This window comes from Manis pentadactyla, chromosome 2 (genome assembly GCF_030020395.1).
Source record: "Manis pentadactyla isolate mManPen7 chromosome 2, mManPen7.hap1, whole genome shotgun sequence".
Taxonomy (NCBI): Eukaryota; Metazoa; Chordata; class Mammalia; order Pholidota; family Manidae; genus Manis; species Manis pentadactyla.
In genome coordinates, this window is record NC_080020.1 from 49,422,569 (window position 1) to 49,678,815 (window position 256,247).

The window sequence follows — 256,247 nt, forward strand, 5'->3', positions numbered from 1 at the left end:
TAAAGGATACAGTAATTAGCAATCACAATATAGGTTGGTCACGGGCATAGTAGTACAGCATGGAGAACACAGTTAATGATTCTGTAACATCTTACTTTGTTGATGGACAGTGACCGCACTGGAGGGGGTGAGGACTCGATAATATAGATAAATTGCTGAACCATTGTACTATGTATTTGAAACCAACATAAAATTGGTTTCAATATATCAGTGATACTTTAATTAAAAAAAAAGAAATGATGACACAAAAAAACATATGTTATAATGTTACAAGAACATACACAGTCATAGCAAGACTGCCTGAGGGGCAGGGTGATAAGAGTGGGGAATGAGGATCAAAGGGAATTAAAAAACAAAGGAAGGAAGCCCAGGAGCAGTGGGCACCCAGTGGAAGGGTAAGTGGTGCTTTCTGCACAAGGTGACCCGGGTGCCCATGCTAAAGAATGAGCTCACCAGCAAAAGGAGGAGTGAGTATGTGGTATTGGGCGGGTGAGTACCAGGGGCCAGAAGGCATAGTAAAGCAACAAACATTTATCGAGCACCTACTACAGGCCAGGTACCATTCTAGACCATGGCTATATCATGACGAAGACAGACCCCTGCTTGGAGGAGTTTAAAAAATGTAGAGGCAGAGACAGATATTAAACCAACACCGGGAAAAGTACTGACTATAATTAAAAACAGACTCTGAAGGTCAATTGGCCACAGCTGTGAATGTCTATCCCACTTGCTCAGGGAACAGCTCCATGAGGAAGTAATATTTGAGTTGAAGGAGGGGAGTGCTTGGCCTTCTGATGAGTGGTAGGAAAAATGATCGAGGCAGAGGGAACAGTCTCTACAAAGGTCTGGAGGCAGGCAAGAGTGAGGAGAATCTGAGGCCTCGCCAATCCGACCACGTGGGTGAGCACATACAGAGTAAAGGAGAACATGGTGCCAGAGGAGACCACACTACAAAGAGCCTTGCAGGCTGCGGATTCATCCCCAGGGGAGTGAAGAGACCAGAGATCAAGGGGCTGCTAGTGCAGATATGGGGAGATGCGCAAGGGGACCATTGCAGAGTCTGGTTAGGCAGAGCTGGGAACAAAATACACATGTGGTCTCCCAAAGGGACAGAAGTAATGAGCCCCAGACCTTCCACAGAAGGACCGTCCACTTCCCCTCTCATCCTCTGGCCTAGAACCAGCACATCCTATAAGCCAAATCGCAGGCCCCCAGTTTGGACCAAAGTGTGGCCAGGGAATGGCGGCAACTGGAAATTAATCTGAGATGTTAGAATCAGAGGGCTTGCTAATGGGGTGAGAGTAAGAGGAATGCGGTTAAGAACTTGCAGGTAGGGCAAGGCGGTTGACCACGTGAGTCCATGCAAGTAAGTTTCTGGGGCCTTAGGAGAGGCTGCAAGGAGTTGCTGAGGGCAGATAATAATGAAAATCTAAGTTAGACCCACAAGCTGTGTTTGACCCTGAAAAATAAAAAGCTAGCACCATCCTAACTCCCCCCCACCTCCCCATCCCATCCTTGCACCTAGCATCTCAACCACCCCCAGCTCCTGTCCCTTGGCTTCCTCTTCTTTCCTCACCCATCTCTTTCCTCTCTAGTCTCTCCCTTTAACTGCCCCCTGGGAGGGATTTCCAAGAAGGGAGCCGAAGGCAGGGGACATGCTGGGGGTGATGGTGCCACCTCCTGGCGGCCACAACAAGTGCAGCATCTCCCTTCAGCCTGGTGGGGTGAGGGGTCAGGGAACCTTAGGCTGTACCCATAGAGGTTTCAGGCAGGCATTCTGTGAAGAGATGTCTTCCCCCTGCTGGGGGTGATCAAGTCATTCCTGGAGGTCATTCAGTTCTAGGTGCTATATTTTTTAGAGCAGTGCTGATAAGCCCCTTTCCACCCTACCGAAGGGAATCGCTGATGGACAAAACTACTACAAATACCCCTGCTCAAAACCCTCCTACAGCCCTCAGATTGGGTCCAAGCTCCTTAACACAACAGATAGGGATTTCACCCTGGCCTTAGACATGCCTCGTTCCTATTAGTTTCAAGGCCTACCTCCCCCATGCTGCGCTCCTCTCCCCACAGGTGCACCTTGCACTTCCGTCCCTTTGCACAGGTTGTTCTCTCTTCCTGGAACACTCTCCTGTTCCCTACTGACGTTTCAAACTCCTACTCCTTTCTCAGGTCTCAAATGCCCGATCACTCAGGAGGAGACCTTCTAGCACCTCTACATTAACTAGGCAAAGAGGGGAGGAAAAGTGCATTTCAGGCAGTGGGAATAGTATACGCAAAGGCCTAAAATGTCTTCATAGAGACAGGAGGGGTCTAGAGACCAGAGAGGATGACAGGGCTGGAAGGGCTGCAGCGAGAGACTTCATAGGGCTCACAGGCCCTGGTGAGGGTTTGAGTGCTCAGTAAATGACAACATTTTCTGCGGCAAAGACATGATCAGATGAGTGTTTGAAAAGGCCCACCTGAGGTTGCCAAGTGAGAAAGGCACTAAAGAGGCTTGAGTGGGTGTGGTCAGAACAGGTAGGAGTTGCATAGGTGAGAGATGATGGGGGCTTGAACCCTTGAGCCCCTATTTCTTCTGGTTGGGTCCTGAGCTGGGGCTTCCAGTCATTGGCTCTAGCCTCCCTGTCTTACCACAATGTGCTCCACAGCAGCTCTGGCTGCCTCCTATGACCCACCCCCCACCTCCATCCTCTGCACACACACTTCTCATCCCCCAGTGTTAGGCCCCCAAACACTGCCTGCCTCTTGGAGCCAGCATCTGTGCCTTGGGGGAGCTGCCATTTCATTCTAGAGAACAAGATGCTTTGGCTCAAAGTTGGGGAGTCAGTAGTGCGTGGGAGAGATGGGCTTTGAATCAGGGTCTGTCTGCCTTACTCATCATACTAGGTAGCCTAGCAGTTACAGGCTGGGCTCTGTCACTTGACAGCTGTGTGACTTTGGGTGGGTCACTTTTCCTTTCTTCGCCTCCTCTTCTACAAAATGGGAGTGTCCTCTTCCACAAAATGGAAGCAAGCATAGTAACCTGTTCTATGGGGTTTGTGAAGAGTATATGGAATAATGCGCATAGGAGGCCCAGCACAACACCTGGCACACACAGTAGGTTCTCAGTAAATGGTTGCTGTTCACATGAATACTGTCCCAGGAACTGAACCTGCTCACTGGAGAAATGTGTTCTGGCTCCTGAATCAGGGGATCTTCAGGAGGGCTGAGAAGGAAGAAGAAAGCATCTTGGGGGCAGGTCTAGAGTTAAGCCACCCTGAGTTCCAAGCCCAGAGCAGGTGCCAAGGGCACCAGCTCTGAAAGGCCTTGAATGCCACATTGAGGAGACACCAAAAGTTCTGGAATCTGAGAAGGCACAGCCAGTATCCTAAACCTAGGGATGGAATGCTTTCTCCTCCAAAGGTGACAGCACTGGACTTGGCAGTCTGAGGGAGCCTGGGCAGCAGAGGAGGGCACTGGCAGCAGGGAGCAGCACATCCACGCTCAGTCTTCACAGAACTCCAGAGTTCAGGTAGCCTTTCCCAGGCAGGAGAACCTCTCCTATGTAATTCCCCAGCTAGTCATACGGTGGCAGTAGTGTACCAGGAAAGTCTCTTTCCCTGCCCCGTCTTCCAACCAAAACAATAGCCAAATAACAATACCACTTAGGTGCCCGTAAGAGCTCTAAGAGAATCCTTACATTCCAATGAGATAGAGTTTATTCATACCTCCAACTTACAGGTGGAAATGAGGGCTCAAAGAAGTCCAGAAAATAGTATTGTCAAAATCACCCAACCAAGCTTTGAACTCTGGACTGTGTATCAACCAGTCTGGCTGCAGTCTGCCTGTCCAGGATGGGCAGCACTGGCTTTGCTGAGCTGACAGACTGGACTGCCCTGGGAGTGGAATCTTAAACAGGGAAAGGAGGACTTTTACTTTGGCTTTCTCTCTGAAGTTTAGCCAACTTAAGTAGCTTTTGCATTTGGGGATGAGGTAATGGGACAATTTCCAACCCTGGGGTAAAGAGGAGCCAGGCTGCGAGGCAACTAATTGATTGAGAACCTCTTCTGTGACAGGGACTGTGCCAGACATTCGTTCCTACATGAATGCAGCACACAGTGACAAGGCACCCACTATGTGCTGGTCACAGTACTCCCAAGCTTTCAGCAGACAGCAATAAATTCTAAATATTTACATATTTATTTTACACATAAAAGATATATTTTAAAATATATTTATACTATAAATGAACACAGAGTTTAATAGATATTTATTGAATGAATAACCTTCCTTGAGCTTGCAGTAACCATGAGACACGCAGATGGTGAGTTTGGAGCTCTGGGACAAATCTAGGCTACAGAATGAGACTTGGGCATTTAGGGGATGACAGTGACAAATGGATGAGATCCCTTAGGGAGACTGGATGAACAATCAGTAAAGTGGGCCTCTGTTTGCAAGACAGGAAAGAGGAGAGGGATGCCAATAATACGGATGCATAAGAAGAGCTTGTGAAAGAGGTAGAAGGGGGCTAGACAAGGGTGGCAGTCCCTGGAACCTTGTCAGCTCGAAAAGATCAACAGAATCAAATGCTGCCCTTAGTGAAGCAGCAAAGATTATGAAATGCCATGAGATTTGGCCAGAGCACCACTGTTGGTGACCTGAAACCAGAAGACGGCAGTGGGATAAGGAAGAAAAGCCATGGCAGTGGAGGGAAGAAGAGGAAGAGTCTGGCTGCAGGAGCATTGGGATTTTTCTCATAAGACAGCAGACTCTGTACCATTTGTGGGCTGCTGGGAATGAGCAAAAAGACAGGAAGGGTTGGAGGTGCAGAGGACTAAGAGGAGAAACATGCACAAAAGCCTAAGGAAGCGAGGAGGAGCCAAGATGGCAGCATGAGTAGGACAGCGGAAATATCCTCCCAAAAACATACATATTTTTGAAAATACAACAAATACAACTATTCCTAAAAGAGAGACCAGAAGATAAAGAAATACAAAGAATTATTAGAGAATACTACAAAAAATCATATGCAAACAAGCTGGAAAACCTAAAAGAAATGGACAGGCTACATCTACACCTGCAAGAACCCAGCGCCTCGCGAAGGGGCAACCGAACGGAGCTCCACAGTGGCCCAGGCAAGAATCAGAGACACCATCTGCGCGCAACTGCCCAACAGAAGCCTCTAGGGGTCACTGTTCTTGGAGAGGAACACGAGGAGCTAGCAAGAAGGGATTTTGTTCTCCCAGCTGACAAACATGTCATCTGCCCATCACCATGAAAAGGTAGAAGAAATTGATTCAGACCAGAATCACACAGACATCCCGAGAGGGAACCTGGGGAGACAGACCTAACCAATCTTCCTGAAAAAGAATTAAAAATAAAGGTCATAACCATGCTGATGGACTTGCAGAGAAATATGCAAGAACTAAGGACGGAGAATACAGAAATAAAACAAGCTCTGGATGGACTTAAAAGCAGAATGGACGAGATTGCAAGAGACCATTAATGGAATAGGAATCAGAGAACAGGGACGCAGAGACACTGACGCAGAGAGAGATAAAAGGATCTCCAGGAATGAAAGAATATTAAGAGAACTGTGGGACCAATCAAAACGGAACAATATCTTCATTATAGGGGTACCAGAAGAAGAGAAAGAAAGAGGGATGGAAAGTGTCTTTGAAGAAATAATTGCTGAAAACTTCCCCAAACTGGGGGAGAAAATAGCCTCTCAGACCACTGAAGCACACAGAATTCCCAACAGAAGGAACCTAAAGAGGACAACACCAAGACACATAATAATTAAACTGGCAAAGATCAAAGACAAGGACAGAGTATTAAAGGCAGCCAGAGAGAGAAAAAACATCACCTACAAAGGAAAAACCATCAGGTTATCATCAGACTTCTCAACAGAAACCTTACAGGCCAGAAGAGAATGGCATGATATATTTAATGCAATGAAACAGAAAGGCCTTGAACCAAGGATACTGTATCCAGCATGATTATCATTTAAATATGAAGGAGGGATTAAATAATTCCCAGACAAGCAAAAGTTGAGGGAATTTGCCTCCCACAAACCACCTCTACAGGGTATTTTAGAGGGACTGCTCTAGATGGAAGCAATCCTAAGGCTAAACAGATGTCACCGGAGAAAATAAAATCACAGCAAAGAAATCGGAATAATCAAATACTAACTAAAGGCAAAAAATAAAATCAACTACCCACAAAAACAGTCAAAGAAAACAGCAAAGAGCAAAAAAAAACAAAAAAACACCTAACACACAAAGAATGGAGGAGGAGGAATAAGAAGGGAGAGAAATAAAGAATCATCAGACTGTGTTTATAATAGCTCAATAAGCAAGTTAAGTTAGACAGTAAGATACTAAAGATGCTAACCTTGAGCCTTTGGTAAGCACGAACCTAAAGCCTGCAATGGCAATCAGTACATACTTTCAATAATCACCCTAAATGTAAATGGACTGAATGCACCAATCAAAAGACACAGAGTAATAGAATGGATAAAAAAGCAAGACCCATCTATATGCTGCTTACAAGAGAGTCACCTCAAACCTAAAGACATGCACAGACTAAAAGTCAAAGGATGGAAAAAGATATTTCACGCAAACAACAAGGAGAAAAAAGCAGGTGTTGCAGTACTAGTATCAGACAAAATAGACTTCAAAACAAAAAAGTCACAAAAGCTAAAGAAAGACATTATATAATGATAAAGGGGTCAATCCAACAAGAGGATATAACCATTATAAATATATATGCACACAATACAGGAGCACCAACATATGTGAAACAAATACTAATAGAATTAAAGAGGGAAATAGAAAGCAATGCATTTATTTTAGGAGACTTTAACACACCACTCCAAAGGACAGATCCACCAGACAGAAAATAAGGACAGAGAGGAACTGAACAACACACTAGAACAGATGGACCTAATAGACATCTACAAAACTCTACACCCAAAAGCAACAGGATACACATTCTTCTCAAGTGCACATGGAACATTCTCCAGAATAGACCACATACTAGGCCACAAAAAGAGCCTCAGTAAATTAAAAAAGATTGGAATTCTACCAAACAACTTCTCAGACCACAAAGGTATAAAAATAAAAATAAACTGTACAAAGAAAGCAAAAAGGCTCACAAACACATGGAGGCTTAACAACATGCTCCTAAATAATCAATGGATCAACAACCTAATCAAAATAGAGATCAAGCAATATATGGAAACAAACAACAACAACAACACAAAGCCCCAACTTCTGTGGGACGCAGTGGAAGCAGTCTTAAGAGGAAAGTAGATAGCAATCCAGGCATATTTAAAGATGGAAGAACAATCCCAAATGAATAGTCTAAAGACACAATAATCAAAATCAGAAAAAGAAGAACAAATGAGGCCAAAGTCAGCAGAAGGAGGGACATAATAAAGATCAGAGAAGATATAAATAGAACTGAGAAGAAGAAAACAATAGGAAAAAAAATCAATGAAACCAAGAGCTGGTTCTTTGAGAAAATAAACAAAATAGATAAGCCCCAGCCAGACTTATAAAAAGAAAAAGAGAATCTACACACATCAACAGAATCAGAAATGAGAAAGGAAAAATCACTACGAACCCCACAGAAATACAAAGAATTATTAGAGAATACTACAAAAAACTATATGCAAACAAGCTGGAAAACCTAAAAGAAATGGACAACTTCCTAGAAAAATACAACCTTCCAAGACTGACCAAGGAAGAAACAGAAAATCTAAACAGACCCACTAACAGCAAAGAAATTGAAGCAGTAATCAAAAAACTACCCAAGAGCAAAACCCCCGGGCCAGATGGATTTACCGCAGAGTTTTATCAGACATACAGAGAAGATGTAATACCCATTCTCCTTAAAGTTTTCCAAAAAAAAGAAGAGGAGGGAGTACTTCCAAACTCATTCAATGAAGCCAGCATCACTCTAACACAAAAATCAGGCAAAGACCCCACCAAAAAAGAAAATTAGAGACCAATATCCCTGATGAATGTAGATGCAAAAATACTCAACAAAATATTAGTAAACTGAATTGAAAAATATATCAAGATGATCATACACCATGATCAAGTGGGATTCATCTCAGGGATGCAAGGATGATACAACATTTGAAAATCCATCAATATCATCCACCGCATTAACAAAAAGAAGGACAAAAATCACATGATCATCTCCATAGATGCTGAAAAAGCATTTGACAAAGTTCAACATCCATTCATGATAAAAACTCTCAGCAAAATGGGTATAAAGGGCAAGTACCTCAACATAATAAAGGCTATATATGAAAAACCCACAGCCAACATCACACTGAACTGTGAGAAGCTGAAAGCATTTCCTCTAAGATCGGGAACAAGACAGGGATGCCCACTCTCCCCACTGTTATTCAACATAGTACTGGAGGTCCTGGCCATGGCAATTAGACAAAACAAAGAAATACAAGGAACCCAGATTGGTAAAGAAGAAGTCAAACTGTCACTATTTGCAGATGACATGATATTGTACATAAAAAACCCTAAGGACTCCACTCCAAAACTACTAGAACTGATATCGGAATTCAGCAAAGTTGCAGGATACAAAATTAATACACAGAAATCTGAGGCTTTCCTATATACTAACAATGAACTAATAGAAAGAGAAACCAGGAAAACAATTCCATTCACAATAGCATCAAAAAGAATAAAATACCTAGGAATAAACCTAACCAAGGAAGTGAAAGACCTATACCCTGAAAACTATAAGACACTCTTAAGAGAAATTAAAGAGGTCACTAACAAATGGAAACTCATCCCATGCTCCTGGCTAGGAAGAATTAATATCATCAAAATGGCCATCCTGCCCAAAGCAATATACAGATTCGATGCAATCCCTATCAAACTACCAAAAGCATTCTTCAATGAACTGGAACAAATAGTTCAAAAATTCATATGGAAACACCAAAGACCCCGAATAGCTAAAGCAATCCTGAGAAGAAAGAATAAAGTGGGGGGAGCTCACTCCCCAACTTCAAGCTCTACTACAAAGCCATAGTAATCAAGACAATTTGGTACTGGCACAAGAACAGAGCCACGGACCAGTGGAACAGATTAGAGACTCCAGACATTAACCCAAACATATATGGTCAACTAATATTCAATAAAGGGGCCATGGACATACAATGGGGAAATGACAGTCTCTTCAACAGATGGTGCTGGCAAAATTGGACAGCTACATGTAAGAGAATGAAACTGGATCACTGTCTAACCCCATACACGAAAGTAAATTCGAAATGGATCAAAGACTTGAATGTAAGTCATGAAACCATAACACTCTTAGAAAAAAACATAGGCAAAAACCTCTAAGACATAAACATGAGTGACCTCTTCTTGAACATATCTCCCCGGGCAAGGGAAACAAATGCAAAAATGAACAAATGGGACTATATCAAGCTGAAAAGCTTCTGTACAGAAAAAGGAGACCATCAGTGGAACAAAAAGGTATCCTACAGTATGGGAGAATATATTCATAAATGACAGACCTGATAAAGGGTTGACATCCAAAATATATAAAGAGCTCACACACCTCAACAAACAAAAAAGCAAATAAGCCAATTAAAAAATGGGCAGAGGAGCTGAATAGACAGTTCTCTAAAGAAGAAATGCAGATGGCCAACAGACACATGAAAAGATGCTCCACATCGCTTGTCATCAGAGAAATGCAAATTAAAACCACAATGAGATATCATCTCACACCAGTAAAGATGGCTACCATCCAAAAGACAAACAACAACAAATGTTGGCGAGGTTGTGGAGTAAGGGGAACCCTCCTACACTGCTGGTGGGAATGTAAATTTGTTCAACCATTGTGGAAAGCACTATGGAGGTTCCTCAAAATGCTCAAAATAGAAATACCATTTGACCCAGGAATTCCACTTCTAGGAATTTACCCCAAGAATGCAGCACTCCTGTTTGAAAAAGACAGATGCACCCCTATGTTTATTGCTGCACTATTTACAATAGCCAAGATATGGAAGCAACCTAAATGTCCATCAGTAGATGAATGGATAAAGAAGATGTGGTACATATACACAATGGAATATTACTCAGCCATAAGAAAAAAACAAATCCTACCATTCGCAACAACATGGATGGAGCTAGAGGGTATTATGCTCAGTGAAATAAGCCAGGCAGAGAAAGACAAGCACCAAATGATTTCACTCATATGTGGAGTATAAGAACAGAAGAAAACTGAAGGAGCAAAACAGCAGCAGAAGCACAGAACCCAAGAATGGACTAATAGTTACCAAAGGGAAAGGGACTGGGGCGGATGGGTGGGAAGGGGGGGAGAAGGGGGGTGAAGTAGAAAGGGGGCCTTATGATTAGCATGTATAATGTGGGGGGTGCACAGGGAGGGCTGTGCAACACAGAAGACAAGTAGTGATTTTACAGCATCTCACTAAGCTGATGGACATTGACTAATGGGGTATGTGGGGGGGATTTGGTCAAGGGGGTGTCTAGTAAACATAATGTTCCTCATGTAATTGTAGATTAATGATACCACACAATAAAAAAAAAGCCTAAGGAAGAAAAGGGCTGGACTCAGAGCACACAAGGAGGGCCGGCACATTAGTCTCTTTCTCCTAGTGCTGGGGCAAGGTTGGTGGCACAAAGGGCCTGCAAGGTTGCTGGCTGGATCCGGGGCACGCAAGACATTACCAGGTATTGGCGGCCTTTTCCCAGTAAGTCCCACGTCACAAAGATCACCTTTGTCAATGAGCTGGCAGCGCAGACCTTTTAGCCCACGGCCTGGACGCTGCTGATTGGCCCGCGGGACCCACCTGACCAAGCAGGCCAATCAGAGGCGCCCTTCCAGGACTGCGGGCCCCAGTTGGCGGCCTGGAGGAGAGTCCGCAGCTGCAGAGGAGCGGTACCTGGTTCCCGCCGATCTGACTGCCAAGAATCCGAGTCTTTTCACGGAATCTCCCTCTTCTTACCAAGGTCTGCTGCTCTGCCCATGTCATTCCGTCCCCGTCTGTCATGACTGGCCCAAAGTGGTGATTTAGTGGAGGATAGAACGAAGTTCAAGCCACTCGCTTACTATGTGATTTAAGATAGGTATTTAACATTGTTGAGCCCTAGGTTCCTCAGCTGTAAGTGGGACTTTAAATACCTACCTAGTTGTCTTCGTGGGGATTGTAAAGCTCAGTGCCGAGCCCACAGAGAGCTCCCCAAAATCATTGGTTTTATTTTTCACGATTGTTGATGTTCATACCCTCAAGAAACTCACAGGCCTCTTCACACTTGGCCTTATGTTAAGGCTACTTTTTATTCCTATTCCTTTACTAGAATGTAACCTGCTTGTCAACAAGAATGTGCCATATACATTTTTGGTCTTCTAACTCCACAATCCTTTTACTTGGTCTCATGAGGGTAAATTTAACCTACAGAAACAATAATAGGACAAAGTATATACAATTGTGGGATTTATAGTATGGAAACTGTCAGTGGTTAGGTGGGGATATTTATTATGCAAAAGGGGTATACTGGAAAAACATCTTAGAAGGCCAGCTCCATGAGCTCAGGCAGATCTTGACCTCTCTGAGCCTCATTAGAACAATAATCATGACTATAACCACTGCAGGACTCTGCAGGTGCCAAACACTATTTGAAGCTCATATTTATTCTCAACAACCCCACTTTACATAGAGGACACACAGGCAAAGAGAGGTGAGTAACGTGCCTAATATCACACAGCTATTAGGCAGCCAAGCTGGGGGTTCAACCAGACCTTCTGGATCAGAGTCTGTGCTCATAACTTTGCAGTGTGCTGCCTCTTGGACACCAGCACAGGCAGTTGGCACACTAAAGATCTACCACACAAGAATAATGAGAGGGCTGGGCCTAACAGAGCAAGTAAGGGCTTCCTCATCTAGGAACTAAAAGACACCAGTGTGGTTGAAGGATAGAGAGGGAGGAGAACAGGGTAGGCAATAAGCCTGGGCTTGAAGCAGGACCACATCTTGAAAGAGTGAAATCATATGTTCATAATGAAGAACTGGTGTCAGCACATGGAAGCATGTGACACGGTGATTGTTCTGTGGGGTGTTTCTGATCCCTAATTGGCATAGGCCTGGGATGCAGAAGGCAGCAGGGTCTTCTCTCTTAATATGGTTTAGCTAAAGTCCCTGCACATTTGAGAGATATCATTGCCCTAGGTCCCCTGACCACCCCCTGGAATCTCTCCCTGGGCAGGGTTGGAGAGGTCACCAAGTTGAGGACCTTTAGTTTGTCTTTCCTGGTTTCATTTTTTACCATAGTCTCATTAATACAACTAATTAGGCCTTCTGAAGCCAACTGCATCCTCCTTTTGGCTTTCTAAGCCCTATGCTTCCAGTTTTGATTATGGAGATGCCCTATTATTTAAGGCTTCTGCAATTCTGTCCTGAACGCTTGTTATCCACTCTACCCTCATCAACTGGCTCCAAGTAAGGGGCCTAGGATTTTTTTTGGAGGGGCCAGGCTGGGCTTTTCTTGACTATCAGGCCTCCAGTGATCATCTCATTGGTTTTGTCTTACTACTGACTTCTCTGGAAACTTTCTGGGATTCTCCCTCTTCAGATTTTCTGAGTTTTCTCACCTACTTTCCCAGCCTCACCAAAGGCTTCAAGTTCCATCACCTCTATGATGACCCTCACAATACTCTCTTATCTGGTGTTTCTTCCAGATCTTCAAACCCCAGGTATGTCCAACTGTTAAGCACGATGTCTGCCCAGACGTTTCTCAAGCTCCTCAAACCTAACATGTCAGAAAACTAGTAGCTGCCTTACTTAAAAGCATTCTTTCAAAAACCTTTAACCTAAATGAAATTAAGCCCCTGACCTAATGTTTAGTTTGCAGGAAATGCAGGGGCAGAGAAACAGGGTAAATGACACCACGAGGAAGCATCACTCATCTGCAGAACATGGAGTATTCTCTGTCCTGGTCATTTCAAAAGTTAAATGTCATGAAAAACATGAAGTGAAAGCATTCCAGATTATGTGACATAAGATATACAAGCACCAATATAATATGTGATCCTTAGATTGGATTATAGTTCAGAAAAACCATCTGCCAAGACTTCTTGGGGAAATTTGAATACAGAAAGAGCATTAGATATTAATTAGGAAATTATTATCAGGTGGTATTGTGGTTATGTAGGAGAACATCCTCATGTTTTGGAGAAGTTTGCTAAGTGTTTAGGTAGGAAATATCAGAATGTCTGTAATTCACTTTGAAATGGTTCAGGAAAAGAAAAGCCCTTTTTATCTATAAAGCAAATATGCCAAAATGTCAACATACATTGAATTGAAGTGGAACTGGTCATATTTTTCTTTTATCTTTTTCTGTATATTTGAAAAATGTCACAATAAAATATTAACAACAACAAGAAAAGAACATATTTCCCATCCCTACCCCAGTTATATTCCTTCTGTCTCCCCACCTTGGCGGCTAATGCCTCCATCCCTCTAGCCACCTCATCTGAGATGGAAATCTGGATCCCACCTTAGCTCTTCATACTCTCTTATACTCCCATCCACTCTCCAGGTCCTGCCCATTCTGCCTTCTGAAACCATTCTTAGTTCATACTTTATCCCCATTTCCCAGGTCACAGCTACCTCTTGTTTCATGGCCCCAGGGTCCTCCCAGGTCCCTCTGCCCAGACTCACCCTCCACATAGTCCCAGGGCTGTCTTTCTCAATGTCATATCTTATCATGGTACTTCCCATGCCAGCAAATTAAACCCCTGTGCCACGTCTGCTCCTGATGACTTCTTAAAACTCTTCTCTCTCCCTTTCAGCCACATTCAACCACTTGATCCATTTATATCTCCTACATATCCTTTAAGAATATCTTCCAAGACCTCCTGAAAGCTTGAGAATATTACACATCTGCAGATAAAAATGTGCAGCTAGCAAGTCCAGCTTGGATCTCACATCTGCCCCCAAGGTGGTCTCATCGCTTGTCTTTGCCCCCACCCCAACCATGTTGGCTAGGTAAGCTACCACAAATCATTCCAGCCTCAAAAAGTTATCCATAGGAAGTAGCCCTGCCCAACCTTCCAGCAGCATTCCACACTTTCCTGTGTGTGTCCAGGGATGACTGGCACTTAGGGTTTAGGAAATGTTGCCTATGGTCAGAGGCCTGTGTTGTGGCTTCTCTCCTGCCTCTGCCAGCCTGGATCCCAAGGTCACAACCCCACATGCACTCTCTAGTACTTCAACCCTTGACCCTTCATCTAGTACCCCTTCCCAACAGAACCCTGAAAGTGATCCAATCATGAGGAGGGTGCCTACTGGTTAGGTGCAACCCTTGGGTCAGGCCCCAGGGTCACTCAGCTATCCTTAGCTTCCTTGAGTCTGCAGCTCCTCCCTTCCCTCCTACTTCCTATCTCTCTAAGAAAACAGAGGCACTGGGTGGGACCTCCCTCAATTTCCTTCCCTTCCCACTTAAAATATAGCTGAGGCACTACCTTCCTTTTCCCTAGTCTCAGAGGATGTGGAGTTTCTCCTCTGCTTCAGGGCCCATCCCTTCACCCATGACCCCATTCACACACCTTACACCTCCTTGATCTCAGTGACCTCTTGGCCCTGTACCTTCAACCTTCCTCTCTCAGTTGGCTTCTTCACAACAGCAATATTTGTTGATTCAATCTACAAATATTTATTGAGCACCTATATTGAACCAGGCCTTTGGGAACACAGCAGTGAACAAGTGCTGACTTCTTAGTGCTTCTATTCTAGACAGTGAGAAAGATGGCAGTAAGGACAAAAAAAAATCAGGCAATCAAGGCTATCTAGTACCGTCATAAAGGCAGACTTATTGATCAATGGAATAGATTGAGAATTAAAAAATAAGCACATGCTTTATGGTCAACTGATTTTTCAGCAAAGGTGCCAAGGTAATTCAAGGGACTGATAGTCTTTTCAATAAATAGTGCTTGGACAACTGGATACCCACATACAAAATAATGAAATTGAATTCCTATCTTAAGTATAAATTAACTCAAAATGGGTCGCAGTCCTAAATTAAGGGCCAAAACTATGAAACTCTTAGGAGGAAACATATGGGTAACTTTTCATAGGATTAGGCAATGGTTTATTTGATATTACCTAAAGAATAGCAACAAAAGCAAAAATAGACAAATTGGACTTCATCAAAATTAAAAACTATTGTATTTCTAAGGATACTCTCCATAAAGTGAAAAAACAACACACAGAAAGTATTTGGGGGAAAGTATTTGTCAGTCTTATATCTGAAAAAGGAGTTGTATCCAGAATTCATGAAGAAACTCTTTTAACTCAACAACAAAAAAAGACAAATTTCCCAATTTTAAAAATGTGCAAATAATCCTAATAGATATTTCCCCCAAAGAAGATATATAAATGGCCAATAAACACAAGAAAAGGTGCTCAACATCATTAGACATTAGGGAAATGCAAATTAAAAGCATAATGAGATACCATTTTATATTCACCAGGCTGGCTATACTCAAAAAGATACATAATAACAAATGTTGTTAAGATATGATGAAATTGGAATCCTCATACATTGCTGGTGGAAATGTAAAATGGTGCAGCCACTTCAGTAACAGTTTCAAAAAGTTCCTCAAAAAGTTAGGAGTTACCATCCAACTCAGCAATTCCACTCCTAGGAATTTCCAAGAGAAGTGAAAACATATGTCCACACAAGAAATTGTACACAAATGTTAAAAGCAACATTGTTCATAATAGCCCCAAAGTGGAAGCAACCCATATATCCATCAACTGATAAACAAATGATCTAGCTATACGGTGGAATATTATTCAGTCATAAAAAGGAAGGCAGTATTAACTCATGCTACAACATGGATGAATGTGGAAAACATGCTCACTGAAAGATGTCAGACATAAAAGACAACATATTGTATGATTCCATTTATATGAAATATCCAGAATAGGCAAATCTGTAAAGATAGGGAGAATCAGTGGTTGCCAGGCCCAGAGGGGAAGGCCAGGGGTAGGGAGTGGCTGCTAATGGGCACAGAGTTTCTCTTCAGGGTGATGAAAATGCTCTGAAATTAGATAGTGCTGATGGTTGTACAACTTTGTGAGTGTATTAAAAGACCACTGAATTGTATGCTTTAAAAGGGTAAATTTTATGATATTTGAATTGTATCTCAATAAAAAAAAATAGAGAAATAGAGGGAAAATAAGATAATTTCAGAGAATGATAATTTCTATAAGTCACTTCAACAGAAAGATGTGATAGAGTGACCTGGGGTGGATGGGGTCTTCTCAAGATGAGGGAAGAGTCAGGCAGGCCTGTATGAAAAGCGACTCTTGAGAGTCATGGGATAGCTAGGAGGGGAGTCTTTCAGGCAGAGGGAACAGCAAACACAGGCCCTGAGGTGGTAGACTGCTTTACACAAGACCAAGTTTCGCCTGCCTTCAGAAAAAGCCTTCCCTTCATAGTTCCTCTCTGACAATTGCTGCCTCCTGTTCTACACAGCCATACATTTTTTTTGTATCAATCTACAATTACATGAGGAACATTATGTTTACTAGGCTCCCACCTTCACCAAGACCCCCACACAACCCCCATTACAGTCACAGTCCATCAGCGTGGTAAGATGCTGTAGAATCACTAGTTGTCTTCTCTGTGTTGCACAGCCCTCCCCGTGCCTCCCCCCACATTATGCATGCTAATCATAATGCCCCCTTTCTTCCCACACCCCCTTATCCCTCCCTTCCCACCCATCCTCCCCAGTCCCTTTCCCTTTGGTAACTGTTAGTCCATTCTTGGGTTCTCTGATTGTGCTGCTGTTTTGTTCCTTCACTTTTTTTCTTTGTTCTTATACTCCACATATGAGTGAAATCATTTGGTACTTGTCTTTCTCCGCCTGGCTTATTACACTGAGCATAATACCCTCTAGCTCTATCCATGTTGTTGCAAATGGTAGGATTTGTTTTCTTCTTATGGCTGAATAATATTCCATTGTGTATATGTACCACATCTTCTTTATCCATTCATCTACTGATGGATACTTAGGTTGCTCCCTTCTCTTGGCTATTGTAAACAGTGCTGCGATAAACATAGGGGTGCATCTGTCTTTCTCAAACTGGGCTGCTATATTCTTAGGGTAAATTCCTAGAAGTGGAATTTCTGGGTCAAATGGTATTTCTATTTTGAGCTTTTTGAGGAACCTCCATACTGCTTTCCACAATTGCTGAACTAATTACATTCCCACCAGCAATGTAGGAGGGTTCCCCATTCTCCACAACCTCGCCAACATTTGTTGTTCTTTGTCTTTTGAATGGTGGCGATCCTTACTGGTGTGAGGTGATATCTCATTGTGGTTTTAATTTGCATTTCTGTGATGTCAAGCGATGTGGCGCATCTTTTCATGTGTCTGTTGGCCATCTGAATTTCTTCTTTGGAGAACTGTCTGTTCAGTACCTCTGCCCATTTTTTATTTATTTACTTATATATTTTGTATCATTAATCTACAGTTACATGAAGAACATTATGTTTACTAGGTTCCCCCCTTCACCAAGTCCCTCCCACAACCCCCATTACAGTCACTGTCCATCAGGGTGGTAAGATGCTGTAGAATCACTACTTGTCTTCTCTGTGTTGCACAGCCCTCCCCGCACCCCCTCCACATTATACATGCTAATCGTAATGTCACCTTTCTTTCCCCCCGCCTTATCCCTCCCTTCCCACCCACCCTCCTCAGTCCCTTTCCCTTTGGTAACTATTAGTCCATTCTTGGGTTCTGTGGTTCTGCTGCTGTTTTATTCCTTCAGGTTTTTTTTTCTTCTTATATTCCACATATGAGTGAACTCATTTGGTACTTGTCTTTCTCCGCCTGGCTTATTTCACTGAGCATAATATCTTCTTAGCTCCATCCATGTTGTTGCAAATAGTAGGATTTGTTTTCTTCTTACAGCTGAATAGTATTCCATGTGTATATGTACCACATCTTCTTTATCCATTCATCTACTGATGGACACAGGTTGCTTCCATTTCTTGGCTATTGTAAATAGTGCTGTGATAAACATGGGGGTGCATCTGCATTTGTCAAACTGGAATGCTGTAATTCTTAGGGTAAATTCCTAGAAGTGGAATTCCTGGGTCAAATGGTATTTCTATTTTGAGCTTTTTGAGGAACCTCCATACTGCTTTCCACAATGGTTGAACTAATTTACATTGCCACCAGCAGTGTAGGAGGGTTCCCCTTTCTCCACAACCTCCTCAACTATTGTTGTTGTCTTTTGGGTGTTGGCTATTCTAACTGGTGTGAGGTAATAGCTCATTGTGGTTTTAATTTGCATTTCTCTGATGACTAGTGATGTGGAGCATCTTTTCATGTGTCTGTTGGCCATCTGAATTTATTTGGAGAACTGTCTGTTCAGCTCCTCTGCCCATTTTTCAGTTGGATTATTTGCTTTTTGTTTGTTGAGGTGTGTGAGCTCTTTGTATATTTTGGATGTCAACCCTTTATCGGATCTGTCATTTATGAATATATTCTCCCATACTGTAGGATGCCTTTTTGTTCTATTGATGGTGTCCTTTGCTGTACAGAATCTTTTCAGCTTGATATAGTCCCACTTGTTCATGTTTGGTTTTGTTTCCCTTGCCTGGGGAGATATGTTCATGACGAAGTCGCTCATGTTTATGTCCAAGAGATTTTTGCCTATATTTTTTTCTAAGAGTTTTATGGTTTCATGACTTACATTCAGGTCTTTGATCCATTTTGAATTTACTTTTGTGTATGGGGTTAAACAGTGATCCAGTTTCATTCTTTTACATGTAGCTGTCCAGTTTTGCAAACACCAACTGTTGAAGAGACTATCATTTCCCCATTTTATGCCATGGCTCCTTTATCGTATATTAATTGACCATATATGTTTGGGTTAATGTCTGGAGTCTCTATTCTGTTCCACTGGTCTGTGGCTCTGTTCTTGTGCCAGTACCAAATTGTCTTGATTACTGTGGCTTTGTAGTAGGGCTTGAAGTTGGGGAACGAGATCCCCCCCACTTTATTCTTCCTTCTCGGGATTGCTTTGGCTATTCGGGGTCTTTGGTGGTTCCTTATGAATGTTTGAACTATTTGTTCCAGTTCATTGAAGAATGCTGTTGGTAACTTGATAGGGATTGCATTGAATCTGTAGATTGCTTTGAGCAGTATCACAGCCATACATTTTTCAACTATGGTTTTTGTGTAAGGTTTTCACCTTGGGGATATGAAGATTTCCTAGATTATTCTGAGCATGTTTGTTTTTCCAGTCACAGTTTTTGCCTAAGTTCTACACCTGGGGGAGGGTGAAGATTTTCCAGATTGTTCTGAGCATGGCTGGAATTAAGGGAACAAGTTCACAGATCTTTAACTTCCGTGTGAAATCCTTGGTCTGCCTCAGAAAGCACCTCTTTCCAATTCTTTCAGATCGTTTCCCACTCAGAAGAGAAAAGCCACATCTTACCCAAATGAATCTCCCAGGTAGGGCACCTCAGAAGAGAGGGTGCTGGGAAGGCCCTCAGAGCTCCCCAAGGACTTTCATCACCAAAAATTCAGGGAAAGATTCTGGCTGGCCTTGTCTATCTATCCTAGAATTATAACCTAGCAAGAGGATGGTCGTCATGGCATCTGGTTTTGCTTGTAAAGTGGAGTCAGATCTTTTCTGTCAGTCAGTTGGCTGAGGAATTTGATGATAGGGCCTGGCTTTGCCATTTTAGACACAGGGGGAATGTTTTCTATAAATCAATAGAGCTGAAACTACAGCCCCAAGGTTTTGATTAAGATGTATTTAACGTGCACAGACAGAACACCAAGAATTATATTATTTGTAATATATGACTTAAAAGAACAAAATTAGATGCCAACTTTCAAATGTGAGTGGGTCATATAAATATTGTCTTGAAATTCTTTAAAGGGGTACTTAATAAAAAATCTGGAAGACCATGTATTTCACTGGCCCCTACCCCAAAGTCTCATCTCTGCCTTTATCTTATCTGATCCTTCTTTTAGTATTTATCGAGCAACTATTAGGTATAAACTCTGTACCATTCTACCACTTTCCACAGTGGGATCTTTCACAAGCCACTTCTTTCTCAGCCTCTGTTTTCATCTGTAAAATAGGGTACTATCTAATCATTACAAGGAGACATGAGTGGGTGAATATAAACTGTAACCCTCATACAGGCAGAAGGTACAACATCTCTCCTGGCTACACACTGTAACCACCCCCTTTCCCTGACAGCTGTCCCCCAGAGCCCAGCATTCTTCCACTTCCTCCTCCCCCCCTTGGAATCAATATGTTCAGAAATGCTTGGTGGGGGCCAAGAGTACATTGAACAATATCTGTGCATGTATTTTTTTTTTAAATCTGTGAACAATATCATACACCGAGAGAAGAAGCAGATATGGGGTATGGGAGGAAGACTGACATGTTGGTTTGAGGAGCCTGGTGGCACCCTGAAGGAGGTACCCAGGGAGCAGTTGCTGTGTGGAGGGCCTGGTGCCTGGCCCTGTCTACAGTCACATATTAATCTGCATAACCATCCCTTTTGTGTGGCTCAGGGAGGGAGAGGCACTTGGCCTGGTAAGCAGCTAGCTGCTATCAGAATCCACATCTATCTGACTTCAGATCCTACAGATTCTTTTATACTTTCTGAAAGCATTGTCTGGCACAGAGGCCTGTGTGTTCCCCAAGCATCCCTGAATCCTTTAATGGAGAGTTTAAGTTTTGTACAACCCATTTGGTGTATAATTCAAACCACAATTATTCTGTCTGATGGAGACACAAGCTTGGAGATGGGGGGAGGGACATAAGCCTTGTGGTAAGAGGTTCACCGAATGGCTGGGACCAGATTTGGAAGCTAATACTTACTATAGGGGCTCTTTCAGGGAAAGATGACCGCCTGTCAGGGTAGGATCAGGGAAGACTTTCAGGAGGAGTCTTCTAAACTGGGCCCTGAAGGATGAGTAGGAGTTTGCCTGACAGGAAAAAAAGGCAGAGAAAACAAAATGAGCACAGGATGGAATGTGGCCTATGCTGGCATGGTGAATACACTGGACAGCTGGAAAAGTAGTAAGGGCAAAAGCCAACACACACAGGGCTTTCAAGAGAAAAAAATGTGAAAGAACACTTGAAGGTAGATACTTGAGTCCTTGGGACTGGGGCTACACTGTCAGGTTAGCAGACAGAAGCCTGGTATTTGGGTAGGAAGGAAGCTGATGGAGGGCTGGTATGGCTTTGGATATGGCTAAGTCTTCCTTGATCTTAAGTGAAAACCTGATCCTCTTCTGGTAAATTGCTGGGTGGGGAGAGAAAGGAAATAATTGCTGGACCCCTCCGAAGGGATGGTTGTGGTGTTCACCAGCAGCATTTGGTGATTTGGTAATTACTAAAGGCCTCCCTTCTGCTCCCAAAACTTGGCTGTTTAGTTGGAAAGCAGATGCTGCTTCTCTCCACTGGGGATGAAGAGCCTGAGCTGGGAGTTAGGGTTGGGAGTTTGGCTCTGAGTTAAGGCATGCTTTCTCTCTGGAAGATGGGGATAACAATACTACTCATTTAATCTCAGGATTAGATGAGAGGGTGTCTTGGAAAGTACAGAGCACAGAAGAGAAGCCACAACTATTATTGGAACAAGATAGTCCTAACATATTGCAGAGGCAAAACCCTGGTCATGGTTGTGTTTCTAGAGGAAGTATCGATTTCTTCTGGACACTGTTGGCAGAGTGAACTTCCTACTGCACAGATGTGATCCGTAACCTGTTCCTTAACTTTCCATGGCTCCCTACTGCCCTCAAGATAACACCTAAATTCTTTAACTTGACCAAGAAGGCCCTGCATAGGCAGGACTCTATACCTCTGAGCACACTTAGCTGCAGTAAGTTGTTCCAAGGCCTGTGTTTCTCTGGACTCTTCCATTGAAAACTCTACCTTGTCGCCTCTTTTCCTGGCTATTCCTGCATATTCTTCAGGACTCTACCCAGATGTCACTTCTATGGGAGGCCTTCCCTCACTGCCCCTGAAGCCTCCCCAGCTCCTCCAGCGCCTCCATCTTCTCTCAGTACTCAGCTCTCTACCGTGTTAGTACTTATCTGTCTTCCCCACAAGGCTGTGAGGAGGAGCTCAGTAAATATTTGTTGAATTAGTGAATGAAAGGGGGGGGCAATTCTAAGAAAAAAAGGAGTCATTGTATACTGGTCAAAGGTCTTGACAGGTATCTATCTCGGCAGGGTAAGAATTATCAGTAACCATAATTTACAGATCAGAAGACTGAGGCTAAGGTAATCTCACTTTACCTGACACTCCAATTCCTGAGCATCTGTGGGCAAGACATTGTACTGGGCCCTTACAGGTGGTATCTGGGAGGTATGCTGGCTAAGAGCAAGTGATGTGAGGCCAGTTATACCAGGTGACAGTTAAGGCTCTGAGACTTTGCAGAAGAGCTTAAACTTTTAGATCTTAGTTCTTTATAGGGCGACTAAAGGGTCAAAAGAACTAATGTGCTTCAAGTGCTCAGCATGGTGTCCAGTACAGATTCAGCAAGAATTTATTGATTCTAATCTCTGTCTTAAGGATGGGAGTCACAGCCCCAGAAAAGGTTCTTGAGCTGAGATGAAGAGGAAAGGAAGAGCCCTATTCTTTCTTCCCCTACTTTGGACTAAATGTCCTTGTGAGAATATGCTGGCACACTTGTGGTGCTTGGCCAGGGCCTACTGGATGGGGAGGCTCAAGGGGACTGCTGTTGTTGAGATCTCTGTAGCTAAGTTCTACTCTTAAGAGGCAGGAAAGGCCCCCTGAGGTCTCCTCAGGGAAGTCCAAGAGTTTTTTCCTGGGGTTTCAGTCTTCTCCCTGAGACCAGTCAGTCACCTGTACATCCCCAACTGCCTGTCCCTCTTTCACCCTTACTCGTCTTCTAAGGGGGACTGGGAGGTTGGAAAGGTTTCCAGTAAGTGCAGTGATGTCCAGAGGTCAGCTCTGGGAGGAACCATTGTATTGTCCCAAGACCCTCTTCATACTTTAGCACCTTTATGTAACTGTCTTTTCCTTGGGGCATCTCATCCTTTGTTTCCCCAGCACTCAGCATATTGACTGGAATGCGGGAAATGGTTGCTGGATGGAGCAATGAATTACATTTCAGCATTTATCAAATACTTAGTCTGTACAGGTCCCTAACACTTATCTTTACCTTAGAGGATTCTCACAGATGGTCTGTGCACTGGAAGCCACAAGTGAGAAAACAGGCTTGGGGCTGGCTGTTAAGTGACTGACTCAAGGCTGTAGAGTGGCAGCTAGTAGGCGTTCAGAGTGGTCCCTGGGAAAGTAACAGGTTGAGAAGAACCTTGATGAATTGTCACAATTGGCAGGGGGTAATTGTCAGCCAGAAATGATTGGTGCAAATTATTAGGTGTGAAGAAGGGACCAGTCAGAGCTTCCCCACTGAATTGCCCAGATGGGGTTAGCAGGTATGACTCCTTAGCAGAACAAAGGGCTTGTTCCTGTAGAGTAGGACTCTGGGGTGTAGACCACACAGAACACTGCCGATCTGACTTTGCACCTGGGAACCTTCAGGGTACCTCATTCTCTTCAACAGAAGGAGGCTCCCTGGGGTCACAGTGGCCCCCCTCATCTTTTTGGTTCCAGGGGGCATCTTCTCTCTGAGAAAGTTTGCCTGCTGTCTTGTCAGGGCCTGCATTCCTGCACTTAAGGTGAGCTAAGGACCTGTTTGTTTGCCTCCACGTCAGGACTGTGGGCCTTGAGAGCAGGCAACGTAGGGGCATCCTGAACTCCAGGCCTGCGGGGGACAGTTTCAGGATCGAGTTTAGGGAACCCTGCAATGGCAAACATGGTCTCTCTCCTAGGTGGGCTCAGGGTTAACAGAATCTCGGAGAGTAAACACTCACTGAGGCAATAATATGCACATTTACTAAGCCCTGGGAGGAATGGTAGTCACGTGGCTCTCGAAGGCGGTGCCCTTAACTTTGAGATGGAGTTTTAATCACAGAAGGCTTTCTGGAGGAGGCAGAATTTTTAAGGCGGCAGGTATTGGTTTCCTGTGGATAGTGAGGATGTGCTTAGCACCCTAGGGACCAGCTAGTTCCCGAGGTGAGCTTTTTGCAGGGAACAAGACTAGAGTGTGGCTGGGTCGAACCGGGTTGGGGGAAGGGCCTGGGGGGCCAGACTCACGAGGTCAGTTTGGGCATGTGTTCTGCGACCTGCCCTAGCGCAGTGTTTTATGATTGGATGCGCCACAACCGGGCTAGGCTGGTGCTCCGGGGCTCCCGGACGCTGGGTGCAGGCCTCGACATCTCAGGTGCCTGGGAGCAGAGCGCTCCAGGCTGGGGGTTAGGCCCGCAGGCTTGGCTGGGCGAGCCTGGCGGTCCGCCCTCACAGCGCAGTTTCAGCGCAATTCCCCTGGGGTCCCGCTGCCTGGCCCGCAGGGGCGAGGCGCGGGCTTCCCCGGGAGCTCTGTGGAGCCGGCGGCCCGCGCCGGTGGCACGAGAGGGCCATCTGCCTGGGTGCGGAGAACTGCAGTGTCCGTGGTGCGAGGCGCGTCCCCTCCGGGCCCCCAGCCCGCGTTCCCTGCCCCGCGCGCACACACCTACAAGACGCCCGCCTGCGCCCGCGGCCCGAGTCCCCGTGCCAGGCCCAGACCCAGACTAGGCGGGGGAGGCGGTGCAGGGATTAGTGGACCCCTCCCCCCAGCGCTCCCCTCGCCCCGCCCGAGGCAGCGAAGACCCCTGGGCCCGGGGGTGGTGAGGGAGCCTCGTCCTGGCGGTGCCCGGGCAGGGGACTCGACCTCACTGGGTGGGGGCCGCACGGCGGCAGGTCGAGGTGCAGGCGCGCAGTCAGGTTGCCGCTCGGCTTGGGTGCGGGGGGGTGGGTGGGCTGAGGGCGGGGGTCGTCTGGTCTCATTCCCCACGCCGAGGCCCCGGCCGGGCGGACAGTGCCCGGGCGGGTAACCCGACCCGACCCGGCTCCCGGTCGCCGTTCACCCCGTGCGGCTGGGCAGGGGGAGGAAGAGGAATGGGGGGAGGGGGAGGGGAAGAGGTGGTGGGTGAAGGGCTGTGGGGACTGCAGGGCCGAATCCCCGGCCTGTCTGCGCTGCTCTAGGGCGGCAGCCCGCGGTGGCTGGGACGAGCCAGCTCCTTGCCTCGCGGGCGTCGGGCCTGCTGCAGGAGGGAGCCCTGGGGCTGTACAGGCTTGGCTCGGGGAAGCAGACCCGAGCTGCTGCCTCCATTTTGTTTCCTGCTCAGCTTGGTCTGTGGTGGTGGTGGTGTGGGTTTGGGGTGCGGCCGGGCAGGGGGTTCACCTGCAGCTGAGCCTGCTCGGGGCCCGAGGCCTCGAAGACCCCAGCCCAAGCCCCCAGGTGAGACCAGCGGTAGGAGGGGGATTGCCTTGGCCTCGGTCCGAGCCGAGCGGGGCTGAGGGCAGGTGCCCAGTGGATGGGGAGCCCGGGCTGTAACCTAAGATGGAGGCTGGGGCTGACGCGGGCCCGAACGGGGCTGGCGGGGCGGTCGGACAGGCCTCAGCCGGGCCAGGTGTCGCCGGGGTTGGGGCCCGAGACGGATAGGGTGGTGCAGCCGTGTGCAGCCCGCGGCCGGCGCAACACCCCGAGGTAGGTGAGGGGATCGGAGTGCCACCCACGACGCCCGCAGGCCCGTACTCTCTTGGGAGGTGCGCGAGGCCTCTGGGGAGCTCGCCTCAGGCCCCGCCCGGCCAGCTTGGCCGGCCCGTAGGCCCAGGCCGCGAGCGGGAGCGCAGAGGGAGGGGAGGGGGCGACAGCGGCGGCTCCGCTGATTGGGCGGCGCGTTCGCGAGCCTGACTTCACCCGCCTTGAACCCCAAAGAGTGAGGCGAGGGAGCGCGCGCGCGGTGGGGGAAGGGGAGCGCGCGCACTCGGGGACCCAGCCGCACGCGGGCCGGCGCGAGGCGCTCCGTCGCACGCGCCGCCGCGGGGGCGCGCGCGGTGGGGGTGTGAGGAGGAGGCGGCGGCGGAATAGGCCGGGGCAGGTCGCGCTGGCTGCCTTCTACTTTGAAGAGAGACGCGGGGGGAGGGGGGTGCGGCGAGCGGCTCCGCTCTCTCCCCACCGCTCCGCTCGCGCCCCAGTGTAATGAGGGTCACCCCCTCCCCCCAGCCGGCCCGGGAGGGGGCTCGGGGCACGGTAACTAGTGCGCTGGGCTGTGTGGCGGGCTGGCGCGAGGAGGAGGGAGGCGGCAGCCGGGCGGGGAAGATGGTGGTGGCCGTGAGGTGAGGGGCGCGGGGGAGGGCCGGGCGCGGCGCGGGGTTGGTGGCCGGCGGCATTGCAGCCGCGGGCCCCCTCCCCCTCCATCACTACTAGCCGGGCTCAGGCCTAGCCGGCCTTGCTGCCGCGAACTTCCTCCCGGCGCGGCCCGTGCCTTGCCGGCCTCCCGCGCGCACCTCGGCCTCCGCCTCCCCTCAGGTAGCTGGCTGGTGGGCGCGGGGACGGCTGCCCTCCCGCCGCAAACTTTGCTTGCTGCTGAATATTGATGAGTGCGATCGGCCGGGCCCAGAGGTGCTGCCGCGAATGCGGGAAGGAGCGCGGCCCGGGCAGGCGGCAGCGGCGTCGGTAGCAGCCATGTTTGTCAAGCTGTAGCAGCTGCTGCTGCCCAGAGTCGGCTTCACCGGCTGCCTCTGTTTCTCCATCTGCCGCGTCCCGGCCTCTGGGCCCAGCAGCCGTGGACCGAGCAGGCCTGCAGCCAGGAAGGCGAGCTTCGCGGTTGCATCCGTTTCGGCCCGTCTACCTTGCGGCCTGGGCACGGCCGCTGCAAACGCGCCGGCTGGGCGCAGGGTGCAGGGCTATTGTGACCGCTGCGCCCGAGCGAGCCAGGAAGGGGGCGGCTTTTTGTGCAGCGTCCGGGAGCCCCCCTCGAATCCCACCGCTCCCTCCCTCTGTGAGATCCGGCCGCTCGACCCCCAGCGGGGGAGGGGAAGGATGATTCCTGTTGGAGATTTGGGAATTTCTATTGCCGGATTGATTTTAATTTTACTTTAGCCCCACTGTCCACCAGTCTGCAGTGCAGGAAAAAAGGACGGGCTGTTTCCATGTGGCAAGATCTGCCTGTCCGGGAAGGTGGAGTTTGGGGAGGCTCACCGAGGCCATTTTTTCGTCGCTAGCTGGGGAACTTTTTCCACCCATGAAAGTGTAGCAAAAAGGCGTGGAGGCCACTAGGCCTTGAGAAATGGCTGCCATTTTGAAGATAAGAGGCAAATGGCCTGCTAACTCAGATTAATTGCTGTGTGTTTGGATTCCAGGTTGATGCTGGCCCAGGATGGATCAGATCTGCGAACTACCTAGAAGAAATTGTCTGCTGCCCTTTTCCAATCCAGTGAATTTAGATGCCCCTGAAGACAAGGACAGCCCTTTCGGTAATGGTCAATCCAATTTTTCTGAGCCACTTACTGGGTGTACTATGCAGTTATCGACTGCCAGTGGAACATCCCAAAGTGCTTATGGACAAGATTCTCCATCTTGTTACATTCCACTGCGGAGACTACAGGATTTGGCCTCCATGATCAATGTAGAGTATTTAAATGGGTCTGCTGATGGATCAGAATCCTTTCAAGACCCTGAAAAAAGTGATTCAAGAGCTCAGTCGCCAATTGTTTGCACTTCCTTGAGTCCTGGTGGTCCAACAGCACTTGCTATGAAACAGGAACCCTCTTGTAATAACTCCCCTGAACTCCAGGTAAAAGTAACAAAGACTGTCAAGAATGGCTTTCTGCACTTTGAGAATTTTACTTGTGTGGACGATGCAGATGTAGATTCTGAAATGGACCCAGAACAGCCAGTCACAGAGGATGAGAGTATAGAGGAGATCTTTGAGGAAACTCAGACCAATGCCACCTGCAATTATGAGCCTAAATCAGAGAATGGTGTAGACGTGGTCATGGGAAATGAACAAGACAGCACACCAGAGAGTAGACACGGTGTAGTCAAATCGCCATTCTTGCCATTAGCTCCTCAAACTGAAACACAGAAAAATAAGCAAAGAAATGAAGTGGACGGCAGCAATGAAAAAGCAGCCCTTCTCCCAGCCCCTTTTTCACTAGGAGATACAAACGTTACCATAGAAGAGCAATTAAACTCAATAAATTTATCTTTTCAGGATGATCCAGATTCCAGTACCAGTACATTAGGAAACATGCTAGAATTACCTGGAACTTCATCATCATCTACTACACAGGAATTGCCATTTGTAAGCAGTTTTTGGTACAACTTAAATATATACATAAATGTATATATACAGGCAACTTAAAGGGAAACCTGACTAGTTGGTTTTTAGCTGCTTATCAATTGACAGCTGAAAGCCTATTGATAATGACAGGCTTTTTAGGGAAATTTTGATTCATTTATTGTATGAGTTTGATTATTTTCAGATTTTCCCAATTAACTCTCCATTGAAGCTTGGCTAAGAAAACTTTTAAAGAGTGTTAGATTGAGTTCAGATTGAATTTTTCAAGATGGAGATATATACATTTGCTAAGCTTTTTTTTTTTTTTTTTTCCAGTGTGCTTTGGCTTGCTGGTATCACGAGTACATGTGAACCAATTAATTTCCTGGAGTCCTGTTCTCCGCTAAGTCATGGCTTTTTTTTTTTTTTTTTTTGAGTTGATGAGGTGACTCTTGGCTTTAGATTGAAGAGCATTTTAGGCACAAAATGAGAGTACCCAAGATGAGATGGCTTTCTTGGACATCAGTTAAAATTTAAATTAGTTTTTTTCCTGCTGAAGGTACAGCATCCTGTGCTCTAGACAGCTACTTCTATCAGAGTAGACTCTTGAATCATTTCTCGTTTTTAATTTTGAAGTACATATATATATATATATATATATATATATATATATATGTATGTGTGTGGTATGTGTGTACATGTGCAGAAATGGAAAAAAATCTTGAGTTAGTGTGCTATTAGTGGTAAATGACAAAGTTTTTTTATTTGATTTTATGCAGAATTTCTTAGCTGTCTCTAGTTAGCTAAATGACCCATTGATTCTCTTAGCCTCAGTTTTATCATCTTTAAAATTTGAAACTGCTTGATGAAAGGTTCCCTTCAGCTTTTAAGTATTTGATTCAGATTTTGTTCCTGCCCAGCCATAATGTCAGAGTCACCTGTAATGTCAGAGAGGATTCCCCGACCCCCCACCAAATAAAATGCCTCTGAAATACTGTGTAAAGATTTAAAGAAAAAAATTTTATGGTGTTCGTTGATAATTTTGAGTGCATTAGACATTCACTCTACTAATAGCCCTGCTGTTCTTTAAAGTTAAGAAAGAGAGACTGTGGGTGTGTTGCTTTTGTTTCTGTTGGTTCATATATTAAATATGTTTTAGTATTCCTTGGTTTCTTAGCAGTTGCATATTTTAAAAAATTATTTGGCACTTATCTTGAGTCTGTATGGTCCTAGAGGTTTTTTAGTGTGGATACCAATTGGCAGTTGTGTCGGCAATCTATTGGCAGCTCAGAGAAATCCTTTTTTTGGGGGGGGGCTCACATTGAAATATGTCTTACATCTATATAGTTTTGCATTTTTATTTACATCAAACAGATCTGATGGTGGAGATAGATGTTTCTAGTGGCATACAAATACAATTAGAATTAAAAATCTGGTTCTCATCAAATTGATGTAGTGGATATTGGTTTTTAATAAAAACAACTGGGAATATTGGATCCTATATACAGTATGTTATGCACCTAAAATGGGAGTTAGCAAATCTTTGTAAATGTAGAAATGCTTTTTTTGGGCAGAAAATCTAAATTGCTCATAGACTTTATGGGCTTGAAGAAGCAAGTATCTTTAATTTGTTCTAATAGGCCTTAATTCAAGATAGTGGATAAAAATCTATTGCTTTGATTTTTGCTTTTGATATTTTCAACTGAGAACTTAAAGTGAAGTCATCTCAGAATGCAAGGTTAGCTGAACAGTGTAGGTTGGGAAAAGTATCATGAAAAATATTCTGTGCAACCTCACACTATTGATGTATTCATACTAGTCACAATTGATTCATTGATGCAGCTGGTATAGAGCACTTACTCGGTAATGTGCTCAGAGCTGGAAATTTAGAAAATCTATAGCAAATGTTGTCTTTTACTCTGTCTGTAATACTGTGATAGAATGTGATTCCCTTGGCTTGAGTAAGAGTAGTTAATAGGGTATAAACCCCCTTTGTGGAGTTAGAGAAAGACAAGTAATTTAAGATCATATTGTCTGTTGTTTTTTATATCTAGCTGTAAGCAGACTGTTTTCCTCCTCATAAATGAGTAGCCTCTTCAGTTTCCCTGCATGTGCTCTTCAGTTATTTTCTCTGCATACAGTGATGTGAAATGATTGTCATTGTAATTAATTCTGACCTGGTGCTTTCATACTTATTTGGGTTGATTCTAATTCTTGCCAGTGTACATATACAGTGTACAGAGTTTTGTACATTGTAGGTGCTTGATAAAATCATGAAGGAAGGTTGGTCCCTACAGCTCCAAGTTTAAACAGGCAATAACTTTACAGTTTATTGAGTGCTCTGGTCTGTTTTATCTGATTGGGTCTTCATAGCCTTGTGAAAAGCCTAGTTAAAAAAAAAAAAGGTACAGAAGACATAAGTCATCCTTCAAGGCACTTGAGATTATTGGAGATAAGACTGAAACCCTTGATATTATCTAATTACTTTTGGTTTTCAATAGTGACTTCTGAAGGACATTCTTGCCTAGGTAATTCCTGGTTTTCTCACTTGCAGGTTGACTTGCAGCAGTTTGTTTTCTACTCTTTTTTGCTTAGATATTTCAAGGAGAATTTACACTATGGCAGTATTCATGGATGTGGGGATCCTCAAAATGCTTAATATGTAGTTAGCCCCAGGAGGGTATGATGTACATACTGTATTGGTGGTTCTCTTTTTTTAAAGAAGACCACTGAAAATGAATCCCTTTAAAATGGGAACTAAAATTTCATAATAGGGAGAAAAAGGTTTATTAAAGATTTTATGTTGAAAAGTAAAATTAAGATTAAGAAAATAAGTTTTTAAACCTCAACCAAAATTTTGGTTATGACGACAACTATTTGTTATAATGCAAGAATCGAATAGATTTAAAAAAAATTTTGTCGAGCAAAATTGTACAATAGGGAGATGACATACTTTATTTTTCTTGACTTTCTCATCATGATGGTGAGGAAGATAAGTTTTTGTAAAACTATTTAAGGATTTAATCAATTTTAATAAGATTCTCTTTTTATAAATGTCCACCATGGAACACTTCAAGCATGTACCAAAGAACAGATAATAATAGATATCCCCATGTACTTCTCACTCAGCTTAAAGAATTACTGCTATTTGCCAGTCTTGTTTTATCCTTCCTTCATTATGTCATTCACTAATATTTCTTAAATCTTTGATGTTTATCATAACTCTTTGAAGCTCCTGTCTTGTTAGCCTTGTCAGTGTCACTTGTTTACTGGTTGACCTAGATAATCTTTTCTTTGCCTGTAATTGGAGTGGTGGTTCTTTATTATTTACATTGATGTTAAGAAACAGCATCTTTTGCCAAATTTGTTTGCAGTTTTAACTTGTAATTGATTTACACTGTTATACTAGTTAGTGCCTCATTAGGTAGCGATAGATACTGTATTTTCCATGGGATGGATGTTGAATAGACATTTTTACTGCTTAAAAATAATTTGTTGTTGTAACAATGTCCTCTTCTCTACAATCTTGGGGATTCAGGAAATACTCAGAAACCACCCCCTGTTCTAAGTTTTGTGCTATGGATGTTTAAGTGGCTCAGGAACTTGAGTGGAGAGATGAAGAAATCTAGAGCAGTCAAGGCTTCAGAGAAGTGGGACTTGATTGGCCTTGGCTGCATTGGGTTTGGTTAGGTTTAGAAGGGTGCTTTGGATATGGTGAATTAAATTAACGGTATTTTCAGAAGATACTTATTGGGGATTGGTTGGATAGGATGGGTGTAGTCAGGTAATAGGGCCTGGAAATCCAGATTGTGGCATTTGTTACTGATGTGATAGGAACTGGGAGCCAGCAAGGGATTTTAGCTAAGTGATATGATGAAATCTGTGTTTGGAAAACTGGCTGGGAGAGAGTAGAGGCAATGTTAACATGGAGGCATCTGTTGGCAATGATAATTAAAACTTAGACTTGAGCTGAATGAGTATAGAATGAAAAGGGGTAAATCCAAAAGTTATTTCAGAGGAGGGTAATTGGCAGCCCTTTTGGGGTTGCCTGGATTTGAGAAATGGTGGAGAGAGATGAGTGCAGATGATGTGTACAAGGCTTGTCTTACTGGTACCTGGGACAAAAATGTTTCCTCGGGGGTTCTTTCCTCTTATCATCATCAAGCAATTCTCCATTCCCTCCTTTCCCCTCTGAGAGGAAAATTGATCCTATCTCCATACTTCTCAGGTTCTGCCCTCCATCTGACTCCTTCCTTCCCACTGGAGGACCTTGATTCATTCATTACTTTTTCCTCTTTCCCTCTGGGGTCTTAAGTCTCTACTTTTCCGCTGAATCATTTTTTCTACTTAAAAAACAGGATAATGTCTTGCTGTTCTAAAGGAATTTTCCTGTATTCTGTAACCCCTGCAGTGGTGAATTCCTGGAAAGAGTTGTCTACTTTGTTTACGTTTCCTTAAAGCTCTGTGGATTGGCTTCTGTATCTTCTACCATGCTGCAACTGTTCTTTCAAATTGACAAGTGACACTTTGATACTTACCTATTAGAGTTGCAGCAATTTGGCCACCACGCCTTTAAATGGTCATTTTGAACTGCTCTCTTTTCTTCCTCTTTCCATCATTTTCTACAGTTTCATCCACTTTCACTGATTGGCTTTACAGCTACTCTGCTGTGTGAATACTCTCTCAACCTGACTTCAGAGCCTCAGACCAAGAAATACTGAATGCCAACCAAGCTTCCACCTGTATCACATTCATTTTTGAACCATCTCTTACTGCCAAACATGCATTTCCTTCTGTTAATGATGGCATCATCCTCCTGTTCATCTCAAGGCTGGAAACCTTGGAGTCACTTACTCATTTATATGATCAAAACACATTTGAATACCTTCTCTATGCCAGACACTGCTAGTATAAAGAAAAAGATAGTCTGTTTTTAAGGAACCTTTGCTGTTTGGGAAAGGTAAGTGTAAACAGTGATAATGCAGAATACTAAATGGTCTGGTAGGTGTTATAGATGCAGTGTTGTGGGAATGTGGAAGAAGGCATGCTTAGAATAATCAGGGAGAACTTTACAGAAGGCTTATGTATAATTTGAGCAGAAACATGCCAGTAAGTAAGAAGGAATAGCATATGCAAGTGGAAGAAATTCCTTGATAGGAATCTGTGAGGAATGGGGTTGTTAGATTATAAAATAGAAAGCTGTATAGGCCTTAAATGCCATTGTATAGAGTTGTTTTTTATGCTATTTCTGAATTTTGCAAATTCCTCTGTCTTCTTATTTCTTCATTCCCATTCTATGAGGTGTTAATCACTGGTCTTCATACAGTTTTTCTTTCCATTCTGTCTTACACAAAATTGCCTCTGGCCTCCAAAATAAGAAATACTAGGTCTCTGGTTAAAGCTTTACCTTCAGTGCCTCACTCCTCTCCCCGTTTGCCTAAAAAATAAAGCCCAAATTCAGCATCTTTTTGATAAGACCCCCCCCCTCTTCTTAAATCTCATCTGCTATACCCTGGGCATACCCTTGGTTCAACCAAACTGAACTGTTAATAGTGCCTTGCTCCACATTCTCCCTGGCTTATGCCTTTCTCCTGATTTATCTTTGCATCTCAACTGTATATATATATATATATATATATATATATATATATATATAGCATGGTACCTTCTTTGTAGTGGACACTCATTTGTTGAGTGAAAGAATGAATGGTATTGTTACAGAGGTACAAGTTGTGGAGCGGAGTAAATTTTAGGTAGGAAGGTGATGAGTGGATTGTCAGCATCCATCTTCAGTATATCAAATTTCAAAACTTGAGAACTTTTTTTTTTTCATCTCCCCGTGTACTCAATTTCTAAGGGCTTTGATTTTGAGCTCCTAGATATCTCAAGCATTCATTTTTTTCTTCTCCAATCTTTCAGTCTTTAGTTAAGGGTATTAAATCATAATGCTTTTAAGTTGGACAGATCTCTTGAGTGTGTACTGTGCTTCCTGTTTAGTTGGAGAAGCCCTTTCTCTCTCAGAGGCCTAGTTGCTCATCTGTAGATTGGGTTGTACCTTACATGCATGCTTGTTTGAGGGTACAACAAGGTAATTTATAGGAAGCAGCCAGACAGTGTTAGTGCTAAAGTTAGCGTTCAGTAAGTGATGTCTGTTATTATATGCCAAGAGCCAAACACATTTGGAAGCTACTTGTGAATTTTGAAAAACATCTTGGCATTTTTGCTTTTTTCTCTATTCCAAACTCTTTTCTTCCCTAATTGGTAAGATAAGGAAATTACTGTTGACAGTTTTAGTTTTTGTTTAAAAGTCAGGGTAATTTGATCCATTTTGTTTGGTAATCACAAGAATTTAAGTGCAGTAGGATCAGTATCTTTTTGTACCCCAACTATTAAGTAGCATAACTTTATTACATTGTTGTTTTTTGTTGGATGTCCTATGTAGTGGTTATAAATGTTTCCTTTCCACCCCTTGGTTTTCAGGGTGGTCCACCAAAAGGAGACACCACCTCTTTTCTAGTGGCAGGTTTGATTTTCATTGAACAGTTGTTTTGAAACTTTTAAAATGATCTCAAATGTAGCCTTTTGAAGAAATTGTGAATCTTTTTAGTTAGAAAAGTAATAAATATTGATGGTTAAAAAAAGTCAAACTTGAAAAGGGAATGTAGAAGTGTATTTCTTTATACCCCTCATAGCTTCATTTCTACCCTTGGTATATTGTTAGAATTTTCTTTATGTATACCTTTTTATTTTTTATTGTAAGACCTTTAAAAAAATTTACTTTGATATTATTAATGTACAATTACATGAGCAACATTATGGTTACTAGACTCCCCCTATTATCAAGTGCCCACCGCATACCCCATTACAGTCACTGTCCATCAGCGTAGTAAGATGCCATAGAATCATTACTTGTCTTCACTGTGTTATATTGCCTTCCTGTGTACCCCCCTACCCCCGCTACATTGTGTGCTAATTGTAATATCCCTCTTTTCCCCTTATCCTTCCCTTCCCACCCATCTTCCCCAGTCCCTTTCCCTTTGGTAACTGTTAGTCCATTCTTGGGTTCTGTGAGTCTGCTGCTGTTTTTTTCCTTCAGTTTTTGCTTTGTTCTTACACTCCACGGATGAATGAAATCATTTGGTACTTGTCTTTCTCCACCTGGCTTATTTCACTGAGCATAATACCCTCTAGTTCCATCCATGTTGTTGCAAATGGTAGGATTTGTTTTCTTCTTATGGCTGAATAATATTCCATTGTGTATATGTACCACATCTTCTTTATCCATTTCATCTACTGATGGACACAGGTTGCTTCTATTTCTTGGCTATTATAAATAGTACTATGATAAACATAGGGGTGCATATGTTTTCATGAATCTGAAACACATGAATCTGATACACATATTATTCAATACCTTGGTTAATGTGTTACAGACACGTTTTCATGTGAGCATGTAGATGTCCATTCTTTTTTTTTTTGTTATGAAATTTTTATTGAGACAAATGTAGACTCACATGCAGTTTTAAGAAATAATGCAGAGAGATCCCTTGTATATTTTGCCTGATTTTGCAATGGTAATGTTTTTCAAAAATGTTGTATCATAGCTAGGATATTGACATTCATATAACCGACCAGTCTTATTGAGGTATCCTCAGTTTTTGTTCTCTTGAATTTTTTTTCTGAGAAAATTCTGTATTTCTGTAAAGATACATTCCAAATGTCCTCAGTTTTACTGTACTCTTTTGTGTGTATGTCTTATAAGTTCCTTACCTTTTTGTCACCTGTGTAGATTTGTATATACACTACCACAGTCAAATATGTACTGAACACAAGAGGATCTCTCCTGTGGCCCTTCTCCTTTCTGGCAGCCCTTCTTCTAACCTTTACTAACTACTAATCTGCCCTTTGTTTCTAAAATTTTTTCATTTCAAAAATGTTAATGTGAACGAAATCATACATTATGTAGCCTTTTGGGATTGAGTTTTTTCAATCAATATTGTATCTCTTTATTACTAAGTAATATTCCATGGTATGTGTACATCACAGTTTAGCCATTTACCTGTTAAAGAACATCTGGGCTTATTCTAGCTTTTGGCTGTTAAAAGTGCCATAAACATTTTGTGTGAATGTAAGTTTTGATTTATCTGGGATAAATGCCGAAAAGTACAATTGATGAATCATATGGGAATGGCATGTTTGGTTTTATAAGAAACTGCTAGCCTGATTTCCTGACTGACTATACCATTTACATTCTCATCAGCAGTATATGAGTGATCCTGTTCCTCTGCATCCTTGTCATCATTTGGTGGTGTCACAATTTTTATTTTAGCTATATTTGTAGTTAGTAATGATATTTCATTATGGTTTTAATTTGCATTTTCCTGATAGTTATGATGTTGAACATCTTTTTGTGTGTGCTTAATTTGTCATCTGTGTAGCCTCTTCGGTAAAATATATTTGTCTTTTGCACATTTATCTAATTGGATTTTTTTTTTTTTTTACTGTTAAGTTTTGAGAGTTACTTATATATTCTAGATGATGACCTGTATTCTTTATGATGGCTATATATGAACCATAATTTTTAAGTACTCCTTCCACTTTAGATAATTGGAGAACCAGTAAAATCATACATACTTCTGGTTTCCCCTTAATAAATTGGAGCAGATTATAGTGTTTTTTGCTGTTACTAGGTGAGATTATTTTATTAAGCCTCTTCAAGTTCTTCAGAATCTCCAGTGACTTATGTAAAACGCCATAATACTCTGTTAAAGATTGCTAGGATAAAATCCATTTTGGAAGATGAACAATTATATTTACACATTAGATTAAATTAAAAATAATTACTGGTTATATGATACCCCCTCGTATACCAGGAAGAGTCTGAAGATAGTCTTTCTTTGTAAATTATGAGAAAATACTCCCCTTGTCATCACTGATTTCTCATGATGCTGTAATTGGAGCTGTTGGGAATCCCTCATGAAAGTAGGCAATGTGCAAGTTATATCCGTACCCAATAAAAATAACTGATATTAATGCCATGCTAATTGTCATTGGAATTCTACATCCAAAGGCATTTCTTTAACATTGCAGTTGGTTCAATTGACAGTTTATTGAACCTGTTTTTATAATTAGTCTACCCAGGAATAGTACCTCTACCATGCCATGATCTGTAAAGAATTGCCGAGTAGTTGTTAAGAGGTAATAAAATTTTACATTTAAAGTGCTTTTTTAACATACCAGTTTTCAATCAGAAGTGTTAAGTACATGTAATTAAACCACTGAAATTAGTTCTTTGGTGGAGTAGATTAGAGTTGTAAGTCTTGATAGGCACCTTATTTATTTCATAGTAATGTCTGAAATTATTTCTTAAGGATAAACTGCTGATAGTGGAATTATCAGGGCAATTAAATTTTTTGTGTCTCTTTGATGTACCTACTTATTTATGGCTTTTCAAAATAATTGTACCATTTTGCATAGTTTTAAACAGTGTATAAGTATAGCATTTGCTCCAATTTGATAGCAAAGTTAACTTGGCATTAATGTTCTAAGTTTTTATTAAATGAGTGCATAATTCTTCCACAAAATTGATTTAATCAATACTTTATTTTTGACAATGATTTGTTTACTGTTTGAATTTTTCCTGTGACCTTTGTGAATATCCTTTGTTGATTTACCTATTTGAATTTTAATGTTTTATAGGTATTACCCTTTTATCTCATTGTTTATAAATATTCTCAATCTCTTTCTCTGTAGTTGTACAGCCAAATTTTCACTTTTCAAATAGCCGGATCTGTGTTTTGGAGAGATTTCTTATATTGATTCAAAGCTTATTCTACTTAAATATTTGATAAACCAACTTTACAGACTTGTAAAAATATGAAGAAATCATATCTGCTACAGTATTACTGATTTAATAGCGATTTTATTGTAATATCCAGCACTATGCTGATGATTACTTTTATAGTGCCTTTAATATCCTTTTTGAAAACAAATTCTTAGAGAGCTGTGGAAGGAATATTTCCCTCTGTAATAGTTACCTATTCTGCCTAACAAATTATCTAGATATTTAGCAGCCTAAAAGAATATTTATCTCGCAGAGGGTTAGGAATCAGGGAGTGGCTTAGCTGGGTGTTTCTGGCTCAAGAGTCTCATGAGATTGCAAGCAAGATGTTGGTCTGGAATACAGTAATTTGAAGGCTGTAGGGTTACTCACATGGCTGCTGCCTCTTTGTAGGAGGCCTGAGTTCCTTGCCAGGTGAACCTCTCCATTGCGCTGCTCACAGTGTGTAGCTGGTTTCCCCCAGATTGAGTGATCCAAGAGAGGTTGAGAGACCCAAGCAGGATGATCCAAGGGGATATTATGGGAAGAGAATGTGCAAAAACATGACTACCATGAAATGGGATCATTGGGGACCAACCATCTAGGGGGCTGGTTACCACACACACCCAAGAAGAAATGAATAGTTTTAATTAAGAGGATAAAGCTTAATGAAGTGTATAAAATAGACCACTTTTTATTTTAAGTGTGCTAGTGGACTTTGTTTTTTCAAATTGAATTTTGAATAGGTATATGATTCAAAAATTATTGATGTGAAAAATAACCAGTGAAGTACCTGTACCTGTTTGCTCAGTTAACACCTTAAATTTCTGTGGCTCTTCCCATTTTTATTGTGCAAGATTATTAATCTAGGTTTTTCACTGAATATATTGTTGAGATCTTTCCATCTTAGAACATAGTTTTCTCATTCTTTTTACACCTGGATAGCATTCTATTGTATGAATGTTTGCGCATTTTCAATTCAAAATTCCCTTTTCTAAAAGTGAACAACCAACCATTCACATAAATAATTTTGAAAGTATGCAAATACATCTGTAGGATAAATCTCTAGAATTGAAATTTTGGTTCAAAGTTAAATATGTTTATAACTTTAAAAAATATTGCCAAGTGTCCTACTAAAAGAGTACAGTATTTGTGGGGGATATATTCCAAGACCCCTGGTGGATGACTGAAAGCACAGATAGTACCAAACCGTATGTATAATGTCTTTTTCCTGTGTATACCTACATATGATAATGTTTAATTTACAAATTAGGCCCAGTAAGAGATTAACAATAGTAACTAATAGAACAGTTATAACAATATGCTGTAGTAAAAGTTATGTGAATGTGGTTTCTCTCAGAGTATGTAATTTATTATGTTCACCCTTCTTGTGATGATGTGAGATGATAAAATGCCTATGTGGTAACATGAAGTTCAGTGAATGGTAGGCACTGTGAGTAGCATTAGGTTACTATTTAGCCCTGATTCATCAGGAGGATGATCATCTGTTTCAAGCCTGCTATTTAGCTTGGGTAACTGAAACTTCAGAAAGTGAAACCTTGGGTAAGGGGATATTTACACTCCCAACCAGTAGTATATGAATGTGCCTATTTCAGTGGGCATTCTTTAGTTAGTTTTTATTGTGGTAAAATACACCTAGCATAAAATTTACCATTCTAACCGTTTTTAAGTGCAGTTAAGTAGTGTTAAGAATATTCATATACTTTTGTGCAGCCATTCTCCAGAACTCTTTCCATGTGGCAAAACTGAAACTATACCCATTAAGCAACTTTCCACTTCCCCCTGCCCCCAGTCCTGGCAACCACCATTCAACTTTCTGCCACTGAATTTGTTTTAGATATCTCATGTAAGTGGAATCATACTGTATTTATCTTTTGTGACTGGCTTATTTCCTATGTATGTATCATCTGTCAGACTTTTCTTCTGTTTAAAAGGTACTCCATTGTATGTAAGACACATTTTCTTTATCCATTCTTCAGTTGATGGATACCTTTTGGCTATTGTGAATAATGTTGGCATGAACATTTGTCTACCAATCTCTCTTCATGATTCAGTGGAGCCTCTTAATGAAGATACTTCTTATAGCTGAGGGGGGAAAAGGAATAGTAAACATTTATTTGATACCTAAGTAACCCAGAATTTGGATATTCTACTTTTTTCCTTTTTCCTTTTTTTTTTTTTAGTTTTAGTTTCTTAAGGTATTTTTTTCTTGATTAGCATTGACTTTAAAAAATCAGACACCATTTATATAATTTTACATAGGAATTTTTTTCTACATTTCATCTTTGTATGCATGGTAACTGCATTTTTAACATAATTTACATATTGTAAAATTAACCCTCTTAAAGGGTACAACTCAGTGACTAGTACATTTACAAAGTTGAATAATCAGAACCAATATCTCAGAGCATTTTGTCACCCAAAAAGAAACTTAATCAGCAGTCACTCCACATTCTTCCCCTCCCTTAGTCCCTGGCAGCCATTAGTTTACTTTCTGTCTTTATGTGTTTATTTATTCTTGATAATTCATGGCCTTTTATATCTGCCTTTTTTCACTTAGCATAATATTTTCAGGTTTATCTATGTTGTATGTATAATTGTCAAATAATACTGCATTGTACAGATATGCCACATTTTGTTTATTCATCAGTTGATGGAATTTGTTTCCACTTTTTGACTGTTGTGAACATTTGTATACAAGTTTTTATATGAAGATACATTTTCAGTTCTCTTGGGTATATTCCTAGGACTGGTATTGCTAGGTCATACAATGATACTATGTTTAACATTTAGAGGAATCACCAGACTGTTTTGCACAGAGCCTGTACCATTTTACAATACTCTTTAAAAAAAATTTTTTTAAATTTTGTTATCATTAATCTACAATTACATGAAGAACATTGTTTACTAGGTTCCCCCCTTCACCAAGTCCCCACCACCCCATTACAGCCACTGTCCATCAGCATAGTAAGATGCTGTAGAATCACTACTTGTCTTCACTGTGTTGCACAGCCCTCCCCATGCCCCCCCATATTATACATGCTAATCGTAACACCCCCTTTCTTTTGCCCTGCCCTTATCCCTCCCTCCCTACCCATCCTCCATAGTCCCTTTCCCTTTGGTAACTGTTAGTCCATTCTTGGGTTCTGTGATTCTGCTGCTGTTTTGTTCCTTCAGTTTTTCTTTGTTCTTATACTCCACATAAGAGTGAAATCATTTGATACTTGTCTTACTCCGCCTGGCTTATTTCACTGAGTATAATACCCTCTAGCTCCATCCATGTTGTTGCAAATGGTAAGATTTGTTCTCTTCTTATGACTGAATAATATTCCATTGTGTATATGTACCACATCTTCTTTATCCATTCATCTACTGATGGACACTTAGGTTGCTTCCATTTCTTGGCTATTGTAAATAGTGCTGTGATAAACATAGGAGTGCATCTGCCTTTTTCAAACTGGGCTGCTGCATTCTTAGGGTAAATTCCTAGAAGTGGAATTCCTGGGTCAAATGGTATGTCTATTTTGGCTTTTTGAGGAACTTCCATACTGCTTTCCACAATGGTTGAACTAATTTACATTGCCACCAGCAGTGTAGGAGGGTTCCCCTTTCTCCACAACCTCGCCAACATTTGTTGTTTGTCTTTTATATGGTGGAGATCCTTACTGGTGTGAGGTGATATCTCACTGTGGTTTTAATTTGCTTTTCTCTGATGACTGGTGATGTGGAGCATCTTTTCATGTGTCTGTTGGCCATCTGAATTTCTTCTTTGGAGAACTGTCGGTTCAGCTCCTCTGCCCATTTTTTAATTGGATTATTTGCTTTTTGCTGAGGTATGTGAGCTCTTTATATATTTTAGATGTCAACCCTTTATCAGATCTGTCATTTATGAATATATTCTCCCATACTTTAGGGTAACTTTTTGTTCTGTTGAAGGTCTCCTTTGCTGTACAGAATCTTTTCAGCTTGATATAGTCCCACTTGTTCATTTTTGCTTTTGTTTCCCTTGCCCGGGGAGATATGTTCATGAAGAAGTCGCTCATGTTTATGTCCAAGAGATTTTTGCCTATGTTTTTTTCTAGTTTTATGGTTTCATGACTTAACATTCAGGTCTTTGATCCATTTTGAATTTACTTTTGTGTATGGGGTTAGACAGTGATCCAGTTTCATTCTCTTACATGTAGCTGTCCAGTTTTGCCAGCACCATCTGTTGAAGAGACTGTCATTTCCCCATTTTATGTCCATGGCTCCTTTATCGTATATTTATTGACCACATATGTTTGGGTTAATCTCTGGAGTCTCTGTTCTGTTCCACTGGTCTGTGGCTCTGTTCTTGTGCCAGTACCAAATTGTCTTGATTACTGTGACTTTGTAGTAGAGCTTGAAGTTGGGGAGTGAGATCCCCCCCACTTTATTCTTCTCAGGATTGCTTTAGCTATTTGGGGTCTTTGGTGGTACAATATGAATTTTTGAACTATTCCAGTTTGTTGAAGAATGCTGTTGGTAAATTGATAGGGATTGCATCAAATCTGTATATTGCTTTGAGCATGATGGCCATTTTGACGATATTAATTCTTCCTAGGTAAGAGCATGGGATGTTTCCATTTGCTAGTGTCTTTTTAAATTTCTCTTAAGAGTGTCTTACAGTTTTCAGGGTATAGGTCTTTTACTTCTTTGGTTAGGTTTATTCCTAGGTATTTTATTCTTTTTGATGCTATTGTGAATGGAATTGTTTTCCTGATTTCTCTTTCTATTAGTTCATTGTTAGTGTATAGGAAAGCCACAGATTTCTGTGTGTTAATTTTGTATCCTGCAACTTTGCTGTATTCCAATATCAGTTCTAGTAGTTTTGTAGTGGAGTCTTTAGGGTTTTTTATGTATAATATGTCATCTGCAAATAGTGACAGTTTAACATCTTTACCAATTTGGATTGGTTGTATTTCTTTGTTTTGTCTAATTACCGTGGCTAGGACCTCCAGTACTTGTTGAGTGACAGTGGGGAGAGTGGGCATCCCTGTCTTGTTCCCGAACTCAAAGGAAAAGCTTTCAGCTTCTCGCTGTTCAGTATGATGTTGGCTGTGGGCTTATCATATATGGCCTTTATTATGTTGAGGTACTTGCCCTCTATACCCATTTTGCTGAGAATTTTTATCATGTATGGATGTTGAATTTTGTCGAATGCTTTTTCAGCATCTGTGGAGATGATCATGTGGTTTTTATCTTTCTTTTTGTTTGTGTAGTGGATGAGGTTGATGGATTTTCGAATGTTGTACCATCCTTGCATCCCTGGGATGAATCCCACTTGGTCATGGTGTATGAACCTTTTGGTGTATTTTTCAATTCAGTTTGGTAATATTTTGTTGAGTATTTTTGCATCTACTACAATACTCTTAATGTATGAGAGTTCTAATGTCTTCAAATTTTTGACAACCCTTTTTTCATTTAAAAAATTTTAGGTAGTGTAGAGAGTGTGTTGTAACCTCATTGTGGTTTTAATTTACATTTCCTGGTGACTAATGGTATTGAGTATCCTTTCCTGTCCTTATTGACCATTTGTATAGCTTCTCTGAAGTTTGTATGTAAGTCCTTTGCCTTAAAAAAAAAAAAATTGGGTAATTTGTGTTTTAATTGTTGCAGTATTTCTTTATATATTCTGGATACAAATCCTTTATTAGATGTGATTTGTAAGTTTTTATTTCTTCTGTGGAGTGTTTTACTTTCTTGATGGTATCCTTGAAGCACCAAGGTTTTAATTTTAATGAAGTCCAATTTATCAATTATTTGCCTTTGCTTGTGTTTTTGGTGTAATATTTGAGAAACCATTGCCTAATCCAAGATTAGGAAGATTTCCTCCTGTGTTTTCTCCTAAAAGTTATATTTTTAGCTCTTACATTTAGATCTTTGATGCATTTTTAATTTTTGTATGTGGTGGGAGGGAGGGGACTAACTTTTTTGCATGTGGCTATCCAGTTGTCTTGACACCATTTGTTGAAAAGACTTGTGTCCTTACTGAGTGATCTTAGCACCCTTATTGAAAATATATATGGATTTATTTCTTGACCCTGAATTCTGATCTTCTACTGATCTCTATGTCTATGCTGCAACTGGCACACATTTTTGATTGATGTAGCTTTGTCGTAAGGTTTGAGATTGGGGAGTGTGTGTCCTCTAATTTTTTCATTTTCAAGATTGTTTTTGGATATTCTGTATTTTCATATAAATTTTAGGGTCAGCTTGTCAATTTCTGCAAAACAGGGAACTGGAATTTTGATTGAGGTTGTGTTGAATTTCTGAGATCGTTTTGGGGCTTATCTTTGAAATATTGTCTCCAATCTAGAAACGTGGGATGTAGCTTTCAGCATACAAGTCTTGCATTGCTTTTAAAACATTTCTCCCTAAGTATTTTATGTTTTTGATGCTATTTTAAATAGAATTGTTAATTTTGTTTTTGCGTCATTGTTGGAGTATAGAAATAGAGTGGGTTTTTATATATTGATCTTGTATCTTACAGTCTTGCTGAACTCATTTAATAGTTTAAAAACTTTTTTGTAGAATTTTCTATAAATAAGATCATGTCATCTGCAAATAGAGGTAGTTTCACTTTTTCCTTTCTAAACCTAATGCTTTATTTCTGCTTCTTGCCTAGTTAATCTTGGCTAGAACCTGCAGAATAATGCTCGGTAGAAATGGCAAAAGTGGACATTATTCTGGTAGGACTGATACAGGGGAGAATGCACTCAGATATTCACTATTAAATATGATTTGTCTGTGAGTTTTTCATGTATGTCCTTCATCAGATTGAGGAAGGTCCTTTTTATTCCTACTTTGTGGAATGTTTTTATTATGAAAGGGTGCTAGGTTTTCTCAAATGGTTTTTCTTCTATTGAGACAATCATTTTGTATTTTCCTCCTTCATTCTTTTAATAAGGTGTAATATATATATATTGATTTTTTTGGTATCTTGAACCAGCCTTGCATACCTCGGATAAATTCCATTTGTTCGTGGTAAATTTTTTTATACGTTGCTGTATTTGGGTTGCTAGCATTTTCTTGAGATTTTTACATCTTCATGCATATGGCTTTCTTGTGATATCTTTGTCTGGTTTTGGTATCAGGGTAATACTGTTTAACAGAATGAGTTTCACTTTAGTTTTTGCGTGATTATTTTTAGAGTAGGAGTTACATTCTAAGTTTTCAATTGTAAGTGACTTTACCAAGTGCATCTTATTGTAATTTTGTGTTTGAAAATTGCTAACATTAACTGAGACAGTACATTCATTCATTCACCACTCAGTTACTTTTTATGTGCCAGACATTTTATAAGAGAAGAATGTGGTGGAAATTGGTGCAAGGCAGTGTGTGCTAGCTAGGTTGAGGGGAGTATCATTTAGGGTTCTAAGAATTAAAGTAGCTGTTACTTTGAGAGAATGATTTCAGAATAGCATGATTAGATGGCTTAACATGGAAGGGTGGGACAGGATGGAATGATACTGGAAGAGGGTAGTCAAAGTGTGGGTCTTCACCTAAATTCTCCCACTTTTTTGTTTCAATGGTTGTAACATTTTTTTCCTCTTGTATTTGATTGTGAACTCTGATTTTTGTTATCTAATATTTATCTGCTTCACAATTTTGGTGTCTACTCAGAAAAAAGCACAGACTAAATACTATTTTAAAAGGTCATGAATCTTTTAAAACTGTTACTGTGAATTTGTTAAAGTTGACCAAACTGGAAGTCATTACAGTTTCTAAGAAAATGATAGCATTTATTAGTATTGTATTTAACCTTATGTTTGTAGTTTTCTGTAGTAAGTGTGAAGTAATTTAATTAACTTCCCCTTCAGTTGACAAATAATGAAAAAGTGATAAAGATGAATGAAGTGTCTTACAGAAAAAGGCAGCTTGGTACTGTAGAAAGAATGTGGGCTTTGGAGTTGGACAGATCTCCCTTGGAGAATAGTCCTGACTCTGTGTTTGCCTTAGACACAAGTGACCTCTCAACTTTATTAATCTATAGGTTTTAAAAATTGGCTCCTAGCACAGTGCATAGCACAGGGTAGGTATTTGCTATTATTGTTGATTATCATACTTAACATACAGTGACTGCCACATGCAGGCAGCCAGGTTCTCTACTATACACATAATAAGTATTATCTCACTTAGTCCTCAGAACAACCCCATGAGTTTCTAGATATAACCATTATTTCAGGTTTACATATAAGGAAATAGAAGCTTAGAGGAATTAAGTTGTTTCCCAAGTGGTGGTGCTGGTAAACCAGCCAGGGATTTCTGGCTTCAGAGATTTTTTTCTCTCTGCCATGCTGCTTCCCGTGTTGCCAAGGACTATGGGCACTGTTCATTATGTGATATATTTTTAGTAGACTTTTGTCTTGTTGTAAATAGATTAAAATGAGAGGTAGGTATTTGCATGTGAGTTTTTTTTCAAGTTTTTACATGTCATTTGGGCCTGAAAACATGAATAGAAAGACAAGTGTCATTTGCAGATCTATCCTGTACTTTAAAGTCAAATGTCAACTATATCTAGTATGAGGATTTGTTTCTTATTTTCGAGATATTATGTTTACTAATAAATAACCACAATATAAGTATAACTATGAAGTAGTGAAATGTTTTCAGATTATACCAGATAGGAATGTTCTATTTAAGAAAGTTGCCTTAAGTAACAATTTTTTAAAAATGGAGGTAAAAAATAAGTAACAAAATTCACCATTTTAAAGTGTACTATGGCAGTTCTTATATTTATAATGTTGTGCAAATACTACTGCTAATTTCAGAATGTTTTCATCAACCCCAAAAGAAACTCCTTATATATTAAGCATTCATTTCCTATTCTCCTCTCTGCCTAACCCTTAGCAATTACTAATCTGTCTTTATGCAAATGCCTATGCTAGACATTTCTTATAAATTGAATCAAGGTATGTGGCTTTTTATGACTGACTTCTTTCACTTAGCATCATGTTTTCAAGGTTCGTCAATATTGCAGCATATGTCAGTACTTGATTCCCTTTTGTGGCTGAGTAATAGTTCATGGGGTGGATATAACACATTTTGTTTATGCATTCATCAGTTTATGGACATGGGTTCATATCCGCTTTTTGGCTATGATGAATGATGGTGCTATGAATAGTTCTGTACAAGTTTTTATTTTAATACCTGTTTTTTTATTTATTACGGTATAATCACATGAGCAACATGTGGTTACTAGATTCCCCCCATTATCAAGGGCCCCCCCACCACATACCCTATTACAGTCACTGTCCTTAAGTGTAGTAAGATGCTATAGAATCATTACTTGTCTTCTCTGTGTTATACTGCCTTCCCCGTGTCCCTCACACCCCGCTACATTATGTGTGGTAATTGTAATATCCCTTTTTCACCCTTATCCCTCTCTGCTCACCCATCTTCTCCAGTCCCTTTCCCTTTGGTAACTGTTAGTCCATTCTTGGGTTCTGTGATTCTGCTGTTTTGTTCCTTCAGTTTTTCTTTGTTCTTATACTCCACATAAGAGTGAAATTTGATACTTGTCTTTCTCCACCTGGCTTATTTCACACAGCATAATACCCTCCAGCTCCATCCATGTTGTTGCAAATGGTAGGATTTGTTTTCTTCTTATGGCTGAATAATACTCCGTTGTGTATATGTACCACATCTTCTTTATCCATTCATCTACTGACAGACACTTAGGTTGTTTCCATTTCTTGGCTATTGTAACTGGGCTGCTGTATTCTTAGGGTAAATTCCTGGAAGTGGGATTCCTGGTTCAAATGGTATTTCTATTTTGAGCTTTTTGAGGAATTTCCATACTGCTTTCCACAATGGTTGAACTAATTTACATTGCCACCAGCAGTGTAGGAGGGTTCCCCTTTCTCCATATCCTCACCAACATTTGTTGTTGTTTGTCTTTTCGATGATAGCGATCCTTACTGGTGTGAGGTGATATTTCATTGTGGTTTTAATTTGCATTTCTCTGATGATAAGCGATGTGGAGCATCTTTTCATGTGTCTGTTGGCCATCTGAATCTCTTCTTTAGAGAACTGTCTGTTCAGCTCCTCTGCCCATTTTTTAATTGGATTATTTGCTTTTTGTTTGTTGAGGTGTGTGAGCTCTTTATATATTTTGGATGTCAACCCTTGATCGGATCTGTCATTTATGAATATATTCTCCCATACCGTAGGATACCTTTTTGTTCCACTGATGGTCTCCTTTGCTGTACAGAAGCTTTTTAGCTTGATATAGTCCCACTTGTTCATTTTTGCTTTTGTTTCCCTTGCCCGGGGAGATATGTTCATGAAGAAGTCACTCGTGTTTATGTCCATGAGATTTTTGCCTATGTTTTTTTCTAAGAGTGTTATGGTTTCATGACTTAAATTCAGGTCTTTGATCCATTTTGAATTTACTTTTGTGTATGGGGTTAGACAGTGATCCAGTTTCATTCTCTTACATGTAGCTGCCCAGTTTTCCCAGCACCATCTGTTGAAGAGGCTGTCATTTTCCCATTGTATGTCCATGGCTCCTTTATCTTATATTAATTGACCATATATGTTTGGGTTAATGTCTGGAGTCTCTATTCTGTTTCACTGGTCTATGGCTCTGTTCTTGTGCCAGTACCAAATTGTCTTGATTACTGTGGCTTTGTAGTAGAGCTTGAAGTTGGGGAGCGAGATCCCTCCCACTTGATTCTTCTTTCTCAGGATTGCTTTGGCTATTCGGGGTCTTTGGTGTTTCCATATGAGTTTTAGAACTATTTGTTCCAGTTTGTTGAAGAATGCTGTTGGTAATTTGATAGGGATTGCATTGAATCTGTAGATTGCTTTGGGCGTGATGGCCATTTTGACTATATTAATTCTTCCTAGCCAAAAGCATGGGATAAGTTTCCATTTGTTGGTGTCCTCTTTAATTTCTCTTAAGTGCGTCTTGTAGTTTTCGGGGTGTAGGTCTTTCACTTCCTTGGTTAGGTGTATTCCTAGGTATTTTTTGTTTTTTTATGGAATTGTATTCCTGATTTCTCTATTAGTTCATTTTTAATGTATAGGAAAGCCTCAGATTTCTGTGTATTAATTTTGTATCCTGCAACTTTGCTGTATTCTGATATTAGTTCTAGTAGTTTTGGAGTGAGTCTTAAGGGTTTTTTATGTACAATATCATGTCATCTGCAAATAGTGACAGTTTGACTTCTTCTTTACCAATCTGGATTCCTTGTATTTCTTTGTTTTGTCTAATTGCCGTGGCTATGTCTATGTCTTTTGATTGGTGCGTTCACACCATGTACATTTAGGGTGATTATCGATTGATATGTGCTTATTGCGATTGCAGCCTTTGGATTCGTGGTTACCAAAGGTTCAAAGGTAAATTGCCTTACTATCTAACAGTCTAATTTAAGTCACTTCATATGGTATTACAAACACAACCTAAAGATCCTGTATGTTTTTTTCTGCTTTTTCTTCCTCTTCCATTCTTTGTATGTTATGGATATTATTCTGTACTCTTTGTCTATCCCTTGGGTCACATCTGTTTAGCCTTTGGAATACTTCCATCTATAGGAGTCCCTCCAAAATGCACTGTAGTGGTGGTTTGTGGGAGGTAAATTCTCTCAACTTTTGCTGATCTGGAAATTGTTTATTCCCTCCTTCAAATTTAAATGATAGCCTTGCAGGATGGAGTATTCTTGGTTCAAGGCCTTTATGCTTCATTGCATTACATATACCATGCCACTCCCTTCTAACCTGTAAGGTTTCTGTTGTGAAATTTGATGATAGCCTTGATGGGTTTTCCTTTGTATGTGATCTTTTTTCTCTGTGTTGCTGCTTTTAAAAGTCTGTCTTTATCCTTGATCTGTGCCATTTTAATTATTATATGTCTTGATGTTGTCTTCCTTCCGTCCCTTGTGTTGGGGGATCTATGCATCTCCATGACTTGAGAGACTATCTCCTTACCCAGTTTGGGGAAGTTTTCAGCAGTTACCTCCTCAATGACACTTTCTATCCCTTTTTCTTTCCCTTTTTCTTCTGGTACCCCTGTTATGCAAATATTGTTCTGTTTGGATTGGTCACATAGTTCTTTCAATATTCTTTCATTCTTAAGATTTTTTTTTCTCTCTGTGGCTCATCTTCTTTGTATTCCTCTTCTCTAATTTTTGTTCCATTTACCATCTCTTCTACTACATCTGATCTGCTTTTAAATCCCTCCATTGTATGTTTCATTTCAGACACTGAATTTCTTAATGATTGAATCTCCGTCTTAAATTCGTGTCTGAGTTCTTGAATATTTTTCTGTACCTCCATAAGCATGTTTATGATTTTTATTTTGAACTCTCTTTTAGGAAGACTGGTGAGTTCAGTTTCATTTGGCCCTTTTTCTGGGATTTATGAGATTTTGGTCTGAACCACGTTCTTTTTTTTTATTTTTTCATTTTATTATCATTAATCTACAATTACATGGAGAACATTATGGTTACTAGACTCCTCCCTTCACCAAGTCCCCCCCCACAAACCCCATTATGGTCACTTTCCATCAGCGTAGTAAGATGCTGTAGACTTACTACTTGTCTTCTCTGTGTTGCACATCCCTCCCTATTCCCTCCCCACATTATACATGCTAATCGTGAGGCCCCCTTTCTTTTTCCCTACTCTTATGCCTCCCTTCCCACCCCTCCTGCCCAGTCCCTTTCCCTTTGGTAACTATTAGTCCATTCTTGGGTTCTGTGATTCTGCTGCTGTTTTGTTCCTTCAGTTTTTCTTTGTTCTTATACTCCACATATGAGTGAAATCATTTGGTACTTGTCTTTCTCCGCCTGGCTTATTTCACTGAGCATAATACCCTCTAGCTCCATCCATGTTGTTGAAAATGGTAGGATTTGTTTTCTTCTTATGGCTGAATAATATTCCATTGTGTATATGTACCACATCCTCCTCATCCATTCATCTATTGATGACCACTTAGGTTGCTTCCATTTCTTGGCTATTGTAAATAGTGCTGTGATAAACATAGGGGGGTGCATCTGTCTTTTTCAAACTGGGCTGCTGCATTCTTAGGGTAAATTCCTAGAAGTGGAATTCCTGGGTCAAATGGTATTTCTATTTTGAGCTTTTTGAGGAACCTCCATACTCCTTTCCACAATGGTTGAACTAATTTACATTGCCACCAGCAGTGTCGGAGGGTTCCCCTTTCTCCACAACCTCGCCAACATTTGTTGTTGTTTGTCTTTTGTATGGTGGTGATCCTTACTGGTGTGAGGTGATATCTCATTGTAGTTTTAATTTGCATTTCTCTGATGACAAGCGATGTGGAACATCTTTTCATGTGTCTGTTGGTCATCTGAATTTCTTCTTTGGATAACTGTCTGTTCAGCTCCTCTGCCCATTTTTTAATTGGATTATTTGTTTTTTGTTTGTTGAGGTGCGTGAGCTCTTTACATATTTTGGATGTCAACCGTTTATCGGATCTGTCATTTATGAATATATTCTCCCATACTGTAGGTTACCTTTTTGTTCTGTTGAAGCACGTTCTTTTGATGTTTCGTATTTATGTGTGGTGCTCTCTCGTGCGCAGAAGCTCCAGTCTCTGGAGCTGTTCAGTCCCTAGAGTGAGGTTGTAGGTTGTAGGGGAGTAGAGCTGGTACCTAGGGGGAGGAAAGATCTGTTCCTGATTCCCGTCTGCAGTGCCTGTCTCCAGTATCAGAGCCAATGGGCTGAGCACACAGGTGTAAGCCTCTTTGCTTCGCGTCTCTAGCTGTTGTAGGCTGGGCCTCCCTCTGGCTGTCCTGACACTAGTGCAGTGAGTGCCGGTTTGTGAACTGGTGCCAGCAGGCTAGGACGAAGCCACGGCAGGCTGCATATCACAGTGGGGGGCCTCGGAGCTGAGTAGCCAGCCAGGGTGATGGAGTGCCTGAAGCTACACAAAGTTCCCAATCTGCTGGGCAGAGCGCGCCCAGACAACCTTGTCCCCCTATCCCTTCTCCAGCACAGCAAGCTCCGTGCAAACACCACCCCTTCATCAACCCTCTAACTGCTAGGAAGCCTCTCAGACCACCTGCCTTTCCCTTGTCTCAGAGCGGCTGTGTGTGGATCCCTGTCTTCTACAAATGGCTGGAATCTCTCTCAAGCACTCTGCCTGTCCCAGCTCCCCATCCTCCAGAGCAGCACACAATGTAGGTTTCTGCCTCCAAAGCAGATCTCCAGGGCTAGGTGTTCAGCAATTCCAGGCTTCCACCTGCTCCCTGTTCGGTTTCTTTTCTTCCTTCCAGTTAGCTGGAGTGGGGGAAGGGCCTGGGTCCCACTGGATCAAGGGTTTGTTACATTATCCTGGTTCATGAGGTCTGCTCTGTTCGTGAGGTCTGTATGCAGTCTGGTGCAGCCTTCTCTTCTGTTGCTGTTTTAGGGTTAGTTGTATTAACTGTATTTTCATAGTGTCTGTGGTTTTGGGAGGAGTTCTCTGTGTCACTCTTCACGCCACCATCTTGAATCTTTCTCCCTCTCTCCCATTTTTTTAAATTGAAGTATGGTTGATATACAATCTTACATTGTTTTAAAATGTACAACACAGTGGTTCAGCAGTTACCCATATTATTAAGTCATTATCCCCTCTAGTGCAGTTACTATCAACATAAAAATTTGTTAGAGAATCAGACTATTATTCTCCATGCTCTACTAGTTTTCCTGTGACCAACTTATATTGTGATTGTGAGTTACTGTGCCCCTTTATACCCTTTACTCTCCCCCCTCCCACCTGCCCCAAACCCCTCCCTCTTGGTAACTGCTAGTCACTTCTCAGTACCTGAGTCTGCTGCTGTTTTGTTCCTTCTGTTAGGCTTTGTTTTTATATTCCACAAATAAGTAAAATCATATGGTATTTGTCATTCTTTGCCTGGCTTATTTCACTGAGCACAATACCCTCTAGATCCATCCATGTTGTTGCAAATGGCAGGATTTCTTTTCTTTTTATGACTAAATAATATTCCATGGTATATTTGTACCATATCTTTACTCATTCATCTATTGATGGACACATAGGTTGCTTCTATATCTTGGCTATTGCACATACTATGGTGATAAACATAGGGGTGCATGTATCTTTTTGAATTAGGGGTTTTGTTTTCTTTGGGTGAATTCCTAGAAGTGGAATTACTGGGTCAAGTGAGATAAAAATTTCTTTTTAGTTTTTTGAGGAACTTTCGTACTGCTTTCCACAGTGGTTGTACCAATTTACTTTCCCACCAGCAGTGTAGGAGGGTTTCCATTTCTCTGCATCCTCGCCAACAATATCTGGTCTTTTAGATAGTAGCCATTCTAACTGGTATGACGTGGTATTTCACTGTGGTTTGGATTTACATTTCTCTAATGCTTAGTGATGTGAAGCATCTTTTCATGTGCCTGTTGGCCATTTGTATTTCTTCTTTGGAGAAATGTCTGTTCAGGTCTTTTGCCCATTTTTAATTGGCTTAGTCTTTGGGGAATGGAGGTATTTGAGTTCTTTACATATTTTGGATGTTAATCCCTTATTAGGTGAGTTGTTTACAAATATATTCTCCTATACTGTAGGTTGCTTTTTCTGTTGATTGTGTCCTTTGCTGTATAGGAGCTTTTTAGTTCGATGTAGTTTCACTTGTTCATTTTTTATTTTGTTTCCCTTGCCCGAGGAGATGTGTCCAGGAAAACATTGCTTGTGCTTATGTTTAAGAGATTTTTGCCTTTGTTTTCTCCTAAGGGTTTTATGGTTTCATGACTTGAATTCAGGTCTTTGATCCATTTCAAGTTTACTTTTGTGTATGAGTCACACAATAATCCAGTTTCATTCTCTTACATGTAGCTGTCACAGTTTCCCATCATCAGTTGTTGAAGAGGCTGTCTTTTCTCCATTGTATATTCATGACTCTTTTATCGTATATTAATTGGCCATATATTTTTGAGTTTAGATCTGATCTCTCTATTCTGTTCCATTGGCTAGTATCATACTGTTTTGATTACTGTAGCTTTGTAGTAGGGTTTGAAGTCAGGGAATGTAATCCCCCCAGCTTTGTTCTTTCTCATGATTCCTTTGGCTATACCTTACGCTTTTCTTGATGAAATGTTTGCATGGTTGCTGTAAACTTTATAGTAGTTTGCCCAGTTCATACAGTTGCTCGTGATAGTTCTTCCCCTGTTTATTTGCTACTTTTAGAGAGGGACTGGCCTTTGAAGTTCCTCTTACTGCGTTTCATCTGATGTCACTGTTAGACACTTTTGATTGTGGGAACCTTTGCTCAAATATTTTGGAGTTTATTTTTTGTACAGTTGATCCTTGAACAGTGTGGGGGCTAGGGGTGCTGACCTATGTTCATTTGAGAATCTGTGTATAACTTCTGACTACCTAAAAACTTAACTTCTAATAGCCTACTGTTGACTGGAAGCCTTACCAGTTACAAACAGTTAACACATATTTTGTATGTTACATGTATTTTATACTATATTCTAGTAAGCTAGAAAAAATGTTTTTCCAAATTGTTGCAAATTTCCAAAAATTTTTCCAATACATTTATTGAAAAAAAGATCCACGTGTGGGTGACCTCAGCAGCTCAAAGCAGTGTTGTTCAAGGGTCAACCATAGTTATTCCCAGACTTTCTTAATTTTATGAGGTGAAATCAAATTAAGGATTGAATCTGGTGAAGTTAAACCGGTAGCTAACAGTTTAGTTTCTAAGTGTGACCCGAAATTAACAAGAATGGTTTTTATCACGTGATATGTAGAGTCCACTTCTTAGTGGTAGAGTTTGGCAAACTCTGGCTAAATCTGGCCATCATCTTTGTTTGTAATAGCCCATGAACCAAGCATACTGTTTCCACTTTTGAATGAGTGAGAGAAAATCAAAAGGAAAATACTTTCTGTTGGAACATGGCTCTTTTATGTGTTGTTTATGGTGACTTTTGTGCTTTGATAGGAGAGTTGAGTAGTTGGGAAAAAGATTGTATATCGTACAGTCCAAAATATTATACAATTTGTTACATGGTCTTTAACAAAAAAAGTTTATCAGCCTCTTGTGTATACTATCCTGAGTTATTAAATGGTCTTGTAAGGGCAATAGTTTATACAAGTTCTGGTGTGTATGTCAGAATACTATTTTGTTGATAGGAACATCCAAGATTTTAAGTTTAAGTGAATAGAAACAGTAATTTGGTAGTTAAATTAGAATTACAGCTTCCGTGGCTAATGGAAAGGATGTTTATAGATAATCTGATACTCATATTGTTATTTTGATTAGTATTTTTCAGTTTTCAGAAGAAGGGTAAAAAGTTCTGTGTGCCCAAAATGCTGTTACAACACTTTCCGTAGTATGTTTTGATTATTTTGTGTCTTGTATCCCTCACTAAACTTAAAACTCCAAGCTTGGGATTGTGTTATCTTTGTTTTGTATCCTTTAGGCCTGGCACAGTTCCTGATATGTACTTAAAGCAATAAATATTTGCAGGAGGAATGAATGAATATTCTGTGTGATAAATATCTATACCATTTTTCATTTTGGTCCTCCTGCAGAGAGGAAAGCTAGACAAGTACTTTAGAGATGTAAAAAGAAAACAGAGATTTACCAGAAACTGATGAGTTGTGGATGATTACTATATTCAAGGCTCTATTGCCCCAAATAGTTTTCTGCCCTTTAACTCATCAGAGTATATATAGTTTATACATATTTATTATTTAATTGATATTGTTTTGGGTCTATATCATCATAAATGTGGTCACAAATGATTATGGTTAATTTCTGTGGTGAGTAGAAAGATAATTTGAATACATACATAAGTTAGTTACAGAAAGCAATAGCATTTTGAAAGTCTTGGTTACAGGTTATTCCTGGAAGGCCAAATAATGTGAAAGCTTTGACTGTAATATACAGTATATCATTTAAACCACATGGAAAAGGATACTTTGTATGTCATTAAAAAAAAATACAGGGTAAAGTTTAAAAAAATTAATCTCCAGAGTGGGAAATGATAAATCCTGTCTGCAGTTTATCGCAAAGTTTGTGATGTGAACATTCAAATGGGAAAATTCTATCTTTTCATCATTTCAGTTACTTCAAACTTCGGAAGTTTGAAATTGAGGGTTAAAAACTAAATACCAGACTATTCTATTAGTTTTTATGATTGTATATCCATTATGCTATCTGCATTTGCTTGAAATGTTTCAAATTGTCTCTTGTTATTACCTTCCCTGATTAGACAGTAAAAATCTAGAAGAGCTCAGTTTTGTAAAGTATATCATGCTTGGAAGAGATATAACAGCTTTTTTTTTTTTTGTATTTTGCTAAAATGCCTCTGGGTAGTGACCTCAGGATTCTTTTAACTCCAGTGCTTGTCCAGAGTCCACATCCAACCTTTTGGAGAGAGCAAGATGGTAGGTAGATACAGACTTTAGGGATCATTCAGAATTGAGCTCAGCAATTAATGGTGTCCTGTTGGAAACTTTCAGTTCTGGGTTTCTCAATAGTAAATGGAGGTAATATCTACCTACTACATTTTTGTGATTCCATTATATTACATGTGAAAGGGCTTGGCACACAATAGAAAGGTCTCAGAAGTATTACTTTTCCTTCAGCCTGAGATTCAACCTGGTCTCAGTTTTTTAAATGTCAAGGTTTTTTTTTTTTAATTCAAATACTCGCCCCCAAACATTGGGTTTTCAAATTAGATACATTACTGATCAGTTCAACATACTTATTTGACTCAGTAGACTTAAGACCTCTTGGTTCTTCTTTCATCAAGTTGGTATTTGATCCAGTTGGTAATACAAGTTCATAGTTCACCAGAAACTATGGATACAGAATTTCCATAAACCCAATAGGTTTGTTTAGCTTTGAAAATCTAAAGTGTGGCTAAACTGGAATACACTGTTTTCTAGTCCCTTCATATTTGTATCAGGGGACTCTTAGCACATGCATTTCTCTTTTCTCAGTTGCTCTTTGTACTGTGTCATGCCTACCTCAGTCTGGGACTCAAACACTGTACCACTGAAGGAGACTAGTTAAATTTCTGGAATGTTCCTATTAGACTATCTGGAAACTGGATGACAAAGTGTCCATTGGCTACAAAATGCGCATTGGCTACTATTGGTTTTAAATGTGTATGTCACATTCAAGCTTTCACTTTGCATTGTGTGCTCTGTTTTCCTACCTACATGTATTTAAAGCTTCCTTACGTTATTAGGACTGAAGCAGAAAATTTAAAAACTTTCACATTTACAGTATTTCATTAAGTTTTTTTTTCTCTTTCATTTATTCATTCAGCAGCCAACAGATACTGAGCATTAATAAAGTGCCAGACAGTATTCTAAATGCTAGGAACACAGTGATGGGCAAAACATACATACAAGGTCAGCCCTCATGGATCTGCCAGTCCAGGGATGAAGACAAACATTAAGCAAGTATCCCCCAATAGTTAAGGAATTGCAGTTAAACTGAGGATGAGGGAAAGGAAGAGACAGGAACTTCGGACATGTATCTCGTTCTAGACCTGATCTAGTTTGGTTCTCAGGGAGACTTGCCTAAGAAGGTGATTGATAATGGAGACTGGCATCCAAAGATTGAGTGAGTGAATTAATTTGGGCATAAAAGGGGCTGCGAATGTGGGAATGGAAGAAAGGAATTGAAAACAGCATTTTAGGCAGAGGGAGCAGCCTGAGTAAAGGCTAAGGCATGTTAAGAGTAGTTGTGCTAACTTCAAAGGCTGTGAGTTTATGGTTTGAATCCTGCATACCCTGAGGGTCAGCCATTTTCTTCTGTTTTCTTTTTTTCTCTTCCCTTTTCCCTTCCCCCTTCCCTCTTTTCTTTTTTTCTTTTTTTTAAATTCAGTGTTAGGTTGTGTATTCACACTGAGGGGTAAGAAAAACTTTTCATAACAACCAATGCTTAGATTTTCTTTTCTGTTCTAATTATAGTTTCTTTCTCTCAAGGTGCCTTTTAAATAAATACTTTCAGTGAAGATTTTAGAGCCATTCATTTTTGTTTCTGGCTTGAAAATGGCATAACTTAACTAAATTTTTAACACTTACGGGCTTCAAGTTTAAAAGGATTTATAGAGAAAAGCCTTTAAATCACCCAGTTCCCCTCCCTGGCAATTGGTTTTCAGTTTTCTTGTATGTTACCCTTTCAGATAGTTTATGCATATGCAAGAAAATAAATATACACTCAACCCCAGGTTTGTTTTTTTTTTCATTTACAATGGTAATACACTATACCACTTTTGCACCTCATTTTTTCCCCACGTAATATATTTGATGGATCATTCTATATCTGTACATAAAGAACTGCCGCGTTCTTTTTTTTTATGGCTACAAAATAGGTCACTGTATATTTCTTAATTTAGTCCCTTAGAAATGGATGTTTAGTTTGTTTCACAATCTTTGGTATTGCAAATAGTACTGTAGTGATTATCTTCATATGTATCCCATTCCATACCATAATGGAGCAGGTATGTATGTATAGGATAAATTATTTGTTTAAATAAGTACTTACTGAGCACCTGCATCGTCTTAAGCTTTGTTGATGATAGTGTTTGAGCAGACTTTTTTTGAATGCCTAGTAAGTGCTGGAGTTTAAAAAATGAATGAGATTTAAAAAAAAAGGATACTGTCCCTGTCCTTGAGACTTTTAGAATCTGGGATTAATATCAATTTAATGTGTCATTTGTACTCACAAGAGGTATGTACAGGGGAAGCCTTAGGTAGAAGTAATGCAGACTCAGAGAGAGGTTTCTTAGAGCCAAGTCTTGAAGTGTAGGTAGATACTAGCCAGAAGGGAAAGGGAAGCATGCCTTAGAAAAGCAGGATCAAGGGCCTGGAGGTATAACAGCATGAGATTTATGTGTAACTGCAAAGAATAACATGTGATGCAGGTTGTGGTGGGACCAAAATTTGGAGGGTTGAATAGGAATTAGGTCAGGAAGGGTTTTATTTGTTAGTCCTTGGACTTGGCTTTGTGTTTTACTTTTTAGTTTCAAATGAGACTCTCATAGGAATGTAGAGTAAAATCCAGTGTAAAACAGGAAAAAAAATGGAGCCCCATTGATTTGGAGTAGAGCAGGCAGGTTTTCTTCTTACTCTCTCGGGCAGCCCTAGAGAGACTACAGAGCACTCTCTCTGAGGAACACAATTGAAACTACCTCTGGGAAAGACTTTCAGCAGAAGGATTTGAGAATTCCAGAGGGAGAGATCTCTTAAACCAATAAATGTAAAATCCATTGTTAGGGGAAACAAATATGTGTGAAAGAGGGCAAGGGGGAAGGAAAAACCAGTCACTTACATTTGGGCTGTTCTGAAACTGTTCTGTTCTTGAGTAGTCTGCTAAGAGATAATTAACATTAATTTAAAAAAATCCTTTTATAGATATATACTGAAATATTATGAGTGAAATTATGTATTTTGAGATTTGCTTCAGAAAATCCAGGTATGGGGGCTTTGGGATGAAAGTAGATGGGGCTGTAAATGAACAAATTGGGCCATGAATTATTATTATTTGTTGAAGCTGAGTAATGGTTGCATGGGAATTCATTGTACTATTTTTTTTGTATATATTAGATATTTTCCATAAAAATTTTAAAAAATGAAAGTATTCGTGGATTTTTTTAGACTTAAGTGGGAAATTAATTTTTTTACTGATTGAGAATTATGAATAAAAAATATCAGTATTAATGCTTTAAAAATTGTTTTCAACTTTTATTGAAGTATCATTGATATACAATCTTGTATTGTTGTCAAATATACAGTACAGTCATTCAGCAGTTACCTGTTTTATTAAATCCTCCCCTGCTCTGGTGTGGTTACTATCTGTCAACATAGAAGATGTTACAGAATCAATGGCTATATTCTCCATGCTGCCACCATCCCTGTGACCAACTTAAATTATGACTGAGAATTTTTGTGCCCCTTTATCCCCGTCACCCCACCTTCCCACCCCAACTTTATGCCCCTCCTGCCACCTTATCCTCACCCTCATGGTAACCGGTAGTCACTTCTCATTGTCTATGAGTGTTCTGCAATTTTGCTCATTCTGTTTTGCTTTTTTTTAATATTAAAGTATGTCATTGATACATAATCGTATATTGGTTTCATGTGTACAACACAGTGGTTTCAACAGTTACCCATATTAAATCCTCATTCCCTCTAGTGTGGTTACTATCTGTCAACATAAAAAGATGTTACAGAATAATTGACTATATTCTGCCATCCCAGTGATGAACTTACATTGTGATTATGAATTACTGTCCCCCTTTATCCCCCTCACCTGCCCCCCCAACCTGTCCCTCTCCCTCAGTAAGCACTAGTCACTTCTCAGTATCTGTGAGTCTACTGCTATTTTGTTCCTTCTGTTTTGCTTTATTTTTATATTCCACAAATGCGTGAAACCATATGGTATTTGTCTTTCTCGGCCTGGTTTATTTCACTGAGCATAATATCCTCTAGATCCATCCATGTTGTTGGAAATGGCAGGATTTCTTTCTTTTTTTGATCCTGAGTAATACTCCATTGTGTGTGTGTACAACATCTGTAGGCATTCATCCATTGATGGACAGTTGTGCTGCTTCCATATCTTGGCTATTGTAATAATACGGTAATAAATATAGGGGTGCATGTGTCTTTTTGAATTGGGTTTTGTTTTCTTTAGGTAAATTTGTAAAAGTGGAATTACTGGGTCAAATGGTGTTTCTATTTTTGGTTTTTTGAGGAACCTCCATACTGCTTTCCACAAGTGGTGGTGGAATTTACATTCCTAACAGCAGTGTAGAAGGGTTCCTGTTTGAGATATGTATTTTTAGAAGTGTTTAAAATCTAATTTCAAACTATATGTGAAAAAGCCCTATTGTTTTCTAATGCTTTTCTTGGAAGGAAATTTACTGTAGTTATTTAAAATATCTAGGCATAGTGCTGTATACCTTACTATGCTTTTTTAAAGTAAGCCATTATTTATGAGTAATTATGAAGGAGGATATGAGTAATTAATTTTTTTATATTTTCAGGTGATTGACAAGTTTATTTCTATTGTCAGTTATAAGTTGTATTAGTAATCAAGGGTAAACAGATTAATTTACTGAAGTTTGAGTTGCTTTGGAATTGGTTATAATTCATTAGGAAGCTTTGTTCTAATACTGGCTTAATGTGACTGGCATTTTGATTAAAGTGCTACAACCTTCATATATTGAGTACTCTTAGGAATTTTGACATTAGTTAGGAACTAATCTGGTGTGTTGGTGTTATATATACTTTATAAATTAGCTCAAAGGGAATTAACTGAGTAAGATTACACATCTCTGGTTCTAGGAAATGAATGCTGTTGTAGAGGTTTCATAGGACCTGGAATATCACCACTGTTTATTTGAAGGTCAGGTTCCGTAATTGAACATCCCATTCAAATTAAGGCTGGCATTATTATTGTATAATTTGAGAACAGATTTATACTTTATGCTAGACTTAGTTTTTTTAAGGAAGTTACTACATCTTAATTATCTCTGTAATCCCAGGACCTAGCCGAGCCAGTGGTCAGTAAATACTTGTAGAGTGAATGACTGAGTGAGTGAACTGAAAGTGCTATTTTGCAGGCTTATCACACTTTAGTCTTATAAAAGAACTCTCTCAAAGGAAAACAAAAACTGTACAAAAGTCAAGCTCGTTCTTTTGTCTTTGTGAGTCATTTCTTTTTCTTATATTTTTCTAGCTGAGGCAGTAACTGATGTGGAGCAGCCCAGGAGGGGTTCAGGACTTCAGAGTCCTGGCACAGGTTGAGTCACAGAGAAGCTGAAAGTGGATTAAGTGTCTAACCAAAGCTTATGTTTAACCTTATCAGTTATTTGAATTACAAATTGTGGGTGAATTTCAAAAATATATGCCAATCATTCATGGAGTTCCCATTTTGTACTGGAGCTGTGTGGGACTCTCTGTAGACATTTTTTTCTAATTTCATTACCTGCATTTTACAAATGGAGGACTCGAGGTTCAGAGAAGTTAAGTAACTTGTCAGAATATATAGTCAGCAAGTTTGAGAGTCAGGATCCATTCTTAACAATTTTAGTAGAACACCACAGCCTCTGTCAAAATTCTTGTGTCCTGGGCCTCTCTATTGTATGAGAGGGATGGGTATATATAATACTAAGATGGTAAAGATAGCGTGGCTTTAGGGAAAGTCACTAGAGTAGAAGGTTAGTTGTACTAGGCATTTTGTTGTCTTGAGGAAATCACTTAGGTTTGTCAGATATCATTTTGTTTTTTTAAAGGTAAAAGTTTAGGTTAATATGAAAAATTGCCTTATTTAACTTGAAAGATTTATATACAGGTTTTTAAATTATGTTTTCTGAAGGCATCTTTGTTCTAAACATAAGCTAACTTTAGACTTGTTTAGTAGTACTCATTGGTGACTTGCCTTTTAACTATATTGATTGGTTTAGACCCAGGTTAAGAAGTATAGTGGAGCACAGATGTGTACGATGTGTCTGGAAGAGATCTGGGGCATCCTCTATTGGTTGAATTATAGTGTAAAGGTGTTGTGAGGAACATTTGCCTGTTGAGAATTTATAAGCAGAATTCCCTAATTGAGCAACAGAGTAAGATCACTAATGATGTCAAGGTTAAGTGCAGTTACCAATATTAAAAGCTAAAACATACTAATGTTTTTATTGTCTTTCTGTATGTGACCTAGAGGAAAGATGACAGGCAATTGAGGAAAGCACAGACGTGGCTCTCTTTGGCATTTGACCTGCTCGGTTCCCATTTCTGAGCCTCAGATTCTACATCTGTAACAAGGAGATAGTAATTAATACCTGCTCATTGTACTATGAAGTTTAAAAGTGAAATAAAACATGTTCTTAGAAGTTTCTGGCACTTGGTTATCTAATAAATGCTTCCTTTTTCCACTAGATAGCTCTGTAATTACGTAGCCTGTTATCTCTTCTTGTGTCAGGATCTTACCTCTTTAGATTGTCGTTCTTACCCATTCTCCTCCCAGAAAGAAACTCACTCAGGGCTGTAATTACATTGAGTATTAACTAGCTATATGATGCATTTGTTTTCAAACTTGACTGTTAATCACAATCACCCATGGAACTTTTAAAAAACTAGGTGCCAAAAGCCTCACCCCAGATGTACTGATTCAGAATCTTCTGGCCCATGGAGTACTGTTGGGGTGTCTGTATTATCTTATAAAACTCTTCAGGTGATTCTGATATGCAACTAAGGTTGAAAACCATTGATTTGCTTCCTCTAGCATTCAGGAAAAAGCACCCTAAAAGGCACAGAGTAAAGCAGAAGTCAAAGAAAAATAAACCTCAGGTCATACCCAATAATTGCATGATAATGTAATGATCAATGAGAATTGCTGGGTGTATTGTAGGTTCTCAAAACACTAAAAAAAATTGCAGGCAGAAAGACTATGAAGAATAAAATTGATTTATGTTAGAATGGTTTGTCACTAGATTTTTTATTGTAGGGAAAATGCCTATAGTCAGTGTTACGAAATTCCCCAGATAAAGAGCCCAAGGAAGGCCCTGAACTAATGTTTGAATCATTCATTTCCAGTATAACATACAGGTATAACTGCTGCACAGTTGTGTAGCCTTTTGTTGCCTCACACCAGGAGAGTATAGCTTTCCAACCTCCTTTAAACATCCTGTGGCTAAAGAGAGGTGCACCCTTTCAGGCCTGTCTTCTGCCCCACCACCAAATCTGTTTTATTGTGGGTCTTAGATATAAGGCATAAGCCAAAGGTCTGGACTAGCAGGAATGCCTTGGTCTGCAGGTTTGGTTTCTCTTACACCTCTTGAGCAGGCTGCCCTGTCTGAGCAGCTTCATACTCCAGGCTGGGCGTCCCTAGATGGATTGCTATGTAGTTTCTCAGTATACGAGTTTCCATGACCAACCTAGCAGCTGCTCTGTTTTCAGCTTTCACTGTACCAATACCCTGCTTTTCCTCTGTCCTTTTCCAAGACTTCAGTGATTCTCTTTGATCTATTGTCCAGGCTTTCTATTTGGTCTATTGTACTGGGATCCAGCTAGTGATCAAGGATCATTTCTTACTCAGTAACAATTAACTTTTACACAATGATCTTTAGTCCTTTGCCTTAGGTAGCTGCAGGCTAAAACCATAGTGCAGCCTGAGATCATTTATCTAAACTACTCCTTGCTAGATTTGTTTACCTGGGTACCAGATTCTCTTTGCTTCTCAGTAGAACTTAATACAAGACTGAGCTGCTCTCATACCGCCTTTGTCAGAGAGGATTGGTGGGAGGAGACTTCAAGTGCTTTTTAGTTCACTTTTTTGTTTTGTGGTTGGTGTGTGGGAGTACTGCTCAGAAGGTGCCTGTACCCATCTTTTTGCTAAAGGACTGTAGACCTCTGACATGGACACTGTGATCCTGTTGCCTTGTCTGTAAGTAAATACAAGATAATTTCTGTTCTGCCTACCTCACTGGTTGCTTTTGAGATTCAGTTGATCTAATGGATGTTAAGAGCTTTGACAACTAGAATTCAAAGTGCATATATTATATAGTTGTGAGTGTGGTGGGAAGTGAAACGCACATGGTTATAGTAGTGTTTTACTTGATCATACCATTCTAGAACATCTTTGCAATTTTGAGTTGGGACTGGGAAAGGAAATTGACAGTTCTTGTCAGGTAGACAAATTGTAACTACCAACTAAAACTAGCTACCATTTTTTATTTTTATTTATTTATTTTAAATCTCTAAATTTTTATTGAAGTGTTGATATATAATCCTATATTGGTTCCATATATACAGCACAGTGGTTCAACAGTTACACATATTATTAAATCCAAACCCCTTCTAGTGTGGTTATTCTGTCAGCATAGAAAGATGTTACAGAATCATTGACTATATTCTCCATGCTGTATTACCATCCCCAGGGCCAAATTATATTATGATTGAGAATTTGTGTGCCCTTTTAGCCCCCTCAACTTCCCCATCCACTTACTTCAACCCCTCCTCCATGGTAACTCCCAGTCACTTTTCAGGGTCTATGAGTCTACTGTTATTTTGTTCATCTTGTTTTGTTTTGTTTTTAGATTACACAAATAAATGTAATCATATGGTATTTGTCCTCTCTGTTCAGTTTATTTCACTTAGAATAATACCTTCTAAGTGTTGTTGCAACCCATGTTGTTGCAAATTGCTGGATCTTTTTTTTTTATGGCTGAATAACATTCCATTGTGTATATGTACCACTTCTTTATCTGTTTATTTGTTGATGGGTTCTTAGGTTGCTTCCATATCTTGTTTATTGTAAATAATGTGGTGACAAACATAGGGGTGCATCTATGTTTTTGAGTCAAGGATTTTGTTTTCTTTGGGTAAATTCCTAGAAGTGGAATTACTGGGTGAAATAGTATTTCTATTTTTAGTTTTTTTAAGAACCTGCATACTGCTTTCCACAGCAGTTGTCACAACTTATATGTACCACTAAAAGTGCAGAAGGGTTCCCATTTCTCCACATCCTCTCCAGCACTTGTTATTTCTTGTCTTTTGGACAGTGGCCATTCTACCTGATGTGAGGTGATATCTCATTGTGGTTTTGATTTCCATTTCCCTGGTGATTAGTGATATGGCCATTTGTATTTCTTGTTTGGAGAAATGTCTGTTCAGGTCTTTTGCCCATTTTTTAATTGGGTTGTCTGTCTTTGGGGTTTTGAGGCATGTGAGTTCTTTATATATTTTGTGTGTTAACCTCTTATCAGATGAGTTCTTTAAGAATATATTCTCCCATATTGTAGGTTGCCTTTTTGTTCTGCTGATGGTGTCCTTTGCGGTACAGAAGCTTTTTAGTTTGATGTAGTTCCACTTGTTCATTTTTTATTTTGTTTCCCTTGCCCAAGGAGATGTGTCCAGGAAAAAAATTGCTCATACTTAATTAAGTTCAAGAGAATTTTGCCTATGTTTTCTTCTAAGAGTTTTATGGTTTCATGACTTATATTCAGGTCTTTGATCCATTTAGAGTTTACTTTTGTGTGTGGAGTTAGACAATAATCCAGTTTCATTCTCTTAAATGTAACTGCCCAGTTTTGCCAACACCAGTTGTTGAAGAGGCTGTCTTTTCCCCATGTATATCCATGGCTCCTTTATCGTATATTAATTGGCCATAGATGTGTGGGTTTATATCTTGTCTCTCTATTCTGTTCCATTGGCCAGTACCAAACTGTTTTGATTACTGTAGCTTTGTAGTAGAGCTTGAAGTCAGGGAGCATAATCCCCCCAGGTTTGTTCTTTCTCAGGATTGCTTTGGCTGTTGGGGATCTTTTGTGGTTCCATATGAACTTTAGAACTATTGGTTTGAGTTCATTGAAAATGCTGTTGGTATTTTGATAGGGATTGCATTGAACCTGTAAATTGCTTTGGGTAGGGTGGCCATTTTGACAATATTAATTTTTCCTATCCATGAGCATGGGGTAAATTCCTATTTATTGGTGTGGGTGTCTTTAATTTCTTTCAAGAGTGTCTTACAACTCTCAGAGTACTGGTCTTTTGCCTCCTTGGTTAGGTTTATTCCTAGGTATTTTATTCTTTTTGATGCAATTGTAAATGGAGTTGTTTTCCTGATTTCTCTTTCGTCCTTAGTGTATAGAAATACAACAGATTTCTGTGTATTAATTTTGTATCCTGAAACTTTGCTGAATTCAGTTATTAGTTTATAGTTTTTTGGTGGAGTCTTTAGGGTTTTTTGTGTTATTAGTTAATACTTTTTTGGTGGAGTCTTTAGGGTTTTCTGTGTATAATGTCATGTTGTCTGCAAACAGTGACAGTTTAACTTTTCCATTATCAATCTGAATGCCTTTTTTTTCATTGTGTTATCTGACTGCTGTGGCTAGGATCTCCAGTACTCTGTTGAATCAAAGTGGTGAGGGTGGGCATCCTTGTCTTACTCCTGATCTTAGGGAAAAAGCTTTTAGCTTTTTGCCAGTAAGTATGATTTTGACTGTGGGTTTGTTGTATATGACCTTTATTATGTTGAGTGATGTACCCTCTATGCCCATTTTGTTGAGAGTTTTTATCATGAATGGGTGTTGAATTTTGTCAAATGCTTTTTCAGCATCTATTAATATGATCATGTGATTTTTGTTCTTTTTGTTAATGTGTATGATACTGATTTATGAATATTGTACCATCCTTTAATCTCTGGAATAAATCCCAGTTGGTTATGATGGAAGATCTTTTTGATGTATTTTTGAATTCAGTTTGTTAATATTTTGTTGACTATTTTTGCATCTATGTTCATCATGGTGATTGGCCTATAATTTTCTTTTTTTGTAATGTCTTTGCCTGGTTTTGGTATTAGAGTGATGCTGGCTGGCCTCATAGAATTAGTTTGGAAGCATTCCCTCTTCTACTTTTTGGAATACATTAAGAAGGATGGCTTTTCTTTAAATGTTTGGTAGAATTCACCTGTGAAGCCATGGACTAGGAGTTTTGTTCTTAGGTAGTTTTTTAATTACCAATTCGATTTCATTGCTTGTAATTGGTCTGTTCAGGTTATCTGTTTCTTCCTGGTTCAGTCTTGGAAGGTTGTATTTTTCTAGGAACTTGTCCACTTCTTCTAGGTTGTCCAAGTTATTGGCATATAAGTTTTCATAGAATTCTTTAATAATTCTTTGTATTACTGTGGTATCCATTGTGATTATTCCTTCTTCGTTTCTGATTTTGTTTATGCGTGTACTCTCTTTTTTCTTGATAAGTCTGTCTAGGGATTTGTCTGTTCATTTTCTCAAAGATCCAGCTCTTGGTTTCCCTGATTTTTTTTCTATTGTTTATTTTCTATTTTAGTTATTTCTTCCCTCTGTAATTTATCCTTCTCCTAACTTTGAGATTCATTTGATCTTCTTTCCCTAATTTCTTTGTGAGTTTAGATTGCTTATTTGGGACTGTTCATTTCTTGAGGTAGGCCTGTATTGCTGTGTACTTCCCTCTTGGAACTGCCTTCGCAGTGTCCCACAGATACTAGCTTGTTGAACTGATCTGGTGTCTTATCCTGTATTTTTGTTTGGAGCATATTCATCTGCTCCTGCAGTTGACTGGGTTTTCTGTTTCTTCCTTTGTGTTAGATGGATCTGCTATGCTTCCTGGTCTAGAGAGTAATGACTTTGCAAAACAGGTGTCCTGTGGTGCTCTTTACTGTCCAGTGCCTGGTTCTTCTTCATGATATAGCCCACCATGCTGTTGATGGGCAGTAGGAGGAGTTGCCTTTCTGTTTCGGCAGTGGTCTTAGTCCCTTGCATCTAGCAGTTTGCCTCAGCTGGCCCTCTCTGATCAGAGAAGTAGCTTCTGCTGGGATCATTGTGGATGGGGCTGCCTTCTGCTTGTCTTACAGTGGTGGCAGGGGATGCTGCTGAGCCAAGTGAGCTGGTGCGCCAGGGGTGCGCAGGGAAGTGCCTCAGGGCTGAGCTGCCAGCAAAGGGGTATGGACATCTGGAGCTTCTCAAGAGTGCCCGAACTGTTGGCCTGAGGGAGGGCTGGGGAGATATGTCCACCTGCACTTTCTCCTGTGGAGAGAGCTCCATCCAACCCTTGCCCCTCTGGCACCCCTCCCACTGCTGGCAAGTCTTTCAGTCTACTGCCTCTGCTTTGGGTCTTAGGACCAGCATAGTGTGCCTGTCCTCCACAAGTGGCTGGAGTTTCAACCTCCCAGAGTTGTTCCAGTTGTCCCTGGTTTCCAGTCCTGCTAATCACCAGAACCCAGTGCACTGTGGATTTGTGTTCCTGGAGCAGATCTCCAGAGCCAGGTGTGCAGAGTTCATTGAAGAATGCCTGCCCACCCCCCACCACATGTGCGCACACACACTGTTCCTCCCACTTGTAGACTAGGATGAGGGAAGGCTCTGCCACTTCACCCCTTTCTGTGTGGGCCTCTTCTTCCCCAGGTGTAGGTGGTTTGTTCTGCAGTCTTCAGGTTGTTTTCAGGTTTAGTTATATTTGCTGTAGTTGCTTCCTTGATGCGTTTGTGGGAGGAGGTTTCCTCCTTGCCTTCCTGTTCCTCCATCTTTTTCCATTCCCATTATCATTTATTATTAATGCCCTGCACTAGGTTAAGAATAATCTTAGAATGGATTTACTCAGCAGACGTAACCTCCTACAAAATAGGAGGCAGTGTTACCCACTTTTACAAGAAAAAGCTCAGAGAGGTAAAGTGAATTTCCAAAATCTCATGGGTAAAGGTAGAGAAGGAATGAAGCCATGTATTTCTATTATAACACAGAGCTCTGTTCCACTGGCATAGGAAGTGTGATTCAGTATGTATAACTTAATTATAGGCAAATGTAATGAATGTAAGAGATTAAGAGTTTAAGGATTTAGTACTTTGTGAATGAATGCACAGAATAATGTGGATATTTATCTTCTTACCTTGCTTACCCCATAGTCTTGGGCAAGTCCCTCTTTCTTTTGGTCTCTCTGCATTTCACTTCCTTTGTTTTGGAAAATAGTTTATTTCTCAGAGAGGACATTCATTTTTAATAAATTGTAATGTAATGCAAATCTTGTCATTAGATTTCAGCTTGCCTAAAAGTAAAGGAAGTGATATGTAAGCATATTTTAGGTTTGATGATGTTGACTTAGTGTGTGTACCTATTCTTATTATGTGTTGTAGTTTTCTTTAAAAAAATGATCCAAGATAAGTCATTATAACAGTGACAATAGCTGCATCTCCAATGCAACTAACACACAAGATAGCAAATCAACACCACCAGAAGGGCAACATGGTGTGGCACTAGGTTATTTGAAGAGACAATTGTTTGTCCAACCTGAGTCTTGAAGGAAGCAGGGACAGATTTAGACATAGTGTAAAGAAGGTGTAGGGTACCCAGAAGCAGGAAGAATGCAGTATGAGGAAATATGTGATGCAAATTACACTCTGGTTTGATTTTAAGGTGTAAAAAGGAGACTGTATAGGAAAAAAGGTAGGGTGGGCAGATTTGGGCCAGTTAATGGAAAGCTATGAGTACTGTTTGGGTAAGTGGTATGTACCTGATTTGATTGACTAACAGGGAAGCATCAAGGGTCTTTAAGAAAGATAGTGCTAGCAAACTCGTGCTAAATTGTGTTTCCTATTTAAATATTATTGTTTAGATCATTTATTTGGAGTTTTGAATATTTTTCTGTAAACATAATATTAAAAGGAGGTCAAGTTCCTGTATTGTCATGGTAGTTCTTTAAATAATTGAAATAACATACCTCTGTGAAGAAATACACTGAATAATACTCTAACAGTTGCTTTTTGAGTTGATACTATGTGCCAGGCACTTTATAACAACTTTATGATATATGACTCCCAAGAGACTATACTTTTAACCATTGTTAAATGGTACTAGAAAGTCTCTCAAAAAATGGTCTCATACTAATAATAAGATAAAAAGTAAATAGAACTTTGAATATGCTACTTAAGCTAGAAAGAATCAAGCTCAAATAGAGGAGGACAAACAGGTTTCCAATTTCAAGGCCTTTGAAATAATATAGTAGTCCCCCCTTATCCATGGAATATGTTCCAAGACCTTCAGTGAATTCCTGAAACTGCATATAGTAACTATGTATACACTGTTTTCCTATACATGCATACCCATGATAAAGTTTAATTTATAAATTAGGTACAGTAAGATTAGCAACAAGAGCAATAAAATAGAACTATAGCAATGTACTATAATAAAAGTTATGTGAATTTGGTTTCTCAATATATCTAATTTAGTGTACTTTAGTCACCCTTCTTCTGATGACATGAGATGGAAAAGTACTTATGAGATGAAGTGAGGTAAGTGATACAGGCATTGTGATGTGGTAGCATTAGGCGTAGGACCTGATGAGTCAGGAGGAGGATCATCTGCTCCTGACTAGGGTTGGCCATAGATAAGTGAAAGCACAGAAAGTGAAACTATGGATAAGGGTGGCACTTAAGTATTAATGTGTTTATATATTAGTTTATTTGGCACTTAGAAAAAACCCTATGCAGTCACTACTATTTTTGTCCTCATCTTACAGGTGATGCACAGATGAGGCACAGAGACAAGGCACTTTCAAATTATTTCAAGATAATTCAGAGGATGATAATGCTTATTGCTTTGGTGCATTTTTCTCACTATTGCTAGGAAATTCTGTCCTGTTGCATTTCTCTGCATTTTATTGTGCCTTATAAAGGAAATGTGTGTTAAAATTTACTTAAAAATACTATGCAAGACAATACTAAAAGTCACTGAATCGGGTACTTTAAAATGGGTAACGGTGACTTTTTGTGATGTGAATTTTATCTTAACATAAAAAAAATCTACTTAAAACACTGTGCACGTAATACATGTTCAGTGTACAGAAATTGGAAAATGTAGATAAGCCAAAAAATCTTGTGGCAGTATCCAGAGATCCAGTTAGCATTCTGACCTCTGTCCTTCCAGACTTTTTTCTGTGTATATTTGCATATGAAAATGTGTATTTTTATAAAATTTGAGATCATTCTATATATGCCTTCTTGTAACTATTCCCCATGAAGTATGTATGTGTGTGCATAAGATTTCTGTATAGCATTCCAATATATAGATATTCTATAATGTTTTTTAACCAAGTTCCTTTCATGATACAGATTATTTCCATTTCTTGGCCATTTAGAAAGTGATGAGACTAAGACACATTTAAAGTATTGTGTTTCTAAACTGTGCCATGTTCTCTCAAACTGTTTCTGAGATTTTAGTAATTGCCCACCTTTGCTCAAGAAAAGGCTGTTGGCAAACTGGGAAATTGTTGACAGAGGCAAAAGAACAGCTTCAGTGGCGTTTCCTGTGTGAAAAGACTTTTTAAAGTCCCTGTTTGGGGAATACTTGGATTTCTAAAATGTTTGTGAGAATGTGAATTATATTTAAATATGTGGAAAATTCATTTTTAAAGTACAGAGTCCAGTGTAAAGAAAATATTGAATTACTTTCTGAGAATTAGACTGGTGCAGTGTAAAAGACATGTTTACTGGAGTCAGGTTTGAATCCCTGCATTGAAATGTGTATTTTTATAAAATTTTGTTACTAGTTTTGTGACCTGCGCAAATGACTTAATGTCTGCCTCAGTTTTCTTACCCATAAAAAGGAGAAAAATACCCTTATAGCCAGCCTATCCGTAGAAGCTTCTGTTAAATCATGAGATAATTAAGTATTCTATTAAGTGTTCAGCCTAGTGCCTAATTCTTTTTTTTTTTTTTAAGTATCATTGATAAACAATCGTATGAAGGCTTCACATAAATAACATTGCGGTTTCAACATTTACCCATTCTATCAAGTGCTCAACCCCCATTGCAGTCACTTATCAGTATAGTAAGATGCTATACAGTCATTACTTGTCTTCCCTGTGCTGTACTGCCTTCCCTGTGACCTACCTAACTATATTGTGATTGCCAGTTATAGTGCCCCGTAATCCCCGTCTCTCTCCCCACTCACCCTTCTCAACCCCTCCCCTTTGGTAACCACTAGTCCCTTCTCGATATTTTAAGAGTCCATTGCTATTCTGTTCCTTCTGTTGTGCTTTGTTTCTGTTTTTGTTTTTGTTTTTTTCTTTATCTCAAAACTTTTATTTCCTTTTATTGTCTCATCCTTGACCTTGGGTTGTTAAATCTGCATTCTTTTTAAGCCCCATTCCCCTTGCCTTTTCTTTTGTGAAAACTCTCTTAAATCTTCCAACCACCCACTTAATATTCCCTCCTGTGAATCCTGTTCTCTCTCTCTTTTAATTATAATTAATCTACAATTACATGAAGAACATTATGGTTACTAGACTCCCCCCTTCACCAAGTCCCCCTCCACACAAACCCCATTACAGTCACTGTCCATCAGCATAGTAAGATGCTGTAGACTCACTACTTATCTTCTCTGTGTTTGTTGTGCTTTGTTTTTATACCCAACAAATGAGTGAAGTCATTTGGTACTTGTTTTTCCTGCCTGGCTTATTTCCCTGAGGGTAATACCCTCTAGCTCCATCCATGTTGTTGCAAATCGCAGGATTTCTCTTCTTTTTATGACTGAATGATATTCTATTGTGGATACTTAACCACAGCTTCCTTACACAATCTCATATTGATGGACACCTGGGTTGCTTCCATATCTTGGCTGTTGTAAATAGTGCATTGATAAACATAGGGGTGCATATGTCTTTTGAATCAGGTATCTTGATTTCTTCAGGTAAATTCCTAGGAGTGGAATTACTGGGTCAAATGGTACTTCTATTTTTAGTTTTTTGAGGAACCTCCGTATTGCTTTCCACAAGGTTGAATCAATTTACGTATTCCCACCAACACTGTAGGGGGGTTCCACTTTCTCTGCATCCTCACGAGTATTAGTTGTTTCTTACCATTTGGACAGTGGCCATCTTAACTGGTGTGAGGTGATATCTCATTGTGGTGTTAATTTGCATTTCCCTGATGTGGACCATCTTTTCATGTGCCTATCGGCCATCAGTATTGTTTCTTTAGAGAAATGTCTGTTCAGGTCCTCTGCCCATTTTTTAATCGGGTTATTTGTTCTTTGGGTGTTGAGGCATATGAGTTCTTTATATATTTTGAACGTTAACTCCTTATTGGCTAAGTCATTTACAAATATATTCCCCCATACTGTTGGATGCCTTTTTGTTCTGCTGATGGTGTCCTTTGCTGTACAGAAGCTCTTTAGTTTGACACAGTCCCACTTGTTCATTTTTTATTTTGTTTCCCTTGCTTGAGGAGATGTGTCCAGAAAAAAGTTCTGCATGTTTATGTTTTATTTTTTGAGAGGGCATCTCTCATATTTATTAATCCAAATGGTTGTTAACAACAATAAAATTCTGTATAGGGGACTCAATGCACAATCATTAATCCACCCCAAGCCTAAATCTCGTCAGTCTCCAATCTTGTGAAGCATAATGAACAAGTTCTTACATGGTGAACAAATTCTTACATAGTGAATACATTCTTACATGGTGAACAGTGCAAGGGCAATCATCACAGAAAGTTTCGGTTTTGATCAAACATTATGAACTATAAACAATCAGGTCAAATACGAATATTCATTTGACTTTTATACTTGATTTATATGTGAATCCCACATTTCTCCCTTATTATTATTATTATAATTACTATTTTTAATGCTGAAGTGGTAGGTAGATACAAGATAAAGGTAGAAAACATACTTTAGTGCTGTAAGAGAGCAAATGTAGATGATCAGGTGTGTGCCTGTAGACTAAGTGTTAAACCAAGCTAGACAAGGGCAATAAAACATCCACGGATGCAGAAGATTTCTCTCAAAACAGGGGGGGTGAGGTTCTAAGCCTCACCTCTGTTGATCCCCAATTTCTCACCTGATGGCCCCCCTGCGACTGTGCCTGTATTAGGTTGTTCCACCCTTGAGGAATCTTACCCGTCTCTGGCTAACCAGTCATCTTCCAGGGCCATACAGGGAAATGTAAAGTTGGAAAGTGAGAGAGAGGCAATATTGTTTGAAAAGGTTAGCTTTTTACTTCTTTGCAGACTTACGCCCTGTGGCTTTTATGCCCAGTATTTGTCTTTAGGTATCTTTATCACTTGGAAGAATTATGATACTCAGTAAATTCGATTTGAGGCACAAATTCTATTTAAGGTTTTTAATTAGGAAGGAAGAAGAAAAGCTATAGGAGTAGCCGACAGAACAAAACATGGGAAGATTGATTATTTCATTGACATATCTTCTTGTAGAGTAACTTCAGCATGTATAGGTTTTAAGCTACTACGTAAATTGCGCACACCCATTAACATAATAGGAGTACAGTTACATAACCAAAGCATACCTGTAATTACCAGCCATCTCCAGTGAAACCAAGAAAACCAGTTAGGCACCTTAGGCATTTGTGAAAACTTATCTATGATATGGTGGATATTGTCCAACTGAACTTGAACAGTCTGAGAGAAATCAGACAAATTAAAACAACCCATTCCTGGGGAATGTTCACATCCCTTATATTCTTTTAACAGTAAATAGTCTGTAGTTGTAAGATTTTGGAGCGCTACAATTTGCACTTCTCCTAATTCTTGATTGAGTTCCAACAGTATAGATCCAGTCAAATTTCTTGTTTTACTGTATGCACAGGCCATCTTAGATATCTCCTTCCTCATTCCCATGGCAAGTCCAGGAACTGGTGGGATGAGTGAATCTACAGCTGTAGCAGTGCGTGGATCTTTGTTGGGGTTTTTTGATGATCATCTTCTGGCATGAGTCTTCCAGAGAGTGCAGATGTTGGAAGTTCTCTTTCATATCGTATCTTAGTTCATTTTCGGGGTAGCCCAATTAGGCTTTGATCCTCTGTATAAACACAAACAGACCCTTTGCCTACACTTTGATATGCCCTTTATACCATTGTGTAGAAATCATTGCAGGTCACCACACAGGAACTGCTTTTTTTTTTTTTTTTTAAGAGAAAGGGATATTATCAGAAAAATGTACCTCCATAGCTGATCATCTGACACCCTTTAAGTGATCAAAATTAAGGATACTTAAAGCATGCATTAATCGTTGATTTACAGTTAGTTTTATCCTATCAGGGAGTAATCCCCCTTTCCTTTCTTTATGTCTTTTGTTTGTTTGTTTGTTATCATTAATCTACACGTACATGAAGAATATTATGTTTACTAGGCTCTCCCCTATACCAGGTCCCCCTTATAAACCCCTTTAAAGTCACTGTCCATCAGCATAGCAAAATGCTGTAGAATCACTACTTGTCTTCTCTGTGTTGTACAGCCCTCCCCTTCCTCCCACCCCGCCCCCATGCATGCTAGTCTTAATACCCCCCTTCTTCTCCCCCCCCCCTTATCCCTCCCTACCCACCCATCCTCCCCAGTCCCTTTCCCTTTGGTACCTGTTAGTCCATTCTTGGGTTCTGTGATTCCACTGCTGTTTTGTTCCTTCAGTTTTTCCTTTGTTCTTATACTCCACAGATCAGTGAAATCATTTGGTATTTCTCTTTCTCTGCTTGGCTTATTTCACTGAGCATAATATCCTCCAGCTCCATCCATGTTGCTGCAAATGGTAGGATTTGCCCTCTTCTTATGGCTGAGTAGTATTCCATTGTGTATATGTACCACATCTTCTTTATCCATTCATCTACCGATGGACATTTAGGTTGTTCCAATTCTTGGCTATTGTAAATAGTGCTGCGATAAACATAGGGGTGCATCTGTCTTTCTCAAACTTGATTGCTGTGTTCTAAGGGTAAATTCCTAGGAGTGGAATTCTTGGGTCAAATGGTAAGTCTGTTTTGAGCATTTTGATGAACCTCCATACTGCTTTCCACAATGGTTGAACTAATTTACATTGTCACCAGCAGTGTAGGAGGGTTCCCCTTTCTCCACAGCCTCGTCAACATTTGTTGTTGTTTGTCTTTTGGATTGCAGCCATCCTTACTGGTGTGAGGTGATACCTCACTGTAGTTTTAATTGCATTTCTCTGATAATTAGTGACGTGGAGCATCTTTTCATGTGTCTGTTGGCCATCTGTATTTCTTTTTTGGAGAACTGTCTGTTCAGTTCCTCTGCCCATTTTTCAATTGGATTATTTGTTTTTTATTTGTTGAGTCGTGTGAGCTCTTTATATATTTTGGATGTCAAGCCTTTATCGGGTCTGTCATTTACAAATATTTCTCCCATACTGTAGGGTTCCTTTTCTATTGATGGTGTCTGTTGCTGTACAGAAGCTCTTCAGCTTAATATAGTCCGACTTGTTAATTTTTTTTTTTTTTGTAGGTAATTATTTTTTATAGAAGGGTAGTTGACACACAGTATTACATTAGTTTCAGGTGTACAACACAGTGATTCAACATTTATATACATGATAATTCTAGGTACCAGCTATCACCATACCAAGCTGTTACAATATTCCTTCTGCTACATTCCTTCTGCTATACATTACATCCCGGTTACTTATTTATTTGACAATTGGAAGGGTGCATTTTTTTTTTTTTTTTTTTGTGAGGGCATCTCTCATATTTATTGATCAAATGGTTGTTCACAACAATAAAATTCTGTATAGGGGAGTCAGTGCTCAATGCACAATCATTAATCCACCCCAAGCCTAATTTTCGTCAGTCTCCAATCTTCTGAAGCATAATGAACAAGTTCTTACATGGAGAACAAATTCTTACATAGTGAATAAGTTACATGGTGAACAGTACAAGGGCAGTCATCACAGAAACTTTTGGTTTTGCTCATGCATTATGAACTATAAACAGTTCAAATATGAATACTCATTTGATTTTTATACTTGATTTATATTTGGATACCGCATTTCTCTCTTTATTATTATTATTTTTAATAAAATGCTGAAGTGGTAGGTAGATACAAGATAAAGGTAGAAAACATAGTTTAGTGTTGTGAGAGCAAATGTAGATGATCTACAGGTGTGTGCCTGTAGACTATGTGTTAATCCAAGCTAGAAAAGGGCAATAAAACATCCACGTATGCAGAAGATTTCTCTCAGAACAGGGGGGGTGAGGTTCTAAGCCTCACCTCTGTTGATCCCCAATTTCTCACCTGATGGCCCCCCTGCGACTGTGCCTGTCTTAGGTTGTTCCTCCCTTGAGGAATCTTACCCGTCTCTGACTAACCAGTCATCTTCCGGGGCCATACAGGGAAATGTAAAGTTGGTAAGTGAGAGAGAAGCCTTATTGTTTGAAAAGGTTAGCTTTTTACTTCTTTGCATATTAATGCCCTGTGGCTTCTATGCCCAGCATTTGTCTTGAGGTATCTTGAAATCTTGGAAGAATTATGATACTCAGTAAATTCGATATGAGGCACGAATTCTATTTTTGGGGTTATAATTAGGAAGGAAGAAGAAAAGCTGTAGAAGTAGCAGGTGGAAGAAAACATGGGAAGATTGATTATTTCTTTGACATATCTTCTTGTAGAGTAACTTCAGCATGTATAGGTTTTAAACTACTAATTAAATTGCGCACACAAATTGACATAATAGGAGTACAGTTACATAACCAAAGCATACCTGTAATTACCAGCCATCTCCAGTGAAACCAAGAAAACCAGTTAGGCACCTTAGGCATTTGTGAAAACTTATCTATGATATGGTGGATATTGTCCAACTGAACTTGAACAGTCTGAGAGAAATCAGACAAATTAAAACAACCCATTCCTGGGGACTGTTCACATCCCATATGTTCTTTTAACAGTAAATAGTCTGTAAGTGTTAAGATTTTGGAGCGCTACAATTTGCACTTCTCCTAATTCTTGATTGAGTTCCAACAGTATAGATCCAGTCAAATTTGTTGTTTTACTGTATGCACAGGCCATCTTAGATATCTCCTTCTTTATTCCCATGGCAAGTCCAGGAACTGGTGGGATGAGTGCATCTACAGCTGTAGCAGTGCGTGGATCTTTGTTGGGGTTTTTTGATGATCATCTTCTGGCATGAGTCTTCCAGAGAGTGCTGATGTTGGAAGTTCTTTTTCATATCATATCTTAGTTCATTTTCGGGGTAGCCCAATTACGCTTTGATCCTCTGTATAAACCCAAACAGACCCTTTGTCTACACTTTTATATGCCCTTTATACCCTTGTGTAGAACTCATTGGAGGTCACCACACAGGAACTGCCTTTTTTTTTGTTTTTGTATCATTAATCTACACTTACATGACGAATATTATGTTCACTAGGCACTCCCCTATACCAGGTCCCCCCTATAAACCCCTTTACTGTCACTGTCCATCAGCATAGCAAAATGTTGTAGAATCCCTACTTGCCTTCTCTGTGTTGTACAGCCCTCCCTTTTCTCCCACCCCCCCCATGCATGCTAATCTTAATACCCCCCTACTTCACCTCCCCCCTTGTCCCTCCCTACCCACCCATCCTCCCCAGTCCCTTTCCCTTTGGTACCTGTTAGTCCATTCTTGAGTTCTGTGATTCTGCTGCTGTTTTGTTCCTTCAGTTTTTCCTTTGTTCTTCTATTCCACAGATGAGTGAAATCATTTGGTATTTCTCTTTCTCCGCTTGGCTTGTTTCACTGAGCATAATACTCTCCAGCTCTATCCATGTTGCTCCAAATGGTAGGATTTACCCTTTTCTTATGGCTGAGTAGTATTCCATTGTGTATATGTACCACATCTTCTTTATCCATTCATCTATCGATGGACATATAGGTTGCTTCCAATTCTTGGCTATTGTAAATAGTGTTGCGATAAACATAGGGGTGCATTTGTCTTTCTCAAACTTGATTTCTGCATTCTTAGGGTAAATTCCTAGGGGTGCAATTCCTGGGTCAAATGGTAAGTCTGTTTTGAGCATTTTGATGTACCTCCATACTGCTTTCCGCAATGGTTGAACTAATTTACATTCCCACCAGCAGTGTAGGAGGGTTCCCCTTTCTCCACAGCCTCGCCAACATTTGTTGTTGTTTGTCTTTTGAATGGCAGCCATCCTTACTGGTGTGAGGTGATACCTCATTGTAGTTTTAATTTGCATTTCTCTGATAATTAGCGATGTGGAGCATCTTTTCATGTGTCTGTTGGCCATCTGTATTTCTTTTTTGGAGAACTGTCTGTTCAGTTCCTGTGCCCATTTTTTAATAGAGTTATTTGTTTTTTGTTTGTTGAGGCATGTGAGCTCTTTATGTATTCTGGACGTCAAGCCTTTATTGGATGTGTCATTTTCAAATGTATTCTCCCATACTGTAGGGTTCCTTTTTGTTCTCTTGATGGTGTCTTTTGCTGTACAGAAGCTTTTCAGCTTAATATAGTCCCACTTGTTCATTTTTGCTGTTGTTTTCCTTGCCCGGGGAGATATGTTCAAGAAGAGGTCACTCGTGTTTATGTCTAGGAGGTTTTTGCCTATGTTTTCTTCCAAGAGTTTAATGGTTTCATGACTTACATTCAGGTCTTTGATCCGTTTTGAGTTTACTTTTGTATATGGGGTTAGACAATGGTCCAGTTTCATTCTCCTACATGTAGCTGTCCAGTTTTGCCAGCACTATCTGTTGAAGAGACTGTCATTTCGCTATTGTATGTCCATGGCTCATTTATCAAATATTAATTGACCGTATATGTTTGGGTTAATGTTACTTTCTTTGTTTTGAAGTCTATTTTGTCTGATATTAGTACTGCAACCCCTGATTTCTTCTCACTGTTGTTTGCCTGAAATATGTTTTTCCATCCCTTGACTTTTAGTCTGTACATGTCTTTGAGTTTGAGGTGAGTTTCTTGTAAGCAGCATACAGATGGGTCTTGCTTTTTTATCCATTTTATTGGTGCATTAAGTCCATTTACATTTAGGGTGACTATTGAAAGATATGTACTTATTGCCATTGCAGGCTTTAGATTCGTGGTTATCAAAGGTTCAAGGTTAGCGTCTTTAGTATCTTACTGCTTAACTTAGCTCGCTTATTGAGCTGTTATGGACACTGTCTGGACATTCTTTTCTTCTCTCCCTTTTATTCCTCCTCCTCCATTCTTCATATGTTGGGTGTTTTGTTCTCTGCCCTTTTTAGGAGTGCTCCCATCTAGAGCAGTCCCTGTAAGATCTTCTGTAGAGGTGGTGTGTGGGAAGCAAACTCCTTCAGCTTTTGTTTGTCTGGGAATTGTTTAATCCCACCATCATATTTGAATGATAGTCGTGCTGGATGCAGTATCCTTGGTTCAAGGCCCTTCTGTTTCATTGCATTAAATATATCATGACATTCTCTTCTGGCCTGTAGGGTTTCTGTCGAGAAGTCTGATATTAGCCTGATGGGTTTTCCTTTTTAGGTGACCTTTTTCTCTCTAGCTGCCTTTAAAACTCTTTCCTTGTCCTTGATCTTTGCCATTTTAATTATTATGTGTCTTGGTGTTGTCCTCCTTGGATCCTTTCTGTTGGGGGTTCCGTGGTCTGTTCGATTATTTTCTCCCCCAGTTTGGGGAAGTTTTCAGCAATTATTTCTTCAAAGACACTTTCTATCCCTTTTTCTCTCTCTTCTTCTTCTCGTACCCCTATAATATGGATATTATTCCTTTTGGATTGGTCACACAGTTCTCTTAATATTGTTTCATTCCTTGAGATCCTTTTATCTCTCCTATGTCAGCTTCTATGCGTTCTCTGGTTTCTATCTTGCATCTTATCCTTTCTGCTTATAAATCCTTCTAGAGTTTGTTTCCTTTCTGTAATCTCCTTTCTGGCATCAGTGATCTCTCTCCGGACTTCATCCCATTTCTCTTGCGTATTTCTCTGCATCTCTGTCAGCATGTCTATGATTTTTATTTTGAATTCTTTTTCAGGAAGACTGGTTAGGTCTGTCTCATTATCTGGTGTCTCTGTGAACTTGGTTTGCCTGTAATTTTGTCTTTTATGGTGATAGGAAGAGTTTGCAGAGCTGGGACGAGTGACGGCTGGAAGAAGTTACCTACTTTTTGGTTTGTGGACTTCCTCTCCTGGGAGAACAGCGAGTTCTAGCGGCTTGTGCTGGGCAGGTGCGCGCAGACAGGGCTTCTGCTTCCTGCCCGGCTGCTGTGGAGCTTATCTGCTGTTGCTGTGGGTGTGGCCTGGCTCAGGCAGCTGCTCCAAAATGGTGGAGTCACGTTGGAGGGGGAGCGGCCAGGAGGCTGTTTATCTCTATAAGGGGCCTCCGTTCTGCCTGCTGCCCAGGGGATTAGAGTACCCAGAGATCCCCGGATTCCCTACCCCTGGACTAAGTGTCCAGCCCTGCCCCTTTAAGACTTCCAAAAAGCACCTGCCAAAACAAAACGACAACAACAACAACAACAAAAACAACAAAATGGTCGCTCGTTTTTCTTTATTCACCGGCACCAGCGTTAGGCACCCGCTCACCAGTCTTGCTGCCCTGTTTTCCTAGTATTGGGGTCCGTGTCCCTTTAAGACTTCCAAAAAGCACTCGCCAAAACAAAACAACAACTACAACAACAACAAGAAGAAAAAATGGCCGCTTGCTTTTCTTTTGTTCTTGGGCGCTGGCCTCCGATACCTGCTTCCCAGTCTTGCTGCCCTGTTTCCCTAGTATTGGGGTCCCTGTCCCTTTAAGACTTCCAAAAAGCAGTCGCCAAAACAAAACAACAACAACAACAAAAGAATAGCTGCTCACTTTTGTCCTCCGGCACCGGCCTCCGGTACCCGCTAACTGGTCTTGCTGCCCTGTTTCCCTAGTATCCAGGACCCCACGCATGCACTGTGTCTGCGCTCTGGTCCGGATGGCTGGGGCTGGGTGTTCAGCAGTCCTGGGCTCCCTCTCCCTCTCCGCTCCGACTCCTCTCCTCCTGCCGGGAGCTGGGGGAGGGGCCCTCGCCTCCCGCCGTGCCGGGGCTTGTATCTTACCCTCTTTGCAAGGCGCTGGGTTCTCGCAGGTGTGGTTGTAGTCTGGATGTTGTCCTGTGTCCTCTGGTCTTTATTCTAGGAAGAGTTGTCTTTGTTATATTTTCATAGATACATGTGGTTTTGGGAGGAGATTTACGCTCCTCTACTCACGCTGCCATCTTGGCTCCTCCCCCTGCATGTTTATTTTAAATATATTTTTGCCTATGTTTTCTCCCAAGTGTTTTATAGTTTCATGACCTACATTCAGGTCTTTGATCCATTTCAAGTTTACATTTGTGTATGGAGTTAAGACAGTAATCGATTTTCATTCTCTTACATGTAGCTGTCCAGTTGCTGAAGAGGCTGCCTTTTACCTGTTGTATATCCATGGCTCCTTTATCATATATTATTTGACCATATATGCTTGGGTTTATATCTGGGCTCTCTGTGCTGTTCTGTTGATCTTTGTCTCTGTTCTTATGCCATTACTAAAGTTTTGTACTTTGGCTTTGTAGTAGAGTTTGAAGTTAGGGAGCGTAATCCCCCAGTTTTGTTCTTCTTTCTCAGGATTGCTTTGGCTATTTGGGGTCTTTTTTGGTTCCATATGAATTTTAAAACTATTTTCTCTAGTTCATTGAAAAATGCTGTTAGTATTTTGATAGGGATTCCATTGAATATGTAGGTTGCTTTAGGCAGGATGGCCATTTTGACTATATTAATTCTTCCTAGCCGAGAGCATGGGATGAGTTTCCATTTGTTAGTGCCCTCTTTAATTTCTCTTAAGAGTGTCTTGTAGTTATCAGGGTATAGGTCTTTCACTTCCTTGGTTAGGTTTATTCCTAGGTATTTTATTCTTTTAGATGCTATTGTGAATGAAATTGTTTTCCTGATTTCTCTTTCTATTAGTTCATTGGTAGTGTATAGGAAAGCCACAGATTTTTGTGTGTTAACTTTGTATCCTGCAACTTTGCTGTGTTCTGATATCAGTTCTAGTAGTTTTGGAGTGGAGTCTTTAGAGTATTTTATGTACAATATCATGTCATCTGCAAATAGTGACAGTTTAACTTCTTCTTTACCAATTTGGATTGGTTGTATTTCTTTGTCTAATTGCGATGACTAGGATCTCCAGTACTATGTGGAATAACAGTGGGGAGAGTGGGCATCCCTGTCTTGTTCCCGATCACAGAGGAAATGCTTTCAGCTTCTCACTGTTCAGTGTGATGTTCGCTGTGGGTTTATCATATATGGCCTTTATTATGTTGAGGTACTTACCCTCTATACCTATTTTGCTGAGAGTTTTATCATGAATGGATGTTGAATTTTGTCGAATGCTATTTCAGCATCTATGGAGATAATCATGTGGTTTTTGTCTTTCATTTTGTTTATGTGGTGGATGATGATGATTAATTTTCGAAAGTTGTACCATCCTTGCATCCCTGGGATGAATCCCAGTTGGTCATGGTGTATGATCCGTTTGATGTATTTTTGAATTTGGTTTGCTCATATTTTGTTGAGTATTTTTGCATGTTCGTTCATCAGGGACATTGGTCTGGAATTTTCTTTTTTGGTGGGGTCTTTCCCTGGTTTTGATATTAGGGTAATGCTGGCTTCATAGAATGAGTTTGGGAGTATTCACTCCCCTATTTTTTGGAAAACATTAAGGAGGATGGGTATTATGTCTTCTTTGTATGTCTGATAAAATTCCAAGGTATATCTGTCTGCCCTGGGGGTTTTTTCCTGGGTAGTTTTTTTATTACCGCTTCAATTTATTTGCTGGTAATTGGTTTGTTTAGACTTTGTGTTTCTTCCTTCATCAGTCCGGGAAGGTTGTATTTTTCTAAGAAGTTGTCCATTTCTCCTAGGTTTTCCAGCTTGTTAGCATATAGGTTTTCATAGTATTCTCTAATAATTCTTTGTATTTCTGTGGGATCCGTCATGAGTTTTCCTTTATCATTTCTGATTCTGTTGATGTGTGTTGACTCTCTTTTTCTCTGCATAAGTCTGGCTAGAGGCTTATCTATTTTGTTTATTTTCTCAAAGAACCAGCTCTTGGTTTCATTAATTTTTTTCTATTGTTTTATTCTTCTCAGTTTTATTTCTTTCTTTCTGATCTTTATTATGTCCCTCCGTCTGCTAACCTCAGGCCTCATTTGTTCTTTTTTTTCCAATTTCGATAATTGTGACATTAGACTATTCATTTGGCATTGTTCTTCCTTCTTTAAATATGCCTGGATTGCTATGTACTTTCCTCTTAAGACTGCTTTTGCTGTGTCCCACAGAAGTTGGGGCTTTGTATTGTTGTTGTCATTTGTTTCCATATATTGCTGTATCTCCATTTTAATTTGGTCGTTGATCCATTGATTATTTAGGAGCATGTTGTTAAGCCTCCATGTGTTTGTGAGCCTTTTTGCTTTCTTTGTACAATTTATTTCTATTTTTATACCTTTGTGGTCTGAGAAGTTGGTTGGTAGGATTTCAGTCTTTTTGAATTTACTGAGGCTCTTTTTGTGGCCTAGTTTGTGGTCTATTCTGGAAAATGTTCCATGTGTACTTGAGAAGAATGTGTATTCTGTTGCTTTTGGATGTAGAGTTCTATAGATGTCTATTAGGTCCATCTGTTCTAGTGTGTTGTTCAGTGCCTCTGTGTCCTTACTTATTTTTTGTCTATTGGATCTGTCCTTTGGAATGAGTGGTGTGTTAAAGTCTCCCGAAATGAATGCATTGCATTCTGTTTCCTCCTTTAATTCTGTTAGTATTTGTTTCACATATATTGGTGCTCCTGTATTGGGTACATATATGTTTATAATGGTTATATCCTCTTGTTGGACTGAGCCATTTATCATTATATAATGTCTTTCTTTATCTCTTGTTACTTTCTTTGTTTTGAAGTCTATTTTGTCTGATAGTGATATTGCAACACCTGCTTTTTTCTCTCTGTTGTTTGCATGAAATATCTTTCTCCATCCCTTGACTTTTAATCTGTGCCTGTCTTTGGGTTTGAGGTCAGTCTCTTGTAAGCAGCATATAGATAGGTCTTGCTTTATTATCCATTCTATTACTCTGTGTCTTTTGATTGGTGCATTCAGTCCATTTACATTTAGGGTGATTATTGAAAGATATGTACTTATTGCCATTGCAGGCTTTAGATTCGTGGTTACCAAAGGTTTAAGGTTAGCCTCTTTAGTATCTTACTGCTTAACTTAGCTCGCTTATTGAGCTGTTATATACACTGTCTGGAGATTCTTTTCTTCTCTCCCTTCTTATTGTTCCTCCTCCATTCTTCATATGTTGGGTGTTTTGTTCTGTGCTGTTTTTAGGAGTGTTCCCATGTAGAGCAGTCTCCCTAAGATACCCTGTAGAGGTGGTTTGTGGGAGGCAAATTCCCTCAACTTTTGTTTGTCTGGGAATTGTTTAATCCCTCCTTCATATTTAAATGATAATCGTGCTATATACAGTATCCTTGGTTCAAGGCCCTTCTATTTCATTGCATTAAATATATCACGCCATTCTCTTCTGGCCTGTAAGGTTTCTGTTGAGGAGTGTAATGGTAGCCTGATGGGTTTTCCTTTGTAAGTGACCTTTTTTCTCTCTCTGGCTGCCTTTGATACTCTGTCCCTGTCCTTGATCTTTGCCATTTTAATTATTATGTTTCTTGGTGTTGTCCTCTTTGGGTCCCGTCTCTCGGGAGTTCTGTGTGCCATTGTAGTCTGAGCAACTATTTCCTCCCGCAGTTTGCTTAGGTTCTCGGCAATTATTTCTTCAAAGACACTTTCTATCCCTTTTTCTCTGTTATTCTGGTACCCCTATAATGCGGATATTGTTCCTTTTGGAGTGGTCACAGAGTTCTCTTAATATTGTTACATTCCTGGACATCCTTTTATCTCTCTCTGTGTCAGCTTCTGTGTGTTCCTTTTTTCTGGTTTCTACTCCATCAACGGACTCTTGCATCTTATCCATTTTGCTTATAAATCCTTCCAGAGTTTGTTTCTCTTCTGTAATCTCCCTCCAGACGTCTGTAATCTCCCTCCGGATTCCTGTAATCTCCCTCCGGACTTCATCCCTTAGCTCTTGCATATTTCTCTGCAGCTCTGTCAGCATGTTTATGATTTTTTTTAAAATTCTTTTTCAGGGAGACTGGTTTGGTCTGCTTCTGCAGATCCTTTCTCAGTTGTTGTGACTATCTTGGACTGGACTAAATTTTTTTGCCTTTACATGGTGATAGCGATGGCTGTATGCAGGTTGCGGGTGTGTCTGCTGGGAGAAGAAAGTCCTTTCCTGCTTGCTTTGTGCCTTGCCCTTCTCCTCTGCCTGTGACAGTTACCTGCCCTTCTGGAGCAGCCACTGGGTATTCCCCTTAGCTGCTGTGGGCGGGGTCTCCATCAGAGCAGCCCGGAACCCTACTGGGAGTGACAGGCACGCCAGATGCGCTCCTCCGTGCTAGCAGCACTCCTGCCGGGCAGCTGTGTGGCAGCAGCGGCCTTTGGGTTTGGCCCGGGTGGCTGTGCGTTGGCTCAGATTCCAGTCAGCTGCTGGCAGCGCACCTGCTCCCTGTGGCCCTGCTGCAGGTGCGCGTGGGCCTCTACCGGGCTCCTCTGGCTCCACTGCCGCCGGTGCACGCAAGCCGCACCCAGGCTGTTCAGTTGCACTGTTGCGGGCTCACACAAGCCTGTCCTGGTGCCCTGTGGCGCCATTGGCGCACAGATCTGCTCCTGGTCCCTTCTGGTGCCTCCTCTCCTGGCACATGCTGCCACTCTCCCGCTCCTGGGCCGGTGTATCGGGGTTCGCGCCAGTTGGAGGAACGACTGGCAGGCTGCTTAGTGCCGTGAGGGGCTTCAGAGCTGCAGTGCCTCCCCGGGGTTTAGGGCGCCTAAGTTTCCCCCGGAATTCCCAGCTGCTGGCTGAGTGTGCTGCAGCAAGTTCATCCAGCTATGGGGTCCCTGTCTCTTTAAGACTTGCAGAAAGCACTCGCTTTTTTTTTTGTCTCAGGGGCGCCAGTTGTGGGGACCTGCCCACAGGTTTTGCTTTTCCATTTCTGCAATATCCAGCACCCCATGCACCTTGTGTCTGTGTTCCAGGTGCGGATTTCTAGAGCTGGTTATTTAGCAGTCCTGGGCTTTCACTACCTCCCCATTCCCACTCGTTTCTTCCCGCCGGGTTTTGGGGTGGGGGAGCGTTCCGGTCCCACCTGACTGCGGCTTGTATCTTACCCCCTTCGTGTGATGTTGAGTTCTCACAGATGTAGATGTATTCTGGCTGTTGTACTGCATCCACTGGTGTCTCTTTTAGAAATAGTTGTATTTATTGTATTTTCATAAATATATGTGCTTTGGGGAGGAGATTTCCTCTGAACTACTTACACCGCCATCTTCCCGTGATCCCTAGGCTGGCCATTTTGACAATATTAATTTTTCCTAGCCCAGTGCATGGGATGAATTTCCATTTATTAGTGTCATCTTTCATTTCTCTTTAGAGTGTCTTGTAGTCTTGAGGATATATGTCTTTTACTTCCTTGTTTAGGTTTTTTCCTAGGTATTTTATTCTTTTTGATGCAATTGTGAATGGAATTGTTTTCCTGATTTCTCTTTCTGCTAGTTCATCGTTAGTGTATAGGAATGCAACAGATTTCTGTGTATTAATTTTGTATCCCGCAACATTGCTAAATTTGGATATTAGATCTAGTAGTTTTGGGTTAGATTCTTTAGGGTTTTTTATGTACAGTATTATGTCATCTGCAGACAGGGAAAGGTTGTCTTCTTCCTTGCCAATCTGGATGGATGCCTTTTAGTTCGTTGTGTTATCTGACTGCAGTGGCTAGGACCTCCAGAACTATGTTGAATAAAAGTGGGGAGAATGGACATCCTTGTCTTCTTCCTGATTTTAAAGGAAAAGGTTTCATCTTCTTGCTGTTAAGTATAATGTTGGCTGTGTGTTTGTCATATATAGCCTTTATTATGTTGAGGTGCTTGCCCTCTGTACTCATTTTGTTGATAGTTTTCATCATGAATGGGTGTTGAATTTTGTCAAACACTTTTTAGCATGTATGGAGATGATCATGTGGTTTTTGTCCTTCATTTTGTTGTAGTGGATAATGTTGATGTATTTTCGAATGTTGTACCATCCTTGCATCCCTGGGATGAATCCCACTTGATCATGATGGATGACCTTTTTGATGTATTTTTGAATTTGGTTTGCTAATATTTTGTTGAGTATTTTTGCATGTATGTTTATCCGGGATATTGGTGTGTAGTTTTCTTTTTTTGTGGTGTCTTTGCCTGGTTTTGGTATTAGAGTGATGTTGTCCTTGTAAAATGAGTTTGGAAGTATTCTCTCCTCTTCTAGTTTTTGGAAAAATTTAAGGAGGATGGGTATTAGTTCTTCAGTCAATGTTTGATAAAATTCAGCAGTGAAACCATTTGGAGCAGGTATTTTTTTCTTAGGTAGTTTTTTTGCTGGTAATTGGTCTATTCAGATTTTCTCTTTCTTCATTGGTCAGTTTTGGAAGGTTGTATTTTTCTAGAAAGTTCCCATTTCTTCTAGGTTATCGTATTTTTGAATTTGGTTTGCTAATATTTTGTTGAGTATTTTTGCATCTATGTTCATCAGGGATATTGGTCTGTAATTTTCTGTTTTTGTTGTGTGTTTGCCTTGTTTTGATATTAGAGTGATGCTGGCCACATAGAATGAGTTTGGAAGTATTCCTTCCTCTTCTACTTTTTGGAAAACTTTAAAGAGGTTGGGTATTAGGTCTTCACTAAATGTTTGATAAAATTTGGCGGTGAAGCCATCTGGTCCAGTTTTTGTTTTTAGGTAGTTGTTTGATTACCAATACAATTTTGTTCCTGGTAATTGCTCTGCTTCTTCCTGGGTCAGCCTTGGAAGGTTGTATTTTTCTAGAAAGTTGTGCATTTCTTACAGGTTATCCAGTCTGTTAGCATATAATTTTTCATAGTATTTTCCCCTAATTCTTTGTATTTCTGTGGTGTCTTTAGTGATTTTTCTTTCTCATTCCTGATTCTGGTTATGTGTGTAGACTCAACTCTCTTTTTTTCCTGATAATTCTCACTAGGGGTTTATCTATTTTGTTTATTTTGTGAAAGAACTTGCTCCTGGTTTCATTGATTATTTTATTGTTGTATTCTTCTCCCATTTAAAAAATTTCTGCTCTAATCTTTCTTATGTCCCTCGTTCTACTGACTTTGGACCTCATTTGTTCTTCTTCATGTTTCACTAATTGTGAGTTTAGACTGTTCATAAGGGATTGTTGTTCTTTCCTGAGGTAAGCCTGTATTACAATATACTTCCCTCTTAGTACGGCCTTTGCTTCATCCCACAGACTTTTGTGATGGTGAGTTATTATTGTCGTTTGTCTCCATATATTTCTTGATCTCTCTTTTTGTTTGGTCATTGATCCATTGGTTATTTACGAGCGTGTTGTTAAGCCTTCATGTGTTTGTGGGCTTTTTCCTTTCCTTTGTATAATTTATTCCTAGTTTTATATCTTTGTGGTTTGAAATGGTGGTTGGTACAATTTCAGTGTTTCTGAATTTACTGAGGCTCTTTTTCTTGCCTAGTATATGATCTGTTTTCATAAATGTTCCATGTGCACTTGAGAAGAATGTGTATCCTGCTGATTTTGGGTGGAGTGTTGTGTAGATGTCTCTTAGGTCCGTCTATTCTAATGTGTTGTTCAATGCCTCTGTCTTCTTATTTTCTGTGTGGTTGATCTGTCCTTTGGAGTGAGTGGAGTGCTGAAGTCCTGTAGAATGAATACATTGCATTCTATTTTGTCCCTGAATTCTGTTAGTATTTGTTTCACATATGTAGGTGCTCCTGTGTTGGGTGCATAGATAATTATAATGGTTATATCCTCTTGTTGTACTGACCTCTTTATCATTATGTAATGTCCTTCTTTGTCTACTGTGACTTTCTTCATTTTAAAGTCTATTTTGTCTGATACAAGGACTGTGACACCCGCTTTTTTCTCCCTATTAATTGCATGAAATATCTTTTCCATCCCTTCACTTTCAGTCTGTTTATGTCTTTAGGATTGAAGTGAGTCTCTTGTAGGCAGCATATGGACGTGTCTTTTTTTTAATCCATTCAGTGACTCTGTTTTTTGATTGGTTCATTCAGACCATTTACATTTAGGGTGATTATCGATAGATATGTAGTCATTGCCATTTGCAGGCTCTGGATTCGTGGTTACCAATGGTTCAAGGGTAACTTCCTTACTTCCTAAGAGTCTAACTTAACTCATTTAGTATGCTATTGAAACACAATCTAAAGGTTTTTTTTCCCCCTCCTTTTTATTCCTCCTCAGTTCTTTATGTATTAGGTATTATATTGTGTACTCTTTGTCTGTCACTTGGCTGACTTTGGGTGTAGTTGATTTAATTTTGCATTTTCTTAGTAATTAATTGTTCTACCTTCTTTACTGTGGCTTTATTACCTCTGGTGACAGCTTGTTTTGCCTTAGGAACTCTTCAAACTGTAGCAGTCCTTCCAAAATGCACTGTTGATATGGTTTGTAGAAGGTAAATTCTCTCAGCTTTAGCTTATCTGGAAATTGTTTAATCCCTCCATGAAATTTAAATGATAACCTTGCCAGGTAGAGTATTCTTGGCTCGAGGCCTTTCTGCTTCATTGCATTAAATATATCATGCCACTCCCTTCTAGCCTGTAAGGTTTCTGCTGAGGAGTCTGATGATAGCGTGATGGGTTTTCCTTTGTATGTGATCTTGCTTCTTTCCCTTGCTGCTTTTAATAATCTGTCCTTATCCTTGATCTTTGCTATTTTAATTACTGTATGTCTTGGTGTTGTCCTCCTTGGTTCCCTTGTGTTGGGAGATCTGTGGAGCTCCATGTCCTGAGAGACTATCTCCTTCCCCACACTAGGTAAGTTTTCAGCAATTACATCCTGAAAGACAGTTTCTGTCCCTTTTTTCTCTCTTCTTCTGGTATCCCTATAAGATGAATGTTGTTCCATTGGGATTGGTCACACAGTTCTCTCAATATTCTTTCAATTCTAGAGATCCTTTTTTCTCTCTGTGCCTCAGCTCTGCTTTGTATTATTTTTCTCTAATTTCAATTTCATTTATTGTGTCTACCATTTCTAATCTGCTTTTAAATCCCTCCATTGTATTTTATAATGATTTGGATCTCTGTCCTGAATTCGTTCTTCTGTTCCTGAATATTTTTCTGTACCTCCATGAGTATGTTTATGATTTTTATTTTCAAATCTCATTCAGGAAAATTGAGTTCAGTTTCACTAGACCCTTTTTCTGGTGTTTGTTGCATTTTGGTTTGAACCTGTTGATTTTTGTCGTTTCATGTTTGTATGTGGTGCTCTCTAATATCCAGAAGCTTCACTCTCTGGAGCTGCTCAGCCCCTGTAGTGATTTTGGGGAGTCGCAGGGGATCGGTGTTGGTGCCTGGGGAGAGGAAAGAGCTGTTTCCTGCTTCTCGGCTGCTATGCCTGTCTACACTGCCAGAACTAGTGGGCTGCACACACAGGTGTAAGCCTCTTTGCTTTGCCTTTATAGCTGTCATAGGCAGGGCTTCCCTCTGGCTAGCCTGATGCCAGGGCACGGGCTGCTGGTTTGCGAGCCAGGTGCGGGCTGGCTGGCAGGGAGGAAGGTGCAGCAGGGTGCATATCACAGTGGAGGGCCTTGGAGCTGTGTAGCCAACCAGTGGGGTGGAGCGCCTTAAGCTTCTGAAAGTTCCCAACCTGCAGAGCTGAGTAAGCCTGGAGAATTTTGTGTACCTGTCCATGTTCCTGAGAAATAAGCTCTGAGGAATCCTTTTTCCTTTAGCAACTCTCTTACTGTTAGGAAGTCTTTCAGACTGCCCACCATTCTTTTGTCCCAGAGCAGCCAGATAGGTATCCCTGTTTACCACAAGTGGCTGGAATCCCAGTCTCTCCAGGTTTCCTGCCTGTCTTAGCTTTCCAACCCCACTAATCACCATAGCACCATGCAATGTAGGTTCATCCTCCCAGAGCCGATCTCCTGAGCTAGGTGTTCAGCAGTCCCAGGCCTCTACCCCCTCCCCGCCCCAATTCTCGTCCTCCTGCTGGTTAGTTGAGGTGGGGGAAGGCCTTGGGTGCCACCGGATCATAGCTTTGTTATGTTACCCTGTTCCGTGAGATCTGTTCTTTTTTCCGGGTATGCAGTCTGGAGCAGCCTTCTTTCCAGTTGCTCTTTCTAGATTAGTTGTATTGATTATATTTTTGTATTATATGTGGTTGTTGGAGGAGTCCTCTGTCTCTCCTCTCACTCCACCATCTTTAATCTCTCTCTGGATATTAACCTCTTATGAAATACATTATTTGCAGATATTTTCTCTTATTCTGTGTTGTTCCTTTTACTCTGTTGCTACACAAGATTTTAAAATGTTAATGAATTCCACTTTGTCTGTTTTTTCATTTGTTACCTGTGCCTTTGGTGTCATTTTAAGAAATTATTGCCAAATTCAGTGTTGGAAGCTTTTGTCTTATTTGTTCCTCTGAGTTTTACTGATTTACGTCTTACTTTTAGGTCTTTGATCCATTTTTTATTGTTTCTTGTGTATGGTGTTAGGTAAGGGTACAACTTCATTCTTTTTCATGTAGATAGCCATGTTGAAAAGACTGACTTTTCTCATTGAATGGTCTTTGTTCCCTTGTCAAAAACATTTGACAGTATGTGCAAGGATTTATTTCTTGGTTCTCCAGTCTATTGCATTGGTTGATAAGTCTGTTTTATGCTAGTAGCACACTGTTCTGATTATTGTAGCTTTGTAGTCAGTTTTGAAATCGGTAAGTATTAGTCCTCTTTTTTTTTAAATTTTCAATATTGCTTTGACTGTTTGGGTTCCCTTGCATTCCAAATGAGTTTTAGGATATTTTGCATTTCTGCAAAAATTTTAATTGTGTTTAAGATAGGGATTGCATTGAATCTGTAGATCACTTTGTATATCTACATCAATAGCAAGTGACATCATAACAATATTAAGTCTTCCAGTCCAGAAATGGGCTGTTGCCTTGTATTTATGTTTTAATTTCTTTCTGCAGTGGTTTATAGTTTTCATTTCCTTGGTTAAGTTGATTATCAAGTATTTTATTCTTTTTGATGCTCTTGTACATGGAAGTGTTTTCTTCATTTTTTTTTGAAGTGTTATAGGAATTCAATTGATCTTTGTGTGTTGGCTTTTTATCTTGCTACTTTGCTGAATGTATTGACTGTAAATTATTTTCTGGCATCGTTTTGACTTTCTACATATAAAGATCTGTGAATAGAGATTCTTTTACTTCTTCCTTTCCAATTTGGTTGCCTCTTCTTTCTAGCCTACTTTGTTCTGGGTAGAACATTCATTACTATGCTCAGTAGAAATGGAGAAAGCAGGAGTCCTTTCTATGTTCCTTATTTTAGAGGGAAAGCTTTTAGTTTTTTACCATTAATCCTGAGGTTCTCCATGGGTCTTGATACATGACTTTTATTATGTTGAGTTAGTTTCTGTTCTTAATTTGTTGAGTGTTTTTGTAATGAGTCAGCATTGAATTTTGTTAAATGCTTTTCTGCCTCAGTGGTGATGATCATGTGATTTTTACCCTTAATTCTGTTAATGTGATATATTAAATTTATGAGCTTTCACTTATTGAAAAACCCTTGCATTGCAGGAATAAATCCTTGGTTGAAGTGTATGTTTTTGTTGTTGCTACTGTTTCTGTTTTTTTTTGCAACATAATTGACACATAAGACTGTATTAGTTTCAGGTGTACAAAAAAAGATATTTCTATTAGGGTTTTAAAGTAGAATGTTCTTAAGTTTAATTTGCTAGTATTTTGTTGAAGACTTCTGCATCAATGTTTATTAAAATGTTGAGATCTAGGTTTTTTTTGTGTGTGTGTGTGTCTTCCTCTGTCTTTATTTATCATTATATATGTATTTTCTATTTTGGTACCATTAATATACAATTACATGAGCTACATTGTGGTTACTAGATTCCCCCAATTATCAAGTCCCCACCACATACCCCATTAGAGTTCACTGTCCATCAGCATAGTAAGATGCTATAGAATCACTACTTGTCTTCTCTGTGCTATACTGCCTTCCACATGTCCCCCCTGCTACATTATGTGTGCTAATTGTAATGCTCCTTATTCCTTCTCCCTCCCTTCTGTGAGTCTGCTGCTGTTTTGTTCCTTCAGATTTTGCTTTTTGTTCTTATAGTCCACAGATGAGTGAAATCATTTGGTACTTGTTTTTCTCCGCCTGGCTTATTTCACTGAGCATAATACCTTCTGGCTCCATCCATGTTGTTGCAAATGGTAGGATTTGTTTTCCTCTTATGGCTGAGTAATATTCCATTGTATATATGTACCGTATCTTCTTTATCCATTCATCTACTGATGGACACTTAGGTTGCTTCCAATTCTTGGCTATTGTAAATAATGCTGCAATAAACATAGGGATGCATATGTCTGTTTCAAACTGGGCTCCTTCATTCTTAGGATAAATTTCTAGAAGTGGAATTCCTGGGCCAAATGGTATTTCTATTTTGAGTTTTTTTGAGTAACCTCCATACTGCTTTCCACAATGGTTGAACTAGTTTACATTCCCACCAGCAGTGTAGGAGGGTTCCCCTTTCTCCACATCCTCACCAGCATGTTATTCCTGTTCTTTTTTATGTTGGCCATCCTAAGTGTTGTGAAGTGATAACTCAATTGTGGTTTTAATTTGCATTTCCCTGATAATTAGCGATGTGGAGCATCTTTTCATGTGCCTGTTGGCCATGTGAATTTCTTCTTTTGGGGAAGTTTCTGTTCAGCTCCTCTGCCCATTTTTTAATTGGTTTATTTGCTTTCTGTTTGTTGAGGTGCGTGAGCTCTTTGTATATTTTGGATGTCACCCGCTTGTTGGTCATGATATTTATGAATGTATTCTCCAATCCTGTAGGATGCCTTTTTGTTCTATTGATGGTGTCCTTTGCTGTACAGAAGCTTTTTAGTTTTATATAGTTCCACTTGCTCATTTTTGCTTTTTGTCCCCTTGCCCGTGGAGTTATGTTCAGGAAGAAGTTGTTCATGTTTATATTCAAGAGAGTTTTCTAAAAGCTTTATGGTTTCATGACTTACATACAGGTCTTTGATACATTTTGAGTTTAGTTTTGTGTATAGAGTTAGACAGTAATCCAGTTTCATTCTCTTACATGTAGCTGTCCTGTTACGCAATACCAGCTGTTGAAGAGGCTGTCATTTCCCCATTGTATATCCATGGCTCCTTTATTATATATTAATTGATCATATATACTTGGGTTAATTAATATCTGGACTCTCTATTCTGTTCCACTGGTCTGTGCCAGTACCAAATAGTCTTGATTACTGTGGCTTTATTGTAGAACTTGAAGTTGGGAAGCAGATCCCCCTGCTTTATTCTTCCTTCTTAGGATTACTTTGGCTATTCGGGGTCTTTTGTGGTTCCATATGAATTTTAGAACTAGCTGTTCCAGTTCATTGAAGAATGCTGTTGGTATTTTGATAGGGATTACATTGAATCTGTAGATTGCTTTGGGCGGCAGTATGGCCATTTTGACAATATTAATTCTTCCTACCCAAGAGCATGGGATGAATTTCCGTTTATTATTATCCTCTTTAATTTCTCTTACGAGTGTCTTGTAGTCTTCAGGATATAGGTCTTTCACTTCCTTGATTAGGTTTAATCCTAGGTATTTTTGATGCAATTGTGAATTGAATTGTTTTCCTGATTTCTCTTTCTGTTAGCTCATTGTTAGTGCAACAGATTTCTATGTGTCCTGCAACTTTGTATTAATTTTGTGTCCTGCCATTTTGCTGAATTCAGATATTAGTTCTAGTAATTTTGGAGTAGATTCTTTAGGGTTTGTTATGTACAATATCATGTCATCTGTAAACAGTGACAGTTTGACTTCTTCCTTACCAATTTGGATGCCTTTTATTTCTTTGTGTTGTCTGATTGCCATGGCTTGGACCTCCAAGACAATATTGAATAAAACCGGGGAGAGTGGGCATCCTTGTCTTCTTCCCGATCTTAGGTGAGAAGCTTTCAGCTTCTTTCTGTGAAACATAATGTTGCTTGTTGGGTTGTTGTATATGTCCTTTATTATGTTGAGGTACTTGCCTCTATAACCCTTTTTGAGAGCTTTTATCATGAATGGATATTGAGTTTTGTCGAATGCTTTTTCAGCATCTATGGAGATGATCATGTTGTTTTTGCCCTCTGTTTTGTTTGTGGTAGTGGATGATGTTGATGGATGTTTGATTGTTTTACCATTCTTGCATCCCTATAATGAGTCCCCCTTGATCATGGTGTATGATCCTCTTGATGGATTTTTGAATTCTGTTTGCTTATATTTTGTTGAGTATTTTTGCATCTGTGTTCATCAGGGATATTGGTGTGTAGTTTTCTTTTTTGTTGTATCTTTACCTAGTTTTCATCTTAGAGTGATGCTGGCTTCATAGAATGAGTTTGGAAGTATTCCCTCCTCTTCTATTTTTTGGGAAAACTGTAAGGAGAATGGGTATTATGTCTTCTCTAAATGTCTGATAAAATTAAGCGCTGAATCCATCTGATCCAGTGTTTTGTTCTTGGGTAGTTTTTTGATAACCGATTCAATTTCATTGGTGGTAATTGGTCTGTTTAGATTTTCTGTTTCTTCATTGGTCAGCCTTGGAAGGTTGTATTTTTCTGGAAAGTTGTCCATTTTTTCTAGGTTATCCAGTTTGTTAGCATATAGGTTTTCATAGTATTCTCTAATAATTCTTTGTATTTCTCTGGTGTCCATTGTGATTTTTCCTTTCTCATGTATGATTCTGTTTATGTGTGTAGATTCTCTTTGTCTCTTAATAAGCCTGGCTACGGGTCTTATCTATTTCGCTTATTTTCTCAAAGAATCAGCTCTTGGTTTCATCAATTTTTTCTATTGTTTTATTCTTCTGAATTTTATTTATTTCTCTGATCTTTGTTATGTCTATCCTTCTGCTGACTTTGGGCCTTACTTGTTCTTCTTTTTCCAGTTTCAATAATTGTGACTTTAGACCCTTTGTTTTGGATTGTTCTTCCTTCTTTAAATAGGCCTGGATTGCTATATACTTTCTTCTTAGAACTGTCTTCGCTGTGTCCCACAGAAGTTGGGGCATTGTGCTGTTGTTTTCATTTTTCTCCATATATTGCTTGATCTCTGTTTTGCTTTAGTAATTGTTCCATTGATTATTTAGGAGCATGTTGTTAAGCCTCCATGTGTTTGTGAGTCTTTTTGTTTTCTTTATAAATTTATTTCTTGTTTTATACATTTTTTATCTGAGCAGTAGGTTGTTACAATTTTAATGTTTTTGAATTTACTGAGGCTCTTTTTGTGGCCTAGTATGTGGTTTATTCTGGAAAATGTTCCATGTGCCCTTGAAAAGAATGTGTATCCTACTGCTTTTGGATGTAGAGTTCTGTAGATGTCTGTTAGGTCCATCTGTTCTAGTGTGTTGTTTAGTGCTTCTGTGTTCTTACTCGTTTTCTGTCTGCTTGATCTGTCCTTTGGAGTGAGTGGTGTGTTGAAGTCTCCTAAAATGAATGCAATGCATTCTATGTCTTGCTTTAATTCTGTTAGTTTTTGTTTCACATATGCTGGTGCTCCTGTGTTGGGTTCATATATATTTATAATGGTTATATCCTCTTGTTGGACTGCCCCCGTTATCATTCTGTATTGTCCTTCTTTGTCTCTTGTTACTTTGTTTTGAAGTCTATTTTGTCTGATACAAGTACAGCAACACCTGCTTTTTTCTCCTTACTGTTTGCATGAAATTTCTTTTTCCATCCCTTCACTTTTAGTCTTTGTATTTCTTTGGGTTTGAGATGAGTCTCTTGTAAGCTGCATATAGATGGGTCTTGCTTTTTTATCCATTCTGTTAGTCTGTGTCTTTTGACTATTTCATTCAGACCATTTGCCTTTAGGGTGACTATCGATAGATAATGTAGTTATTGCCATTGCAGGCTTTAATTTGTGGCTACCAAAGGTTCAAAGGTAGCTTCTTTACTATCTGTCTAACAACTCACTTATTATGCTATCATAAACACAGTCTGATGATTCTTTATTTCTCTCCCTTCTTTTACTTCCTCCTCCACTCTTTATATGTTGGGTGTTCTGTACTCTTTGTGTTTCACTTGGACTGATTTTGTAGATAGCTCATTTTATTGTGCATTTAGTTTGTTTTTGGCTGGTCTGCTTTCTTTGCTACGGTTTTATTTTCTCTGGTGACATCTGTTCAGCCTTGAGTACTTCCATCTAGAGCAGTCCCTTTAAAATACATTTTGGTGATTGTTTGCGGAAGTTTAATTCCCTCAATTTTTGCTTATCTGGGAATTGTTTAATCCCTCCTTCAAATTTTAATGATAATCTTGCTGGATGCAGTATTCTTAGTTCGAGTCCCTTCTGTTTCATTGCATTGAATATATCTTGCCACTCCCTTATGGCATGTAATGTTTCTGCCTAGAAGTCTGATGATAGCTTGAGGGGTTTTCCTTTGTAGGTGTTCTTTTTTCTCTCTGTCTGCTTTTAATACTCTGTCCTTGCCTTTGATCTTTGACATTTTAATTATTTTATATCTTGGTGTTGTCCTCCTTGAGTCCCTTTTGTTGGGAGATCGATCTGTGGACTTCCATGGTCTGAAAGACTACTTCCCCAGATTGGAGATGTTTTCAGCAATTTTTTCTTGAAGACTCTTTGTATCCCTTTTTCTCTCTCTCCTTCTGGTACCTCTTTAATGCGAATATTGTTCTGTTTGGATTGGTCACACAGTTCTCTTAATATTCTTTATTTCTAGAGATCGTTTTATCTCTCTGCCTCAGCTTCTGTGTATTCCTGTTCTCTGTTTTCTATTCCATTAACAGTCTCTTGCACCTCATCCAGTCTGCTCTTAAATTCTTCCATTGTTGGTTTCATTTCTGTTATCTCCCTTCTGAATTTATCCCTTAAGTCTTGAATATTTCTCTGTAGCTCCATCAGTATGCTTATTACTTTTATTTTGAATTCTTTTTCAGGAAGATTGATGAGTTCAGTCTCACCAATCCCTCTCTCTGGTGTTTGAGGGAATTTGGACTGAACAAGGTACTTCTGCCTTTTCATGGCGATGGGAGTGGTCGCCAGCAAGTGGCCCGTATGTCAGCTGGGATAATAAAGTCCCTTCGTGCTTGCCAGTCTCTGCTATATAACCGCACACAGTGAGCAGCCTCTGGGTCAATCCTCTGAGCTGCAGTGGGTAGGGCAGCCTTTGGGATGGCCTAGGGCACTGGCGGCCATTGCAGGTGAGCAGGGCATTTTCACCACGAGAATGGAGCCCCTTTGTCCCTCCCAGACTCTGCACCAGTCTCCGCTGTCTGTGCCAGTCAGCTGCACACAGGGGGCAGCCTCTGGGTCTGGGCCCGGTTAGCCTTGCTCAGGGAGAAGTCTCTGTGTGATTGCTGTGGGATGGCTGCTCCCCATTGTTCTGCAGCAAAGGCAAGTCAGCCGGTTTGCCTCCAGTGCCAGTTGCAGGGCAGGAACTGCAGGCTGCCGGTTTGCTGAATTCAGTTAGTTCTAGTAGTTTTTGAGTGGATTCTCTGGGGTTTTTTATGTACATTGTCATCTGCAGACAGTGACAGTTTAACTTTTCTTTACCAATCTGATGTCTTTTATTTATTTGTGTTGTCTGATTGAAGTGGCTAGGCCCTCCAGTAGTATGTTGAATGAAAGTGGTGAGGATGGGCATCCTTGTCTTGTTCCCAGTCTTAGAGGAAAACTTTTAGATTTTCACTTTTAAGTGTGATATTGGTTCTGGATTTGTCATATATGGCCTTTATTATATTGAGGTACTTGTCCTGTATACCCATTTTGTTGAGAGTTTTTATCACGAATGGATGTTAAATTTTGTTCAATGCTTTTTCAGTGTTTATTGAGATGATCATGTGATTTTTGTCTTTTCTGTTGATGTCGTGTATGATGTTGATGGCTTTCCTAATATTGTACCATCCTTGAATATCTGGAGTAAATCCCACTTGATCATGATGGATGGTCTTTTTGATGTATTTTTGTATTCAGATTGCTAATATTTTGTTGAGTTTATTTTCATCTTTGTTTATTAGGGATATTGGTTTGTAATTTTCTTTTTTTGTGGTGTCCTTGTCTGGTTTTGGTATTAGTGATGCTGGAATACTCTCATAGAATGAGTTTTGAAGTATTCCCTTCTCTTCTTACTTTTTGGAAAACTTTCTGGAGAATGGATATTACATCTTCACTAAATGTTTTATAAAGTTCAGCAGTGAAGCCATGTTGTCCAGAAATTTTGTTCTTAGGTAGAGTTTTCATTACCAGTTCAATTTCATTGCTGGTAATTGGCCTGTTCAGATTTTCTCTTCCTTCGTGGGTCAGCCTTGGAAGGTTGTGTGTTTCTAGGAAGTTGTCCATTTCTTGGTTATCCAATTTGTTAGCATATAATTTTTCATAGTATTCTATAATAAATCTTTGTGTTTCTGTGGTGTCTGTAGTGACTTTTCCTTTCCCATTTCTGATTCAGTTTATGTGTGTAGACTCTCCTTTTTTTTTTTTTTTTTTTTTTTGACAAGTCTGGCTGCAGGTTTATCTGTTTTATGTTATTGAAGAACCAGCTCCTGGTTTCATTGATTCTTTCTATTGTTTTGTTGTTCTCAATTTTGTTTATTTCTTCTCCGATCTTTATTATGTCCCTCCTTCTAATGACTTTGGGACTCGTATGTTCTTCTTTTCTAGTTTCATTAATTGTATTTACACTGTTCCCTTGGGATTGTTCTTTCTTGAGGTAGGCCTGTATTGCTGTATACTTCTTTCTTAGAATTGCCTTTGCTGTATCCCACAGGTTTTCAGGTGTTGAGTTGTTTTCATTTGTCTCCATGTATTGCTTGATCTCTGTTTTAATTAGGTAAATCATACAGTGATAATTTAGTAGCTTGTTGTTAAGCCTCCATGTGTTGGGGCTTTTTTGTTTTCTTTGCATAGTTTATTTCTAGTTCTATACCTTTGTGGCCTGAGAAGTCGGTTGGCACAATTTCTGCCTTTTTGAATTTACTCAGGTTCTTCTTGTGACCTAGTATCTGATCTATTCTGGAAAACTTTGCATGTACACTTGAGAATATTGTATATCCTGATGCTTCTGGGTGAAGTGTTCTGTAGATGTGTGTTAGGTCTAACAGTCTGTCTCAACTCACTATGCCATTTCAAACACAATCTAATTGTACTTTTTTGTCCCTTCTTCCTCCTCCACTCTTTATATATTTGGTGTCATATTCTGTCCTGTTTGTGTATCCTTTGACTCACTCTGTGAGTAGTTGATTTAATTTTGCATTTGCTTTGTAGTTAATTGGTCATCTTCTTTTACTGTGGTTTTATTTTCTCTGGTGACAGCTGTTTAGCCTTAGGCACACTTCCATCTAGATCAGTCCCTTTAAAATACACTGTAGAGTTGTTTTATGGGAGGTAAATTCTCTCTGCTTTTGCTTATCTGGACATTGTTTAATCCCTGCTTCAAATGTAAATGATCTTGTGGAGTAGAGTCTTCTTGGTTGGCAGCCCTTGTGCTTCATTTTGTGAAGTATATCATGCCACTCCCGGTTTGTAATGTTCCTGTTGAGAAATGTGTTGATAGCTTGATGGGCTTTCCTTTATAAGTTATCTTTTTTCTCTCACTGGCTGCTTTTAATGCTCTCTCCTTGTCTTTGATCTTTGGCATTTTAATTATTATATGTCCTGGTGTTATCTTCTTAGGGTTCCTTGTATTGTAAGGTCTCTGCACTTCCATTACCTGAGCGACTATGTTCTTCCCCATATTGTGGAAGTTTCTACCAATTATTTCCTCAAAGAGAGTTTTTATCCCTTTTTCTCTCTTCTTCTACTGGTACCCTTATAATGCTAATATCGTTTTGTTTAGATTCGTTGCACAGTTCTCTTCTTTTCATTTCATTTCTAGAGATCCTTTTTTCTTTCTGTACCTCCCCTTCTTTGTTTTTGTATTCTCTAATTTCTTTTTCATTTTCCTATACCTCATCTAATCTGCTTTTAAATTCCTCCATTGTATGTTTTATTTCAGATACTGTGTTTTTCAAAGTTTCTGTCTCTTTCTTGAAGTCCTCCCTGAGACCTTGAATGTTTTTCTGTGGCTCCTTGAGCATATTTATGATCTTTATTTTGAAATCTTTGTTAAGAAGATTGGTTATTTCAGTTTTACTTAGTGCTTTCTCTGGTGTCTTTTCCTGTAGTTTTGTTTGGACAGATTCTTTTGTCATTTTGTTTTTTACTGATTCCCATGGAATAATAACTGTAGGCTGCACCCTCTAGTGCCCAGAGGCTCTGTTCCCTGGGGTTGTAGGCGAGCTGAACTGGTGCCTCCTGGGAGGAAAAGGCTCTATCCTGCCTTCTCAGCTGTGATGCCTGCCTTCACTGCCAGGTCCAGTGGTCCGAGTGGGGTAGGAGGGCCTCTCTGCTGTGCCCCAAGGCTGCCATAGGTGGGGTCATTGTTTCGTTGGCCCAGTACTCTGTGGGACTGTTGTTTGCTAGGAGGAAGGAGCCTGGAGGCTGCATACTGCAGTGGGAGTCTGGGGACTGCATTGCTAGTCAGGAGTATGGAGTATCTGAAGCTCCTGAGAGTTCCCAACCTGCTGGCTGAGTGTGCTGGGAGGATTTTGTCCACCTGCCCTTTCTCCTGACCTGCAAGATCTGTATTATCTTTTCCCCTTTGGCACCCCTCTCACTGCTGGGAAGGTTTTTCAAAAGTGCTTGCCTTTCCTTTTGTCCGAGGGGGCACCACAAGCACTTGCAATCTCTCCACAAGCACTTGCAATCTCAGTCTCTCCCAGTATTCTGCCTGTCTTTGCTTTCCAACCCCACTAATATCCAGAGCACCATGTAATGTGGGTTCATGCTCCCAGAGCCTATCTCCAGGGCTGGGTGTTCAGCAGTCCTGGGCTTCTACTTCCTTGCTCCGTTTCTCTTCCTCCTGCTTGTGGGTTGAAGTAAGGGAATGTCTTCGGTACCACTGGAAAGCAGCTTAACTACTTTACCCTTTTCTGTGAGGTCTTCTCTTCTCCCCAGATGTAGGCAGGCTATTGGAATCTTCAGGTCCTCTTTCAGGATTAGTTGTTTTTGCTGTATTTTCATGTTCTTTGTGGTTTTGGGGAGGAGGTTTCTGCCTCACTTTTCATATGCCATCTTTTTCCTAGTCCCCTGTATAGATAGGTATTTTTTAGTGGGTTTGCATATATTTTATTGGGACATCATGATAAATCAATCAAGATAGTAAGGAAAAGTTTCAGGTTTATGAACATCCTTATACATAACACCATTAATTTTATAAAATTGTCTCATTTATGTTTCTCAGTGACTTTATTTTTTTGGTCACCATTATAATTTTCAGTATAGTTTGTTAATGTTTGGTATATTGTATGTGTGTCTATGTATTATATTTTCAATACCCTGTAACTATATCTGTCTTTTGCATATTTCATTGAGTTGTCAGCATAATTTGTTAAACAGTTGTCTTGTTGGATGTCAGTTTTTTGTCATAAATAACAGCTTTGAAATATCTTTTTCTATTCTTTTACTTGGGTTAAAATACTAGTAGTGGAATTAGTAGTTACTTAAAAATTTTTATTGTGATAGAGCAGTTATTTTTTTCCTGATTTTTGTGGCTTCAGAAACTGAGGTTGAATAATTCATTAAATAAGATGACACAGTTTGCAATGGAGTCAAAAGACAGAACTCATTACTATTTTGTTTGGTTTTGTGATTCTGGCTTCTGGCTTTACCTGATACCATTCGTGTTCTTTCCTGGTTGTCTGTTCAAGGCATGTGTTTTATTATGGCTACACTTCCTGGGTAGTACAATATAATGAACTTGTACTAATATGAGAGGAAGACAGAACTGCCACCATGTCCTATGGGGTTTTATTGTTATTCGATGATAAGGCAGCAGTAGAGCTGGGCTTCAGTGTTGTACTGTCCAGGGTTGAATCCTGGCTCTGCCACTTACTAAATAGGTAATTACATGACCATAAGCATAGTAAAATAAATAATAATATAATTATCTACCCTCAGAGGATAAAAGAAGGAACAGTGCCTGGCACATCAAATGAATGTTAGTTACTATATTTAAAGTCATTTGGGACTTGAATAAATAGGCCAATTCCATATTTAGCAGAGATTGACAAATGAATGATCACAAATCAGATTATATCAGAAATTTAGGGGAAACTACTGAAACTGTAGTTTTCAGTACAGGCAAATTAAGACTTGTTTTGTCTTTGTTTCTTGGTTTTCAGAGCTAACTGGCTTTGAAGTTGTGCTTTTTCTGGTAACTTACAACTGATAAGAGGCAATAGTGGCTCTTTGGAGCTTTTTTTAAAAAACAAGATGCACTTTCTCAGTTTTTAGTAACTTATATGTAGAACTAATTGCCATAGTTTTAATAAAGGCATTCTATGAGATTTAACTTACTTCTGTCTGAAATCAGAGTATTAAAGTTGAATGGTAAGTTAAGTATCTTTGAGTTGAGCCCAGTCCTTTGATATCCTTGAGCTAGGACATGATTCATCATTTATTTGAATTATTTCAGTTCATTCAGTGTACTGTTTATTGAACACTTAATCTGTTTTAGGCATTATGGGAGGAAAATGGAGTTTGAGGAAGGATCTCATCTTTTTCAAGATACCTCATTTAAAAGAAAATCATATTTGTGCATCCCCTTGAAGTAATTGGAAGAGGTTGTTTTTTGAGTAACCCAGGTGCCTGTTTTTGCTAGCCAGAAAAATCTCAGCACACTCGCAACTCCTTTGTTTGGTATGTCAGGTAGGAAGCTCAGTCCTACTAGACACAAAGCTTTCTTTCCATCAAGATAGGAGGTCTGTTTATGGAGTGTTAAAGACATGGACCTGTGTTTGTAGCTAAGAAAGAAGTTGGATATCAGATCGATTTAGGCGTATTTTTGGAGAAAAGCTGCAGCCAGGGTCTCTGGCATTGGATAAGTTGAAGGAACTTGATTTGTATTGTTATTCTGCACAAACGTTGTCCCTTGGAGTTGGTGCTGTGCACTGTTCTGCATGCAGTCTTTCTTGCATATCCTGGAAAAAAATCCAGGTCTGTTGCACTGACATTGGTAGTCTAGCCAGCATCTTTTAGGATTATTTCATTAGAGTCATTATTGTTGATTAATTAAAATGAATGTCTGTGTTTGTTTGAGAAGGTTGTAGAATATCACCTGCAGAAGAGACCATAGCACACCTTGGGGTTCCTGACCACTGAGTTTCCCTGGAATGTTAATTGATGTACATCATTGTGTTAGGACCACAGCTTCTTGACATTATTACAAATTCTTTTTTTACAGTTTCCTCTATTTTTTCTCCCCTTGATGTTGTGTTGTAATCCAAGGACTAGGGCAAAGATATCTTTTCCTTGGGATGATTCTGTGTGTTTATCTTAGTCCTCAGCTTTTTATAAATCAAAATAGCTTATTTTTTCCCCAAGAATATAGATAGTTAGGTTACTTAAATAAAACAAATATAAATTGAGTTAAAGGGCTGTGTTATTAACAATTAAGACAAAATAATTTAGTTGTATTTATTTTGTGGTTATTGTTAAGCTGGGGTGTTCTTAACCGTATTTTGTAGTCATTTTTTACTCAGAAGGCTAGTAGGAGGATGATACACTGTTTTAAAAGGTTGATTCTTAATTCATGTCCCATGTTTTGTCTGTCTTAAAGTGTCAACCCAAGAAAAAGTCTACACCACTGAAGTATGAAGTTGGAGATCTCATCTGGGCAAAATTCAAGAGACGCCCGTGGTGGCCCTGCAGGATTTGTTCTGATCCACTAATTAACACACACTCAAAAATGAAAGGTAATACTTGTAGTTGCTTATACATGATAACATACGATATGGAATTTTAGACTTGTAGTTGCCTTTAAATGTAATAAAATTCTTGTGCCTTTAGTTTTGATCATTCTGTGAATGAATTGTTATTAATGTATTTTGCCTTTTTTGATTTTTTTAAAAAAATTTGTTTTATTTTACCTCTGATTTAAAGTTCTCAATCATCCTATCTATAAATGCTAGGAAAAAACGTTAAGCTTACTACCTAAAGTTTGTATTGTCCAAACAGCTGTTCAGTATATTTATGTTTTTCTACTTCAGTTTTTAGGTTATCATTTTCATTAGCTTTAAAGCTGAAACAGTTAAAAAGAATGCCTTTAAATTTTTTGAATTTAAAATCTTGAGTATTCCCTTTACAATAGTTTCTTGTTTGGTCTGTTTGAGTCCCGGGTATCTTTATTAAGTTTTAGAAATAACTAATGTTTAATGTTATTCTACAGTTTTTAAATGATATATGGATGTTCAAATGTGAAGTCAAAATCTCCTTTAACCATCACTCTTATCCCATTCTTCTCTCCCCTTCCTTGTCCCGAAAGGCAATCAACATCATGAATTCACCATACAAACTTCCAATCCTTTTTTATAACTTTACATACATATCTATACCAATAACCAATATATAATATTAATGTTGTTTTCATTCCAGTCAAATATATCATTGTATCATATGTATCATCTGCCCTTTGATTTTTTTTTTTTAACTCAACATCATGGTTTTGAGGTCTTTACCAATTAATACATTAGTTACAGTTTGTGGCAGTCAGCTGCTGTACATTATCATATAAATATGACACATTTTATTCAACAATTTTCCTAATGATGGGCATTTCCAGTTCCTCTCACCCCCAAAATCTGGCTGTTAGAAATCATGCTAATAGTTTCTGGCTACCAGAAATCACACTACAAAGAACATCATGGTACATATTTCCTTGTGTATATGTGTCAGAGCTTCTTCAAGGCATCAAGTACAATATCAAGTATTCTATCTTTAAAGTGCTGTAAGGTAAGGGCTGAAACGTGACTTTGAACTTCCTTTTTTCTATTAAGATGTTTTGTGATTTTTTTTTTGGTAGTTTTAATACATGTGTTTTAGTTTTTGAACAGGTTATATATTGAAGCCTTAAAAAATCAACTCATTTCCTCCTTTTCTCTGGTCTGCTCCATTCTTTAGCCTTTCTTTCAAAGAGTAACCAGTTTTTAATGCTTCTCTCTAGAATTTCTTTATGTAAATCCAAATATGTAGTCTGGTCTCTATCCCCCTTTTTATGTTAACACGAATATAGTATATTGTATGTATGTTCTACAGCTTGCCTTTTTTTTCTTTTTAACATCATAGGGATTTTTCCATGTTAGTACATTGAAAACTTACTCATTTTTTATTAAACAGCTGCATAGTTTTTCAGATTTTCAATATGCTATATTTTATATAACCATTACCCTGTTGATGGACGTTTAGGTTGTTTCTAATCTTGTGAAGACTGTACGTAGATATTTACTTATGTTTGTACATATGCATATATGCTTGTGTGTACCCACAACCCACAAACAATGTTATAAAGAATAACTGTGTATTTCACATATACATTCCTGTTTATCTGTGAGATGAGGTACCAAAAGTGGGATTGTTAGATTTGGTACTGTATTTTGAATATTGAATATTGAGGTACCCAACGTTTATAGCTCATTTAAACTATATATATAAATCTTATCCTTTGTGGCCTGTTTGGACATGCAAATTCTGCTAAAAAAAATCTTTTAGTCACCCCCTTCTACCCTTCCTGCTGGTTTCTTACTCATTTTAGTGTTCTGTATACACACTAGTTGGGTCCGTGCCATTTGTTTTTGACAAATACTAAGTTCATTGCATAGGTGCTGTGCTAGGTTGGGATCCAGTAATGGATAAAACATCAGTTCTGCTTGCCCTTTTGTATAATTAGAGACCAGTTAAAGAGAGTAAGATCTGGTAAATAATGAGACAAATAGATAATTACTTGACTGAGAAGTGTGCCCAGAGAAAAATATTGGTCCAGAGATACTGAACCTGTACTTTGGAGCTGCAGTATTCAGGGCCAGTTATGCTAGTAAAGTTTTCTTTGATCTGAGACTTAAAAGGAAAAGTAGGAATTAACTAGGGAAAGAAGGAAAAGATGATTCCAGGAACAGAAAATAGTATTTTGGCTCTGAGAGGTCTGCAGCCCACAGAGGGATAGAACGTGGCACAGTGTGAGGCTGGGAAAGTAGATATGAGTCAAATCATGTAGTGTCTTACAGATGCATTTAAAATTTCATATTTTATCCTAAGAACTATGGGATACCATTAAAGGGCTCTGAGCAGAGCATGATCTGATTGTGTTTCTTAAAGTTCGTTCTGACTGCAGTGTGGAAGAGGGATTGGAGGGGGCATAAACCAGGTAAGAGGATATTATTAAAAGGGTCATTGCAGTGATTATGGTGAGATGAAAGTAATGAATAGAGAATAAAGAACAACTTAAGAGACAATCTATTTGGTAATGGATGGATAATGGGGAGTGAGGGAGAATGAAGTCCTGAGGTTTCTAATTTCCAGATTTCTGTATCTCAGAATGGCTTCCAAGTTTTTAGCCTCACCAGTGCATAAATAGTGTTGCCATTTACTGGAAGCACAGGAATACCTCTGACTCCAAGGTGATACCTCCTTGTTGATATTTATTGAAGCCATGGACAGGGCATGGATGTAATGGCCTTGGGACAAAATAGTGAGAAAACGATGGCATTAGGGAAGCCAACATTGAAGTTTTGTGAAGGAAACTAAGCTTGCAAAACACATGGGAAAGAATTAGAGGTGGAAGAGGAAGACCAGGATTGTTTGCTATATGGGATGAGTTTAGCCATCTGGTGTCCTGTGCTTACTTTGCCCTCACAATCTTTTGTTTGTACTGTGCGCGCGCGCGCGCGTGTGTGTGTGTGTGTTTTGGTGAAGGAGGGGATTCTTAGTATTCTGTGTATTAATAGTTCATAGTAAAACTCTGCTAGCTTTTATTTTCTCCATGTGATCTGATATATTGATAACTTGTCATTTTGATTATCTTGAGGAAATTTCACCTAGAGCCTTATTTATATATTCCTTCGTTCTATGCTAGTGACCTTATGTGCCTTGTGAATAGTTGTCATCTTGGGAATTCCCTTCCACTTTGTCTTTTTTTTATTAAGGTATCATTGATATACACTATTATGAAAGTTTCACAAGAAAAACAATGTGCTTATTAACATTCACCCTTATTGAGTCCCCCCCATACCCCATGGCAGTAACTGTCCATTGGTGTAGTAAGATGCCACAGAGTCCCTGTTTGTCTTCTCTGATGTAAACTGTCTTCCCTGTGACCTCACACACACCATGTGCACTAACCATGATACCCCTCAATCCCCTTCTTCCTTCCTCCCCACACCCCCCTCCCTGACCCCTTCCCTTTGGTAATCACTAGTCCCTTCTTGGAGTCTATGACTGCTGCTATTTTTTTTTTTTTTTTTTTGGTATCATTAATCTACAATTACATGAGGAACATTATGTTTACTAGACTTCCCCCTTCACCAAGTCACCCCACAAACCCCATCACAGTCACTGTCTGTCAGCGTAGTAAAATGCTGTAGAATCACTACTTGTCTTCTCTGTGTTGCACAGCCCTCTCTGTGCCTCCCCCCACATTATACATGCTAATCTTAATGCCCCCTTTCTTTCCCCTCCCCCCATATCCCTCCCTTCCCACCCATCCTCCCCAGTCTCTTTCCCTTTGGTAACTGTTAGTCCATTCTTGGGTTTTGTGGTTCCGCTGCTGTTTTGTTCCTCCAGTTTTTTTCTTTCTTCCTATATTCCACATATGAGTGAAATCATTTGGTACTTGTCTTTCTCCACCTGGCTTATTTCACTGAGCATAATACCCTCTAGCTCTATCCATGTTGTTGCAAATGGTAGGATTTGTTTTCTTCTTATGGCTGAATAATATTCCATTGTGTATATGTACCACATCTTCTTTATATCCATTCATCTACTGATGGACACTTAGGTTGCTTCCATATCTTAGCTATTGTAAATAGTGCTGTGATGAACATAGGGGTGCATATGTCTTTTTGAATCTGAGAAGTTGTTTTCTTTGGGTAAATTCCTAGGAGTGGAATTCCCAGGTCAGATGGTATTTCTATTTTTAGTTTTCTGAGGCACCTCCATATTGCTTTCCACAATGGTTGAACTAGTTTACATTCCCGCCAGCAGTGTAGGAGGGTTCCCCTTTCTCTGCATCCTCGCCAGCATTTGTTGTTCTTAGTCTTTTCTACATTGGCCATCCTAACTTGTATGAGGTGATATCTCATTGTGGTTTTAATGTGCATTTCTCTGCTAATTAATGATGTGGAGCGTCTTTTCATGTGCCTGTTGGCCATCTGAATTTCTTCTTTGGAGAAGTGTCTGTTCATATCCTCTACCCATTTTTTAATAGGGTTATTTGCCTTTGGGGTGTTGAGGTGTGTGAGTTCTTTATATATTTTGGATGTGAACCCCTTGTCAGAGATGTCATTTACAAAAATATTCTCCCATACTGTAGGATGTTTTTTTGTTCTGCTGATGGTGTCCTTTGCTGTACAGAAGCTTTTTAGCTTGATGTAGTCCCATTTGTTCCCTTTTGCTTTTGTTTCCCTTGCCTGAGGAGACGCATTCAGGAAAAAGTTGCTCATGTTTATATTCAAGAGATTTTTGCCTATGTTTTCTTCTAAGAGTTTCTTCTAAGAATGAATGACTTACATTCAGGCCTTTGATCCATTCTGAGTTTACTTTTGTGTATGGAGTTAGACAATAATCCAGTTTCATTCTCTTGCATGTAACTGTCCAGTTTTGCCAACACCAATTGTTGAAGAGGCTCTCATTTCCCCATGGTATATCCATGGCTCCTTTACTGTATATTAATTGACCATATATGCGTGGGTTTATATCTGGACTCTCTAGGCTATTCTGTTGGTTTATGGGCTGTTCTTGTGCCAGTCCCAAATTGTCTTGATTATTGTGACTTTGTAGTAGAGCTTGAAGTTGGGGAGCAAAATCCCCCCAACCCCCACTTTATTCTTCCCTCTCATGGTTGCTTTGGCTATTCAGGGTCTTTTGTGGTTCCATATGAATTTTAGAACTATTTTCTCTAGTTCGTTGAAGAATGCTGTTGGTATTTTGATAGGGATTGCACTGAATCTGTAGATTGCTTTAGGCAGAATGGCCATTTTGACAATATTAATTCTTCCTAAGCATGAGCATGGGATGTGTTTCCATTTATTGGTATCTTCTTTAATTTGTCTCATGAGGTCTTTCACCTCTTGGTTAGGTTTATTCCTAGGTGTTTTATTATTTTTGATGCAATTGTGAATGGAATTGTTTTCCTGATATCTCTGCTGTTTCTTTATTAGTATATATGAATGCAACAGATTTCTGTGTATTAATATTGTATCTTGCAACTTTGCTGTATTCAGGTATTAGATCTAGTAGTTTTGGAGTGGATTTTTTAGGGTTTTTTATTATGTACAGTATCATGTCATCTGCAAACAGGGACAGTTTAACTTCTTCCTTGCCAATCTGGATGCCTTTTATTTCTTTGTGTTGTCTGATTGCCATGGCTAGGACCTCCAGAACTATGTTGAATAAAAGTGGGGAGAGTGAGCATCCTTGTCTTGTTCCTGATCTTAAAGGAAAAGCTTCCAGCTTCTCACTGTTAAGTATTATGTTGCCTGTGGGTTTGTCATATATGGCCTTTATTTTATTGAAATACTTGCCCTCTGTACCGATTTTGTTGACAGTTTTTATCATGAATGGATGTTGAATTTTGTCGAATACTTTTCCAGCATCTTTGGAGATGATCATGTGGTTTTTGTCCTTTTTATTTGATGTGGTGGAAGATGTTGATGGATTTTCGAATGTTGTACCATCCTTGCATCCCTGAAATAAATCCTACTTGATCATGATGGATGATCTTTTTGATGTATTTTTGAATTCGGTTTGCTAATACTTTGTTGAGTATTTTTGCATCTATGTTCATCAGGGATATTGGTCTGTAATTCTCTTTTTCTGTGGTGTATTTGCCTGGTTTTTGTATTAGGGTGATGCTGGCCTCATAGAATGAGTTGTAGTGTTCCCTCCTCTTCTACTTTTTGGAAAACTTTAAGGAGGATGGGTATTAGGTCTTCACTAAATGTTAGATAAAATTTAGTGTTGAAACTGTCTGGTGCAGGGGTTTTGTTCTTAGGTATTTTTTTAATAACCAAATCAATTTCTTTGCCAGTAATTGGTCTATTCAGATTTTCTGTTTCTTTCTGGGTCAGCCTTGGAAAGTTGTATTTTTCTATAAAGTTGTCCATTTCTTCTTGGTTTCCAGTCTGATTTTTCATAGTATTCTCTCATAATTCTTTGTATTTCTGTGGTGTCTGTAGTGATTTTTCCTTTCTCATTTCTGATTCTGTTTGTGTGTGTATACTTTCTTTTGTTCTTGGTAAGTCTAGCTAGGGGTTTATCTATTTGGTTTATTTTCTCAAAGAACCAGCACCTGCTTTCATTGATTCTTTCTATTTTATTCTTCTCAATTTTATTTATTTCTGCTCTGATCTTTTTGATGTCCCTTCTTCTACTGACTTTGTGACTCATTTGTTCTTCTTTTTCTAGTTTTGGTAATTGTGAGTTTAGATTGTTCATATGGGATTGTTCTTCTTTCCTGTTGTACACCTGTATTGCAATATACTTCCCTCTTAGCACAGCCTTTGCTGTGTCCCACAGATTTAACGGTGTTGAATTATTGTTGTCATTTGTCTCCATATATTGCTTGATCTTTGTTTTTATTTGGTCATTGATCCACTGAATATTTAGGAACATGTAGTAAGCCTCTGTGTGTTCTTGGGCTTTTTCATTCTCTTTATGTAATTTATTTCTAGTTTCATACCTTTGTGGTCTCAGAAGCTGGTTGGTACAATTTCAATCTTCTTGAATTTACTGAGGCTGTTTTTGTGGCCTAGTATATGATCTATTCTTGAAAATGTTCTGTGTGCACTTGAGAAGGTGTATCCAGTTCATTTTGGAAGGAGTGTTCTATAGATGTCTGTTAGGTCCGTCTGTTCTAATACGTTGTTCAGTGTCTCCTGTCTCCTTACTTATTTTGTCTGGTTGGTCTGTCCTTTGGAATGAGTGGTGTGTTGAAGTCTTCTAAAATGAATGCATTGCATTGTGTTTCCCCCTTTAATTCTGTTAGTTTTTGTTTCACATATGTAGGTGATCCTGTGTTGGGTGCATAGATGGTTATAATAGTTATATCTTCTTGTAAAACTGATCCCTTTATCATTATGTAATGTCCTTCTTTGTTTCTTGTTACTTTCTTTGTTTTGAAATCTATTTTATCTGATACAAGTACTGTAACTCCTGCTTTTTTCTCCCTGTTAATTGCATGAAACATCTTTTTCCATCCCTTTACTTGCAGTCTGTGTATGTTTTTGGGTTTGAAGTGAGTCTCTTGTAGGCCATATACAGACAGGTCTTGTTTTTTTATCCATTTAGTGACTCTATGTCTTTTGATTGGGGCATTCAGACCATTTACATTTAGGGTGATTATCAATAAATATGTACTTACTGCCACAGCAGGCTTTAGATTTGTGGTTACCAAAGGTTCAAGGGTAATTCCCTTACTATCTAGCAGTCTAATATAACTCACTTAGCATGCTGTTACAAATACAACCTAAAGGTTCTTTTTTCCGCCTCCTTTTTCTTTCTCCTCCATTCTTTATGTATTAGGTATCATATTCTGTACCACTTTCCTTGTGTTGAGTTCCATGTCCTCTTTGTTTCTGGTGTTTACTTGCTCATTTTTAATGTATCGCAACTCCTTCAATAGTGTGCTGAGAAAGGGAGTGTGGGAAGTAAGTTTTTTGAGACGTTGCATTATCTGAACACATTTTGATTCTTTTCTTACACTTGTTTAATAGTTTGGCTCATGTAAAATACTAGGCTAGAAATCATTTTTGGTCAGGATTTTGAAGGCATTGCTTCACTCTTTCAGCTTCCAGAATTGCTGTAAACGTGAGGTTATTGTTATTTCTGATATTTTCTTTCTGACGTTTGTCATCCTCTCTGAAAGCTTATAGACTCTTTTCTTTGTTACTGTAGTCCACAGTGCTGCACCTTGCTGTGACTCTGTTTTCAACCATTGTAGTGTCTACTTCATGAATCCTTTTGACCTATAAATTTAGTTTCTTCTGTTCTGGGACATTTTCTTGAATTATTTTATTGATTATTTCCTTCCCTTTGTTTGTTGTCTGTTCTTTAACTCTTACTCTTATATGGACTTTCCTGCATTGTACTCCATGATTCTTTCATCTTTTTTTGTTGCATTTTTGTTGTTTTGCTCTGCTTTATGGGCAGTTGCCTCAACTTTTCTTCAAGGTTTTTTTGCTTTCTTTTACAATTCTGTTAAAATTTTAATTTTCAATAATTCCTCTTTGTTCCCTGCATCTTACTTCATGAGTGCAATATCCTTTTTATTTCTGAAGATGGTAATGATAACTTTTGTGAAAAATTTTCCAGTGTACATAGTCTGTTTCAACTTCCTTTTTTCCTCACTATTTGTATTTTTGTGTTCAAGAGTGAGGATTAAAGAGAGCATATGGACACTTCTGAAGGTGTGGAGTTTGTCAAATTTAATTTCCTGATAGGGTGACATTCTCCAAAATCCCCACCTCCCCAAATCCCTTGTCCATTTTGTATTCTTGGCTTGGTGAGACTCCTCAGAAAGTGAGCCTCCTGACTAGAGAAAAAGAATCTAGTTTCTCATGTTGTGGGAGCTGAATACGGGAGATGACTGGGTGGTTTTATTAGTCAGTTCATTCACTCCCTTTATTATTGGTGTAGTTGTACTCCTGGACTGTGCCTGCTGTTACTCAGTGTATAGGTTTTCTGTTTTACTTCATCTAGTGGGAAAACCTCTAATCATCTACTAGGGTCATGGGAGAGGTAATGATCAATGGTTTGGAGTGGATGAGGAAATTTAGGTTTCCATGGCTGCTTGAAAGCTTTCAGTTAATCTGTGTTTTATCTTCTGGAACTCCAGAGGTAGGTAGCAGGTGTTGCCAGTTTGTGGGCCTTTTGAGATGCATGGTTTAGTTAGTTCTTGGCTTTGCTCATTGATGACTTAGAATTTGACATTCTTGGATCTACTGAGTTAGTTACCATGCTACTAATCCATGTGTTACTCAGCTTCCAAAACTGTTTTGCATACCTGCACAGCTACATAATTTACACTCAGCTGTTCTCTTCTTATTCCTGTCCTTAATGGGCTTATGTCTTGTTCCTTTAGTGGAGATTAAGAGGGGGAATGAATTTTGAAGTGTTTATTCAGTTGTGCTGGAAATACTCCAGCTTCATCTTGAACAGACTTTTAGCCAATTTTGTTTTAGACCTTCCTATGCTTCTACTTTTAGGCTGCCCTTCGCAAAACAACTTGGGGATAATCAGATTGTTTTTTCAGCTTTTTGCAAGGCTGGCCTATCATTCAACTCTCTTTGGTTTAATTCTTATTACCATCTGACCTTCAGCTTTACCAAAGTTTTATTTTTGTTTCTTTTCCTGTCCTTTGTCCTTTTTATTTACCCCTTAAAAAACTGCTTTTATTGGTTTTTCAGTGAGGTTTCAAAAGAGAGAAAGAGTAAATTTGAGTATTTTTTTTTTCTTTTTCCAGTACCTGATTTTAATTGACATGGTTTTATTGCTTTAGGACAGTTTGCATCTCTTTGAAAAATTGACTTTATTAAGCTTATTTACTCAAATTTTTTTACTTATTCAAAACTACTTAATGATGTTTTCTTTTTTTTTGTAGATAATTATTTTTTATTGAAGGGTAGTTGACACATGGTATTACATTACATTAGTTTCAGGTGTACAACATAGTGATTCAACATTTATATACATGACAATTCTAGGTACCAGCTATCACCATACCAAGCTGTTACAATATCTTGACTATATTCATTACATCCCGGTTACTTATTATTTTACCATTGGAAGTGTATACTTTTTTTTTTTTTTTTGTGAGGGCGTCTCATATTTATTGATCAAATGGTTGTTAACAACAATAAAATTCTGTATAGGGGAGTCAGTGCTCAATGCACAATCATTAATCCACCCCAAGCCTAATTTTCGTCAGTCTCCAATCTTCTGAGGCATAACAAACAAGTTCTTACATGGAGAACAAATTCTTACATAGTGAATAAGTTCTTACATGGTGAACAGTACAAGGGCAGCCATCACAGAAACCTTCGGTTTTGCTCATGCATTATGAACTATAAACAATCAGTTCAAATATGAATACTCATTTGATTTTTATACTTGATTTATATGTGGATACCACATTTCTCTCTTTATTATTACTATTTTTAATAAAATGCTGAAGTGGTAGGTAGATACAAGATAAAGGTAGAAAATATAGTTTAGTGTTGTAAGAGAGCAAATGTAGATGATCAGGTGTGTGCCTGTAGACTATGTGTTAATCCAAGCTAGACAAGGGCAATAAAACATCCACGTATGCAGAAGATTTCTCTCAGAACGGGGGTGTGAGGTTCTAAGCCTCACCTCTGTTGATCCCCAGTTTCTCACCTGATGACCCCCCTGCGACTGTGCCTGTCTTAGGTTGTTCCTCCCTTGAGGAATCTTACCCGTCTCTGGCTAACCAGTCATCTTCCGGGGCCATACAGGGAAATGTAAAGTTGGTAAGTGAGAGAGAAGCCTTATTGTTTGAAATGGTTAGCTTTTTATTTCTTTGCATATTTATGCCCTGTAGCTTCTATGCCCAGCATTTGTCTTGAGGTATCTTTACCACTTGGAAGAATTATGATACTCGGTAAATTCTATATGAGGCACTAATTCTATTTAAGGGTTGTAATTAGGAAGGAAGAAAAGCTATAGAAGTAGCAGGCGACAGAAAACATGGGAAGATTGATTATTTCTTTGACATATCTTCTTGTAGAGTAACTTCAGCATGTATAGGTTTTAAGCTACTACGTAAATTGCGCACACCCATTAACATAATAGGAATATAGTTACATAACCAAAGCATACCTGTAATTACCAGCCATCTCCAGTGAAACCAAGAAAACCAGTTAGGCACCTTAGGCATTTGTGAAAACTTATCTATGATATGGTGGATATTGTCCAACTGAACTTGAACAGTCTGAGAGAAATCAGACTAATTAAAACAACCCATTCCTGGGGAATGTTCACATCCCTTATGTTCTTTTAACAGTAAATAGTCTGTAGTTGTAAGATTTTGGAGCGCTACAATTTGCACTTCTCCTAATTCTTGATTGAGTTCCAACAGTATAGATCCAGTCAAATTTGTTGTTTTACTGTATGCACAGGCCATCTTAGATATCTCCTTCCTCATTCCCATGGCAAGTCCAGGAACTGGTGGGATGAGTGCATCTACAGCTGTAGCAGTGCGTGGATCTTTGTTGGGGTTTTTTGATGATCATCTTCTGGCATGAGTCTTCCAGAGAGTGCTGATGTTGGAAGTTCTCTTTCATATCGTATCTTAGTTCATTTTCGGGGTAGCCCAATTAGGCTTTGGTCCTCTGTATAAACACAAACAGACCCTTTGCCTACACTTTTATATGCCCTTTATACTCTTGTGTAGAACTCATTGGAGGTTACCACACAGGAACTGCCCTTTTTTTTTTTTTTTTTGGTATCACTAATCTACACTTACATGACAAATATTATGTTTACTAGGCTCTCCCCTATACCAGGTCCCCCCTATAAACCCTTTTACAGTCACTGTACATCAGCATAGGAAAATGTTGTAGAATCCCTACTTGCCTTCTCTGTGTTGTACAGCCCTCCCTTTTCTCCTACCCCCCCATGCATGCTAATCTTAATACCCCCCTACTTCTCCCCCCCCTTATCCCTCCCTACCCACCCATCCTCGCCAGTCCCTTTCCCTTTGGTACCTGTTAGTCCATTCTTGAGTTCTGTGATTCTGCTGCTGTTTTGTTCCTTCAGTTTTTCCTTTGTTCTTATATTCCACAGATAAGTGAAATCATTTGGTATTTCTCTTTCTCCGCTTTGCTTGTTTCACTGAGCATAATACCCTCCAGCTCCATCCATGTTGCTGCAAATGGTTGGATTTGCCCTTTTCTTATGGCTGAGTAGTATTCCATTGTGTATATGTACCACATCTTCTTTATCCATTCATCTATCGATGGACATATAGGTTGCTTCCAATTCTTGGCTATTGTAAATAGTGCTGCGATAAACATAGGGGTGCACTGATCTTTCTCATACTTGATTGCTGCATTCTTAGGGTAAATTCCTAGGAGTGCAATTCCTGGGTCAAATGGTAGGTCTGATTTGAGCATTTTGATGTACCTCCATACTGCTTTCCACAATAGTTGAACTAACTTACATTCCCACCAGCAGTGTAGGAGGGTTCCCCTTTCTCCACAGCCTTGCCAACATTTGTTGTTGTTTGTCTTTTGGATGGCAACCATCCTTACTGGTGTGAGGTGATACCTCATTGTAGTTTTAATTTGCATTTCTCTGATAATTAGCGATGTGGAGCATCTTTTCATGTGTCTGTTGGCCATCTGTATTTCTTTTTTGGAGAACTGTCTGTTCAGTTCCTCTGCCCATTTTTTAATTGGGTTATTTGTTTTTGTTTGTTGAGGCGTGTGAGCTCTTTATATATTCTGGACGTCAACCCTTTATGGGATGTGTCATTTTCAAATATACTCTCCCATACTGTAGGGTTCCTTTTTGTTCTATTGATGGTGTCTTTTGCTGTACAGAAGCTTTTCAACTTAATATAGTCCCACTTATTCATTTTTGCTGTTGTTTTCCTTGCCCGGGGAGATATGTTCAAGAAGAGGTCACTCGTGTTTATGTCTAAGAGGTTTTTGCCTATGTTTTCTTCCAAGAGTTTAATGGTTTCATGACTTACATTCAGGTCTTTCATCCATTTTGAGTTACTTTTGTATATGGGGTTAGAGAATGGTCCAGTTTCATTCTCCTACATGTAGCTGTCCAGTTTTGCCAGCACTATCTGTTGAAGAGACTGTCATTTTGCCATTGTATGTCCATGGCTCCTTTATCAAATATTAATTGACCATATATGTCTGGGTTAATGTCTGGATTCTCTAGTCTGTTCGATTGGTCTGTGGCATGCTCTTGTGCCAGTACCAAATTGTCTTGATTACTATGGCTTTGTAGTAGAGCTTGAAGTTAGAGAGTGAGATCCCCCCTACTTTATTCTTCTTTCTCAGGATTGCTTTGGCTATTTGGTGTCTTTGGTGTTTCCATATGAATTTTTGAATTATTTGTTCCAGTTCATTGAAGAATATTGCTGGTAGTTTCATAGGGATTGCATCAAATCTGTATATTGCTTTGGGCAGGATGGCCATTTTGACGATATTAATTCTTCCTAGCCACGAGCATGGGATGAGTTTCCATCTGTTAGTGTCCCCTTTAATTTCTCTTAAGAGTGACTTGTAGTTTTCAGAGTATGTCTTTCACTTCCTTGGTTAGGTTTATTCCTAGGTATTTTATTTTTTTTGATGCAATTGTGAATGGAGTTGTTTTCCTGATTTCTCTTTCTGTTGGTTCATTGTTAGTGTATAGGAAAGCCACAGATTTCTGTGTGTTGATTTTGTATCCTGCAACTTTGCTGTATTCCGATATCAGTTCGAGTAGTTTTGGGGTGGAGTCTTTAGGGTTTTTTATGTACAGTATCATGTCATCTGCAAATAGGGACAGTTTAACTTCTTCTTTACCAATCTGGATTCCTTGTATTTCTTTGTTTTGTCTGATTGCCCTGGCTAGGACCTTCAGTACTATGTTAAATAACAGTGGAGAGAGTGGGCATCCCTGTCTAGTTCCAGATCTCAGAGGAAATGCTTTCAGCTTCTCGCTGTTCAATATAATGTTGGCTGTGGGTTTATCATAGATGGCCTTTATTATGTTGAGGTACTTGCCCTCTATTCCCATTTTGCTGAGAGTTTTTATCATGAATGGATGTTGAACTTTGTCAAATGCTTTTTCAGCATCTATGGAGATGATCATGTGGTTTTTGTCTTTCTTTTTGTTGATGTGGTGGATGATGTTGATGGACTTTCGAATGTTGTACCATCCTTGCATCCCTGGGATGAATCCCACTTGGTCATGGTGTATGATCCTTTTGATGTATTTTTGAATTCGGTTTGCTAATATTTTGTTGAGTATTTTTGCATCTACATTCATCAGGGACATTGGTCTGTAGTTTTCTTTTTTGGTGGGGTCTTTGCCTGGTTTTGGTATTAGGGTGATGTTAGCTTCATAGAATGAGTTTGGGAGTATCCCCTCCTCCTCTATTTTTTGGAAAACACTAAGGAGAATGGATATTATGTCTTCCCTGTATGTCTGATAAAATTCCGAGGTAAATCCATTTGGCCCGGGGTTTTTGTTCTTTGGTAGTTTTTTGATTACCGCTTCAATTTCGTTGCTGGTAATTGGTCTGTTTAGATTTTTTGTTTCTTTCTGGGTCAGTCGTGGAGGTTTGTATTTTTCTAGGAAGTTGTCCATTTCTCCTAGGTTTCCCAGCTTGTTAGCATATAGGTTTTCATAGTATTCTCTAATAATTCTTTGTATTTCTGTGGGGTCCGTCGTGATTTTTCCTTTCTCGTTTCTGATACTGTTGATTTGTGTTGACTCTCTTTTCTTCTTAATAAGTCTGGCTAGAGGCTTATCTATTTTGTTTATTTTCTCGAAGAACCAGCTCTTGGTTTCATTGATTTTTGCTATTGTTTTATTCTTCTCAATTTTATTTATTTCTTCTCTGATCTTTATTATGTCCCTCCTTCTGCTGACCTTAGGCCTCATTTGTTCTTCTTTTTCCAGTTTCGATGATTGTGACATTAGATCATTCATTTGGGATTGTTCTTCCTTTTTTAAATATGCTTGGATTGCTATATACTTTCCTCTTAAGACTGCTTTTGCTGCGTCCCACAGAAGTTGGGGCTTAGTGTTGTTGTTGTCATTTGTTTCCATATATTGTTGGATCTCCATTTTGATTTGGTCATTGGTCCATTGATTATTTAGTAGCGTGTTGTTAAGCCTCCATGAGTTTGTGAGCCTCTTTGCTTTATTTGTACAGTTTATTTCTAGTTTTATGCCTTTGTGGTCTGAAAAGTTGGTTGGTAGGATTTCAATCTTTTGGAATTTTCTGAGGCTCTTTTTGTGGCCTAGTATGTGGTCTATTCTGGAGAATGTTCCATGTGCACTTGAGAAGAATGTATATCCTGTTGCTTTTGGATGTAGAGTTCTATAGGTGTCTATTAGGTCCATCTGCTCTACTGTGTTGTTCAGTGCTTCCGTGTCCTTACTTATTTTCTGCCCAGTGGATCTATCCTTTGGGGTGAGTGGTGTGTTGACGTCTCCTGGAATGAATGCATTGCAGTCTATTTACCCCTTTAGTTGTGTTAGTATTTGTTTACATATGCTGGTGCTCCTGTGTTGGGTGCATATATATTTAGAATGGTTATATCCTCTTGTTGGACTGAGCCCTTTATCATTATGTAGTGTCCTTCTTTATTATCTCTTGTTACTTTCTTTGTTTTGAAGTCTATTTTGTCTGATATTAGTACTGCAACCCCTGCTTTCTTCTCGCTGTTGTTTGCTTGAAATAGGTTTTCCATCCCTTAACTTTTAGTCTGTGCATGTCTTTGGGTTTGAGGTAAGTTTCTTGTAAGCAGCATATAGATGGATCTTGCTTTTTTATGCATTCTGTGACTTTATGTCTTTTGATTGGTGCATTCAGCCCATTAACATTTAGGGTGACTATTGAAAGATATGTACTTATTGCCATTGCAGGCTTTAAATTCGTGGTTACGAAAGGTTCAAGGTTAGCCTCTTTAGTATCTTACTGCCTAACTTAGCTCACTTATTGAGCTGTTATATACACTGTCTGGAGATTCTTTTCTTCTCTCCCTTCTTATTCCTCCTCCTCGATTCTTCATATGTTGGGTGTTTTGTGCTGAGCTTTTTCTAGGAGTGCTCCCATCTAGAGCAGTCCCTGTAAGATGTTCTGTAGAGGTGGTTTGTGGGAAGCAAATTCCCTCAGCTTTTGTTTGTCTGGGAATTGTTTAATCCCACCGTCATATTTGAATGATAGTCGTGCTGGATACAGTATCCTTGGTTCAAGGCCCTTCTGTTTCATTGTATTAAATATATCATGCCATTCTCTTCTGACCTGTAGGGTTTCTGTCGAGAAGTCTGATGTTAGCCTGATGGGTTTTCCTTTATAGGTGAACTTTTTCTCTCTAGCTGCCTTTAAAACTCTTTCTTTGTCCTTGATCTTTGCCATTTTAATTATTATGTGTCTTGGTATTGTCCTCCTTAGATCCTTTGTGTTGGTGGTTCTGTGTATTTCTGTGGTCTGTTCGATTATTTCCTCCCCCAGTTTGCGGAAGTTTTCAGCAATTATTTCTTCTAAGATACTTTCCATCTCTTTTACTCTCTCTTCTTCTTCTGGAACCCCTATAATATGGATATTGTACCTTTTGGATTGGTCACACAGTTCTCTTAACATTGTTTCATTCCTGGAGATCCTTTTATCTCTCCTATGTCAGCTTCTATGCGTTCCTGTTCTCTGGTTTCTATTCCATCAATGGCCACTTGCATCTTATCCATTCTGCTTATAAATCCTTCCAGAGTTTGTTTCATTTCTGTAATCTCCTTTCTGGCATCTGTGATCTCCCTCCGGACTTCATCCCATTTCTCTTGCGTATTTCTCTGCATCTCTGTCAGCATGTTTATGATTCTTATTTTGAATTCTTTTTCAGGAAGACTGGTTAGGTCTGTCTCCTTCTCTGGTGTTGTCTCTGTGATCTTTGTCTGCCTGCAGCTTTGCCTTTTCATGGTGATAGGAATAGTTTGCAGAGCTGGGACAAGTGACGGCTGGAAGAACTTCCCTTCTTGTTGGTTTGTGGCCCTCCTCTCCTAGGAGAACAGCGACCTCTAGTGGCTTGTGCTGGGCAGCTGCGCGCAGACAGGGTTTCTGCTTCATGCCGGGCTGCTATGGAGTTTATCTCTGCTGTTGCTGTGGGTGTGGCCTGGTTCGGGCCTCTGCTCCAAAGTGGTGTAGTCGCGTTGGAGGGGGAGCGGTCGGGAGGCTATCTATCTCCTTAAGGGGCCTCCCTGCTCCCTGCAGCCCAGGGTTTAGGGTGCCCAGAGATCCCCGGATTCCCTACCTCTGAATTAAGTGTCCCACCCTGCCCCTTTAAGACTTCCAAAAAGCACCCGCCGAAACAAAACAACGACCACAAAAAAAAAAAAAAAAAAATTTAAATTAAAAAAAAAATAAGGTGGCCGCTCGTTTTTCTTTATTCTCCGGTGCCAGCCTTAGGCATCTGCTCACCGGTCTTGCTGCCCTGTTTCCGTAGTATTGGGGGCCCTATCCCTTTAAGACTTCCATAAAGCGCTTGCCAGAACCAAACCAAACAAAACAAACAAACAAACAAAAAATGGTCGCGCGTTTTTCTGGTGTCCTCCGGCGCCAGGCCACCGGTGCCCGCTCACTGTTCTTGCTGCCCAGTTTCCCTAGTATTGGGGGCCCTATCCCTTTAAGACTTCAAAAAAGCGCTCGCCAAAACAAAACAGCAAAAAAAAATGGTCACGCGCTTTTCTTATGTCCTCCGGCATTCGGCCTCCGGTGCCCTCTCACTGTTCTTGCTGCCCTGTTTCCCTAGCATCCAGGGCCGCCTGGGCACGTACTGTGTTCACACTCTGGCCCGGATGGCTGGGGCTGGGTGTTCGGCAGTCCTGTGCTCCGTCTCCCTCCCGCTCTGCCTATTCTTCTCCCACCGGGAGCTGGGGGGAGGGGCGCTCGGCTCCGGCCGAGCCGGGGCTTGTATCTTACCCCGTTCGTGAGGTGCTGGGTTCTCGCAGATGTGGATTTTGTCTGGATATTGTCCTGTGTCCTCTGGTCTTTATTCTAGGAAGGGTTGTCTTTGTTATATTTTCATAGATATATGTGGTTTTGGGAGGAGATTTCCGCTGCTCTACTCACGCTGCCATCTTCCGCCCCTCCCCTACTTCCAAATTTGAGTATTAAATCTACATTTCTAACTTTTAAAGATTTCAACGGTAACAGTATTTAATAATAGTTTTTAGAAAGATTCTTCTTAACTCGGTATACTACAGCAGAGATTTAGTTTTGCTCTTTATAGTGCTGAAGGGAACTGATACTTGAATAAATCTGTTATCGTAAAAGCCCTACCCATGATTCATTTCTTCCTGCCAGCTGTCATCTTTGTTTTATAACCATGCTGCAGGTATCATTACTTTCTCCACTTCAAGATGTGCCACTCATTTTGTAAGCTTACTGAAATCTCCTTTTATTCCACTCATTATTCCACTCACCTTGCTCTAAGCAGAGGTATTAGTCACCTGGTAATGCACTAATACTAATTTTTAATTATGTGATGTTCAGTGCAGGAAAACTATTTTCCTCCTAGTAACCATCTATCTTGTCTTTGACTTTTCATGTCTTTTGTTACAATAATCAATGTTTTCAATCAATTTCTTTTTAATTCTCTTTTGCTAGATCCTTTTCTACCTTGTCATTAAACATTGATAATTCTTCTGTTTTAAAAGTTTTTCTTCCTTTTCTATACTTCATGAATGGCCTCTTATTAACTCTGTGCTTTAGCTGTCATTGGTAAACTGAATGCATATCCACAGTGCTAGTGTTCCCCAGGCTTCATATCTGCTTACCCAAATCTGTACTTGAAGCTTTCACTGGGATGTCTTTTAGGTACTTGAACTCAGCCTCCTTAAAACTGATCTAAGTATCTGCCTCCTCAAAGCAGTACTTCATCATTTCCTCCCTTAGTGAGTAAATCACTGCCACTTAATCACCCAAACCAAATACTTAGGAGTCATCATTTTCTTTGTTCTTGTACTCTGTACCATCAAATCCTCTTTTCTTCTTTAAATAGCCTTACTGAGATATAATTCACATAACATACAGTTCATCCTTTCAAAGTATAATTCATTGGTTTTTGGCATATTGACAGAGTTGTGTAACTACCACCATGATCAATTGTAGAATACTTTAATCATCCCCATAAGAGCCCCATAACCTTTAGCTGTTTTCCCCACCAGTCTTCTCACCTCCTATACCTCTTTGCCCTAAGCAACCATTACTCTACTTTCTGTCTCTATACATTTGCCTATTCTGGACATTTAATATACGTGGTATCACATAATGTGTGGTCCTTTGTGACTACTTCTCTCACTTAGCATAATGTTTCCAAGGTCTGTCCATTACCAATACTTCATTTCTTTTTATGGTGGATAATATTCCATTGTGTAGGTAGACCATATTTTATTTATGAATTCATCACTCAATGAACATTTGGTCTGTTGCTACCTTTTGTCTCTTAGGAATAGTGCTGCTATGAATATTCATGTATAAGTTTTTGTGTGGACATGTGTTTTCATAAATTTTGTGTATATAACCAGGAGTAGAATTGTTGGCTCACATGGTAACTGTTTAGCTTTATGAGGTACTGCTAAGACTGTTTTTGAAAAGCTGCTGTACCACTTTACATTCCCACCAGCAGTAGATGAGGGTTCTAATTTCTCCCCATCCTCACTGACAAGTGTACAGTTTAGTACATTAAGTAAATTCACTTTGTTATGCCATTATTACCACTATCCATCTCCAGACCCTTTTCATATTTCTAAACTGAAACTGTATCCATTTAAAAATAACCTCCATCCCCTCATAATCAGTGTTCTACTTTCTTTCTCTATGAATAGTCAAATTCATAATAGGCATAAATGGAATCATACATCTTTGTCCATTTGTCTCTGGCTTATTTCACTTAGCATAATATCCTTAAGGTTCATCCATGTTGTATTATGCATCGGTATTTCATTCATTTTTAAGGCCCAGTAATATTCTGTGTATGTATGTATGTGCCACATTTTGTGTATCCATCTGTCTTTCAATGGACATTTGGGTTGTTTCTACCTTTTGGCTATTATGAATAATACTGTTACGAACATTGTTGTTCAGCTATTTGTTCTCACTTTTTATTATATATAATTTCCTTTTGATAGGTCTTTTTAAAAAATCAAATTTTGTTCTTTTAATTTGCATTGCTACTGCCCTAGTTTAGATTCTAGTCATCTTGGGTATATACACTGTTTTGGTCATCTGGTCTACTAGGTCTCCTCTCTGTTTTCCTCTTAAATGTGTTATACAGAGGTCAAGGAGATTTATCTTTCTAAGGCACTAAACTGAATCTGTGGTTCTGCAGTTTAAGTGAGGCTCCTCATTACCAACAGGGTAATAGTCAAACTCTTACATGGCATCAGGCTCTTTCATGTCCAACCACTGCTTACCTCCTCAGTTTCCCTTTCTTTCCAGTTTATGATTTCAATTTCGTGTTTGAACTACTAGCTCCCAGCTGTTTTGTTTGTTTTATTCACTCATGCCTCTACAGGGTCTGGGGCCTCATACTGGAATTCTCCCTGTAATAAACTGTTTGCCTTTAAAAATTCTGCTCAGATGTTCCATTTGTCTTCCAGTTAATGATCTCCACTTTTTAGTGCTATTTTTAAAAGTGAATGTTTATATTATTGTAATTATCATGCCCTTTTAATATAATTTGTCCATATATCTCTTAACCCACCCAGCCGATCTTTTCTGCCCTCTGATTGTGCCAGTGTATCTAAGTGTTAAAGTCTATGTTACCTGAGTGTTTTGGAGGATGCTTACTTCTCAAGTTGACTTTAAGAACCTTATATAGGTACATATATATCTTATTAAATTTTCATCCTCCTTTATAAATGGTTTCTGTTGAACGGTTTAATTTAGTAGGTACAGACTAAGGAGTTCAGTTTTTCACAGAACTTATTTTTAAAATGTACTTAAAAGCAGAAAAGTAAAGTTTGTAGTTTTATTGTTAAGCTATATTTTTATAGAAAAAACAGCCATTCAGCTAAAGTGTATGAGAGTTCATAGGTACTTTTCATTTTTTAAATGAATAATTTTGAAATTACATTTATAAAGAGGCTGCCATTGAAGTGTATTTGATACTTCGGTTATTCTTGTAAATACTGTGGAGACAGGAGTTTTGAAAGTATTCATAGCTCTTTATACTTACTCTAAAGCTCAGTTTTTAAATCTGTTCTCTCTTTTTTCATTCTGAAAGAAGAAGGCTTAAAAAGATAACAAAATGAAAACAAACAAAAAAGGCTTTTCCGGTGTTTTTCAAAGAGATGTTTAGATTCTTTTTGTGTTTTGAAATAGGACATGGTTATTGTAGGGGCATTGCATAAGATGATTTCCTTTCCTAAAATGAGACATTAAACTGGAAGCCCTCACTATGTATATAGTTTATATATTAATTACTCTTGTGACGTTTTTTGCTGGTATGAGAAATGTTAAAATACTAAGTGTATGGATGATTTACTAGATAAATTTGATTATAGTCTTTTCTAGATGAGCTTTATATTTATATTTTTGTTAATTATATGCATAGAACTTTGAATAACCAAGATGCTGTTAGAATAATGGTATTTCTTTTGTTTTTATTGCTGTTGGGATTTCCTTTTTCTCTTACAAATTTTCATATTTTGGAATATCAAGTTCCACTTTCTTTTGCACGGCCATTGTTGATTCTGCACCTGCCCTCTCTCATTGGGTTTCTATGTCTGTAAAATTGGGATCATACCACTTATTTCTTAGAGTTGGTTGTTGTGAAAAATCCATGCAGAGCACCTAGTGTAGTGAGTGCCTGGCACAGAGTAGCCACTCTGTAAGTGTTAGTACATCATACATGGCATGCTGTTGAAGCATTTCTTCTTCCTTATATTTTAGCATAGTGTTTTTAGAATTGATGGTTAGTTGTTGTTACTGTGTTTTTGGAGCTGCAGCTTAGCAGATGCCCTTTGCATTTTCTGGTAACAAGGATATAAGACTTTACAGACTGATGACAAAAGGAACTTAATTGATTGCTATACTTGTTATATGATTAGTGAATCAGCCTCTAACTGGATTGAAATACATAGTGTATTGCCAGATCAAACCATTGAGTCCTTTCATAAATTCTTAAAGCATTTTCTTGCCACATGAATTGAATATTTAAGTTTTTCCTTTTTTCTGACCTACCTCATAGTTTCTTATTCTGTAGAATGTTAGCTTGATTTCTGTTTCTTTCTTTCCCTCTCTTCTCCCTCCCTCCCTCCTTCCCTCCCTCCATCCCTTCCTCCCTCCCTCTCTCTCTCTCTCTCTCTCTCTCTCTCTCTGTAAACAAAGACTTCTTTGGCAATAGTATGGCTGTTCTTGATGATGAACAGCCACTTTTTAAAAGTAATGACACTGGTTCTTATCCTTATCTAGTTTCCAACCGGAGGCCCTATCGACAGTACTACGTGGAAGCTTTTGGAGACCCTTCTGAGAGAGCCTGGGTGGCTGGAAAAGCAATTGTCATGTTTGAAGGCAGGCATCAATTTGAAGAGCTACCTGTCCTTAGGAGAAGAGGGAAGCAGAAAGAAAAAGGATATAGACATAAGGTAAAAAAAAAAAAAAAAAAAGACTTTCAAATTATCTTCTTGGGTGTGGGCAGGGAGGAGGAAAGGGCTAAGTGTTACATTTTTGAAATACAAGTTACTTCTTTTGGTATAGTTGGATATTTGTGAGAAAATATGTAGAAAGTAAGTTTTTTTGCAGGAGTGATAGGGCTAGCTTTCCAACTATTTATATTCAGTTTGAAAGATGATTTCAGCTACCTTTTGCCGTGTCACTTATATGTGATAGTATAAAATGGCATTACCATTCTTCTTTGGTTATATTTTATAAAAGAAGAAAATGACCATCAAAATGAAATATTCTAGTTCTCACTCTTCTGGATTGATTATTTCTCTCTAAAAAATACAAGGCTTTACAAAATTGAAGGAAGAAAATAACTGCAGACTCACAGACTCTAAGAAGGGAGTATTGGTTACCAAAGGGGAGGAGTGAGGGAAGGCGGGTGGAGAGGGTGGGAGAAGGGGATTGAGGGGGTATCATGATTAGTGCACATGGTGTGTGTGGGGTCACGGGGAGGACAGTGTGGCATAGAGGGGACAAGTAGGAACTCTGTAGCATCTTACTACACTGATGGACAGTGGCTGCAATGGGGTATGGGGGGGACTCGATAATCAGGGTAAATGTAGTAACTACACTGTTCTTCCTGTGAAACCTTCATAAGAGTGTATATCAATGAAACCTTAATAAAAAAAAAGAAATACAAGGCTTTAAACATTTTTGTTAGAACTGTTATTTTGGTTTCTGTGTTATTAATGCTTAAGGTTGCAGTTTCACACCTGGTTGTATTTTAATGAAGAACATGATGTATTTGTTTTGTTTGATATTTTGTGTTAAAGTTAGCTGAGTAAAGTTTTGGCTTATTTCTTTTAATATTCCTTTATAGTCAGTTCTAGAAGGGGACGTAGTTTCTCTTAAATTGGTGTTTCATACTCTTCTGTGTACAAATATTTGTAGACTATTTAATAAAAGTGATAATTAGCATAATGTAGAGTCAATATATAGTCTTTGTTATTTTTAACTAGAGTTCTCTGAGGATTAGTGTTTTCATCTCTAAAAGTAGTATAATATGTAACTTGTAGAACTGTTGTGGGGATTAGAAATAATTATAGATATTTAATGTGTTGTAAGATTGATGCTCCAAAAACAACTGATACGTGTTGTTAGGATGAAGGAGGCTAGCTGCATCCTTTCTAATACTTTGGGTGTTAGGCGGCAAAGAGGTGTCAAACCTTTAGCTATGTAAGAATAACAAAGCACTTTTTCAGAGAGGTTCACTAGGTCTTTTCAGGTTCTAGAAAATTGATTTACTCTGGTCACAATAAGAGAGTTTGTGTGTGTGTGCATGTCTTTGTGTGTGTGTAAAATAAAACAGATGGTCAGTTTATTGCTTTTAAGAGGAGGCTACTTATCTGGTGACGTAAATGTGTACATGCTCAACAGAAAATCCCTTTCAGAAGTGTTGAAGTATTTGTGAACACTAACCAATGGTTAAAACCTTGAAAATAACTGATTGTGGAGCCAAGAAAGAAAATAAGAGTATGAAAAATCACGTGTTTCACAGCCTCAATGTTCTCCTGTGTGAGGAATCAAGAACATATGTTATTTCTTTATTACATACGTAATTATACCCAGGGTGTTTTGGTATCTCTGGTCTACATGATTAAGCCCAGGAGATTAGTTGGTTATAGTCCAGATTGCATATAACCTGTATAGAAGAATCTTAATTAACCAAGGACCTAGTGATAACTCAGAGGTTCAAATTTCAGGTCTCCTGTCCTTGTTTTTCCATATTCATTTTCTTTAGCATTTTGCTTTCTCTTTTATGCAACTGAGCAAGTTCTTGGCTTTCATAAGTCAGGAAGAAAATACATCCCTATTTTAACTTGTGGAGAGAGAAGTAGGAAAGGTCTGGTTATTTCTTGTTTAGTAACATAATTGTGATTAGTAATGTAATGTCCAATTTATACTCCACTCTTTTGTGCTTATAAAGGCAGGTAGAGTGGAGGGTTTATGGGATTTATCTCTTCTCTAATGATAGATCTGAATGGTAGTGTTGTAGATGAGTTAAACACTAGGTGAGCTGTGGGTGCTAACCATCTGACTAGTCCTATAAAAGGGCCTTGAAGAAGCACAAACAAGGTTTGGAAAAACTTCTGATTTGAGAGGTATCTGATCATCTCCCTGTTTCCTCTCTCCTTTTTATGAGAAGTGATAATATTTTCTCCTTTAAATTTAGGTTCCTCAGAAAATTTTGAGCAAATGGGAAGCCAGTGTTGGTCTTGCTGAACAGTATGATGTTCCCAAGGGGTTGAAGAACCGAAAGTGTGTCACCAGTTCAATCAAGTTGGACAGTGAGGAGGATATGCCATTTGAGGACTGCACAAATGATCCTGAATCAGAACATGACCTCTTACTTAATGGCTGCTTGAAATCTCTGGCTTTTGACTCTGAGCACTCTGCAGATGAGAAGGAAAAACCTTGTGCTAAGTCTCGAGCCAGAAAGAGCTCTGATAATCCAAAAAGAACTAGTATGAAAAAGGCCCACATGCAATTTGAAGCACATAAGGAAGAACGGAGGGGAAAGATTCCAGAGAATCTTGGCCTAAACTTCATTTCTGGGGATGTATCTGATACACAAGCCTCTAATGAACTCTCCAGGATAGCAAACAGTCTCACAGGGTCCAACACTGCCCCGGGAAGTTTCCTGTTTTCTTCTTGTGCAAAAAACACTGCAAAGAAAGAATTTGAGACTCCAAATTGTGACTCCTTTCTGGGCTTGTCTGAGGGTGCCTTGATTTCAAAACGTTCTGGGGAGAAGAAGAAGCTCCAGCGAGGTCTGGTGTGCAGTTCAAAAGTGCAGCTCTGCTATATTGGAGCAGGTGATGAAGAAAAGCGAAGTGATTCCATTAGTATCTGTACCACTTCTGATGATGAAAGTAGTGATCTGGATCCCATAGATAATAGTTCAGAGTCTGATAACAGTGTCCTTGAAATTACAGATGCTTTTGATAGGACAGAGAACATGTTGTCCATGCAGAAAAATGAAAAGGTAAAGTATTCTAGGTTTCCTGCTACAAACACTAAGGTAAAAGCAAAGCAGAAGTCCCTTATTGCTAACTCACATATGGACCACTTAATGGATTGTCCTAAGACAGCAGAGCCTGGAACTGAGACATCTCAGGTTGCTCTCTCTGATCTTAAAGTGTCCACTCTTGTCCGCAAACCCCAGATGGATTTTAGAAATGATGTTCTCTCTCCAAAATTCAACACACCATCAAACATTTCCAGTGAGAACTCACTAATAAAGGGTGGGGCTACAAATCAAACTCTGTTGCATTCGAAAAACAAACAGCCCAAGATCCGAAGTATAAAGTGCAAACATAAAGAAATTCCAGTTGTAGTAGAACCTCCAGTTACAAATGAGGACTGTAGTTTGAAATGCTGCTCTTCTGATACCAAAGGCTCTCCTTTGGCTGGCATTTCCAAAAGTGGGAAAGTAGATGGTCTAAAACTACTGAGCAACATGCATGAGAAAACCAGGGATTCAAGTGACATAGAAACAGCAGTGGTGAAACACGTCCTGTCAGAATTGAAGGAACTCTCTTACAGATCCTTAAGTGAAGATGTCAGTGACTCTGGAACATCAAAGCCATCAAAACCATTACTTTTTTCTTCTGCTTCTGGTCAGAATCATATACCTATTGAACCAGACTACAAATTTAGTACATTGCTAATGATGTTGAAAGATATGCATGATAATAAGACCAAGGAGCAACGGTTAATGACTGCACAAAACTTGGTCTCCTATCGGAGTCCTGGTCTTGGGGACTGTTCTACCAGTAGTTCTGTAGGGGCTTCAAAGGTCTTGGTTTCAGGAGGCTCCACTCATAATTCAGAAAAAAATGGAGATGGCTCAAAGGACCCAGTCCATCCTAACCCTAGTGGTGGTGACTCTGCACCATCTGGAGAGTTGCCTGCCTCCCTTCCTGGCTTAGTGTCCGACAGAAGAGACCTCTCTGCTTCTGGCAAAAATCGTTCAAACTGTGTTACTAGGCGCAGTTGTGGGCGATCAAAGCCATCATCTAAATTGCGAGATGGTTTTTCAGCCCAGATGGGAAAGAACACAGTGAACCGTAAAGCCTTAAAGACAGAGCGTAAAAGGAAACTGAACCAGCTTTCAGCTGTGACTCTTGAGGCTGCACTGCAGGGAGACCGACAGATTGGAAGTTCAGAGAACGGCTTCTCAAGAGGTGGGATGGAAGACGCTGGTAAAAAAGAACCCCTTCAATTAATGGGCCATTTAACAAGTGAAGATGGTGGCCATTTTTCGGATATTCGTTTTGATAGCAAAGTCAACCAGTCAGACCCTGGTAAAATTCATGAAAAAGGCCCCTCTTTTGAAAACAAAAAAGTCCCAGAACTAGATTCTGAAATGAACAGTGAGAATGATGAACCCAATAGCATAAATCAAGCAGTGCCTAAAAAGCGGTGGCAGCGTTTAAACCAAAGGCGCACTAAACCTCGTAAGCGCACTAACAGATTTAGAGAGAAAGAAAACTCTGAGGGTGCCTTTGGGATCTTGCTTCCTGCTGACTCTGTAAAGAAGGGGGATGAGTTCTCAGAGCACAGACCTCCTCCTTCAGTGAACATACTGGAGGATGCACTGACAGACCCAAATCATGCCAGCCGCTTAGATCCAGTTGGGCCACGGGTGAAGGTTTGTGAAAAATCCAGTGCCAGCATTGAGGAAGTGGAAAAGGAGCCAGGGATTCCCACTTTGACTCCTCAGCCTGAGCTCCCCGAACCAGGTAAGGACTCCTGACTGTGATAGGGATTAGAGGAAATGATGATAATGATGCCCTTCTAAAGTTGGTCTGTTTTAAGTGTATGGGAGGGGAGAATTACTGCTTGAAGTGAAGAAAGGACTTTACGTAGAAGAGTCTGAATTTTGAGGACCAGGTTTCCATATACTTTGAGAAATGACGTTTTACCAGAAGCCTCTTGCTTAAGTCTGAAAAACATTGTTCCTGTTCCCTATTTCCTACCTTTTTAAATCTATGAACTTTTTGGATTCTGAGCCTAAGATTTGAATCCAGTTGTTAGTTTACAGAAAGCAAATAGATTTTATTGAATGTTAGGCTTCCTTTGACCACAACTGAAGGAAGGTGCACCTGTTATGTAGACAAAAAGGACATACGTTTTTGAAAACATGAAAGTGTTCTGTAGCACTGAATTAAGTCTTTAGATGTCTTATTCCCTTTTGGAATGAAGTTTGAGAACACTGAAGTACTAGGGTGTTCTGCTTTATGAGCAGAGGGAAAACAGATGTTTTTCAAGATACTAATATTATACAGTGTAGTTCTTGATAAAAATTATGAACTCAGGTTTTGTTTATTTTAGAAAGTCTGCTTCACCTTCACTTTTGAAGAAAAATTATGTTGGATATAGTATTCTGGTTGGCAGTTTTTTTTTTTTTTAAGTACTTTGAATATATCATACCATCCTCTTTGGGCCTCTAAGGTTTCTGCTGAGAAACCCGCTGATGATCTAATGTGAGCACCCTTTTCCTTGACAAGTTGTTTTTCTTACTGCTTTGAAGATTTTTTGTCTTTCGACAGTTTATGTTTCTTGGTGTGGGCTCCTTAGGGTTCATTCTGGTTGAAGATCTTGAACTTTTGAATTTGGATATCCAATCCCTTTCCCAGATTTGGGAAGTTTTGGCCACTATTTATTCAAATAAGCTGTTTGTTCCTTTCTCTCTCCTTCTTTGGGAACTCTAATCATGTGCTTATTAATCTGCTTAATGGTATCCATAAGTCTCATCTTTTTTTTCTTGATTCTGTTTTCTTTTTGCTCCTATGACTTGGTAGTTTCAAATGACTTATCTTTGAGTTTGCTGATTCTAACTGTGGTTGAAACTCCCTAGTGAATTTTTCAATTCAGTAATTGTATTCTTTAGCTTCAGAACTTGTTTGAGTCTTCTTTATGGTTTCTATCTCTTTGTTGATGTTCTTATTTGTTCATGTTAACATTGTCCTGATTTCTTTTAGTTATCTGTGTTTCCTTGTAGATCATTGAGCTTCTTTAGGATAATTATTGTGAATTCTTTGCCTTATAATTTTTATAGATCTCTGTTACTTTGTGGTTGGTTTCTGAAGATTAATTTTGATCCTTTGGGCCATGTGTCCCTATTCATGTACTTCTTAATTTTTTCCCCCTGAGTTTTATGCATTTGAATAAATAACCATTTCTCCCAGTTTTTATGGACTGGCATCATGCAGGGGAAGACTCACTAGTCAGCTTGGCTAAAGAGTCTGGAGACCTGTGGAACCCTTTTTGGAGGATGGGCTTCTTTGGGCTTGTGTGTCCCATTTCCTAATTAGAGCAGTTTATTCTTTTTTAGGAGTTTGTGATCTCTTGCTCCCTCTCCTGTTTTTCTGTGGTTCTGCAGGTTCACTGATGCTTCTGCAAACAAGCTTTCTCACTCATTCTTAGTGTGGCCCCCAGGTGTTCAAAGCATGCTGGTTCCCCGTCATCTCCAAGAACCAGAAAAGACAGATACTAGTCCCTTGGGCAGTTCTCAAAAAAATCTGAATTGCTGAGTGCTCGGTCCACTCTATATCCTTCCTATGTAGAGAAAAGCCAACAGTTTAGTGACTTCTGAGCTGGTCTCTGTCTCATTGCAGGTCTTCTGGTTCCATTATGCTACTCAATCTCTCCCTTGTTTTCAGCACCCCCAGGAAGCCTGTGTGTTCTGTTAGTGCTCCCAGTTGGGTTATACAGAAACTGCTCCCCCAAGCAATCCTATGAAAAGCTAGAATGTTGGACAAATGCTTCATCCCCCAGGAACTCAGCTGCCTTGCTTTGGGAGCAGTGCTCTCACATAAAGAGAATGGGCTCTTTTGACCCATATCAGTGCTATTACTGGCTTTGTACTTGCTTGGTGTATTGCATCTTCTTAACTGTTTCTAGACTACTCATGAAGGTATTTTAGTGGATATATTTTTGTTAATTTGATGTCTTTGTGAGGGAAATAGTATGGGCCCTTCCTGTTCTGTCATCTTGCTGTTGTCACTCTTGTTTCAGGTCTTTGTAATGCCAGTTATATTCCATTGTATGAATAAATTATATCCTATTTATTCTTTCATCAGTTGGTAGACATTGGGTTATTTTTACTTTTTGGCCTTATGAATAATGTGCTGACACTTGTGTGTGATGTTTTATATGGATATGTTTCCATTTCTACTGGGTATATACCTCGGAGTAGAAATGCTGGATCATTTGGTAGTGACATGTATAACTTCTGAGGAACTGTTTTGCAAAGGTGTTTTACCATTTTACATTTCCTCTAGCAGTGTTTGAGGGTTCCAGTTTCTCTACCTTAGGCACACCTATTTGATATAGCTGTCCAATTTGGTGTCAGGTGGTATCTTCTTACTGAGGTTTTGATTTTCATTTCCATGATGGCTAATGGTGTTGAGCATCTTCTCATGTATTTAGTTGTCAGTTGTAAATATTCTTTGGAGAAATGTGTGTCTAGATCCTTTGCCTATTTTTTAATTGGGCTATTTGTCTTTTTACTACTGAATTGTAAGTATTCTTTATGTGGCGTAGATGTAAGTCCATTATTAGGTATATTTTGCAAATACTTCTTCATTTTGTGTGTTTCCCTTTTACATTCTGGATTGTATATTTTGAAGCACCTTTTTAATTTTGATGAAGTCTAATATGTTTGGCTGCTTGTGCTTTTGGTGTCATATCTAGGTAACCATTGCCTAATTCAGTTGTCTGAGCACCATTTGTGGAAAAGGCTATTTTTTCCCCATTGATTTGTCTTGACACTCTAGTTGAAAATCATTTGCCTATAAATGTGATGGTTATTTCTGGGCTCTCAAATTCCTTTCTTTTGATTGATATGTCTACCTTTATGTCAGTATAACAAACTGTCTTTGTAGTAATTAGTTATTGGAGCTTTAGAAAGCTTGAGTCCTCCAGTTTTTCCTTTTTCAAGATTTTGTGATATTCTGTAGTTTTCAGTATACAAGTCTTAAGCTGCTTTTGTTCAGTTTCTCCCTAAGTATTTTATGCTTTTTTGATGGAAATAAAAATGATACTATTTTAATTCTTAGATTGCTCATTGCAGGTATATAGAAGTACAGTCAATTTTTGTATATTGATCTTATATGTTGTAACCTTGCTAAATCCATTTCTTAGTTTGAATCATTTTATTGTAAATTCCTTAGGATTTTCTATGTGCATGATCATGTCATCAGCTAATGGAGATGGTTTTACTGTATCCTTTCTAATATGAATGCCTTTTATTTCTTTTTCTTGCCTAATTGCCCTCAATCCAGTGCAGTGTTGAGGATAAGTGGAGTGAGTAGACAACCTTGTCTTGTTTCTGATCTTGGGAAGAAAGGGTCTAGTCTTTCATCATTAACTACAATGTTAGCTGTGATTTTTGATAGATGGCCATTCATATTGAAAAAATTCCCTTCTGTACCTCGTCATATTTTTTTCTGTGACTATTGAGATGATCCTTCCTTTTTATTTCCTTTATTCTGTTAATATGATGTATTAATTTCATTGGTTGATTTTCTTATGGGAGTTTTAATTTCCTGGCCCACGAGACCACAAAGCCAAAGGAGGACCAGTCACAACTTCTCAATGACTTGTTCTTCCACCTGCTGCTCTGCTCCCCTTCTACTTTGCACCTCCTTATGGTCTCCTGGAGGTTGGGCATAGCGTAGTTCTGCTTCCCTGTAACTCAAGATAGAGCCCTTTGGGGCCCTAGTTTAATCTCTTTTAAATTTCTGCCCCTTTCACTTTAACAGGATTGCCAAAAACCCTTCAGGACAAAAATCAGTTTCAGCATTCTGTTTATTTCCCTGTGTTTTTATTTTCCATTAGTTTTTAGTTTGTAGTTCTTTATAAGCTTGTCAGTGCTTTGCTTCTTTTGAAGTAATTTTTAAAACACTGTACATTTTTATTTGTTTTCAGCAGGAGGTTTCTGCTGAGTAACTTGTCATTATTATGTAGAGTCATTTGGGTTTTTGTCTGTCCCCACCCTGACCCCCCACCCCCACCCCTGCCCTTTAACTCTTGCCTCTGAGCTTCCAGAACTAGAGAAATAGAGGTATGACAAGGGCTAATAATCTGTATGTGAGGAGTGACGTTGCTCTTGGTACTCCAGGTTTCTGGTAAAATTCACCATTTTGGTAAAAAGGAGAAAACTATAATTCAGCCTTTGAAGTGACTTGATGTTTCTGTTTTTATAAAACAGCTTTATTCAAGGTATATTTTACATTTTAAGTGTACAAGTGAATGACTTAGTAAATTTACTGAATTGTGTAACCATCCCCACAAATAAGTTCTAGAACATTTCCATCACTCCAGTAAGACCCCTTTAATCCCGTTTACAGTTAATCCCTTTTTGTACTCCTAGCCCCAGGCAACCGCTATGTATCTACTCTCTTCATATATACATTTGCTTTTTCTGGACGTTTCATTTTAATGGAATCATACAATGTGTGATTTTTGTGTGTGTCTTGCTCTTTTCATTTAGCATAATGTTTCTGTGGTTTGTCTGTATTACAGCATGTATTAATATTTTCTTTTTTATTGCTGAATACTATTGTGTATAGATAAACTGCATTTTATTTATCCATTCATCAGTTGGTCATTTGGGGTCGATTCAACTTTTTGGTTATTTATTTTAGTTGGCATATGTACACTCCATACTCTAAAGTTACTGCTAGACTTGTCCTGTGTGAGCAGTATATCTCCATTCTCCACAGTAGGTCCTGACTCTATGCTAGGAATTGATGTGTATTTCCCAAGAAATTTAGTGGTTGGGCTGGTGGTCATACTTTGGCTCCTAGTCTGTTTCATATTTGCTTAGTGCCATGTGTTGAATTTTGTGTGATTTATGCCTTTCTCCATTGGCTTTTGTAATTTTCTAACTTTTAATATTTCCCCTGTCCCCAATATCCCAAAAGGGCATATCCCTCTTTTGTTTTGTTCTTGGCATTCTTTCCCTTACTCTACAAATCACCTTTTGGTCCCAGCTTACCCATTTGTAGAGTAGTTGTATTAGGTGAGTTCTCCAGGCCCTTTCAACCCAAAAGTGGTTTGACTAGGTGAGCATGAACAATCTAGTTTAGGTGAGAACATAGGTGGGGGTGAGAGTGGGGGTTGTGGTGGCAGGTGTAATTAAGGAAAAGAAGAAACAGGAGCCTAGGAACAGTGAGGAAGCATCTTCAGTTTTAAGTCATTCCATTATGGCCAGGCTGTTTTCATCTACAGTGTGTTATTCTATTGTTCATTTAAGTGGGAAGCTGGTGAACTTTTTCTTAGAAGGACATACAGTAAATATTTTAGGCTTTCCAAGCCATACTATCTTCTGTCACTCTCAGCTCTGCGTTTGTAGCACAAAAGCTATAGATCATTTGTAAATAAGTGAACATGGCTGTATTCCAATAAAACTTTATTTACCAAAGTTCCCACTGGTAGTTTGCCAAATGCTAAAACTTTAACAAAAGAATTGTTCTATATAACTGTGGTAAGGACCAATGCATGTGTTTGTGCAGGAACCTAATAGGTGTGTCAGATGCAGAGGTTCTCACATTGATTTCCAATTATTTGTGCAGTTTGCTGATTATCTTGTGGGTTTTGGGGCAATAGCCCCAAACACCAAAACTATTGGTGTTTGAAAACTTGGGTGCCATGTGTATAAGAAGAATATTTTAAAGCATAATATATTTCACTCTGACTATAAAGTAATTATTAACCAGCAATTGTCATAGGTACAGATGCATACATTTATCCAAGATGAGTTTTGGCTTGCTTCTTTTTTTCAAGAGAGATTATTCCAGGCATTCTTATTGAAGGGGAACATTTTAAGTGATTGCTTGGCTTACGGTTTTAACTTCTTTTGAAGTACCTCTTTGGGGAAAACTCCAGTTTGGGTTACTTAAGGTTTATTGTCTAAAACTGAGAAGTAAGGAAAATTCAAGTGGTTGCAGGGTTTAACTATCCCCATAATGATATTCATAGCTCTGTAGGTATACAGTTTGATAATTATTTCAGTTTCTATCATTAAATTTTTATTTTTTATTGACTTCATTGTTTTAGATCAGTTCTAGATTCATAGCAAAATTTGAAGGTAGAGAGATTTCCCATATACTCCCATCCACACACATACATAGTCTTCCCAGTTATCAATATCCTGCACCAGAAGTGGTACATTGTTACAATTGATGGACCCACATTGACACATCATAATCACCCAACAGCTGCAGTTTACCTTAGGGTTCACCCATGGTGTTCTATATCTGTGCATTTGGACAAATGTATAATGACATGTATTCATCATTATGGCATCATACAGAGTATATTCACTGCTCTGAAAATCCTCTGTGCTCTCCCTCTCCCACTTCTCCCCCTTCCAATTCCTGACAACCACTTTATATTGTCTGCATAGTTTTGCTTATTCCAGAATATCATATAGTTAGAATCATACAGTATGCGGCCTTTTCAGATTGGCTTTTTTCATTTGGTAATCTGCATTTAAGGGTCCTCCATGTCTTGTCATGGCTTGATAGCTCATTTCTTTTTTGTGGTGAATACTTTAACAATGTCTGGATATACCACAGTTTATTTACCCATTTACATATATCTTGGTTGCTTCCAGGTTTTGACAGTTATGAATAAAGCTGCTACAAAAGTCCATATGCAGGTTTTTGTGTGGACATGGTTTTCAACTCCGTTTATATTAGCTTTAAGTAAATTAAATGGTGTATCACTCCTCTGTTTACTATTATGAAATTATAACAGTTAAAATTAGTAAAAAATTATTCACATCTTGTCCTAATGCTGGCTTTATGGTTTGTTTCCATATGTGTTGTCTAAGGAATAAGAGTTTGCCAAATTGCTGTGCCCATGACCCTTTCTTTTTGGTCTCAACTTTTGTGTTACTTGTGAAAGACTATCAGTATTGCCAACTTGAAGCAGGAACAGCTTCCTCTGAAGTCATTGTGTCATGAAATGCCTCTGCTCCCAGAGAGCTTACAGTGTAATAAAATGACTATACCATATTAAGTGTATTAAAATCAGTACAGAGTTTTATAAGAAAATTATAATTGATATTTTTTTCACCATTTAATTCAAAGAAAAATGATTTGATACTGTGGCATTTTGACTGGAAAATGACAAAAGGTTTTTGTTTTTTAAACCAAATACCCAAAATTCTGTATTTTTATCTTATTCTGTCTTTTGTATACATGGCGTATATCTTTTATGTCATTGAGGTAATGATATACGTATCATATCATTAATTACATATTTTTTGATGCTTCTGTTTTAGAAATATTTCTCCGTTTTCTAATGTGATATGAAGTATGTGTGTAAAGTACTTCTGAAATTCATGTGGTAGGGCTGAGTAGGTAAATATTTTACCTGAATATCTGTCCAGTATTCTACATAGTCTAGAAAAAGTTACTTAAAATAATTCATGGTATATTTTTTTAATTGACCTGATTTAGAATATTTATTTTAATGTTAGCTGTATCTGTCACTATAGACACTATTTTCAATTTAATCTCCCTAAGATTGGATGGACTGTATGTGTGTATATAGAGCAACAAGTCTCCTCACTTCCAACTTTTGCATATGATAAACCATAGCAAAACATTTTTAACCTCTGGGAGTTGAAGCCATAGTGTTTTCAGGTTTCCTATCTATGTACTTTTGGGAGTGTATGGATGGTTGACATGAAAACAGTGGGTTTTCCTCTGGTTTTTTGGTTAATACTGAACTCCTTCTCTTTTTAGCTGTGCGATCAGAGAAGAAGCGCCTTAGGAAGCCAAGCAAGTGGCTTCTTGAGTATACTGAAGAATATGACCAGATATTTGCTCCTAAGAAAAAACAAAAGAAGGTACAGGAACAGGTACACAAGGTATGTTCCAACATTTTCATCGATCCTTTTAAGATATTGCAGTTTTTGCCTTCAATATCGTATTTTGTCTTCATGGGACAATAATTTCCTTAACTGGAACCTTACTTGTTCAGTTTTTTATCTCCAGTTTCTGGCCCAGTACTTACCATATTATTTATACAGGAAATGTTTAGAGTCTACATACTGTGTGTATATAGTGTGTGTGTCTATCTCCCCACTTTGCTTTCAAAGTGTATTTAATGATTTAAGGATATTGTTATAAAATGTTTGTTAAAAAACATAGGATAAATACAGGATGAATTAGTAAAAAATATATAGTATATGATCCTAACTTTTTAAACAAATGTTATGATACCTTACTTGCTTTACTTAAAGATTCAGTTTCTTTAAATTGAAGTATTTTAAAGTAAATAGAGACATTTTGACTTCCTATCCCTAAATAATATGCATCTCTAAAAAAATAGAACATTTTCCTTTGTAACTAATTTAATGTTCTCACATATAATAAAATCAGTTAACCTAATAACAAATCCATATTCAGATTTCCTCACTTGTCCCCTAACCTTTATATTTAGCTTACTCAAACCAGGATCCAGTCTAGGACTACTCATTATATCTGGTTGTTATATTTCTTAAATCTCTTAAAATCTAGAACAGCCCCCTTTTTTCATGACTCTACTTACCTAAGCACTAACAATTGGATAGATTCAAGGTAAACGTTTTTAGTGAGATTATATTGTATGACATTAGAAGGTATTTAACATCCAGTTGTCCATAGTAGTGACTGATTCCTTTAAGTTATATTTTACCCCTTTTGATCAGGAAGCACATATTTGGAATTACTTTGTCTCCAAGACAATGTCCTGTTACCCATCAGTTACTTCCCTAAATCAGTTGAAAATCCTTGCCTATATCAATAATTTCATTGGCGGTATGAAATTAAAACTTCTCAGGTTTTATTTTATTATTTTATTATTTCTTCTACTTTTATTAGCTGACAATCTCTTCCATTAACTGAATCGTCCTACTATTCTGAAATACATGAAAGACTAAGTACTTTTATTTCTTTAACTTAACCCTTAACTTACATTGAGTTCATTATAAGCTGCTTAATTGGTGACGTGTTAGGGAATCTATCTTTCTTTGTATTATCACTATGGCCTTAATGAAGTTATATAGCTTCAGTGCATCTCAATCAACTGCATTTTTTCCCTTTTTAAAAAATTACAGTAAAATATATATAAAATAAAATTTATAATCTTAGCCATTTTTAAGTATACAGTTCTGTGGTATTAAGTACATTTACATGGTTGTGCAACCATCACCACCATCTATCATCTCCAGAACTTTTTCATATTCCAAAACTGAAACTCTGTACCTATTAAAAAACAATTTCTCATTTCCCCTTCTCACCAGCTCTTGGCAACCACCATTCCATTTTGTGTCTCAGTGAATTTTACTATTCTTGGTACCTCATAAGTGGAATCATACAATATTTGTCCTTTTTGTGTCTGGCTTATTTCATTTATCATAATGTCATCAAGGTTCATGTAGGATGTAGGCTATAGCATGTGTCAGAATTTCATTCTTTCTGACACCCAAATTACAACAACTTTGGCCTATGGATTCTGTTTTTGTTTTTTGCTCTTAGGTAAGTTCCCACTCTGAAGAAGAAAGCCTTTTAGCCCGATGTCGATCTAGTTCTCATAACAAGCAGGTGGATGAGAATTCTTTGATTTCAACCAAAGAAGAGCCTCCAGTTCTTGAAAGAGAGGCTCCGTTTTTGGAAGGGCCCTTGGCTCAGTCAGAACTTGGAGGTGGACATGCTGAGTTGCCACAGCTGACCTTGTCTGTGCCTGTAGCTCCGGAAGTCTCTCCACGGCCTGCCCTTGAGTCTGAGGAATTGCTAGTTAAAACACCAGGTAAGATGGGGATGGGGGTCTCAGTATGTAAGTACATATGGTTAGAGGAAGTAGGATCTTTTAGTATGTTTTGATGGAAAGCCAGTAGTGTATCTCTATACAACAAACTACCTACTTTTTTCCTGGGAAATCCAAAAAATTCTGGCTAATTGGATGTAATTACTAACCATAAATTGGTTGTACACTGTCAAGAAGATGTTTTCAAAAACTATCCTCCTTATTCCATTGTTGCTCTTCATGATTGTTGATAAACGTCAACACGCAGGATAACAGTTTTGGGGAGAGGCACCACACACTAATGGAGTAAGCACATAAAACTTAGGCTTCAGCTACTGGCTTCACCAATCATTGTGTTTACTTGGGAGTTGTTCAGTCTCTTTGTTTCCTCACGTATAAAGTGGACATATGTAATAATGTAAAATGTTATTTACCTGACACATAGTAAACAACTAAGTATACCAATATTGCTTTTTACCGTATCATTTTTTTATATGTCACCTGGTGAGAGATGGATCTAAATATCCTGTCTCTAATTCACCTTTTGACTATTGTAATCAGCTAAGGAAAATTTGGGGTGTAACTTCTTTACATTCCTAACGATGGCTTGTGATGTTACTCCTTAACAAAAAATATCCCAATTGTGCTTAAGTAAGGCAGAATCAAAAATACTTTTTAAAGAATAATAATGATAGTTACTGTTTTATTACCTATTATCATCAAACTTTTTTCATTTTTCTCTTTTTATTTCTTTTTCTTTTTTTCTTTCTCTTTCCCTTTCTCTTTTTCTTCTTCCTCTTTGTTTCTCTTTCTCTTTCTCTCTTTTTTTTGTGTGTGCCAAACTCTGTCACCAAACTTTCTAATATAATTCTTGAGAACAATCCTGCAAAGTAAAGAAATGTCATTTATTTAGGAACAAACAAAAATTCTATTTCTGGTCCATTTATGCCTAGAATTCTGGTTCTACTTCACTTTACTACTACTTCTGTCCTAAACACCAATTAATTGCTATAAAGGCAATTCTTCCCTTTTGATTTCTCTCTTAGTTCTTTTGTGATATATAAAGTATATGTTGACATAAGAACATAAGAACCTCTTCACGATAGTTTGTGTCTGTATTGAGATCTATTGTTTTATGTTAACTCATATTTTTAAGTAAATTTCTACTCCTTCCCATAAGATGATGTGAAAAACAAAATATGGTGACTCATTTTTTTCATGGTATACAGATTTTTTAAAATTAGCTTGTGCCATTTCTAAATCATCTAATGAAAAGATACATGCATTTCAGGAAATTATGAAAGTAAGCGTCAGAGAAAACCAACTAAGAAACTTCTTGAATCCAATGATTTAGACCCTGGATTTATGCCCAAGAAAGGGGATCTTGGCCTTTCTAGAAAGGTATGTTATTTTAATCAATTCTAAAGTAGGGTTTAACCCAGGAAATACGGATTTTAAAAATAGACCTTTTAGTAATACAAGAGTGGTAGGAAATTACAGAATGTTGCATACTTTGTCAGTCTGAGAGATGAATCTAACTATGGAAATGTCCTGTCTCTTTGTCAGCGTACACTGTCAATCTGAGAACCTGTAGTAAAAGATTTCTTTTGGCATCTGTATGGACCTGTGTATGTGTTTTATATTTTCTTTTCAAATGAAAATGAAAAAAACTTTTAAAATTGAGAGTACAATTTGTGTTTGTTACTTATTTTGTGGGCTCAAACCCTCTTACCTGATTTCTACTTCACCTCTGTCTCTACAAGCCACTAACCTACTCTGTCCCATTGCCCTGCCTGCATAACATCTCAGAAAAGGTCCAGTTCAGCTATAATCCAGGCAGAAACATTTGAACTTAAGTTTTTGAGTTGCAAACTTGGTATCATTAGCCAAGAAAGCATCATTAAATAGTAGATGGAAATAGAAATTTATTTTCTAATTCTATAATGGATAGTAGCTGGATATTAATTCCTTAGGAAACATCCTGCTTCCCTTATGTGTAATTGAATAACTCAGGGTAAATGTTAGAAATTTACTTGTAGGATGGAAAGATTTCCTATTTAAAATTTTTCTTCTTTAAAGAAAAAAATGCAGATTATATCACTACAAATAATTTTTTAGATTTTTTTCCTTAGCTACTGCAGACTTTTTTAATCCTGTAGATTTTTTGTTAGATATACACCCATCTGGATTAGCATCAGAATGTAAAATTTAATTTATGTTTTCATGCCTTACTTAAAAAGCTGCATTATATGACTAACATCTTACTATGTTGATAGTGACTGCAATGGAGGGGGTAAGGACTTGATAATATGGGTGAATGTTGAACCACTGTATTGTGTATTTGAAACCATCATAAGATTGTATCAACGATACTTTAATTTAAAAAAAATCTTCCTTCCCCTAAAAAATTAATGAAATAAAAAGCTGCATTATATTCTTTTTTGTTGTTGTTATTATCATTAATCTACAAGTACATGAAGAACATTATGTTTACTAGGCTCTCCCCTTCACCAAGTCCCCCCACAAACCCCATGACAGTCACTGTCCATCAGTGTAGTAAGATGCTGTAGAATCACTACTTGTGTTCTCTGTGTTGTACAGCCCTCCCCATTCCCCCTGCCACATTACACATGCTAATCATAATGCCCCCTTTCCTTTTCCCCCGTCCTTATCCCTCCCTTCTCACCCATCCTCCCCAGTCCCTTTCCTTTTGGTAACTGTTAGTCCATTCTTGGGTTCTGTGATTCTGCTGCTGTTTTGTTCCTTCAGTTTTTCTTTGTTCTTTATATTCTTTAAGTCTTTTATTCTGTTCAAAGCAGTCTTGTGACATGAACTGCAGTTATTCTGAGGCTCATCTCCTGTCCTCTGAACTTTCTCTGTAGTTGATCATCATCTTCAGTGACAATATCATGTCTCCAACTTGCCATCCTCACTATAGCTTACATTCTAGTAAAGGCTGTAATAAATTCCTATAGTGCTTTTTCTCCTAGATTTGTCAAAATCAAATCTTAGCCATTTTGCAAGATTGTTGAAAGAGGTATATGGGAACGGCTAGGGGAACTGGGATTTAGTTGGGAAGAAAGTAAGAATTTGGGTCAGATAAGTGAATGATTTTTCCCCATTTTACTGAAATATAGCCGACATATGTAAGTGAATGATTTGGAGGAATAAGGTGAGTCCTCGATGTTGAGATTGGGTTACTTAAAAAATAGTATTAGTTTGTATAATTTTGCTCTATCAAATGTAGTTTTCTAATCTAAAATGTGACTTTTCCATATTTGTGGGTTAATTTTTTTCCTAAGGGAATAACAATAATGATTTAATTAATATGCTTAATTTTAATTTATGTAGGTTAATGTATCCCAGAATTTTCTTTTTTAAAATTGAGATGTACTTTACACAATGCACTGATCTTAATTGTTCTTTTTGATGGCTGTAAACAATTGTATGTATCATGTAAGTATGCCCTAATTAGGTGTGCTCTATATCCATCAACCTTGAAATTTCTTATCCTCTTTTCAGTCAATTCACCATTCTTATCTTTTCCAGAGGCACTGCTTTCTTAACTTCTCTCAGCATAGATTAATTTTGCATATTATTATTATTATTTTTTTTTTGAAGCAGAGTAAAAGCTTTATTTAAAGTTACTTAGAGAGAAAGAAGTGCAGGTGACCTCAGAGAGAGGAGCACCCTGAAAGGCTGGGGTTCCCTCTTTTAAGGATTTTTCAGGAATGTAACAAAGGCTAGGGTGTGGGTTTGTTAAGTGGTCTCAACTATCTTTGATGAGGCATTAAGTTTCTTACCAGTCAGTCCTGTAGGTAAATCTGCAAAATTAGCTTATCAATCAAGACTGTCTGCCCTTCCTCCAAGGTGGGCAGAGTTATTTGTTTGATAAAGAGTATGGTAAGAATCTTTCTTCTTAAACTCCCTGGGTTTTTTTCAAAATGCAATTTTGGCTTTAAGGTGGGATCTCTTTGTCTTTATTATGCTTTTTATAGGTGGGCCTTTTAGTAGGCTACAGTAAATCTTAAAATGATCTAATTGACACAGTGAAGACATGGGCTGTGCTCAGATACTTTTCTTTATCTGGGAAATATTCAAACGTTCAAGGCCAAGTTGCTCTTGACCTTTTGAGCTTTAACTGATTGACTTTAACTCTGAGTCTTCTGGCTTTCTAGTTTTAACTGGTTAACTCTGAGTCCTTTCTAGTGGGCTTTACTGACCTTGTTGTTCTCTTTCCACCCCACTCATATCTATCTTCCTGCCTAACATTCCCCCCTTAAGCAGTTGGAACCCAAATCACTGGGGCTAGGGGTGATGACCACTCTGGCTACTTCCTGCTTGTGAGGGACAGTGTAGTTATTTAGGTCCCCCTGCTTGCTGACTGTCAGGATGGTGGAGATTAGGACAGTAAGGGCACCCAGTTAGGGGTTTAGCTGCTTGCTGTTTGGTTTGTTGAGGCAACGAGGACTCAGACGGGCTGTAGGGGTGTCCATCAAGTGGTCCTATGAGGTTGGAGGTGTTGTCATTGGAAGGTACAGGTTGGAATCCTTGTCTTATGACCATCTGCAGTTTGATTGCTTCTAGGCAAGAAGACACAAATTGGATTAGGAGCTTAAGTAAGCAGGGTCTGAATATGAGAGCTAATACTATTACTCCAAGGAGGGGGATGAAAGGTGCTAGCCAGGGCCACACCCACCCTGTGAGGAATTTAAAGATTTGGTTTAGTCAGGAGAGGAACTAATATAATAAGGTGAAGGTTAATAATAGTAATGATGGCATGTTTAAGGCCATTTTCTTTTTAAGGTTTAAACCTAACAAGGGCAGAAATATTGCTGGCTAAAGGAAAGGGATTTCACAGTAGCACAGGAAATGAATAATAAGTCCCACTCTCACAAGGATGCCCAGAAAGAGTTAAGGAACTGTAGTTTCAGAGCACTTATCTTAGGTGGCTGTTACTTGAAGAGCTATTTTAGATTTTCTACAGTCTTACAGGTTTAGCTGGATTCTTGGGTCTCATGATTTTGCACTGCTGGATTTTTCCACCGCTTTACACAAGAAAGATGGAGCCACAGCTGACAACTTTAGGGACCTTGACAGCTGAGGGGGTAGACATAAGAACTGGTAGAGTCCTTCCCAAATAGGCTGCTATTGAGATTGGGGCGACCTGTATTAGATATATAGGTGTGGCATATTCTGATAAGGCACTGGCCTCAGGAAGTTGGCTGACTTATCAATTGGTAAGGGCTTGAATTTCCAGGACAACAGGACTTAAATCTCAAGGGACTGTAATCTGGAAGAAATAAATTTAGTTAAGAGGTTTAGTAAGCATGGTCTACACAGTGGGGCTAGTAAAAGCATTAGGAGTTTAGCAGAGGGTAGTAGCCAGGATGCCCAGTTCTAAAAGTGGAACTGAGAGCCTCTGATGAATCTGAGAGACTTGATCAGCTAATTTCTTCACTGTTCACTGCTTGTCAGAGGTTGAAATCCTGTCTGAGCAACATCTGGAGTTGGACTTTCCATTCTGGAAGAACAAACGACGAGATTAAGAAAGCATGGCCAAATACAAGGATTAGAATAGTAAGATTTTTAATTGACATGGGAGAAAACTGGGAACATCTGGAGAGTTATAGATAGCTATTTGAGGAAACTAGAATTTAGGATTTAGTTTATTTCATAATGACTAGTATTAGAATCTAGTATAGATAAAGCTGTATCATTGAAACAATACTTTTCTCTCCCTCATTTTTATTAGAGGTAACCATATTAAGAAAATAAGTTTAGCTTCAGAACACTTGGCTTGATTATTTACATAAGTGCAGCAAGAAAAGCAATTGATCACATGGGATCTTTTAAATGTGCTCTGCTGGAACTTTTCATAAGGAATTTCAGATTGAGCTTTTAAAGGCCTCTTGAGGCCAGGAAAGCCAAGCCAGATTTACCATCAGGTTTTGCCTGCAGTTCCTGTAGATCTGGGTGAATTTCTCTCTTCTTGAGGTGCCCAAGACATTCTGAGGTTCCTGCACTGCCAGAAAGTGACCTTCCTTACTCATCTGGTAAGGCTACTGGGAACCTGGTAATAAGCAAGGTACCAGGTCAGTTCTTCCAAGGGGCTTTGTTGGCTCCATAAAGTCAATCTTAGTTCCTTAAAGCTGTCTGATAATATCTGAGTGTATGTATGTGTCTCAAATGACATTCCAGTCAAAGCCTTGATAATAACCAGTGTTTTCAATTGTGTCCTGTTACAAGGAGAGCAGATTCTTATTGAACTTATGCAAATAATAATGTTGCCATAAAATATGAAAATAGTTACTGAGAGTTTCTAAATTCTGGAGGGATCATATAGAAAGAGAAAGATAAATGTTTCAATTCTGCTTTAAAGGTATAATTTACTAAACTGTTGTAAGCCAGATTAAAAGTTTAAAACACACTTTTTCTGTTCAAGAGATTAGCAACATTTGAAACAAAATGTCATGAAAGTTGAAGTTATCCCCTTTAGTTCACACAGTCTTAAGTAATTCTTGCTTGGCTTGAATCTAGGTTTTTTACTAGTTTTAGAATAAAACAGCAATTATAAATGATAAAAGACTTAGAAATGGCTATGGTTAACATAAATGACAAGGAAATTTGGTTATTTCTATAACGTGTAACAGTTTAATCATCTAAGTTTAGCATCATTCATTTGACAGTGGTTCCTAAGTAATTACATATTAAATGTATAAGCTGAATTAGCTGAAACATTTTCCTGTATGAGGAGAAAATTTTCTGACTTTTAGAAAATCTTGGAGTTAACTAAGAGGTAAAAGTACCTTTTGAATTTGATTTTGGGAAGAAAGTTTTTAAGGCACTTGCTTAAAATAAGGTTATAAGTTGTTAAAGAAATAATATTTAGTTATTCATATAACCAAAGTGACAATAAAAGATTTTAAAGGCAGATACAGAAGGTCACATAGTTGTTAGCAGAACTTAGCTTTTTTATTATTAATACTTTTGTCTTTTCCAGTATGGAAACATATTACTGAGACATTAAGCACAAGAATAAGCTGTTGTAAATTGTTACACTAGTGTTCTTCAGCCCTGTCTTACAACTTCAGTTAGGATTTACTGAGGGAGCAGCAGTCTTTCTAATGAGAAACTTAGTGTCAGACAAGTGAAGGCTGCTAGTAGACTTACAAGACTCTTTAATTAACTCTTTTGCTCAGCTAAGTTTAGTTTGTAAGCTGACATTGGAGCAGAAGTAAAGAAGGGAGAGGAGCAAGGAGAGAATTGCATCAGGTTTGCAAGCTTGGCAGAATTCTTTCTGGCTTCTGAGATAGAAGCAAGCCTGAAAGTAAGGGACCTCTGCTCAATTGCCCACCCACTTACAGTTTGAGAGTCTCAGGGTTGAATTGGGATCAGTGGTAGAGAATGCAGCCTGACAGTGTGGCTCACCTAGGAAGAAAGGAAATTTAACTCTTCTTGTCTCAGACATCTCCGAGAGCAGGACAGGACTATACCGAGGAATAGGTTAGAGAGCCCAGCGTCCCAGGGTCTATTCCAGAGGTCTTGGCACAGCCAGCTGCCCAGGACCTAATGTATCCCGCCTCAGACATCTCTGAGTGGGATATGGAGGACTAGAGTCTTGTGGCTTTCTAGTGAAGGTTTAAAGAGGACTTACCACAGGTGGTCCCATGAGACTTGACAAAGGCTGACAGCGAGGTCTTATGAGAGCCTGAAGGAGGCTCAACCAAGCTAGGCAAATAGCTAGAAAGCTGACTTGTAATAAGCAGGCTAAGGGAAAGGCCAATGAGAGAACAGTGAAGGAGGTGCAAGTGCAGAGGAAATGGGAGGATTCTAGAGTAGAGATTTTTAAGGAAACTTTGGTCTTTATACTTACTTAGTCTTAATTGGTTAAGGTTTTTTAGTAGTAATTACAGGTGCCAGGATAAGGGTGCAAGAAGGGAAGAGCGGCAGCTCTTAACTGAACTTTTAGGGTTAGCAAAGGGCATAAAGAAGTGTTCTGGCCAGACGAGCCTCCTGGAGATCTGAGAGCCTCCTCAGGGGACCATAGGGAGGGCAAGGTCCCTGGGGAGGCTACTAAGCTAGTTAGGAAAGATCATCTCATGGTTGCTTGGGTTGAAACAGGCATCTGTGAAGGAAAAAAAACCTGCTTTGCTGAGGAAGAGGTTTTGGCCCTAGGCTATGGTGCTCCTGCAGGCTGCAGGCTAGGCCTGAGAGGTAAGTCCTAAAAGGGGGGTCAGAGTTAAGTCAGACCTGCAGATCCCTTCAGAGTAAAAGTCTGTTTCCCTCTAAATGGAAAATAGGACAGACATGATGATAGAAAGAATTTAGTACAAAAGGGACAAATGGTCATAGAATAGAGGCAAGTGAGAAGTCTCTTAGCTCCTGCAGGGAGCCGTTGGAGAATAAGAGAGTAAAGGGAGAAATCTCCTGGTTGCTCTGGGTGACGTTCCCTAGGACCCAATCGTGACTTGCCTCCTAGGGAGTGGTTCCCTGCAAGGCAAGCACAAGTGGGTGCTTCCTCCAGCTGGGTTTGGTGGACATCTCATGGCCAAGGAGATTATGAGATATGGGGGTCCTTGAGGTTTGCCCCAATTAGCTGACCAGCAGATAACATAAAAAGCTTGGAGAAGGAAAGAAAAGAAATGCAGCGAGTAGGAGAGAAATCTGAGAACACAGAAAAGGAAGTCTCTGCGTGAACATATTAAACCTTGCATGGGGACTTGCTGCGGCATTGGACGTAGGTGGTTTAACAGTGTGCCTCCATTGCGTGGACATTGTCTTGCGGTCGGTGGAGTGCCTAATGCAGTCTTCCCTTGTCCACGACCAACTTACCTGTCACGGAAGTCTTTTGGCAAGCGCCCCGTGGCCTTTACTGCTCAACCTGTGCCTCGAGTGCTGCTGTTTTTGGTCCACGAGAGACAGAGGAAGGGAAGGATTCTCAGAGAAGAGGTAGATAGTGAGTGAGTGAGTGAGTGCCTCCAGCTAGGGGGCGAGGCACATCTGGCTATGGGGGATTGGAAATCCATTCGAGTTGCGCAGTACCAAATCTGTTTTTGGGAGAGGTCCGTTCGGCTTAATGGGGATGGAAATCTATCCGAGGCAAGGCACCAAATATGTTGGGGGAGAGGCATTGTGTATTTTCCTCAGTTCTTGTCCCCGCCGTGACAAAGAATTGAAAGGGCAAAGACACAGTAGTGAGGCAGAGTAAAAGTTTTATTTAAAGTTACTTAGAAAGAAGTGCAGCCGACCTCAGAGAGAGAGAGAGGAGCTCCCTAAAAGGTTGGAGAGAAAGAGTTCAGGATTAAAAGTTTACACACTTAGAAAGTGCGGGTGACCTCAGAGGAGTGCCTAATTTTGCTTGTTCTTGAATATCATATATATTGTTTTGTTTTTGTTAATCTGGCTTTTTTTGTTTGACTTATGTTTTTGAGATAAATCCACAAGAATGCTATATCAATAGTTCATCCCTGTTTATTTCTGAGTAGAGTTCCAAGTACAATTTACTGATCCCTTCTCCTGTTGATGCACATTTGAGTGTTTTTATTTTGGAGGTGGTAATCTTAAGGCTGGTATGAATATTCTCTGAATCTTTCTGAATATATTTTCATTAATCATGGTATAAATACTTAAGAGTAGGATTGCTGGCTCATGTTTAAAGAAACTGCCAAACAATTCTCCAAAGTGGTTTTATAACTTCACACTCCCACCGAAAGTATTATGAGTGTTCCAGTTGATCTGCATCTTTACTAGCATTTGTTTTTTCAGTCATTTTAAATGTAGCCATTCTGGTGAATATGAAATGATATCTAATTATGGTTTTTAATTTGTATTCCCTAAAGATTAATGATGTTGAGCCCCCCTTAGTATGTTCTTGTATTGTTATAAAGCAAGTGTTCAACCATACTTATGTTTTTGATTGGGCTATTTATCTTTTTTATGGTTGCTTTTCAAGAGTGTATTTTATATTTGGGATATAAGTTGTTTGTCAGATACATGTATGTAAATATTTTTTTCCTAGTCTGAGGCTTGCCTTTCATTTTTTTGGGAGAGGTCCGTTCGGCTTAACGGGGTTGTGTCTTTGATGAGAAGAAACTTTTTAATGTATTAGGTTTTTCTTTCTCTTTTTGTGTCTATTTCAGAAAATGTCTGCCCCATGGACACAAAGATGTTCTTCCTGTATTTTCTTATAGGAGTTTTATGGTTCTGGATTTTATATACAGGTCTTTGTTCCATTTTCATTTTTTGAGATGGAATTTTGAATGAATTTTTTTTTACTTATATGAATGTCTAATTGTTTTAGCACCACTTGTTAAAAATCCCTGATATGTATCTAACTCTCTGTCTTTCATAATTATGGTCTTTTTAAGCATTAGCTATAATTAATAACTCTTCCTGTCACTGCTGCAGTTTAGCTTTTTTCATTGGGACGAGGGCATCAGATAGGACAAGTAAAACCAGGATTACTGGTGATGGCTAGAACCAGGCTCTAGAGAAGAGGAGACGTCTTTTCTGTTTTAAGGTAACTTTATCTGACCTGGTCACCTTGACAGTCCTGGTCACTGCAGTATATTTTGTCATTGAGCTGAAGCCATGATTCACTTCTTGGGACTACACCATGAATTACCAGGCAGGCCATCCTGTCTATAGATGGATCAATTACTGGGTTAGAGAAAGGATTATCCACTGAGATAGTGGTACCCTAAGGGCTTTAATACATATCCACACCAGACTTTATGTATAAAGTAAGTTACTGGCATCTTAGTCATGTCCTCTGAGGCAAAGTTCTACGATCTTTTTCATTCTGTGCAGAATAGGTAGATTTTTATTCATGTAGTGTGATTTTTTTGGGGGTATGTGTGTGTGTGCTAGTATGTGTGTTTCAAAAACTTATAAAATTAATGAGGTTGGAAATGATACTTTCTGCATTGTTCTCTGACTATAGTTTTGGGAATTTTCTGATTGTTTTTGCTCCACAGCATTTGGATAAGTGTTAAACAATGAATTGTAAGTTGGCTATCTAAATAATATAGACGCTATTTTTCTTTAAATTAACCAGATCTATTTTGTGGGTTTGTCTACTAGTTTATTTCTTCCATTTAACTGGATGGCTAATATTTGCCCCTTCATTTTATTTGGCATTGTAAGATTCTGGTCTACATTGAACATGAGGAAAGTTGTCTTCATATTCATTAATACATGTAGTGGACATTTGGAAATTCACAGCAAGAATTTTGTAGCAAGAATCACATCCATTATGTTGACTTCTGTTTTGTTTTACAGTCAATGAAGAATATTTTTCTTATGGGAAAAGACTTTTTCTTGGAACAGACTCATACAGGCATTAGTAATAGAAAAATAAAATGTGTAAGAAATTGCTCTTGATTTCTTAAATATTTTGTTGCTTTAATTTATATTTACTTAAATTAGAAAGACATTTCATGAGTCAGCTTTTTAATATTTAGAATTATCAAGTAAAGTCTGTAAAATCTAATCGCTATAAATAACAATCATATCTTAAGAAGATAGATTTTGAATACAGGGTGTTGTGGAATAGAACTCAAATGGTGGGTCTCTGGGTACATAGTTCTTCTCGTTATCTCCCACTTCAGTCAGAGAAGCAAGCATTCTGTATCTGTTTTAGATATTGGGAGTCTCTGGGTAAGCTTCCCCTCCCCCCACTTTTTTTTTTTTAAAGGAGTGTGTGGTGGTCATGAGTCTTGTTGGAATTTTTTTGATTCTGTATCTATGGCACTAGACAGTTCAGCTTTTGGCATATATTGTAAAGGTTTTATTTTCTTTTCCTTGTAAACCATCTTGCATTTTACTTATTTGTAGTGTTACGAAGCTGGTCACTTGGAAAATAACGTTACTGAATCATGTTCTGCATCTCATTGTAAAGAGTTTGGTGGAGGTGAGTATTTTTTTAAAAATACAGTGCAAAAATAACTAAAGCATCTTGTCAGTTAATTAGAAAAGTTATTACGTATTTAAGCAAGACTAGTGAGGTTTTGAGTTCCAAAACTTACTTCTCTAAAAATGCTCCCTGAAACTATGCATGACACTAGAAAATTATATTTTCATTTTCAGCCTTCTGTTGAAATTAGTTAAATGGAATTAGAATTATATTAGAGTAAGAAAATGTTAGAACCAATAGAAAAAAATAAGCTGCTTAATTTTTCGTAACAGGTAATTCTTCAGACTGTGTCGTTGCTTTCTTGGCTTTTATTCCATTTTTATTTCTATAGGACAGCAAATACAGAACCTGAGTTGAGAGGGAAATTACAGATCATTTAAGCTAGTCTTTCAGAAACGGTCTTAGTTTATTTTAACACATCTGTGACCATGTGCTTGAAAAAAGAGCTTACATTTGAGCCTAGTTCCTTCCTTCCTTCCTTCCTTCCTCCCTCCCTCCCTCCCTTATTTTGGTATCATTAATCTACAATTATATGAGGAACATTATGTTCCTTCTGCCATCACCAAGTCCCCCCCACATATCCCATTACAGTCACTGTCTATCAGCGTAGTAAGATGCAATAGAATCACTACTTGTCTTCTCTGTGTTGTACAACCCTCCCTGTGCCCCCACCCATCCTCCCCAGTCCCTTTCCCTTTGGAAACTGTTAGTGCATTCATGGGTTCTGTGAGTCTGCTGCTGTTTTGTTCCTTCAGTTTTTTTCTTTGTTCTTATACTCCACAGATGAGTGAAATCATTTGGTACTTGTCTTTTTCCGCCTGGCTTATTTCACTAAGCATAATACCCTCTAGCTCCATCCATGTTTTTGCAAATGGTAGAATTTCTTTTATTGTTATGGCTGAATAATATTCCATTGTGTATATGTACCACATCTTCTTTATCCATTCATCTACTGACGGACACTTAGGTTACTTCCATTTCTTGGCTATTGTAAATAGTGCTGCGATAAACATAGGGGTGCATACATCTTTTTCAAACTGGGCTGCTTCATTCTCAGGGTAAATTCCTAGAAGTGGGATTCCTGGGTCAAATGGTATTTCTATTTTGAGTTTTTTGAGGAACCTCCTACTTCTTTCCACAATGGTTGAACTAAGTTACATTGCCACCGGCAGTGTAGAAGGTTCCCCTTTCTCCACAACCTCGCCAACATTTGTTGTTTGTCTTTTGGATGGTGGCAATCCTTATTGAGCCTAATTCTTAAGAGCTTTGGAATCTTCTAGATTAAATTAGAATCTGACTTCTGGAACGTCTACTTGTTGATCTTGGGTCTGCCCAGAGAAGGAATGAGCAACCCTTTTTAGTAACAGGTATAATGACGATAGTTTGAGTATTTAACTCTAATAAGTCTTTGTGCAGGTCCTTTGCTTAGGACTGTTACTTCTAATCCATCTAAAGCATTACAAAGAATTGTAGAGTTTCATATTATTCCTGTTTTAGATAAGAAACATGAAGGTGAAAGAGGTGGCAGGGTAAGGAAGCTAAAACCAGACCTCACCAGATTCATGGCCACACTACTGTCTTTGTTTTCCACTTTACATTTTCTCCATGCCAATTCCTTCTACTACTTTGGTCATTTGTCTGTGAAGGCCATTTATTGATTAATGTCATTCCTGAAATAATAGCCCAGACTTGAGCACAATGTGCATCAGATATGATCTGCCAGCAAAGTGTTTCATGGGAAGATTGTATTTCATATGGTCTTAAATGAACACTTCTTTAAATTTGACCTGTGATCAAGTTTTCTGACAAGTAAATATAGTAATATGTTAGCTTCAGTTAACCTTATGGCAATTATAATCCCATAGGTTCATCATTTGCTTGCTTTTGGAATAAAAACTGCTTTCAAAATAATACCATCTCTTTTCCTATACTTTTGTACTTCAGTTTTTATAACACAGCCTGAACTATACCCTTTGTAAATTTCATCTAAAGTTTAAGCTCTTGAGAATTTTGAACCTTTATTCTGTCATCATATTAACTCTTCCTTTCCTCTTAGATGGCCAACACCTTTGTTAGCAGAGTTCTCCATCAATATCAGGCAGTCCAAGAAGAGAGCACTGTAAAGCCGTTTCCCAAGTCCAGTCTTCATTTTGATACCTAGCCTAATAATCCTGGGGCATTTTAGGAAATACCATTTTGGATTTCCTCTTGATGTTTCTGTAACAAAGAGTTGAAATACATACAATAGAAAATGAGGAGGAGGCTGGAATTTGAATTTCTAAATATGCCAGATTTTAGACCATTCATTAATTATATTGAATGTTCAAGGTTATAGTATCAATGTAGGAATATCTGTTAAGCTACTAAAAATATCGAGAGAGGTCTTTTCCCCTCCTCCTGTAAGCCAATACTTAACACATTTCAACTTTTTGGTTTACCTTAATCCTTAAATCATATAGTGATATAATTTACTGTCTTCAATCTTGGAGGCCAAGTTTTTATATCTTTTCCTCACTACTAACTGCATTTCCTCCCCATGTATAGGATACTAAAGTCCTTTGAGGAACTAGAAAATCTTGTCATTTCAATTATGTAAAATGAAATTGCTTTAATAATAACCTTCCCACACATTACTATTTGATCTGTCAGAGGCAGAATTTATATATATGTAGCAATTTCCTCAACTAGTTACAGTGTCATGGGTAAGTCTCTCTTCTTCACTGCTTCTGTTTTCCTCATCTACAGAATTGGAGAATTAAATGGGTTTTCAGGTTGGTTTTTATTCTAACATTCCATAATTCTTTGAGGACCTTTAGTTGAGAATAGGAGTTTTTGGAACATGTGCATGATTAGCCAGCAGGTAACACCTGTTTTCCTGTCATAGGCACTACCAAGATATTTGATAAACCAAGGAAGCGAAAACGACAGAGACATGCTACAGCCAAGGTGCATTGTAAAAAACTGAAAAATGACGACTCATCAAAAGAAACTCCAAGCTCAGAGGTATTACTCAGTTCTTCATCTTTTGGCCTTCCAAAAGCAAAGCTCCGTTTCACAGTAGAAGCCATATCCCTCTTCCCCTTGAGTTTACTTAAGGATAGTATTTTACCGAAAGAGCTAAAAGCTGTAAGGAATCCTGGAGGAAAAGAAGAGCCTGATCCTAGTAAAAATAAGGCAAGGCACATATGGCAACTGTGGCTATGACCTTTTCAAAAGGTCACATCCTATGCTCTAGGTACCAGATGAGTTACATAACTGTTTCATCATGAAGTAAACTTTTTCTAATACCAGAGGGGACAATATCAAGTAACCATATGATCTGAATGATCTTGGATATTGCCCTTTAAAAGTTGAGACTGCTGTGATTAAGGGGAAAACTCACTTGCATAATTTTTTGAGACCGTCAGCTGTTTAATTTTAGAATAATGTTTATAAACATCAGCTTTAAGGAAACAAAGATGGATTTAAAACCATTTCCTGACAGAGCATCAGTGCATACATTGATGGTCTCTCTGGCTTTCCAACTCAGGTTAAAAGAGAATTAGAACAAGTCAGGTCAGCATCACACATTGTGATACAGAGTGTTTCTTTCCAGGACAATTTGAATAGAATGCCCAATGGGGGCATTATTTAGGAAACACTGATCTTGGAAGGACAAATAAGTAATCAAATAAACTTAAGAATGTTTTCTCTCCCTTAGTGAAACCTTAAAATGGAACAGCTCAAAAAGTTCCAGTGGAACAGCCTCAGAGCAGTTAGTGGCAGGGCATGAGGCGCCCACTACCCGTCCAATCACAGCAGGGTTAGAACTAACATTGCATGCAGTCCGCCCACGTGATTGGCTGAACATCTGTAAGTGCTTAATGGCTAGACAAATAGCAGCCCAGAGGGAGGGGGTCAATAATACAAATGTGGAACATTATTTTTTCTCTGCAAGGGAGAACTGATGACACATGGGACGGCTGCAAGCCCCAAGGAAACTGTTGAGGAGGGTGTAGAAAACGACCATGGGATTCCTGCATCTAAAAAACTGCAGGGTGAACGAGGTGGAGGAGCTGCACTCAAGGAGAATGTTTGTCAGGTAGAAAGTTTTGCCCACTTGCATTTTGATTGCATTTTTATGTTTTGTGAGAAGCCCTCTCCATCTCTTGATGTCCCAGTCATGGTTAGAATAAAAATTGTCTTGGATGATTCCAGGGAATTCACTTCCCTTTAAGGATTTAACTCTTCACCTTCCCCACAAAAAGAGAAAGGAAGAGAAATATTTAGTATCAGTGAACCACTTACCTTATTGCTCAGGAGTAAATGCCCCTAAGCAGATCTGAGTTGGGGGAAGTGAGTCTGTGGTTGCACAGTCAAGGATCATTTTCCTGTACATCTCATGGTTTGAGAATCTTCAGGTTTCAAAAAAAATTTTTAAGGGTAACTTTTACTTTGAGATTTAATTTTGCTTAAAATTTGTGACTTTAGAGAAACCTGTCACTTACATTTTTCTATTTAATAAACATTATACAGTATTTACTGTGTGTCAAGTATTGTTCCAACTGCTTTATAAATATTACATCATTTAGTCGTAACAATCTCATAGATTACCATTATTACCCTCATTTTATAGATGAGGAAACAGAGGCACAGAGATGTTAAATAGCTTGCTTATAGCACACAGTGAAGCCAGGATTCAATCCCAGTTAGTCTGGGTTTAGAGTCTTAACCACTTAATTGTGTTGCCTCCTTGTGAGATGTGACTCCACTTTATTGTTAGAGACTTTATTCTTATTTGACTTGGAAGTGGAGTCAATTAAAAGGATGTTTTGGTTATGTTCTCTTTAGATAGTCTTGATTTACCTTTTGTAAATTCTTATAAACTGGCATATAAAAAATTGAAGATACTTTTTTTTTTTACTTTTTTCTAATTGAAACAGCTAAAAATTAAAATTAACCCAGTCCCAGAATATTTTATTATGGCCAGTATACTTTAAATTCAATTTCTTCATCTATTAATTTTTCTTATTGCATAAAGAAAGTTGATTCAGACCACTTCCCACAGTGTTAGTCCTCAGAGACTGTTATGCCCACAAAGATTATCCACAAAATATGAGTAAAAGTATGGTGACCTTGTGGTCCTGGCTTGTTTGGATCAGTTTTTGTTTAAATCTTTTGTTCCTGTATAATTTATTAATAATAACTACTGCTTTCATTCTCAAGTGTCACAGTTTGACAGATTAATTACGTGGTCATCCCACTTAAAGGGTCAGTCCATAAACATTTGGTTAATTTGAAAAAAGTTATTATTTGATACATAATGTAATTGAAATTTTTCTGTTTTAATAATAAAAGTGAACTTGCTTATTATACATTATAAAGCTGATGTTACTGACATTTTGAATATACAAACAAAATATATTATGGCACTTGTCAATTTTTCTATGTGAATGGTGGATAATGGGAGAGCCACACATCTGAATATAGCTCAGAGTACAGGTTGATTAAGACTTTGGGGTCCCCACAATCCCCTGACTGCATCTGGCTCTTTCCCCCCCATAGTTCATATATTTAAGCTTTGGTGTTCAGTGCCATGACCTGTTCTCTTTCTGTGAGGTTCTGAAGATACCAGATTTGTCTAGGCACCTTAAGCCTTTCTTGTTTTACAGAATAAATATAAGACTTTCTTTCATTTTTAGCAGTTTTCTTCTAATCACTGTGGGAAAACAAGTCTGGATATTAGAGGGGTGAAAAGTATCAAAGGTTGGCAATTTGCAGACTTTTCATAAATTTACAATGTTTTCAAAGCAGATACAGATCTTTATTTTATTTCTTAAGGCCCTATCTTAAGTGACACCCTGTCTGAGATGAGATCTCACAAAAGGTAATCTGAGTTGGTTCTAGTCTTAAGTGTGTTCAACCTTAATCAGAGCCCTTTTGGGATTGTTGTGACCTAAGTCCAGCTAGCCAGTATCTCTTGTATGAACCATTGCAGTAGTCTCTTAATGGTCTCTGCTTCTATTCTCGCATTTCTTACTTTTGAACTAGTTTTCCATTTAGCAGTGAGGGATGGTTTTTAAATGAATACCTGATTTCAGCCTTCCTTTGTTAAAGCTCTCTAATGATAATGGCATAGTTTTTTTTTTGTTATCATTAATCTACAATTACATGAAGAACATTATGTTTACTAGGGTCCCCCCTTCACCCAGTCCCCCCCACAAACCCCATTACAGTCACTGTCCATCAGTATAGTTAAGATGTTGTAGAATCACTACTTGTCTTCTGTGTTGCACAACCCTCCCCATGCCCCTCCCCCCCATTATACATGCTAATCGAAATACCCCCTTTCTTTTTCCCTGTCCTTATCCCTCCCTTCCCACCCATCCTCCCCAGTCCCTTTCCCTATGGTAACTGTTAGTCCATTCTTGGTTCTGTGATTCTGCTGCTGCTTTGTTCCTTCAGTTTTCCTTGGTTCTTATACTCCACATATGAGTGAAATCATTTGGTATTTGTCTTTCTCCGCTTGACTTATTTCACTGAGCATAAATACCCTCTAGCTCCATCCATGTTGTTGCAAATGGTAGGGATTTCTTTTCTTCTTATGGCTGAATAATATTCCATTGTGTATATGTACCACATCTTCTTTATCCATTCATCTACTGATGGACACTTAGGTTGCTTCCATTTCTTGGCTATTGTAAATAGTGCTGCAATAAACATAGGGGTGCATCTGTCTTTTTCAAACTGAGCTGCTGCATTCTTAGGGTAAATTCCTTAAACTGGAATTCCTGGGTCAAATGGTATCTCTATTTTGAGTGTTTTGAGGAATCTCCATACTGCTTTCCATAGTGGTTGAACTAACTAATTTACATTGCTACCAGCAGTGTAGGAGGGTTCCCTTTTCTCCACAACCTCGCCAACATTTGTTGTTGTTTGTATTTTAGATGGTAGCCATCCTTACTGGTGTGAGGTGATATCTCATTGTGGTTTTAATTTGCATTTCTCTGGTAACTAGTGATGTAGAGCATCTTTTCATGTGTCTGTTGGCCATCTGAATTTCTTCTTTGGAGAACTGTCTGTTCAGCTCCTCTGCCCATTTTTTAATTGGATTATTTGCTTTTTGTTTGTTGAGGTGTGTGAGCTCTTTATGTATTTTGGATGTCAAGCCTTTATCGGATCTGTGATTTATGAATATATTCTCCCATACTGTAGGGTACCTTTTTGTCCCATTGATGGTGTCTTTTGCTGTACAGAAGCTTTTCAGCTTGATGTAGTCCCACTTGTTCATTTTTGCTTTTGTTTCCCTTGCCCGGGGAGATATGTTCATGAAGAAGTCGCTCATGTTTATGTCCAAGAGATTTTTGCCTATGTTTTTTTCTAGGAATTTTATGGTTTCATGACTTACATTCAGGTCTTTGATCCATTTCGAATTTACTTTTGTGTATGGGGTTAGACAGTCATCCAGTTTCATTCTCCTACATTTAGCTGTCCAGTTTTCCCAGCACCATCTGTTGAAGAGACTGTCATTTCCCCATTGTATGTCCATGGCTCCTTTATCATATATTAATTGACCATATATGTTTGGGTTAATGTCTGGAATCTCTATTCTGTTCCACTGGTCTGTGGCTCTGTTCTTGTGCCAGTACCAAATTGTCTTGATTACTGTGGCTTTGTAGTAGAGCTTGAAGTTGGGGAGCGAGATCCCTCCCACTTGATTCTTCTTTCTCAGGATTGCTTTGGCTATTCGGGGTCTTTGGTGTTTCCATATGAATTTTTGAATTATTTGTTCCAGTTCATTGAAGAATGCTGCTGGTAATTTGATAGGGATTGCATCAAATCTGTATATTGCTTTGGGCAGGATGGCCATTTTGATGATAATAATTCTTCCTAGCCAAGAGCATGGGATGAGTTTCCATTTATTAGTGTCCTCTTTAATTTCTCTTAAGAGTGTCTTACAGTTTTCAGGGTATAGGTCTTTCACTTCCTTGGTTAGGTTTATTCCTAGGTATTTTATTCTTTTTGATGCAGTTGTGAATGGAATTGTTTTCCTGATTTCTCTTTCTATTAGTTCATTGTTAGTGTATAGGAATGACACAAATTTCTGTGTCTTAGTTTTCTATCCTGCAACTTTGCTGTATTCCGATATCAGCTCTAGTAGTTTTGGAGTGGAGTCTTTAGGTTTTTTTATGTACAATATAATGTCATCTGCAAATAGTGACAGTTTTAAGTTCTTCTTTACCAATCTGGATTGGTTATATTTCTTTGTTTTGTCTAATTGTCGTGGCTAGGACCTCCAGTACTATGTTAAATAACAGTGGGGAGAGTGGGCATCCCTGTCTTGTTCCCGATCTCAGAGGAAAGGCTTTCAGCTTCTCACTGTTCAGTATGATGTGTTAGCTGTGGGTTTATCAAATATGGCCTGTATTATGTTGAGGTACTTGCCCTCGGTGCCCATTTCGTTGAGAGTTTTTATCATGAATGGATGTTGAATTTTGTCAAATGCCATTTCAGCATCTATGGACATGATCGTGTGGTTTTTGTCCTTTTGGTTTATGTGGTGGATGATGTTGATGGATTTTTGAATGTTATATACCATCCTTGCATCCCTGGGATGAATCCCACTTGGTCATGGTGTATGATCCTTTTGATATACTTTTGAATTCGGTTTGCTTGTATTTTGTTGAGTATTCTTGCATCTACGTTCATCAGGGATATTGGTCTGTAGTTTTCTTTTTTGGTGGTGTCTTTGCCTGGTTTTGGTATTAGGGTGATGTTGGCTTCATAGAATGAGTTTGGGAGTATTCCCTCGTCTTCTATTTTTTGGAAAACTTTAAGGAGAATGGGTATTATGTCTTCTCTGTATGTCTGATAAAATTCCGAGTTAAATCCATCTGGTCCCGGGAGTTTTGTTCTTGGGTAGTTTTTTGATTACCGCTTCAATTTCTTTGCTCATAATTGGTTTGTTTAAATTTTGTGTTTCTTCCTTGGTCTGTCTTGGAAGATTGTATTTTTCTAGGAAGTTGTCCATTTCTCCTAGGTTTTCCAGCTTGTTAGCATATAGGTTTTCATAGTATTCTCTAATAATTCTTTGTATTTCTGTGGGGTCCGTCGTGATTTTTCCTTTCTCGTTTCTGATTCCGTTGATGTGTGTTGACTTTCTTTTTCTCTTAATAAGTTTGGCTAGAGGCTTATCTATTTTATTTTCTCAAAGAAGCAGCTCTTGGTTTCATTGATTTTTTTCTATTATTTTATTCTTCTCAATTTCATTTATTTCTTCTCTGATATTTATTATGTCCCTCCTTCTGCTGACTTTGGGCCTCATTTGTTCTTCTTTTTCCAATTTCGATAATTGTGACGTTAGAGTATTCATTTGGGATTGTTCTTCCTTATTTAAGTATGCCTGGATTGCCATATACTTGCGTCTTAAGACTGCTTTCGCTGCATCCCACAGAAGCTGGGGCTTTGTGTTGTTGTTTCATTTATTTCCATATATTGCTTGATCTCTATTTTAATTTGATCATTGATCCATTGATTATTTAGGAGCATGTTGTTAAGCCTCCATGTGTTTGTGGGCCTTTTTGGTTTCTTTGTACAATTTAGTTCTAGTTTTATACCTCTGTGGTCTGAGAAGTTGGTTGGTAGAATTTCAATCTTTTTTAATTTACTGAGGCTCTTTTTGTGGCCTAGTATGTGGTCTATTCTGGAGAATGTTCCATGTGCACTTGAGAAGAATGTGTATCCTGTTGCTTTTGGATGTAGAGTTCTATAGATGTCTATTAGGTCCATCTGTTCTAGTGTGTTGTTTAGTGCCTCTGTGTCCTTACTTATTTTCTGTCCGGTGGATCTATCCTTTGGAGTGAGTGGTGTGGTGAAGTCTGGTAAAATGAATGCATTGCATTCTATTTCTTCCTTTAATTCTGTTAGTATTTGTTTCACATATGCTGGTGCTCCTGTGTTGGGTGTATATATATTTATAATGGTTATATCCTCTTGTTGGACTGAGCCCTTTATCATTATGAAATGTCCTTCTTTATCTCTTGTTACTTTCTTTGTTTTGAAGTCTATTTTGTCTGATACCTGTACTGCAAAATCTGCTTTTTTCTGCCTATTGTTTGCATGAAATATCTTTTTCCATCCCTTGACTTTTAGTCTGTGCATGTCTTTGGGTTTGAGGTGAGTTTCTTGTAAACAGCATACAGATGGGTTTTGCTTTTTTATCCATTCTATTACTCTGTGTCTTTTGATTGGCGTATTCAGTCCATTTACATTTAGGTGATTATTGAAAGATATGTGCTTATTGCCATTGCATGCTTTAGATTTGTGGTTACCATAGGTTCAAGGTTAGCTTCTTTAGTATCTTCCTGTCTAACTTAACTTGCTTATTGAGCTATTATAAACACTGTCTGGTGATTCTTTATTTCTCTCCCTTCTTTTTCCTCCTCCTCCATTCTTTATATGTTGGTTGTTTTATTCTGTGCTCTTTTGTGTTTCCTTTGACTGCTTTTGTGGGTAGTTGATTTTGTTTTTTGCCTTTAGTTAGTATTTGTGTGGTCTTCTTTCTTTGCTGTGATTTTATTTTCTCTGGTGACATCTGTTTAGTCTTAGGAGTGCTCCCATCTAGAGCAGTCAGTCTAAAATACCCTGTAGAGGTGGTTTGTGAGAGGCAAATTTCCTCAACTTTTGCTTGTCTGGGAATTGTTTAATCCCTCCTTCATTTTTAATGATCATTGTGGTGGATATAGCATTCTTGGTTCAAGGCCCTTCTGTTTCATTGCATTAAATATATCATGCCATTCTCTTCTGGCCTGTAAGGTTTCTGTTGAGAAGTCTGATGATAGCCAGATGGGTTTTCCTTTGTAGGTGACCTTTTTCCTCTCTCTAGCTGCCTTTAAAACTCTGTCCTTGCCCTTGATCTTTGCCATTTTAATTATTATGTGTCTTGGTGTTGTCCTCCTTGTGTCCCTTCTGTTGGGAGTTCTGTGTACTTCCGTGGTGTGATCGATTATTTCCTCCCCCAGTTTGGGGAAGTTTTTAGCAATTATTTCTTCAGATACACTTTGTATACCTTTTTCTCTCTCTTCTTCTTCTGGTACCCCTATAATGCGGATATTGTTCCTTTTGGATTGGTCACACCTTTCTCTTAATATTGTTTCATTCCTGGAGATACTTTTATCTCTTTTTGTGTCAGCTTCTCTGTGTTCGTGTTCTCTGATTTCTATTCCATTAATGGCCTCTTGCACCTCATCTGGTGTGCTCTTAAGTCCTTTCAGAGATTGTTTCATTTCTATAGTCTCCTTCCAGACTTTATCCCTTAGCTCTTGCATATTTCTCTGAAGATCCATCAGCATGGTTATGATCTTTATTTTGAATTCTTTTTCAGGAAAATTGGTTAGGTTTATTTCCTTCTCAGGGGTTGACTGTGATTTTGGTCTGGATCAGATTATTCTGCCTTTTCATGGCGATAGAGGTAATTGTGGGCAGCTGGTGCATGTGTCCGCTGGGAGAACATCCCTTCTTGCTAGTTGTGGCCTTCCTCTCCTAGGAGAACAGCGACCCCTAGTGGCTTGTGCTGGACAGCTGCACGCAGAGGGGGTATCTGATTCATGCCTGGCCGCTGTGGAAGAAGCTCTGCCCAGTTGCTGTGGGCGTGGCCGCTGCCGCAATAGCGAAGTCACACTGGAGGGGGAACAGGTGGAAACCATGAGGGGCATCCGAGCTGTGCTGCTGCCCAGGGGGTTGCGGCACCCGGAGTTTTCCAGGTTCCCAGCTGCTGAGCTGATTGTGCCGGGACACCTCCGTCCAGCTGTGGGGTCCCTGTCCCTTTAAGACTTTCAAAGGACACTCGCTTTTCTTTGTCCCAGGGGCGCCGGCTGCAGGGACCTGCTCACAGGTCTTACTGTCCTATTTCTGTAGTATACAGCACCCCATGCACTGTGTGTCTGTGCTCCGGTGTGGATGGCTAGGGCTGGGTATTTCACAGTCCTGGGCTCCCTTTCCCTCCCCATTCTGACTCCTCTCCTTCCGCCGGGAGCTGGGGTGAGGGGTGCTCGGGTCCTGCTGGGCCGCGGCTTGTTTCTTAACCCCCTTCGCGAGGCGCTGGGTTCTCGCAGGTATAGACGTAGTCTGGCTGTTGTCATGTGTCTTCTGGTCTCTCTTTTCGGAATAGTTGTGTTTTTTGTATTTTCAAAAATATATATGTTTTTGGGAGGAGATTTCCGCTGCTCTACTCACGCCGCCATCTTGGCTCTGTGCAGTACTTTGATTCTTGAATGATGTTTTAAATTGTAGTTCAGGCAAATACCTTAATTGAAGCTTCCAGAGAGATGCTCAAGTTCATTTCCTCCCACCTCTTCACACACAGTTCAAACAGGTGCCTCATTGAAAGAGGGAAGGAGGTGGGGATGACTACAGTCCAGGAGGAGATGATGACCTCCAAGGTTGGGCTGAGAGCAGAGGATGGGGGCAGCTGGCCTTAACCTCGAATCATAGCAAAAGCAAACTGCACATGAAAAAGAAGGGGCGCAACCCATACTTTTGTAATAAGAATAAAATATGAGGGTGTGGTGATCTGTAAGGCCACACCAGCAGGCCCTTTTTCTTTCTCACCTCATCTACTGCTTCTAACTTTCGTTTACTTAGTTAGTGACACTGGCTCCCCTTGTGATTCTCAGAAATGCCATGGTTTTTCTTAGCTGTGAAGTTTATCTCCTTGTTGCCTTCCTAATCCTTCCTTTAACGCCTGTGGCTGACTTGTCATTCAGAGTCTGAGAAGCCATTCTTAATCACCCAATCCAAAGTAGCTATTTGAATTCTCTACCTAATGCTGGTTATTGCCTGGTGTCTTTCCTGTTGATTTGTTTACTTATATTTTCTATTCCTTATAATGTAAGAACTATGAGTGCCAGGGACCTTGTGGTACCTGGCATAGAAGAGGTAATCATTAAATTCTGGCTGATTGTATGGTGGGATTTCTTGTTTATGGCAAAGCTGCTTCTTAATCTTTGCCTTTATAAGGGCCTTCCACTTGGGATTTTTATGTAGACAGATCTGTTTTCTTTCTCTTAACAGAACTGTGAGAAACTGGGTGAGCTGCTGTTATGTGAGGCTCAATGTTGTGGGGCTTTCCACCTGGAGTGCCTTGGATTAACTGAGATGCCCAGAGGAAAATTTATCTGCAATGAATGTCGCACAGGTAAAGTAGATAGAGAAGGGTCTTTTTCCAAAGAAGGTTTGAGTTTTTTAAGTTTTTTTGGGGGGGGGATTTTACTGGAGACACTGCTATGTGGCAGTACTGAGCGGTTGTTATAGACACAGAGATAGGTAGGTGCTATATGGTCTTTTCCCTCAGAAGGCACAACAGCTGCACAGTGAATGAATAGCACAATGTAGTGCAAAAGTGCTATAGTGGAGATACATTCAAGTGCTTTGTGAACAAAGATGAGCTGGTGCCACAGAGGAAGAGTTTGGCTTTAAGAGAGAAATATAAATTATGTCAGGAGTGGAAGGACAGAAGGTCCAGTAATGAAAGAATGAAATATTTGGGAAATAGGAAGTATAAGTCACTGTGTTGAGAGCTTAAGAAATTTTAGGGAAGAGGCACTGGTAGTAATGAGGAGGGCTCTGGATTACTGGTAATATTTTTATATGTCACTGAGTGGTGATTATATATGCACGTTTATTTCATGGCTGCTTAGGAACAGTTCTTAGTGTACTTTTCTGTGTTTATATCATATGTCAATAAAACCTTACCAAAAGGAGATTTGGGAGTGTTGTGATATGTAATTTGGTCCAAAAATAGGAATGATTAGACTAGCTGGACTTCTGTAAAGCACCTTACGATTGTGCTAAGGAGATTATTCTGTTTTCGGCATTCTGTGTGCATGCTACAGCATTTCAATAGTGAAGAAATGGGGCTGAAGGTAAAGATCTTATACTCTTAAGTCATTAAAACCATTGGTATGGATGATGCTGCCGAAGAGGAAGCATCTGTGGAATGAGAAGAGGGCTAGTGACAGTACCTGAGTATACCCTCCTTAAAAGGGACTGCTGGAAGGGTGAGGAAGAGCTAGTCAATGAGTTAAGGCCAGGGGAGTAGGGTGTCATTACCAGAGGCAGATACCGCAAAGAGACCAAGGAGATTCTATAGTGAAAAGAGGCTGTTACATTTGGTAGTAAGAAAATACTTGACTTATTGCCAGAAGGTGCCACACTAACCAAGTTGAAGGGTGAATGAATACCAGTATACACTATTTCTTACAGAAGTTTGATTTCAACAGAAAGAGGGCAGTAGTTGAAGGGAGGAGGACATCATAGGGTCAAGAGGAAGAACATCTTGAGTGTTTTGAAGGATGAAAGTCAAGAACTGTGTAGGGAAATAAATTTCCACAGCAGGAGAGGGAATAGTGGAGTACAGTCACATAGAGGATAAAGCTGAAGAGATAAAGTAAAAAATGGAATGTACCATGGAGTTGTGGTCTAGAAGAAGGAAGCTGAAAGTCTTTTCTTGGCTTGGTGAGAATGATGGGAAAAGGCACTTTCTAACTGGAAGGGAAGATTGTAGATGTAGAATAGCCCCTTTGGGAAATGAGAGAGAGAATTAACTTATGTCTGTAAATAGATGGCCGTATCAGATTGAGTTATTTCATCTTTCTGCTGCCTCTTTCAGCAGTGTAGAGAAAAAGCTGAAAAAACAAGATACTTTGCCTTCTACACAGTTGAGCTTTTGGTCATTAAGGGAAGTAATACTATTCCCCCATAAATGAAATTTAAACAAAATGTTTTAGGTATGTGCTTATGTATTTCTCTTATCCTAATCTTGAAAAGATGTTGCCTTTTTGCCAATGGTCCAGCTTTACTAGTCTTATTTTTATTATAATATAATATTCTCTGAGTAGGTTAAAATAGCAAAGCTAAAAAATCAGCTTTATAGAAATAACTTACCTATTAGAAAATATGCCCATTTTTCTGTTTTTTTTGTTGTTACACATTAGATTTATCTTTTTTGGAGTTTTATATAAGTGAAATCAACTTGTATATAGTTCTATGTGTCTAGCCCGACATAATGTTTTTGGGCTCATTTATATTGATAATGTGTATTAGTAATTCATTCTCTTTCTTAAAACAGCTTTATTGAGGTGTAATTGATGTACAATGTGTACAATTAATACAAATCTTCATTATGGCTCTGGTTATACAGGTGTATACATTTTATCAAAACCTATCAAAATGTTTTAAAAAGGGTGCGTTTTTTAGTAAATTGTACTTCAGTAAAGTTGATTAAAAATAGCTTTGCTTTCATCTGTTGAGACAATATCACATCATAGTAAAGGTAAGACTAACAAAATTAAATCATTAGCACAAAAAGCATGTAATTTGTTGAAGTTTGTCATATATATGTGTGTGTGTACATACCTATGAAACCGTCACTCCCCATAGCTTTACATTGTTGGCGGTTATCAGTTCATTCCTTTCTATTGCTGAGTAGTGTTCCACTCTCATTGTACTAGTTTGTTTATCCATTAATCTGTTGATGTACATTTGAGTTGTTCTCAGGTTAGGATATTATAAATAAAGCTGCTCTGAATATTCAAGTCTTTGTATGGGTAGATTGTCTTTTCTCTTGTGTTAATACCTAAGAGTAGAATGGCTGTATCATATGTAGGTATATTTTTAACATTTTAAGAAACATCTAAATTATTTTAGAGTATTTGTACTCTTCATTCCCATCAACAATGTTGTGATAGTTTCAGGTCTTCTTGATCTTCAACAACACTTGGTATTGTCAGTCTTTTCACTTTTAGCCATTTTGACAGATGGGTAGTGGTATCTCATTGTAGTTTTACTGTGCCTTTCCCTAATGCCAAATGATAATGTGCATCCTCTTCTGTGCTTTTATTGCCATCTTCTTTGATCAAGTATGTTAAGATCTTTTTTTTCAAGTTGAGGTGTTTATATTCTTACTGCTGAGTTTTAAGAGTTTAGATAGATGAAATATATATATATATATAAATATATACAGTTTTTCTGGATACAAGTTCTTTATAAGATACATACTTTTCAAATTATTCTACCAATCTATGGCTTGTTTTTTCATTTTTTAAGATGGTCTCTTTTGAAGAGCAGTTTTTATTTTGATGAAGTCCCATTATCAGTTCATTCTTTTTATGGACTTTTCTTTGGTGTCATAAGACATTTTGCTTATTCTGTTGTCAAAGATTTTCTTAGTTTTCTTCTGAAAACATTATAGTTTTAGTTTCACACTTAGGTCTGTGATCTTTTTTGAATTAATTTTGTATAAGACATGAGGTAAAGAGTTTATTTTTGAGAATAGAAAATTTTACATAGTTGTTAGTAAAGATGAATGGAGTAAAAATAAGGAATAGAGTTATGTCTTACTTCTTGTGGCTCATCCTGTTTTCCTACAATAGGGCAACCACACTATAATTCAGGTTATTCTAGTTTAATATTGGCTGCCATTTACTCAGCATCAGGTGGTAGTTTACCTCTTTCCAAATACATAAAATTTTTTCCTAAAGTCATTACTAGCTGGGTAATCTCACTGTTTATAGATGAGGTGGATTGTTATAATGAGTTCCTACTGTTCCAGCAAGTGCCTGAAGCAGGATTCATGTTCATGTCCGTCTGTCTTTCGAGCCTGGGCTCTCTCTCTTACATTGCATTGTATTCTCAGGGGTGGGGGGGTGGTGTGTGTGTGTGTGTGTGTGTGTGTGTGTGTGTGTGTGTTTTCTTAACCTTTTTATTACAGAAATCCTCAGACAATACAAAAGTAGAGGTAATAGTGTAAAGAATCTCCATGTATTCATCACTTAGCTTGAGTGGTTATCAACTTTCTGACTCATTTTACCCATTTATTTCAAAAGGTCTTTCTAACATTTACAACTTAAAAGTCCAACATATAGAAGAATTATACAGTAACTCCTATACATGATCTGCTACCCAGTCCCATTTTCAAATTTCCTTACTTGTCTCCAAGATGTCTTTTCACAGTGTTCTGAATCAAGATCCAAATAACGTCCATGTATTGTATTTTTTGATATGTCTCTTAAGTTTCTCTTAATCTACAATGGTATTACTCCCTTCACCCTGTTCTTTAAAGTTTGTTGAGACAGTGGGCATTTGTCCTGCTAAATTTTCACATTGTAAATTTGGTTGATTGCATCCCTGAGATGTCCCTTTAACCTTTGCTCTATCCTTCAAATTTCCTGGAGACTTTTAGTTAGCCCTAGAAGCTGGATTAATTTCAGGTCAATTTTCTTTTGGCAAGATGCTTTGTAGATACTGTGTACTTCCTGTTGAGTCATGTCCCCAAACATGTACTGTTAATGTTTTCCACTTAATAGTAATCTTAAGATTGTAGAGTGGGTTCATGTCGGCCTGGTCAGTCTATTATAAAGGTTCCTTACTCTGATTAGTATTTCTTATTGTAAATCACAATATTTGGATTTTGTCCAGTTTCTGGTGCTGAGCTCCTTCGAAATCCCTTGGAGTTTTCTAAAGTGAGGAGAGTGATAAAGATGTCTTTGTATATTTTTTGTTAAGTTAATGAGGCAACTTTTGGACACACCTAAGGATGGTTGCTGCTCTCCAGGAGAACTAGCCCTGTGATTAGAGGGTAGGAACTTTCAGTCTCGCCTCCCTCCCCCACAACCCGCTCCCTGCCCCATGGCTTCTGGGGAAGAAAGAGGGGTTGAGCTTGAATGAATCTCTAGGGACCAGTCATTTTATCAACCATTCCTGTGTAATGAAGCCAAAAGGATTCAGGTTCCGAAAGCTTCTGGGTTGGTGACAGGAGAATCAGAGAGAGTGGCATGCTTGGAGGGGTCATGGAAGTTCTGTGCCCTTCCCCATACTTTGACCTACACATCTCTTCAGTCTGGCTGTTTGAGTTTCATCCTTTTCTGATAAACTGGTGATGTAGTAAGTAAAAAGTTTCTCTGAGTTCTGTGAGCCACTCCAGCAAATTTATTGAAACCAAGAAGGGGGTTGTGGGAACTTCTGATTTATATAGCCAGTTGGTCAGAAGTGCAGGTAATAACTGGACTTAAGACTAGCACCTGAAGTTGGTGGGGGTTAGGTGCACAATCTTGTCGGCCTGAGACCATACCATTTGGTATCTGATGTTATATTTGGATAGTTTACTTGTCAAAAGGACACCTAGCTGGTGTTGGGGAACCCCTTGCCCCAATGTTGGAATTTAGTACAGAATAGTGTACTCACTAACTTTTCACCTAATAGTTTAGCATTGGGGGTGAATTCTTGAATTGATATTAATTTGTAACCTTTTTTGTCTTTTCCAGGAATCCATACCTGTTTTGTATGTAAGCAGAGCGGGGAAGATGTTAAAAGGTGCCTTCTGCCCTTGTGTGGAAAGTTCTACCATGAAGAGTGTGTCCAGAAGTACCCACCCACTGTCATGCAGAACAAGGGCTTCCGGTGCTCCCTACACATCTGTATAACCTGCCATGCTGCTAATCCAGCCAGTGTTTCTGCATCTAAAGGTACGGATTTCTCATGTGGACCAAATTAATTATAGAGCCTCAGTTTCATTGGCAGTGGATATTTCTAAATGAATTCTAACAAGTCTCTTCATGGCCTCGCTAGCTTTTGTCAGAGTACCAGCATTTTATGTGAGAGAGAGAAGAGAGTAATATACTAGTTTAGGAATATGATGGTATTCCATGGAGCCTGGGCATTATGTGGTAGTTTTAAATATTTGGATTTCATGTGAGATTTAGTTTGAAAAAGTGTTCTGCTGCATATCTTCCCCCCCCTTATGAGACTAGTGTATTCTTTTCCTGTGGCTCCTTTTTACCTATGGTTGTCAGATGTGGTAACATTCAGACAAGCATATAGAGCAGAATTGAGGTTTTTGTTTTGTGTTGATTAATTTTTGTAAATGGAAATTCCTGTCCTGAAAGCTTTTTTCTGAAGTTATTTTGAGAGCTGAGCTTTCCTAAACTGTCTGTGGGTGAAGGTAGTCTCAAGTTTTAGAAAAAATTTGTTTCCTTGGGAAAATAATAATTTATTTTGGTTCAGTAATAACAGGTCTCCAGTGATTTTCCTTAAAGTCAAATACTGTGTCTCCACTGTTAAATGCTTGTGTACCCAGAGCCCTTACTTCTCCCATAGGGAAATTGAGCAGGAAAAATTTAGTAGTGTTGATATCTCTTTTAATTAGACTAGTAATAATATTTGAAAGATATTTCCTGGCCCTGTAGATCTCATCAGTCTTAAGTACAGTAATTTAACTTACTTGATCAAAATTGCAGCATAACCATTACCTACCTTCCCTTTTTCTATTGCTATTGTAGATTTAGGTGGTTTGGTGATGGTTTTTAGTTGGTGGAGTGTGTTAGAGGACATATTTCATCTGAAAGGCTTTGAGAATCACAGTACTGGGCACCAAAAGCAAGCGATAAGTTCCCTGTGGCTGGCCTTTTGTTCTGATCGTGCACACACTGGCTTTCCCACCCTTCCGCTGTTTAGTTTGAAGCTAACTCCCGGTTTCTTAGGAGTCTGAGCATTAGTTTGAGTAGGGCTTCCCTTGGTGAGGCAGGCTCACTTAATAGTTGTGGGATCTGAGCTTCCTAGTGGCAGCTTATCACCTAGTTCCCATCTGAGCTATTCATAGTGAATTGGGTGTTTAAGATCCCTTGTCCAATAGTGTATACTTCTATATGTGACATTTTCTCACCGTTAGTAAATAGACTTGAATAACTCACATTATTTTTATATTTAATCTCTGTTTTTCTTTTGTTCCTCCCTGGTTTTCCTGCTTCTCGTATTTTTAGGTCGTCTGATGCGCTGTGTCCGCTGCCCTGTGGCATACCATGCTAATGATTTTTGCCTGGCTGCTGGGTCAAAGATTCTTGCATCTAATAGTATCATTTGCCCTAATCACTTTACACCCAGGAGGGGCTGCCGAAATCATGAGCATGTTAATGTTAGCTGGTGTTTTGTATGCTCAGAAGGTAAGACATAACTTCTTGATGTATGAATAGTCTATAAAGAGATGAATTGAATATTTTTATTGCAAAAAAAAATGGTTTTCCCATTGCCAACAAGGAGAAATATTAGGAAATGATATCCTGAATTAATAATAATGTGGTATAACTTGTAGACTTGGTTTTTGTTCTCCAGTAGGGAGAGGCTTTATTTTTTATAGTTTGAATGACTTGATTTTTATTAAAATGATAAACGATTAAAGCAATAAAGAAAAAGAAAAGAGAAAGGAAACAGAAGCACCTTTGGAAAATGGGTGAATATGGTCAGATGGTAGAAACTTTCAGTTATAAGGTGAGTAGGTTTGGGGGATATAATGTACAACATAGTGACTGTAGTTAACAATACTGTATTATATATTTGAAAGTTGCCAAGAGAATAAATTTTAACAGTTCTCACCACCAAAATAATTGCAACTATGTAAAGAGTTCGGGTAACTAACTTTATTGTGGTAACCATTTTACAACATGCATATATCAAGTTATTATGTTGTACACTTTAAACTTACACAATGTTATAATGTCAATTATATCTCAGTAAAGTTGGGGAAGAAAGAAAAAAAACTACAGGTAAAAAAATAAAACAAGGAAAATAAAACCCAAATCATCCCAAGTCCCATGATTAGAAAAAAACCATTGCTTAATGTTAAGTGATATTAATATAGACATCTGTGTGTATCTGTGCTTAAAAGCAGATAGAAGTAGTAGATACCTGAATAGAAATAATTATAGAAGATGATATATAATTGTGTTCTTTCTTAAGTAAATTTTTATGAATTTAAAGGGAAGAAACAAAGGAAAAGTGAAGACATTTATGAACTTCTGTAAATATTTCCTCAATGTAAGGGTTGTTAGTACCTGAAATGTCTTCTAAAGTGGAGGAAAAATTAATTTTATATCTTTATATCTTTTTTCCAATTTTATTAAAACATACTTCTCCTTTAGAAGAGAGCCAGTTTATTATTCTTAGACATTTTCTTTTCTTTCCTTTGGCTTCCCCACAGCCTGATTTTTGCTGCTTGTGTTAAAGTGAGGATTCAATACTTACTGCTCATCTATTTACTGTAGTGCTTGCTTCTATTCTTCATTTTCTTGTGCTTCTAAGAAGATACCTGTGACAGGACAATTTAAGGAAAAGATAGACCTACTGACTGGGATTTGTACCAGGACATAGTTTCTATCTTCAAACTGTGGTGTTTATAATATAGAGTAAATTTTAAAAATACTAAGTGTGGTTATATGCGTGGAACTTTGATGTGGTTAGGGCTTTTTTAATGCACTAAGAGGACATTCTTTTCTTGTGCTTGTAATACCTGTTGCTTATAAAACTGGTGAACCCTGCTGCCTATTTATCATACCACCTTTGTTTTATTTAGAAGAAAGTTAAAGACAGTTTTGGTATTTAATAGCATTTAAATATAACATATAATTCTACTCTTAGAATTAAAACAAATGCCTCTGGGAGGCTGAAGTGCAGGCTCCAAGATTTTTCCACATTCCTTGAATATGGGAAGATGAAACAATTTTAGCATAGGATGTTTCTAATTCCCGAGTGGGGTGAGATGAGTGAGGTGGTTTCACAGTGTGATCCATGAAATCCTGGGAAGATGGGAGGGCCCAAAAACGCTTTCATGACTCTTTTCATAGTAATACCAAGATATTACTTGCCTTTTTTACTTTGTTGGCATTTGCACTGATGGTTCAATACTAATGGTGGGTAAAATCACTGGCATCTAGCACAGTCGAGGCAGTGGCTCTAAAAGCTGTGCAAGTAAAAGCAGTCACTATATTCTGTGTTATCATATACTTGGAGTCAAAATCATGGAAGTTTCACATGAGAATGTCCTTGATAAAGAAGTGATATTTATTAATTTTATTAAATCTCGACCCTAAGGGAAATATTGTTTTTAATATTCTGTTTGATAAAGTGGGAAGTACATGTAAAGTGGTTCTGCTGTATACTGATGGTTATCTCAAAGAGTTCATGTAGTTGAATTGCATCTGAACTAGCTGTCTTATTTGTAGAATACTATTTTTAGTTAAGAATTAGTGACAAACTGTGGCTTTCATACTGGGGTATTTGTCAGTCATTTTCTTAACAGTGGGTAAAAATGAGCCTCAGTTCAAGGAAGTCAACTGACAGAAATTGTTGCCAGTGATCAAACTTGAGCTCTTAAGTGAAAATTAGAATTTTGAGAAACTATTATGTACCACCCTAAAGCTTAACAGCTTCCTAGTATTAACTGATGAAATCATGGTGGTATTAATAACTGTGACGTTTTAATGTTACATAATAGATCAACGTTTGGAAGATCTACCTGACTCAGTAAACCAGTATTTTCCATATGTATGTTAAAACTGTGTATATATGAAAGATCTATTCAAAGTACAAGGCAGATAAACGAATTTTAATGTAATAGTACTAAAAGTTGACTGATATGGTTTCAGATTCAACAGTGCAACTTAAGTCTACCTTGTGGAGTTTTATTGTATGTTATCAAAGAAGGAATGTGTAGAGTTATTGAACAAGTTATTAAAAGACTCCTTTTTCATATACAAAATGGGGTATGTCCATAACAACTAAATATTATTCAGCCATGAAAAGGAATGAAATACTGATACATGTTACAACTTGGATAAAACTTGAAAATATTATGTTACATAATATTAACATAAGCCAGACACAAAAGATCACATATTATTATGAGTCCCTTAATATGAAATGTTCAAAATAGGGAGATCCATAGAGACAGAAAATAGGTTAGTGTTGGGGAAGTGATTGCAAGTGGGTACAGGTTTTCCTTTGGGGATGGTGAAAATGTTCTAAAATTGATTGTGGTAGTGGGTGCACAACTATGTGAATATACTAAAAACCATTGAATTGTATAATCAAATGGGTAAATTGTACAGTATGTGAATTACATTTCAGCAAAATTATTAAAAATAAACCATATAGATGATGTCTGGCTAAAGAAAACTCCATTTTCCAGCTATCTGTAAGAGCTCAGATTTTCTTCATGTACATGTACCAAACAACATTACAACAAGTGACGTTAAAAATATTTGCAAAATTTAGAACACTGAGTTTACTAAAAAGTTATTTTTCATAACAATGTTAATTATGTTAACAGATGTATTATTATTTAAAAAGAATGGATATGTATTTTTAAATGCTTAGATTTTTTTTTTGGACTTTTTTTTTTGGTATCATTAACCTACAATTACATGAAGAACATTATGTTTACTAGGCTCCCCACTTCACCAAGTCCCCCCCACATACGCCGTCACAGTCACTGTCCATCAGTGTAGTAAGATGCTGTAAAATCACTACTTGTCTTCTCTGTGTTGTAGAGCCTGCCCTGTACCCCCCCTCCATATTATATACGCTAATCGTAATGCCCCCTTTTTTCTTTCCCCACCCTTATCCCTCCCTTCCCACTCATCCTCCCCAGTCCCTTTCCCTTTGGTAACTATTAGTCCATTCTTGGGTTCTGTGATTCTGCTGCTGTTTTGTTCCTTCAGTTTTCCTTTGTTCTTATACTCCACATATGAGTGAAATCATCTGGTATCTGTCTTTCTCCACCTGACTTATTTCACTGAGGATAATACCCTCTAGCTCCATCCACTTTGTTGCAAATGGTAGGATCTGTTTTTTTCTTATGGCTGACTAATATTCCATTGTGTATATGTACCACATCTTCTTTATCCATTCATCTACTGATGGACATTTAGGTTGCTTCCATATCTTGGCTATTGTAAATAGTGCAGCAATAAATATAGGGGTGCATCTGTCTTTTTCAAACTGGGCTGCTGCATTCTTAGGGTAAATTCCTAGAAGTGGAATTCCTGGGTCCAATGGTATTTCTATTTTGAGCATTCTGAGGAACCTCCATACTGCTTTCCACAATGGTTGAACTAATTTACATTCCCACCAGCACTGTAGGAGGGTTCCCCTTTCTCCACAACCTCGCCAACATTTGTTGTTGTTTGTCTTTTCGATTATGGTGATCCTTACTGGTGTGAGGTGATACCTCATTGTGGTTTTAATTTGCATTTCTCTGATGACAAGCAATGTGGAGCATCTTTTCATGTGTCTGTTGGCCATCTGCATTTCTTCTTTAGAGAACTGTTTATTCAGCTCCTCTGCCCATTTTTTAATTGGATTATTTGCTTTTTGTTTTTTGAGGTGAGTGAGGTCTTTATATATTTTGGATGTCAACCCTTGAACGGATCTGTCATTTATGAATATATTCTCCCATACTGTAGGATACCTTTTTGTTCTATTGATGGTGTCCTTTGCTGTACAGAAGCTTTTTAGCTTGATATAGTCCCACTTGTTCATTTTTGCTTTTGTTACCCTTGCCTGGGGAGATATGTTCATGAAGAAGTCACTCATGTTTATGTCCATGAGATTTTTGCCTGTTTTTTTTCTAAGAGTTTTATGGTTTCTTGACTTACATTCAGGTCTTTAATCCACTTCGAATTTACTTTTGTGTATGGGGTTAGACAGTGATCCATTTTCATTTTCTTACATGTAGCTGTCCAGTTTTGCCAGCACCATCTGTTGAAGAGACTGTCATTTCCCCATTGTATGTCCATGGCTCCTTTATCATATATTAATTGGCCATGTATGTTTGGGTTAATGTCTGGAGTCTCTTTTCTGTTCCACTGGTCTGTGGCTCTGTTCTTGTGCCAATACCAAATTGTCTTGATTACTATGGCTTTGTAGTAGAGCTTGAAGTTGGGGAGCGAGATCCCCCCCCCCCCCCCCCACTTTATTCTTCTTCTCAGGATTGCTTTAGCTATTCGGTGTCGTTGGCGGTTCCATATAAATTTTTGAACTATTTGTTCCAGTTCATTGAAGAATGCTGTTGGTAATTTGATAGGGATTGCATCAAATCTGTACATTGCTTTGGGCAGGATGGCCATTTTGACTAAGTTAATTCTTCCTAGCCAGGAGCATGGGATGAGTTTCCATTTCTTAGTAACCTCTTTAATTTCTCTTAAGAGTGTCTTGTAGTTTTCAGGGTATAGGTCTTTCACTTCCTTGGTTAGGTTTATTCCTAGGTATTTTATTCTTTTTGATGTTATTGTGAGTGGAATTGTTTTCCTGATTTCTCTTTCTATTAGTTCATTGTTAGTGTATAGGAAAGCCACAGATTTCTGTGTGTTAATTTTGTATCCTGCAACTTTGCTGAATTCCGATATTAGTTCTAGTAGTTTTAGAGTGGAGTCTTCAGGTTTTTTTATGTACAGTATAATGTCATCTGCAAATAGTGACAGTTTGACTTCTTCTTTACCAATCTGGATTCCTTGTATTTCTTTGTTTTGTCTGATTGCCGTGGCTAGGACCTCCAGTACTATGTTGAATAACAGTGGGGAGAGTGGGCATCCCTGTCTTGTTCCTGATTGCAGAGGAAAAGCTTTCAGCCTCTCGCTGTTCAGTATGTTAGCTGTGTGTTTATCAAATATGGCCTGTATTATGTTGAGGTACTTGCCCTCGGTGCCCATTTCGTTGAGAGTTTTTATCATGAATGGATGTTGAATTTTGTCAAATGCCATTTCAGCATCTATGGACATGATCGTGTGGTTTTTGTCCTTTTGGTTTATGTGGTGGATGATGTTGATGGATTTTTGGATGTTATATACCATCCTTGCATCCCTGGGATGAATCCCACTTGGTCATGGTGTATGATCCTTTTGATATACTTTTGAATTCGGTTTGCTTGTATTTTGTTGAGTATTCTTGCATCTACGTTCATCAGGGATATTGGTCTGTAGTTTTCTTTTTTGGTGGTGTCTTTGCCTGGTTTTGGTATTAGGGTGATGTTGGCTTCATAGAATGAGTTTGGGAGTATTCCCTCGTCTTCTATTTTTTGGAAAACTTTAAGGAGAATGGGTATTATGTCTTCTCTGTATGTCTGATAAAATTCCGAGTTAAATCCATCTGGTCCCGGGAGTTTTGTTCTTGGGTAGTTTTTTGATTACTGCTTCAATTTCTTTGCTTGTAATTGGTTTGTTTAAATTTTTGTGTTTCTTCCTTGGTCTGTCTTGGAAGATTGTATTTTTCTAGGAAGTTGTCCATTTCTCCTAGGTTTTCCAGCTTGTTAGCATATAGGTTTTCATAGTATTCTCTAATAATTCTTTGTATTTCTGTGTGGTCTGTCATGATTTTTCCTTTCTCGTTTCTGATTCCGTTGATGTGTGTTGACTCTTTTTCTCTTCATAAGTCTGGCTAGAGACTTATCTATTTTGTTTATTTTCTCAAAGAAGGAGCTCTTGGTTTCATTGATTTTTGTTGTTGTTGTTTTATTCTTCTCAATTTTATTTATTTATTCTCTGATCTTTATTATGTTCCTCCATCTTCTGACCTTAGGCCTCATTTGTTCTTCTTTTTCCAATTTCGATAATTGTGACATTAGACTATTCATTTGAGGTTGTTCTTCCTTCTTTAAATATGCCTGGATTGCTATATACTTTCCTCTTAAGACTGCTTTTCCTGCGTCCCACAGAAGTTGGGGCTTAGTGTTGTTTTTGTCATTTGTTTCCATATATTGCTGGATCTCCATTTTAATTTGGTCATTGATCCATTGATTATTTAGGAGCATGTTGTTAAGCCTCCATGTGTTTGTGGGCCTTTTTGCTTTCTTCGTACAATTTATTTCTAGTTTTATACCTTTGTGGTCTGAAAAGTTGGTTGGTAGGATTTCAGTCTTTTGGAATTCACTGAGGCTCTTTTTGTGGCCTAGTATGTGGTCTATTCTGGACAATGTTCCATATGCACTTGAGAAGAATGTGTATCCTGTTGCTTTTGGATGTAGAGTTCTATAGATGTCTATTAGGTTCATCTGTTCGAGTGTGTTGTTCAGTGCCTCTGTGTCCTTACTTATTTTCTGTCTGGTGGACCTTTTCTTTGGAGTGAGTGGTGTATTAGCATCTCCCAAAATGAATGCATTGCATTCTATTTCCTCCTTTAATTCTGGTAGTATTTGTATCACATATGTTGGTGCTCCTCTGTTAGGTACATATATGTTTATAATGGTTATATCCTCTTGTTGGACTGAGCCCTTTTTCATTCTGTAGTATCCTTCTTTATCTCTTGTTACTTTCTTTGTTTTGAAGTCTATTTTGTCTGATACTAGTATTGCAACACCTGCTTTTTTCTCCCTGTTGTTTGCATGAAATACCTGTTTCCATCCCTTGACTTTTAATCAGTGCATGTCTTTGGGTTCGAAGTGAGTCTCTTGTAAGCAGTGTATAGATGGTTCTTGCTTTTTTATCCATTCTATAAGTCTGTGTCTTTTGATTGGTACATTCAGTCCGTTTACATTTAGGATGATTGTTGAAAGATATGTACTTATTGCCATTGCAGGCTTTTGATTCATGGTTACCAACGGTTGAAGGTTAGCTTGTTTACTACCTTACTGTCTAACTTACCTCGTTTATTGAGCTATTATAAACACAGTCAGATGATTATTTCTCTCCCTTCTTATTACTCCTCCTCCATTCTTCATATGTTGGGTGTTTTGTTCTGTGCTCTTTTTAGGAGTGCTCCCATCTAGAGCAGTCCCTCTAAGATACCCTGTAGAAGTGGTTTGTGGAAGGCAAATTCCCTCAACTTTTGCTTGTCTTGGAATTGTTTAATTCCTCCTTCATATTTAAATAATTGTGCTGGATACCGTATCCTTAGTTCAAGGCCCTTCTGTTTCATTGCATTAAATATATCATGCCATTCTCTTCTGGCCTGTAAGTTTTCTGTTGAGAAGTCTGATGATAGCCTGATGGGTTTTCCTTTGTAGGTGACCTTTTTTCTGTCTCTGGCTGCCTTTAATACTCTGTCCTTGTCCTTGATCTTTGCCATTTTAATTTTTATGTGTCTTGGTGTTGTCTTCTTTGTGTCCCTTCTGTTGGGAGTTCTGTGTGCTTCCATAGTCTGAGCAACTAATTCCTCCCCCAGTTTGGGGAAGTTCTCAGCAATTATTTCTTCAAAGATACTTTGTATCCATTTTTCTCTCTCTTCTTCTGGTACCCCTATAATGTGGATATTGTTCCTTTTGGATTGGTCACAGTTCTTTTAATATTGTATCATTCCTGGACATCCTTTTATCTCTCTCTGCATCAGCTTCTATGCGTTCCTGTTCTCTGGTTTTTTGTTCCATCTTGCATTTTATCCATACTGCTTACAAATCCTTCCAGAGATTGTTTCATTTCTGTAATCTCCCTCCGGACGTCATCCCTTAGCTCTTGTATATTTCTCTGCAGCCCGGTCAGCATGGTTATGACCTTTATTTTGAATTGTTTTTCAGGAAGACTGGTTAGGTCTGTCTCCTTCTCAGGGGTTGTGATTTTGGTCTGTACCAAATTATTCTGCCTTTTCATGGTGATAGAGATAGTTTGCGGAGCTGGTGCAAATGAGGGCTGGGAGAACGTCCCTTCGTGTTGGTTTGTGGCCTTCCTCTCCTGGGAGAACAGCGACCTCTAGCAGCTTGTGCTGGGCATCTGCAGGCAGACGGGGCTTCTGATTCTTGCCCAGCCACTATGGAGTTTAGCTCCACGGTTCCTGTGGGCATGGCCTGCCTTGGGCTGCTGCTCCCATATGGGAGAGCCGCGTTGGAGGGGAAACAGCCAGGAGGCTGTTTATCTCCATGAGGGGCCCCCGAGCTGCACTGCTGCCCAGGGGTTTAGTGTGCCCAGAGTTCCCCGGTAATCCCATCTGCTGGGGTAAGTGTCCCGGGATGCTTCCGTCCAGCTGTGGGGTCCCTGTCGCTTTAAGACTTTCAAAAAGCACTCACTTTTCTTTTTCCCAGGGGCGCCGGCTACGGGACCCACTCACAGGTCTTACTGTCCTGTTTCCCTAGTTTCCAGCAACCCACACACGCACTGTGTCTGCGTTCTGGTGCAGATGGCTAGGGCTGGCTATTTAGCAGTCTTGGGCTCTCTCTCCCTGACTCCTCTCCTCCCACCAGGAGCTGGGGTGAGGGGCGCTTGGGTCCCACCAGGCTGTGGCTTGTATCTTACCCGCTTTGCGAGGTGCTGGGTTCTCTCAGGTGTGAATGTAGTCTGTCTGTTGTCCTGTGTCTTCTGGTCTCTCTTTTAGGAAGAGTTGTATTTGTTGTATTTTTAAAAATATATGTGGTTTTGGGAGGAGATTTCCGCTGCTCTATTCACGCCACCATCTTGGCTCCCTGTTTAAATGCTTAGATTTTATTTTTGTTTGGTAGACATCAGTATTTTTAGCCCACCTAAACTAAAGTTTTTTGGATAGCCATTATTTTTCAAGAGTATAAAGGAGTCCAGAGGCCAAGAAGCCTGACAACTACTGATCCCACTATCTAAGATTATTGTGTTAGAGGACAGGGAAGAATAGAGTCTTAGGATGGTTTTTTGTCTGTGTATAGAGAACTGAAGGTGCTTATCCAGAGTATTAGGATAATAATATGGTAAATTGCTAAATTAAAAGGAATCAGTTCCTGGAATTCAGCAATATGCTTAAATTTTATTTTCTTTCATTCTTTTCCACCAGCTGCCACTTTTTCATCTTTTGATTTCTTTTGATAGGTCAGATGGTTTTCCCTCCTTTTTCTCTTGTACACCAACAGATAGACTTTCTTGCCTATCGTCCCATCCATTTACCGAGACTCATCCTGTTGATTTGTTTCTTCATATCCACCCTCATCTCATATCTTATCATGTCCTTCCTGCAAAAGTGATGTGCTTACCACTCTTTCTCTCAGCTCTGACCCTTGGCCTTTCTTCACTGGGTATTCTGTGTAGATTTCTTCATGCTATATATCCTTTGTTGAAGACCTAATTGAAATGTTTTGCTGTACATAACAATATTTCTAGCGTGTCATGAATGCCAACTTAATAAGGAAGATTTTTTGCCAAGTCTGTGTAGATTGCAAACTGTGCCATCAGTGAAATTGTGACTCAGCAGAAAAACTAAGTATAGATAGGAATGTTATAAAAGTATTCCATTATTGGGACAATTAAACTTTTTGACACCACTTCACTCTTAATGTCCAAACTACGATAAAACTACTTGACTCATCCAGAAAATGCACAAGAATAACTAAGTATGAATTTCAGAGCATAGACTACAGGCTATATGTATTGAGTAAACAAGTTCTTCAAACTTGTTTTCCAGCAACAGACTTTTTTCTAAATGAAATCACACTCAGAATCTTAGCTCCAGTATACAACACAGATAAAAGCAGAACTTCTCTAGTTGAAGAAGGAGTTGGGTCTCAAGCATATATCCCTAGCCTTATCAATACAAACCTATACCCCAAAGCTTGTTTTAAGATTCTGCTCTAGGTTATTGAGAAAAGGAAAAAATCAGCACAAGTAGAAATTGTATAAGGATGGTGTTGCAAAGTTAAATTTTTGGTAGGATTTTACAAGGTAAAAGAGGCACAGGAGACCAAGATGGATGTGGACAGGCATATATATTGCTAAGGTGTGTTCCTCACTTAACTCTTCACATTGAAATTTTGAGTTAACATGCTTGAGTCTAGCATGTTTAAAGCATGCTCATTTCTGACATAAGATAAATAAGGCATTTATTGTATCTTTAAATATGAATCCTTTACCTAATATTCTTTATTATCTGCAGTCATGAGAATCTCAGAGTCAGCCAGGTAAATTGAGTCACTTTGAATGACAGATCTTTAAGAAGTGAAAATTCATTTCACTGCAATATATATAATTAACCTCCTGTCTTTAAAACTTAGATGGAGAGGGGGGAACTTAAACTAGCTGAGGCTTAGTCAACAAACCACATTAATACTTGTGATTTTTGTCACCAATGAAAATCATAGATATTATAGTTGTAGTAGATATCTTGAAATATATATAATCATTCTACTGCTAGATCTTGTTACTTATGCATTACAAAGAAACATAATCTCTTGTTCTAACAGTTTGATCATTATTTTTTAATCTTTTTATGTTAAATTTATGTATTTATAAATGTTATTCTGAAGAGGGCCTGTAGGTGTCATGAGAGTGCTAAACCTAAAAGAGACAAAAAGGTTATTTAAGAAGAGGGAAAAAACTAACCTTATGGAGACTACTGATGTGTCAGACACTACTAGGCAGTTTCTTTACTTGTTTAGTCCTCAAACAGATGTGATTATTTATTGTTAATTGTAGAAAATACCTTAACATTGAGGCGGTTGCAACTCAGCAAGAAAAGTGATTTCCCCAGAGTCATATGATCTTAGAGCTCAAACTGACATGAGTTAAAGCTTGTGCTCTTTATACTCTGGTCATTGTGTGTTGTTGATACACCCTATATTTAGTGTGGTGTCTTTTAGTGAAAAGGAAGAAATCTGTGTGTGTGCATACACATACATGACTTTCAGAGGTTTACCTCTAACTTCAATGTTCTAGCCTAATTTTGCCAAGATCTCAGTGTTGGTTTGCTGTGTATATAAGCACAGCAGGGCAATTCAGGAATATTGGAGAGGGAATACTCGTCTAGAAAAGTCTTTTTTAATAACTTAATTAAATTACTAAGCCCCTGGCTTGGAAATAAATAATTGGTTTCAAGCTGAGCAAAAGCTGTTTCACCTGGGTCCTTACATGCAGCCTTGTGATTCTGAGAGCCAGATTTTTTTATTCCACAGGAGGCAGTCTTCTGTGTTGTGATTCTTGCCCTGCTGCTTTTCATCGTGAATGCCTGAACATTGATATCCCTGAAGGAAACTGGTATTGCAACGACTGTAAAGCAGGCAAAAAGCCACATTACAGGGAAATTGTCTGGGTAAAAGTTGGGCGATACAGGTGAGTAATCACAAAGGGGATAGGCACTCATTTCTTTTAACATTCTGTTTCTTGAGATCTCTTAGATACGGTGCTTATCTTAAAAAAAAAAAAAACCGTCCCTGATTAAGCAACATCCACTCCATCCTTTAACTTTCCATTATAAAAGAAAAAAACTTGCTTAACATTTTGTGATTTTAAGGATAAAACATATTCTCTGTAGAATATTCATTAATGAAAACAAACTTCATAATTTCAGAAACAAGGGAGATACATTGCTAACATTTTGGCATATTTACTCACAGACACACCAGTACATAATTGTTTTTATAGTTTATACCCAGATTCTGTTTCACTTTTTCTTTATAAAATTATTTTTATTGAACCTGGAATGTACAAAAGAATATTATAACATGTATGATTTTAAAAAATAAAAGGAACACCTGTGTGTACCTCCCAGTTAAAGAAATAGCACATTGCTGGCACTCCTGAGGCTCCCACCATACCCCCTGTGTGAATCCTTTCTCTCCCTGCCCCTAGCAGTAATCACTGTACTGCATTTTGTATTGTTCTTTTTATTCGCTTGCCTTGCTGTATAGGTTTACCACATTTGTTCTGTATGATTTAGACCTTTATATAAAGCAATTATTGATATGTTTTCCTGTAGTTTGTCTTTTTCATTTACCATTATGCTCCTGAGGTTTATAGTGCCATGTTCTAGCTCATTCATACTTCACTATTCTACAGTGCTCCTTTATTTAGTCTTATAGTGTGGGGTAGTTCATTTATCCATTCTCCTGTTTGGGCTACAAACACTTTGTCAGTGTTGCTTGGTGTACATGCACAAGAGCTTCAGTAGGGCATTTTCAGGATAGACCAGCAAGATAGGGCTTCTCACTTTAATAGTTAATGCCAAATTGTGTTCCTAAAGTGATTGTGTTAATTTATGTATTCTTACTTTAATTTTATTTTGAGGGGCATTTCATGATGTCATTTTTTTATACCCCCTATAGTATTTATTGAAAGTTTCCTTTTTAAAGACCAAATTGTATTTCATTGTATTATGTACCATAGTTACTTTATCATTCCCTTAGTGTTGAAGATTTAGATTGTTTCTAGGTTTTCATTTTTACAGATAACACTTCAGAGTACATAACAGTCATAAAGCTTTGTTCATATCTAATTAATTTCCTCTTACAGAGTCCTTGAAATAGAGTAAGTAAATCTAAGGGAGTGTGGGTGTGCATGCAAGCATGTGCATGAGGGTGAGCATTTACAGCTCTCTCCACTTAACTTTAGTTCTCTAGTTAGATTGTAAGAATTCCCTATGTCAGACTTTAATGTGGAGAGACAGACCTACTGTTCCTTATTCCTGTCCTAAAAGTAGGTTATTTTCCCAGTGCCTTGCAGCCTTCGAGAGGTTTCCTTCCTTTTTTCACATTTCCCAGGTGGTGGCCAGCTGAGATCTGCCATCCTCGAGCTGTACCTTCCAATATTGATAAGATGAGACATGATGTGGGCGAGTTCCCTGTGCTATTCTTTGGGTCTAATGACTATCTGTGGACTCACCAGGCCCGAGTCTTTCCCTACATGGAGGGGGATGTGAGCAGCAAGGATAAAATGGGCAAAGGAGTGGATGGGACATACAAAAAAGGTAACTTTATCCTCTTTGTTTCTCAGATGAACACAGACCTCTGTTGCCTGAGTATCTGCTCTGTTACGTGTTAGAGTTCACAAATGCAATATTAGCCAGCTGTGTTCTGCTCTCTAGGGCAGTATGTAACTGCAGCTACAGGATTTTGCATGGAAGTGATTCTCATAGCCCATTATTACTATTTTTTTTAATTTTGGTATCATTAATATGCAGTCACATGAGCAACATTGTGGTTACTAGATTCCCCCCATTATCAGTCCCCACCACCTACCCCATTACAGTCACTGTCCATCAGCATTGTAAGATGCTATAGAGTCACTACTTGTCTTCCCTGTGCCCCCTCCCCAGGTTATGTGTGCTAATTGTAATGCCTCTTACTCCCCTTTTCCCTCCCTTCCCACCCACGCTCCCCAGTCCCTTTCCCTTTGGCAACTGTTAGTCCATTCTTAGGTTCTGTGAGTCTGCTGCTGTTTTGTTCTTTCAGTTTTTGCTTTGCTCTTATGCTCCACAGATGAGTGAAATCATTTGGTATCTGTCTTTCTCCTCCTGACTTATTTCACTGAGCATAATACCCTCTAGCTCCATCCATGTTGTTGCAAATGGTAGGATTTATTTTCTTCTTATGGCTGAATAATATTCCATTGTGTATATGTACCAGATCTTCTTTATCCATTCATCTACTGATGGACACTTAGGTTGCTTCCATTTCTTAGCTATTATAAATAGTACTATGATAAACATAGGGGTGCATATGTCTTTTTCAAACTGGGCTGCTGCATTCTTAGGGTAAATTCCTAGAAGTGGAATTCCTGGGTCAATGGTGTTTCTATTTTTAGTTTTTTGAGGAACCTCCTCCTTACTGCTTTCCACTATGGTTGAACTATTTTACATTCCCACCAGCAGTGTAGGAGGGTTCCCTTTTCTCCGCATTCTCGCCAGCATTTGTTGTTCCTAGTCTTTTCTATGTTGACCATCCTAACTGGTGTGAGGTGATATCTCATTGTGGTTTTAGTTTGCATTTCCCTGCTAATTAACGATGTGGAGCGTCTTTTCATCAGCCTGTTGGCCATGTGAATTTCTTCTTTGGAGAAGTGTCTGTTCATGTCCTCTGCCATTTATTAAAGGGGTTATTTGCTTTCTGGGTGTTGAGGCCTGTGAGTTCTTTATATATTTTGGGTGTTAACCCCTTGTCAGATAAGTCTTTTACAAATATATTTTCCCATACTGTAGGGTGCCTTTTTGTTCTGCTGATGGTGTCCTTTGGTGTACAGAATCTTTTTAGCATGATGCAGTCCCATTTGTTCATTTTTTTGTTTTGTTTCCCTTGCCCAAGGAGATAATGTACAGGAAAAAGTTGCTCATGTTTATATTCAAGAGATTTTTTCCTATGTTTTCTTCTAAGAGTTTTATGGTTTCATGACTTACATTCAGGTCTTTGATACATTTTGAGTTTATTTTTGTGTACGGGGTTAGACATAGCCCATTATTTTTTAGTCTCACCTTTACTTAACTGGAATTTCCTTGAGGGAGGTTTCTTTATCTTACCAGTTCTGTTTTCTCAGCATCTCCTCAAATACTGGAACTTTAAGTCCTTGTGCAACCCTTTAAGTTAGATGCCACTATCCTTATCTTACTGATGAGGAAATTGAGGCACATAAAAGTTAAATTGCTTGCCCAAGGTCCCAGTGCTGGTAAGTGATGGAAGGTTTCAAATGTTAGTAGTTGGGCTTTAGAATTCAAATTCGTTACTGAATTTTTCACTTTCTTCACTGACAATGAAGAAGTCTGCAACTTAAAATGTTGCAACAAGATAGCACATATGAAAGCAAGCACACATTGAATCTAACTTGCCGAGTTAGAGACCTCTAAGTGTTTGGTATAGTTTAAAGCATGGGGGTTTGGCTATTTTGCTTGAAAAGATAGCTTAACTTGCACTGGCAGAATAGAGTTTTAGAAATCTTAGTCTGAGTGGAATATCAGGACTATAGAAGGTGAGGGCCACAGGCAGGAATGTCAGTGAGATGCTGAATCCGTAGATCAGGGCAGACATGATGGGACAGTCACAGGCAAGTGTCAGTGGGGTGGAGTTTGATGGGCACTGGACAGACACTACATAGATAGACTAGGCAGGGCGTGCTGAATAGTAGGATGAAAAAAGGAGAGACTAGAAAAATTTAGAGAACTGGCAGTTCGGACTCTGCTAGATGGTGACAGGGAAATGGAGAAAAGGCGATGGATCAAAGGAGACACTCTTTAAAGAATTGACAGAGCAGAGCATTGGGGAAAGCCACAGAGAGGAAAGAGGGAAGAATTGGAATTTTTCAGAGTTTTTACCCTGTGTCAAGGATAATGAATTAAATTTTTGTTTTAACTGAAGAAGAATGAGAATCTTAAGATTTTGTTGGACTTACTAAGATATTACAATCTTAAAGATACACGTTCTTTTAAGCACGTGAAAGAAAGTACAGGACTTGAATGCAAATTGGCTGTGAAGGTCTCTCTTTGTATTGTTACAGCTAATACTTGGTATTTACACAGTGGAAGCTGACTAGAAGAGTAGGACAGATGTTCTAGAGAATAGGCAGGAGAGAAAAACTTAAGCTTTGAATTTCTTCCAGAGGAACTTGGCATGTTAACCTAGGGTAGTTAGGAAACAAGATGTTTCTGGAAGCAGGAAGTTCAGTACTGAGGAAAGAGGCTTAAATTAAAGGTGACTTTGCTGAGCTGATATAGTCTAGTTGTTGTTAAAAGACTTTTTACATGGGCTTTTTCAAAACACTTAGCTGAGGTTGTTTTTGTTTTTGTTTTTCCTCTGAGTCTGGTAATCTGTGTTATGCCATTTGGTGATGGATTATGTTTTGTCTTAATGCTATATCTGAATACCCTAGGGAGTATAAACTTGAAAATATAAGCCATGTATACTTGTTAATTTTCTATATAGTTTTGGTATTTTTCTTTATTAAGGTATCATTATACACACTCTTATGAAGATTTCACAAGAAAAACAATGTGGTTATTACATTCACCATTATTATCAATTCTCCCCCCATAGCCCATTGCAGTCACTGTCCCTCAGTGTAATAAGATGCCACAAAGTCCCTACCTGTCTTCTCTGAGCTACACTGTCTTCCCCATGACTCCAATGTGCACCAATCATGATACCCCACAATCCTTTTCTCCCTCCCCCATCCCTCCCCTTTGATAACCACTAGTCCCTTCTTGGAGTCTGTGAGTCTGCTGCTATTTTGTTCCTTCAGTTTTGCTTCATTGTTATACTCCACAAATGAGGGAAATAATTTGCTATTTGTCTTTCTCTGCCTGACTTATTTCACTAAGCATAATACCCTCTAGCTCCATCCATGTTGTTGCAAATGGTAGGATTTGTTTCTTTCCTATGGCTGAATAGTATTCCATTGTGTATATGTACCACATCTTCTTTATCTATTGATCTACTGGTGGACACTTAAGTTGCTTCCATATCTTGGCAATTGTAAATAGTGCTGCGATAAACATAGGGGTGCATGTGTCTTTTTGAATCTGAGAAGTTGTTTTCTTTGGGTAAATTCCTAGGAGTGGAATTCCCAGGTCAAATGGCATTTGTATTTTTAGGTTTTTGAGAAACCTTCATATTGCTTTCCATAATGGTTGAACTAGTTTACATTCCCACCAGCAGTGTAGGAGGGCTCCCCTTTCTCTGCATCCTTGCCAGCATTTTTTTGGTTGATTTTTGCCTAAAACATGGATTCTCTCCAACTTAACAGGGAGTTTGGAAAACAAAATAAACAACTCTACCCACAGAGTAAGTGACTTGGGTTTTTTGTTTTCTTAGCTCTTCAGGAAGCTGCAGCAAGGTTTGAGGAGTTAAAGGCCCAAAAAGAGCTGAGACAGCTGCAGGAAGACCGAAAGAACGACAAGAAGCCACCACCTTACAAACATATAAAGGTGAGAAAAAGACCTCAGGAGGCTCCATCTCCAGGAGACACCATGTAGAGCTTGCTGTCTTCCCACTTAGTCCATGATGAAAACTGGAAGCACATACAAAGTTGCTTTTAGGTAGCGGTATGACCTTGAATAAAAGTAAAGTGTCAGAGCACCATTCTTAGCACATTGTATGTACACTTTAAAAAATCAGTTGAGCACATTCTTTCTTCTGTTGCCTTGGAAAGTTTCCTCATACAAGTAGATTGGATTAGATTCTATTCATAGCCAGCATCTTGCAGTTTGAAAGGAACCAAAGAGCCATGATAAAAAATAAATGGCCCTGAGATGGTGGTATGAATAATACACATGGTAAACCTTCTTGGTGATGGCTGTGATAGTTAAGATATTTTAGGTGACCAGTAGGACTATGATTCCCAAGGTCAGGAGAATTCATGTTATGTGTACCTAATTTTTAGTGTACTAAAGTCATTTTTATGAATAATTTACAGACCTAAAAATAAAGGAATAGTAAAGAACAAATTTATTAGACACTTTAGTAAGAATTTGTAAAACAACCTTTTAAAAACCTTTTTATCAAATTAGTTTTGGTGCTCAAACATCAGAAAACAGAAGAATACTGTTAGCTCTGTTAACAAAATGAGATTGCCAAGGTTCTTGTGGCAAAATATTTGTGATGATGTCATTCCTGGATGAGAATACCATATTTCTTTTTTGTCATTAGAAATGAATTATTTGTTAACTCATTGATTTTTGAGTTTCTGAAGTGTTGTAGTCCGAGATTTCACTTAAAGATTACTTTTACCACATCTTTAGAATTCAGTGTATTTTAAGTATGGCCCAAAGATTCCATAACACATACTTAAACTAAAGAAAACTATTTGTTTATCTGAAATGCAAAGTTAATTGGGTATCCTGGATTTTTATTTGCTAAATCTAGCGACCCTACTAAAAGCAGATTACAAAGATGTTACCACTGCTTTTCTGTGCTTTCTAGGAAGATGGTGTGGTACCTCGGGCAATGCAGTACGAAAGCTAAAGAGTGACTTGTTCCACTGTCACACGTGCTTTTGTGGTGCCACCATTCATATGTTTTCTTATTAGCTTTTGTTTTAGTGTGGTTTGGAATTATTGATGAATAATAATGAGTAATGGTGAAGTAGTAAAATGTTACAAGAGAAAAGGAAAAGAAAAAACAAAAATTCTTTAATAGAGGTTATATTTATAAAAGAGTCTAATGGATCTACACTGTAGTTGCAACACAGAATGAATTTTATTTCTTTTTTTTTAATTAATTTTCTTTTCATCTTTGGAAGACCTAAGAAAAAATAAAAGTCATAAAGTATCCTTACACTTCCGAAAAAAATCTCAAAACCTCAAATTGGTTCTAAATGGATCTTGGTGGTATACCAAGAGTTAAGTGGAGTACTGTGCATGGAGACATAACAATGAAGTGTAGTTATTAAGCCTTAAAAAAAGGAAAGTAGTAATAGATGTTGAATTAACAGGAAGGCAGGCACTTCACAGTAGCACATTAACTATCTTGAGCCCGACTATTGAGAAAGCAACTTCCTGTGAGTGAGTGATTTAATCACAGAATGTAGAGGCAAAAAACTTCTTTCCTACATCTTCCTCCCACCCCCTGCCAAATAAAAAAACAAACGTATTTCTGGGAAAACGATATAGAACAAGAATTGGCAAGCTATGGTTCATGTTTCAAATCTAGCCTGTTAATGGATGGGGAAAGTTTTTTTGTTAAAGAATATTTCCTGACATATTAAGATTATATGAAATTCAAATATCACTGTCCATAAAATGTTTTATTGTCGCAAAACCATGCAATTTGTCATTAAATTGGTTCTCTAATGAGAGAGTGGAGTTACTCTTGCAACAGCAGAGATCTGTGGCCTGCAAAGCCTTAAATATTTACTGTCTGGCCTCTTCAATCCATGATCTAGTATTTACCTATAATTGCATATCTATGTTGTGCTTACTTAATCATGTGTCTTTTTGTCTTTTATTTATGTTTCTAAAATTTTTATTGAAATATAGTTGATATAAAATATTATTGGTTTCAGATACACAGCATACTGATTTGATAGTTATATATATTACTAAATGCTTAACCACAGTGAATGTAGTTACCATCTGTCATCATATGATATTATAATATTGTCAGCTATATTCCCTATGTTGTACTTCATCCCTGTGACTTATTTCATAATTTGAAGTTTGTACGTCTCTATCACCGTCACTTATCATATCATCCTTCTGCCGTCTGTGTTGTACCCACCCTCCCCCAACCCCTCATAATAACCAACACATTCTATGTGTTTATAAGTCTTATTTGTTTTGTTTGTTTGTATTTGTGTTTTGTTTTTCAGATTACACATAAAATGAAACCATATGGTATTTGTCTTCTGCTGATTAACCATGTGTTTTTGTGTTTTTTTTGGCTGTATGTTGTATTAAGCAAGAAACTTACTTGGGATTACTAGCAGGCTGGATCAAATATCAACAAAGAGTAGTTGAAGTACACCTTTTCGTAGAGAAAAGGAGTAGGATTAAATGTTTTTTGGGGGTACAGCTACTCAACTTGAATTAGAGGTGAATGTTTAATGCTCTGTGTAGGAACTATAGGGTCAGGTGATTGAGCTCAACCTTTTTCTTATATCCCCTTAGAACTTGTCTTACTCAGTAGGTTTGTGGCTTCTGTTGAATGAGGTGAGAGTATTCCTCTATTAACAAGAAGTTTACAGTTTTTTTTACAAGTATTTTGAAGAATCTGGTAAGATCTGGCAGTGACACTTAAACTAAAGTTGTTACAGCGTTTTGAGGACAGTATATATTCTACAAATAGTTTGTAGATTTTATAATATTGTTAAGGAATAGGAGGCAAAGTGTTAGAAAGGAAGCCATTTGAGAATTTAGAGGATGGAAATAACTGTTGAGATAATCTATGATTAGACTTGACAATCTAAATATTTGCTATGACAGAAACAAATATAAGGGACATTAAAAGAAATAGAAATTACAATAACGTGTATCATGTTTAACAGTCCACAAAGTTCTGTACTAGACACTACATATATTTCTTATTCTCACAACAGTCTTGCAAGTAAAGTAATTTATCAAAATCACTCAGTTACTGGATGGGATGGGATTTTGAAGACTCCCAGTTTGATTGTTTCCAGTGAAGTAATATCAAGTAGGGAAGACTCATTTTCAGAGGGCACAAACCCATCTTGTTATGGAATGTCAATTTTTTTCTCAGCATTGTTGCTAGTATTTGTAAAAGTTCTCAACGGCTTCAGTATCACAGCAGCTGTTTGATCTTTATCACACTAGATTTTCACTGTAGTTTTCAATAGCAGCACCATTACTAAGTAAATGCATGAGTGACTTTGCTGTGATCTGTTTAAAAGGTTGCAGATTACGAGAGCAAATATTAAAACAGGAGCCCGATTACCCATTTTCATGCTAACTACTTACCAACTTCATGAATGGTGGTTTTCTTTAACCTAGCATCTAAAGTGGTGCCATCATGTGGCAACTGCAGAAACCCAGTTTACAATTCACCTGGTCTACCAGCTTTGAAATTAAGACTTTTTAAAAATGATTTCTAATTTTTGTTTTGGACTCCTATTTTGTATGTCAGTTAAGCTTTTATGTCAAACCGCCTGATCTTTATTTTGTTAAGTTTTTTAAATTTTGGTAAAATACATATAATAGAAAATTTACCACCTTAACTATATTTAAGTGTACAGTTCAGTGGTATTACATGCATTCATACATGTTTGCAGCCACCACCACCATCCATCTCTAGAACATTTTTTTCAGATTGTAAAACTGATACTATATACCCATTATATAGTAACTCCCCATTTTCCCCACCTCCCTGTTCCTGGCAACCACTATTCTACTTTCTGTCTCTATGATTTTAACTACCTATGTACCTTATAGAAGTAGACTTGTACGGTATTTGTCTTTTTGTAACTGGCTTATCTCACATAACATAATGTCATCCAGGTTCATCCCAAGTTGTGGCATGTGTCAGAATTTCCTTCCTTTTTAGGCTTAATAATATTCCATTATTTGTACCACATTTTGCTTATCCATTAATTTGTCGGTGGACACTTCCACAGTTTAGCCATCATGAATAATGCAGCTAAATCTTGATAGTTCAAAGTCATGGAAAATGTGGCATGCAACTTTAAGGGAAGGAAATCTGCCTCTTATAGAAGGTTCTGAATTATCTCTTGTTGACTTGCCTGTTATACTATATTATTGTATGTTTCTTCTCCAGGTGAATCGCCCTATTGGCAGAGTACAGATCTTCACTGCAGACTTGTCTGAAATTCCCCGTTGCAACTGTAAAGCTACTGATGAGAACCCCTGTGGGATAGACTCTGAGTGCATCAACCGCATGCTGCTCTATGAGTGCCACCCCACAGTATGTCCTGCTGGAGGGCGGTGCCAAAACCAGTGCTTCACTAAACGCCAGTATCCAGAGGTCGAAATTTTTCGCACGTTACAGAGGGGCTGGGGTCTCCGGACAAAAACAGATATTAAAAAGGTGAAAACTTTTCTTAATTTGAATTTTTTTTTTCTTTTTTGCAATTGCTTAATATGAGTAATTCTTAATGAATATGAGAAAATAGATCATAAGAGGAAAATAATATAGGGGTTAACCTTATTAATCCTTCCAGAATTCAGAGGCTTGAGAGTAGTCTCCTTTATCTCTAAAATCCTTAGTTCATTGTGTGTGAGGATGATAAAAGGAGAGACATTCATAGATAGCATGGCCTCATTTGCATTTGTGGAAATTCCGGAACCTCTAGTTAGGGGAGAGGATAGGGAGTGTGTGATACAGAGATGTTAGTCACTTACTAATCCGTTTTTACTGTGGGAAAGTAAGTTTGGGTTCATGGGACATGAAGGAGAAGAGGATTTGGCTTTCTCTAGTGAAAATGCAATAACATCTTCAACTTCAAATTTGGGAAGATTTGCAAGTTTCTAATAAATAGATACTACTGTACAGTGTCTGTATAGAATAAATCTTATTTGACATTTTATTAAACCTTACTCTGACTATACTTTCTGAAGAATTTTACTGAAGTTTGTTTCTAGGAAAGGAAGTAAATAGGGGTTGGTCTGTTTAGTCATTTGCTGTGTAGCTCATATATACCTGCTGTGTGCTAAGTGTTGTGTTGCAGATGCAGGGATCAGTAAAAGAGACATGGTCTGTGCTTTCATAAAGTTTACATACTAGGGAGGGAGAGACATTGAACAAGTAATCACACAGTGTGGAAGCACGGGGTTTTGGAGGCATGTGGCAAAGGACCTGAAAATAGTTTGATCTCTGAGAATATTTTCAAGTTGAGACTTGAAAGATAAGTAGTTGTCAGTTAGGCCAGTTGAGTATTAAAGTGTTGCAGGTAAGGGGACAACATGAGTGAAAACCAGAATGATTGTAGTGTAGGGAGTCGGGGGCAGTGGTATGAATTGTGGAAGGGCAGGAGGCAAGGAAAAGGAACATAGTTTAGGGAAACTGACTTTTAGGTTCTTTTGTGGGTAAAGGGATCAATTATCCATTACCACCATTACAACAGAGCCTTAGTTTACTTTCATTTTGGTTGGTCTTCAGTGTCCTGTGCATTCCAGTCTTTCTCCTGGTGGCAGCAGTAGGACCTGGGAGGTAGTTCTCATTGTCAGTAATTGAAGCATCATATTTATGTTAATGTTTCTTGATAAACCTTTGTTAAAGTGACAACTCACATGTACATCGACTGCTTTGGAGATTTTGTTAACTTCATCATTTCTTTAAAAATAAGGTGTACCTGTGAACATAGTTGTGCTTTTGCCACTAAGTCAAGAGTCATTTCTTCTTTTAGGGTGAATTTGTGAATGAGTATGTGGGAGAGCTAATAGATGAAGAGGAGTGCAGAGCTCGAATCCGTCACGCCCAAGAACACGATATCACCAATTTTTATATGCTCACCTTAGACAAAGTAAGTAATAGAAAATGTTTTTTCCATTCTTGTAAGATTGTGCAATTAGTGTTTTTTTAGGCATGTTACATACTGCCCAAAGTAGTCTTTCCCCCATGTTCACAGGGATTGCTTGATGAGGATTCTGGAGTAGGTAGGTAGGTTTGCTCATCTTTGGGCTATGCATTGATGGTCAAAAGCAGTAAAGTTGCTTTTAACATTCTTTTTGAACTGTCCTTTATAAGTTGGGGATAATATCCTTTTAGTATTGTTCCTATAGGATTAAAACTTAAAGCAAGAAAAATAATCATTCTTTTACCCTTTTATAGATTGAGAAACAGATTTGTTAATACTTAATAGTGTATTGAGAATATCATGTAAATTGACTATGAAACTCAGTTTATGAACCCGTCAGCTTTCCAATTATAGGAATTCTCTGGTGAGTTTCATTTCATTAGTGTCTAGAATTATGTTTGATACTTATTCCTAATTTCAGCATCCATTCTAATGTGTTCATCTTCTGTGTATCTTAGATTCTCCTTTGTATCTGAATATTAGGTTCTGCTACTTTCTTTTTTCTTTCACTAACATTTATAATAGAACCCTTTCCTAGTATGAAACTTTGTGAACATTGATCAAGTAGTACCCTCATGGTTTGTAAGATCTTCACCCCCAGATATTCTGATGCTCATTTGGAGTGGTGTCTTGGTATCACTATTAAAATCTCCTTAGGTGATTTCTAATGTATAGCCAGGGTTTAGGACTACCTAATTAAGAAGAATGAGTCAAGCTGCTGCTTCTAGGGCAGTAGTCCTCAAACTTCAGCATGTATCAGAATCACCTTAGTGTGCTTGTTATAACACAGATGCACAGAATTCAGAGTTTCTTCTTTAGTATATCTGAAGTGCAACCCAAGAATTTGCATTTCTAGCAAATTTCCAAATGCTGATATTAGTGCTGGTTTCAGGGACCACACTTAGAGAAAACACTTATCGTTAGAATACTTAAGAAGTATCTGATAAGCAGTATCTCTTGGGATTCTAGGACCGGATCATTGATGCTGGTCCCAAAGGAAACTATGCACGTTTCATGAACCATTGCTGCCAGCCCAACTGTGAAACACAAAAGTGGTCTGTGAATGGAGATACCCGTGTTGGCCTTTTTGCCCTGAGTGACATTAAAGCAGGTAAGACTCATTTAAGGATTTTGGAGCTGAGACCAGAACTTCAGATTTTATCATCTTAAAAAATCCCATGTGTCCTTTAATCCAAAATGAGCTTTACAAACTCCTGAGGATACATAGAAGACTTCCCAGGTGGTAGTTAGCATGGAATATTTTTTGTTGGTGGTGGTGATATGGTAAAATACACATAACATAAAATTTATCATTTTAGCCATTTTTAAGTGTACATTTCTGGGTATTTAAGTCCATTCACATTGTTGTGCAACCATCGCCTCCATCCGTCTCCATACTTCTTTTCATCTTTCCCAAGTGAAACTCTATCCCCATTACTCCTCCTGACCCCCTCTCCAGCCCCTGGCAACCATCATTCTACTTTCTGTCTCTATGATTTTGATTATTCTAAGAAGCGCATATAAATGGAATCATACAATATTTGTCCTTTTGTTACTGACTCAATTCACTTAGCATAATGTCTTAAGGATCTGGGCATGGATGGTCTTAAAGGAATAAATTTCCAGACCTTTTCCATAACTTTTACATGAACTCCCTGAATTAGTCTGGCTTAGAAAGCACCAGCAGTCCAGATCTCCTTTCTTACCATCCCTTTCACAGTTGACACTCACCCACTTTATAAACCAGAGATCATCTCTCACCCATCCAGATTGTATGGTTTGTGAGCCAAAGGTTACTTTAAAAAAAAACAGAAACCCCTCAGATCTGGGATGCCAAAGAACTGGACATTTGGAGAATGTATAGTTCTGCTATGACCTGCCTAGGTGCCTATGTTTCTAAGAATTAAGAGTGCAGAAGTGAGGTATTTGTAACCAAGACAATATTAAGACATCTACTTGAAAGTGAATTTGATATGGCTGAGAAGGTAGAGGTAGTTATATAATGATTATTTTCCATAAGTTAAAGGAGCTTAATCTCTAGCGTTATCATTTTGATGAAATTATTTTAAGCACATATGTTTACACATATGAGACCCTCTAAATTTTAAATTGATTTTAAAAATATTTAGACATATATGAAGTCTGAATTTGGTCAGCAAGGCAGTACATGATTTTTCAAAATGAGTTTTGCAGGGACATGAGCAAGACACTGAAAGATCACTCTCCTATACTCAAACTACGATGGAACTAGCCTAGGTAATTTGTAATTGGCAATAGCATAGTCCAGTTATGTTAAGCAGAAATCCCATATGAACATTCTGGAAGATCAAAGGTCTCCTTTGCCCAGTCGTCGTTTTATCTCAGGAAGCATCAATCAAGATGAAATAAAGGGCAGTTTGGTCAGCTTTTGGTCTGTTGCCTTTTTTTTTTAATTTGTGGACACTACACCCAATATGTCATTTTCTCTACTAGTAAAATATACTATCCAGTAGTCTTTTTAGGCTTTTCAGAATTTTAATCATTCTAATAATTTCCATATTTTATAAGTTAACCACTACTTCCTTTCTCTTGTTTTGTATTGTTTCACACAAAGTATTAAGTGATGAAGGTACACACTTGAGCATCACCGTGTACTGTGTTCCACTGAATTAGTTGATACTAATTTTTAAAATGCTGACTTGTATCAAGTTTTTGGAATGGATGGCTTCAGAGTATATCGGGTAGATTTCTGTTTTATACCAGGAATCATTAAGTGAATGCTATAAGAGCTACTATTTATTGGATGCCAGACATTGTTCCAAACATATTATCTCATTTGATCCTTTCAGAAGTGCTGTAATATATGTGGTGTTACACTTGTACTACTTGGGATCTGGGTCTAACACTTTTCTCATTCTTTTTTCCATTTTTATCACCAACAACCAGGGATGTGAGTTTCTTCTATATTAATTACTCAAATGTTAGTCATATAATTTCAGTTCTTATATATCTCCTGACTGCTTTCAGCACTACACTTGCACTTAGAACTTTAGTCTGTGTCCATGAGGCTGGCCTTCCTCTACCATTGCTAGCTACAAATTTCTCTTCTTTCCTCTCACACTCAGCTCAAGTAGCTTGGTGTAGGAATTCACAGATATTTTTATCATGAGTTAATTTTCAGTCTGCATGTGTGGGACGGGTGAAATGAGACAGAATGTTTAGTGACATGGGGAGTGTCTGTAGGAGCTGTGACCTTGGCAGGTGAAATGAGAAATTTCAGCTTGCCTCTCCTCCTTACTCATCCATCTGCCTGGGCTTTTCACATACCTATTACTTTCTCCCACATGTGTCATACTCATTCCTTGTTTATATCCTCTCTGGTGCCCTTTGCCTTCCCCAATAAGTGTAGACCTCTCAAGGATTATTGTATACTAGACTCTTTTCTAGGATGGTGTGAGACTTTATGCACAACAGATACCTTCTGATTTATCCCCTTGTGTGGTTATGTTTACATAATAGATGCTTAGTGAGCAGCAGGTTCTGTCAGGTGTCCTGCTGTCTTATACTTGTGTATATGGTTGAGTTGCATTATAAGCACATTAAATTTATGAAATTTCATTTACACCCTCATAAATTTGTTTAATAAGAGGAATAGTGAGTAGAATTACCCATCATCAATCTTTTAAGTTCACAATGGGTATGAGAGAGAAGATGTAACTTGCTGTTGTTACCTTGGTCAGTTTCAGTTCTGCAAGCTGCTTGTGGTTGTGAGCCTCTCACCAGCCCTTGAGTGGTACTAGTATTCATACCACTTGGACCCCTGAATTAAGCCAGCTGCTTTATAATTTGCTCAAGAAACAATCTATTCCCAACATTAGATGAAAACTATATATATTAATTTATCGATGATAGGTCAGTCTGTAATGGGAATCTTAAGACTTGACAGTTTGAACAATTGTCACTTTATACATTAACAGTAAATAAGCATTATGCCCAACCACAGACAACCTCTTTGTATACATATATAAAATTCTTATATTTGTTAGGCCTTCCCTAACATGCTTTGAGTGTGAGTGTTTGTGTGTTTCATTTGCTCTTTCAGTTTTGATGAAATGCTCTTTTGACAGAAAGGAGACATTTTGTACCTGAAGTCTACACATCTTTTTTTATGTTTACACATCACTGCTGTGTGCATTATGATCCTTATTCAATAAGTTTATGAGATTGTTACTTCTCCATTTAACAAATGTACTCAGGGCTCAGCTCCCCCAGCTAGATGATGATGTAACTGGGGTGTAAAGCCAGGGCTTAGGTCTGTGGACTGAAGTTCTCTAGTATTACTCTGTATGGAGATGTTTCTCTTGAATGCTGCCAAGGTAGATGTGCTCACTTTGGCACAGACCAATATATTTTCTTCATACCTGTGTTCCCAGTGCCCAGCATGTTGTTGTACAGGCTGTTGGTTTGTTTTTGGTAGTGAGTTAATATATTTTCAATCTGAATGGTTAGAAAACAAAAAACAGTTTGCGATTAACAACTCTATAGTAAAAGTTATTTTAAATATTACATGTTAAACCATTTAAGTTTATTGGTCACTAAGTTGTATTAGCTGATTAGTAATGTCATAGGATTAGAATTTATTAATATTAATATCTTATTCATATGGTGGGATTAGTGTTAATAAATTGATTTTATCCTTTTTTAAAAATTAATCTGTTCTCTTGGAAGTCAAGTATCCTTTGTGATTGATACAGAAAAAAATGTAAATAAAACCATAGATAGTCATATTTCCATGGTCTCTTATGCAGGCACTGAACTTACCTTCAACTACAACCTAGAATGTCTTGGGAATGGAAAGACCGTTTGCAAATGTGGAGCCCCGAACTGCAGTGGCTTTTTGGGTGTAAGGCCAAAGGTACCTTCCAAACGTTTGCATCGGGAATAATGATGTGGTCCTCCCTACCTAACCAGTGGCATGGCAGAATCTTTAAGAAGATGTCTCTTTGAAATAATGACATTGTACATTCACATTCTGATGCTCAGTTTGGTCAAACAAGAGAGGATCTTTGGTATTGTTGAAGCGTTATGAGCAACCTGACTTCTAATTGATGATGCCTTTCTAGCTAAAAAAAGCTGTGAAAGATGAATCTGTAAAGTAGGTTATTTCTATGTCTTTATTGGTCTCAGCTAATCTTGATCATATTTCCTAATTAGGCTACTTAAATTCTTGATATCTTTGTCTCTGTCTGCCTGTGTCTGTCTTTTTAAAGATATCAAAGAATCTGATAGTGAAGTTAAGATTCTAAATGTAGATAAACGTAGGACTCTTAAACTTACCATTGTAACGAAGTATAAACATTGTTGTGTCTTACTTCCTGGGTATTTATGTGTACTCTAACTGAATTACAATTCAATAACTGTTAAGACTTGTTTATAAGTTTTTATCCTGCTTTTTAAATTACTATTAAAAAATTCCCCTTGCTTTTACATAGTCTTCTTAGCCATTTTTAGTGACTGTTAAATTTTTTATATAATGGGTGGACCATAATAGATGAACATCTGGATGTATCCAGAGTTCTGTATCTTAAGTAACAGCATACCATACTGAGAATTGAAGTTTAATTTTGATGCAAAGTAGACTACAGAATGACTCCAATTGGTTATTTCCCATTATGCTTTTTTGATTTATGAAGTCAGCATTAAGAACTGAAAATTGAAAGCTATCATAGAAACCAGTAACTAAAGAAGGTAATGATTTTGAGCAATAGCACATAAAGATGACAAACACCCACTAATTATTCTCATTTTTATTAAATAAGGAAAATTATCTTTATATTTTATTAGGTTTTGTTTTGGTTTTTGTTTAGTTGGTTGGTTAAATGGTCTTGTTCCTAAAGATGTCCAGTTGACTTATTCCATATTAATTAAAATAGTAACTGAGTTTAAACCAAGTTTAATGGTGTTACATTTACTGGGGATGTCAGTTTCTGCATCTTTAAGGTCTACATAGCATTTCACACGTGAATCAGAGAGAAATTTGATTAGCGTAAGTTCAGAAATGGGAGATCACTGTAGGCTAGTAATAAATCAGATTGGTTCTGGATGTTTTCTAGGCCAAGATAAATAATGTGATGAAAACCATGGGGTTTGGTGAACAAGTGTATGCTACAGGGAGCACAGATGCTGCACCAGAGTCTGTCTTGGGGAGAGGTCGGGCATGAACTTAATTTGACTTAGATAAAAATGCATACATAGCTTGTGGACAGCAAGGACCAAGAATTCATTTTCTGTGTCTTCTTAGTATGTGGCTCATACTTAGTGCTCAGTGGAGGTTTGTTGAGTAGATTAAGAAATGTGTGTGCACACACCAAGAGGAGTCTTCCTTAGTTTGTAAATTAGACAAACATAAAAATAAAGCTTACAAAAGGGTGATCTTTAACACCAGCTTTGTGTTTAAACAAAAAGAAGGACGTTTCTCTTTTCTTTCATTCAGGTGGCAGGAGTAGTTGATAATAAAGTTACAGGTCAGTCATTTATTGGGTACCTATGATGTGCGTGCCAGGTGCCTTTCCTGCATTTTCTTTTCTTTACAACAGTCTATGAGGACTGTCTCTTCCCAGAGGAGAGACTGAGGCTCAGAGAGGATAGTTAACCTGGTCAAGATCATACAACTAATGTGTCTACAGAATGCTGACTGCTCAATATCTGACCTCTAGAATCAACCAATTGCCACGGAAGAAAAGTCAAAGAAATTCAAGAAGAAGCAACAGGGGAAGCGCAGGACCCAGGGTGAAATCACAAAGGAGCGCGAGGATGAGTGTTTCAGCTGTGGGGATGCTGGCCAGCTTGTCTCCTGTAAGAAGCCAGGCTGCCCAAAAGTTTACCATGCAGACTGTCTCAATCTAACCAAGCGACCAGCAGGTTGGTGCAAAATCCACCAGAAGTGCTCCTTGTTTTCTGTCAGAATACAGAGCCCTTTTTTTCTTTGCATGCGTAGTGTTGAAGGGGGTACAGTCCATGTTCTCATAGAAAAAAATGACAACAAACATCTAGAATCCTAGGTTATAGAGAAGGGACAAACTCACTCACTGTGTGTTAAGCACTTTATTTACATTTATGTTATGTTATTTTATCCTCCCAGCAACCCATAAGATGAGACCTTTTCACCTTCCCATGATGCAGATGAGGAAGCAGAGTCAAGTTTGGTGAGATGATTTGTCACATTAGAGCATACAGATGGTGGAGGAGCTGGATTGAAAGCCAGGTTTTCTGACTGCAAGGCTATTAAATCATGTTCCCTTTCTAAAGAAAGAGAGATTGAGACAGAGTGGAGCTTGAGGTCATTCTGATCAGTAAGGTGGATGGATACCTTTTTAGTCCCCTCCAAAAGGAGAGGCAGTTGTATCAGCTAACACATAAGAAAGCTGGTTAGGGTAGGAATTTGTTTGGATAAGTCACTAACCTTTGGGTGGTGATTTGGGGTTAGAGGAGTTTATAGAGATTGGATATCCCGTTATTTTAAATGACAATGGTGTGAAACAGGTAGGGAGCCTGTTTCAGGCTTACTAATGGCCTGCTTCCAGAAATTGCAGAAAGAGGGTGGGAGTGTAAGGAGTTTGTCCCTTCATTAGCTTTCCTACAATATGTAGTTGCCTGAGTAATGAAATAATAGAAACTAAGGTTAGTGTGGGGGCAAAGCCACAACACTGACCTCTCAATGCCAGGAAGTGGAAATGGGGAACTGTTTGAGATCCAGTTACTCGGGGCTGTAGCTGGCACAGGATGTGATAGGACCAATTCTGCCTACGAGCTAAAAATGAAGTCTAGTATAGTTTAGAAGGAGCCAGAGTGGAAACACTATCCATGGTAGACTTTAAGGTGTCATGAAATGGAGGCAAATAGATTAGCAGCTCAGGTTAGCTTTGGGTCTTTTCCACTTATTCTTGGTGAACAACAGGTAAAGTTTTTACTGGTTTCAAACCTTAAAATTGAGCAAAGGTGAGTCTGCTTCCATTTTTGCATTTGTATATCTGTTCCCTACTCCTACTAATAACCACATAAGCAGGAGTTTCAATAGCTGAGATTTCCTCTTGAGAATTGAATATTTGAGGCTGTATAGGACAAATGGAGTGTATAAAACTATGAAAGTAATATCTTGTCATTTCATCTGTGGGGAACTCTGGGTTGGTCCCCCCCCACCGCCACCACCACCTTGTTGGAATAGTTGCAAAAAACAAGGAATTAATCCTGTCCAAAAATTTAGTTGATATTCAGTTGCTACTTCATACTTAGCTGTTTATTTGTATTTGTTGTACACTAGAAAAAGCACATTCTGGGGCAAGGGAGTTGTCAGGCAAGTGGCATGAGCTCTCTGCAAAAGGTGGCAGTTTGAAATCACTTCTTTGATCCATTCCCAGAGCCATGGCCAATCTCATATGCATCTTATTTTACTAAATAAGCTTTTGTTTCACATCTGTGTTTTTCAGGGAAATGGGAGTGTCCTTGGCATCAGTGTGACATCTGTGGGAAGGAAGCAGCATCCTTCTGTGAGATGTGTCCCAGCTCCTTTTGTAAGCAGCATCGGGAAGGAATGCTCTTCATCTCCAAACTGGATGGGCGATTGTCTTGTACTGAGCATGACCCCTGTGGGCCTAACCCTCTGGAACCTGGGGAGATTCGTGAGTATGTGCCTCCTCCAGTTCCACTGCCTCCAGGCCCAAGCACTCACCTGGCAGAGCATTCATCAGGAGTGCCTGCTCAGGGGCCCAAGATGTTGGATAAGCTGCCTGCTGACACCAACCAGATGCTATCACTGTCCAAAAAAGCTGTGGCAGGGACTTGTCAGAGACCACTGTTGCCTGAAAGACCTCTTGACAGAACTGACTCCAGGCCCCAGCCTGTAGATCGGGTTAGGGACCTTGCTGGGTCAGGGACCAAACCCCAATCCTTGGTATCCAGCCAGAAGCCATTGAACAGACCACCTGCAGTGGCAGGACCAAGACCCCAGCTATCTGACAAACCCTGTCCAGTGACCAACCCAAGCTCCTCACCCTCAGTCAGGTCCCAGCCATTGGAAAGACCTCTGGGGACAACTGACCTGAGGCTGGATAAATCCATAGGTGCTGCCAACCCAAGGCCCCAGTCATTGGAGAAAACTCCAGTCCCCACTGGCCTGAGACTTCCACCACCAGACAGACTGCTAGTCACCAGCAGTCCCAAACCCCAGAGTTCAGACAGGCCCCCAGACAAATCCTATGCCTCTTTGTCCCAGAGACTCCCACCTCCTGACAAAGTACTGTCAGCTGTGGTCCAGACCCTGGTAGCTAAAGAAAAAGCGCTGAGGCCCGTGGACCAGAATACTCAATCAAAAAATAGAGCTGCTTTGGTGATGGATCTCATAGACCTAACTCCTCGCCAGAAGGAGCTGATAGTTTCTCCTCATGAAATCACACCACAGACTGATGAGAAGATGCCAGCTCTGGAGTCAAGCTCGTGGACTGCCAGCAAAGGTCTGGGGCAGATGCCACGAGCTGTTGAGAGACCTTGTGTGTCAGATCCTATCCTTCAACCACAAGGGAAAGCAGCGGCCCCTTCAGAGCACCCTTGGCAAGCTGTTAAATCACTTACACAGGCCAGACTTCTTTCTCAACCCCCTGCCAAGGCTTTTTTATATGAGCCAGCAACCCAGGCCTCAGGAAGAGCACCTGCAGGGGTGGAGCAGACCCTAGGGCCTCCCAGCCAAGTACCAGGCCTGGTGAAGCACGTGAAGCAGATAGCCAGAAGCCAGCAACTACCTGGACTTGCTGCCAAGAGTGGGCACTCCTTCAGGCCTCTTGGGAAGGCCCCACCCTGCCTTTCCACTGAAGAGAAGTTGGCAACCACAGAGCAGACTCCTTGGGCCCTGGGAAAAGCCTCACCAGGGCCAGGGCTTTGGCCCATGGTTGCTGGACAGACACTAGCACAGTCTTGCTGGTCATCTGGGAGCGCACAGACATTAGCACAGACTTGTTGGTCTCTTGGAAGAGGGCAAGACCCTAAGCCAGAGCAAAATACACTTCCAGCTTTTAACCAGGCTCCTTCCAGTCACAAGTGTGCAGAGTCAGAACAGAAATAACACCAGTAAATGCCATATGACCAGACCAGCTGCCCCCGCAGGGTTCTTGGGGAAGGGAAATCATCTTTCTTCCCCCCCCCCCCCCTTAAGAAACAGACCCCAACACTTTTCCACTGTTACTCTTTCCTTATATTCCAACACTCAGAACCCTTCTGACATTAGCCAGTGGGGGCTTGTGGTGGTGTGAACCATGTATGGAAATCCAAGTGGGCCCCAGCCAAGGAGGAAGACAGACTTGGGTATCTTTCCCCCAACCTTTACATGTGGTAACTTGAAATAAAAAGTCCACTCTGGAGTCAAGCATGGGATTCACTTCCGCTGTTCAGGTTGGAAGGTAGAGGGGGCTCTCAAAGCTATTTCCCTAGCCCTTCAGAGCGCCTCACTGAGTGTACCTGATGAACCCTTGGGAGGAACTGATAATCCATTCATGTCAGTGGTGATTTCTTGAGCATTCACAAGTGCTAAGCCAGGCACTAGTCACTGACAGGTGATAGATAAGATCTGATCCCTGTGAGCCTAACATGCCTGCCGTCCCAGGCTGTTTTCAAGAACCCTTGACCAGGAAGTAACGGAAGTTCTGAGGGGGCCTGGCACTCCAGACCTATTTTGTAATGTCCTTTGTGGCCCCAGAAGTGGTTGTGTTAAAAGTGTCTGTTGATGGGGTGTGCATGTGTGCATGTGCATGCATGCACACTCAATGTGTAGGTCTCCTCTCTGGGTGGGAGGAGGTTGTATTGAGGCCAAGTGGGGCTATTGGCTGTGCTGCTGCTTCTGTCAGGTCTGTAGAGTTTGAAGATCGGTCCTAGGTGGAGCAGCTCATTGTGTGGGTTGGGCTGTACAAGGACATAGCTTTCCCACAGTGTAAGGAGGCATTTGGCAAGCTTATCTTTCTTTCCTACCAGTTTTCTTCTTTTTACATTAATCCACCCCATGCCTATCCCTCAAACACACAGGTGCTTTCAGATTTCAGAGTCTCGGGCAAAGGCTGTAGAGAATCACTGGCAAGCTCTGGGCTAGATCCACCACCAGCTCAGGTAGAGTGCCAGATCCTGATGGAAGATCTTCTCTTCTGACACTTTACCCTCCTACCTGAATGGAGGGAGTCCTCTTCTTCACTAGTGGATTCTGCTGCCCTCTTCCTGAGAATTGCTGTGCTCTGTATGGAGAGTGCCTGCCCACTGACATAGCTGAAAAACAAGAACCCTTCCCCTATAACTGGCAAGATGTGGCATTTAGACCAATGTCTAGTCTAAGAGATGACTCCTCATAACTGCTGATTATCTGTTACTGCTGCCCTGAGCTGGGGCCCCAGGGCTGGGAAATCTGTTGGTGCTACCCTGCCCTACCGTTCACCCAGCTCATCAACTGCCAACAGGAAGTGCTGTTTGGCCAGTTCCTTCCCATTCACCCACTCCTCCCCTTTGTCCCTAGACCAAATGTGTTCCTTCCCATTCACCCACTCCTCCTTTGTCCCTAGACCAAACGTGTTTACCTCTCTCCTTTGCCAACTTTTCCAACAGCTTTAGCCAACAGGCCATCTCCTGGCCCAAGTGTCTCCTGGCCATTCTGTCTCAGTTATGGCTTTTACACCCTCAACAGGAGTCTATATTTTGTCCCAATTTCCTCCTCCCAAGTTCCTATTGAGGCTATTCTCATGACTTCTAAGGAGGGAACAATAGTTGTATGGAAGCATTTGCGCTTTATATATAAATTAAAAGAAAATTTGCTTTTATTTCCCAAAGTCTGTCTCGGGTTGAGACACTTGAACTCAGGCAGAGGCATGAGGCTGGACAGGATGCCCTGAGTTTAGGGGCCTATCCCTGCATCTCACTTAGACCTCGGAATCTCCTCTGTGAATTCCATCTGCCTAGTTCTCCCCTTTCATCCTATCTCTCTTCCCACATCATCAGAGAGGGAAAGCTCTTTGTTCAAAAGGAAGAGAAAACAAAGCATCTTATTTTCTTTTTTAAAAAATTTTAAACCATGGAAAAGATATTTTTAAAGAACCCCACCCAGAACATAAAGTTCATTATATTAAATATTTATCATGTGTGAGAATATTAAGTATATAACTGCAGCTAGTAGGACCCTTTCCCTAATCTCTTAGGTTGTATGAGTAGGGTTTGCTTGGTGCCAGTCCTGTGCCCTTTTCTCTCCTGTCATCTCTAGTTGTGATCAGAAAAAGATATCCGCACTGCATTGTCAGAATCTCCTTTCACTATGTTGTGTGTTAAATTACCGTAGCTCTTTGTTTCATGAAATAAACTGTGAATTTTTTTGCGGGGTGTGTGTGTGGCGGGGGGAATGTGTGTGCAGGCTATGTACAATTTTTTAAGTGGAGAAGTTTGATCTTGAAGTAGCTTCTCTAAAGTAGGCTTTGGTAGATAATTGACTTGATAGATGCTCTAGATATGTCTCACAGGACAGGAAGAAGTGAGGGAACAGTGGGCCATGATTGGCCACTTCGTGGTTTTGTTTTGATTCTTTCCATTCTTCACCATTCACTGGAAATTTCCTTCCAGACCTACCTGAGCTTTTGGGGCGGGAGGCAGGCAGTTCTCTATCTAAATGGTTGGACAGCCAGGCTTCCGTGAAGGCCATTGAAAGACACTCTCAGGTTGAATGGAAACTAGAAATTCAATTATCAGTCCACTGATAGCGCAGCATCTGATACAAGGTGTTAACAAGAAAGCAGTCACCATACAGTTAGAAGCAGAGTCGGAAGGGCTGTTGGGAAGTGAGACTCTAGCATGAAGGTAAGGTAGGAAGGGAGTGGCCTCGCCAGCCTTGGGGACTCTCCTGGAGTTATTAATGAGATTTTTTTCTCCAGGGGTTGTGAATTGGCAGTTAAAAGGAAATACTTTCTCTTACAAACTCCTGATCTTTATACAGGATGGTTTGGTATTTGTCTCAAAAGAGAGTCTGCCTCTAAGCCATATCCCCAGGAAGCCTTTCCAAGGGGAAGCTATAGCTCCCACAAGTGGCTAAAGAATCAATACCTCTCCCAGCCCTGTTAAGCCAGAAAAAAATTAGGGAAACAACTCAAAGCCTCATTTGCTTCTGCTGGAGCTAACCCATTCTAATAGCAAAGTAGCTGTCATTGCTACAAAAGCATCAAGGTTTTAAATGTCTGCTCCCCCCTGAAGTTACTGAGTTTGAGATGATATAAATCACTGTGTTGATCTTCTTCTGAACAACTACCAAATCTACAGTTTTATCATTGATATAAATAATTTATTTTTTACATACTTTACCCCCACACTACAGTCAGGGCACAAAGGGCATCAGTGATCCTTTCCCAGGCTCGGTAGCATCTACTCACTGGAGCTGGACTCCCAGGTTGCATTGTGTGAACAGAGTGGCAGGAAGTCTGGTCCTGGCAGCTTTCCCTGTGGAGAGGAATCAGGAGAGCACTGAACATGGATGGATTTTTGCCTTCAGCTCCTATAAAGCAGGTTTTCTCTTAAGGCTTTTTGGGGGGATTTTGTCAGCCAGGAGGTCAGAGTGGCCCTGTGTCCTACCTAACCTTTCTGAGAGCTTGGCAGGGAAAGAGCTGCCACAAGCTCCTTTTCCTGCTGAATAATGTTTGGGCTGTACCGTGTGTTAGACATTCCAGATCAATTAGAGCTAGGTAGCTGCTCCATGAGGCTCATTGGCTATGGCCAGTTAGCTCTCAGCTGAGCTTCCTAGGGCCAGTGCGGCAGGCCCAGAGGTTGCTGTAGTATAAATTGAAATAATAGATAATTGCTTTGTATACAACAAAAAAAGTAATGATGGTGCTAATCTCCTGGTATAAATAAGCACTGCCAAGGGTTGAGGGACTGGCAACTTGAGAAACCCAGGTTCTTATTCTGAAGGAAGAGATTTTATGTAGAATGTTCTCTTTGAGGCTCTTTTAGAGAAGGAGAAGGCAGAGCCTAAGGAAGCCTGCACCTGACCTGGGACGGGAGTGGTACAGCACAGTCCAGAGGTGGAAGAGATGCCGTATCCAGATGCAGGTGGTCATTGAGTTTTTCTCAGGGCTGCTATTGCCTTGCCCATAGGCTCCCCATCCACTGCCTGTAACAGGTTGGTAGAGAGCTCTTGGTGTGGGGTCTCCTCTCTGCCCCTCTCTACCTCTTCCATCCTCATGGGAGCACCTCTCTTGCTTATGAAGATTAAGGGTAGTATTTCTTAAGGAAGTGGAGTTTAAATGAATTAGAACCCACAGCCTAGGAAGAAATGTTTCCTACCAACATAAGCAAAAAACATTACATTCTTATGTGGTCCCTTTTCTAGAGCTGCTTTCCCATGACTTAACACAAACAGGCTGTGGAGGGGCTTCAGATACATACAACACCCTGGAAGCTGAGCAGAGCCTTGGACAGGTGAGCCCAGGGAATAGATGCAGAACTGAGTGATTCTGGTGCTTTAGACTTCCAGGGTAGGGGCAGAGAACAGGTGGTCCCCAGGTCTGAGGTGGGTGCTGCCTGTGTGTGCATGTAGGTGAGAGTGTGTTGAAGACGGGTGAGTGCAGCACACAGGAGCTCATGGAGGAGCAGCTTTGTGAGTCTTGGCAAAGAAACAAGCTGACAATAGAAACCTATCTTTATATTTTTAAGAAAGGGGTGGGGGGTGTCAGCTGAGGTCCATCACTGTTTTGGGTTTTTTTTGCCCCCCCCTTACCCCCTATAGATTGTCAGCTGTAAGTGAAACTCCTAGTGAAAAAGAGGGGAGCCCTGTGCTAGGAGCCCCATAAACATGTACTGTAATTCTTTGTATATAGAAAAAAAATTACTGTAAAGTAAAGTGTAACTTTACTCTTAATGGCCCTTGCCCTGTGTTTTGTTTTGTTGTCCGTGGGGACATGTAGCTTAATAGGAGGGAGGATGGGCTTGGGATAAGAGCAGAAGCCAGCCCTAGATAGTTCCCAGGTGGGGCCACGGTGGAGCTGAGCCCTTCACCCAGGCACCTCAAGTGAGTGGTGTGGGTTTTCTTCCAGTAGCCACCAGCTGTCAGAATGTCTTTCACTCCTCTTGGTGTCTGTTTTAGCTCATATACAGGAAGCCTCCATCACCAGTGAAGGAAGGGTATTTTGAGGAATTGGTTTTTAAAAAGGAAATGGAACCAAAAGCATTTTCTGAGTGTGAGTCTGACCATCTTGGCCAAATTTTTCATGCTTCAGGGGCAAATAGGTGCTGGGCACTGTGAGAGGAACTGGCTCAGGCCTACGGTGGGGAATCAGAGGTAAAGGGGCCAAGCCACATTACTGGAAGGGCTACTACATGCTTCCTTTGGTTGAACATGTCAGCCCTGCCTGCAGGAACACCTGATACTTAAGAAATAGAAGAAATAGTTGGACTTCCACAGCCCAGAAATACACTTTGGGGGAACCTTTTGAGTCTCTCTGCCCCTTCAGCAAAAAGCACTCCAGGGACAAGTGTGGTAAAACAAGCATTTAGTCCTGGAGTTCTTTTCACCTAAGGTAGGTAGCTGTCACTTCATTTTGCAGATGAGAAACTCAGGCCAAGCTTAAGTCCCTTCTCTAAGTTAGCAGCTGAAATGGATCCCAGTCTGACTCCCTAAGGCCTTTTCTGTCTGGCAAAACCTGATTTTTCTACCATTAAACAACACTGTAGGATGTTGCTGGGAAGCTTAGGATCTGAGTGAGCCACAGACATGACTCATGGACCTAGACGTGACATAGTAGTGGTAGAGCCAGTCTAAGGTAGCAGTGCTTGAGCCTTTGATCACTGGATACCACCTAAATGCTTGTCTGCTTCTCTCAGCACCAAAAAGGAATTGTGAGCTTTGCAATATCCCAACCCCAGTGTCTAACCCTATCTTGGCCTCTTATTAAAAAACAGAAAGGCCCTCGGAAAATTTAAGAGCTGGGAGGAGCCTTACTATAGGAAGTGAGGCCAGCCAGGTGGCCCCCAAAAGAACTAGGTGTCTTGACACCCAATCCATACAACAGGGAAAGGGGCTGAAGTGTGATTCACAGTGCATTGATTTTATTTACAAATCAGAAGTCACTTAATCTGCAGACAAAAGTGCTGTCCAGGGCAGAAGCCTGGGGTCCAAATCAGCCCTTAACCCTCCTCATGCCCATCAGTCAGCCCAATACTGCCTCCATTCCATGGGCCAAGACAGGCAGGTGTCACCTCTGTTGCCATGGGGACCTGGGGTAGCTTAGACGTTTGATCACCCAAGCCCAGACAAGAGCTAGGTCCAGCCCCTCTGGGGGAATTCCTTTAATTCTCCCAGACCAGGTGAGTATGGTGACTTAGTGATGACAACAGCTGTAGAAGTAGGGGTTTGGCTTCTGGCTCAGGTCCACACCTTTGTCCTCTGTCAAAGAGAGAGGTGGCAGCTCAGCACCCTTGTGTTGGGGGATCAGGTAACCTGTGGAGTAGGCCAGATGCTGTGAGCCTAGAGGAGGTCTCCAGAGAGGCTGGGGAAGCACACACCTGTCATCACCTGGAAGGCGGCCACACTGATGTAATCCTCTGCCACTTTCTGGAAGAGCTCGTCTGGCAGGAAAAAGGATGACTAGTGAGGGTCCAAAGCCAGCAGCCCTGGGATCACCCAGTGGCCTAGCCCTCTAGGCCCTTCTCTGCCTCCTCTGGTGCCCCTGCCTATTCCTACTGTGAGGCCAAGGACAGCACTCACCCACACTCTGGCCTGTCTTGCTAGATGTTTCAAAGAGCTGAGCATTGATATCTGTAAAGAGAAGTGACTAAAGCCTCATACCTGAAAATCAGGTGGACACAAAGGGGAAGGCTAGCAGTTAAGGGGATCTTCTGGACCCTGCAGGTTTAAGGAGGCGAAAAAGCCTTCCCGAGGGATCATGCCATAGCAGCCACTTCCCTCCCCCACCCCCAAGGAGCTGAGGAGCAGCTACTGTCTGCATAGTCCTGGACATCATGAAAGTCCACACGGCGACGCCGTCTGTCTTCCTCCAGCAAATCACTCTTGGTGCCACACAGGTAGATCTGACAACCCTAGAGTAGAAAACAAGGTTAGGATCACGCCCACAGACCACCAGAGCCTCAGGAACTTGTCCTCTGGTTAAGTCTGGCCACCTACCTCTTCTAGGTTGCGCAGCTCCTTCACCCAGAACTTTGCTCGCTCAAAGCTGCTGCTGTCTGTGAGGTCTTGGTATTGGAGACAGGAAACACAAGGGTCACGGGCCTCTTAAGGCCAGCCAAGCACCCACCTCTTGTTTGAGAAACAGGCAAGGGTCCTCCCCCGTCCATCCCACCCCTTACCGTAGCAGACGATGGCAGCCTTGGCGCCCCGGTAGTAGATGCGGCTCATGGCCTCGTAGCGCTCAGAGCCTGCTGTGTCCTAAAGGACAGGAGAGGGCTCAGCCCTAGACTAAGTTACGAGCTACTCAAGACTTCAAACTAAATACCACGTCCTCCACACCACCATTTTTAAGCTGGGGTCTAGAGAAGACAAAGGTCCTCTGAAGGCACAAGTCAGCCAGTAATAGGGAGGATCTAAGCCTCCTCAGGAAACGGGTTTTCGCAGAACTACTCGCCCAGGGGACTTACCCAAATGCCCAAAGTCACCGTCCGGTCTCCAACGGACATCACCTTGGCCACGAAGGCGGCCCCGATGGTCTGCAACCAAAGAGGCTATCAGGGCCCCGGGTGCGAGCTAGCCCCCTCCCACCCGTGTTGGGCCCCGCGGGGGTACACTCACATTCTGATACGGCCCCACGAGGAAGCGGTCGTGCACGTATCGCTCCACCAGGCTCGTCTTGCCCACGTACTCTTTGCCCAGCATCACCACCTTGACGTCCACGCGCTGCCCGCTCATGCTCCCAGGGTTGTCTCACCCACGTCAGGGTCCTGAGCGGGGGCGGGAAGCAAACCCGGATCTCCGCTCCAGCAGGCAGCGCCCAGGATTCAGTCGGCCACCTACGACTCGAGACACCGCGTCGGGCTCAAGCTCCAGCAGCGCCCCCGTCTGTCCCGGTTCTTCGGCACCGGGAGCTATTCTCCCTGGAAGAGCCCAGGACCCGGGCCGCACGCCACCGCCCAGCTCGAACGCTTGCTCCGTCGCTCTCTCGCCGCCCGGCTCAGGCGCTGCTCGGGCACAGATTCCCCACCCGACCTAGTGGCCCCTCCAACCCGGCTCCCGTCTGCAGCGCCGCGACTCCCGCGGGGGGAGAGGGGAAAGGGCAAGAGGGCCGGACCTGGGGGTCACGTGAGCTGGCGCCGGAAGTTGTGGGTGCGCGCGGCTGCGCCGGAAGTGGCGGGTGGCCCGACAACTCATGGCGGCGGCGGCGGCGGCGGCAGCTTGGGCGCGCCGCAGTGGTAACTGAGCTTCCAGTCTGGCAGGCGTGCGCCGAGCCCCGGCCCGGCCTCCGCGTGCCCCGGGGTCCCGCGCCCCTGATGCTGCGCGGGTGCTGAGCCCGCACTGGCCGGGACGATGGTGAAGTATTTCCTGGGCCAGAGCGTGCTTCGGAGTTCCTGGGACCAAGTGTTCGCTGCTTTCTGGCAGCGGTACCCGAATCCCTATAGGTACGTGTCCCTAGAAAAAGCAATTCTGCCCCCTCGCTGTTTGGCGATGGAAGTGTGGGGCTAGGAAAAACTCGACATGGAGTTCGGGGTAGGGGATCCCCTGAACCGTGGCCGTCTTTAGGGTAAGAGGACCCCATCCGGGAAGCGGCGAGGCTAGGCCCGCAAGGTACTAGGAGGAGGCTGGGCTTGAGCAGTGGTTTAATTGAGGCCCTCGTCCATGGTTTTCTCAACTCGGTGGTGAGACAGGAAGAGGTGGCGGCACAGGAGTCGGGAGGGATGTTGGGGTTGGACATGTGGGCGTTTGACTACCACTCTCTGCTTGTGGCATCCTCCCGTGGTGTAATAAATCTTGAGGTCCAGCCCTGCTGGGAAGCCCAGGAATCCAGGCCAGCGAGGGGGCGGGAGTTGGAATTTGCCCTCAGATAAGCTCCAGGGATTGTAGTTCAGGTCTGAGCCACAACACAGATCACTCAACAAGTTTGGAAGAAGGCATGGCCATTCTGGGCAGGGAGACTCCAAATGGAAACGCCAACAGGCAGTCTCTCAGGGGCAGGCTCCCGCGGGTCACCTTCACTCTGACACCTGCAGCAAACATGTCTTGACGGAAGACATAGTACACCGGGAGGTGACCCCTGACCAGAAGCTCCTGTCACGGCGACTCCTGACCAAGACCAACAGGATGCCCCGCTGGGCCGAGCGACTGTTTCCTGCCAATGTTGCTCACTCGGTGTACATCCTGGAGGATTCTGTTGTGGACCCACAGAACCAGACCATGACCACCTTCACCTGGAACATCAACCATGCCCGGCTGATGGTGAGATCACCCCACCTTGGTCCCCCCAGAAGTAGAGCACTCTAGGTACATGTGGCTAGGTAGCCATGAGGGGAGCCTCTAATGGCCTGAGGCAGATCTGGGTTACTGTGGCATGATGGCTCTCCAGTACAAATTAAAATGATCTTTCAGTGGGTCAGCCTCTCTGGACCTGTCTTTTTACTCATTCATACAGTGGGGGAAGGGGACATGTTCTTCAGAGTTTGCAAGTACTAACTAAATGTGGAACTCTCACACTGCCTGGCACATGTATAGGTTGGACCCACAGGAGTGACGCAGAGGGAAGGAGGCAGTGGTTTTCAAATAGAAATCTGTCAAGCTACAAGAGTGTTGTGGATGTGCCTCAGGAGAAAGGATCGGGGCCCCTTGCACTACATCAACTAGAGTCATTCCACTTTTAGGGTCTTACTGAACAGTTTCTGCCCGAGATTTTGGGGAAAAGGGGTTCCACATACCTTTGCTCTCTTGCCCTTAAAAAAGCTTGAAAGGCCATGGTTTAAGGAACATTCTGCAGTAGTCTCAACATGTAAATACCCTAAAAGCTTTCAGAGAACTCTGAGTCTCTTTCTCTGCTAATCTTCACAATAACCCTGGGAGGGGTTTCTACTGTGCAAAAAGGAAGTAAGGTTCAGAGAGGGGAAGTGTCCTATAAGGGCACAGTGAGTAAGCACCTTGATGCTCTGCCCCAGAGTTATCCAGAGTCCTCACAGCTAACTTTCCTGAGGGCACTACTTGTGTTTGTAAACTAGTAATCTAGCTATGAGAAATGACTTCTAAGTCTTTTGGAAGTACTGATTCATTTTCTCCTTTCTGATAGAGCTATAGTGATGGCTAGATTTTCATTTTTATTTGGGAGGCCAGGAAGCTTAAGAGCGGCAGGCTAAAAGCATTTCACATGTCTAGACCTAAAAGTACAAAACAAAATCCAGGACCAGGAGAGAGTTGTAAGGCCCTCTGCTGATCTCAGAAGTCCATGTGCCTTTCAGTTTAAAGGATCAGAGGAGAGGTGTTAGAAGAGTATGATGGCCTTTATGTTCTTACTCTCTTCCTTGAAATGCAGCTTGGGAATGCAGTAAGGAAAGGGGTAGATGTTCAATTTGCTTTCAAGAGGTAGGGGAATGAAATGGCTGTGCAGGTTGCAAAGAGAAAGATTCCCACATGGTTGTGGTTGGCCCGACAGATGGTGGAGGAGCGATGTGTTTACTGTGTGAACTCTGATAACAGTGGCTGGACCGAAATCCGCCGGGAAGCCTGGGTCTCCTCTAGCATATTTGGTGTCTCCAGAGCTGTCCAGGTGAGGAGTGTTGTATGGGTACTGGGGCCCATGCACAGAGGTGAGCTAGGGGGTCCATGAGCAGCTCAGAATCCTTTCTCTTGTCATCTTTTGCCAGGAATTTGGTCTCGCCCGGTTCAAAAGCAATGTGACCAAGACTATGAAGGGCTTTGAATACATCTTGGCCAAGCTGCAAGGTGAAGGCTCTGGGCACAAGCAGAGGGTGGGGTCCAAGTTCTAGTTGCCTGGGGCTACGTGGAGCCTGGGGCTACATGGAGCCTGGGGCTGTCACCACCCCCACTCTAAGCCTGGGACCTCTTATCTGTACCCTGGCCAAATACTGCCTTTTTGATGGGGCGCAGCTCACTGGAGGTGATGTTTGGAGGGAGGTGGTTAGGTGTGTCTTCTTGGTGTCTTCTGAAGCCAGCCCCTGCCCCTTGCTGCAGGTGAGGCCCCTTCCAAAACCCTTGTGGAGACAGCCAAGGAAGCCAAGGAGAAAGCCAAGGAGACGGCACTGGCAGCTACGGAGAAAGCCAAGGATCTCGCCAGCAAGGCAGCCACCAAGCAGCAGCCACAGCCGCAGCAGTTCGTGTAGCCACAGCCCTGGCATCACCCACCCCACCCCTACTGCTCCAAGACTTTATTTTAAAAGTCAACTTCCAGCCCCCTCTGCTGTCTGTGTGGGTCGGGTGCAGGTGTCCCGTGTGGTGGCTACAGTGTGCCAAGCATGCTAACCCACATCTGGGCTGGGCCTTATTCCCGCATCAGGCGGCTAAGGACAGGTGCTGTGACTTTCCAGGTCACAGTGTGCAGGGAAGTGACAAACACAAGACTAAGCTCCATGGGGCAGGGACCTTTGGTCTGTTCTCTGATGTGTCCCAAGTACCTAGAACAATATCTAGCACATAAAAGGCATCCAATAAATATTTGTTGAATTCATTCAGCCCCAGGTCTGGAGTCAGACGGCTTTGGTTGGAATCTTGACTCCACTTGTTGCCTGGCTCTGGGCCTCTGAGCTGTGAGGACTGAAGGGGCGCTGCTTGGCATGGTCAGCAGTGTTAGTGGTGGCTACCAATCTCATTTCCTCTTTTCCAGTTTGTGGCTGGGAGTTTCCCCATTTTCATCAGGGCAAGATCATGGATAGGAAGTTAGTAAAAAAAGCTTTTAATGAAAATACTGTACAGTATCTGTGGACAAAGACCATGGGACCTTGTCTGGGAAAGAATGTGAGGGCCCAAGAGGCTTCCTGTCCCCATGGGACAGCTGAGCCAAGTGCTACAAGAAAGGCCTGGAAGGGCCAGGTGGCCCAGGCCCAGGCTGCATGCCCCCCAGGGCTCGGGAGGCCCAGGTGCCCCTCCCCTAGGAGAAACTGAACAGCAGGCAGTGGGGTGGGGAGAGCACCTGTTCCCAGACAAGGAGCTTCTCAGTTCATTCCAGGAGGAGGTGACTCCCAGTAACCCCTGAGGCTTGGGGAAGGCGCCTGCCTGGCAGAGCAGAGGTGGTCTAGGCCAGAGGCCTGCTGCAGGGCAGTGAGGGTCATAGCCAGGTGCCGCTGTGTGAGTAACTGTGCTCCTGGCCTGTGCTGAAGCCCCGCAGCAGCTCAGCCTCGCCCCCGAACACCAGGCTCTCCACGTCCACCTCCTCTGCACAGGGAGGGGTCCAGTCAGGAGAGATGGCCTACATGGCCTGCGCGGCCCGCACGTCCGCTTGGCTTCAGAGCACTCACCTTGGTCTGAGTCGGAGCGCTCCGAGGAGAGACCTGAAGAGTCCAGGCTGTCCGACCGCGGCCGCTCCCGCTCACCTGCCCCTGGCAGCCCCTGCAGCTGCTCCAGCTGCTGCTGTAGGCTCTGCTGCTTGCTGCGCAGCTTCTCCTTGAGTCTCCGGGCCTGCTGTTCCTGCTCTTCCAGCTTCTGCAGACCCCAGGGGAAGTCAGGGTGGGGTCAGCTGTTGGGGTGTTGGGGCCTCACCCCAACACCATTCAACAGCAAGCATGGTCACTTGGAAACTGCTGCTCCATGCTCCAGGTGGACCCCACTAAATTTGGGTCCCAAAGGATTGCTCCTGCAGCCTCTCCAAAGCCAGGCCATCCTGCCCTCTTGCACCATCTAAATGGCCTGTGAGAATTCTGTCTAGGTTGAGGGAGGAGGGAGGCCCTGGAGGAATAGAGTATTTGGTGTCAAGCATCAGATTGGAAGAGACTGTGGCTATGTGCAAGTGTGTACTCTGGATCAGGGAGGGAACCACCTCCAGGTTCCAGCCAAGTACTGCCATGTGGAAACAGGCCCAGGATTGCCAGGTTTCCCAGTTTCTTTAAGAGAAGCTTAGAAAGTCAAGATTTTTTTCAGGTCAAATGCCCTTTGAAGTGCTAACAGCTAATTTAAAGTTTTAGAAACTACAGACCAAAAAAAAGCTACCAGTTTGTAACTCCTGGTCAAGACGCTCCCAGGAGCCCTAAGCCTTCAGCATTAGTCCCCTCCCCCAACCCTCACCCGAGCTCTGCCCACCTTGAGTTCTACAGACTAGAGGGCCAAGGGTTCTCCCATGGGAGCCCTCAGTGGGCAGAAGCCTGCTTTCAGTCTACAAGAAGGGGAGAGGTAGGTGAGGCATTTGGACTTGGAGTGGAAGGATGAGTAAGAGCTGCCTAGGCGAAGATGGGGAAGAAGTATCCAGGCAGAGGGAAACAAGTCCATGAAGAGGTCAGCTTTTTTGGAAGTAAGGAACTGAGACTGTCCAGTCAGGAGCCATAGAAGATTTTAGCAGGAGACAGACCTAGACAGATCTATGTGCTGCACAGAACATTCTAGGGCAAGGTGGAGGACAGCCTGGTGGAGGCAAAACAGGAAGCTCCCAGGCCATCCAGCATCAGAGGCACACACATCAACCAGGTCAGGCAAGCACCATGTAAGAAACAGGCCCACTACTCAGCCAACATGTCAGCCACAATGAGGGGAATGCAAGCACCTAGGGAACAGTGCAGACAGTTCCCATACCATGACTGATTTACTGCATGGCCTAGTGATCTGTCCCTGCCATGGTCCCCTGTGCCAAGAAAGGGCCTGGAAGGGCAGGTGCTTAATAAATACTTGCTGAAGGAAAGAATACAACTCAGGCCCTGGACCAAGGTTCTGATTTTTGCTTCTTATAGCTATGCTGCCTCTTCCTCAGCCCTCTGTGTTTCCATTTCTTCCTATGACAGGCCATTAGGGTAGGGAAAGGCTTGTTTTTTTCCTGGTGTCTTCTAATCCCCACTCTGGAGTTGCCTCGGGCTTGAGTCAGCACACCCCACTCCTGACCACCAGGGGGCGCTGAGAGCCCAGACAGAAGCCGCAAGGGCCCTGGGAGGACAGGTGACTGTTGTCCTCTGTCCTTTCCCCTCTTGACCTCTGGAGCTGCCTTCCAAAGTGGCATCAGGACAGACCACCCAGAACAGGAGGTCTTGAAGGACGGGAGAGAGGGAGAGTGAGGACCATCCATCTGCAGTCCGGAGGACCATTGTGCCGTGACCTATCACAGAATCTTTTCAACAGCCATGCCCCCCACACAGAGGAGGAAATGAAGTCCAAAGAGGCTAAGTGACTTGTCCGGGGGCCCACAGTTGGAATGGAAGTAATAATAACTGTAATAACAACAGTGAACATTTACTGGGCAAAGGCACTTAAGCCTCAGAACAATCTTGAGTTATTTTCTGCTTTTCCTTCTACTTAACAAATTTGGAAAATGAAAGCAGAGAACTGTCCCATGTCATACACTTTGGAATATGATCTCAAGCCTCTCTCCCCAGTTCCACCCAGCCCATGCCTACTATACCTTTCCAGCAATCCTGACAGGTGGCCCCAGGGCACTGGGGTAGCTCTTTACCTGGATGTGCACCCTGGCCCAGCGCAGAAGGCTCAGTGTGGTGTGTCGGGCACAGTCAGCCCCCAGGGGCATTTGCTGTTTCAGCTGCTCCAGGCATCGCTTCAGCTGGGCTCTCCTGGGGGGAAGGGGTCTGAGGGCAGTGCCAGCCCAGCCTTGCTGGCCACAGGGACAGCAGGGGAGGGAAGAAAGCCAGAGAGGAAGGTGGTTCCTGGGATTTGATGCAGTTAGGGCAGGGCTGGGACTCACCTGCGCTTCTCCAGCTCATTGTGCACAGACCTGCCAATGCCAAGGAGGATGGGGTTAGGGGGGTCAGCTACTGCCTACACCCTCAATACCAGGGCTCCCAGGGGTTCAAAAATCCACTACGGATGTCTGCCCCAAATTAGCGCAGTGTGGCCACCTTGTACTGGCTTTTGTCACCTGAGTCCCCAGGCAGAGGCAGACACACGGAGGCCAATTGCTGAGCACGGCCTGCCCAGGTGGCTGTGGGGTCCAAACGAGGTCCCCTACTGAGCTATCAGGAAGAGCTTCCTGGACAGACAGTTGAGCTGAGCCAGAAATACAAGTTACCCAGTGGAGAGAGAAGCATTCAAAGTGGAGGGAACCATGTGCAAAAGGTTGAGACAAGAAGTTAAAAGGAGGAAGCCTGAGGGGGAAAGCGAGTGGTGATACGTGGACTGTACCAGCATGAGTGGAAACAGGACCCAGAAGTGCCTTGTTCACAGTTCTGACACATCAGGGGTGCTCAACAAATAGTCCTTAAATGAACAGGAAGGTGTTTGGGGGTGGTGGGATATGGCAGGAGGGATCTGAATGCCTCCCGAGTAGGGTTAGGGTACCTGGCCCCGAAGATGCAACAAGGAGAAGGTGGGCAGTGGAGGGGACCGAAGAGGGACAGCTCCCATCCCCCCACCCCCATTCCCCACTCCCCCCAGCCCTCCTCACCGCCCACTGTCCAGCGCGGCAGGAGCCTGGGGGGATCTCTTCCTCCTCCTGTGGACGGGGCCCGGACTCCGGTGCGGGCACAGGGACGCATAGCCATGCTCGGCCTCTGCCAGAGAGAGCCCCCTCCCACATCAGGCTGGGGCTGCTCCCAGCTGGCGCCCCTGGCACTGCACGGACGGGGAGAGGTTTTGGCGCCAGGGCCATTTCTCCAGCCTGACCACCCGCGGACCACTCTCGAGTTGAAGGTGGCGGCGAGGTTGCCCCGGGGCTACTGTCCTAAGGCCATGCAGCCCTCGAGTTAGAAGCCAAGTCCAGCCCAGGCCCGTGTCAGCAAGATCGTTGCGAGGAGTGTGGCCAAGGGTTCTTCCTCACCTCTCTCTCGGCGCTCCAGGAACTCGGCCGCCTGCAGCAAGACCTGGATGTTGCTGGCCACGGGTTCCATGTCGGCGACAGCTGGCCACAGGGGGGCCTAGGGTGCTGGCTGGAGGAGCTACTGCACCACTTTTGTTACAATGTAACTGACACGATGCAACAAACACAGGCGCGCGGCCCCGCCCCCAGGATCCCCGCCCCCGGGACGGCCCAGCTCTTGGCCCCGCCCTTCCGGGAGTGGGAGCCACAGCCCACCCTTCGCGAGCCCACAAGTCCATTTGCACTCGCTCAGGGCCAGTCCGGCCCTTCGGCGAACCCCCGGGGTGGTAATTGCTGCGTCTTCCCGCCTCGCTCGGAGACCACTTTCTGATTACTTGGCGTCTTTGGGCCTTTCAGCCCCTCGCTGGTTGCGAAAATCCCGGACCTAGATTGGTGCGCTGGAGTTCGGTGGTCCCCGGGAGACCCTGGGTTCCGCCGCTGCACGTGGGCGCCGCGGAGGCGGGGCTGGCAGGCGCCCTAAGCCCATTTGCCCATTGCCTCCTGCAGCTCGCGGCTGACACTTTCGGGGCGGGGCGTGGGAGTCTCTGAGGCACTATTGGCCGCGTGCGGCCCCGCCCGCTCCCGCTGCTGGTCAACACTTTGGGCGGGAAAAGGAGGTTTCAAATTTGAAAACCCAAGCGATGGGGGCGGGGTTGAACCGGGAACAGGACCTCAGTGCGCAGGCGCCAGGGGAGGGGGCGCGGATCTCGCCCCTGCGCCCAGGGGTCTGTGTCCTTGCCTTCCTGCCATCTTCCCCAGGAGCCCCCGCTGGCGGCAGCTTCCTATTGTGGCGAGTGGGAACAATCTCCTCCTCCACCTCCTCCTCCAGCTATTGTTGCTACAAAAACGTCAGTAGGGTACTAACCTTCCCAAGCTAGCGAACTGGCTTGCTAGAGAGCCCTGGGTTCTGCAGCCCAAGGAGCTGGGTTCCTTCCGTCACCGCTGCTTCTCAGCTGTGCGGCTCGGGAAGACCTCCTGTAAGCTTGGAAAGCACAGCAACAGCGTTATTGAAGGATCAGAGACCATGTCCATGCTGTGCCCAGCACCGTAGGAGCTGTTGCAGGCACAGGCTTCCTCCTACAGAACCCCTGGTTGTCTTATAGTCCATGAGCCCTTCCTCAACATGACTCTGACCTCCAGAAGGGGTAGCTACAGTGACTTCTAGGAGCAACACCTATTACTGCCGGGTTGGGGCTGAGTCTGCGACCCAAAATGGAGAGGAGGGCCTAGATTCTTTATAAAGAGAGAATCCTGGGTAAACAGGTACACGGCACCATCCACCCATTCACCCAGCAGTACACGCACACAATATTTGCAGAGAACTTACTGGATCCCAGGCACTGTGCTGGGGACCAGAGAATACAACAATGGGTAAAGCCAGACCAAAAGGGATAGAGGTCCACACAGTAATCACACAAAGGAGTTACAGCTTTGATGAGTCCTCACAGGAAAAGATACAACATGAGGGCAATTCCTAAGGAGCATTTGATCTCATCAGGAAGATCAGAGAAAGGTTTTCTGGAAAAGTGGATGAACAGGTATCTATGTACAAGAGGGATATAGGATATAGGAGAATTCCAGACACCGGAAGAGCAGGTCCACAGGCCCTGAGGACGAAAGGAATATACAGACTGAAAAAAGGCCAATGTGGGTAGCATGGAGAGAGCACAGTGCAAGCCAATACTAGAGAGGCAGGCAGAGCCCAGAACAAGCTGATGGGTTCCCCAAACCTCTACCCACAATCAGTAAAGTGTGAAGAAAGAAGTCACAGGCTTGTGAATTTCCAATTTTATTTCACAAAAGTCAGCATCCACACAGTGCAGGCACAAACCTCTAGTCAGACATCTGGGACCCAGGTGGCTCAATCTTGGAGCATGGGTAGGATTGGGGGGTGGGGGTTCTGAGGGAGGAGAGCTCCCAGCAGGGGGCTGGACTGACTACACTGAGGAGCTTGGACATCATCCTAGAAGCTATGGATAGGACATGAGCTTGGGAACATGTAGGCTAAGGTCAGCCAGGCCTTAGGCCTCCCATGAAAGTGGGTCAGGGCCACTGGCCAGGGGGACAGGAAGTAATACCTCCCAGGAAGCAGGGCACATGGGGAAGATGTGCCTTTTTCCTCTACCTGCTTTTAATATTTTCTATCTTTGGTTCCCAGCTGTTGACTATGATACCTGGGGGAGTGGTTTTCTTTGTGTTTGCCTTGCTTGGGGTGTTTGAGCTTTTGGAAAGTTTGTCAGTCCTTACTTCTAAAAATATTTTTTCTTGCCCTATTCTCTTTTCTCTCTTACTTTGATCCCAGTCTCATGTATGAGTTCCCAGTTTGGTATTCTATCATGGGTAACCACTGCTGCTGCTGTTTGGGAGTGGTTTTAGTTTTAGTTTTAGTTTTAATGTTTCTGCTTCAGTGTGGTAAGTTTTATTTACTTGTCTTCAAGTTTTTGTTCTATAATGTCCAATTTTGTGTTTAGCCCATCATTGTAGTTTTTACTTAGCTATCATATTTTTCATTAGAATTTCCACTTGGTTCTTTTCTTTTTCTATTGCTATCCCAGAATATCTCATTACCTTGTCTATTAATTTCTTAGGGCTGCCATAACAAAGTACTATAAACTGACTGGCTTAAAACAACAGGAATTTACTCTCCCACACAGTCCTGGAGGCTAGGAGTCCAAAAGCCAGCTATCATCAGGACTGGCTCCTCTGGAGCAGCTCTAAGCGAGCATCTGGCCGAGGCCTCTCTCCTCATGTATGGCGGCTACCAGTTGTCCTTGGCTTCAGACAAGCTTATAGGGACCCCTTGGCTTATAGGTGCATCACTTCAGTCTCTACCTCCATCTTCACCAGGCATTTGCCCCTGTGTCTATGTCTATATTTCCCTCTTGTAAGAACACCAGTCACTGGATTGGAGCCCAATATAATCTCATATTAACTTAACTAATTATATCTATAAAGACCCTATTTCCAAATTACGTCACATTCTGAGGCAGACATAAGTTTTTGAGGGACACTTTCAACTCATACCCTCTCTCTATCCCAGTTATTATTCTTTTCCCATTAATTATTTTATATATTTATAATAGTTGTTTTATGTCTTTATCTGCTAATTCCAATAATGTGGGGCTTTTTTTGTGGGACTTCTATTGACTGTGTTTCCTCTTGATTATAAAGCATATTTTCTTGCTTCTCAAGTTCTGCAATTTTTTTACTGATTGTAGAATACAAACATGGGGAAAAATATAATGGAGTGTAACTATATTGAAGTATATGTTTATTTTATTTTTGTTTACTTTCCTTAAGAGTGCAAATTCTTACCTATCTGGCAGTCAGAGTGAAGATCTGAGCATTCCTCTTTCTCTCAGGCTTTGTGAGCTGTTCAGCCAACTGTACGGTTAGAGGGAACACAGTCCACATGAGACCACTGGCCAAGGGATGGAGCTCTGGAGTCTGGGTAACTATGACACCTGGTCCTCCCATGCCTGTGCCTTTGCACAGACCACCTACTGTGCTGGGCTGGACTACCAGCAGCAATGCTGGTCTAGCACATACTACCCCCTCAGGATACTCCCACTCCTGTGGGGTAGGGTCACACGGGTGCAGATCAGGTAGCCTGTCCCTACCACTAAGCAATATAGCTGCATTCACTGTCAGCCCCAGTTTCACCAGATGGGGTGAAGGCACACAGCAATGCTGACATAAAGGGCCAAAAGTACGGTGAGTTCCTTATTCAGGGCTCACCCCTGCTCTTGGCGCCTGCAGTTGCAGCCTGGTCCTGGGACCTCTGCATCAGGTAGACAGAAGAAGTTGAGGTGGTGGAAAAAGAAAAACGTGTAGTTATACTAGCATCCTTCCCAGCACCTCTTCCCCAAGTACCCCCCAAAAGCAGAGGAATCTAGTGGGGACCTTCCCTTGACCCGCTTATGTTGAATGTGAGCATGCACTCATGAAGGTATGCGAGCCAGCCCTTCACAACTTTATTTCTTCCCATTTTAGACAACAACAATAACAAAAGTTTAAATTGCCTGTTCCAATTCTCCATCAAACCACTACTCTGAGGGCATATCTCTCTGCCTACTGTTGACCATTATGGACTGCAAAATGAGTTCCTTGGTCTGAAGATAGGTGACCTGGCAGTCCAAATCGTTCTGCTCCAGCCTTTTATTGTACCCCAAACATCTGCATCTACCACAGGGTAAGCTAAGCCCAGTCCAGAGTAACTGTCTATTCTGTCAGGACCCATCTGTAAGCACACCCCCTGGCTTTACTGGCATCAGTCTGACTTGCCAGCTACAAGTGGGGCCTTCCCTGGGGAAGTCTGCCCAGAGGCACAAATTGTCTTTCTTGCAGCACACAGAACAGTTCTTGTTGGCATTTTGTACCTCAGATGGTACAGGAGGAACACATCTTGGCTAGCCCATCTCTGCGTTGCTGCAGCCCCCCGCTTGCCCTCATTTCAAACAAGCTGTCCACGGAACTGCTGCCCACAAACCAAGCAGCTTTGCTAGTCAGTGGAGAGCTCTCAGTAGGGTGCTGCCCAAGTGACCCAGTGGCCACAGGATACAGCTGTTCCTCATGTGGTTCCAGAGTCAGCCCTCCGGGAGAAAAGACTCCTTGCTTTTGAGTATCTCCTCAAATTCTCCCAGTAGCATGTTATAAACCATTTCCGTTTAACAATGGAATACTTATGGGCATTGCCCTCCCCATTAGAGCATTTTGCCAGCATCACCCAAGGCATTGTGGGTATTTCGAGTTTCAAGGTTAGTTTATGTCCTTCGGTCAGAGCAGAAATCTCAAAGTCCAAAAAGCAAGCTAGTTCAGTAATTTTCTCTCAAATAGGAATTTTGTTCCCAAATTCCAGAAGTTGCCACTAGGTGGCACTCACAGGCTTTTGCCATAAACTGTAGGCAGGCCTTCACCAGGGACTATGGCATATAGAGAATTAACAACTGGCATGGGCTCCAACAATCTCTTGGGTTCCAATTTAGTATGTCTAATCAATATGGGTGGAAGGGCAGGTTTCCATGCCTTCTGTTTTACAATACTAGGTAGGGGAAGCTTTCTCCAAACGCAATAGCCATCCCCATAATATATGCAGGTAAAGGAGACAAGACTATTTCACATGAAGTCTGTCCAAACTTTCCAATTTTCATCCAAACTTTCGCCTTTATCCTGTCAGCCACTGCATTCCTGTATCTTCCCAGTCTAGCCATAGTGCCCACTAAGAATTCACAAACAGGTCTTGGACTCACAGTGCATAGGGGTCCCATGTCACGGAGTTCCAGAAAGGTCTCTTTCGCATCCTGTTTTACCCACTGAAGTTCATTACGGCCTTGGGTGCCCAGCAGGAAGGGGTCAGTCCTTATCTCGATTACATTGCCCAGGTGATTGGATGCCTGGTTGCTCATAGCCATCTTTGCCTTCCAGCTTTTGAAATTCCTCCATACTAGAATGAATAAAGCAGACTTGCTTAGGGCCCTTCAAGACTGGGGGACAAGCAGGGGCTCCCATCAGTCCACAGGACTTCCAAGTCCCAAGAGTGCTATGCTATGACTTTTGTTTTGACCTCACAAATGTTCACCTTATTCATCCCATTTCTTAATAATCATTTAAAGATCTCTACACTACTGGGAAGAGTCCTGGGATGCTGTTTCCCCCGATATCTTGTGACTCATTCCAAACAACGATCTCCACTGTTTGTTGTTTCAGCATTATTTTTCCCTTTGTCAGTGGCCCTGGGACTAGTGGCTGTAGGTCAGACCAGCAGTTATCCAAGTTTGGCCCAATCTCAGGATCTGCCCAACACTCTGTTTTGCTTTCATTGTAGCTTTTACTGATAGCAATGATCCGGTGATGGTATATTTTGCTTGTTTCTTGCCACTGTCCATTTTCCTTATGTATCCAAGTGAACAAACTCCTCAGAGATTAGATCCATCACTTCTGAATTATTGACTTGCCTCCAGTACCTGACTGAGGCACAGCTGCAGCTCTGTATCATGCTAGGCCACCACTCTCTTGGAATGAAAGTTTCCTCATACCCCACTTGCTCATCCAATTCCTAAAGACAGAGAACAACCAGTCCAGAGCCCAGACCCCACTACTTCATTTATCAGGCCCTTACACACTGGGTCACTCTTCCTCTGCCCTGGTCACCCCAGAGCCAGGTACCCAACAACTCAGGACAGCTCCTGCATCCCCGAGCCCACTGACATTGTTCAAACTAGCCAATTCTAGCCATTTACTCTGCCTCACCAGTTCCTTCCTGCAGAAACCACAATAAAGACTCTTGCCCACATTTTCCCCCTCTCTCTTCCTCTGCATCCTGACCGACTCTTTTAGTTCCCCATGTGGCCCTGCATGGCAGGGCCTGCTCCCTGCTTCTAGGGAACTGTAAATATAAATTTATTCCTTTATAACAGTCACTCACTTCTGTGTCTGTGTCTTACCATCCCTGATCAAGACAAGTCCTGGGTATCCTAACAATGGGTGCAGAGAGCAGGATGGTTCAACACCACATAGAGATGCTATGTCCTTAAAGTGCTCTTTGCTTATTAACTGGATCCAACAGGCAGCAGCCATTGCCCCGGGAACACACTGCTGGCTGTTGAAGTGCCTGCACCCCAGTGGCTGCTGTATTGTGTTGCTTTTTGTGGGGCCTTGCTAAGGATTCCCAACCTATACTGCGGCTCTTGGGCAGCTGAGTCCTCCCTGAGTCACTGCACAGGCTGTAGTGTCAAATGTCTGAAAATGAGTGCCCAGGAGCACTCAACATCATTCTCTGTGTTGGCGAAGCACCCAGGCTCCAGGACTCAGTGGGATGTCAGGAGTCCAATCCTGGAGACTACTGGCTCAACGTTTAAACAGAGGAAAGGAAGGTAACACCCAGGTTTGGCTCTCCCTAAACCCTGAGGGTGTCCTTCAATTCACATTTGCAGGCAGCAAGCCCAGCCTGAGAAAATGTGATTGTCAGAAGCCCAGATCTCTCAGGAATGACAGTTTGGATTACATTACCCAAAGGTAAGCCATCAAAACCTGCCAAGCAAATAGCTGAGGGTGAGGACAATTAAAATGCACAGTGGAGGATGGTGAAGATGAAAACCAGTGTGGCCCTGTGGACAACTGCAGCAATAGAGACAGTAGTTTGCTTCACTAACCTTCCTTTTCTAAGTTACACTCCTGCCAAGAAAAGAGACCAGCAGGAACCATAAGGAGCTTTTCTGAACCTGTACATCTGTGTGGTGCAACGGGTGGACTTTAGTCAGAGGCTGTGAACACAGCCCCGCCCCTTCCTCTCGACCCACCACCATGCTTTCACAGGGGCCAGACGTCCCCAAGCTGAAGACTGAGCACAGGGTGGGTGGATAAGCAGGTCCACTCCAGCATGACGCAGGAGTCTTCTGCCTTGAGAACTTCCCTGTCTGTTTGACTGAATCTTTCTTGGAGCCATGGGCTGCAGTCTGAGACCTCCCCACCCGATCCTTCCTCCTCTCCTTGCACTGGCATCTGGCCTGCATCGTGGTCTGCAGGCTCTCCCAGACTTCTCCTATACTATGCTTTGACTTCCATCTGTTTGGTTCCTGTGGCCACCTCACAATTTCTTCCAAATTGTTTACAAGGGTGTTATTTACTGGACTTTCCAACTTCAACAATATTTTTAAAAATTTAAAACTTTTAATACTTCCTGCTGTAAAGTTCTTGGGTGTTTTCTTTGTTAGATGCTTTGATTTTTTTGTTATTATTTAGTATCTATCTAGTTGATCATTGCTGCTGTGGAGAAATGCTTTTGAATGTTAGAAATATCTTATATATGGCAACTCTTATTAATTCTATGACTGTATTTTATTTTTCTATATTGTTGGTCATTTCATTTGCAAATAATTAAGTTCAATCTTTCCCCTTCCACATTTTCTTGCTACTTAATTCATTTTCTGTCTTCTTACTTCAGCCAGAACTTCCATTACCATGTTGAACTGTATTGGTAGAGGTGGCATCATCCTATTTTATTCTTAGCCAACAAAGAAAGATGCTGGCTTTTTAAATATGATGTTTATAGCATTTGCAACATTAAGGAACTTCCACTCCATTCCTTCTTTCTGTTTGCTTGTTTAAAAAAATAAAACATTTTTTCAGCCAAAGAAGAGAAAAGTCAATTTTCTCCTTTAGTTCACTAATTTAATGAATTACACTGATACATGTCTGCTCAGGGTATATTATTATTAATTCTTTATTTTCTGTTGCTTTGCTAGGAAAATGACACACACACTCCCCCACCACCACCACCCAATTTTCAGCTGGATGTAAATCTCCCTCAAAGTGAAATGTGGCCATGTGACTAAGTTCCAGCCAATAGGATGTGAGTGGAGACGAGATGCACAACTTTTAGAACAGGTTTTTCTAAAGGGGACATGTCACTTTCCATCAACTCCTTCTGGTGGCTGGAGTGTGGGTACTGTGGACAAAGGGACACTTTAGGGATCCTGGTGCAAAAGACAGAAGGAGCCTGGGTCCTAATGCTGGAGAGACATCAGACCAGCCTTGGACTGTTATGAGAGAGAGACATTTCTACCTTGTTTAGAGCTCTGGGTGGGAGAGTGAGAGGCTCTGTTTCAGCATCCAAAACCTGAATCCCAAATAAAACATAACCAACAGTTACCTAATATTTTGCTTGGAGTTTTTCATCTGTATTTCACAAGTTACATAGACTTACAATTTTTATACACTCCTTATATGGTTTAAACTTCAAGTTATGTCAGCCTCCCCAAATGGGCTGGGTGGCATTCCCTCCTGGGGTAGGGAACAATGGATTGGCTGCCCAACAAGACCCCACCTCCCTCTCGGGGTGCTCCCTGCACTGCCCAGGCCAGAAATGGAAAGACTGTCATGCAGCTAGAAGTCTATTTGCAGTGAGAAATGCCCAACAGAACACACAAGGGCCCCACTTCTGCTGTTTCTGCTGCTCTCGGTGGTAAGCATTCAAAGGCCCAATAACCAGGTCTGTGGGTGTTGAGAAGTGGCGTGGGACATCAAGTTTTCCTATGTGCAAATCTGGCAGCCCACAACCCCAGAGCCAATGCCTACAGCAGAAGTACATCCACATTTTCTTTATCTTGGATTATCTGGGTTTATCATCTTATCCTTTTTCTAGTGTTTTGCTTTATTTTTTAACAACACAGTTCATCTCTCTTTATCTTCTTGTCATTTCATTTAAAACAAAATTTCCCTCAAACTTCTGCTTTAGCCATGTCCCACAGCTTTCCTTTGTTAGTCCAGGGCTTTCATTCTCTAATCACAATGTTATTTGGTAGTATGTATATTTCAGATACAAATAATTTTAAGCTACCTTTTTGTTGTTGATTTCCATTTCTATTTGCCTAGTTCTTCATTTCTCTTTATAAATGTTCATGTTTTTATCACCCTCAAGGTCTTCTGGGATGCTTGATAGATCTTACAACTTACTAGTTTGTATATACTATCTATAATTAATAACATTAATAGGTTAATGTTAATAGAAATTAAAAGGTAATAGTAACTAATTTTGTTATTCAGTCCATCTACTGAGGTCTTTACGTCAACGATCAACAGTTCCAGTCCTATCTGGTTCTTCTTTCCAACTTCTTGTATTTTCTTCACATCCCAGCAGCCTCCCTTATCTGAGGGAGTCCTTTCTTCTGGCGGGCCTCTTCGTTTGACTTTACTGGTACTGGCTGTTCAGATTTCCTCTTGCCCTTGGAGCACCTCAAGAGTCTCAACAGCTCTGGGAGCTTACAATCCCCAGGACCTGCCAGAGGCTGTGCCTTTTCAGCTTCCCCTGACAGTGGGCCCGCCAGTGGTACGGAACACCCCTCAGGACAGAGGGTCCCTGCGGTACATTTTGGCCCCAGTCATTCCCCATTTTCTGATCCCTGTTTGTTACCAGAAGTCATTTTCTTTGAACCCCACTGTGTAAGTCACTGCTAGCTTCCTCCCGGCTCTCCTTCCTGCAGCTTCTCTGGGGAAGCCTAGCTAGACTGCGGGCTGGGGAGACCTGCTGTGGGTAATGTGCTACTCTGCATGCCCTCAGATCACTCATGGCACCGTAACACACATGCATAACTTCTTAAAAATTCTTTTTTTTAGAATTTCCCCTCAACTTTTTTCTCTTGAAAAATGCCTACACAGTATAGCACAGAAAAGACAAGTAGTGACTCTATAGCATCTTACTACACTGATGGACAGTGTAGTAAGTGGGGTGTGTGGCGGGGGAACTTGATAATATGGGTGAATTTAATAACCAAATGTTGCTCATGTGAAACCTTTATAAGATTGTGCATCAATGACACCTTAATAAAACACACACACACACACACACACACAAATAAAATGTCAAGCCTACAGAAAAGTTGGAAGAATAATATAATAAGCATCTGAATACAGGTACACCATGGAGATCCTGCAGGTTCAGTTCCAGACCACCACAATAAGGTGAATGCCATAATACCGCTAAGCCAGAGAATTCTATGCCTTCCCCATACATATAGAAGTTGTTTACAACATGCTGCAGCTAGTAAGTGTGCAACAGCATTATTTCTAAAAATAACCATGTACAAACCTTAATTTAAAAATACTTTATTGCTATAAAATGCTAAGTATCATCTGAGCTTTCAGTGAGTCACAATCTTTTTTCTGGTAGAGGATCTTGCCTCCCTGTTGAGGGCTGCTGACTGATCAGGGCTGTGGTTACTGAAGGCTGGGGTGACTGTGGAAATTTCTTAAAAAGCAAGACAACACTGAAGTCCGCCACATCAATTGACTCTTCCTTTCTTCTCTTACAGAATGAGTTCTCTATAGCATGCAATGCTGTTGGATAGCATTTTACCCAGAGAACTTCTTTCAAATTTGGGAGTCAACACTCTAAAACCCCACCACTGCTTTATCAACAAAGTTTCCGTAATAATGTAAAGCCTCTGTTGTTAGCAGGCATGAAAATCAAGTTAATCTCATTGTATGTGTCCATCAGAATTCTTGAGTGACCAGGTGCATTGTTAATCAGCAGTAATATATTAAAAGGAGTTTTTTTTTCTGAGCAGTAGGTCTCAACAGTGGACTTAAAATTTTCAGTAAATGGTATTGTAAACAGATGTGTCGTTGTCCAGGCTTTGTTGTTCCAATTACAGTGCACAGGCACGAGTGCTCTTTGGATTTTTAGAATAGTAAATGAACACTGGCTTCAACTTAAAAGTCACCACTGCATTAGTCCCTAACAAAAGAGTCATCCTGTCTTTTGTCTCCTCTCTAGCTATGAAAGTTCTAGATAGATCTTCCTTCAACATAAGGCTGTTATACGTACACTGAAAATCTACCATTTAGTATAGCCACCTTCATGAATTATTATCTAGATCTTCTAGAAGGGTGACTTGCTGCAGCATCTGCATCAGCCCTTGCTGACTCACCTGAACTTTTAAGTTACGGAGACAGATTCTTTTCTTAAATCTCATGACCCAACCTCTGCTAGCTTCAAACTTTTCTTCCGCAGCTTCCTCACCTCTCAGCTTTCACAGAATTAAAGAGAATTGGGGCCTCACTCTGGATTAGGCCTTGGCTTAAAGGAGTATTGTAGCTGATTTGATTTTCCATCCAGATCATAAAACCTTCTCCATATCAGTGATACGGCTGTTTCACCTTATCATTCAGGTGTTTAATGGAGCAGCAGTTTTAATTTGCTTCAAGGATTTTTCTTTGCACTCATAACTTGGCTAACTATTTGGCACAAGAGGCCTAGCTTTCGGCCTATCTTGGCTTCTAACATGCCTTCCTCACTAAGCCTAATCATTTCTAGCTTTTGATTTAAAACGAGAGGTATACAACTTTTCCTTTCACTCGAACACTTAGAGGCCATCATAGAGTTATTAATTCACCTAATTTCAATATTATTGTGTCTCAGGGAATAGGGAGGCCCGAAGAGAGTCAGTGGAGCAGTCAGAAAACACACATTTATTAATTAAATTACCTGTCTTACATGGGTGCTGCTCATGGCACCTCAAAACAGTTACAAGAGTAACATCAAAGATCACTAATCACAGATCACCATCCATATATAGTAATGAAAAAATTCGAAAGAGTGAAATTTATCAAAATGTGACAGACACAATGTGAGCAAATACTGTTTTGGAAAAATGGCATATTTAACTTGCTTAATGCAGGATTGCCATACACTTTCAATTTATAAAAAATGCACACTAAAGCGAGATACAACAGAACAAGGTGTGCCTGTACAGGCTTTGCCGCCACCACCATTCCTTGGAGAAGCCAACCTGCTCATCCTGTGAAAACGTCAGGGAACCAGAATTCCACCAGTGAGGTGAGAACCGTCACCATGTTTTAAATCTCACATTACTCTGCTGTGCAGTGCTATTTGGCACATTTTTTCTGCAGAGTGTCACACAAGAGTTGTTCTTTAATACTTAGAGACCTCCTTCGGTGACAGACAAAATTCACCTTGGCACTGAGGCTGGGGCTTAGTAAAGCCCCAGGGGTCATTGTTTTTACAACTTTTATCCAGCCAGAAGTATGTTAAGGTCCTTATCAATTCCTACATTTTGCATTCAGGAACTGAGGGCTATCACACTAGCTGCTACCAAGTTTCACAGGCAGAACCTTTAAGAGGGGCATCATCTTTCTTGAGATCCCCGTTCACCAATGTGCTCGACTTGCCAGGAAGTGACTTCCTTACTGCCCGTAGGCTGGGACTTCATGGGCCATCGAACAAACAGCAGGCTGGCTTCCTGAAGCACCTTTTCCATGGGTGGTCAGAGAGCGCTGGCCAGCCCTAAGCAGGTGAGACACAGCTGGGCTGGGACATGGTCACAAGTCTGGCTTATCCAGCAGTAACCTGGTAGAAAGAAGGGCAGACTCTGACCAAGCTTATGTACACAGTCAGAGTGCCATGGAAAGTAAAGCCACTGTTTGGCAGTTCCTCAAAAAGTTAAATGTGGAATTACCACATGACCCAGCAATTCTACTCCTAAGTACATACCTGAAAGAACTGAAAGCAGGGGCTCAGGTATTTGTGCACCCCTGTTCACAGCAGCATTATTCACACTAACCAAAAGGTAGAAACACACACACACACACACACACACACACACACCCTCAATTGGTTTCTCCCAATCACAATATAAGTTGATCACGGGGACTGGTGAACCACTGTGATGTACTTCGAAAACAACATAACATTGTATATTAATGATACTTAAAGTGTCTATTAGCATATGAACAGATAAACAAAATGTGGTGCATCCATACAGTGCAAAATTATTTGGCCATAATAACCTAGTACAGGCTAACCTTGCTGACCTTAAAACCCTACCTAACCTTAAAAACATGCTCAGTGAAATAAGCCAAACACAAAAGGATATTGCATGAATCCACTTATATGAAGTTCCTAATATAGGCAAATTTAAAGACAGAAAGTAGAATAGAGATTACCAGGGCCTGGGGGGAACAGGCAATGCAAGTTAGTGTTTAATGGGTACAGGGTTTCATGTCAGGATGATGAAAAATTTCTAGACATGTATGGTGGCAATGGTTGCACACACTGTGACTATACCTAATGCTACTGAGCTGTACATGTAGAAGTAGCTAAATGGTCTTAGGTACATTTTACAAAAGTGATTTTTTTTTAATTAAGGTATCATTGATATACAATCTTATGCTCAGACTTCACATGAGCAACATTGTGGTTATTTCATTTCCCCTATTATCAAGTCCCCACCATATACCCCATTACAGTCACTGTCCATTAGCATAATAAGCTTCTCTGTGCTGTACTTCCTTCCCCGTGCCCCCCCTATATTATGTGTGCTAATTATAATGCCCCTTATTCCCCTTATCCCTCCCTTCCCACCCACCCTCCCCAGTCCCTTTCCCTTTGGTAACTGTTAGTCCATTCTTGGGTTTTGTGAGTCGTTGCTGTTTTGTTCCTTCAGTTGTTGCTTATGAAAATGATTTTTAAAGGAGAATGACTTAGTACAGGCAGTTTGTTTAACACTGACCACTATTCTAGGTAGTTTTGTAAACAAGGCAAGCTAGTATGTCATATTTTCAAAGAACTGTATCTTATTAAGATCTTCTGATAATTCATTAGCCTATATGATCTTTCAATGCATAGTGTTCTTTAATAATGATTGTTTTAACTTAACTGGAACAAGATAGCATTCAAAGAGTGTTTCATTCCAGTTTGTGTAAGATATATCCTGGTAAACTAAAGATGAGAGATAGGTCAAGAAAAAGATAACGTTTCTCACAAAAAGAACATTAAAAATACCAGTCATGTATGTTATGCATAAAAAAGTCATTAAAAATACCGAAGTACAGCAGTAGACTCACAGCCACTGAGAAGTGATTAGAGGTTACCAAGGGGGAGGGGTTGAGGCAGATGGGGGAGGGGAGAGGGCTAAAGGGGCACAATAATTTGCAATCACAATATAAGTTGATCATGGGGACTGGTGAACCACTGTGATGTACTTCGAAACAACATAAGATTGCATATTAATGATACTTAAAAAAAAAATACCAACAGTACCCTAAACAAATAACCTCAATTGGTTTTTCCCCTTATCACACAAACAAAAAGGAAAAATATAAAGTGTCTGAACAATAGAATAAGGCAGTCTATAGTCATATCAGACCCCATCTCTGAAGACTAATTATAAAATTACAATATATGAGCCTATCTACAGAAATGAACTACATTTTACATCACAAAGCAAACCTCAACTGATGGCCAGAAAATACAGACCAGACTTGAACAGAGGCACATGCATTTAATTCTCCTCTTCCCCAAACCCATTAAACCCATTAAACACACACACACACACACACACACACAAATGGTGTGTTCATGAGAGAAATTTCTAGAAGTTGGATACAGATTGACAGAAAAACTGAAGCAGAAAAAAAACCAGAACCCCAAAAGCCACAAGATAAGACTGTTCCGAGGTTACTTGTCATGCCTGGGAGAATAAATGGGCAGTGACTCCCCTGGACAGCACTCAAGGAAACAATAACTAAAACAAGACACTGTTTTTCACCTCTGTGGTTTGGAGAGATGGACGTGTAATTTGCTTTACAAACAATGAGCAATCCTGGGGCAGACTAGCGAAGCTGGTTCTCAAATATTCCAGGGGAGTAGAGGACAAAGCACTGAAAAACTGGGGAAATACCAGCTAGGCCTGTGGGATGGGTCCGTTTAAGGCGTCTTTGCTGAAGGAGGTAAAAAGAGCTAAGACCTGCCTTGGCCAGAATAGAAAGGCCCCAGAAACAGAAGTAGAAATGCAGGTGGGGTTCCTGTGGGAGTACCAACAGGATAACCAAGCAGCTACAAAAAGCAAACTGGCCGTGTCTCCCCAGGTGCCCTGATACAGGATGCACGGCATCGCAGCTGAGTAAAAGGCAAGTGCACTAGAGATAACAGCAGAATCGTAAATACCTTCCATGAAATGTAGGCCCTCCTTTTCTACTTTCAAATAGGTCTTTAACCTTGCTGGGCAAAGAATTAGGTCCCACACACATTCTTGGGCAAATGTAAATTACTTCATACTTACCTAAGGTAAAAAAAATCAGTTTCTAGGGACTCTTCAGAATCATTTAGGAAAAGTGGTATTTAACAGTAAGAGTTTCTCAGACATCTCTTAGAAGCTGAGTTAGCTTGCTGGTGACAGAGGCCAACCTGTGGCTTAAGGAAGTAAAAATTTGTTTCTCTCATGCAAATGAAGTGTTCAGCATGAGGAGCATGGGGCTGGTAGGATGGTGGCCCTTCTGCCTTTCTGCTAGGCCATCTCAGCATGGGATGTCTGTCCTGAAGTTCACCTGACAGTCTGAGATGGCCATACACTTCCAAACATTAGGTGGACATTCCAGGAAGGAAGAGGTGTTAGGGTGGAAAAGTGACCTTCCGGCTTAGCAAGCCCTTTCAAAGAACATTCTAGAAACACCAGCAGCTGACTTCCACTAATTTCTCCTAACCACCACTAGGAAGAGAGCTAGAAAATGCTACCAAAATTAAAATCCAGGTTCTGATAGGTGGGAACAAGGAGATACTACAGATCAAGGAGACAGCAAGCATTCCCTCAGGTGGGAACATATGACTACCTGTGGGTATTTTCTTTCTTTCTTTTTTGAGATAGTAAATAACTTATTGTTTGAGGGTGAAATGAATTTTAAAAAAAGCTTACAGATACAACTGCAAAGATATTTGCTCAGATTAAAAAGTTAAGGGGGCTGTTGGATTCCAATGAATTCAAAATAAAAATTTCCTTTTTTTAAGAGAGGGATCAGAAAATATAACAGAAAAGATTTAATAAACTAGATGTGGTTAAACACACAATAAAATAACTAGAATAAAATTCGAGAACTATTCAGAAAATTTTAGACAAAAAACAACATAAACTTTATTGAAAGACACAAAAATAATTTGCAAAAATGAATAGTCTGTTACTAAATGGAAAGAACCAGCATAAGACTAATTTGTAATAATGGCAACCGCTTATATATACATACTGAATGCTTGATCTGTGGCCAAACTTAAACTCAGCTTAATGGATCATGCATATATTACTCTCAGCAGTTCTGAGGCAGACATTAACATGATCCCCAATTTAAGATGACACTGAGACACAAAAGGAGCTGAACTTGCCCCTTTCTTACACCTAAAAAGGGATGGAGGAAGGATTCAAGCATAGCTAGATGTTTATAGCCATGGCACTCTGTCACTATCTCAATTTATCTAAAATTTTATGTAAGCAGAGCCTTCAATAGTTCAGTTGGTAGAGCACAGGGCTGTAGTGGATAAAATTTCATGTAATCCATGCCATCTGCCCCCACCCCCTGCTTTATTAAGATGTAACTGACATATGACATTGTGTAGGTTACCCTTCCTTACAGTACGGTATGTTTGTGAAGGAGTGGCATGGGAGAATGAGGGTGCATGTAACAAGCTGAAGCAGAATGTTTAAAGTTCTTTTCTGTGTTATTTTAGAATTGGGAGGAGAAACAAATTGCTAGGAGAAAGAGAACCCAAGGCCACACCAGGATTTGGAGTTTAGATTCTAGCAAAACCAGGCAGCTGTATCTGGAAAGAGAGAGCCTAGAATGCAGAATAATTGGCTCCAGTTCAAGAGGGCAAAGAAAGGAGGACCTGGGCATGGATTTGTGGCCATCCTGAGACACAGGGGCATGTCCAGGAAAGGAGGTGACAACAACGTGATGGAGTTAAAAAAGAATTGAGAAATTGTATACAGGAAATAATCAAAATTAAAAATGAGGCAAGTATCAGAGGAAGGCAGGAAAAGATGGCAGTGTGAGAAGTGAGGCAGAAACCTCCCCCCAAAACCACAGATAACACAAAAATACAGCAAATACACCTAATCGTGAAAGAGTGACCCAAAGACTGCAACAGACAGCCTACATCTACATCTGAGGAAAAAAGACTTCACAGAAAAGGGTAAAGTAGCAAACTGTGATCCAGTGGGACCCAAGCCCTCCGCCAACCCCAGCTCACAGGCAGAGGAAGAGAAAGGGAGTGGGGACGGAGTAGAGGACCAGGACTGCCAAACCCCACCCCTGGAGATTTGCTCTGGGAGTACGAACCCCAATTACATGGTACTCTGGAGATTAGAGGGGTTGGAAAGCAAAAACAGACATAATAATTGGAGAGACTGAGACTCCAACCACTTATGGAGAACAGGTGCCCACTGCTGGTCACTCCAGGACAAGGAAGGGCAGGAATTTTGAGAGACTTCTCAGCACTGAGAGCGGTGCTGAAGGGGCAAAGATTACACAGAGCTTGCTGCTCAGGAGAAAGGACAAGCGGACAAAACCGTCGCAGCACACTCAGCCCAGTGGATTGGAAACTCTCAGGAGCTTCAGGTGCTCCATCCCTCTAACTAGCAACACAGCCCTGAGGCCCCCCACCATGATATGCAGCCTAAAGCTCCTTCCTCCCTGCCAGAACCAGTTCTCAAAACTGCTGCCCCTGGCATCATACCAGGCCAGCCAGAGGGCAGCCCTGCCTAGGGCAGCTACAGGGACATAACACAGAGGCTCCTCTCTGCATGTTCGGCCCACTGGCCCTGGCAGGCACTGCAGCTGGGAAAACAGGAAAGAGCACTTTCCTCCCAACAGGCACTGGTGCCATGCGCCTGCAACCCCCACCATAGCTCCATGTGCTGGGCAGCTCCAGAGAGTAAAGCTTCTGGGCACTAGAGGGTGCCACTGACACAAAGTTATTGTTCCACAGTAATCATTAGAATTATGAAATGGCAATTTTCTACAAACCAAAATCCCTAAGACACCAGAAACATGGCTAAGGTGAAACTGAAATCACCAATCTTCTTGATGAAGATTTCAAAATAAAAATCATAAACATGCTCAGGGAGCTACAGAAAAATATTCAAGATCTCAGGGAGAACTTCAAGAAAGAGATAGAAACGTTGAAAAATACAGTATCTGAAATGAAAAATACAATGAAGAGATTTAAAAGGTTAGATGAGATGAAGGAGATGGTAAGTGAAAGATAAATTAGAGAACAGGAATACAAAGAAGCTGAGGCACAGAGAGAAAAAAGGATCTCTAGGAATGAAAGAATAATAAGAGAACTGTGTGACCAATCCAAATGGAACAATATTTGCATTATAGGGGTACCAGAAGAAGAAGAAGAGAGAAAAAGAGACAGAAAGTCTCTTTGAGGAAAAAAATTGCTGAAAACGTCCCAGATTTGGGGAAGCAAATAAGTCTCTCAGGTCATGAAAGTGCACAGATCTCCCAACACAAGGGATCCTAGGAAGACAACACCAAAACATGTAATAATTAGAATGGCAAAGATCAAGGACAAGGACAGAGTACTAAAAGCAGCCAAAGAGAAAAAAGATCACATACAAAGGAAAACCCATCAGGCTACCATCAGACTTCTCAGCAGAAACCTTATAGGCCAGAAAGGAGTGGCATGGTATATTTAATGCAATGAAGCAGAAGGGCCTCAAACCAAGAATACTCTACCCGGCAAGACTGTCATTTAAATTTGAAGCAGAGATTAAACAATTTCCAGATAAGCAAAAGCTGAGGGAATTTACCTCCCATAAACCATCTCTACAGTATATTTTAAAGGGACTGCTATAGATGGAAGGGCTCCTAGGCCAAATGGCTATCACCAGAGAAAATAAAACCTCAGTAACGGAAGTAGAACAATTAATTACTAAGCAAATGCAAAATTAAATCAACTACCCATAACATCAGTCAAGAGATACACAAAGAGAACAGAATATGCTGTGACACCTAATATACAAAGAATGGAGGAAAAAGAAAAAGAAGGAAGTAAAAAAAAAAAAAACCTTTAGATTGTGTTTGAAATAGTGTAATAAATGAGTTAAGTTAGACTGTTAGATAGTAAAGAAGCTGTCCTTGAACCTTTGGTAACCACAAATCTAACACCTACAATGGCAATAAGTACATATCTACCAATAATTACCCTAAATGTCAATGGGCTGAATGCACCAATCAAAAGATACAAAGTGGCAGAATGGATAAAAAAACAAGACCCACCTATATGCTGCCTACAAGAGACTCACTTCAAACCCAAAGACATACATAGACTAAAAGTGAAGGGATGGAAAAAGATATTTCATGCAAATAATAGGGAGAAAAAAGCAGGAGTAGCAGTACTTACATCACACAAAATAGATTTCAAAACAAAGAAAGTAACAGGCAAAAGAAGGACATTACATAATGATACAGGGGTCACTTCAACAAGAGGATATAACCACTATACATATCTATGCACCCAATATAGAGGCATCTAAATATGTGAAACAAATACTAACAGAATTAAAGGGCAAAATAGAATGCAATGCATTCATTCTAGGAGACTTTAACACACCACTCACTCCAAAGGACAGATCCACCAGACAGAAAATAAGAAGACAGAGGCACTGAACAACACACTAGAACAGACGGACCTAACAGACATCTACAGAACAATCTACCTAAAAGCAGCAGGATACACATTATTCTCAAGTGTACAGAACATTTACCAGAATAGATCAGATACTAGGCCACAAAAAGAGCCTCAGTAAATTCAGAAGACCTGAAATTGTACCAACCAGCTTCTCAGACCACAAAGATATAAAACTAGAAATAAACTTTACAAAAATAAATCCTGGAGGAGATTAAAGATGGCGGCGTGAGAGGAGAGACAGAGGCTTCCTCCTAAAATTGCATACAATTAGAAAATATAGTTGGTGCAAATAATCCTGAGAGAGCAACAGGAAAGAGGTCTGTGTCAGACTGCACACACCTGGAGAAAGAGCAGACCACACGGAAAAGGGTAACATACCAGAGGTGTGGCCCGGTGGGACCCAAGCCCTTCCCCCACCCCAGCTCACGGCGGGAGGAAGACAAACGGAGCGGGGAGGGAGTGGAAGGCTTGGGACTGCTGAATACCTAGCTCCGGAGATCTGCTCTGGGAGCACAAACCTACATTTCATGGTGCTTTCATGATACTTGTGTGATTACGGGGTTGGAAAGTTAAGACAGGCAGAATTCCTGGAGAGACTGAGATTCCAGCCGCTTGTGGAAAGCAGGAAAATATTAGCAAACTGAATTCAAAAATACATCAAAAAGATCATCACCATGATCAAGTGGGATTTAACATCCATTCATAAGAACTCTCAGCAAAATGGGTATAGAGGGCAAGTATCTCAACATAATACAGGCCATATGCGACAAACCCACAGCCAACATTATACCTAACAGTGAAAAGCTGAAAGCTTTTCCTCTAAGATTGGGAACAAGACAAAGACGCCCACTCTCCCCACTTTTATTCAACATAGTACTGGAGGTCCTAGCCACGGCTATCAGACAGCACAAGAAATAAAAGGTGTCCAGATTGGTAAGGAAGAAGTTAAACTGTCACTGTTTGCACATGACATGATATTGTACGTAAAAAACCCTAAAGAATCCACCCAAAAACTACTAGAACTAATAACTGAATTCAACAAAGTTGCAGGATACAAAACCAATACAGAAATCTGTTGCATTCCTATATCAGGAAAACAATTCCATTTACAATTGCATCAAAAAGAGTAAAATACCTAGGAATAAACTTATTGAAGGAGGTGAAAGACCTATTCCCTGGAAACTACAAGACACTCATGAGAGAAGTTACAGAAGACACCAATAAGTGGAAATATATCCCATTCTCATGGATAGGAAGAATTAATATTGTCAAAATGGCCATCCTGCCTAAAGCAATCTATAGATTCAATGCAATTCCTATCAAAATACCAACAGCATTCTTCAATGAACTAGAGCAAACAGTTCTAAAATTTATATGGAACAAAAAAGACCCCGAATAGCCAAAGCAATCCCGACAAGGAAGAATAAAGCAGGGGGGATTACATTCCCCAACTTCAAACTCTACTATAAAGCCACAGTAATCAAAACAATTTGGTACTGGCACAAGAACAGACCCATGGATGAATGGAACAGAATAGAGACCAGATATAAACCCATCCATATATGGCTAACTAATATATGATAAAGGAGCCATGGATATACAATAGGGAAATGACAGCCTCTTCCACAATTGGTGTTGACAAAACTGAACAGCTACATGTAAGAGAATGAAACTGGATTACTAACCCCATACACAAAAGTAAATTCAAAATAGATCAAAGACCTAAATGTAAGTCATGAAACCATAAAACTCTTAGAACATAGGAAAAAATCTCTTAAATATAAACATGAGCAACTTTTTCCTGAACACATCTTAGGCAAGGGAAACAAAAGCAAAAATGAACAAATGGGACTACATCAAGCTAAAAAGCTTCTGTACAGCAAAGGACACCATCAGCAGAACAAAAAGGCACCCTACAGTATGGGAGAATGTATTCATAAATGACATATCCAGTAAGGGGTTAACATCCAAAATATATCAAGAACTTACATACCTCAACACCCAAAAAGCAAATAACCTGGTAACAAAATGGGTGGAGGGTCTGAGCAGACACTTCTCCAAAGCAGAAATTCAGATGGCCAACAGGCACATGAAAAGATGCTGTACATCATTAATTATCAGGGAAATGCAAATTAAAATCACAATGAGATATGACCTCACACCAGTTAGGATGGCCAACATAAAAGGCTAGGAACAACAAATGCTGGAGAGGATGCAGAGAAAGGGGAACCCTCCTACACTGCTGGTGGGAATGTAAATTAGTTCAACCATTGTGGAAAGCAATATGGAGGTTCCTCAAAAAACTAAAAATAGAAATACCATCTGACCCAGGAATTTCACTCCTAGAAATTTACCCTAAGAATGCAGGATCCCAGTTTCAAAAAGACATATGCACCCCTATGTTTTATCACAGCGCTATTTACAATAGCCAAGAAATGGAAGCAACCTAAGTGTCCATCACCAGATGAATGGATAAAGAAGATGTGGTACATATATACAATGGAATATTATTCAGCCATAAGAAGAAAACAAATCCTACCATTTGCAACAACAAGAGGGTATTATGCTCAGTGAAATAAGCCAGGCGGAGAAAGACAAGTACCAAATGATTTCACTCATCTGTGGAGCATAAGAACAAAGCAAAAACTGAAGGAACAAAACAGCAGCAGACTCACAGAACCCAAGAATGGACTAACAGTTGCCAAAGGGAAAGGAACTGATGGGGGTGGGAAGGGAGGGAGAAGGGGAATAAGGGGCATTACGATTAGCACACATAATGTAGGGGGGGGCACGGGGAAGGCAGTATAGCACAGAGAAGACAAGTAGTGTCTCTATAGCATCTTACTATGCTGATGGACAATGAGTGTAATGGGGTATGTGGTGGGGACTTGATAATGGGGGGAATTTAATAACCACAATGTTACTCATATAAATGTTTATTAATGATACCAAAAAATAAAAAAATAAAAAACCACAATGACATATCACCTCATACCAGTTAGGATGAACAACATCCAAAAGACAAGGAACGACAAATGTTGGCAAGGATGTGGAGAAAGGGGAACCCTCCTACACTGTTGGTAGGAATGTAAATTTTAGTTCAACCATTGTGGAAAGCAATATGGAGGATTCTTAAAAATCTAAAAACAGAAATACCATTGGACCCAGTAACTCCACTCCTAGGAATTTACCCAAAGAAAACAAGGTCCCAGATTCAAAAAAACATATGTGCCCTGATGCTTATTGCAGCACTTTACAATATCCAAGATACGGAAGCAACCTAAGTGTCCATCAGTAGGTGAATGGATAAAGAAGATGTGGTAAGTATACACAATGGAATATTATTCAGCCATAAGAAGAAAAGAAATCCTACCATTTGCAATAACATGGATGGAGCTAGAGGGTATTATGCTCACTGAAATAAGCCAGGTGGAGAAAGACAAGTATCAAATAATTCCACTCATTTGTGGAGTATAACAAGAAAGCGAAATTGAAGAAACAAAACAGCAGCAGACGCATAGACTCCAAGATGGGACTAGCAGATACCAAAGGGGAGGGGTGGGGGAGGAAGGGTGGGGAGGGAGGGAGAAGGGGATTAAGGGGCATTGTAATTAACACATACAATACAGGTAGGTCACGAGGAAGGCAGTACAGCACAGAGAAGACAAGTAGTGACTCTGTGGCATCTTACTACACTGATACAGTGACTGCAATGGGGTGTATGGGCGGAACTTAATAATACGGGTGATTGTAGTAACCACAATGTTGTTTATGTGAAACCTTCATAAGATTGTATACCAAGCGGGGATCGGAAGATGGCGGCGTGAGTAGAGCAGCGGAAATCTCCTCCCAAAACAACATATATCTATGAAAATATAACAAAGACAACCCTTCCTAGAATAAAGACCAGAGGACACAGGACAATATCCAGACCACATCCACACCTGAGAGAACCCAGCGCCTCGAGAAGGGGGTAAGATACAAGCCCCGGCCCCGCGGGAGCCGAGCGCCCCTCCCCCCAGCTCCCGGCGGGAGAAGAGCAGGCAGAGCGGGAGGGAGACGGAGCCCAGGGCTGCCGAGCACCCAGCCCCAGCCATCCGGGCCAGAGTGCAGGGCCCTCGATTCTGGGAAAACAGGGCAGCAAGAACAGTGAGCAGGCACTGGAGGCTGGGCGACAGAGGACATAAGAAAAGCGCGCGACCATTTTTTTTTTTTTTTTTTTTTTGCTTTTTTGCTGCTTTGTTTTGGCGAGCGCTTTTTGGAAGTCTTAAAGGGACAGGGACCCCAATATTAGGGAAACAGGGCAGAAAGACCGGTGAGCAGAGGCCTGAGGCTGGCACCGGAGAATAAAGAAAAACGAACGACCACCTTTTTTTTTTAATTAAAAAAATTTTTTTTTCTTGTTTTTTTTTGTGGTCGTTGTTTTGTTTTGGCGGGTGCTTTTTGGAAGTCTTAAAGGGGCAGGGCGGGTCACTTAATCCAGAGGTAGGGAATCCGGGATCTCTGGGCACCCTAACCCCTGGGCTGCAGGGAGCAGGGAGGCCCCTTACGGAGATAAATAGCCTCCCAGCAGCTCCTGCTCCAACGCGACTCCACCATTTTGGAGTAGCTGCCCGAGCCAGGCCACGCCCACAGCAACAGCGGAGATTAACTCCATAGCAGCCGGGCAGGAAGCAGAAACCCTGTCTGCGCGCAGCTGCGCAGCACAAGCCACTAGAGGCCGCTGTTCTCCCAGGAGAGGAGGGCCACAAACCAACAAGAAAGGAAGTCCTTCCAGCCGTCACTCGTCCCAGTTCTGCAGACTATTCCTATCACCATGAAAAGGCAAAGCTACAGGCAGACAAAGATCACAGAGACAACACCAGAGAAGGAGACAGACCTAACCAGTCTTCCTGACAAAGAATTCAAAATAAGAATCATAAACATGCTGACAGAGATGCAGAGAAATACGCAAGAAAAATGGGATGAAGTCCGGAAAGAGATCACAGATGCCAGAAAGGAGATCGCAGAAATGAAACAAACTCTGGAAGGGTTTATAAGCAGAATGGATAGAATGCAAGAGGCCATTGATGGAATTGAAATCAGAGAACAGGAACGCATAGAAGCTGACATAGAGAGAGACAAAAGGATCTCCAGGAATGAAACAATATTAAGAGAACTGTGTGACCAATCTAAAAGGAGCAATATCCGTATTATAGGGGTCCCAGAAGAAGAAGAGAGAGGCAAAGAGATGGAAAGTATCTTAGAAGAAATAATTGCTGAAAACTTCCCCACACTGGGGGAGGAAGTAATCAAACAGACCACGGAAATACACAGAACCCCCAACAGAAAGGATCCAAGAAGGGCAACACCAAGACACATAATAATTAAAATGGCAAAGATCAAGGACAAGGAAAGAGTGTTAAAGGCAGCTAGAGAGAAAAAGGTCACCTATAAAGGGAAACCCATCAGGCTAACGTCAGATTTCTCAACAGAAACCCTACAGGCCAGAAGAGAATGGCATGATATATTTAATACAATGAAACAGAAGGGCCTTGAACCAAGGATACTGTATCCAGCACGACTATCATTCAAATATGACGGTGGGATTAAACAATTCCCAGACAAACAAAAGCTGAGGGAATTTGCTTTCCACAAACCACCTCTACAGAACATCTTACAGGGACTGCTCTAGATGGGAGCACTCCTAGAAAGAGCACAGCACAAAACACCCAACATATGAAGAATCGAGGAGGAGGAACAAGAAGGGAGAGAAGAAAAGAATCTCCAGACAGTGTATATAACAGCTCAATAAGCGAGCTAAGTTAGGCAGTAAGATACTAAAGAGGCTAACCTTGAACCTTTGGTAACCACGAATTTAAAGTCTGCAATGGCAATAAGTACATATCTTTCAATAGTCACCCTAAATGTTAATGGGTTGAATGCACCAATCAAAAGACACAGAGTAACAGAATGGATAAAAAAGCAAGACCCATCTATATGCTGCTTACAAGAAACTCACCTCAAACCCAAAGACAGGTACAGACTAAAAGTCAAGGGATGGAAAAACATATTTCAAGCAAACAACAGTGAGAAGAAAGCAGGGGTTGCAGTACTAATATCAGACAAAATAGACTTCAAAACAAAGAAAGTAACAAGAGATAAAGAAGGACACTACATAATGATAACGGGCTCAGTCAAACAAGAGGATATAACCATTCTAAATATATATGCACCCAACACAGGAGCACCAGCATATGTGAAACAAATACTAACAGAACTAAAGGGGGATATAGACTGCAATGCATTCATTCTAGGAGACTTCAACACACCACTCACCCCAAAGGATAGATCCACTGGGCAGAAAATAAGTAAGGACACGGAAGCACTGAACAACACAGTAGAGCAGATGGACCTAATAGACATCTATAGAACTCTACATCCAAAAGCAGCGGGTTATACATTCTTCTCAAGTGCACATGGAACATTCTCCAGAATAGACCACATACTAGGCCACAAAAAGAGCCTCAGAAAATTCCAAAAGATTGAAATCCTACCAACCAACTTTTCAGACCACAAAGGCATAAAACTAGAAATAAACTGTACAAAGAAAGCAAAGAGGCTCACAAACACATGGAGGCTTAACAACACGCTCCTAAATAATCAATGGATCAATGACCAAATCAAAATGGAGATCCAGCAATATATGGAAACAAATGACAACAACAACACTAAGCCCCAACTTCTGTGGGACACAGCAAAAGCAGTCTTAAGAGGAAAGTATATAGCAATCCAAGCATATTTAAAAAAGGAAGAGCAATCCCAAATGAATGGTCTAATGTCACAATTATCGAAATTGGAAAAAGAAGAACAGATGAGGCCTAAGGTCAGCAGAAGGAGGGACATAATAAAGATCAGAGAAGAAATAAATAAAATTGAGAAGAATAAAACAATAGCAAAAATCAATGAAACCAAGAGCTGGTTCTTCGAGAAAATAAACAAAATAGATAAGCCTCTAGCCAGACTTATTAAGAAGAAAAGAGAATCAACACAAATCAACAGTATCAGAAACGAGAAAGGAAAAATCACGACGGACCCCACGGAAATGCAAAGAATTATTGGAGAATACTATGAAAACCTATATGCTAACAAGCTGGGAAACCTAGGAGAAATGGACAACTTCCTAGAAAAATATAACCTTCCAAGATTGACCCAGGAAGAAACAGAAAATCTAAACAGACCAATTACCAGCAACGAAATTGAAGAGGTAATCAAAAAACTACCAAAGAACAAAACCCCCGGGCCAGATGGATTTACCTCGGAATTTTATCAGACATACAGGGAAGACATAATACCCATTCTCCTTAAAGTTTTCCAAAAAATAGAGGAGGAGGGGATACTCCCAAACTCATTCTATGAAGCTAACATAACCCTAATACCCAAACCAGGCAAAGACCCCACCAAAAAAGAAAACTACAGACCAATATCCCTGATGAACGTAGATGCAAAAATACTCAACAAAATATTAGCAAACCGAATTCAAAAATATATCAAAAGGATCATACACCATGACCAAGTGGGATTCATTCCAGGGATGCAAGGATGGTACAACATTCGAAAGTCCATCAACATCATCCACCACATCAACAAAAAGAAAGACAAAAACCACATGATCATCTCCATAGATGCTGAAAAAGCATTTGACAAAGTTCAACATCCATTCATGTTAAAAACTCTCAGCAAAATGGGAATAGAGGGCAAGTACCTCAACATAATAAAGGCCATCTATGATAAACCCACAGCCAACATTATATTGAACAGCGAGAAGCTGAAAGCATTTCCTCTGAGATCGGGAACTAGACAGGGATGCCCACTCTCTCCACTGTTATTTAACATAGTACTGGAGGTCCTAGCCACGGCAATCAGACAAAATAAAGAAATACAAGGAATCCAGATTGGTAAAGAAGAAGTTAAACTGTCACTATTTGCAGATGACATGATACTGTACATAAAAAACCCTAAAGACTCCACCCCAAAACTACTAGAACTGATATCGGAATACAGCAAAGTTGCAGGATACAAAATCAACACACAGAAATCTGTGGCTTTCCTATATACTAACAATGAACCAACAGAAAGAGAAATCAGGAAAACAACTCCATTCACAATTGCATCAAAAAAAATAAAATACCTAGGAATAAACCTAACCAAAGAAGTGAAAGACTTATACTCTGAAAACTACAAGTCACTCTTAAGAGAAATTAAAGGGGACACTAACAGATGGAAACTCATCCCATGCTCCTGGCTAGGAAGAATTAATATCGTCAAAATGGCCATCCTGCCCAAAGCAATATACAGATTTGATGCAATCCCTATGAAACTACCAGCAACATTCTTCAATGAACTGGAACAAATAATTCAAAAATTCATATGGAAACACCAAAGACCCCGAATAGCCAAAGCAATCCTGAGAAAGAAGAATAAAGTAGGGGGGATCTCACTCCCCAACTTCAAGCTCTACTATAAAGCCATAGTAATCAAGACAATTTGGTACTGGCACAAGAGCAGAGCCACAGACCAATGGAACAGACTAGAGAATCCAGACATTAACCCAGACATATATGGTCAATTAATATTTGATAAAGGAGCCATGGACATACAATGGCGAAATGACAGTCTCTTCAACAGGTGGTGCTGGCAAAACTGGACAGCTACATGTAGGAGAATGAAACTGGACCATTGTCTAACCCCATATACAAAAGTAAACTCAAAATGGATCAAAGACCTGAATGTAAGCCATGAAACCATTAAACTCTTGGAAGAAAACATAGGCGAAAACCTCTTAGACATAAACATGAGTGACCTCTTCTTGAACATATCTCCCCGGGCAAGGAAAACAACAGCAAAAATGAGTAAGTGGGACTATATTAAGCTGAAAAGCTTCTGTACAGCAAAAGACACCATCAATAGAACAAGAAGGATCCCTACAGTATGGGAGAATATATTTGAAAATGACACATCCGATAAAGGCTTGACGTCCAGAATATATAAGGAGCTCTCACGCCTCAACAAACAAAAAACAAATAACCCAATTAAAAAATGGGCAGAGGAACTGAACAGACAGTTCTCCAAAAAAGAAATACAGATGGCCAACAGACACATGAAAAGATGCTCCACATCGCTAATTATCAGAGAAATGCAAATTAAAACTACAATGAGGTATCACCTCACACCAGTAAGGATGGCTGCCATCCAAAAGACAAACAACAACAAATGTTGGCGAGGCTGTGGAGAAAGGGGAACCCTCCTACACTGCTGGTGGGAATGTAAGTTAGTTCAACCATTGTGGAAAGCAGTATGGAGGTACATCAAAATGCTCAAAACAGACTTACCATTTGACCCAGGAATTCCACTCCTAGGAATTTACCCTAAGAATGCAGCAATCAAGTTTGAGAAAGACAGATGCACCCCTATGTTTATTGCAGCACTATTTACAATAGCCAAGAATTGGAAGCAACCTAAATGTCCATCAATAGATGAATGGATAAAGAAGATGTGGTACATATACACAATGGAATACTACTCAGCTATAAGAAAAGGGCAAATCCAATCATTTGCAGCAACATGGATGGAGCTGGAGGGTATTATGCTCAGTGAAACAAGCCAAGCGGAGAAAGAGAAATACCAAATGATTTCACTTATCTGTGGAATATAAGAACAAAGGAAAAACTGAAGGAACAAAACAGCAGCAGAATCACAGAACTCAAGAATGGACTAACAGGTACCAAAGGGAAAGGGACTGGGGAGGATGGGTGGGTAGGGAGGGATAAGGGGGGGAGAAGTAGGGGGGTATTAAGATTAACATGCATGGGGGGGTAGGAGAAAAGGGAGGGCTGTACAACACAGAGAAGGCAAGTAGTGATTCTACAACATTTTGCTATGCTGATGGACAGTGACTGTAAAGGGGTTTATAGGGGACACCTGGTACAGGGGAGAGCCTAGTAAACATAATATTCGTCATGTAAGTGTAGATTAGTGATAGCAAAAAAAAAAAAAAAAAAAAAAAAGGGCAGTTCCTGTGTGGTAACCTCCAACGAGTTCTACACAAGGGTATAAAGGGCATATAAAAGTGTAGGCAAAGGGTATGTTTGTGTTTATACAGAGGATCAAAGCCTAATTGGGCTACCCTGAAAATCAACTAAGATAAAATATGAAAAAGAACTTCCAACATCAGCACTCTCTGGAAGACTCATGCCAGAAGATGATCATCAAAAAACCCCAACAAAGATCCACGCACTGCTACAGCTGTAGATGCACTCATCCCACCAGTTCCTGGACTTGCCATGGGAATGAGGAAGGAGATATCTAAGCTGGCCTGTGCATACAGTAAAACAACAAAATTGGACTGGATCTATACTGTTGGAACTCAACCAAGAATTTGGAGAAGTGCAAATTGTAGCGCTCCAAAGTCTTACAACTACAAACTATTTATTGTTAAAAGAACATATGGCATGTGAACAGTCCCCAGGAATGGGTTGTTTTAATTTGTCTGATTTCTCTCAGACTGTTCAAGTTCATTTGGACAATATCCACCATATCATAGATAAGTTTTCACAAATGCCTAAGGTGCCTAACTGGTTTTCTTGGTTTCACTGCAGATGGCTAGTAATTACAGATATGCTTTGGTTATGTAACTATACTCCTATTATGTTAATGTGTGTGTGCAATTTAAGTAGTAGCTTAAAACCTATACATGCTGAAGTTACTCTACAAGAAGATATATCAAAGAAATAATCAATCTTCCCATGTTTTCTTCCACCTGCTACTTCTATAGGTTTTCTTCTTCCTTCCTAATTACAACCCTTAAATAGAATTCGTGCCTCATATCAAATTTACCGAGTATCATAATTCTTCCAAGTGGTAAAGATACCTCTAGACAAATGCTGGGCATAGAAGCCACAGGGCATAAATATGCAAAGAAGTAAAAAGCTAACTTTTTCAAACAAAAAGGCTTCTCTCTCACTTACCAACTTCACATTTCCCTGTATGGCCCCGGAAGATGACTGGTTAGCCAGAGACGGGTAAGATTCCTCAAGGGAGGAACAACCTAAGACAGGCACAGTCGCAGGGGGGCCATCAGGTGAGAAATTGGGGGTCAACAGAGGTGAGGCTTAGAACCTCACCCCCCCGTTCTGAGAGAAATCTTCTGCATACGTGGATGTTTTATTGCTCTGGTCTAGCTTGGATTAACACATAGTCTATAGGCA

The 256,247-nt window shown here is 40.1% G+C and overlaps 4 protein-coding genes across 14 annotated transcripts; 2 read left to right on the forward strand and 2 right to left on the reverse strand.

Moving 5' to 3' along the window:
* The first annotated feature begins 25,267 nt into the window (after positions 1–25,267).
* On the forward strand, positions 25,268–213,991 carry NSD1 (nuclear receptor binding SET domain protein 1). Of its 10 annotated transcripts, none has more exons than XM_036886928.2 (24): positions 25,268–25,394; positions 27,302–27,415; positions 28,156–28,245; positions 106,096–106,231; positions 128,686–128,858; positions 131,111–133,682; positions 141,705–141,829; positions 143,481–143,751; positions 145,040–145,149; positions 155,587–155,662; positions 158,550–158,668; positions 159,603–159,746; positions 168,716–168,839; positions 173,965–174,165; positions 175,459–175,638; positions 187,299–187,455; positions 188,883–189,088; positions 192,918–193,030; positions 197,334–197,603; positions 198,922–199,038; positions 200,062–200,203; positions 203,880–203,986; positions 205,788–205,992; positions 207,558–213,991. In XM_036886928.2, exons 2-24 carry the CDS (start codon positions 27,386–27,388, stop codon positions 209,183–209,185), a joined length of 7,296 nt encoding a protein of 2,431 aa, XP_036742823.2. In that variant the 5' UTR covers positions 25,268–25,394; positions 27,302–27,385; the 3' UTR covers positions 209,186–213,991. The 10 variants fall into 10 exon arrangements, with proteins under 10 accessions (XP_036742823.2, XP_036742819.2, XP_036742821.2 ...); XM_057492289.1 differs by lacking the exon at positions 25,268–25,394 and adding an exon at positions 25,462–25,643; XM_057492300.1 differs by lacking the exon at positions 25,268–25,394 and adding exons at positions 25,915–26,189; positions 206,213–206,276 and having other exon boundaries at positions 27,302–28,245; positions 207,558–207,794.
* RAB24 (RAB24, member RAS oncogene family) lies at positions 212,398–217,334 on the reverse strand. Of its 2 annotated transcripts, none has more exons than XM_036886942.2 (8): positions 216,875–217,334; positions 216,724–216,792; positions 216,436–216,514; positions 216,254–216,321; positions 216,069–216,168; positions 215,837–215,887; positions 215,635–215,697; positions 212,398–212,574 (listed from the first exon to the last, which is right to left on the reverse strand). In XM_036886942.2, the coding sequence occupies exons 1-8, from the start codon at positions 216,989–216,991 to the stop codon at positions 212,504–212,506; spliced, it is 618 nt and encodes a 205-aa protein (XP_036742837.1). In that variant the 5' UTR covers positions 216,992–217,334; the 3' UTR covers positions 212,398–212,503. The 2 variants fall into 2 exon arrangements, with proteins under 2 accessions (XP_036742837.1, XP_036742838.1); XM_036886943.2 differs by lacking the exon at positions 212,398–212,574 and adding an exon at positions 215,157–215,515 and having other exon boundaries at positions 216,875–217,330.
* A 113-nt stretch (positions 217,335–217,447) lies between these two features.
* On the forward strand, positions 217,448–220,742 carry PRELID1 (PRELI domain containing 1). The gene is made up of 5 exons (XM_036886941.2): positions 217,448–217,698; positions 218,287–218,512; positions 219,711–219,824; positions 219,922–220,000; positions 220,250–220,742. Exons 1-5 carry the CDS (start codon positions 217,607–217,609, stop codon positions 220,396–220,398), a joined length of 660 nt encoding a protein of 219 aa, XP_036742836.1. The 5' UTR covers positions 217,448–217,606; the 3' UTR covers positions 220,399–220,742.
* Positions 220,743–220,957: 215 nt separating this feature from the next.
* MXD3 (MAX dimerization protein 3) lies at positions 220,958–225,181 on the reverse strand. The gene is made up of 6 exons (XM_036886944.2): positions 224,979–225,181; positions 224,607–224,712; positions 223,908–223,937; positions 223,662–223,776; positions 221,530–221,713; positions 220,958–221,446 (listed from the first exon to the last, which is right to left on the reverse strand). The coding sequence occupies exons 1-6, from the start codon at positions 225,046–225,048 to the stop codon at positions 221,340–221,342; spliced, it is 612 nt and encodes a 203-aa protein (XP_036742839.2). The 5' UTR covers positions 225,049–225,181; the 3' UTR covers positions 220,958–221,339.
* Between the last annotated feature and the right edge of the window lie 31,066 nt (positions 225,182–256,247).

Coding starts and splice junctions, on each gene's coding strand:
- NSD1 (XM_036886924.2), top strand. CDS start 27,319: ATGGATCAGATCTGCGAACTACCTAGAAGAAATTGTCTGCTGCCCTTT. Junction 128,859..131,110: donor AAAAAGGATATAGACATAAG/GTAAAAAAAAAA, acceptor CTTTAAATTTAG/GTTCCTCAGAAAATTTTGAG. Junction 203,987..205,787: donor TTTTGGGTGTAAGGCCAAAG/GTACCTTCCAAA, acceptor TCTGACCTCTAG/AATCAACCAATTGCCACGGA.
- RAB24 (XM_036886942.2), bottom strand. CDS start 216,991: ATGAGCGGGCAGCGCGTGGACGTCAAGGTGGTGATGCTGGGCAAAGAG. Junction 216,793..216,874: donor TCGTGGGGCCGTATCAGAAT/GTGAGTGTACCC, acceptor CTTTGGTTGCAG/ACCATCGGGGCCGCCTTCGT. Junction 216,322..216,435: donor GGCTGCCATCGTCTGCTACG/GTAAGGGGTGGG, acceptor TCCAATACCAAG/ACCTCACAGACAGCAGCAGC.
- PRELID1 (XM_036886941.2), top strand. CDS start 217,607: ATGGTGAAGTATTTCCTGGGCCAGAGCGTGCTTCGGAGTTCCTGGGAC. Junction 217,699..218,286: donor CGGTACCCGAATCCCTATAG/GTACGTGTCCCT, acceptor TGACACCTGCAG/CAAACATGTCTTGACGGAAG. Junction 219,825..219,921: donor GTGTCTCCAGAGCTGTCCAG/GTGAGGAGTGTT, acceptor ATCTTTTGCCAG/GAATTTGGTCTCGCCCGGTT.
- MXD3 (XM_036886944.2), bottom strand. CDS start 225,048: ATGGAACCCGTGGCCAGCAACATCCAGGTCTTGCTGCAGGCGGCCGAG. Junction 224,713..224,978: donor CCTGGAGCGCCGAGAGAGAG/GTGAGGAAGAAC, acceptor TCTCTCTGGCAG/AGGCCGAGCATGGCTATGCG. Junction 221,714..223,661: donor GGGCCAGGGTGCACATCCAG/GTAAAGAGCTAC, acceptor TGGGGTCTGCAG/AAGCTGGAAGAGCAGGAACA.